Source organism: Typopeltis vanoorti, chromosome 10 (assembly GCF_054136105.1).
Source record: "Typopeltis vanoorti isolate ZY-2024b chromosome 10, IOZ_Tvanoo_1.0, whole genome shotgun sequence".
Classification (NCBI taxonomy): Eukaryota; Metazoa; Arthropoda; class Arachnida; order Uropygi; family Thelyphonidae; genus Typopeltis; species Typopeltis vanoorti.
The window spans coordinates 113,953,588-114,241,945 of record NC_143558.1 but is presented as its reverse complement, the minus strand read 5'-3'; the positions used below and the strand labels follow the sequence as shown (position 1 = coordinate 114,241,945).

The window sequence follows — 288,358 nt, the reverse complement described above, 5'->3', positions numbered from 1 at the left end:
GGTGTTGCCGTTAGAAATTTATCTTTCGTTGGCGTCAGTTATATCGTGAAACACCTGACTACACGGAAATAAATGTGAGCGAACATGGATGATGGAGATGAGAATGTTGGGATTTGTTCAGATCTAAGAATTCAGTCACAAATGTCTTTCAGAGACCAGTTTTTTTTTTTTTTTCGTGTTAGTGAACAAACCCAATCAATCTCCAGCGGTTAATTTGTTTGCATTTATCTGTTGAACAGCGACCCTCTACGGCAAGTTCAAGAGTGATGAACAGATTTTTTTTTCTGTGTTAGTAAATTAATGAACTTTACGTCTAATGGTCAGTACAGTGGTTCAGTGTTCTGAACTAATCCCCTTATATCAAGAACATGTTTTTATCGACAAGAACATTGGTGCTCTTGTCAGTGTGGACAATAATGATTTTCACCAATCTTCTATTGTATGCACGCGAATGAAATTTTCCTTTCCTGCAACCTCTTCGGAAAAAGAACTGAAAATAGAATGCAATTTTTATTCCCTGGGGGGGGGGGGGGGGGGGGGGGGGGAGAGGGCCTCTGAGTCAATTCTCGGATCAAAACAACTATAAAATAAGACTGGAAATTTGAAACGAATTCTTCCCCTGGTGTCACCAAGCGAACACGAATCACCCCTTCATTTGAAATATAACATCAACGGCGAATGGTTTATTTCCGCTTCTATATTGGATGCTATTACAGAAAGCAGAATCTACTTTAATTTCCTTTTTCTCTCTCTCCCCCTTCTATCTTTCCCGTTATTCTCTCTGACTTATCCCATCTACGAAGTAAATATTATTTTTCAAGCACTGATACGTGATGATTACTTTAGATATCCGACATAATCTCCCTCCCCATTTTTTTCTCGTTTGGATTCCTGTACTATTAGACTCAGCGCTCTTAGGTAGGATGGGGTGGTTGAAGTAATGACACGAGAAATAAATAAATATAAAATTTACAGAAATGCGTAATATAAAGCCATTCATTAAAATAGATTTTTATTATAGTTATGCTGGGAAATTAAAAAATAAAATAAAATTCAATTATTTCTTCACCAATTCTACTTTTTTCCGCTGTCATAATTTCTATAGTGATAAATATTCCTTCTTTAGTTGAAGAAGGAACTCAACACGGAACTTGAGATCTAAGTGTGGTCATCCATGGCCAACAAGATCTTTAACGGATCTGAAATTACTTCCTCGATGTTTTTTGAGATACGATTCAAGCTAATAGCAAAACGGTAATAAGTCTGCCACCTTGAAATTAAAGGTGAGAGGGGTGGGGGGATGGGGAGGCTGTTTGACACACTCGTTAAAGACGTGCTATGAATATGCTGTGAGGGAACGAAGAGATGATTTCTTCTATGTGATATACATCTGACACACTTTCGGTCTATTAGAAGTGATACATGTATGTGGGAAAACCCAATTAAACATTAAAAAAAAGATAAAATATCTGTCTACAAGGATATATGTTAAATACGTGAATCCCATCCCTTGCAGTAAGTCGTTTACTGCATTCCTTAACCTAGAAAGCTTCACTGGATAAATTATCTTGTTTATCATAAGACAAGTAGCAGGTTCGGGCATACGTTTCCTGTACAGACATGAGCAATTCGTCATGGTTAGTGACTACAGGGATAACGAATCTACAGCACATTTTCGAACTTATTGTGACTTCCATGATACAGTCTTTTTTTTTTTTTTTCTTGTTCTTAGCACGCGATCTTTTTCTAGCGTGTGCCTCCACGCAATGAACTGCTTCCATTGTTGACAAAAACGCTAATTAATCCAGTACATTAAAGTTCATTGAATGTTGAAAACTGCATGGTACGTTATTTGAATGAAAGCCACGCGCTCTATTGTTGACAGCCATTCTTTGTTTATTTGCTTGTTTACTAATTAATAACTCATTACGATGGATGTTTAATGGTAAAGAATGCAAAGAAACAAAGGCCTCAAAAATTAAAAAAAATCGTGAATTTTTTTTAATGAACTTTTACTTCAAAAAATCTAAAGTTTTTGCCAATGCCGCACAAACAAACGAGCCATTCCAAAACATCCAAGTTGTATGCAACTTATAATTTGGGAAACTCATACTACGTATTTGGATCATTTGTTATCATATTCCAGATCTACTACCACGGGGGAAATAAGCTTTGTAAAATCCTGCAGGAGCTCTGAATGATTTACATAGGATAGTTTGTGACACGGGCAGAGGCGTTTCACGCTTGAGAAGTGTCACCGGAGATGTTGGCTTCACGTGTAGGACAACATCGTCACAGCTGACCAACTTCGGATCACTGAAACATGCTGAGCGAGGAGATAAAACGTCATACCCCCTCGTTACCTTGGAGAAGTGCAGAACGAAAGTTTGGGGTTATATGCGTCGCCGACACGCATATAAGAAAGAAGGAAGTCAAGAAGAAAATACGAAAGAAAAGTTTGCGAGGACTTAGAATTTCTTGTGCAAACTTGACTGTGTATTTCAAGTAATTCACTGCTTATAATTAATGTAAGTCAAGATGGCGATTTTTGATCTGAAGTTTCTTTTAAAGGCTCAAGTTTTGTTTTAATCGCAAGCTAATCCATGTAATTGTTGCTCAAAAAGTTCTTTTTCTTAACTGAAGCATCACAGTTGCGATATTTTCTTATAGAAACCAGAGATGATAATGGGAGCATATATGCAGTGGATTGTCATGATTGCTATTTATTTACGGTAACTTTATAATCTTTACATTCCTAAAAAAAATTTACCGATCCTTATTACTTTTTTTAATATAAATAGCAACTATTAATTCTGTTTTTATTGCTCTGGTTTCCTCCATTGACATTTCTTACAAATTTTGTTCTGCATATTTATACAATTCCGAATTAACTGATCCTAGCAATTTCTGTTAATTTCAAATTAATATTTAGTTCTTCATTGTTATTACTCGTATTCACATTTTATGGTTGCTCGATGTTTATTTTTGTAATTATTATTTCTCCATAATTCTAAATAATAATAATAATAAAAAATACAAAATTTGGTTGTTTTAACTTCATTACTCGTATTTGCTGGTTCCCTTAATATCTTTACTTAGATGCTTGAAAATACATAGTCTTGGTTTATATAAATTCTATTCAAAATTAAAACAAATTCGTTTCATGATTAACTACATCTATTTCTTACTTCTCCTCTTTCTCAGATTTATTTTTTATTTTTTTTTTTCATTCGGTCTCATCTTCTAATCTTGTACTACTTCAGTAATCATAGCTCGTTTCTTTTTTATTTATTATTAATTTTAAAATTTTATCAATATATATATATATATATATATATATATATATATATATATATATATATATATATATATATATATATATAATCTTTTAAATACGTTTTCGGTTTTTATTTCACTTTAATTCGCATCTGTTTTAGTATTATTCATTTTTTTGTTTGTTCCTACACCTTCTTTTTTTTTCTATCTTTTCGGTTTATTAATTTTTTATATCCAAAGCTGAAATACGAAATGGAATTTCTATTCTATTTTTTTAATTCATTTAGTGTTAGCAATTAATTTCGTTACGTATTATAATATATTCTTTACAAACATACTGATATTGATAATTCAATAATAGGCAATAAATAAGCAATTAACTAAGAACAGTCATATCATATGAGTATTAAATGAAATAGAAGTGGAACAATTATTTTGCCTTAACAATTACTGTTCGTTCATTTCTGTGAAGCTCGCACTGCAGGTACTCAGAAGGTGCACTTATTCCACTCTAGTTAAATAGTTAGCCAAATTTTCTTCACCTTCTTCTTAACATCCGTTTCTATTTAGCTCCTGTTTATTTTTAAACGTCTCTTTTTAGAGTAGGAACTTTTCTGGCTGGTAGCATTCGAAGAATTCTTGTTAAAATAAAGAAAGTGGTTTGTTTTCTCTCGCGAGCAGCGTTAGGAACAGTTGGCGGTGCTAATTGTCTTTTGCTTTTCCAAACCGACCAGAGACGAGGTACAAACAGCGAACAAAGCAAATAGCTGCCAACCCCATTCGTCTCCACAGGGAGTAACAACAACAAAAAACTGAATGAGAGAAAGAAGAAAATGATGATGAGAATGGCGTTGTAAATGCTAAAGAAATTGATGCCCTTAGCTAGTCCTGTTTTTCATTTTTTTAAGGTTTCTTTTTTATTGAAGTGAAAACACGTTAGCAGACCTTGGCATTATTCTATACTATATTTGGTAGTCGAGTTATTTTTATTTATTTGGAATAAGCGTTAATGAGATCGCAACAATTAAATACTACGCAACAACGAAACCAATCATTTATGATATTGTATTCTGATTATGCAGCCACTACTGTTTTTTTTTTTTTTTTTTTTTTTTTATAGCCAAAAATGACTAGATGAGTGAAGCATGAATGCTTTTCATATTCCCCGTTATGTATAAAAGAAAATGTGTGGCTGGAATGTTATTGAGTTGTTATCCTGCCGAGGTTTGGTCTTGGTGGGGTAACAAATAAAATAAAACTTCATTAGCTACAGCATTGCCATCTGTTAAGGTAAAGCAGTCTCTAAAAATTCGGACGATCCCTAGGCCACTCAATCGTGGGCGAAAGACCGTCCATCTCAGCGTTGGCTTCACTCAGTGATGGCCTTCCACCCACACACCACCACCGAGCAGAACCGCTCATATTCCAAAGAAAAGCATTCACCGACAAAGCCCCTCAGCGGGCCGTGCCGGAGAACACTTTCCTCGGAGACTCAAATTACTCCCTTAAGACAGCGGACTGAAACTTTCGAATCTCTGCGTCCCAGGGGGTAACAGTAACAGCCGAGCCTCAGTTAAACTTCATTGGCTACATCATCGCCATCTGTTACCCTTTGGATTCCTTCGAAGACCGATTGCATGCCACACAAAAAATTGACAATTGACATTTATGTCTTTAGGGGTGAAGCAAGATGCTTTTCATATTCCCGCTATCTGTTGTGGTTACAGTGAAGGTAAAATTTATGAGCAGATTGCTCGCCCTGAATGGGCATGGAGATTATGCATCATTAAAGGAGGCTAATATAGCTTTTCGTCTTCTATATTTGAATATGTCCGTTGGATCGTATGTGCAGCTTGCTGAACCAAATCGTTGGAATGTGTGGACGTCTTTAGGAGAAACTTGGATGCTAAGGATTGTAGAAAAGAGAAAATATAGGGAATATTTGTGTCTCTGTGGAGTTGGTTGTTTCTAACATACCACGGGGAGTTCAGAATCATTCTCAAGCACTTATTCTGCACTCGTTGTATCTTGATAATGTTAGCATTAGAGGTGTGGCTCCAGGCCGGAGAGGCATAGGTGATTATAGGACGAATCGTCATCTGGTATAGTTGCAATTTGATTCTGTTGCTGAGCTTGCTATTTCTATTAATTAGCGGATAGATCTGAGCTATGGCTTTAGATGCCTTTGTGCACGCAGATTTTATGTGTTGGTTGAAAGATAGCTTTTTGTCGAGAATTACACGCAGGTAATTTGGTTCTGTCTGCCAGGGAATTTTCGCATTGAATAGTAACACATCTCCTGCAGGAGACATTGGCCTTTTTGAGAAAAGAACGGCTGAGTTTTTCTGGGGGTTGACTTCCAATCTCCACTTGGAGAACCAACCCTCCAGCTTTAGAAGGTTTTCTTGAAGCTTTCTGGTAATGAAATGGAGTCTGAGAGATCTGGTTAGTATTGCCGTATCGTCCGCATACAGGGCCAAAATGGAAGTCATCGGATTGTGCGGGTGTCTGACATGTATATAGAGAACATCAATGGAGCCAGTAGAGATCCCTGCGGCACTCCAGCAAAGATGTGGCGCTGGGAAGATGTAGAACCGTTGATTTTTACTTGCATTGATCTATTCTGAAGATATGAATGGATTAAGTGAACCATTTTTAGTGAGGTACCGGCTGAGATAAGTTTGTGCAGGAGTCCAAAATGCCAGATTTTGTCAAATGCTTTGGATAAGTCTAGGAAAACAGCGCCTGTGCACTGGCGCCAGTTGTAGCTGGTGGTGATGTATTCCACAATTCTGTGGATTTGCTGGGTGGTACTATGGTGTTGCCTGAAACCAAACTGTTCTTTAGGGAGGATGTTTAGGTCATTTACTGAGGGTTTGGAGTCGTGAGAGGATGACCTTCTCTGCAACCTTACCCAGATTTGAAATAAGACTGATTGGACGATAATTTTGCAGTAGGTGTGGGTCTTTGCCTGGCTTATGTATAGGAATTACATCAGCCAGTTTCCAGGTGGAAGGAAAATAGTGAAATCTTAAAATTGCATTTATTATACTGGTCAGGTGCACTACTGCTTTTCGGGGCAGAAGTTTAATCACCCGATTAGTAATGCCGTCTGGCCCAGGAGCTGTTTTGTTCTTTAATTTTTTAATAATGTCATATAACTCAGCAGGTGATGTTGGTGCAATATGGTCAGTGCCGGAGATAGGAAGTTTGAGTGAGTGTCTGACCTTGCTGTGAATCTTATATATGTGTGGTTAAAGTCAAAGTTTCCATACGAAGGCCTGCATTGCTCCTCTAAGTTGTGTGCTATAACTTCTGCTTTGTCTACATCTGTGTGAGCAAGGCCCTGGTCAGAGAATATTGGGGGAAGGGATCTGTCTTTGTTTTTGATATTTTTCAGTAGTCTTCAGATCGAGTGATCAGTAGGAGAAATGGAGGATAACTTTTCATCCCATAATTGGTCTCTATGGGCTCTGAGCGCATCTCTTGCTGCCTCATTTATTCTGTTTACAGCTGTTTTATCTTGTGGTGCACACGTGTTACGGTATCTTTTCCTAGCTCTGTTTTTGTCTCTGATCAAGTTCATGATGTCTTCAGGCAAACGATCTGGCTTGCGGGAAGATTTGTAGGAGGAAGCTACCTTTATAGCAGAATTAATTTGTTGTGTGAGATTTGTAACTGCAGTTTCTACTTCTTCTTTTGTGCGTATGTGAGGAACAGGTCCAATATAATCTTTCAGCTGACAGTCTTTCCCATGCAATGTAGGAGTGAGAAGGAGGACACAGGTATTCTTGATTTCCCAGCTGTAGTAGAATTGGATTGTGATCGGATGATAGTTCATCCATAGATATGATGCTGAATTGAAGTTTAATATCCTGAAGGATAGCTATATCCAGGATGTCAGCAGTGCCAAACGTAATAGTTTAGTATTTTCTAAAAAAAAGGGGGGGGAGAAACTACTAAAAAAAAAATTGCAGATTTTTCCTATATCATTAAAATCACTTAATATTTTATCATATAATAATGAATGCTAATTAGTTCAATAGTAAAATTTATATTTACCCCATTACAGATATAAGAATGATGATTTGACCATACACTGTGTCAGGGCTGCTACTTCTCTTTAAGCATGACAACGGTCGTCTCTGTGTTTAGCCCGTTAGAAATAAGAGGATGACAAAATGTAACAAAAATAATGGACAGCAATTAAATCCTAATTAAGCGCTTCCCGTTATAATTGAAATTAGAAACTTTTTTTTCATTCGAAATTAATTAGATGGTTTTAAGCATTTTGGTCATCGTTATTTTTTTTTTTTTTAGGGATTTAGGCTCCCTGTTCCAGTCTCATTCCATTTTTTCCTTGGTCGTTTCCGACTTCTATGTACTCCAACTGGAAGGTATCGGAGTACGTCTGGGGGATCCCTAACGAACTCCGTACTTATTAATTTCTGTTCTGTAATAAAATCTTTTCATTGATTGTTACAGCTATTTGATTGTTTTGGCAAATGTAAATTATTGCTGCTAGAAGCCGATTTAGAATGTTTAACTTCTTCATATGATCTTGAGTATTATCCACATGCTTCAAGGTAATCTGTAAATCGAACTTTTCGAAATCCATCTTGTTCTCCACAAAGTTCTTTTGAAGTTAATATTCGTGTACATAACTTATTACCAACATTTAGACGCCTTTCTCCTCGTAGTTTTCACTTCTTGTTCTATATATATATATTTGTAATGTAATTTCTTCTGCTGTATAGTTAGTAGTTAGCATGATATCGTTTTTATCCTGGCATAATTTTTAGAAGTGCAGTCAAGTTTTCTCTCCGATTATTTTTTTTTACCTCCTTATTCATATTTCTTAGAATTTTATGTGTATTTGGTCGCTTCACTATAAGATCTCTTTCCAATTTTTCTGTGAAGGGATCCCATGTTTCTCGATTATTTTTCCGGCATGTTTTTATGTTGTTGCTCTTTTGTATTTATAATTAATTTCTTCTTGTAGTGATTTTGTGTTTATCCATTGTTTATATGCTTCTTTCTTGTCTTTGATTATTGCTTCAATGTTCTTATCCCAATTTCTTAATCCCCTCTTTCATTTACTTTTATATTCCAAGAAAAAAAAAATTATTAATGTGGTTTTTAAATTATTTCTTTTTTACATTTATTTCTATTCATAATTTTTTTTATTTGTTCTATTTTTTTTTTCCCTTTATTCTTTAATCATTTTGGTATCTAATCTAAATGAAGTGATGACTCAAACGCGCGCGTGAACTAATTGTGAAACTGATTATAGTTTCGGTGCACTCGTATGGCACGTGAAGTACGAAACAGTTGGCATCTCTTATATCCATTTTTGCAAACACAATCATTCATTTTTTTACGACAGCTAATCGAAGACATTCATTCTATCAGAAAGAAAGAGGAAGAAAATGTGTCTTCTTATTTGGAAATACGGAAACCATACCTGGAAGGTACGATGACTACAAAACAGCATTCAATACAATAGAATAGATATTTTCCCGGGAATGCTGAAACATGACGAACAGCTAGGTCATGAAGGTTACCAAAATGAAATTAAACCAGCTTAAAAATAATCAAAAAAAAAAAAAATAGACTGCTCGAGTTCTTTCTGTCTGCCTCCCTCCCTCCTTAATATCCGCCAAGTCCCCGATGTTACCTCTGACTTCAAAAGTAACTGAAGGTGGTCCTTTATGAAACATTCATACGGCTAGAACGATTCGCGTCTGGCTGCTGGTGTCACGTGGAGGCGGCGCTATCCTTGTGGTATTGTGTAGGGAGAGAGAGAGCGGGAGGGTAGGGAATCAAGTTTGGACTGAAGTTACTTTTATCGCCACATCGGAGAAGTGGATTTTAATTTATGACGGTCGGCAGTGGCGACTGTTTGAATCGAGCCCATCTTCTACCTGTGTGGGGTAGGTTGGGGCCGATGTAGAAAGCGAGGTTTAAGCCTCGCCCATTCACGCCTCAACTGAAGCGAACTTGTTTGTACCTCAACCCCCCTAAGATTTATTAGAAGCCCTCCTGCTGTCTGCCGAAATGGTGAGTGACGGCTTGGAAGCGGCTCTGAGAAATGGTGACCGGTAACAAAATAAAACAAATAGAGATAGAACCGCAATTAACGCCCTGCTTGGGCTATTGATGGTAGAACTCTTGTGTTTATCTTAACCAGCAGTTAATAATCACCCTCAGTCAAATGTTATATGGATTAAACAATATCTTAATTTATTGCCTCGATACTAACTCGGTTTTAGACGTAAGAAATGAGTGAGATAAGCAGATAGAGAAGACGACGTCGTGAAGAAAACCAGTCACGATTTGGATACTACTTCGGTAAATACATCGCTTCCGAAAAGAGAAAGGGCAAAAAACACGTCTTTATCAAATGTGAAAGTCATGGCCGATACAATTGATTGCATAAGGGGGAAGGCTAACAAGAAATCCCTTTCTTGATCCCTAATTTCCAATTTACAGTAGAACTTTAAAGTATGTGAACTACCAATAGCCTTCGTGTTAACATTTACCTATAAGAATTAATTTCAGTATTGTTGAATCTGTTTTCAAACAACTCCTACTGCAATGAATTTTACATGTAAGGGCAATAAACCAGTCATAGCAATGTCTTAACACAATAATTCCCCCATTTGAGACGTCTAATGAAAATTATTTAATCATAAGGCACTGTAGATATTTGAATTATTTCCACAACGTATATAAATTTACTATAACTGAGAGAATCATTTAATAAACTATCAACAATACATACGAATAAATATTGTCATCATTAACAATGAGCGCTTTGGATTATTCTAATTGTTCAATAATGCGTAGATTGTTCGAAACATTTAGTTACAAATTTATTAAATTCAGAACTCAAACATACAATCTTTAATAATTAAAATAAGACTAAACCCAGGTTATTAGCGACAAAGCGATGCAACAATTGTTTTTGCTTAAAGACTGGACTCTATTTTCCAAAGCTGTTTTATTACTGGTTGTAAAATTTTCTTGATTAGTATTTGAGAATATTATGCAAACAACTATCGTCGCATATTCTTTATTTTGATAATCCCAAGTGTTAGTATCTAATTTTAACATTAATACAATTAGTTTTGAATCATCATTTCGCTGATTTTCATCTTACAATTATATATTTTTTTTCCAATTTTGTTTTCATTTTGTTCATCCCCCCCCCCCCCAATTTCAATAGTTTTTCTTTCAATTTCTTATTATGTCTTTCACTAAACGTTTTATCCGTACTGAGGGTTTCTATAATACTAAGCATCTTCAGCATTCTTTTCCTATATAGATCCATTAGATCAGGAGCCTTGGGGGGGAGAAAAAATTTCGACAGAGATATTTAATATTTTATAAAAGAGCACTAAAGTTTCAGAAAACTTAAAAGCTTCAAAATATTTAACTATGGGGGGGGGCGACCTTAATGTTTCACCATGCGTAAGTATTTGCATACGAACTGACAAACGGATGGATGGACAAACAATTTTTCTTTCAACCTACTAACGAAGTTCAGATTATAACTTAAAGTGTGACGTCACAATACATACAATCCATAACGCTGCTCAGCGGTATGAATTGGATTTAGTGAGCGCACGTGCATTAAAATCCTTATCATCTTCAATGAAGCTTCGCTTAGATAATCCAATGATGTCTCAACAATGTTGACGGACGAACGACGACGACGACTATCCCGTTTAAATTAGGATATAAGATTATCAGCCTGTGCACACTGTGGACTTATGTGACAATTTTTTTAAAAGTTTCTCTCTTTTAAATACTAAATCTGAAGTATTACAGAACCCAGTTTTTAAAGTTAAAACTGATTGCTACTCATGTCACTTTAAATGGAACGGTAGCAAAATCTGTCAAAAAAAAAAAAAAAAATCAACGAACTCAGTAATTTTGTTTTCCAGCTTCATACGTCAACATTGTGACATGGAGGGAGTACGGACAGTAACAATCTGCCGTAGTTAGACTTTCATCACTCACTTTCCCCAAACATGTTAATCATTAAAAAGGTGATAAAAATAAACGCTCAGTTAGCGCACCGCTCATACACCTAGCAAAACCTAAAAACTCTCGCCATGAATAAGACAGTCATGACACATATGCACAGATGACATATTGCATAGGGGAGACCGTTCATAATTCCATTTTTGCGTGCGTGTCGTCACTGCCTGAATTCGGTAGTTATCGTTTGCCGAGAGATACAGTTCTAAAAACTGCACCGTAAACCGATAGTATTGACACTGTCGTGTTTTCCGGGTGCAGCATCCAGAGTGTGTGAGTCACATATGTCGTTCATCTCCCCCCCCCCCCAGTAAAGAGCTATTATAGCTGGTAGTGTTCCCGAAGAGGTCAGACACTGTCATCATGGCAATAACTCAAAATCTGGCTTCTAAGATGGAGTATTGATTGAGCAAAAACATGTTCTTATCTACGATCCACGTTCTCGTGTACAGGCACGTGAGATTTATGTGACTTTTGTTGGATACCAAAACGGTGGACTTTCTCAGCCACAGATCTGTAAGTACTGAGCATTCTCACTCTCCTGAGCATTCATGAGGATGCTCAGATGTGTCTCCCAATATTTAAGTTAATAATGTTCACTCGTAATGGCAAAGGTCATTGTGTTTATAATTACATTTCCCGATAATAAAAAAAAAAAAAAAAAAAAAATTCACCTTGCTCTGGTACCTCAAAAAATTATGCTTCACCTTGCTCGATACTCGATGATAAAAAAAAAAATAAATAAAATAAATAAAATAAATAATATATATATATATATATATATATATATATATATATCATCGGGGAATGACATAAGTGACAAAGTGAATTCAGCAAAAGAAACGATGGAGTAACCAGAATCAAATACATCTAATCGCTAAATAATTACATTAACAAAAGAAGAGATCTGGTACCTGAATTTGTCAATAAAAGATATTCAATCCGGTGTATTGGCTTCCAAGAGGTCTACAATTTTTTCAGGGTGAAATTCTTAAAACATTACTGTCCAGTTAGTGGATAAACAACATTTTATATCTGCCACTGCCATGGTAGTTATCCCACTTTTGTCGGCCTTCAACTGATGCACTCTATCTAAAGGTTGCCTGGCAACTTGTGGGGTCTTTTCCGAGAACGCGACTAAAATTATGAACGCAGCGCTCTGAAGATTATTGAGCACTTCCAACGTTCCTCCTCCTCCCGGCTTTTACTTCTTTATCCCTCCTATTTCCTTTTTCTTCACGCTTTCAATCATCTTGTCTAAGAAATGCGCAGTTGCCAAGCGTAGAAAGGTGCTAATTTTGAAGATTGTCCTAAAGATGTACGAAGTTATCTTGAAAGTGCAGTTGCTTCACTTCTGGTTAAGTTAATGAATTTATCTTGGTTCATAAGCACTTCCAGCAATTTCACTGCTGGAAATAATCCAGGCGATGAAGCCAAATGGAGGGAGGGAAAAAATCTAAATGAGCAAATAGCTGCTTAGCAAACCTATCCAATTGTCATTACGTGTGACATTTTTTTGCTATCCTAAGTTGAAAACTTAAGCCATCCCACATGTACCTATATTCTTAAAGCATGCGAAATACGTCTTGGAATGCTTATTTATGTCAGTCAAATGTGTATCCTGAATGTTTTATAATTTCAATCCAAGAAAAATACCGTAGCTGACAATAAAACTGTTTGCTGAGTTAATTTTTTTTATCATTAAAGTACCTAAAAAGAGCAGATTGTGTCGGATTAGGAAACTGAGTCAGCATCAAAGGATTCTAAATAACAGAACTTAGTTACCATAGGCTGAAAATTGTGTTTTTTAAGCAAGGACTCGGTCTATACGAAAACCTCAGAAATCTTAACTAAAAAAAAATAACAATAAAAATTCATTTAAAAAAGAAAAGGCGTTTACACTTGTTCTAAGCTATAGTTCGTTACGTTCAACATCCCACTAATTCGTTGAATGAAGTCATCAGTGATATTAAGTGCAAGTTTTTAACCACAAAAATAGCTGAAAATTCCTGCATTAGGTTTTAACTGTAGCCGCTGTTTTTTTTTTTTTTTTTTTTTTTTTCAAAATGCATCTGACTTTATAAATAGGTTAGAACTTAAATTTAAAAAAATGTAACCGAACGAAACAAAAAAATGGAAATAGTATCGGACAATAAACTGCACGGTGTATTGTATCTTCCCCACTTTCAGAGAATGATTGACGTATATTAGGATATTATCTTTCCACTCACGAAAGGCTTGAAACCTTGCTTGGGAGGGAGTCGCAAAGAAGAAATAAAAAAAATCTAAGGAAGCAAGGTCTAATGCTAATATGCAGTTTTATAAGGTTTTGTTTAAGGGAGGAAGAAGTAATATTTTTTGACATACTGCATGTCAATGCGTCTGGTAACTTCAACAGTTTTAACTTATTTCTCAGAGAAAAAAAAAACTATTTTATTCAGTGAAACTTTTGACAGCTTTCAAATCTACAGACAAGAGATTTCTCTCCTTAGGATTATTCCATCTCCAGTGTTTATTCGTGATTAACAATATCGCCTCTCAGTGTCTATAATCTCTGAACAACTAGTAACAAAGCTCTCCAACCATTGGTAATGCATTTCTCACATCTGCGGTAGCGGCTCTAAGTGCTCTCCCTATATGAATACTTCATTCGGTACAAAAGTAAGCGTTTAGGTTGATAACCACTCCTCCATCACTAATGAAAGCCAGATTACATTTGCTACAGACAGTTTGATTTTCATCGAATATTCCATGATCATTTTTCATTAGATTATACGTTGAACAACATGCGTGTGCCAGCTAGCTAACCACTGTTGGCTGAATTCGAACCCACTGACTAAACTGCGAGTTGAAATCTTCCCATGGCCATGTATATTTGTAAAAAAAAAAAAAAATTTCACATCGCCCACTTCCCAGCTTATTTTGGAGGCCTGAAATGAGTTGAAATGTTTGATCTCTAGACCAAATTTTTCACATAGTCCGGAAACCCAAAATATCTGAAAAATAAATAAAAATCTATAAAATTAATAAAAATAGAGGGAGGATTTCCTCAACTATAACATTTAGAGCATGTTGTGGGGAAAGAAAAGAAAGAAAAAGAACAGTGGCTACAGTTAAAACCTGATGCAAGAATTTTCAGCTATTTTCGTGGTTAAAAACCTTCACTCAGTATCACTGATGGCTTCATTCAGTGAATTAGTGGGGTGCTACTGAACTTAACGAACTATAGTTTAGAACAAGTGTTTTTTTTTTATAAACTATTATGACGTGAACGAATCTCAAAAAGTGTTCAAAACTTTCCAATTCTAGTACCAACACTACCGCCTAAGATTAATGTGACAATCCACGAATGATGCAGCATTAACTGCTGAATAAGATTAAGTGAACATTCAGAGATGTGTCAGTCAAGTGATCCTGTCAAGAAACCGAAATTCTTTCTCGACGGAATCACAACCGAATTCACTGTTCAGTCACATTTGGAACTAATTCTTTCTTTGTATAAAATATAGTTTCTTTTAAGAAGGCATTCAGTGTCCAGTTGTCGTCAAGATTTCTATTCTAGAGGAAGGGGGAATGAGATGCAACATGCAGTTACTTCGATGAAATATTCATCGTAACGAGAAAGTTCGACTTCCCCGAAGTATCTAAACATGGTTCAGCAACCCTCGTTTATCTTCTTTAAAAGATAAGGATATTCTGCAAGGCAAAACTTCACTTTATTGCGTGGCCCTTTTAAATCAGTCCCTCCCCTGGCAATGCCTATCAATGAAAGAACTGATGGAAGCGAAGGTCAGTTGTGGTTGGTTAGTATGAATGGGGGAAATTAAGGCTATGATGCGGGTATAGCATGTAATAAATTGAGTGTGTTCTAGAGATGGTTTGTCTGTATTGCAAACAGAAAATTAGAAAAAAATATATACTTCTGTATGAGAAGAATGGAAGCGTATCAGATATGACAAGTTGCAATATCTGATAAGGATTCAAATGTTTCGGGAACAGAACAGTTCAAATTGTTCCTAAGTAGTTCAAAAATAGCTGGAAACAATTTCAGTATTGATAAGTTCCAGAATTCGATATAAATGTCTGTACTTTGTGCTTTACGCAAGCATTTATATCTAAACAAAAGTTCAAAACCCTTTAATAAGTAAGTAGACTTCACTTTCCCTTTAGCAACATAGGGAAGTTTAATTTGTTGGATTTTTCTAATATACCAATATGACGATGACCTCAGCTGATCAGAATTACCTCTGTTTCTTGCCGTTCATAAACATGTGTGTGTGTGGGGGGGGGGAATATTTACCGTTACACTGCGGTAGAGTGACTAATTTGTGCTCAAGGACACTACCAGTCGTGATCGAGAGATCAGACTTATTCAGTTGTAGTCACGGTCTAATCTAGCGGTACACTGTGTGCACCTGGAGGGGAACTTTTAAAAGTACACCCAATTAGGAAAGCTTTAGACGGATATTCATCTTTAACAATATCGTAAAGTTTATAGGCTGCTGTAACACACGTATGTACATACAAGCACACATTAATGACGCTTACTAAATGTCGTGAACGTAAATCACGATCTCCCTGCCAAGTTACCAACCATTTGTTCAAAGGTTGCATATTTCCTGTAGCAACAGAAATATGCCACCATGATCGACACACTAAACCATATTCAGAAATGGGCAAGATACTACTCATCCTCTATTGCTTGGGTGGCCATCACGGCAACCTTAAAACTAAGTTTATCTTCAGATATAACTAAATAAGGTATTAAAATGGAGAATATTATTGAACACGCCATATTTTATAGCCAAATATAGAAATAAATTTTAAAAACTTTACCCGAGAATTTACTTATGAAAATATAACCTTCGGCATTGCAGATGCCTCCAGTTGCACTACTTAAAAGACAAACGCTTGATATAGAAACATGTATTTCATTGATTTAATCATAAAATATAGTTGGATCTATAATATTCTTTATTAAAATTTATTATATATGTCAACTATTTATGTAAATTTAATATAGATTAAACTAATTTTAAACAACCAGTATTTATTATGCATATTACATATATATATATATATATATATATGACGTTTTTTTTGCTTCTGGTTCTCTTTTGATTTGCCAAAAGAGTATATGTATAAAGTAGGAATTTTCAATATTGATTAGATTGAATGGGCTTAGAAAAAATTTAAAGCCAAATAAAAACAGACATTGAAAAATACCCGTTTATTTACACTTTTACAAACTTCGATTTGTTTGGTAATAACGCTCTTAAAGTAAGATAGTTTTAAATCTTTAACAATTGTTTAGTTACCCCATCTAGATACTTCTGTGAGTAATGTTTTCCTGACAAAATCTCGTTAATGGTTCCGCTAGCAAACTTCCCTTTTTCATTATTGAAAACACGAAAGAAGTATTTTCAAATGAAAGTTGACAAACAACTGAAAAATTGGCATGTGTATGTGTCTATTTAGTAAAGAAGAATAACTACTTTTGAATTATCTTTGCCAGGAGTTGTATGGATGCACTACGATGTACCTGTTGATGATGCATCATCTCTGTAAAAATCAATGTAATATTGCCTTATGAGAAACAGCAGTTTCCTAATACAAATATTGTTTTCCTATCTGTGCGTCTAAATAATATATCACATATGATACATTAAAACTTTTATTCAAAATATATAAGTGTTTCTAATTTTTATACAAATTTATAAATAATTTACTGATTTCTTAAAGATACACCTTTTCTTTCTTAATATAATTCTTGTATAGTAAATAATTTGATAGTTTTTGTACATTATATTTGCTGTTATTACAGAAATATTCGATAAATCCGACTGAATAAACACACGGAAAACCACAGTAATAGGTATTTTTTAATACGTAAATATATTTCGACTTAAGTGTTGCCGTCAGCAGCGTTGCCAATTTAGCTCTTTTTTTTTTCTTCCCTAGCTCCAAAAATTTTAATCTATCACCTAGCTCCTTTAGAACTAGTTTCAGCTCTTTTTAGTTGTTTTTATAACTTACTGTTAAAGAAATTATTTTAAAAGTTTTCCAGATGTCACCGCTACAAGTTAGTCTTTGCAGAGTGTTCTGGTTGGTAGTTACGATAGCGAGTGGGAAGTTTTAAAAGACCAATCGTAATTCGTTGCAATAAAGAGTTGTATACCCTTCTTCAAAAATGAGCAAAGAGAAAAAAAAAAACTTACAAGCAAATATTTCGGAGGGAGTGGTTGCAAATGGGATTGTTTAGTAAATGGTTGTGTGAAGTTCCTGTTGAAGCTACAAAAGCCACTGTAAGTTTTGCAGATGTGATATAGCTGCTAAATATTGTCAGCTTGTAAAGCATAGCGAAACTAAGAAACATCTTCCTGCAGTTCCATATATATAAGGCTGTTCCTATTACAAATATGCTTGTGTAAAAGTGTGATGAGACCGTGAACTTTGAAGGTAGGTTAGCATTATTTCTTTGTCACTCATCATTCAACAGTTGCGATCATCTAGTAGACCTTTGCAAAAATATTGCATAATATTATGCAATACATCCCAAATATTATGCCAAGGGTAAACAAATGCACCGAACTAAGTGCTCTGCAATTGTAAAGTATATTCTAAGTGAGCATTTTGAAGATCTAATTATGGACATTGGAGATGAAAATTTTAGTTTGCTAATAGACAAATTGAATGATATCATAGTGAATAAGATTTTAGGAATAGCCATCATTTATTATAGCAAGAAATTCAACAAAATTATGCATACATTTCAGGGCATGGTGGTTCTAGAAAAGTGTGACGCTAGTGGTATTGTGGCTGCACTGAAAAAAAAAAAAAAGCTCTTGACCAAGAAACTGGACATTAAAAATCTTATTGCAATTGGTACAGACAACGGCAGTTGTCTGTACCAATTGCAATGAGATGTTGGTGTCAATAATGGCATTTATGAACAACTGAAGGCATATATTCCCTCCTTAATTTTAATTAGATGTGTATGCCATTCATTACAACTGGCAATGTCTCACACTTGTGCAGAATCTCTCCCAAGAAAATCAGAATTTTTAGTTGCCGAAACGTATAAGTGGTTTTCACATTCTTCTTCAAGACAAGCAGCATACAAAGAGCTGTATCAAACTATCAACGAAAATGATGCTCCTCTGAAAATTGTAAGCAATTGTACAACAAGGTGGCTCTCCATTGAACCTGCAGTAGACAGAATTCTCAGCCAGTGGTTGAAATTAAAAACTCACTTCGAAGTCGTAAGTGTGACTGAAAAATGTTACAAAGCTCAAATTTTGTGGGAGATGTACAAAGATGAAAGGAATCTGTTGTATCTGTTATTTTTGCATCCTGTTCTAGTTCAAGTTCAGCAAGTTAACAAAATTTTCGAATCTAACAGTGCGAATAAGATGAGATTATTTGAAGACCTTTCTCGTTTGATTCATTCTATTGCTAATATGTTAGTGCTACCATCATCCACAGTTGACCCTCTAGAGTCAGAGATTGATGACTATTTGGATCCCAATACAAATCTTGGTTACAGATTTGAAAGAAAAATTTCAGAGTTGATGATACAAAAGAAAATAATGCAAAATGATGAGCTAAATCTTAGAAGTAGAGCAAGGCAGTTTCTTTTTGGTATCTTCAAACAGCTTAAGCAAAGGTTGCCTGAAAACTTGAATATTTTAAGAATGATGTCTTCTTTTTCTGTTGACAATACCCTAAAATATATAAAAGAACCTGTTACTCCCATCTTAGAAATAATGCTGAAAACAGAAAAAGATGTTGCTGCTGAATACCAGTACAATACTATCTACTTAACTAATGGACAAATATAGAAAACACTGAGCTATTCTGAAGTACGAGAATATAAAGATGCATCTGGAATGAATCCATTTAAAGAAATTGCTCAGTGTGCAATAAATTTATTAATACTGCCAAATTCTAACGTGGAAATTAAACATATTTTTAGTTCCATGAATGTAGTTAAAACTAAATTAAGAAACAAGATGGAATTGCCAATGCTGACAGCTATTTTGTCAGTCAGGTATAGCCTCAGGTGTAACAACAAGTACTGTACAGACTATCATTTACCAGCATCTACACTAAGTAATATTGGAACAATGGCCACATATAATAAAGCTAAAAATCTAAGTGAAAACGTGAGGAATTAAGCGCAGAAGACCACGTGGAAGATGTATTTAGCCACTTATATGCAAGTATCACTTCAGCTCGAATAAAGTAAGTAACTTAAAAGTATCAGCTACTACTTTTAAAATTTTAGCTTCAAATTTTTATTAACTCCTTTTTAGCTCTTTTTTTAAGATTTAGCTGTTTTTAGTTATTTTCATTTGGCAACACTAATCGTCAATACAGTAGTTCAAACAATACTAGGAATAACTACACGTAGGGCGCATGATTACAATGGAATCCAATTGCGTGCACCAATTGTTCTCAAGTGTACTGACGATGTCCTTAAGACCCTTAGGTCGAAATATTTACGTATTAAAAAATACCTATTACTGTGGTTATTTAGTCATGAATTCTCCACAGGTTTCTTTATATAATCAAATTCGATAAATCCGTTCGTCCATGTAATATATATATATATAATGTAGAAAGTTTTTTACCTTATATATATTATGTTAAAGATACCAAGCCATTTTATAAGCAAGGTTTCTACATATTACTCTCATCCTGAGATTTTTATTTAATGAGGTCAAAGCACCTTATGGCAACTTGCTTAGGGTAAAATATTTATAAACTCTGTGTTACTTCACCCTTGGCATTTTTTTTAGGTCTGGCTCCCACTGACGAGACGTCAATAAAGGTCGAAACCGGTATGGGTAGTGACCATTACCTTAACGGTCCATAGCATCATACATTTCGGCAAGGAAATGTGCTTTGCATTAGGGGAAAATTCTAAGGAAAGTGATCACAGCTTGCTTAACCTTTACCACGAGTTGCCTGGTGTTGCACTACGTGCAGCCGTAAACTTGACTTACTTGTCTGTTTGCTTACTTGGGAAAAAGGATTATAAAACCTAGCTTATAAAATTGCTTGGTATCTTTAACAATACATATATATTACATATATTATACATACGTACGTGTGTGTGTGTGTGTGTGTGTAAGTTTTTTAACTTGGGAATAATGCATATTAGGGTTACCAAGTAATTTTATAAACTTGGTTATTTTACTCCTAATCCCAAGTAAGCAAATAATTAAGTTTGCGCGCCTGAACGTAGTTCAAGTCTAAAGGTGGTGCACCACCTTTAGACTTGATAAGTCCGCGCGGTTAGCCTAGTGGCTTTGCGCTTCGAACCATATGTCTTAGGAAGGGGTGTCCGAGGTTCGATTCCCGTCGAAGACGTGAGGAACTTGAGGATCTTCCTCAGGCATAGCCAAGTTAGTCAGTCTTGGGCGCGGGCAGTCGGGTTTTTTCCACCAGTTTATATGGCGTTTTTCATCTTGCAAACAGGCAAACCGGCTCCGTGAACATACGCCTCTACAGCCAAAAATATACCTCCAGCGACAGACCAGGCGATAGGTCGGTTGGGAATGGTACTAACAAGAAGTCGCATCTAAGTAACATTTATTTTATTTTGATGTCATAAGCCTTCCTGAAATAGGTTTAAGTAGTTTGGTGACTGACAAGTCGATTTTAAAGTGTTAAGAAAGATCCAATGAATTTTAATTTCAATTTTTTATTGGAAACTGTCCTTCAAAGCCACTGACACGTTATTCCACTGAAGTAAATTATAAAAAAGTAGGAGTGATATCAGAGGGTGCGATATAAGGGACGATCTTTTCCTTATATGCCTAGTTGATCACATTTTATCCTTAGCGAGCGCACTACACAAATGTGCATGTAATATTAAGGAAACGCTAGGGCAGGCCACACGCGTGCGCTCACGAAAGCGAGAGAGAAGAGAGACTATCGTCAGTCAACTTAATAACCCTAGCCATTTGTCATTTTGATGATTCTGGACACAGGCGTGTCACCAGCAGTGGTGACAGATGATCGACCTGCCACCTCCACCTTCTCTGAAAACGACCAACATGGTCGGGCAGAAAGTTCGGCTTGGCAGGTGGCCACTTGCGTCTTTCATTCAACACAGAGGAATAAGAAAAAGATACATGGACCCAACCTAAGGCAAATTTCTAAGCCTATGTTATTTGTAAGCGCTTTCTATAGATATAATACACATAATATATTAAAATTTTATTCAAAATATATGTATTTCTAATTTTCATACAAATTTATAAATGATTTACTGATTATTTATATATACACCTTTTCTTTCTTAATATAATTCTTGTATATTAAATAATTTAATTTCTTGAATTACTGCTTGTGTAAAGACTTGAAAAGCCATTCTTCAGTTTTATCATCTAAACAACAAGAATAGTAAGCTGAACACCAGAATCAAATTACTTATGTACAAACTGATGGTTTGTCTTACTCACTCTTCTAAGGCCTTTTGGAGCCATACTGCTGGTACTAATAACCTCAAGTTACAGCGTGTGCAAATAAATGTCTGAGAATGATTCTAGACGCCCCCGGTTCGTAAGAAATGTGCAACTTCATCGGGACACAGAAGTCCCCTATATTTACACCTTCCTGCAGACTATAGCAACAAAGTTCTTTTCAAATGCATCTGTACACCCGCAACAAATTGGTTCAACTAACGGCAAGCTACGACGCAACTTCAAACATAAAAGACCAAAAGCCATCTTAAACTCTCTAATTCTGATGCCTAATCTTCAAGCCCGCTCAGGGCGAGCAATTGGCTCATAATTTTTTTTCCACTCACTGTTTCCCTTTCAGATAGCGTGGAGTATGAAAGGCATTTTGCTTCACCCTTTATGTCAGAAATGTTAATCGTTAATGTATTACATTTGACCCCATATGGTGGCCGGGATAAGAATAACCCCACTGTAGCCCATGCATGTCGTAAGAGGGGACTAAAATGGGACGCTGAGTTTTGTTCTCTTAGGGCAAATGTTCTCTCATTGCCCTGAGAGAACATTTTGAGTCTCTGGGGAGGGGTTCTCCGGCGTGGCCCATGAGGGGCCTTGTCGGTGGATGCTTTTCCCTGGAATATGAGCGGTTCTACTCAGTGGTGGTGGTGGTGGGGGGGGGGAACCCACTGAGTTGAACCAACGCTGAATTGGACAGTCTTTCGGCCACTCGTAGGGAGTGGTCCTGCGGATCGTCTTAATTTTCAGAGAGGGCTTTACTTAAAAATCGCCTCGCTGTAGCCCATGCATGTCGTACGAGGCGACTAAAATGGGATCCACCCAGGGAGGGTAATGGATGGCAATGCTGTAGCCAATGAAGTTTTAACTGAGGCTCTATTGCTGTTACCCTTCTGCCATGATCAGAGCTCATAGCCCTATATTACCCCATCTATATATTTTCTTCTACAGATAACGGGGAATATGAAAAGCATTCTTGCTTCACCCATGTAGCCAGTTTTTTATTATTATTATTATTATTACATTTGCTGTTATTACAGAAATATTCAATCAATTCATTTGATGTAATATGTAATTCATTTGATGGTGCGTATGTAATATATATTAAGAAAAGAATGAGAATTTCATCCGATTCTAATATAAAAGCTTGTGAATTCACCTCAAATCGAAAAAGATAGCCCCATGCGTTGATCGGTTCTGGTGGATTTACATAACGGCCAACATAAAATAATAATAATTAATAAATAACATTGAGCCTTCCTACCTACACTGAAGAAACTTCATAAAAACGATAGCTTACAAAAATTTTTATCCTAAATAGGAAACTGCATGAGTGATCCCACCAGTTTTTTTTTTCTATTTTCCAGAGTTGAAATTACGATTTAGAAAAATTAGTCGACATGCATGGGTGGGTTTAAAAGAGTAGCACGCAATCTCCACCTAGCCTTGAAGGTTTTAGCCGGAAGGCAGGGTGTTGTTGATCACGTTTGCTATCAAGGTGTCCGTAACGCCTAAGAAAGATTTGGTCATACAAAACCTATTATTTCAGGTTTTAAACAAAACGCTACCGATTATGTGATATTTATTAGTTTTTGATGCTGTTGATTTATTTATTTTTACTGTTTAAACATCGAATGCGACTTAGGATGTATTATTCTACTAAAGTATGAGCTATAGTTTCGGATCAATGAGCCTTTTAACAGTGACCTGATAATGATCAGTTGAGGGTGGGACTTTTCTGAATTGGTTCTTAAAGGTACATGAGCAATGTTTTTTAGATGTCCCACTTACTGGTTCTGACTAGTCTTAAAGTTCTCTCTTAGGAGGCGATATTAGGGCAGGTAACGCCCTTAAATTTTATTTGTTAATTTCAGTTAGACTGGAAAGGGAATAAAGTCATTTACTGGCGTGATTTTTTTTTCTAAAAAAAAAGAATAACATCGGTATACTGTGGCGATATTAGTCCACCGTTACTACTTTTTTAAAAAGAGTAATTATTTTGGTAGCTTTTCTTTCCTATCAAAGATAGTTTATATCTCCGATTTCCTAAAACAATATGGTATAAAAAGAGTATCTACAGTAGATGGAATTGCACTCACCTGGTATGACGACGAAGTGTGGTTGGAATGTAACTGATAGGAAATGCATCTTTATAGATTCACTTAGGCAGCAATACCAAATCGATCCAGCTGAGGAACTGTAAGTTTAAAACATTTAACAGATTTCAAAAATTGTACGTCTTATACCAGTTAAGGATGAAATCTAATTAAAAAAGAATTTTAAAAACACTGGAAAGTCAAATATGATTCCTAATAAAATTTGTATGCTCTTTTATAATGGAGAAATGGTTGTAACATAACTATCTTAAAAATGTTAGAAATTAATAGTAAAGATCTCGAAAAACAGTCACATATGCAGCAGCGTACGATCGCTAGAGGCACTTCCGGTTAACTGGATAGAGGATATGCAATTTCCTGTTTTCCATATGGTGTTTCCAACAATATAGCATACATATTTGCTAATACATTGTTGGCATATATATACATTGCTAACAATGCATTAACTTAATTTAATGGAAAAAACTAAGGAGAACATCATCGGTAGCCTTTAATTCAATATTTGATTATTATTAGCATTGTATCCAGAATTGATTATCTTTATTATCTCCAGGATAAGGATAATGACTGATTCTCATAATATTCAGGATTAAGGATAATCATAAAAAGACGGTATTTATGACTAAATAGTTTCAGCTAATTTGCCAAAATGGGTTTTAAACCACGCTTTTTATTTATTTTTTTATTAAATGATCCAGTATATTAAACAATTTCTGATCTTTCGTTTGAAAAATGTTTACAACGAAAATAGACAGTGAGTCCTATTTGGAATTTGCTGTATAAACTTTAAACTTCAAAACAACTGAAAGAGAATAAGTTCAGGGACAAAGTCGGCTCGCTTGTGAAAAAGCAGATATTTATTTTGCTAGAAATTTCGGGCTGCCACAATGAGTTCGTTACAAGTACATCACAGAGCATTTACAGGTCAAAACAGAAGAACCAGACTTTCAGTTACTTAGGCCAAGAAAATATCTTCAAAAAAAAAAAAAAAAATTAGAAGTTCAAAACTTGTATTTACTTTTCTTTTCTTTTTTTTTTGCTCTTCTCCGACTTTAAAGCGCTTGTCTTCCCGATGGACTTTGGCCGTAACTTCTCCACCGAAAGTGGCGATCACATCCTATAACTCGTGCGCAGACAAAAGGGAAATCTAATTTGGGCTAGCCTATTCCCTTGCGGGCTGGAGAGCCGTCGACAGCGGGTCAGTGTATCGGAAAGGTGAAGGCTTTCAGAGATCCTGCCACTTGCTGCAGGTGATTAGATTTCTGGGCCACTTTATAGCGCTTCAGAGAGCTGTCAAAAGCACTGTCAGAGCACAATGACTGTTGCCGGCTGCTTGCTCTTTATCCCTGCTGTCTTCGAAATAGAACATCAGCTTTAATCGCAGCTTCATTATGTTATTCGGTATCTAAATCTTTGTGGCTGGCCTAAGCGAATATAAGGACCGACATTAGTTTCCGATTAGGGGGTCCCATAATAATACGCTAAGTCTGACAGCGAGATAAGCACATGACAGCAAGACTCAGCATAAAATCAACAATGGAAACAGCAGGAGTAATAGCAAGTGGCTCATTTCGAGCTATTCTGCACTATTTCCACAATGTTTTAAACAACATTAAGCACGTGATACTTCTACGACGCAACAATATAGTTGGCAACGCTTTACATTGTTTTCAACTCAACTCTACAGTTAGCAGCTTTTCATTAGGTACAATAAAAGGTAAGACGAATCTTCGAAAAAAAAATAAACAAAAAAAAAACATGTTATCCTCGCGATCCAAACTTCTAAATAATTAATATGGATGTAGAATGAAATTGGCTGTTAAATATTTCTCTGTTTAGCAGTTGATGATTTGCATTAATATCTAACGTCCGGACAAATAATCCCGTTTTGATTGCTTTGGAGCGGGGGGGGGAGGAACTGTTTCTATGAATAGTCATTTATGTAATTATAATTTTTTCGTGACTATTAATTTCATAATTTTGACAGTACCTTCGAAATAGTTACTTTAATAATCAATAGTTCTTATGGGTTGATTTTATTCAAATCTGAACAACTTTTAGCAGTGTGATTACAGAAATTTAATAAGAAAAAAATTTGGTGACGTTACACACGAGGCCGCTGGGAAAAAAAAAAAAAAAAAGATCTAAAACAGAATTTTTTTTTCTTCAGATGAATAAAGCATTTGAACGAAATGTTCTGTTATGGCTTCTACACATGGGCGTCCGCAGAGGAAGGGGGGGGGGGGGTAACAGGGCACCTGCCCCTCCCGGGATCTACTTGTGATTAAATAAACATTTATTGATGTAATTATTTGTCTCGAAGCTTTTGCTTTACCTCCCCTCCAGAAAATTTTCTGCGGACGCCCATGCAGTTCTACAGAATGAGAAGGCTATAGAACGAAATTTCCACAGAAGCTAAAACAGCTTCTGTAGGACGTAAAGAACTTTTAATTAGACAAATTATAATTGATTCCTACTTTATATTATTACCATATTCACCATAATAGGCAGTAGTAATCAAAGAGTTTCGAGTAGCACATTGCAGAATACAGTAACATGATACTAAAGAGCTGTCCCTGTTTTCTGATTCATTGATTTCGACCATGAGAAATGACTAAGGTGATCAAAACCACGTGATCTCCACTTTCAATTCCCAACAATATCCAATTTGTCCTCCTTGCTTGTTGGTCCATCCCAAGGTGGAAAACAGAACCATTCCAGTCCCTAGGAGACCATATTTTCCTCACCGTATCCCCAAAGGCGCCCATTTCGGTGAAAGGACACAAAGCGGCTCCAAGGAACAAACTTTATTCCAGCCCACCTATCTATAGTGGGAACCAGTAACTCCCCTGTAAGTATTTTGCTGTTAACCTCCCACATGTAGTTTTCCCTCTCCCTCTATCCTTTGCTGAAAGGCAAAGAGCTGTGGCCTACTGCCAGCTGCGTATGTAAATGAGCCATTGTGTCTCAATCAGGCCCAGCGGTGTGAGAGTACTCTCCACGAACGGGGTTAGGCGGAGTTGGAGTTCAGAGGGGGGGAAAACGAGTTTATTGACTGCCACATCTAATAGACGTGTCATTTGTTGCTGGCGTATGAACACAAAGGGACCATACAGGCGGGATGGGCTTTGCGGTGAATAATACTGGAATAGAAAGGACCGGGGGATCTGTTGAAAATCTTGTAAGCCTTGTTTCTGCGTGTGGGTGAGAGAGGAAGGAATCAGTTCACGATATTTACTCCACGTAAAACTCCCAGGACAATGGTATAAAATGTCTTTCTTTCTTTCCCTTTTTTGTGTACACCTTTGGTAGAAATCACACACGCATACAAAAAGAAAAAAAAAAGTAGTTCTTTCTAGCTAGAGGGTACGACAGTTCGTGTTTAAACAGGATGAGTCTTCTTTTGTTAAGATAGCTCTTTCTAAACACTCGTTGCGCGTGGGAGAGATTGAGTTTGGTGGTAAACATAGGTAACAAAATGGAAACGTGTACTGTACTGTCATCGGGATTTGTTTCTGGCTAAAAGTGTGCACCGGATCACTGACGGTGTTGCAAAAGACGACAAAGACTTATCAGTTAGTTTCGTGTAACTGAAAACCGATTTTTCTCGTCTATCTACTAGGATTAATTCGAAAGCATTTTAAGCTGCTGGTTAAACCTGTCATCTGTAAGGTAGTCAACGCACCACTTTTTGGAAATAAGGTCATAAATTGTCTAGAAACGAACAAGTATTAGTCTTTGGAAAACAGTTGTTTATTATACTACGAAAAAAAATAAAAATAAAATGCATTAAAATGTTTTAGTAAAGTGTTCATTTGTTTTCGAATGTATCATTTCTTTATACATTGATACATAGATTTACAGTTTTAAGTAACAATGCAACAAACAAACGAGTATTTATTAGAGGGGTTTTGTAACTCAAAAGAAAAATTCTTTGGAACATGTTCTATAGAAAAAAATTGGTAATGTATAATTAGAAATGTGTAACGAATAGTAAATGTAAAACTTGCTATTCATCAGTAATGTATAAAATAATTAATGTATAATAAATATTTATAAAATAAAATATAAAATAATATTGTTAATATAAATTATCTATTAAGAATATGATACTTTTAAACATAATTTTGTTTATTTATAAAAATAATAAGTTTTTAATAAATACACCATTTTTTTTTTCAAATGTTAACAATTATTAATAGGATTTTCGTTAACAGATTAATGTCAAAAATCCAATATCCAATACCCTTGGAGGGTAATGGATGGCAATGCTGCAGCCAATGAAGTTCTAACTGAGGCTCGGCTATTGCTGTTATCTTCCTCCCATGATCAGAGCTTTAATTGCTCAATAACACCTTATCCATACACTGTCCTCTACAGATAACGGGGAAGATGAAAAGCATTCTTGCTTCGCCCCTTTAAGCCAGTCCTTATAAGGACTAAGATTAATGTCAGAGATGCGGTGATTGATTCATTCAATCCAAAATACCCTTGGAGGGTAATGGATGGCAATGCTGTAGCCAATGAAGTTCTGAGGCTCGGCCATTGCTGTTACCCTCCTGCCATGATCAGAGCTTTAATAGCTCAATAACACCTTATCTCTACACTGTCCTCTACAGGTAACGGGGAAGATGAAAAGCATTCTTGCTTCGCCCCTTTAAGCCAGTCCTTATAAGGACTATAAGATATAAGATTAATGTCAGAGGGTGAGATGGACGCTGGAATCGACCGTGAGATGCGTTGATTAATAATACCCTTGAAGGATAATGGCAGTGCTGTAGCCAATGAAGTCCTAACTGAGGCTCGGCTATTGCTGTTACCCTCCTGCCATGATCAGAGCTTTAATAGCTCAATAACACCTTATCGCTACACTGTCCTCTACAGGTAACGGGGAAGATGAAAAGCATCCTTGCTTCGCCCCTTTAAGAATAAGATTTATGTCAACTGAAAATAATATGTTGCAACAATGTTGTATGCATGATAATGGACAATATATGTATTCTTTGACTGCTGTTCAGAGTTTAAAAAAATCACCATCGTATCATTCTGGCTAAGCTACTTATTTGAAATATAAATATATAAATACCGTAGTTGGTTTTCGGATTATTGAAGTCCGAAAAACGCAATTAGCAAAAACAGTTTTGTAAAATCAGTTCCACAATATAATTCCGTTAGGTGCCATCAGAGTCATTCTCCTAGCTCTGCTTCTCTGAATATGCTTTTGCAACATGCTGCGCTGGAAATTCACAAAATGTTATGCTAATTGGAATATTCCTTCCCATCTAATTGATTTTTGATTCATCTTAATTCTTGATTTCCATATTGTGATTAGAATCATATAAGATCCAAATAATTATTAATATGGCATATCGTAATTATTTCTTGTTAATTAATATTTGTCATAACCACGATCCTTTGATGTCCTCAAAATCATTAACACACGACTTTGTAATTATGTGGTCAAAATTACACATTTACTTAATTCATTATGAAACTTTTCATATTGCTAATAACCATGATACTGTAATGCTTTAAATTAATATTTCTGACATTAATTAATATTTCTGCGACCTTATGATGCGTACTCAAAATTATGCATTTTTTAAAATTAATTAATATTTTAATATTACTAACAACAATAATTTAATATTCATTAACACACGACTTTGTAATTATCTGCTCAAAATTATACATTTGCTTTTAATTAATTAAGCTTTTCATATTGCTAATAACCATGATACTGTAATGCTTTGAAATTATTTTCATCATCATCATACGTATCAAGGATTTAGGTCTAGCATGGCCTGTTCCGGCCTTAGAAGTCATCGTTGAATCATTTAAGAGGACGTCCTGGTTTTCTTTTTCCTAATGGCTTGTACTTTAAGGCTTGTTTTGGTAATCTTTCTGTTTTCATTCTTTGAACGTGTTCTATCCATCTAGGTTTATATTATTATTTTTTTTTTATTATTTTTTTTTAAATTATTTGAAATTTGAAAATATTGAAATTATTTTTAAATTAATATTTCTGACATTAATGTATATTTTCGCGACCTTGTGATACGTACTCAAAATTATGCATTTTTTAATAAATTAATTAATATTGCTAAAGTACTAAAAATGAATTACCTTGCTCTTACTTAAAAATGCACGCTTGATTTATCCTTATAAGGACTGGCTTAAAGGGGCGAAGCAAGAATGCTTTTCATCTTCTCGTTATCTGTAGAGGACAGTGCAGGAATAAGGTGTCATTGGGCTAATAAATAAAGCTCTGATTCTTGGCTACAGCATTGCCATCCATTACCCTCCAAGGGTATACTACCATTCTTTGCTTCTTTTCCCACACTTGATTTCTTGTAGTTATAAGAACTGGGCGATGGACTGAGTCCTTGACTCTTTATCCCGTCATCTGAATGAAGTGAATCTGTGTGGATGGAGTGTTATCGAGCTAAGAGGCTCTAGTCATGGCTGGGTAACGGCAATAGCCGAGCCTCAGTTAAAACTTCATTGGCTACAGCATTGCCATTTGTTACCCTGATTAGTAAGTAAAGGGTAAAATCTCAAAAAATCGGACGATTTCTAGGCCACTCCATAGTGGGCGAAAGACCGTCCATATCTCAGCGTTGGTTCCACTCAGTGACGGGCTCCCCGACCACTGAGCAGAACCGCTCAAATTCCGAGGAAAATAATTCACCGACAAAGCCCCTCAGCGGGCTGTGCCGGAGAACACCTTCCCCGGAGACTCAAAGTGCTTCCTTAAGGCAAAAACCCTAAGGGAGCGAACTCAAAAACTCATCACCCAGGATAACAGCAACAGCCGAACCTCAGTTTACTTCCTTGGTTCAGCATTGCTAATTGTTACCCTGGAAGTCCTAAAAAGGACTTTTTTCAAATCCCCACACTTGATTTGACCATTGACCATTGACGTTACTGACAGGATGGGTGAAGCACAAGTGCTTTTCATATTCCCCTTTATCTGTAATGAGAGTTATTTGGGAATGGGAGATTTGTGAGCAATTAAGCTCGCCCTCTGAGGGCAGTAGTGTTAGCTATGATCAGTTGAGAGAAGAATAGCCTTCGGTCTTTTGTGTTTGTAGTAATCAGTCTCATTGTAATTGACAGCTTGCACGATTAGTGAGTTTGAATGTGAACTTGACTTCACGAAGAATTTTTCTGCAAGATCACGAAGAAGGGAGGAGATGTATGGAATGCCGGTTTCTCGGTGAATCTGTGAATTTCTGACGAACCACGGTGCATCCAGGATCATCCTAAGGCATTTATTTTGGATTCTCTGCAATTTTGAAATGTTTGATCTTGAAGTGCGACTCCATGCTGGTGAGGCGTAGGTGATGACTGGACGTCTGGTAAAGAAGCAATTTATTATGTAGGTTCAATTTGCTCTTGCGGTTGATCAATGGGTAGAGCTGAGCTATGACTTATATGACACACTTGATTTTTTACTACTACCCGAAATTATTTCATACGTATTCAATATAAAAAATGGTCTTGCAGAAATTTTTTAAAATATTTAAAATTTTGTTAAATATTTAAAAAATGAACGCAAATTTTTTATATATAATACTTTTACATATATTTTATAAATATATATAGTTATTTAGGAATGTAAATTAAATTGCAACTTGTAAAATAGCTCACTTTGCTATCTGGTATGTAATCACATCACTCACTCGATAGGGCACAGGTAGCACTGTATTAGACTTCGTGTGGAATGAACCAAAATTAGTCTGATCACGATTTGAACTGTGTTGAGGAATCTTATTATATGTACATAAAAATTAGTAAATACGGAAGCCAACATGGCTACTGTTTTTTCATCCTTCGTTGACAAGTCCATGTCCGCTGTTTTTTTATTATTTGTTAGTTTTTTCTGCCTCACTTCTCCAAAGCTCTTTCATCACCTCCCCTTCACAACAAATATCATCTGTCTTAAAACGCCCAAGTACAACATTCACGCAGCACTGCGCTGGTAATGGGGTGATGTGGCTGAGCACCCAAGAGAGCTGGGTGATGTGCGTGAGGTGGTCTGGCTGTTAAGGAAGAGTTAAGATACAGGAGCGAACGAAGTCGTAGCCATCCTCGAAGGACCAAATAGGCTCCCGATGGTGGCAGACGTAATAATAGTAATAAACGAAAGACGTCTGTTAGTGAATCTGACAAGTGACTGTGTCCTTTAGGAACTCAAAGATTACCTCCGATAAACAAAGCTCAAATATTAACTGATCTATCTGAAAACGTGGCTAATAAAATAATTACTTGGTTAGCTTAGATGCTATTGAGACTAATAAGATTCTTTCACAGCGAAAAGATCAGTTGTAATTGACGACTCACTTTTGAATTAAAGGCTGCACGATGTACGTTTCTTTCTATACCTCCCCCCACCTCCAATAGACACATTACGACAGCCGTCCAATAACTCTGAGCTACAATATTTGACTGTCACATTAATTTCGATCAGTCACCAGTCGGCACTGTTCTATACTTCATTACGACAGTCACGTCCATAATATTTGGCTCCACTTGTATGCAGCTGAGGGTTATTGATCCGCAGTGACAATGAACTCTGCAAGTCCCGTTTAACTGAAAGACCGCTTGTCATGCGGTTTGCTTTGCGGTAATGATCACATCGTGTGACAGCCTACCCCACCCCTCCGACCCCAAAAGCAGAGATGTATTCGGCCCATAAACACCTGAATACCCTCATCAGGTCACGTGTTATACTGTGGCCTATCTTCGGAACAAAAATGTGCTGTGTACTTCCCACCTCCTCCCTTCCATCATTGAAGTATTTCTAATATTTGCATTTATTTCCGGAACTCATGCAAGCTTTTCGTCAAATGCGGCCTACTTCAGCATCCTATCCCTGTAATTAATCTCACATAGCTTGGTTTCCTGTTATTAAAGCACTTGGTTAGCTAGCAGCTGGTAGTATGACGTGGTGGGGTGAATGTTTTAATAGCAGGTCATAGTGTAGCTGGATGCTAACAGCAGTTCCTCGTTGAAACGTAACGGATAATACCAAAATAACTAAGCATAGAGGAAGTATAAATTATTTATTATTACAAGAAAGCATGTCGTAAACTCCAATCAGCACCTTGCTTAGCTTGAAATATATAATCCTCCCCTCCATGAGATCATACACAATCCAGATTACTGGGCTACTGCTATGATGCATTGTTACATAAGGTAAAAAAAGGCTCGCTCTTAGATTCATTGTTAAAACTACTAATTTCAACAATGAATTTTATGGCTGAATTTTATTCTTTAAATAATTGGAAAAAGAAAAAAATAAATTAATATGATTGTTGGGTTGAAATTTAAAACATATGTGGCTCATTACTTAAAATGCAAGTCAACATTTAATGTATAGGTTTTTATTATCAGCGGCTTCCTTGATCAATCATTGTAAAAAAACAGCGATGGCCAAGACACAGAGAAACATGAAAGTTGATGAATAATATTATTCATACTTGACTGTTGTAATAACGCTGCAGTATAAGACTTAAAAAAAAAAAATCTTATAGCATAGAGAGGAATAATGGACATTCTCAAAATAAAAAAAAAACAAAAACAAAGGTAGAACTATTATGGTGAGTGAGTGAGAGCACAAGATCTTGACCTTTCAAACGAATCTGTGGTTGTATTAACTAAATAAGTGGTTGCGAAACTAAGGCCAAGGTAGTTTTAATGTAGTAAATGTATTGCCAGACTATTTTGTCTGTTTTCAGAGGGGGGGGGGATCGGAATTCTTAAATGCTAAACATGCTGCCTATTTGGGAAGTTCCGACATTAAAAACTGTTAAAAGAAATTCCATTTGTCTTTGACTTTATTCGAACTCAAATGAATTAAAGAGATGGTCTGTGATTCCTGCTATACTGTAAAGGACGGCCAAGAAATGATACTAAATATAGAACAGACACTTTGCTTTAATTTTGTGCCTAAAAATCATTTACATGTTTTTTAAATGATGCTTTATTAAATAAAATTGTTCTGTTTTGTGCAGCTATGTCCGACCATGTCCGAGTAAGAGGATATTTGTCGAGCCGTGGATATGTACATGATCCCCATTTTAAATGGAGTGGAATTGCAACGTCTTGTCGTGTGAACTTCCCGTGAAAATAAATCACAGGCTGTAAGCAGTGCTTTCAAATGAATCTCGTTTCTAGATCTAGTCAGTAGGATTAAGCTGGTCGAAGTAGCTAAGGCTATGAGGCCAGTATTATTGGGGTGTATTAGAATCAGTTGGCCTGTTTTACAGGAGAGGAAAAACCGAATTTCGGGGAAATTACTCCTCTAAATAAATATTAATTTTTAAGGCTATTTTGACTATTTTTCTTTAGGAGTACCCCATTCTATGATGTCATTGGCTGTTTACTCAATTTTAGGGCTTTACTGATGTTTTAAAGATACAGATACATGATGAATATAAGGAAGGAATAAATTTTATTAAGGTTCCTCGGGTTCTGGACTTTGGCCATGGAGAGTGGTCTGTGAAACTTCTGCATTCTATTTGTGAAAAGTTAAATTAAAGCGGTTACAGCGTCAGGTGTGGCCTGCAGTTTACATAATGGCGCCTTCAGTTTCATTAAATACATTGCCATTTAGTGAAATTACTGCTCTGCTGTCCTGAGAGAAGTAGTATACACCACCTCTGCCTTCCAGGAGGAGAGTTAGCGTAATTTTCCGCACATCAGAGAACAACAGCGTTCTTCTTCTTCACAAACACTAATTGATCCTTTTTGTATGGACCTATTAAAAGCGGACTAAAAAAAACCCTGTACATCCGAAATAAATCATGCATATCTACTATTTATAGAAACTAACGAACACCTATCTTCATAAAATGGGCAATTTTTAACAATATTTCGTCCTAATTAGTAGAGCTTAATAACCTCCATGGATCTCACAGAATGTTTGCTTCTTTCTGGTAACAGAAAGAAGCAAACTCTGTTTAAAGTCAAGTGCTCGGTGCTCTGTGATATTCTGAGACAGAAAAATAAAGGTTTACTTCTGCCTGGTGGTAATTTCGACTGGACACAGCTGACGTTTCCGGATGGCAGAGCAGTCACTTTTGAAGATGACCTCGGGGTAGCAACTAAGGCACGGAAACTTCGCCGTCACCAACAGCGCTTGATGACATTCCTCCCAGGGTTACACAGACCCAGATGCGATCTCTACATCTCCCCAGGGCGGAAACTTCAAAGACCAACTCTCCCTTAGTTGCATAACACCCACGGTATAAGGTTGCTAAAGAAGATGGGGACGCTTTCTGTCTCCAGCACAGCACAAAAGGGAGGTAATTGTGCTTTTCTGTGTCGTTTTCATGCTGTAGTTTGGAGTCGGAACCGAAGCATGACAGAAATGCAACTGTTTGTAAATTCTTAATGTTGTAATGGCTTATGCCATTTTATTTATTTAATTCTTTGAGCTGTTTTTTTAAAATACTAACCGTAAAAAATGAAAGAATACACAAAGCTAGCCGTACTAAGGAGGGAGAGGGATTAACGATGTTAAATAAATAAAAAAAAGCTACGAAATGAAAATATGCAGACTCAATGCATCTGTATAACTTTGGAATGTTTTATTAAATGTGCCGAGGCGAGTCAAGTATTTTTGTATTTATAACCGAGGCTCTCAACTACGTTTTGGTCTTTGTATAAAGTGACTCAAGAACTAACTAAGCAATCGAGGTATTATTGAACCCGATTGGCCGTGTGCATGAGGCGAGAGAATACTTCAGAGCACAGCAATATCTCTGGAGTCCCCCTTCAAAAACCACCTTTCCTTATCGCTAGCCATAGGCATCCATGTTCGAATTGTTTGCGTTACCAATTTATTCTCGCAACAGATATCGTGACAAACATTTATTAATATGAACAAAAGCGACATGTATTGATAGTTATCATTAAGTGCGATGCGATATTTTGGAAGCATAACCCTTCGTTATCTAAGGCAACTGCCAGAAGTGACACCATTTGAAATGCCGTAACTGACAGTGCAGTGTCACCATCTGCAGCAAAGTTAATAAAACACACTAAGGATTCATCTGTCATTTGCATATTTTGAAATGTTAATTGCAGTATAATATTTTAAATAAAAACACTTTTCGATTTGTCATTAATACAAAGCAAGTTTATACGAGTGATCTGAACAACTTCTCTCAAAAAGTACGGCTCTGAAATGAAAAAGTAACGCCAAAAAATAAGAAATATAAGACTAAAGTAGACCCTTTCGAAATATTTAATTTTATCATCAACAATCCCATACACTTAACTTATTTTGTATAAAAAATAATAAAAATCCATCTTGTAGCACTTAGGAGGGCGAAGGACGCTAGCAACACTGTGTTTACCACAGTGTCGTATTGCTACGCGCGCAAGCATATGCACGTCATAGTGAGAAACGAGCCAATAGCGTAATGCGACACTGTTCGTCGCTCAGTTCCACTGTTGTTTATATGCAGTTATAAAGTAATAAAGGTAAGTACAGGGTATACGTGTTTGGATAAAATATCAAAATTTTTACCATAATTTTGATATTTTATCCAAACACGTATACACTGTACTTACAGCGTAAATGTATATTTCGAAAGAAGTTGCAGCACCCCCACGATTTCAAGCCACGAGTCGCCACTGTTCAAAACATCCAAACAGCATTGTTGCATGGCAGCTGTTATCTCAGGTTTCAGTAATGTGATAGAAAGAAGTATAATAATTAATAAAAATCAATTCTCAGTTTTTAAACCATGCCACAACGTACTTACCATGCCACAATACCGTACTTTGATCACCACCACTAGGTATTATAATGGTCTACGGTTTTCTATACTTATTTGATCGTTAGCCTTTGTAATAGATAGAAAAGACGATCATCTACACGTACTCTGTGAAATTTTTATTAAATAGTAAATTCATATTGCTGTTCTCATCGATGTAGAAGGTTCTCAAGTTCAAAATTTTGTTGACGAGGTCGGTTAGTTGTTTCTTGTATTATTCATAGATAGAATTTGGAACCGTACTGTAAGGTAAGGATTTAAGTTGTTTCCTTGTAGTTTTATGCAAGTTGTTTTTCGTTTTGACGTACAAAGACTATAGCATTTTATAAAGAAAGAAAATATCCTTTCTTGTAGGATATTAGGTTGGCAGTTTTAACGCTATAACTATTTAGGATTTCCAGGTGGGTGTGCTATTTAATAATAATAATTATAATTATAGTATACGGTGTTCGGTTTAATAAGTGATACATTGTCAGTAGCAGAGTTTATTGCTTTAAGTGCCATTAATTTATTTATTGTGATTTTTTTCGAAAGGGCCTCCAGATATATTATCTCTACAAGTTACAGAATTTACTTTACGTTCCCCTCCTCTGATTTTTCTTATTGATTTTCGGGGAAGAGTTCATATTTTCAAATACATTGCATTCTTTAAAACCAGCAAATTTTTTCTGTATTAATGTTCATGTATTTCGTGAAAATATAAGGCTTCAAATAAGGAGTTAAAAAAAAAAAAAAAAAGCTGTTATGCGAAGAACTTTATACTGACTTTGGATGTATGCACGATACATACTCCGACTTTAGGTACACACAACTTTTCCACCGAATCTCCAAAGATGTTTATGCATTTATTCTTCTGTGGCACTAAGACTTGTATGTTGGTTACAAATTGCTTCCGTCCAGGTCTTCAGTGATCCAAGACGATGGAAATTACTGGTTGCAAGATCAGGAACATTGAGCACGTGATCCAGAAGTTACATCATCGTGATTACTCGCACTGTATTGCGCATTACATAGTTATTGCACCAAATTCAACTAGCGATCAATTTCTGCAAGCAAGCAAAGTTTGCGCCTGAAGTATCTTCAGGACTGAGGCAACTCGTGGTAAAGGTGGACCAAGCTCTCGTCACTCCTTGTCTCAGTATCTCCCATAATGCACTTGGATAAAGGATTAAACTGAATTTATTATAATCTAACCAAGTGGGGAAAAAAACTTCCAACTCTATTTCTACATACAACTATATTTCCCGACATCTTACATCTCTCTTGATGCTTGTGATTGGGGAACGATGGGGGAACTCTTTTTTACGTATCCTAAACCTCTCTTATAAGACCTCCCTGAATTTGTTATTAAATTATTTTATAATTCGAAAAAATGCTCTTTATACTTTGATAAGCGAATATCACATAGTTCTTCTGATTTTTTTTTACATTTCGCATTTCAAATTTATCTACTTTATTAAGTATGTCTTTCTTTGCTATTAAAAAGTCCACGAGAGAACGCAGTAATGATATTTGTAAAAACGGTCGATAAAGGGCTATTTTAGTTCGAGGACTTAAATGCAGGCAACAGTGTGCTGATATCTCTTATTACTTCTACCTTCTTATTTTACTGCTTTTATTTTTATTTTTATTTTTTTGTCAGCTCAGCTGTTCTTAGTTGATTTTTGTCACGGAAGCAACATGCAATCTCCTTCATAAGTGTCTCATTATTATAAGGGTTAATTATTATCCTTCTTAACTGCTTATCGTGAGTTTAAATAGAAAAGCAAAATAGCTTTAATAAAGCTTTTTACAAGCAAGAAAAAGATGGTGGGAAAAAAATGATTGACTTTAATATAAAGTTCAGATTTTAAAAAAGGACTCCTTAAAGGTCAAGACTCACCACCTGCAGGAGAGATGGGCTTTAATGGCGTGAATCTTTGGACAAGACTTATAGAAAAGTGAAGATAAATGCTTAGAAATTATATCATATCTGATTGTCGTCTGGATTATTAAAATTAGAAGAGTCATTAACAAAGGGACTGTCTTCATCAACATTAAAAATGACGTATTGTATGCTCACACTTCATAGAACCGAGCTTGGCAATGTGCCAAGAATAGACAATTCATGCTAAGGGGAGAAAGAAATAAAGGATGTGTGAATTGGTCACCAACACACGAAATCACGTACTTTATACGTAAATTTTCCAACTGTTGTACAAACAAAATAGTTACCACTTTAAGAACTACAATGTTCATAAAAGAGAAGTTAATTTTCCGACGCGTAATAATAAACCCTCATCCTACGAAACGCATTGATTACCCTAATATCGGAATGGATTCTCCTTCTTCTGACATGCGCAGAAGTGTTGAAGGGTCTCTCATCTGTGGGCGGACAGTACATGTACGAAATTTTTAATGTTGATGAAGACGATGCCTTTCGTCAATATCGATTCCATAAATTGTCTGCTTCGTGGAATAAATTTATGGAATAAATTTTTGTCAGCATTTACGCTGCTACGGAAAGATTGATTCCTCTTTTCTGAGGAAGCACACAGGAAATTTCATGACAAAAGCGACTGATAACTAAATCCATGTATAGACAAAACTTGCAGAATAGAAATCAGTTAACAGAATGAGTTACTTGAGAGATTATCTTAATCTACATTCCCATCTGTTCTTGCAAGAAGTGAAAGGCTATTTGTCATTTAAAACATTGTCCTCAATATTAATGTTAGTCTCCCAGAGAGCTTTTATGTTGCAAACCTAGATGAGGAAGTTGCCGTCCTTCCTACGAAACCATAAGCAGATCTTTCATCAAGTATTAAGAAAAATATACTCGTTCGACGACATCACTTTGCCATGGAGAAGTTGAGCTAAGATGTCTTTCGGGCGACAGAAGAACAGCTAAAAGAGATGACTCTATCTTTTTCTTTACAATTTCAAGATTAATCAATGCAGTATAAAAGTGTTAACTTTTTAATATAACTAAATTAGAAGTAAAATTGCATTAGAAAAGGAGCCATGATTAGACTGATTGTTTCCTTTTGAATATTTTTTAAATAATATTCTCAAAAAAATATATGGGTTGCTTGTGAGTACAATAATAGTAAAAGTAAATAATTAAAACAAGTGAATACACACGTCTCATTCGTATTGCACAGGTTGTTTTCTTAACTAGCATGCCGCGTGACCCTTTTTTACGTGGTCAACAACGAAATAGACGATCATTCATAGTACAATGGTAAAATGCTAGCCGCCGAGTCAAAAGGTATCGCATTTAAATGCAACTAACGCTACCAAATAGTAATTTATAAAATTGTAATATTTAAAATTAATATTTTATTGCTACGTACTTGGGTAGAAGCTCGAATCTGGTAAGAGAGCAGTGTACGTCTATAAGAGCTTTTGCAATTCTAATGCAATTCACAACTTGAAATTTTTACGACTTTATTGATACGCTATTACATTTAAAACTCACTCAGAATATTATTAATCCCATTTCTTACGATCAATCTGTTACTTTAAAATATAAAAGATTCTCTAATGTCATTATTTAAAATCGGTCGTCGATGCTCTGTGTAGTTAGGCAGTTTAGAAAATGGTGAAGGGATAACATCTCCACTTGGAGCATCCTACATCGGTGAGTGGTAGCCCATAGCAACGGCTGGTAATTGCATATGAGTGAATTCACCTATCACTGCATTTTATGACCTTATCTGTAGACTCGTTTGTTACGGTCCAGCGCTTACTTGAACAGCATTTCAAACAATCATTGAATAGACAGGAGCGGGGAAAACTGGCTCAGTGCAGGGAGCAAGCGAAGAGCTGAAGTTCCCACTATCACAAGAAAAATTTCACATAATAGAATAACGGGTCTGAACACCTATCTATACCTACGGGGTCACATTGTGGCTCCCCAGCTGTTTGTGTCATCTCAGAAACCACAATTTTAAACTTCTGACATATCCCGAGGATGAGACGCACCAACGCCGACATTCTTTTCCCAACACTTTGGATACTACGATATATTTCTCTACCTAATGCGACTTCCCAGAGATACTTGTCAGCTCGCTGTGACTAAACCAACACCCCTGCACACAAGGGTACTTAGCCCTTATGCTATAGATAGTGTCACCAGAAGTTTTTATGGATCAGTCCCGGCGTTTGACGGCTATAAACAGACCCTCCGTAAAGGATACACAGTTTACACTCTCCGTGGGGACTACTAACTTTCTACAGAATTTCTTTCTGTAGGATACACTCCTGATATTCCCTCTGCTGGAGCAATTTCTACTAGTGTACACTTAATTACCCGTCCCCTTACACACAAACACACGACCGGATGTGTTCAACCCGAGGAGGAATACAAGATTGCTGGTGAAACACCCAGCAAATCATTCACGATGTATTTTATATGCGAATATACGTGTGGGTCGCATGCGTGAATTTTGTGTTACATCGATTACGCTTTTTTTTTTTTTTTTTTGTAAAGGAAAGCAGTGTAATTATTAGTCATTTCTTCTTTTGTAACATATATAAGTACGGTGACAATTTTGACAAATTATCTATGCGCATGTGTACTCATTCCGGAAGCCAACAGTTGACATTTTAAGTCAACGGAATAATAGCTGGAAGTAGATAAGGCTGTTATTCCACGTTTTGTTATGAATAAATTCATGAACGGACTGATTAAAACGCTTTTAATGATCTTAAACGAGTCGTCGAGACTGGGAGACGTTCCAGATGGTTGGAAGTATGTTAAGGTGTGCGAGATAGAAGAGTAACTAATAAAATAGAAATACAGATCGATGGTTCTTTAGGACGAATGGCTAATAGAAAACTTAAATAAAATACGAAATTTCAGTTTACTACAAACGAAGTCATTTACCAACAATTTCGCTGAAGTGTGTTCTTTCTGTTCAAAGAGAACCTGTCTGTTATTCTTAATATAAAACAATGATCCCCCCCCCCCCCCAACGCTAATCAATATAACCTGCCCGTGTTTGTCAGATATTGTTGTAAACTTCCATTGTTGCTTTCTGTAGAGAACAATGAAAGATAAAAATCAGTTAAAAATGAAATGTTCTTTCAGCCGGACAACAGAGTGGATGGCATCTTTACTATCCAACAGGATGCGAGATAGAATACCATCACGATGGGAATGTTTGTAAATCCTTAGTTGGGATAATTTCGTCTTCCAATGTGTGACATGTTGACTGGAGGTCTGAAGTGGCTTGGACAAAGTTCTACGTTTTATTTCCGGAGAGAAAAACCAAATAATTCCTGAACCTATTCACGATAACGTACTATAGCTAACTAACCTTTCGAAAACGAGATTATTAAAACAGGATAAAAATAAATAGTTTCAAAAATAACACTTGGGATATATTTGGGTCCAAAAAAACCGAGGATCAGATCACAACATTTAGCGCCATCTTTAAATAAATAATTTAGAAAGAACGAATAGACTACCTTTGAATAGAACGCGTCTCAATTGGGGGAGAAAATTATTTACAATAGCGTCATGTTGCCCATGTGTAAGTAATTAATGTTCCTTGAATTACTCGATAATAGATACATGGAACCAGTGGCCTATTATCCAATAGGTGCACTAGGCGCGCTCCTAGGGCTTCGTCGTCTCGAGGGGGGCCTCAAAAATTACACAGCAAAAAGATAATATGCCTCTAAAAATTTAATATAAAAAAAACACTTTTACATAAAGGGCCTTATAACAAAATTGCGTGGGGTCTCAGAGGAACGTAATCCGCTACTGCATTGAACGCATGAAGCAATGTGATGTATCGGAAGTATTTATCATCCTCATGGTCTCGAGATAATATTCCCACTATCTCGGTTAGATTACCTTTTTATTTTATTTTTTTTAAAAAAAGAATGGAGCATTAGAAAGATAGTTGTAGTTTCTGCGTTGAATTATTAATTTTCTTTATTTATAATGTCTTTGCTGTTTAAGGTTTAGCACCCTCCTTTTCCCACCGGAAGGGAAAATATCGAACCGAGATTCCGAAATGAAATTTCCCATTTCATTATGTCGGGATCCAACGCACCTGAAAGCTACCGTAGTTTTTACAACATTCTTTATCTGTTATCGTTGCAGTTTGGTGTGGTCAGTTTCATTAAATCTACGGTGATATCGACAAAGGCATTCTTACATTTGGGCAAAGTGTACTTTGCTATCCCAAAACAGGCACGCCTTTGTGGTAACTGTCTGTGAATTTCTCGCGAACGTGGTAAAGAAATTACACCCTACAGAGGTGTACGCCATTTACGGTAGAGGCCCAAATGACTGTTATCAAATAAAGACCTTCCGACTGTTTCTTTGTTACGACGGTCTGCGTACAGATGGGAATAGCCTCTTCCATCACTCACCCTTACCACTCAGCACACGAGTGTGTCTGTTTCAGAAGTTACGTGTAAAACAATTGTCACGTGAAGCGCGCAATAGTTTTTTTTTTTTTTTTGATTCGCGTGCTGATTGTTGCCTAACAAAATGCGCTGAATGAATTTAATTTGATACAGAGAGAGATGAAACCACACATTTTAAATTACCATCAATTTTCCCATGGATATGTGAGTAAACACATCTGCTAATGGTGAACTGGTAGCTACATATAATGATTTACGAATCAGTACACAGTTTTTTTTGTTTTTTTTTTCAGTTTGGAGTTTATTGTTGCCTAAATAATTACATGAGATTCGAAGAATATCATCTTAGTACATTACTGAATCATTTTTCCCATATTTCCTACTCCTAAGTAGGAAACCAAATAAATGATGTGCAAAAATCATTGTGATATTAATTTTAAAAATCAATTACTTTAAAAATAAACATTTTAAATAATTTTTTTCTAAAAAAAAAAGGAAACCCCTGGGCCAACAGTTATACAATTTTTCTTATTTATTTATTTATTTTGGTTTTTCAAAAAATGAGTGAAAATAATTCGCAATAATAATGAACCAGAAAAAGCTACTAAAAAAAAAAAAGTGGAAATTACGAACAAAATAAAGATACAAGTAGCTGCACTTTTCTCCTGGCATAAACGCATTACATCTATAACTGCCTTAGCATCCGTAAGTCTGTATTTCTCCTCTTTGGTGCTTTTCACCCAACTGCTTGCCTTCACAAATCGCAGATCCACTGAACAAGAAGCACTGCTTCAGTGCTCGAAAGAACAATCCCAAAGCTTCGTTAAAAATTCGAAGTATCATTTTGAACAGTCAGACAGATCATTAACTCACATATTCACTCATCCTTTATCACGTGATGTGCCTTTTTTTCACATATAGTTCAATGTGCAGTTAAACATCTGTAATATTGCTAATCACTTGAAAAACCTGTTAAAATTCACTCAGCAATCGGTTCTTGATCCAACTTCATATTTAATACTTTTTCTGTTCTTTCCTCTAACTACGTTCAAATAAATGAAGATGAGGTAGCCATGAATTTTTGATAATTTATGGGAAATCGCTACAAAAACTATGGATTACTTATCTGCTATGTTCTGTTTAAAATATTTTTAAATTTAAAAATTAAAAAAAATATATTCTCATAGGAAGTTTGGTTTAATGATTAAACCATATTTTATGGTGCACAATACTTTATGGTCAAATGCCTTCCAAAAACATTCTATTCGCATAATAGAGAAATTGAATTAGGCTTTTGTCTCCCTGTTATTTTATACATATTCAAGGGTATTCGTTAAGATTCGGATCGGTTTTAGAGCTTCCGTAATAAATGGAAATCCTCAAGAACAGATCACTAGCATCAATGTTTCCCATCAATTGTAACTTAATGTGGAAATCAATAAATAAATGAAATCTCTTCTGTCTTCTTAAATACTTATGATACAATAAATACATATGTAAATCAGTACACGTCGATTTTAACGGATGTAATTTCTCCATTAGTCGAAATCGTAAAATTAGTGCAACTGCAATTTTGCTTCTTCATACACCGCATGTTTTGTGGTATGCGAAGAAAATAATGTTCTCTGATTATTGTTCAAATAATCAGAGATAATTAAAATATAAATTAAATATAATGAAAGTTCAGTCAAAATATTCTGATTATTATTCATATTAGGCACATAAGTGCAATCAGAATTGAAAACTTGTTTCTATAACTGTGTGATATACAAAGTATTCGTTACTGAACAGTAACATATGGTTACTGCGAATGTAAATTCTTATATTTTTTGTTTGTCAATGTATGGATAATTGTCTGAAGATTTTTTTTATTGTTGTTGCAGGCACTTCCTTCTTCTGTTTTTTTTTTTTTTTTTTTTTTGGGGGGGGGGGGAGATAATTTCCGGTGTTGCTTCAGGAATTCTCACTGGCTTATATCAATTGACTTAAGCTGTATCAACAATAGAAAAACTTAAACTAAAGTCTGTTAGATTAATAGCTAGGCAAGTTATTAATGAGCGGAAATCAAACAGGAAAGAATGCTAACTAGTATTGGGCTTTGTATGATAAACACTCTGCAGCTCATCATTAACTTTAATAAACATCTTTAGATATCGACCATGAAACGCAATATGGAAGCTGATCATCTTGTTGGAAAAGAAGACAGTGATCAGAGGGAGGAACTTCAAGCAACATGCAAATTCGACTCGATAATAAGTTACTAAATAATGTATTAGTAACTTATTATCGAGTCGAATTTGCAGTTACAGATATACCTTAACAGAGTCCAAATGCAACGAGTGGCACGTGGAACTCCATTGTTCCATTTTTTTTTTTTTTTTTTCCCCTGAGTGAATGAAAATTTCGTACAGGACTGATAGGCAAGTTGCTAATGCGTGCTGCCATTTCAATCGAGTGACATGTTCTCGCCGACAGCTGTGCATGTCGTCGAAATCATACACCTATTTATAAATGGATTAACCGTTCGGGGTGGTTTACACACCTTCATCACTCTGATCAAAAAACATCTCAAGAAAAGGTGAAGAAACTTAAATTTCTTCCAAGAATAAGTGTCTGGAATCTTCTTCTTCAGTGAATATACCTATCATTCGAGAAGAAATAAATCTATGCAAGCATTGAATGTCTTAAAAGCAAAATTAATATCCGAGCCCTGTTTGGTCATCTTTCTCCCCCCCCCCTCCCCTCGCCCATGTTTGTGTGCTTTCCCGTGTTTTTAAAGTGTAGCCGAACCACGAAAATCCAGCAAAGATATAAATATCCTTCGGGGCAACGGTCGGCTTCATTGTGACGTTATCACTTTCGATTACGGCTACACAGCGACTAGACAAATGACTGAGAAAACGTTTCTCTGGTAACATGCTGCACGGTGAATTATGGCGTCTTCTGACCTTCCAGTCATTAAATGTGATTTTTTCAGTAAGTAAGAACAGGAAGATGTCTGCCAACTCATCTCCAGGCCTTAAACAGGCGTTTTTTTTTGTCGATACTAAACCACCGGAATGTATTGAGAATGCTTATTGGACACTAACAACAGCGAGCAATTATTGTAAACAACGCAATTGGCAAAAAACGAAGCGATACTTCTTGCTGGTCCATTATTATTCACTTAAGATTTTTCTTTTAATTTTATCTTTTGCTTAGCAGGAATAGTTCGGCCTGGAGAAATCAAAAAGTGGATCCTGGGATGTTATTCTTAATCAAAATGCGTTATCTCCTGTTAAATTTTTGTCTTTTCTTAAAGACAAAAATTTAAAAGGTGCCGACAGTATTTCGTCACCTGTCAGAGAATGATGTAATGGATACTAAATATTCTTCATCTTTGTTTCGCAAACAATACTCCAATCTGCTGTTTTAGGCACGCTATTCTTGTCACGAGAACATAGCGTGTTATTATAGAATCAGTGGACAGCATTTCTATTTCAGCGAAGGTGTATCCGATGAAAACCTGCACTTTGGTAAAAAAAAAAAAATTACAGGGCGAAATAGTTAACGGACTGATGGGATTTTCATGAGGAGAGGAGGCAAAAGTATTCAGTTTTTTTCTTTTGTCTGTGACAGGTTAGTGCTCGGGGATGAACTTTAAAAATGGTTTGAATATTCTCAGTTTACGTTATTGTTTCTTTGGGAGAAACATAAAGAAAATATAAAATAAAAAAAAAAGTCCGAATTCGAGTTACGTTTTTCATCCGGCCAGTTAAATCGATTCGCCAATGGACTGGTCGTAGAAAACTGCACTAGAAAAAGATGAATTAAATGTCATCTCAAGTAAAATATGCTTTCTTCCTACAAATGTTGTATTCGCTCTAGGACAAGCGAATACGACTTAAGCTAACACACCGACATATTATAACCTTAATTGCAATGTCTGAAAAACCATACTAACAAAAGCTGGATTGGGCATTCGAATTCGAAGAATTCCAATTTCATAAAGACGTTTGCTTTTTCTAGACTCTTGTAGTTTAAGACCAAAGAAAATTATTAATCGTTCCAACAAGTTCGTTGCTCCCTTCAATGCGAAAACAACAGTAACTAAGCCTCTGTATTAAATAAACTTCTATTATCGCCTTCTGATAGCCATTGAACTGCGTACTTCTGTAAATAAAACACTTCTGGTAAACAGGAATTTTGAAACTTAATCACAAACTTACGAAGTGCTTCTGGTTTATCTAATTTTCCATGCTAGAAATGTAATTTAGGTAGATGCTGTTTTATAGCGCTAAATTTATGGCGATCATGTCACGTGTCACTCGGATGGACATATCATTGACCTCGTAATCATGCTATTAATGGCTCGGCACAAATTGTCAAAGGAACTAATTCGGTTAGAGGGCATCTGGCTTTTGCTCTAAGTGCATGTGACATTGTCTGTGGCAATTAAGGGATGTTTTAAACACAAACAAGCCATGCAGCTGAAAAAGTAAAGACATAATTCTTCTCTCTCCCTTGTCAAATACTGACAACCGGAATGGAATCATTTAAACTAAAAAGGCCCGTGAAGGCGTAATAAACACTTGAAAACAGAAATGTAAATATGTCAATTCGGATTCAATTTTCTGTCACAGCTAATCCGTCTCTTCTCATTTAAAGCTTTACTCATTATTTCTTTCCAAGTCATCTTTCCACGATGAGATCGACATGCTTTTTTCGTAAGTTTCCCAAACAAAACATTATTAATTTAACATTTTAATATTACTATTTATTTTAAATAGAAAAATATATTTTGTATATTCAGAAGACGAAGCTTCATGTTTTGTTTTCTTTTGCTTCGTCTTTTTTTTAAAGGATCTCATCACGGATATTAAGGATGATATCCTTGATGAGAACTCCATCTCCAGAACTTAAAATTGTGTTTATAAGACAAGCTGTGTTCATTGCTTCATGAGGCTCGCGCCAAACTCTCTGCCTATCATCAGTACAAACAAGGAATACCGAAACTCGTCGGAGGAACAAAAGTTTTTTTACAGTCTTCAGGTGTCCAGTCACGATGTTCCTGACACCACTGTAGACGAACTTTCTGATTCTTCGCAGAAATCAGTGATTACGTGTAGGTTTGCTGGTTAAATGGAAGTGCATTTAACATAGAAGATATATAGTAGCTTCTTATTGCTAGGCCATATCGTAGTGTCTGAAAATGTGTCGCCTTTTGTTGACGAAAGACTTAAGTTGATTATCGTATTGTTCTTTGCTCTTCTTTGTGCTTCGTCATTATCATATAATATCGTAAGGAAGGAATATTTATAATATGTGTTACTGGGCTGTTTTCGATATTATATTTATTGCTTCGCACATATTGGAGTTGTTTGCGGGACTACTATTCGAACAGTTTTGCTGGGATCGTTTTTTTTTTTTTTTTTTAATTTCTTTTGAAGGTACTTAATATGGCTACACTTCCCATCATGATCTACGCGAATGCCGAGATATTTTACTGTTCTAACCAGGCAGTACATGAGCATTTTCCTCCTACACTTCTACAATCTGTTTCATGGCAAAATATTGGCTTTTAGTTTACGGTGACTGAAGCGTGAATTTCTTCATGAGGATCATATATGTCTTTACCCCATAGAGGTGAATGGAACTGTTATGGAATCACTTTGAAAGTTGATTTATATTTCCATGTGTTTATTCTATGGGCTTATGCATGGCTACAGTCATTACCATGTCATCTGCATACTGAAGTAGGCGGCCACTTATGGGTAGTGGATGCATGTCATTCGTGTAAATATTAAATAGCGTACGAGACAAAATGGCTCCTTGCGGAAGCCAAAGCATATTTTTATTGGTGCACTGAGTTTCCTTCCTACTCTTCTGTATTGATTTCTTCCTGAGAAGTACTTACTGAACCACTTAATTAACTTGCCGCTAATTCCTCTGTTGTTAATTAGTTTTATTAATATTAGAATGATACGATCTACCAAATCAAAAGGCTTAGTTAAGTTTTTCTTTTCAAGACATTTATTCTATTGAATATAAATATAGAAATAAATTGCAGATATTTTTCGCAAATAATTATTATGCAGCAATTTTAACATATGCTTATTTTTATTTAATTTTTTTTTCATACACCTTTTAGTTTTTATCATCAGTATATTATATCTATCATCAGCATCCCAGCACATTGTGAAGTGCGACATTCGTGTTTTCAGTTAAATCAACTTTCAAAGAAATTGTTTCTCTTTGAAATTGAAAATTGACATCGAGCATTAGTAATGTGAAATATGAAATTGCCTGCCCAATCGATTTTTCTATTATTATTTCATTGGTTTTGGAGAACTGCATAACGAAATCTCTGTCTTCTCTATCTTAGAAAGTTCTTTTTGATATTGCCAACAATTTAACGAACTTTCTCGATAAAAGTGACCTAAAGTTATAAATTAATTACTTCTGAACTTGTTTTTATATCTGTATATAACTATTTAAATATAATAATACATTTTAAAAACATTTCTTTGGGAATTGTTTACTTTACAACTAAACCATGGTTTCGCGAGGCTAATGCTACAAACCTAATCAGAATTGCCCCTTAAAACATTAAGAACCGAGGATATGTAATATCGTAAATATCTCCTTTGAACACTTTCCTTTTATTGTTTTTATTTCTAGATTCTTCAGCCGTGTTGAAGAAATAAATTAAATATTTCCGAAAAACGACCATCTTCTCATGAAAAAGGATATATTTATATACTTAACATTGGAAATATGCACTTAACAGTTACTCTGTGAACTCACATTATTCTTCCTGCAAATTCAATATAAATATTCTGAAGCAGTGGATATGATATAATAAAATAGGTTTCGGAGATTTGTGGCTTTTTATAAGTGAATGACATTGCGCCGCGTTGTCCACTTCTGATCACTAACACCAAATTTGGAATCTGACTGAATGGAGCGAGCCAAGGTGGCACCATTAAATGCATGCTCCACTTGATTATCCCATGGCGGATATAATTTTCAACTGAAATTAACTTCTTTAAAAGTTGACCTACTGGATTACTCGTATTTTTTTGACATTATCTTAATTCTATTGTAATATTATGTTATAAAATATTTAAAGGTGTCTTAATTATTTTTAAATTTTACAAAATAATTATCATTAAGTAAAAAATATTTTTATAAATTTTAGAGTAACATATAAGTTGCATTCTTATTTTAGAGAAGAATAAGTATATTCTATCGATAAATATTGTAAACACAGAATGTATGAGGTCCCTTCTGTCTGAAACTTTGAATAAAGTTCTTATGGATATAAAATCACTATTGTGTTCAAAACACTGGCTGTTATTAGGTCATATTCATACGTAATGATATCTTGAAGTACGTATTACAAGCAAGTTAGAGATCACGTATCCAACTGTTTCTGCGATCTCAAGAGAGTTACTGTCTGTGAATCCTCTTAACTTGTAGAAATAAAAAGGATGAGCATTTCTAATATCGCAGACGCATCAAGAAAACATAAAAATCGATCACAACAATTTCGGTTCCGAAAGAGCTTCACCGGTGTTGGTAAACGAAGTTCATATTCGTGACTTCCTCTCATCTGCCTGAATCATTACAAAAACTCTGGAAATGTATTAGAAACTCATTTGCAGCAGGTGCTTCCCATTAATCAGACCATCAATAAATTTAGATTTATTAAAGGCTCTTCCTGTCCTTCCTTCCTCTTTATTTAGGTCATTCAGACTCCAGGAAAACTTTACAAAGAAAAACATTATTTGAAAGATAAACCAAAAAAGAAGAAAAACTTCAAAAACTTTTAATGTGACTTTGAAGTAACGCTGAACACAACATTTGCAAACAAAATTCAAAATGCGGGGATTTTCAAAACGGAAAGTTTGCGAATTTTAATGCGATTTTTTTAAAAAAAAAATTTGAAATACATTTTAACTGAAAATTTTATTGCACAAAATTTTATGTAAGAATTTTGTTGCATAAAAATTAAAAAATATTTTTATTGCGTTAAAACATTTATCCAATTTTTACCTTATTATGTATGAATGTAAGGATGAAAATAACTTCGATTTCAATGTTTAGTATAGAAATTATTAAAAGAAAGGATAGCTTTTTCCAAAAATGCGATTTTTCATGTTTTTCCCCCTCCCATTTAGAAAAATATTCATCCCGAAATTTTGGTTCTTCCATTTAGGAAAATTTTCCCTAAAATTTTGGTTCTTCTTCCATTTAAAAAAAGTTTTCCCTAAAATTTGGTTCTTCCATTTCGGAAAACGTTTCCCAAAATTTTGTTCCTTCTTCCACTTAGGAAAAGTTTTCTCTAAAATTTGGTTCTTCCATTTAGGAAAACTTTCCCCAAAATTTTGGTTCTTCTTCCATTTAAAAAAAAGTTTTCCCTAAAATTTGGTTCTTCCATTTAGGAAAACGTTTCCCAAAATTTTGTTCCTTCTTCCACTTAGGAAAAGTTTTCCCTAAAATTTGGTTCTTCCATTTAGGAAAACTTTTCCCGAAATTTTAGTTCTTCTTCCATTTAAAAAAGTTTTCCCTAAAATTTGGTTCTTCCATTTAGGTAAACACTTCCCAAAATTTTGTTCCTTCTTCCACTTAGGAAAAGTTTTCCCTAAAATTTGGTTCTTCCATTTAGGAAAACTTTTCCCGAAATTTTGCTTTTCACTGACTGATTAGGGAAAATTTCCATTTCACAAAGGCCTAAAAGTTGTTCGTTGTTCACGAGTGACGTAATAGGAAATGCTGGTCAGATTACAGTTGGGAGGGTTGTCACTGGGGTGTGCAATTGGTAGGACTGACAAGTCCCAAAGGTGAAGTGAACTATCTCGGCCCACACTAGACCTACGCCGCTATTAGAGCGAAAAGCAGGAAAATTAGCCATTAATTAGCATTCGTCTATAACGTGTCTGTCCGGTTGGAATGACTCAGCTTTTAGCCGCCTTCTCGCCTTGGTGGTCATCTGATGAAGCTGTCAGCGGCTGTCTCTCTCTCTTATATCGGGAAGGGGGGGGAGGGAAAAGAGAAGGAGAGAGGGATCTATGGTCTCTCTTTCATTGTTGGAACTCGGTGCGCGTGCTTGTTAAGCCCATTACTCCTTTGTAGTTAGCGGTGGTCCAGCTCTGCCTTTCACAACAAGGCTCCACCACCAACGCTCTTCCATATGGTGTTTGGACTGCACGGAATCTGCTGATTTGGTAAGAGCCTCGGGCACCCACTTCCTGCCTGTCCACGCCAAATTGCAGACGTTACGTCGTCTGCGTCCATTTGTTCTGGCCAAGTAAACGAGACATTTTCGCTTTACTAAGTGACGACCAACGACTTTCTCAATCTTCAGTAACTCACACCTGGTTAGGTTTCTCCGAAACTGCAGAAAGTGACTGTTCCTTTCTCTCTCTCTCTCTCTCTCTCTCTCTCTCTCTCCTTCACCTTTACTATGACTGTCATAATTACCATGAGGTGATGAGGTGTGCCAAATATCTAAAGTCGGAAAATTATCTTAAACAATGCACGACGATGATAATTTTAAGATAGCAGAACGTGCAGTAATTCAAATATTTTTCCGCTTCTGTTCTCCTCTTTCTGTCGTTGGCGACCTTTATGCGGTGTAGAAGTGCTGAGTCTGAACACATTGGGTTTGAAGGATGTTCTCAGCGTGTGACGGTCGTAGAGAAACTTTCTTAACATCAATACGATGTAATTACATATTAATCTATGAGAAATAATTAGCTGTGCTTGTATAACTTTTCAGGCTTGTGTCTTCCCTGTATTACAGTATTCTTGTCAGTTTAAGCATGCTAAACACGTGAAAGATTTTTTTCTTTTTAAAAACAAGAAATAAAATTTAAAAAATCAACTTGGAATGTGTCTAATTTTCTTAAAACGCCCTCTTGTAAACAACTGATACAGGCATTGATGAAAATGAATTAGGCAATACCAACATCCTAATATAAGTAGATGTTACAAAACTGCCTGTGTAATTTCAAATCAGAGCCTCCGTAGCTCAGTCGGTATAGACGAAGCCCTTTGGTGGGAAAGACCTGCTTTCGATTCCAGTCCGTGACGAGAGAAACCTTTATCAGGTTTTTTCGACTAAAGGTGAGTTAGTCCGTCTCACACGGAATTACAAGGTTTTTTTACACCGGGAAACTCGGGTTTTTCGACCCTCAGAACAGGTAAATCGCCCCGTGAACACACACACACACACACACACACACTTCTACAGACAGGACATTCCTGGAATAAGGGTTGACCTACCTATTCCGTGGGATTTTTGGTTCCCAATGCCTGTACGGTGAAGTGTGGGTCTACGCGTGAGCGTAATTCAAAAGGAATTTCAAATCACACGACCAATGATAAAAATATATCATTTGTACAAATACAGGGCTCACTTTCAGAAATCGAGATTATTAATTGCCGCTAGTTTTAGCTAAATATGTCGCTCTTAATACACAGTGAAACATTAAGATAAGTTTCTATATTACTCATTCTGAAGTCGCTTTATTATTTGCATTTAATATTTCAGCATGACTTAAAAATGCTTTGTACATTGCCTTCGGCGATCCCGAAGTGCCAATCTCTTACGAAATCTACACAACTTAACATGATCAGTATACCAAAGTCTCCACGATATCATTAATCTTTTATTAAATTAATTTCCACAATAGCTCTAACTGAAGCACAACCGATCTGCTAGAGACCAGCGATAACAGATATATGCAGTGGCTAAAAGCATATTGGAAAGAAACAAATGATGTTGACGATAAAAAAAACAAACGCTTAGGTTCAACGAGATTACAGAACCAAATTCTTAGTTTATACTTAAATGCGCGCGCACACACACACACACTTTTTTTTTTTTTTTCTTATTACCAAGAAATGTCTTTGAAAGTTCGCATAGCTGCTAACATACAGGACCACTTCTGAGAAAATAAGATACTTGTGCTCTGATGCCTACATGATATCCTTCTCATCACTGACCTTTAGAAAATAATCTTATAAGCCATGCGATCATAAATCACCATTAAACTCACCTTTATTGCAAGAAGTTTTTGCTTTACTATCCTCCTTTGCCGACTATCCGCTGGGACTACTGATCTTTGTGCTAATAGCGATTCGTGCACGGTGCTACAACACATTAACCCATAAGATCACGTGACGCCTTGGATATTACGGGGGTTTTATTAGTAGTAGTAATAGTAGTATTATGTAGAAAATAAACCAGAACTACTTAAAGTAGTAGGGCTCCTTAAAAAAAAAGAAGGAAAAAAATTCGGTTTCGGACAGATGATAACCCGTAAGCACTGATGTGGATGCTCAGCGTGTCATATCATTATGGTAAATATGTTTCAACTTTTGCGAGCCAATATTCTATAAGAGTTCATAACAAATAAATTAACCTAATAAAGAAACAATTCAGAATCTTTTTAAATTTAACATATAGTAATCAAACATTTCAAATTTAATTATACTTCAAATTATACTACAATCTACTAACAAGGCTGTGTGTATAAACCTGGGATCTAATATTTCTTTCTGCATACATTACAGAAGTCTTCTGAAACTAAGGAAAGCCAAATCAGCTAACATATTAAATTTTTTACACTGGATTAAAATACACTGAATAGCATATCGGACATGATATTTATCTTTTGTAATGGTGATAGCAAAGGTGATAATAAGAATCTTCAAATAATGGCCTTAACTTTAGCATACGAATTATTTGGGAATGCATAATGGAAAAAAAAAAAAAGTACCACCACACTTTTTTTTTTATGTACGGACCCTTACATATACAAATAGTACTGGGTGGTGTGCAAGTTAATAACTTTTGAGAAATCAAATCTTACTATATGCCTACCACGACTAGAGCCATAAGCCTATACATGTATATTTATAAATGTGATACTTTGTGTTTTATCTTTTATGGAAAAATCTGTTCTACTGTCTTAAGTTATCATTTCAAGTCTTTCTCTTGGACATTTTAAGTAATAATGCCATGTGTTCTTGATTTTTACTGATTGCCTCAAGCAGTCCATGACATTTTTATACTGATAAAAACTGTTCTCACCAACTCAGCATAGGAAACATGATGAGACATAAATTTCAGTGTACACGGAAACCCTGGAAAACTTGTACTCTTTCATCTAGGTAGTCCAGTGAATAATGTCATAGAAAAGGGTTACCAGGATTTAATCGGGGCCTTGTTACTGTTGTGGTTCCATTGCCTGTCAAAAAAGGATTAGCAACAACTCGTGGCCATGCACCAAATGTCATGTTAGAAGCTACTTTATTAGAGGAAAATGCTGAAATTTGACTGTGCTGCCCTACAGGCCATGGTGCATTTGCTGAAGTGCTACCTTGAACTCCCCACACTGGCAACTGGGGAACATTAAATCCACCTGCATTAAATCCACTAACACCTGCACCAAATCCACTTTCACTGGGGACTCCAACAAGGGAAACTCCAAACTGCTGTCCAAAGCCTGATGTGCCTGAAGAAATCTGAGTGGGAAGACCTGATGGGTAGGTTGCAATTCCAGTCTGGAAAGGATTAACATTTGGATATACATATGTTGGTGGCGTGGGGGTTGACTGGTTCCAAGAAAACGTATTACTAAAAGGATTAGATGAAGCTGTTACATTAGATGTAGCAGAAACAGAACTTCCAAAAACAGGAGGCGATGTTACTGTTGAAGCAACAAGTGCTGCTGTGGTGGTGGCTGCTGGAAACCAGTTATGTGTAGATGATTCTGGAGGCCCATCATGGTGATGAAACAGAGTGTCCAAATGGGCCAGTGCAGCAAGCATATCGGTCAGCCGAAGGAGGAGCACCTGGCTGTTTGACTGTTGGTGGGGCTGAATGCTGCATTCATTGTCAGAGTTGGTGCACTACTGGACTGGCATACTGATGTCACACTTGGTGGGCTGAAAGCTTGACCAAATAACGTATCTGTTGATGTCATGGAAGATGTGCTACAGGCTGAAGTTGAAGTGGTGATGGTAGTGAATATTCCACACTGGGCAGATGAAACTATGGAATTAGAGGACAGAGCTACGGAGGCTCAGGAAATGAGTTGATATTAACAAGCTAATGAAAAGGGCTCGCGCGAGCCCTTTGTTAAATTTTTCTCAAATTTGCGAGCCCCTTGTTCTTGTTTAATAATCTCGTAGAACTAGAAAATACCACCGTGGAATGTATACATGCTACTATAATTGCTACTTTAAATTCATATAGATTTTCTGATAATTATTTAAAAATCATCTCATTGCGTTTTGTTCTGATGGAGCTAGTGTAATGTTAGGAAACAAATCAGGTGTTCCAATCAAACTTCTACAAAGATTTCCCAAGATTGTGATTTGCCATTGCGTAGCTCATCGATAAAAAAAAAAACATTAAAGAAATAAATCATCTTGAAATATTTATGGATAAATTATATGCTTTTTATCATCAATCACCAAAAAATCAACGAGAATTAAATACGATTGCAAAAGGCCTTGATATCGAAATTTTAAAGATCGATTGTGTATTTGGACCACGATGGGCAGCTTGCAGTTTACGAACGGCTCTTGCTGTGTGGAGAAATTACCCAGCTTTATGCAAGCATTTTGCATCAAACGATTAATATATAAGTGCTTTTAAAACCAACTTCTCAATTGGGAATTTTTAAAAGATCTAGCATTAATGATTGATATCCTACAGGAATTATCATATCTATCAGAAGCTCTACAAAGTCGCAATATAAGTATTTTTTTTTTTTCGACGATGCGAGCGCTTTGTTAAAATAAAATTTCCTTATAGTCCTTATAAGGACTGGCTTAAAGGGGCGAAGCAAGAATGCTTTTCATCTTCCCCGTTATCTGTAGAGGAGAGTGTAGGGATAAGGTGTTATTGAGCTATTAAAGCTCTGATCATGGCAGGAGGGTAACAACAATAGCCGAGCCTCAGTTAGAACTTCATTGGCTACAGCATTGCCATATTTAAAGGTAAAGCCGTCTCTAAAAATTCGGACGATCCCTAGGCCACTCAATCGTGGGCGAAGGACCGTCCATCTCAGCGTTGGCCTTCCACCCACACGCCACCACCGCTCAAATTCCGAAGAAAAGCATTCACCACCAAAGCCCCTCAGCGGGCCGTGCCGGAGAACACTTTCCACGGAGACTCAAATTGCTCCCTTAAGGCAAAAACCTTAAGAGAGCGTACTCATAACTCTCGAATCTCAGCGCCCCGGGGGGGGGGGATAACAGCAACAGCCGAACCTCAGTTAAACTTCATTGACTATGTGTAAGTAAAGCCAACTCTAAAAGCCAACGATCCCTAGGCCACTCAATCGTGGGCGAAAGACCGTCCATCTCAGCGGTGGCTCTACTCAGCCATGGCCTTCCACCCACACACCACCACCGAGCAGAACCGCTCATATTCCGAAGAAAATCATTCACCGACAAAGCCCCTCAGCGGGCCGTACCGGAGAACACTTTCCCCGGAGACTCAAATTGCTCCCTTAAGGCAAAAACCTTAAGAGAGCGAACTCAAAACTCTCGAATCTCTGCGTCCCATGGGGTAACAGCAACAACCGAACCTCAGTTAAACTTCATTGGCTACAGCATTACCATCCATTATCCTCCCAATGGTGAACCGACCATAAAATTTCCATAGCTCACCACTGCTTATAGGTATTTAGTATTAAAATAACTTTATGGGTAAAATTAAGTTTATTTCTTACTAAAGTTTAATTTGTAAGACTTCTCTTTGATATATATATATATATAAAATATAGAGAATATTATTAATCCATTCATATTTTATAGTTAAATATAAAAAATGTAAAATTTCGAAAATTGCCAGAGAGTCTATAAGAATGTAAACTGACATTTGAAAATCTGTGCAATACTGTATATTCGACTCTTTATAGTAAGCTTATAAATAGTTGAATGAATCCTCAGGAAGAGGAACAGGGATGAATCTTCAGGAGGAAAATCGGCGATGAATCCTTAAAAAGAACGTCGCTTTAAAACGGCAGATCACTTGGAAAACATGCCTGAACTGGATGTGAATTAAGAAAGGAAAAAAAAATGTAACGTCTAAAATAAATGTTAAACTGCACGTTCCTCAGTTTGCTCCCGTACTTCCTCGATTTGCACCATTAGTAACGTGCCAAATGAAAAATTCATCCAACGTGGTTCGGCAAGCTTACAGCAGGGTGTAGTGAGCACGTGAAATTTTGTCCAGAATTAATGTACAGGTATCGAGGCGTTCCGTTTATAGTTTCGAGAAGGTCTTGCACGGAGATTGTGCTATGTAGGTGACTGCATGTTACTCGAAAATTATTAAGAAAAGTATTCCAAGTTTTTTATTCATCTTATAAAAAAAAAGTTAAATCATATTTTAAAATGATTAGGAATTACATCATTTAGTATTTTGAATAATCGTTAAAATTGTTACGGTTACAAAAGAAAGTTGTAAAAAAAAACAGCTTTCTCTTGCAGTTAAGTGTTAAAAACACCTGATTAACACGAATTTGCGATTATATAAAGATGTGTTTATAAATAGGTATTTTATTCATAATCACATATTGGGTTCAAGTTACTTCAGGCCTTCAATAAGTGATGCAATAAATGCTGTACGTAATGTTCGCAGAATAATGAAAATCGTCTACGATCTAAAGCCCTATAAGTTGTATGTATTCAACATTAGAACCTTAGTCTCAACAGAAGCGTCATTTTCAATATTACTTTGAAGATATCGTGTTGCATCTCTTTCATGACATTTAGCTAGATACAGTATAGATCTGTTATTGCCTCAGATGACTAGATAACATCTCACTCGACCGCATTTTACCATGTGCATGAATAAAGGCTAATATGTTACGTAAATGATATGAAACATTCGTTAATTTTAAATTTAGAGTCCGTTCATTAAGGCTAATTCTCTCTCTCGCCCCTCATTTACCAAATCTGCTTGACAAAGTCCAAATTATGATTTTTTTTCATTAAACTCAACAGGTAGTCATGCGTGATATTTTCTTTGATCTTTTTCTTTATTAAAATGGATAAAAACGTTGTGTCAAAATAAGTCACAAAACAAATACAATAACTATAGAAATTCATCTTTGTACACTCAATTAACTTAATAAAACTGTAGTCGTTTTCTACACTTACAAATCTGCTACAGCTATAAAACTGTAAGTTCTGAGAACTTACCGGTTGCTTAGTAACGTTGCCTACTTTTTCAAATAAAAAAAAAAAAGAAAAAAAAAAGTAGGAAGTGTTTATTCATATCCAGCTGCAAATTCACAAGGTCGCTTCAATGTTTTCTTTATTCATGCTAAAACTGTCGCACTTGTCCCCCCCCCTCCCATAGTAGCGAAAAGGCTGTTAAATTTAATGAGAAGTCTTAGCAAAGCTAATTTCAAGTGTGTTCTATAGGCAGATGTTTTTATGTATATGCACTAAGTACGCATATGCATAATGCATACAAGTATCCACATTAAATGTAAGCACTCTAATTTCGTCATTTCCGATCGTAACGAGCTTCCATAACTCAATAATTAATTGTCGTTTTTTTTTTTTTTTTTTTTTTTTTTTTTCCCGACTGAATGTGGGTTAGTCGGTCTTGTGTGGAGATGGTGGGTTTTCTTTTCTTCCCCCTTTCAAGCAGTTAAGTTATATGCCTTAAATGCACTGCTGGGGATATTTTCGTACCATTCAAATTTCGTTCACTTTAGGCATTTTTTCTCAATAGAAATAAATTTAAAAATAATCAATTAATATTAGTAACACGCAGATACTAAATATCACCTCAAAAATTATCTAGCAAGTACGATAAGAGACAGACAGATGGACGAAGTGATGCAAACTGGGGCTTTGTACAGATTTAGAAAAAAATCACAAAATTTACAATTCCTATTGGTCTTTTAGATTACCCATTAACAGGTTTATTATCAATGAAAAAAGAATTAAACAGGCATTTATTCCTTAATTAAATAAATATAACTTTTTTATTCCTTTTTTTTTTTGAGTAACGTTTTTAATAGGAGCAATCATTTGGATCAGATTTACTTACGTCATGTCAGAAGAGGCCGAAAATTGTTATTCTGAAAAATCTATTTTGAAATATGCAGTCGGAAAAGCTTTAAGTGATACTCACAGTTACTTGATGTATTAAGGAGTTAATGGTCGTATTGGTATTCAAAATATTTAGACAAATGCAAACCATTTTTTGTCTTCTCTCTAATTAGCCAGCTTAAGTGCAATTGGCAATCACCGTAAATTAATGTTTACGTAAAAATATAAAACCCGAAATTAATTAGACAAACAATTAATATTCAATTTTTTTTTTTTTTTGCTTTGATGCAAATCATTTTGTATAAAGATTGGTTGCTTACTTATAATTTTTTGTAAAAGATAGAAATGTCACCAAAATCCGATAGAGATATCAAAAATTAGATTAAAAAATTAGTTAAGGGGATTAATTCTATATTACGTACCAAGTTGAAGAGTTTTAGACACATGCTCGAATATTACGTTATTTTTAAAACTAAAATTCAAAATTTTATACGGTGCAAAAAAAAAGTGTCAAAGTTTTTAACTGTTGGATTTTTTTCGGCGGGTGTAACATTTTATGGCACTTAATTAACTAAAACTTCATTAAGGTCTTAATTGGTCCATCAGGAATTTTTTTCGAGAGAAGGGCAATTTGTTATTAATCTAAAAAGTCCGTCCAAACTCAAAAGCTGCAGGGATATCCCCCCCCCCTTTTTTTTTTATAACCTGTTAGCATCGCTTTCTACTCTTCAGTCAGCAGTGAACTCTATAATTTCGTTCTTATATTTGCCAATCGCATCATCTTTTACTCTACTTAAATAAAGCGATGCTTTTTTGATAAATTCCCAGTATTTATGCAAAAGGAAAAATTTATAAAATTTTCAAGCTTAGTTGAATAACCTGAAAATACCTACTTAAAACATTAAAATGTAGAACGACACTGAAAAACAAATAGCTCTCGTAGGATTTAGGGATATTTTAATGCCAACAGAGAAAGTTAAGGAGAAATTCGCTAATACCCACGCAACTCTAATGTAGTAGTGATCCTGTGATTTCCAGTGTGCCTACAAATCACAAAATAACGCCGCGCGCGCGCGCGATATTAGCGTTGGAGGTTAGTGAATGGGTGGTGTCTCGGTTAATGGGTCTATATTCTCCACGGGATAGTGGGTTCTTTAGCGGGCCTAGTGAGTTAATGCTACTGTCAGTGATTTCCACATAGTGTCTGTCAAACAGACGTAAGGTGGAAAGATGGTTGGAATGTTAGCTCACTTTGGGAAATCAAACAAAGAATGAATACAAGTTTGCAACATAGAGATGCTCTGTTAAACAGCTAAATATTATATTTGTTTCTGCGCTGTATATTCATTTTTCATTCTCCAAGGGCGTGTTTGGTATTCAGTTCGAGCCAAAGGATCGCGAACACGAATAAACTGTTAATTAACTGCAGTCGCTGCGATTGTTGTAATGTTTATCAAAGCATGCGTCCGTTTTAACCCTTTTATCTTGTTTTTGCTTAAGATGGATTACATCAGGCTTCTGTTTCATTTCGAATTCTTTATCTGTCTTCAGACAAAAATTGTTCTTGCTTGAAGTGTCGATTTTATATGCGGATTTCAGCTGATATCGCGAGAGTCGCTGGCACACCCGCCTCCATATTTTGCATTGTCTTTCCATTTGGTATAGAAAAACTGTAGTCTATGTCTAGAACCAAAGTTTAGATTCCTGGTAGACATTATTCCCGTTTCATGCAAATTTTGGGCTTATATCTCGAGAAATAGTTCGCCAAATTTTGCATACTTCCATTTCACCGTAGAAAGAGCGCCTATGTTTTGGATCAAAAGTTCTCTTCCTGGAGATTATCTATAACATGTTTGTGCTTTATCACAAAAGTTTATCGTAGAGTGTTTTTATTTTCTTTCTTATTTATTTATTTTCGTATTTCTTTGGCAATGCTGTTCGGGTGTACATGATCTAGCAAGCTGTAATTTCAGTGCATTACTTAAATGCAGTGAATATCTTTTTGTTCTTTTAAAAATCTTATTATTCGTATAAATCTCAAGGAAAAAAAAAACTACTTAGTATTTTTTTCATAAAAATTTTAATGCACGGCCCCGATATACATTTTTAACAACAATAAAAAAATCTTCAGGAACAGGTTCCTATCCTATCCTAATTTACACTTACGCGTAGACCTACACATATTACCGTGTAGGTATCCTGAACCGAAATAGGTTGGTTATTCTTTATTCCTGGAAGTGTCCTATGTCTGTAGAAGCGTGTGTTCACGGGGCCGGCTGCCTGTTCTAGGGGAGGGGACGAAAAACCCGAGTTTCCGGGTGAAAAAAATCTCTATCTCCGTATGAGCCCGGCTAACTCACCTTTAGGCGAAAGAGACCAGATTCCTCACGTCATAAACTGGAATCGAACCCAGGTCTTTCCTACCAAAGGGCTTCGTGAGTCAACCCGTTCCTAGAGCCTTCGTAACTCAGTCGGTATAGAAAAAGGTTGAATCATAAAAATAAAAATAAATAAATAAATAAAATAAAAATAAAATATTGGCTGACTTTGTACTACTATTTCATACATAATGGTTTCCAAATATGCCTTTTAAACTTATTTGACAGTAAATCTCATCTCTCTCTCTCTCTCTCTCTCTTTCTATTCTTGAATGAATTCTATCATGAGCCCGAAAATAACCATTTTTGAGTTCAGTAGATGAACTACAATGTATTTCTTTCAATACGATTTCATTTTTCTGACTTTTTTTGTTAGCAACCCTCCCCCATGTACCTTGAGAGATTAACGTTCGTTTCATTTTTAAATCCCGGATACTCCCCAAAATAAATTAATCTTTCGGAAAGTTACCGTATATTTCTTGAAATTACGTTTCCTAGTCAGGTCTTTTAGTCTCTTAGATAGAGAGGGAACTTATTTCCTCATAATCAGTTAAGAAAGAACCAAGTACGCCGAGCTGCAGTGGACCGAGAGCGAGCCATTCACCCTTGTATATGTGTGTGTGTGTGTGTGTGTACGTGCGTGTTGACTAACCAGTAAAACCGGAGTCTAAAGTTTAATGGACCGAGTAACTAACTTTGAGCCGATAAGAGACAAGCTAAACTTCATGGCTACTATAACGTGCGGTCTCGCTAGCGCGTGTTCTGCCTCTTGATCTTGACGGTTGGCACTGGATAAAGTTGTAATGACCCTAAGGTGACAAACGTGTTTGCTCATATTCGCTTACTACATTTAAGCATCCACAGATTAGGTGGAATATAGTGTGCGTGTTGTTTTAACCAAATGGCCTTTTCCGCTGGCTTTCTGTGTATGTCATTTTTACTGCTCGTGAAGTAATTCACGTTGAAGTAAATATGTATATGCATGCTGAAAATATATGCGTATATGTATACAGTATATATTCTTAAAGACGTGATGCTACCGTTGTATACTAGATGGACGCATAAATTCTATCATCTACGTGAATACCTGAGTTTGAATCACACATTAGTGTCAACAGACAGTGACTCATAATCATAATCAGCCCTCCATTATTTGGTGCAACCATAGTCGGATGCACCAAACGGCCTATTATAAATTATAGAAAATGGCTGCAGTTGCACGTGTTGTCAGATTCGTGCGACCAGCAACACATTGAATTGAACTCTGCATAAGAAAAAAAAAAATTGTATTCATAACAACTTCCTTGAAATAAATTCTCCCGTTGATCGATTCAAGTTAAGCGAATGACTTCCATTCCATTTATTTTTTAAATTCATAATTGAAAAAAAAATATAACAAACAACAAAACACGCAGCTTTAAACATTACTTTGAACTTAATTGAAAGTTCAAAGCAACTGTAAGTTCTTAAAAGAACTGGGAGATGGACTGAGTCCTTGACTCTTTATCCCGTCATCTGAATGAAGAAAATCTGTGTGAATGGGGTGTTATTGAGCTAAAAGTTCCAGTCATGACTGTGTAACGGCAATAGCCGAGCCTCAGCTAAAACTTCATTGGCTACAGCATTGCCCTCCATTACCCTCCAAGGGTATTAATCACCATATTTAAAGGTAAAGCCATCTCTAAAAATTCGGACGATCCCTAGGCCACTCAATCGTGGGCGAAAGACCGTCCATCTCAGCGTTGGCTCCACTCAGTGATGGCCTTCCACCCACACGCCACCACCGAGCAGAACCGCTCATATTCCGAAGAAAAGCATTCACCGACAAAGCCCCTCAGCGGGCCGTGTCGGAAAACACTTTCTCCGGAGACTCAAATTGCTCCCTTAAGGCAAAAACCTTAAGAGAGCAAACTCATAATAGCCCCCCACCAGTTTCGACCTTTATTGAGGTCTCATCAGTGGGAGCCAGGCTAGAAACACCAAGATTTTAATAATACAGAGCTTATAAGTATTTTACCAGAATAAGTTACCATAAGGTGTTTTAACCTTATTAAATAAAAATCTCTGGATGAGATATAAATGTAGAAAGTATTTTACCTTGGGTATATATATATATATATATATATATATATATATATATATATATATATATATATATTACCTGGCCATTGAAAAAATATATATATTACCTGGCCATTGAAAAATTACCTGGTCATTGAAGAAGTTGGATGTTTTGATTTTTGAGGAACTCTTTCACTTTTTTTTTTGTAGTGTGGCATGTAGCTAGTCCTATCGGAAGATTGGTTCTTTGTCTTTCTGGATCTGTGGGACTTTACTCCATTATTTTTATGTATTGTTAACTTTTCATCATACCTTCAACAGGCACAAGTGTTCCTGGACAGTCATGTGTAAAACAACCCCAGAACGTTTTTAGCTGTGTGTTTAGGAGGCTTGTTGAAGGTGGGCGGGAGAAGTCCTCATCTGCGAAGACAGGGCACTTGCTCTCCTTGGACAAAGAAATGACTCATCTGAGAATATGACCTTCCTCCACTTCTTGACCCTGCGGAGGTCGCGACTGATCTCACAGATACATGCAAATTGTTTATATAAATATTCTTACACATATCCAGTGTACAGCTTGGAGGTCGTGAGTAGCTGCGCGTGTATATATTACGAGTGATATTCTACACTGTTTATGCGATCAGTTTTGGTTTGACAAGTGTTATGTAAAGATTTGTGATATTTCAGAGTAAATTGTATCTGAGAGATACCGTGACCTCCGATGTCAGTATAGTATTGGTTTAATTTTTTTTCTTTGTTTCTTTCTTTAATAATTCTAGATTGTAACTGAAAATAAATAAACCATCATATATTATATTTGCAGTGTTTTTTTTTTCTTAAGTTTTATCGCATTTTAGCACATAACAGTAATGAATGTATCTCTCAGATACACGCAACCTACGCTGCAATTTTTTCGAGTGCGACCTCCGCAGGGTTACAAGTTCAATCTTTGTACACTTTTGTCCAATGGCAAAAGTTCGTTTTCTGCATAGCCTTTGTCAACAGTTGTTTCTTTTTGGTCTTTGGGTAGTCCTCTGTGGTTCCAACAATCTTCGACTGACTGTCATGTCAGAAACATTAATCCCACTAACTGCCACTATTTAAATCTACAGCAGACAACTTTGGATTAATTTTGCTTTTCCTAACTAGTAGATCTTGAGTAAGTATAGTTTTCCTTTTACACCTACGTTTTCCTTTTCTGTCAGAAGAAAAGGCACCTCTCTCCCTAAACCTCTTTAAAATCGCATGGTACAACTCATTGGCAATTTGTCTTTGAGTCATGGATGTGTGCTGAGAATGAGTGCATATCTGTGAACGCTTTCTTGGAGGTGTATCGATTTTATAGCTACACAAAACACTATGAATATCACCTTGTTCACACTATTAATAAACATCGTGAAGATAAAACAAGCTGCACTCAACCAAAATAGTGAACTAAAACCAAAATCGAAAATAGTAACCCAAAACTATTGTGAATTGAAACCAAACCAAACACTTGAAGAAAATTCCCATTGTTAGAATTAATTTGTTCGCCATTGTATGCATTAGCGTAACAAATACTCTAAAGGTCACTGAACTAATAATTGTAAAATGTCAAAATGTGATCAAGATGTGTTTAGTTTTAAAAAAAAAATCATAAAGCTGAACATGAAACCACATCAATAAATTCATTTATTTTTATTTAAATCCCACCCACCCACGAAAGATATAAATCTACGAACATTTTATACCGTGGGTGCTGAAGGGTAAATAATCAGGGAATCCTGCTCACGAGAAGAAACATGGACATTTTTAAGCCATCTGACCTCTCAATAAGCGGAGAGGTGGTTTCACACCGGGGGATTAAAATCATCTCCCACTACCTAAAACATATTTTTTGCCTCAGATCTAAAGGTTGATAGTTGATTTTTGTAAGTTTGAATGTAGTCACTAACTACATCAAAATTTTCTACACCTTCTTTTTTTTTGGATCCGATTCCCAAACTAGTCAATCTTTAATGCAGGTAGGTTTAGCTTTTCTCTCTTTCTCTGACAGAAACTCGGTTTGTTTTTTTAACCCCCAACTCTGAAAACTCCAACGTAAAACACACCATTTCAGAAAGTAATCCCAATTAAGGTTAAGAACAGAACACCAGATGGCGCATTCGTCTCTTACCATCCTCACCCGTAAGTCTACAAGTAACAGAAATCGAACCGTGGTAAGTAAAGGAAGGATACCTATCGATTTTCAAAAGTAAGGCACAAAAAGAGTTCTATTTAAATCCTTTGACACAAACAAAACAGTAGTAAAATAAAATAAATAACGACATAAACATGAAAATTATGGAGTTCATTTAAATAAACAAATTTACTTTGAATAAATACGCAGTTTTGATAATAAAATCAGGATTATGCTTCCAGGGTTATTAAGAGGCAGCTACAATATCAACTGCAATATTTAAGAAATTAGTCATTCCTTCCTTCAGTCCATTAGAGTGTTTAAATAATAAATGGAAAGAAAGAAATAGATTTTTTTTTTTCTTTAAATTTTTTCAATAATTACTTGAGCACGTAATTTTCGATGCATTTGGACTTTATCGTTTACTACTATTTGCAGCTAAAATTGTCAACGTGTTTTCTGATAGTTACGTCTAACTGTCCTCTGATAGTTAGACGTAACTATCAGAGGACACTATGTTCGCTGATAAACTTATTTCTTATTTGATATTTGCGATCCCAAGACAAATAAAGAAATGATTACGAATTTTCTCAATGACTCGAAAATCTAAGTAGACTATTTTCTCGAATACTTGTCAAAATTAAATCTGATAAAGATCCTGTAATTGCATTTTTCAGAATTTAAACAGTATTGTACATTATTTGCATTTTTACATCGAAAAGGTAATTGGATAATTTCTGGTGACGTAAGTGAAGATGACGTTTCATCACAATAACATCAAGCCTGTCGCGCGCTCGAAGAAACATGTGACGATCATTACTGTACTTACTTTGTTGCTCCAAACACTCCACTTTGTTAAAGTTATTTGACAAATTTGATTATTAAAGGCATCAGGTTTTTATATTCTGATGAGCATCTGGATTCCAAATATTACACAAATCAAAATTTGAAATTAACCGCAAGTCTTAACATAGGTTCAGTGTGTTGAACATTTAATCATCGCTGGATGTACTAATACAATGTGTGTGTAGTTAGTCACATTTATATTGCCAGGAATTAACCAGAATGTTCATTATCCTCCATCTTTTGTCATGGGTATAAAATCGTTAAGTGAATATAATAATAACTTTGCTTTAACATGGTTGACCTCTTTCAAAAGAAGATAGTAATGTAAGAAACTTGATAAATCCCAAGTTAAACTAAACTAGACAAGTACAGCTTCATCTTCTATGATACGCTATATCCTAATTACACACACACATAAGTCTTAATCACAGTTATTTTCAGAGCACATAAAATATATATATATATATTTTTTTTTTTTGTTAGCAGTGTTGGAGGATGTTAAAAATAATACGTTTTTATCCACCCACTAACATCCGAAGGTCGACATAACTATTCATAAAGTCACTTGAAGCCTGTAGAGGCATTTACCGACATTCCTTCTTAATTCGGCCTTGACTTCCTAGTTTTGCTTTGATTCCATGCCCGGTTGTGAGGACGGGCGTATTTTTATTTTCTATGACTCGCTAATCGAAGAGAATAGCATGTCAAGGATGATAGAATTAATTGAACGATAACCCCCCCCCCTGCTTTCTCCATGGCAGGTTTTTTTTTTTTTAATTCAAAACTGAAGTTTCACTCCTTAAACAAATATAACTGCTTCTGTATTTAAATTTTATTATTTAAATTTCGAAGCTCTATTCATTGCGTGTAAAATTAATAAGTGGTATTCTTGTATTGTGACATATTTCTTCTTAGAAGTGTATGTCTGTAGAGATTTGTGCTCACGGAGTCGGTTTGCTTGTTTGAGGGATGAATAAGCCGACTCTTCCAGGAGAAAGACATGCCATCGGTATAAAACTGGCTAACTCACCTTTAGTCGAAAAAACCTGATAATGTTCCTCGTGTCATAGACAGGAATTATAAAAAGGCCCCAAACAAGCTATGATGACCGCCAGGAGCAAAGATACAAGAGGCAAGGTTGAGATGGTTTGGTCATGTGATGAGGAGAGATGAAGAGTATGTGGGAAGGAAGGTCATGCAGATGGATGTGCAGGGGAGGAGGAAGCGCGGGCGGCCAAAGAAAAGATGGAGGGAGATGGTGAAGGAGGACTTGAAGATGAAGAACTTGGATGTGGTGACAGCCCAAGACATTGGTTGTGGTTGTGGAGGAGACTCACTACTAACAGCGACCCTACTTAAGTGGGAAAAGCTGAAGAAGAAGATTATTTAACAATGGGCACAGAACATCAAAAATAAGATATTATTCAAAATAAAGCCTATTTGTATATTCACATTTGGGAAGGAATGTTCAGAAAACAATTTTACGTAATAATCATCCTAATAAACATCGTGAATTAAAGTTATTTTACACTGATCCTTAATTCTCATTAATTATTATTTCTAATTTGCTTTAAATTAAGTATTGTATGCATGTTCTTTATAACAATATTTCCAGTCAACCACTAGTACTCTAATACCAAACGAATTAAATTAGAGCCATTACTATAATAAACAGAGCCGAAATTGAAACATCAATTCTATCAGCAATGTACGATCAGCGTAGGTTGATGGCTCCCAGTGGAACAGTTATGATAGTTTAAATCCGACTCTTGAGTTCCTTCTAGAACTGTAAACAAAGACACAGCATTTCTGGCAGACGCCAATTTCTCATAGAGCATTGTTGGTGCCATCGAGAATAATATTGTTAGAAATCTAATAAATAATGACAAGCAAAACAATTAAAATGAGTCACGTATTATTAAAGAATACAATCCAATGATCCAGTGAAACATTATTGTGAAATAGCAGCCTCTGGAAATATATTCCCGGCATCTTATTAGAAGCAGTAGAGAAGAAAAGCAAACGTTTTCATTTCATCTTTTTTCATATGTTTTTTTTTTTTTTTTAAATACGTTGCTTCAGTTCAGCACTGACCAAAATTCCTACTGTTCAGACTTGCTTTCAGTAAGCCACAGATCCAAGAAGGACAATACAATTCGCATACCGATGACGTCATGGTTCACTTCTCAACGGAATATTCTTGGAGAATGTTTTGTTTTCAGCCTTACCAAGAACTCGCCTCCAGTCATTCCACGAACTCCCTCTCGGTGCCAAGTCAGAAATGAAAATATGCCTCCCTACTTTACACAACTTTCGATAAGAGACAAAGCTAAATATTTAAAATTCCTCTATAATCAGAAACGGGTCCAGAGAGAGGGAGGGACAACAGGGGAAGTATTCCCTCCAAACCCTAAATATGGGAGGAAAGAATACCATAAATTTCCACTTAAATAGAAAAAAAAAAAAAAATCCATACTTATATTTTTCCAGTGATAATACACATCAAAAGTTCCTAATACATATCACTAGTGAAAAAAATTGAGTTAAATTATATTAATTCTAGAACTTCCGTGCTTAAAGATGCTAATTTATCTCTTATTCCACTGTCAAAGCATTTCCCCATTATTGTCGCATAAACTCGAACGCAGAATGTTTGGAAGTAGCGCCTCCTGTATAATGTTCTTGTCAAAAGACTGTGCACAAGTACAGCCTTTCGTTCCTATAATTGTAATATAACGTTATCTTCATTTACTGACGTCATGTAACAATGTAATGTAAAAATAGTAACAGTTTGTTTGATGCATGACGTCATTATGACTTGCAAAATACGTTCAAATATGAAGATTTATTCTAGGACGAATCTTTTCCTTATGGAAAATAGAGAAAGTAACCAGTTCTAGAATGAATGTGCAGAATTACACTCGGGGGTGGGGGGGGAAGAGATTCATAAGAAAAAACAAAACAAAACAAAACAGGATTCTCTTTTATTTGTGAGTTTACCTAACATAAACTAAAAGCATACAAAAATCATTATGAGGTGAAATAATTATTTTAATGTTTAAATTCTTTTGAATTTCGTGAAATATTTCGTCAGTAAGTCATTTAAAGTCAACAACATATTAAGAAAGATTTCAAACTGAAACCAAAGTTAGCAATAGTTTCAAGTGAGCTTATTTCATGAGCTTATTCATGTACCAGATTATAACTTCGGGGCGAATAACTTTGAACTTGTTCCTCTATCACTCGGTAACGTTCTACTTCCCTCTTATCTTACCAGAACTTATTGTTCTTCATTGGTAGTTTCCTTATAAGCGAACTGCAACACATTGGTCTACAGATAGCCTCTCTCTCTTTCTCTCACACACACGCACGTACGCACTGGACTCCTTTAGAGATAGAACAGTGGCAAATTCATCGTTGTCCACTGTTTCGAGGTCACGTGACCATTTCGACAGACATCGAATGTGTTCCAGTACATTCCATAGGTCTGTGCTAGATCGTGAACAGCAGTAAATGAATCTATAAATTTAAAAAAAAAAAAAAAAAGTGTAGGGAAATTAATATCTTCTAATTATAAAATGTAATTTGCATATCAATCTTCTTTTAAAATAATGATCTTGTTCATTTAGCAGATGGAAGAACTACAGTTTATTATATTGGTCTAAAATTTAAAAATCATTAGCTTTTTCTAATGTTTTCAAGCTTCTATTCGAGGGGGAAAAAACATGAATAGTTTAATATGTTAAATAAATGATGACAGATCCAGAGATTGTCGTGCGAGTCGCAATAATTATTATTTCCAAACTACTCTTTTTTTTTTAATGTACTGGAGTGTTATTTATTTATGAAGGAATCAAAATTCTGATGACATATTCTGTCGAGAGTCACTGATCAAAAACAACCAAGGATGTTATATTTTTAATTGAAAATAATCACTAAAAGTAATCGTAAGGGAAAGAATAATGACTCACTAAAGTTTTACACGATGAACGAAAAAAAAAAAAAAAAAGATTATACATAGCGCTAACCAAGTTATGACAAGTAAATACAAGTAGAATTAAACCACCTGTGTCAACAGTACATCCTGCATCACATCGTATAGTTTTGCAATGATAATAAAAAAGATAACATAAGGCTTGGCCAACTAGGGGGAAAAAAAAAAAAGAAGTAAAAGTCGCTTTATAATGAAGAAAAGTTGAATTTGCATTTAACAAAATGTCTCTGATATTGTCTAATGCAAAAGTAATAAAAATACCACAGAAATGCGAGCAATTAATACAATAAATGCAATACAAATACAATTAATACCACATTTCAATAGCAGAAGGCGTGGATAGTTGTGGACTGATGTGGTAGTTAATTGTTTTTTTAAGGCATCTAAGATATTTATTATGTTTAAAAAAAATATTTAGCAACCTTAAATCTGAATGACCTCCTTTTTACGCAACTATATTAACATTCTTAAGGGACAAAAAAAAAAAAAAAAAAAAAAAAAAAGTGGTAAGCGAGCGAACAGCCTGAAGAAATGAGTGAAGTTTATATGGTGGTTTCATCACTCTGTACCGTCCTTTGTTATATGGGTAAACTCAGACATCCATCCCCCGATAATCGTAGTGGGCGGAGAAGCAAGCGCGTGCAGCTCAAGAAGATATTCTGAGCATCACAAATGCAGCGAAAAAATATTTAGCGAGGAAAAAAAAAGCCACAGTGGAGAAGAAGGTTACTTAAACAGAACACATGCGTCAAATACATAACTTCATTCTGTTTACAAACAACAGTCTAGAGAGAAGAAACTGGGGAGGGACATGAAGGAATTAAAAAAAAAGAAGAAAAAAAAAGCGGTGGCCCGGTGTTTTTGAGTTTGAAAATAGCCTCGCTAAGAATACTTGTTTAAACGGTCTAGAATAACGGTGAAGGACATTGCGGAGGTGTTGAAGGAGACGGTCTCTCAGACCGAAGAATAAACAGCGACCTTGCTATGGAACTGAGAACTGTTAAAATGTCTTGTGATTGTCAACACTATAAACTTTTATCGTATTTCAATTAAATGTCTTCCAAGAAATCGGAAGATCTGTGGTGGAAGTCATTTGATTGTTCACATGGCCAGATGCCAAAATTCATTCGGTCCGTGAATACAGTGGAAACATCAAACCGCTTCTCTATTTTCTTATCCCACCCTCCCATCGTATACTGGCCTTAATGACTATCCATTCCATAATCTTACTTTTTTTCCATTCTCTTCTTCAGTATTTTCAATGAATGAATAATCTGTATTTTATATCTGAATGATTATATAGCGTTGTTTCCAAATTTCACACTTTGTTTCAAAAGAATTATTTTTAAGAATTAATATGATTATTTTAAAGATTAGTAAGAAATCCTTTAGCAAGCAAAACAATCAGAATAAAACGTTTTACAAAATAAATGCATTTTTACAGAAATATCAATTTACGTTTACAAAAGAAACAACGCTCAGTCTTGCGAGTATTTTATATAAAAGCAAGTTGCATTAGCTTATTAAACTGTCTTGTGTATTTATCTTCAAACACACACACACGCTGGTTATTAATTTGTGTAGACTTTAGTAGGAGAAAAATGGAGCCTGCTCTTATGGACAAAGAAAAAAAAATCCATTTGTAAGGACTCGATGCGTCATCTTTGATATATATTTAATAGAGTCAATTTAAAGAAGTCTAAGTACATAAAAATTACCATTTTAGGATTACAACTTTTAATATCAAAATTCCATTTTCCTTTAGATATATGCCAATGATTGTATTCAATGCTAAAAGAAGAACAGAAAATAAAACCTCCACGTCAATTTGCTACTATTTTCTGAAACAGATGAGTCCTCTGGGCTTTGCGTCTTTTCTCCCTCTCTTTTTTTTTTCGATCCCCATCTTCCTCCCCCCATTCTCTTTTATTTCTGTGAGAGCCAAGTTAGAACTGCATTCTGCCAAATGCCTAGTCCCTGATTTAGACAGATCGCGTTCTGTCAGCTGTCCGGCCACTTTTGACACCGCATTTAGCATATTGTCTACAGTAAGTTATGCGGAAACTGCTCCCTCTAGAAGACTCTTCTGCGCTAATGGATCCTGAGCAATGTTCGATGGCACAGTTGGCTAGAATCGGCAGCAGCAGCAGGAAACATGGGAGGATTTTGGAATAGGGAAAAACCTCCACTTCTGGACCCTCCACATCCTGGCTACGCGTGTGATATTCCACGGATGCGAGCTAGATGCACGACACACAAAGCCATTATGTGCCTGTGGAAGCCACTGGCTACTGTTTGCAGGGCTTTATTCATCGCTAGGACCTCACTATAGCAGACAATCATCCGTCAATGTCGATCGTCCATTGCATTCTTTGGGGAGCTTCCATAAATATCAAAGTTCCGCACAAGAAATGCATTTTTCCGAATACGAATATTCTTTGTTCTTACCAGGATCACTAACCCGTCGTCATGAACACATTATACATAAAAAAGGGGAATTTACACCTAAATATATAATAAAAATGTTGAGGTAAGGGAAGAAAAAATCTATTTGAAGACTTGCACGCATATATAAATTTATTCTTTATCAAGAAAAAATACCTCCAATGATATACTTACTAACAAGTTGTATAATCAATGAGTAGATCTGACGTAACAATAGAGAGAGATTGTTGTTGTTCGTATTGTTGAGTTTTGCAAATAACGCAGTTGGTAACAAAAGATAAATTCTATAGTTTTCGCAATTCTGATCTAGTAAACAGACGTTTTTACATTAAAGTTTTTTTTTCTCTTCTTAATCTTTTAATTTAATTTCTTGTATTTAATTATTTCTTGATCAGAGCCAAAAAAAAAAAAGCTAAGTTACTGTTCTCCTATTGGCTTCATATTTAAATACTGTAATTTCATAAATTGGAACACGTTCTTCCCATAATAGTTAATATTTTAGCATTACTTTTATTATTGTTCCAGTGTGCTTTTATCTCGCGAAAGACACCGGGTAATTAAAGAAACAATTCCATCGTGCCTATCCAGGGATATCAGACAACCGGTAATATGTTTTTTTGCAGTTTGAAGAAAAAGAATTTTTTTTTTTTTTAATCATCGTTTATCCGTAAAATTGTTTCTGTTCATCCGGGGTATTCGTACTTGGCGTTGCGTCTTAATTCCATTAAGAGTGTTATAATTATGTGAACTGCTCCTTCAAGAGACAGCAAAGTGACTAATAAGACTGTCGGAAAGACCAAGCAATTTAATTAGACGATGTACAGGTTGAATGTAACAATATCTCAGTATTCGTAACGTTCTACACTACACGTTCATTAGGAGAACACGGCCGAGAACACGTGGTTGTTAGCCATACCAGCACACAAACACAGTGTGAGTTTCATAAACTTTATGAAAGATTAGTGTGCAGGACCTTCCCCAGGATAAGCTGATTATAAAGCAGGAGCATCGTAATTTAAACTACTTTACGGGGATGCAGGTGTAAAGGGTTCCCTGGAGCGAGATGTACAATTTGCGTTTTTCTTTCGCTCGATGTTTTCCAGCAGTTTTTCTGGATGAGGAAGCTACGTATTCATTCTGTGCGTATCACACGTGCGCGTGCAGCTACCTAGCACACCTAACTACCACGATAAACATCAAGCACCCTCAAGATGTCTAAGCAACTGCTCCACAAAACGTCTTCAAACTCGATGATCATATGACAAGCATAATTAAAAATAAAATAAAATAAATAGCAGAACCAAGTTTTCCTTTTTAGGTAGTAGACAATTTTCTTTTTCGTTGGGCGACCATCATTCAGCTTTCTGAAGGCCTGCAGTGGCATGGAAAAAAGAAATTTCGGAATTATCCAATTCATGTTCTATTAACACCAACATGCATTATAAGTTTACAGGTTTCTTATCGTTTTGCACATAAAATTTACGTTAAATACCAATAAGATACTTTTCCTCATAGTTAACAACACCAAACAATATTATCAAAAGATGTTTCGCTGAATTTCAAATCAGCATCAACAGAGCATGTTCACGCGACAGTAAGCGAAACAATACGATTGTTTTGTTATAATACAAGTGTATTGTTTTGTTGTGCTCTGATGATGATGCTGATTAAAATTATTTGGTGTTGTTCATACCGTTAAAAATAAGTCATGAATCTTTATTTCAATTTTTTTCATGTTTATGTATTCTTGCTTTTAACTCTCTTTAACTTTCCATTTTTGATATCATTTCACTTTTTCTCTTTCTTTGTATTCTTTTTTATCAGGTGTAAAGATATTCTGTTTTTTTTTTTTTTTTTTTTTTTTTTTGCCAACTGCATTTCTTGATCCTCGCTGCAAAGCCAAGAGTGCATTCTGCCCCACCTATTCTTACAGTGTGCCCTGATAAACTTGACACGATCGATTTTTGTATCCAAATCCATATTAGATAGCCATTTGGGATAAGAAAACTTCACGATCAGCTGGAATACCAACTGAATCATAAAATCCAGTAAGAGAAGCTGCCAGCCACAAAAAAAAAAAAAAAAAAAGACATACACGCAGTGTCTTTCTAAATGCGATTATTTGGTTAACCAGTAGAATGAATTAACTAGGATTGAGCCAATCCAATAAGCAATCGGACTCCGAGTTATGTGAAACACAAATTTCATTCCCATGCAAAAGGAGCCATTACTTCAATAGGCATAAAGGAGTAGAAAATCTACAATTGCTTTTTTAAGCCATTGGAATACCATCCGTTTTTTGGGGATTGGAAGAGGGATCTCTCATCTGTCCTTGAGAGAATTCTCCACATTTCCTTTCTGAATACATAAAAGAAATAACTCGTGCCTTTTCCACGCCTTCTACTTTCCTCCCCCTCTCATCTGAATTCCCTAGCGTTTCCTTCCCCCCCTTACCGTACCACAAAGAAGCCATTTACCCGAGGGGGGAGGGAGGGGGAGAGTTTGGATAGTGGGATTACATTCCTGCTCGTTTGTATGTGCTTTCTTACTTTTTTGTCAGAACCAACAGAGTTTCATTCTTATTTTGTTATTTTTTTTTTCAGAGGAGATTGGGGGGGAGGGACAGGGAGGAGCATCACAGAAGTAACGCTGCACATAGTAGAAGAGATGGCCGATGTTGAGAACGAGCTTCTAGAGACCACATTACGTAGCCAAAGATACGAAGCAAATAGAGAAAGAGCTCTCTGACTTTTACTCATGAAAAGTTTATATCTTATAAATAAAAAAATAAAAAAAAAGCGTGCATGGCAATCCTGTTTAAAATGCATCTGTTGGATTCAAATCATTAAGAAAGCGTACGAAACACACTCCTAGAAAACACGTGCCTTTATAAGCTGTAAAGAAAGCACCAACTATTCACCTTTACTTCATCATGTTAATCAACTTTCCCATGGAGGGAAAGCTGCGACTGTGTTGAGGGCTTCTCTAGAAAAAATAAATAAATAAATAAAAATAAAATAAAATATTTTTTATTTTACATGTTTCGCCTTCTTACCTAAGCATGCACGATATCTGTTTTAAGGATGGTTCTTATCATTTTTGAAGCTCAAAATTTTTCAGTAAATTAGAAAACTGCTTTCGGACTTGAATGTGTATTATCAACCGATTTTTTAATGTTTACTAAAAAAACAATGAAATAAAAATTGGGAAATTTATAAAAACGGATCAGGAAACACACGAAGAATTAACTACTTCAACCATAAAGACGAATATACACATGAAGTTCGAAGTTCAAATTCTTGTGCAACATAAGGAGCAACCACTGGGAGACATTACGTACGATTGCTCGAAATAAGATTCACGATATCCACAATAAGGGCCGGCTAGAAAATGTAATAAGAAGTTAAAAAACTCTCTCTTTCTCTTAAACGTTTTCCAAGCAGTTTAAAGATAGCTGAATTGAAAATCAGGTTTTAAATCTAAAAATCTTTAAAACACGGCATCGTAAACATGTCATTAATATCCAATACCGCATTAAAAAAGCTGAAATCAAAATGTTGATTTCAAATAAATAAATAAAATATAAATAGGAACTAGCATTTTTAAGTTTTTCAATTTTTTTCCGAACTTACAGAAAATTAAAAAAATCTGAAAAATTTAAAAGGCTACGCTTTTAATATTTTTTTATTTCTTTAAGTAAATCTTTGAGAAATCAATATCTCCGACATTACTTAATAATCATCAAGGCAAGTGGTTTCATTTGTTTGAATGAGAATACCAATTAATTTTCACTCGCAGTGTATTAATGCATTATTTAGTTTGTATATTTGTGATATCTAAATACACACAATAAATAAATGAAAAATCCAATTTTTTGTTTCAAAATCTCATATTTGTCATTGTACATCCGTCCTATCTGAGACGACACACACTTAACGGGCGGAGAAGTCATCTTGAACAACATTACATAACAGCTTAAACAAAAAATAAAAAATAAAAAATAGAAAGAAAAGGAAAACTTGGCGCCAGGTTTTATGTTTACGATTCCTCCTTTAATCCAGCGTGCGCACAGGTAGGCCTCCTCTGTTCCCAATCACAACAACACGGCGATATTTTCCCGCAGATTTCTCAAAGTATGTCGCTATCCCGGTAGAAGACTTTCCTTGGTGTTGTCCCGATCTTCATTACAGTTTTCTCCATATCACAATTCGGGGTCATTACGGAGTATGTGCCGGCGGTCTCGTACACTTTACCAACTGTGGCCCTGACAAGAGCTGTGACACCGAGCGACCTCTCTAGCACTCTGGCAACTGGAAGTATTTGTCCCCTCCGTACCCGCCTACCCTCTCCACCTCGTAGTAAGAGTCGACCTGTCCCATGGTGCCTTGGTGTATTGACCTGTCAGCTAACCTAACTGGTGCGCTCATTGAGTGGCTCGACGTCGTCCCGAGACACGCGCCGCTCTCTCGCTGCCTCGTCGGTGTGCGTGTGTGTGTATGTATGTGTACTGTACGGCGTTACTCTCGGTAAACCGGGCGGTGGAAAAAAAAAAAAATTAAATAAAAAAAGAAAGGAAAAAAAAAAGGGCGAGTAGTTTTGCTGTGTGCCTACGTTCCTTCACTGTTTTCTTCTGTAGCCCTTTTCTGCAATTGACGGACAAGGGAGGCCACATGGGTCCGTGTACGGCGAGGATCTTTGCTGTGGTGTGCACCGTTTGTATGTTTCCGTCGACGGGAAAGACGCCTGCCATCCTCTATTAGAAACCATCACCACAGAGTCGGACGGCGTGCGTTTTGTTGAGGCTCGCGCTGCGTGCTTGTAGCTGGGCGCACCTTTACTCGCAGCTTTAAAAAAAGAAAAAGAAAAGAAAAGTGGATGTGTGTTACCTGTGGTCGACGAATATGATATTTACCTTGCGGAGAAAGGAACATGGAATCAGGTAAGATGTTATTTATTCTGTACACTTACACACACTACAACCCGCTTCTGTCGTCAGGTGCTCAGTCCCGCACCACGTTAGTCTCCGATTTCGCGTTATACGTACCTGAACGTTGCGAGGCAACTCGTTTTCTGAGAAGTGACTTCGGTATTCAGTAATATGTCGAACGGTCTTTCAAAAGGCGACACTTTGTTGCTGGTTGTAGGAATGTCAACACTTGATGAATGACCATCGATGGTTAGATTTCGGTCAGAATGTTTCTGTCGTGGCCATGAAGGTGTTTCGTCCGCGCAGACAAACCTGGAGACAGGTAAGAACGTTTCTCAGTACCTCTCCAGCAGGATGCAAACACAACTTTCATTTCGTTCAACCCTGTGTGTTGAGAGTTACCGATTTAGTTTCATTTTCATAGTGAAAGCATATTAGTTTCCGTTTTTCGTAAATTCCATTAAGTACGACTAAGTGAATGCCGTCTATGTAAAGATGTAAACCTATCTTACGTATAACACCGTAGGTAGGCTAACAGAGAAATTATTTTGAATCAAACATGGGACTTTAAGCAATTTTAGGTCTCCATTAACGGGTAAAGTAGTCTCACACCGGGTGATAAAAATCATTTAATCCTTCTGGTGGCAGTTTTAGTTTTAATATGTAATGTTTATCAAAAATTTCGGGATGAGACCGTCATATATATGTCTGAAAATCCATCCGAAGACTGTTATCGTCAAGAAGGTATTCGACATTCTCAATATTCCTTAGTGTTTACATCATACAACTTCCTTTTCTTTTCATTAGTATATTCAGTTACTAGAGGTACCCTATATACATTACATTGAGATCGTGTGTGTGTCTTGAAGCAATGAGTGAATAGGGCATCTGTCAATTCATCTCATTAAACCGATTCTATCATGTAAAACAAATCATGAGATTCGCAATATATTAAACCAGTAATTAGGCTATTAGCAACTTTAAAACATTCTCACAGTTATTGTAAACTGGAAGATTTTCTAGTTCAATATAAATCCGAAAATAAAACTATGGTAAAATCATACTTGATAGAATTTCCCAAAATGAATTGCGTTCACCGCATATAACGACAGAAACAGTAGCCAATTGCAAGAGAGTAATTTTTTGCATATTTAAATATATTTCGGTATTATCGCTAGATCTCTTGCGCGTTAATTACACTCCTGTGCTTGTTTGCATTGGTCAACCACTCTAAATCTGCTTTCCACTTCACCTCGTATAATTTGTTAGTCACGACAATCTGATTTTACACCTGCGAGCCTCATACAACTCAAAGACGTCTGATGAATTGTCCTGGTTCGCAGCAGTATGGATATGATCTTCGACCCTCAGCTTCCATTCCTAGCACGATCCTTCGTCTTCTGGAAACTTAATAAATTATCGTGGGTTCCTGATATGGGATGGTGTTCGTGGCCGGTGGTATTTCACACCACCTCCACAACATGCCTTGTGTTTACACACTGCGACTCCTTAGCCTTTGTTCTTATTTGTGTGGGGAAGAGGAAATTCCGGCTAGTTTTATGACACTTCAGTAATTACAACCCGCGCTTCAAACCTATGTAAGGAAACGCTTATCAATATACCTTACAACCCACGGGCCATTCTTTTCACAGCGTTTTCGCCGGTCGTGTTCGCTAATTGTGCGATGTAGTCCAAAAGATTGGTGTCGGCTCTTGCAGTGCGAATCCGCCGAGTATAATTCGGGGACTGATTGCCTCCCGAGGGGCTGTAAACAGTTAAGAACCGAAAAGCTATTTCCTTTTTTGTAAAGCGGATGTTTTTCTCGTTGCTTCTTTTGAAAATCTGCCGACTGGCCAAACAGTCTTTGTACTGAAGAAAAAAGAAGAAAAAAAAAAAAAAAAACGCAATCCACGCTTTCACAAGCTTCACTTAGCAATAGGGAATTGGTAATGGCGCGTGGCGCTCCTCCTCCTCCTCTAATGTTTATCTATACGTTCTTTCTTAATTTCTATACTTTGAGATGTCAGGATGGAATGAAAAAATTCTAACTATTCCTTGTGTTAATTATGCCTTTAAACAGACCGAATATATTTAGAATATTTCTAGGAAATTTTTTATTACCTTTTTAAAATCATCTTTGTCCGCATTTATAATGAATCTTCAACAGAGAGAGATTCTTCTGATGATCATTAATCTGAATCTGAGGGCTCTTTCATACATTATACAGTGTGTGTGTGTGTGTGTGTGTGTGTGTGTGTGTGTACGGGGGAGTTATAGTTTTTGTAGTTTTGTGACTTGAAGGAAGAGTCTAACAAATAATGCAACATAATAGAAAAAACTTCACATATTTCATGCTTAAAAATCGTTTATATTAGAAAAAGCTTTATTTCATTTGGTTTAATAGCCAATGAAGGATACGAATGAATGTTTGCATTCTTGTTTCTTTTCTTTTTTAAATCAATGTGCAAAATCTCTCACATGTACATAGATTAAGCTGTCATTAATTTCAAAACACAGACTCGGATATATACGTTCCAAATAATAAACAAACAAACTTAACAACCTACGAATATTGTAAGCATTAAAACGTGTAATCTATTTCTAAAATAGTGATATTGAGTTCATAACTAAATGGTGTCTTCCTGATATTTTATAATACATAAATGCATTTATAATACAGAATAAAAAGAAATAAGAAAATGAGAAAGAATAAAGAGAACAGAGAAGTTTCATACATATTTTTGAAAGAATAACTGAATAAATATCGCAGTTATTTGTTCGACAAGAAAATAGGATCTGGTGATGAAACTGATAGCTCTGGTGGTGAATATGACGAACATTAACAATCTATAATAAACTAAAATATTAAAAATAAACATTTAAAAATACATTTTAAGCAGTAAGATTAAATCACGAGCTATCATATACGAGAAAGATAAACCAAGGAGTCCGACAGGGATGTCCCCTCTCAGCAACTCTTTTTAATATCCACTTAAATGAAATAATAATAAAATGGAATAAAAATATACATCAAGGTATTAAACTTTCTCCTACTGAACTTAAACACTCTCCTCTTTGCCGATGATCAAATAATAATTACAAATTCTGAAGATAACTTACAGAAAGTTATTTTAAATCTAAATGAGATAACCAAAGATTATGGTATGATAATATCAACAGAAAAATCAAAAACTATAGCCTTTAAAGGACGAGATCCAGCAAGAACTAAGATAGTAATAGATAACAAGATCTTAGAACAGGTGAATTCATTTAACTACCTACGATGTATGATCACATGTGAAAATGAAAAAGATATAAACGTAAAAATTGCATATTTAAAAATAACAGGTGTAATTAACTCTATATTTAAACCAAACCTAGTTCAAAAACAAACCAGACTAAAAGTATACAATACATTAGCCCTACCGGTCGTAATGTATGGAAGCGAAATCTGGACAATAAAACAAAAAGACAAACAAAGATTAATAACAGCAGAAATGAAGTTTATGAGAAAAACTGCAAAGTATAGCCTATTTGATCACAAAAGAAATTATGAAAGAATTAAACCAGGAATCAGTGATAGAAAAAATTAAAAACATTACAAACCATTGGGAAAAAGAAAACAGGACGTCCTCTTAAAAGATTCAACGATGACTTCTAAAGCCGGAACAGGCCATACTAGGCCTAAATCCTTAATACGCATGATGATGATGATAAAATCAAAATAGAAATGTTGTAATAAAATTTGTCTTAAACAGAGAAATGTACTATTTGCTGTTATAGGGTTTTCGAAAAGGGATTGATTGTTTATGATGGAGGCTTGTTACACAAGGAGGGTGAAGTATACAAATTCCAAGAACAGTATTATGCATTTATTATATATGATCTCTTATAGAAACCATTTTGGCTATGAGATAACAAAAAAAAAATATAACAAAGAAAATATAGCAAAAAAGGTGAAGAACAAATCGATAAACATACATCAACAGTCTCTAATGACACTGCGAATATAAATGTAGGGCATTTCGATTATTGGTTGGTTAACTAATCTAGTGCGTAGCATTTTACATCTTGTTTGTACATGCAAAGCAGTCAAAGAATACACCGATATACAAAGCACACCAGACTAAGAATGGGGGAATAAGGGTTGGATTGTCACCATGTTGATACTCCCTTATTGATGACATACGCCCCTAATCTTCCCCCGTATGAGAATAAGATAAAAACAGCACTGAACAAGATTTCCATGAGGTTTCATCGTCCTAAGGAAAGGACCAGCTTTGATCTTTCCACCTGTCGTCTCTCACTGCGCAACCCACTACTAACAAACATTCAATGCAATACTAAATTGTTATTTAGTGTACAGGTCCTCGCAAAAGTAAAGAAACTCATAACTCTTGAACCCCCTCTGCTGATGCCACTTCATATATATTGCAAAGCGTTGAATGTGTTAACTGTTGACAAAATTGTGACTCTCCTTCGAACAGTTCGTTTTTTTTTTTTTTTTTAATAATATGATGCACTCAGTTTTCGAGATATTGTTAAGTCCTATATATCTTTTTAAGATTTATTTAAAAATTGTAAGTTGCGCTATATGATTCAAAACCCAGTTTACATTTTCGGTGAGAGCGTCGATCACTGATTTCCCAGCTCCGAATTTATTCAATAGTCACGTGGATAGTAATAGACAATATCTAAGCAGTTATTATTTTCGTTAATTATATTAACTCGCATGAATTATATAGACACAAAAGTAAAATCTTCTAAAAATTTATGTCACAAGACGTCCTTTGAAATGGCAGCATCCAATCTATAAAATAGTCCTAATGGACAGTGCAAAAGTTGGTTAGCAGTTCGTCTGATTAAAAAAAAAAAATAGTAATTAGAAAAATAATCTCAATACGAAATGCAGCAAATATCTAAAGTTAGATCCAATATTTTATTTATTAAAATTAGTTCAAATTAATTTTCAGCAGTCTGTACATACATTGAACCATATACGTTTGACTTGTGCGTTTGTTTCTGTATGTTGTTACCTCATACCGTTGCTTGACAACAATTGTAACAATCTTACTCGTAAAACAATTAATTCTTTTAGCGTAAATAGATCATAACAATAATTTATAGCTTACATTAATATATGTCGATTTTTAGAATTTTGAGAAGCTTTCGTATCCGTTTCATCTGTCATATAACTGCTAATGGTTTTAATGGTGGAGTCATAAAATCCATAGATCCACCATTATCAGCAGTAATTCTACAAATTTCGAGATGTGCTGGCTGCTTTTGCATTCAGAAGTATTTATTGGTTTTTAATATAATACTGTGTGATAAGTAAGAAAGCAAGAATCCGTTGATGTATTCCTGGAGCAGTTGGAGGTCGTGGTCCTTCGACATAATGGTGTGAAGAAACCAAAGAGACAAATGGAATTAAATAATAAGACGAAAGGTTGGGTCGATAAGATTGAAGCTGAATTGTGTATGGCAGTTCATAGTCGTTGTTTGTATTTTTACAAGCATTCTTAAGGCAGTTTTTTTGTAATACTCCAAAGGTGAGAACAGTATTCCAAGGTGGGGCTAATTTCTCACTTGTGTAGCGTTTCAGGAGTTGTAGAGGTGAGAAGTGTTGTGTGCAATGGAAAAACACGTATTTTATTTATTTTTGTGCTAGGAAAGGCTAAACGTGTGTCAGCTCGACGAGAGGAATCTGTTCTTGATTGTAGATCCGAACATTTTTAGAAATAAGGGGGATGGGGTGAGGATGACGCAAGATCTTTCTTGCGAGAAATAAACAAGACTATGTGTTGGCAGCATTGCAATTCAAGAGGGTATCCACACCTCACTGGAGTTCAGTTCTAATGCTGATCAAGTACAAAAGAAAATAATGAAGTTACTTTTATCTAATTAGAAACAGTTAATTATAAGTTATTTTCAAACATCTATTGAATGTTTTAGTATTTCGCACATTAGAATTATAACAATTATAAGGCTAATTCTAAGGATTGCAGAGATAAACAGACCCGGATCAACACTTTTTTTTTTTTTTTTTTAAATTCATTACAAGTTTCGAACAGTCAGGATTATCATTCTGTATCATGATTAACAATTTTGTGAGAGGAATGCGATCTTAATTAAGATCTTATGCTTTTCAAAAGAACCTTTTCAGTATCCAGTCTCTTGAGAAGTTTATCTCAGTCTCTATCTGTAGAATACTCTATATGAACGTCAAAGGAAGAATCATTCTGTGAATATTCGAGCCTGTTTCCAATCGTATTATTGTGTCGACTAGCATTCCAGCTTAAAATTACCATCCAATAACTTTATTTTTGGTTACATCAGCAGTAACTTCAAACATTTCAATACTACATTGAACAAGTACCCGAGGAGTACCTTTTTTTTGCTTTATAGAAGGATAGAAAGAAGAATTTACTAACCATATTCATTCATATTCTTCCTCCAAGACTAAAAATTTAAAAATAAGAAGTGATTAGTGTTCATTTTGTCTCTTTCGCTGCTACATATCACGGGAAAGTCTTGTTAGTTGCTTCAGATAAAAGAAAAGCCACATTTATCTTGTATTTCTGTCGGGGATCGTTAACAAATCTCACTGCCATTCTTCTGCAGCGACACGTTTAATGAGCAGCAACGTGTACTATTTCTACATAATAACTTGCCAGGCTAACATAATGTATTTTTCGTGTACAGCGTTCGTTACATCAGTGCTCGATTGTCCCCTAGTTACAGTGTCGAGCATGGCACAGACCGTCCATCCTGCATTGCAAGATCGATATTTTTTCATTCTCCTCCCCCTTTCTCACCCTACCAGAGAAACATTACATGGCGAGCTACATTTGGAAGCTTGAAGTCACCTTTCGTTATTTGTGGTTTTAAGTCCATTTCTAGCCATCTGTGCTAATGCGTGCGAGTACGCGTTTTCTCGAGAATGGCACGCGGCTAACAATTGGAACACTAACAATCGGCTAGAAAGAAGTCGGAAAATGCAATAATGACACAACCCGAACCAATTGAAGTGGTGGCAACCAGCGAAGGAAAGAATAAATCTGACACCGGGACTAACTGGGTGAGTTACACAATGACCTGCACAACAGATTGTAACGATTGCAAAGAGAAAACGAAATGACAAGCCGTGAAAACTTACACCGATAACAGAGAAAAGGACACAACAATTGTAAAGGCGGACACCACTCCCCAAAACGGCAGGCTTTTTCACCACCAGGAATAATTATCCAAACCCTTGGACGATGAATAATTAAACTGATAGCATCAACTATTATCGAACTACAAGCATTACATTTTCGGGTAGATTTTATAATATCAAGAAATTGCCGACACATTAACCTTGATGGAAAAAAAAGTTACACGCTCATAAAAACAGCTATAATGATCCCTTGTAATGGCAATGATTTAAATTTTGTCTATTTAGAAAATTGTGTAATGTACTTGCTCAAGCATGAAATGAAAAGAGATTATTTAAGGACCTTAGATGGGCTCATCACCACTTCTAGGGGGGTGGCTCCACTAAATGCAATTCTGGGGTTAAGGAACTTAAAAGAGCTACATTTAGGCCGAACGTTAGTTTCATCTTCTATAAGCATCACTAATAATAATGGAATTAAAAAAAAAAAATGGAATGTTGCTTTGGACTTAGGATTTTCCGTTTTGCTAATTTCAGGCATTCTCTCCAATCTCTGGAGAGTGGAAAGATTTTGGAGAATTATGCGCATCAGAATGAGGAGATTTATCCTTTAGAATTCAAATCTTTGGAGAGTTATGCGCAGCAGACGAATGAGGAGTTTTGTCCTATAGAAATCAAACTCTAATATACACGATGCAAACTAACAACTCTCATCCTCACAGTAACTGAAAAAATCGACATAAGGGGTGGGGTAGAGACCAGGATGCAAATGAGGTGACATATATGAGTAGAAACTACCATTGGCCAAAGAAATTGGCAACAGTTTCCAGATTTATGTTATACAAGTCTAGATGCGTGAGAAAAATAAAGATTTTTACCTATTCTGTATACCTGTAGGAAGTTATGATCGATAGTGGCCACTATAGGGGGGAAGTATTACCCTTCCTGTAGTCTAGTTAGCACACATTACGATAAGTAAACCATATGGTACCCACGGACGTGACCACACTGAAGAATTCGGTGTTTCAGGGCTGTTGACCTTATTGATCCCACTGTGTATACGCAATTGACTTATTACTAGAGACGTGTGTTTGTTCTAGTGATTTATTGGTTGTACGTGGGTGGGAAATGGCTGTTAGAAATACTGGCCTCACACCACAGGCTTCGGCAAGACTAATGGATATCCACGTAGAACAAAACTCTGAACTCTTGTGGAAATCAAGGTCAAGTGAAGAGGGCAGTAAAACGCATGAATTGGTTGAGCATACCACACTACGAACGCACACATACTTAGCTACATATCTGTTATTTTTCAGAGGCCTTCTGCCTTTGAAACTTTTATAGTAAATTGATACTGCAAAAGAAAACTTGTTGGTCAATTAGTTTTAATAGATCTTGCCTTTGTAGAAGTGCCGTCTCTTTGACAGTTAGTTTCTTTAAGACGTCCTCTGTCCAAACAGAGATAGCGATGTTTACTTTATGCACTTCAATAAAACTGTTAAGCCCAAACTCAATGTCTTTCATATTAAATTTTCAGTTTAATGTGAAAAGTTGAATAATGATAAATAGCATTTTGTTTCATTCAAAGCTACTTGGATAAATACGGAATAACACAACTATTTTATTCGGACTATATTAAAAAAAAAAAAAAATCCTGAGCAAAATTGGAAGGCAATAACAAAGTACATTTTAGTTATTCTACGCTAACAGCAATGTACCATGTAAACGTTATAAACCTTAAAAGGACTGCCCAGATGGACGAAGCAAGAATGCTTTTCATATTTCCCGTTATCTGTAGATGACAGTGTAGGGATAAGATGTTATTGAGCTATAGAAAGTAAAGCTCTGATGATGGCAGGAGGGTAACAGCAATAGCAGAGCCTCAGTTAGAACTTCATTGGCATCCATTAGCCTCCCAGGGTACCCATTTTAGTCGCCTCGTACGACATGCATGAGCTACATTGGGACTATTCTTATCCTGGCCACCACATGGGAAAGTTCTTAAAAGAACTGGGAGATGGACTGAGTCTTTGACTCTTTATCCCGTCATCTGAATGAAGAAAATCTGTGTGGATGGGGTGTTATCGATCTAAAAGCTCTAGTCATGGCTCTGTAACGGCAATAGCCGAGCCTCAGTTAAAACTTCATTGGCTACAGCATTGCCATTCGTTACCCTGAAAGTCCTAAAAAGGACTTTTCTTCCTGATATATATTTTATATATTATCTTATCAGTGGGTATATCAGTCAAATACACATGGAAAAACATACAAGTAAATTAAATTATAGGTGACATGTATAAAATAAATTATGGAGTATAAAGTAATTGTGATTATTTAGGCAATTTCTTCAAAGAAATTAAAATTTTAATTAAAGCCACTACTAAATAAAAGATTCCGTTTTTTTTTAAATTAATTTACTTCTTTATTTCGTTTAAGTAGTATTTTATTTGTCATGTAAATGGCGTATTAATGACCCAAGTTCTTTTTGAACGCATTTTTAACCAACCGATTTAAATAGTACAAAATCCTCCACCTCTATTTACGCAGGAGGTGTATATATCGCATTTTTATATAGAATCCAACTGCAGTAAATAATTCTGTGTTATTTTATGGGCTTAACTAAAATCCTCGCAATAGAGGCCAGTAGTGCCATTGCCTTTGAATTCTATCAAAAACAGATGTCTGCTAGTTTAGTGTTGGAAAACATAAATCTGTTGTAAAACGATGTCACATATGTGCTAGTAAATGGTATTTCTGTCTTCTTAATGCGCACTTATATTGGCGTACTTAAACACACGATGCACCGATTTATGACACTGGTTTTGTTAAAATGCTACATCCAACTGTAAAATTGAGATAAATGTTGCCGCGTGGTGGAGGCTGGTACTACAGTGCTGTGTTAGCAACTTAATGCCCCACATCGATGCTATTTTTGACAATGTAACTTTTTTTTTTAACAACTGGTGAACATGGGTACCTACTTCTCGAGAGAATAATTGTTATACGTTCCAAGCTGCGTATCTTGAGCAGTGCAATAAAATATACATGTATGTGTGTGTGTGTGTGTGTGTGTATATATATATATATATTTTTTTTTTCCTCCCAGAATTCATTGTGACTAATGAAATCACAAAATTACGTCATAAGCGTAATTAGATACTATAGAAGCAATAACTTCAAGATATATGAATCAATTACGTTATATAAATATGAATCTTATAAAGAATAAATAAAATAAAATAAAATAAAATATTAAAACCAGTACATGTATAATCTCAGTTTTTCTTCTTTTAGATAAAAGAACAAAGGAATATAAACAATCTACCAATATATTTTTTCTTAATGTATTTTACAAATATTTGATTAAAATTCTCGGATATGAAAAAAAAAAAAAAAAAAAAAAACTACGCAGTATTGCTGAAAGAAAGCGAAAATTCCTCCCAGGTATGCTTCCATCGACCTTCTTCAAATTGTGAATCAGCTGTTAGAAAGGTGGCGTGTGTCGACCGACAAAAAAAAAAACGGTTTTGTTAAAAACAAAACAAATAAAAAAAAACGGAAGTAAGAAGATAATTTTTAGAGCATGTCAAGAAGCCAAGTGTATCATGAAATGAAAGAGCAAGACTTTTATTCTTCTTCTAAAATATCGTCTTGCGTTTCTTGCAAAAATTTAATTTTCTTTTAAGCATTTAAAATAGTCTTAAATATACGAATATTTAAACTTAATTTAAATAATGTAATCTATATTTGGGTCTAAAAATGTAACTTGAATTCGGATTTTTCAATGTACTTAGGGAAAGAAACTAAACATTTTAAAAATAATGCGACTAAAATTTTTGTTATTCACCTAATAAAATGAAAAAAATAAAATAAAAAATTCACAAGCATAAATTAAGCTTGTTTTTTCTTTTAATTAAAATGCACTTTAATTCGGGATTAACTCAGAAGTTAAAAATGAAAGAGTTTATTTTTAATAAGAAAATAGTGACATTGAGGTCCACTTTTTCATGGAAGTCTAAACAATGCTGTATCCTGAGTCTCGAGAGATGGAGGAAGCCATTTTGAAACGTGACTACTCCAATTCTCAGAAGCTATACATTAAACGAGGGGGTTTGTTCGGGTTATTTATGTGACGATCGAATTTCTCATTTCTCCAATAGGCAGAAAACTTTATGGAAGTAGCTTCTATTATTATTGGAGTAAATCAAAATGTAATTCTGAATTATTAAAGAAATATTTATTATTTATTAGTAAAGGTATTCAAGTTTCGTAAACATTGATTCGTACGTCCCTTTCAGAGCACTCAGGATTCCTAGGAGGAATCGAGCTAAAAACTAAATTAGCCAAATAAAAGTTAATGAAAGTGTGATCATTTGTGACTTGAATTTAACATTTCAAGTGAGAAGTCTAAGAAGGCTGAGTCATCCTATTAAGTCCTTTCGACTCTCAACTCGAGAATTCTCTGAGTTAATTATTAATTGATGCTGATGTGATGCATATTTGAAATATTAAGTGAAATATTTGGTATTATGGAAAAATAAGAAATGCTTAGTTCATAATTGTACACAGCAAGATTCTGTTTGACCGATCTAATAAGGTCAAGAGGGAATGCTTAAACAACAAGGATAAGATCAACGTCATCGAGTGTTAGGAGCAATCTTATTCCCTCTCTGAATGAACAAAATGGCCTCTCTCTCTCTCTCTCTCAGAGACTAATAGGTATTAGATGATACGAACTTCAGTTTATTCCTCCCATCTTAGTGTACATCTCAGAGAGTGATTACGCATTCTGCCTCTGTCGAGATGATGGTAATTAGAATAACTAATGACATGAGGGGAACCGTAACTACACCATCCCTCGGTAGAGTCTCAGCCATTCCAACAAAGGTTGCATTCTCATGCGTTCCCTTGGCAACTGCTTCAAGGTTTTGGGTGGAGTCTAGTGCCAAAATATACACGGAGGCCAGCAGTCTAGTCCCGGTCTCATGCTCTAAAGCATTTGCCTTGGTGGCGGCGGCTAACACCCTTCGTATTTACACCTCTGAACACCACAGGTGTGTAACAAGACTTTACATGCAAAGAATCCACTCAACTTTTACAACCTGGTGAGACCGCTTCAGTATCCTTTAAGAAGTTTTGCGTTACAGGAATAGCTTTGTCCTTGACTGTGTCTTGCTTATCCCGAGGCCTCACCTTTACCGAGCAGGATGTGAAGACGGCAAACCAGTTACGGAGTTATCTGGAGCAAAGCAGAGAAAGGTCATATCTCCGACTACCTGCGTTGTGCGGTTTAGTCGAAAAAAAGAGAAAAAAGACATTAAGGGCACTTTTATCTGGTAGTGGTTTTAAACAGCCCGTCCAGATAATGTTTCGTACTGTTGGCCACTGGCTACCACTGAAGCAGTAACAATGGATTCTTCTTTCTATCAGCGATCGTTGTGTGACGTCATTGCTCGGTTATTACTCATTGTTATGTGTTTCGATGCATTCAATTTTAGCTCGGAAGGAATAAAGCTTGAGAGCACAAAGGCAGTATTTGTTTACCGATAAAAATAAAGGTAAGAAATGGCCAATAGAGGCCTGAAAATTTTCTGTGTTTTTTTACTCAGTTTCCTGTACTGTAACTGCTAAGTTTTTGAAAAACTCGGAATGTATAGAATATTTCAGTAGAAAAGCAATTTGTATTCGTAATAAATAATTATCAAATAACGTTACCATCAATTTCGTATGTTGTAAAATGGTGATTGTTGTAGAGCATGTTAATCATTAAAAACTATTGCTAATAATCCAACTCTAAACCTGTAGACAGGATAATATTGTTGCCTGATAATGCTTATTATTCTTCATCAATTGTTTAAAGAGCGTGTTGTTGGAAATTAAAGTTTGTATAAGCTATCCATTGTCACCGTTAATTCATTGTTTAAAATTTCATTAAAGTGAACAATGTAAATCAATTCAAACTGTTACGTTAACGCGGTAATTGTTTGATCTACAACTGCATTTCATGAGGGAGAAAACTAGCATTAATCTTTATATAAATGCTGTCGTATAGCAACAGCGTTTTCCATTACTTCTTGATATCTGTGGAATTTTTTTGATTAATGTAAACATACGATTTCTGTTGATTAAGTTTATAACCGAAGTCATCGTCCCAAAATACTAAGCTGTAGTGTAGATTATTTTATCGTTGCCTAAATCTGTTGTGCTTCGTTCTTGGCAGTAGAGCGTGCTGAGTTCTATCGATCTCATGGAAGGTAAACATAATTGCATGACTCGTCCTTCGAGAGCGGTCTCATTGCGACTTTCCAAACGTTCCTAACAACATATTAACAACACTCATTGCCGGTTTAATACTGTCGTTGGTAGGTGGCAGCACTGGGTTAATAGTGATGATCAAAATGAACTGACCTTGCACGAGGGAACGCCGCTTAACTAGATCTGGAATTCATTTCCGTCTTCGAGGACAAAACACATGAAAGATAATGGAAAACAGGTCAGTGTTGTTTCTTAAATAATGTTAAGATTAAAATAACGTCAAATTCTGGAGAGAAAAAAAAATCAACTAGAAAACGGTAGATTTTTTTTTTTTTTTTTTTTTTTTTTTTAAGCATCAGTTTGATTGGCTGGGTTGAAGGTAATTGATCAAAATTAAACCTTGTTCCCTTCTGGCAATTATCTCGCCCTTAAGGTGCTCCGAAAGTGTTTAAGGGGGGCCTAGTTGATGGAAACGTGATCCATGCTTTATAATGTAGCTTGGAAATTCCACGCGTGCTCTGCGAATAACACCGAAGTCGCGTAGTTGTGCTCCATATCGAGTTTAAAGTCTGCTTTACGTGCTCTGATGTATTCAGCGCATTGTTCACGACACTGACCGGAATAAATCTGAAACGCTCAATAGGAATGGATCCATCTGCTGCATTTCGCAGATGTCTTATATATATATATATATATAAGTTAAAGATGCCAAGAAATTTTATACTTGGTTTTAATCTTTTTCCCAAGTAAGCAAAACAGTTTTGCTGGTGAAATATATTCACCTCTGAGCTACTTGTATATAGAAGCTAACGACTTCGTATCACTTGCCTTAGTATGTATCCCATAATGCAAAGCACACTCCCTTTCAGACGTGTATAATGCTATGCATAATGGAAGGGTCACTACTCAGACCGGTTTTGACCTTTATTGAGGTCTCTTCAGTGAGAGCCAGACCCGGGAGAGATACAAGTTGATTGCATTTTACACGCCTGAAAGCGGATGTGTGCTTTGCATTATGGGATACATACTAAGGCAAGTGATATGAAGTCATTAGCCTCTACATACAAGTAGCTCAGACGTGAATATATTTTAAGCGCAAAACTTTGTTTTCCTTACTCGGGAAAAGGGTTAAAACTTAGTATAAAATTCCTAATTTTTCGCCATTAATGTTAGGGTATATATATATATTAGTTAATGTCACAGAAGTTATGCATTCTTCGATCTGTTGATAATTTTAAAGCAGTGTATGATCCTCGTGTCAATGTCTGGGATCACTGCTTCTATAACGTCCTCGTAGCCTTGTTGTTGATGATAATTGGGGTGTGAGTAGATCTGATTCTCTTCTCTTGTTGGTTCTTTCTTGGATTTCTGATCGCTAGTGTGACTGTTTATTGCAAAGAATGACCTTTTGCAAATACAGCCATTTCCTTTGCAGTACCAGAGTGTTGGCTTGGTGGACTGCGGCTAGCCCAAAGTGACATTGCTGTCAGTCAGGATGATCATTACGGGCTTCAGTTTCCATGCACACTCCAAAATACGTAATTAAGGGGTAAGCTGCCACCCCGCATATAAATGTTTAAAGAGGGACACAATGGAAGAGTAGCTACGATAATGGAACCACTCCGACTCCATGGCGTCGACCAGAGCACGTGGCCCCCGTGCGCGGCAAAAAAAGGCTCGGCAACTCGCGCCTCCCCCGATAGTGCTGACGGACGTACAGCTGAGGCTTTTCGGATCAATTAGGAACGGCTTGCCAGTGTAGCTTAGACTCGCATTGGTCGCGGTCACGTGATCTACGGACATGTCCGGATTCTGGGGAAGGGGGGGGGGGAGAGGAGGGAAGGATCGGGATACAGACTGTGTTGCCTGTTTCGTTCAGGTGATTTTCACAACTACCCTGCCTACGGAGCGTGAAATTTCTCGGCATGGTTTGTTCTCCGATTCCCAACTTTTTCCTGATCGCCGTAGTAATCGCCCCCCGTCGTAAAGGCCTTAAAGCAACCCGCCTCGTGTGCCATTAAATTTTATTCTGACGTCCAAAAAATAAAATCTATAAGAAGTGATAAACGCAACGTCAGCGATTTTTGAACATTCTCATTTTGCGTCTTCTTGTTCGATCGAATATAACCTTATCATTGGTCCACCCCCCATTCATAAGTGGAATATTCCAGGACAGGTGCATTTAAGTGTAGGGAGTGGGAATCTACAACAGCAAATGCGGGGCCACTATTTAGGATAGATTTATAGGCGCCTTTGGCAAGTACATTCAAAATACATGCTTAAGTGGCCCACTCTCAAGACTTGATTACAAAGCAAATTTTGTTCTTTTTTAAAAATCTATTTTTTTGTGTGTGTGTGTGTGTGTAAACTTAGAAAACGTTTATTTTTTATGTCTTTTTACGAGCAGCTTATTTTCTATTGTTCATTTCCTTTGATCCGTAAGAAAGCTGAGAATAACATCGTTACCTTTGTTAATAAGAAAAACAAATACTAGTTTTTCATCTTTTGTGATTCTATTCAACCAAGGGATAAAAAAAAAAAAAAAAGATATTTAAGAATCTCCGCATAAAAACTAAAATGAAAAATTTCAGCATGTTGCAGCTCATTAATCAATCTAGAAAGAGATTGGACAGAATTCTAGACTTGTATTATCTCCTTCGATAGATATTAATTAATAAAATGGTAAAAAAATGACGATGAAAAATCAGCTACATATGTCAGAATACATGCTCTAGAAAGGTGTTGAAAAGATTAAATGGCTACAAATATAAATTGGTGATATTTTTATAACTATTAGATGGACGAGGCCAGAAAATTAAGCAACATCTGCGATAAAAATTGAAACTGCTTGCAAATCTCCGCTAGGAGCGAACAAAGCATTAGATAAGCGGGAATACCAAAAACGCTTTCGCTTTTTTTCACGCTATTATAGACATCCACTAAGCCAGATGGTAGAATCACATCGGGCGATGAAAATCATCTGCATATGAAAAACTCGCGAATGCCACGCCACATTGAAATTCGAACCCACAATCTGTAGTGTCGAAACACGTGAGGTATTCATCCGCAGAAGCAATTTTTCTGCATAATTTGGGGGAAGACTGCTAAGAAGAGTTTTGTTGGGTGGGGTCATTGAGATCAGCGTGAAATTGAAACGGAGAACCAATGAGAATACCTCGGAAATGTTTGATATTGAACCCACCAGATGGCGATAATGAGTCACGTATTTTGGACCATTTTTCCTTTAACTTCATCACCAGTTCCACGTACGTTGTAACTTGTCGGACTGATGTGCTCTCTACTCTACTGCAGTCTATTATGTTAATACGGGGACTGCCTTGCACCGAGTCCCCGTATTAACAAAGTTTTTCCACACCGTTTTCATCAAACCATGTTGCAAATAACACTTACAATATGATATGTTGCATTGTCTTGTTAATACGAATACACAAAACAATGTGGCACATTCTTTCACAAAAAAAATTAATTACGGATAAAAAAAAAACGTAATTCGGTTTCTCTGCTTCCTGGCAGTTTTACATAGGTGTATTCTATAAAACTGCCACGATGCAGGAAGCACTCCATTAAAATGGTCGTATACTCATCATTTCAATACAACGAAAACTTTGTGTCCGTGCCAGGCTTCGCCTTTAAACTTCCAAGTCTGGATGATTCACTCAGGCCTGAGGCGTTCTCCAGGCATCCTACACCACATACCTGTCAATCTGATCGGTGTCATGTGGCTATTCACTGCTCCAAAGCACTAATTTCCAACGATGTACGAAAGTTAAAAGTATACTTTTGATTACGATGATCCACGTTTGGCTTATGTGCATTTGTATAGGTGGTAGCCTAACGACTTGAGCTAGAGTGTGGACTCTGAGCCTCCTGGTTAATCATTTCCCCATTTCAAACACTGATATTTCAGTACCACCCTACTGAGTATCCTTTGATCTCTTAATGTTAGCTTCCTAGTCTTTCTGCATGTTTCTTGGGTGAGGTGGCATCCTCACATTTCCATAGGCTCATAATGTTGCCCACAGATGATTTTGTGTGATGCCTCGGAAACGGATAGGCCACTGATATGACATTTATCATTCTAAAAAGAGGGGGGGGGTATCGTAATATTTATTTGAACATAATGTAATTATTATATTTTTATTTTTTAAGATAACTAATAACCGAAGTACGTTTTTTATCCACAATGAATTTTTTGTGAAAGAATGTGCCACATTGTTTTGTGTACCGGGGGGGGGGGAAGAAGATTAATAACACGGGGTAAAGCTACATTAAAAGCGCGTGACTTGATCATCTTTTGATGCTGTTACAATCCCCGGTACAACATTTTGTAAATATATGGAGGGTGCCGTCGAGATTGCATGAAAGGGAAAGTTCGATGTAAAGGGGAAGTATTATTATTATTACAGAACAGGGATATAATTATTAATGTTTTTCACTCTTGAATCCACTTTCTTTGAAGTAACGAATTGCAGTTGAGTCCCATCCTGTGTGTGTAAAAAAAAAAAAAAAAAAAGTGTCAGGTATCAGATTTTGAATAGGCAGACAGCAAGTGCGCCCCCACTCTATCTGACACCATTTCCGATGTTCAGATCAAGAAAGTACATTTTCTACAAATCAGTTGAATTATCCTATCAAACGTGTTTTTGATTCTTCCATTCCACACTGGTTAACGGTGATAGTATGAAAACACCGATTGAATTAGTTTGTGCTGCGTCCTGAAGTGTGGGCCCCAAAGAACTCTTTCTGTCTCTCCCTGTTCGCCGTGTCGACAAGTGCGTTACGGTGTGCTAGTAATGGGTTTTGACTTCTGTCATAGCAACCAGGAGTCACCTGTCGTTGGTGTAAAATGCTGGTGCCGCACCAGAGGCGCACACACCCAACCGACTGTCGAGCAGAGTTCGTCTCCCTGTGGCACTAAGTGAAAGCCTAGCTCTCTCTGACAGGCTAGATTACGGGAAACGGACTTCCTCAACCTGGTTGTTGCCATTGATGTCATATCCCGGTCTTTAGGCTGTCTCATCCATGATGTAATCGATATGAGACTCGTGTTTCTGTCACTTCATATCGCTACCCATAAATCACAGCGAAAGGCGAGAACGGTTAAGAGCACCCTCTGTCCTAGCGAGCTGCCCAGACGCGAGCCGGTAGGCCTAATGGCACTTTAACTGGTGCCTACTAAATATCGATTATTTGCAAGCCGCTGTTGCTCTGTGTTCGGGTCCATAACTGTTGTCGAAGGGCTCTTGGGAATTTCCTGGGATGTGGCTGTTATTAGTGGTGTGGCCACCAGCATGACCACTGCAGGCGACATCACACTCGACATTTAACATGACCGAGCAGTTAGCATTTTATTTGCCAACATCCTACTCCGGTTGACAGCAGCTTTGTGTGTGCGTGCGTGCGTGCGCGCGCGCATGTCTTCCTTTCACCATCCCTTTCACTGTAGCTTTTGATTTTCAGCCTGTTTTTGAATCTCTGCCGTTCAAATGCATCTCCGCAGTCTTTAAATCGTGTACCTCTCCATAAACTGGTAGCATCTGCATTCCCGTCTTCTTTTCCCTTACTTGTTCCAATCCCTCCCCCCTATCCCGCTCTAAACTCCCCTCAGACAGAACGCACGTCAGCAAAAAATTGCCAACGAATGTCTCGCATCTCTTCTTATTGCCAGACATCTCCCCCCCCCCTTCATGAAATCCCCTCCTCGTGAAGTATTTGGGTTCACAGCCAAATACGTCAGAGGATTCCAACTGCAATTTATGGCACAGCAGTTCGGAATAAACACGCTGAACTCGCTTACTATACATTGATATTGCTCTGGATTACACCACACTGCTTTGTTTCTTCACACACGGCTTGTAACACAATTTAAATCTTCTTTTCACAACTCTTTCCCGCAAGGTAGCGCTCTGTATGGTATGTTTTAAAGAACCGGTTTTGGAAAGATTTAAAACCCAAGGCACTGGGTCGAAATGGGGGGGGGGGGGATATAAAGCACCTTGAAAGCCGAATATGTAAGGGGTTGACACACATACAAGCATATAATTAGACCCTCTTAAGTTAGATGTAAATAACAAAGCTATCTAATCAGTGCATTCTTAAAGAGATATCAAAATGCAATCTGGATTTCTTTATGTCGTAAAGCAAACATCTCCCGTTGTTTTCTGGTTTGGAGCTTGTTCTTTTCAAAAGCTACACAATGAAGGGCCAAATAAATATGACGCACTCATTTCCAAAACAGTCAACAAAAAAAAAAAAAAATCTAAAACGCACGTGCGCTTGAAGGTAGTTGGGTACGAGTGAAGAGTCTTTGGGTTTGCCAAATTCTCTACACAATTTGTCAACAGAAAACTCACCTTAAATTAACGTAAGATTTTGGCATTTTCTCACTGCTGCACTTCACGGTAAGTTTATGTAAACAGAATAAATAGAACACAAAATAAATCACGCAGAGCGCGTGCTACACATTTTTTTTTTTTTTTTTTTGACGGAAACGACGAAGGTTGGCCGTTTGCCAGAGAGAGACTGTGGTATTAAGATTCTTTAGGTTTCACTGCTGTTCCCAACACTTCGTCACGTCTAGTTCCAAGTATATTGGACTGATTGTAAGCAGAGACAAGTTGCGTAAATGCTTCTTGTACAGGAGTTTGCATCTACCAACGTTGGTTGTGGGTATTTTTGTTAAGCTAAGACAGTTCTTACGATAGTAAATAAGAAGTTTGTCCTACCTCCGATAGTATCATACTTCCCATCATTTTATCGGCATATCTAAACGTTGAGAAATGCTACTAAAACGCAATTTAAAATCGACTTATTATTCTTAAAGTGTTGGCAAAATTAGTTCACATTTTATCGTACGGTAAATCCATAAACAAAGTGAGGTAATAAAAACAGTAAAATTACATTTAAGTCAATGTAGCGATGGAAGCATTTTCTTGTGGCGGTAGAAGCTCTCTCGAAGAATGGAGTTAGGCGATTCCATTATTGCTACAGGGAGGGAAGCAGATGAAATCGCCAGGGTCACTGGCTCGTTGCTTCTCTCTCTCTCTCTGCTGCCACCTGAAATATCCGATTTGCAACTTAAGATTCTCCAGGAGAGAAGTAAAAATAAAGATTCTATCCAGATTCTTAGGGAAATTTAATAAAAAATATCTAACATTGTATTAGTAGATATTTTATAAATAATAGACCGAATTATTGGCGACAACGTCGATGTAACAGTTAGTTTATGTAAGACTTCATGACGTACGTGATAACTACTGTAGCTTATAATGTTATTTTCATTAACATTTGTTAATTGTTAGAAAACTCGCACATCAGCTGAATTTAACTCGGCAGTTGGATATCTTATATCTAGAATAACGTGTCCAATTCACTGAGTCTAAACAGAGATGTAAACCAAATCTGTGCATAGATTTGGTTTACAGAATGTATAATAAACGCTGAGTATTTCGTAGAAATGTTCAGGTTTTATTTCTCAGCAAATATTTAGTTTACAGATTGTATTGATAATTATTATTTATGACTAGACAATATGCTGATATATTTGCTTCTAAGTTATTTGATTTTTCTTATCTTTAGAACTTATTCTTAAACTGATGACTCGTTTAAATCAGGATCTAGGATAATCTTAATATAAAGGAGATAATCCGAATTTGTATGTGAAAAGGGTTCAACATAGAAAAAAAAATTCTCCTCAGCAGATGAATGTTAATGAAGGGCAATCAATTGAAATTCAAAAATGTCGGTAGGCAAAACACGCAAATAGTAGGCGTAATTATTCAAAATGCAGTAAACCAATGAACATAGAATAGGCTTAAAAGTATTAAAAGTACATTGGAATGATTTAATGACAGGAAAGAAAACTCTGTGTGTGTGTGTGTGTGTGTGTACTTGTAATTAAGGAAAAAACTCGCAGATCTGTTAAAGAAACATTGCACTAGTTAACTATAAACAACAGAAGTTTACAATTATTATTATTCTTCGTTTTCTACGCTAATGTTATTGAATGTATTTGCTTTGTTTTGATCTGTTATCTTAAGGTTATTTCAAAGCAATTTAGCATCCAAATTTATTTATTATCTGAAAAAAAAATGTAAAAAGAGAAAATATGGAGGTAGAATTTAGCGAGAAAATGTATATTAAGTGTGCGTGGTTGGTTTTTATGATGTAGAAGTTCGTTGTGTGTGTGCACCATTTCGGCAAGAGCAGTTACTCCATCTGTCTATCTTTCTGTGTCTAGATACTAGCAATCTGTTTCATGTTGATGGAGGCCATAGATAGAATGGGAGAATATGGTGCGTTAGTGGATGATTGGCGTGATACAGTCACATTACATCTCGCAGGCAAGAGCAGGGGGATGTGTCTCCATGGCAACAGTAATGTCTTGGAGTAGTGGATGGGACCAGATGACACAGTACATGGGGGCATTGGAAGCGTTGGTATAGGATAGCAAATAGGAACGTTTCCAAAATATCTGTCGAATCTGAATGTTCGGTATGGGAAAATAGGTGTGCTCAAGTAGAAAACCCAGCTCAATATTCATATGCGCGCACACACACACACTGTTCTTAGGTTTAATCCCAGCTATCAGCCGGTAAATGCACCTCTTCTATCTAAGAATGCAATATGGAATTCTGGGGAAGTCAACTATATACACTCGGCTTGTTGCTGAGGAAAATACTCCAAGTCCGGCTGGTGAAAGATACTTGAATGGCACGTCACAGCATTGTTTTTAAACATCGTGTGATCTCGCTTCTTTTGTTTAATGTTTGTCCTCTCATCATTTTAAAGGTGCTATGTTTAAAATACGTAAACCTATGTTTACGTATTATCAGACATATTATACTTATTATCAGACATTAAGTCGCAACTTAGCACAGTATTTTGGAGCTCAATCTAAAGCACTAAAACTGAATAGAGATAAGATTTTTATTTGATGCATCGTCAGTTAGAACATTTGCAATATGTTACTGATTTTGTTTCTGTGCTAGCTAACGGTTAACTTCACAAATTTAAGTTTTGAGAGAGAGTGTGCTTTTAAAACATTATAAATTCTGCAAGCTTGCTGTTTCACTATTTTAATCGTAAAAGATACAAATCCATAGTTATAAAATAAGCAAAAAAGCGCCCTGAAGTTGGCGATGTGTATCTCAAGTTTTACTGTGTACTCAGCCATTTCAACGAGGTTTTAGTATCTCCAAGAGTACTTCCTTTTTCATTACACGCTTTCTGAAAAGCTGTTTTTTTATTTATTTATCTGACGACCATTTCAAACATCATTTGGCTCTCCTCATACAAGAAGTTAAAAAAAAAAAGGGGGGGGGAACACCTTACGTGTCTCTGGTTGTGGATGAGTGAGGTCGGAAGTATCTGCGCTACGAATTGCCTTTTTCTTGGTTATAAAACAGATTTTCATCCCCCGTGGATAAAATATGAAGTTGTATCAACATGCTTGTAGAGTTTCTCTTTTGCTATCCCAAACATCTGCCCAAAAAATAAATAAAATAAAAACTCGATTGCTAGATGTCATTTTCAACTAGAACTTAGTTGAAGCGCTGTTAAATATAACACTGAGAATCAGAAAAGATTCTCAGTGTTATATTTATTTTTCTATTGGTCCGTGCTGCTGACTGTGGAACTTCATTGTTACCTCAAAGTAAGGTATCTGAATTTTCAGCAAACTGACCAATCAAAAGTGATCTGTAAGGACATCACGTGACGAAATTCTCAACTGAAATTTAATTGGTCTCCTATGGAAATAGAAAGGTTATTGTGTTCCGTAATATTTTTTATGCTAATTTTGTCAACCATTTGTCGCTAATTTCTTCTCACTTACCCTTCCTATTACTATTAAAAACCACACTGCAAATGAAGAACCCTCCAGCATTCAATAGCAGACCAGTTTTGACACCTGAATTTTGAAGAGTTGAAATTCATTATGAGTGAACTACAAGATGTCACCAATCGCCATGTCATTAAGACAGATTAATTAAATTAGATGTTTTATTCATTAAAAGCTCATTACAGAATTTCATTCGTCTATTATTAATAAAACTCACGTGTCAGCATGCTTTTATAAGATAATTTTTGCATTTTCGTGTACGTAATTCCATTCAGCACGTGTACCTAACTTCAAGTCCAGAGAAGGGAGAGTTTAAAAACTTTGGACGATTAGCAATTAACAGACTTGATATTATTTTTAACTCACTGGCGAAAACTTGCGGTTTCCTGATCATCATTCACATCTCCAAACGCACTTAAGATGTACAAGTGAAAGAAGTAGGCTTAACGTACACTATTGACTCGTCCAAATTTACTTCCAAAACTATGAATACAAATTAGCACTGGAAAAAGTATATTTATTAATTTAGAATATTTTAAAATACCCCTTTTATTTTTCTTTGCATACTCTTCATTTCAAAGGTCTGAAAATTTTTATGGGTGTTGAAAACCTTAAAATTTCGAATAATTACTTCAAAGCGTAATGTACTTTTTTTTCAGGATTTTTTTTTTAGTCGAAGAACTAAAACAATGCTAAAATGCTGTATAAGAATTTCTTTTTTTTAGAAAGAGATTGCCCAACTCTATTTGTTTTTAGCGGACTTCAAATCCCTTAAACAAATAGTTCTCACTGGCAATGTGTTCCACGGAGATTTATGATCCGATTTCCAATTAACCCCACGGTTATATATGTTAACCTTCGTCGAATATGCATATCTGATTAGACTTTCAAGGAAAGTAAACTAAAATAAAAAGATAACCTTCACAGATAGCAAACCATCTCAATAAGAAAATTTCAAGACGTTAAAATTCTTGTAAGGGATGAGCGTTGTTCACTCATTTTTCTACTTTCTAAGTGCCTTTCTACCTCTGGTATTTCCTTTTCAAATAAAAAATCGGCCCATTCACCGATACAGACAGCCAGTTAACAGGTTTCCTCCCTTTTTCCTGACGTCCGATGCTAACGCCGTCTGTAAAATAACTACCCGCTGTCAACCGTAGCCTTAAAATATTTCTGGCAAAGGTCGTCGATAGTGAACTACCAACTTCTAGCTTTTGACATCACAGGAAACTGTTCTGTCCCCTGCTGGGTGATGTATGCGATGCTGCTCACTACAATATTGAGATCCGAAGAGCCCTGTCACCTGCTTGTTTGTTACCCTTCCCACTTGCTTCCTTGGGTAAATTCAAAGAGGGAGGCAAGCACCTAAGATATCGGAAATGGTATTAATGTTGACAACAGAGAGATGTTTCGTAAATCGCTTCAGTGTCGGCATTTTTCTTGTTCTGTTTAAGACCGGCTAAGAAAATGGGGATTGTATTCTGCTTTTTTTTTTTTTTTTCGTGATGAATTTCATCTAGCTCAAATAAGAAAAACTCAGGATATATTACAGCTCTTAGATCACAATCGCTTTTCATCAAGACTGAAGTAACTTTAAGGTACAGGGATATACTTCGACAAGGGCTGCACCAATTTGTTCACAGTACTCTACATTGGAGTTAGTTTTTGCTACACGTTGTTTGTGTTTTGTCAGGAGATTAGGCCACTGCCTACACGCAGCCTGTGCTAAAGGTTCTGCAATTTATCGTGTGTGTGGGAATGGCGTTCAAAAGCTTTGTAAGGGAAAGAGGGTTGAATCATTAATTAGAGGAGCGTTGATTATGAAGACGGTTGCTATAGGTGACTGCCATAGACATTTTGATAAGAAATGAAGGAAGTTTTCCGAAATATTAGCTTCAAGAATTCTTCCACAATATTTCACTCCTTCAAGGATTTCTCTTAAAATATTTTGCTTCTTAAAGGATTCCTTCAAAATATTTGTTTCAATGAATTCTTTTAAAATATTTTACTTCAAGAATTTCTTCAAAACATTTTCTTCGAGAAACGTTTTTCACAATATTTCGCTACTTCAAGAATTTCTCCAAAAACATTCGCTTCTTCAAGGAATTTCTCCAAGACGCACACGCTGTACTATACTTGAAGAATATTAAATAATAGCAACCAACTTTATAATATTTTATAATTAATGCTGTTTTGATTAAATGTAGAAACAACGATATGCATCAATACATCGGGTCCAATAAACCGAGCCTCAGAGTATAACATAGGAAAACGTTTTATTCTGCTACTCAGCCTCATTCAAAATTCATTGAGTGGTTCCAGGATTAAGTGTACCGTTATGCACACTGTTAATATGCTAATAATGACTAGATTAATGGCACATTACTTCCTGAGCAATCTAATTTTATTATTGCGTAATCCTCACAAGCACTAAACTCCTCGGTCAGTTTCACGGAGCCGTGAAATAACATTTGGATTCGGCAATTAACATGTTTTTGAAAAATCCGATTACAATTTAGCCTTTCACTTTCTCGCACTTTATGAGAAACAAGCCACTCATTTATCTGAAATATCAGAAACGAAATGGTCTTAAAATATTTACCGAATTGAAAGTTAGAGGAATTTCATTGTTGGATAGAAGGATCTAAATTAACAAGGAAGATGCAGCCAATCAGCCAAAGATAGGGGAAAGAAAGAAAGAAATTAAAAAAAAAAAGTAATATTTTGTTAAAAATGCCGAAAACAGTACACTTTTTTTTTTTTTGGAACGTCCTCTATAAAACTGAATTCGAACTGTTGCATGTTTAAAACATGAGTAGGTACTGAAGTAATTACCAAAATATTGGAAACAGTAAATGCATTGTTGCAGTCAGAACTATTGTTGGTAATTAAAATATTATACGTCTGAGCATAGCGAGGGTTAATCCAACAATACAAAAGACTCCAATCGAAGCAAAATTTTGAAATTTTTATTTTGTGAAACATCTTAAACCACATTAAAGTTTTCAAAGTCGAACTAAAACAAAGAAGAGTGAAATTGTATGTTGTTCAGTCTTATGTGCAGAATATTGTCTTAGTAAGTGACGAAAATATTGAAATCAATGTATCTGAATATTAAACATAGCAGTCCAATATTTTTAACAGCGGAGACAAGTCGTCTGAACCCGGAGGTCCGCAAAATTTTATTTTCTGATGTCAACAATAACTTTCCATTATTTATTTGAAAAGAACTGCGTTTGTAAAGCATTAGTTTATTTAAATCCAATAGATGAAATTAAATGATTTCGTGAAACTGACTGCAAAGATGATTCGAGATGAAACAGGGGATGTTAAATATCCGTTGATATTTTACAGCTGTATGTATAAAAACCTAGAAACTTTGGAAAATAGACCAGATGGCTTATGAGAACAGTGGCGCACCCAGAGGGGGGGCCAAGGGGCCCGGGCACCGCCCAAAGAAAAGGAAAAAACACTAGAAAAATTTCCAAAAATCTTTTCCTAATTAAAATTCATTTTTTTTATTTATGTTGTGTGCTACTTATGAATTAGCGATCACTGCAGATGCTCAGTTATAAGTCGTATGCGATGTGTAGTGTGTATTCGCAAAACGTCTACTCAACTCGCCCCCCCCAAAGGTTAAATCCTGAGCGCTCGGCCCCCTCCAAGATTAAATCCTGAGTGCGCCACTCTATGAGAATATAATCTTGGGTATTGGAATTGAACTACTTAAAAGACACGAGCTCTGCCTAGAAGCCCGTCTAACTTTTTAAGTTTCTATGACATCAAACCCGCATGTCAACATCTTGCTTCTGCTTATTGTTTAGTCAGAGAATAAAAACATCTCAATATGAATTCTAATCACCTGCTATTTGCCATTCCTGATCTATAATCGTTACTTGGCTTTGCTGGAAAAATTTAAAATAACTGTATGAAGTGATCGCTTTCCAATAAATCTTTATTTTTCGAACTTTCTTTGTTCTTAGCAGTAGTTCAAGTTTGTACAAGAAAGAGGTTCTTAAAACATCATTCGAGATGTCCTCTTCGAACAACAATCTCTCTTCAAACTGATTCGTGTTTTCCCTTTATGGTTAATTTGATATTGTACTGTATAATATATCGATATATAACGTAAACTGCGAAAAAGACAAAAAAAAATTAATATTTTATCTACTTAAAGAATTGGGATTACCAAATGTCTTTGTAAAACAGTGAATACAAATTCACTTCTGAAGAAGCAGCATTTGGGACATCGTTGTTGAGAAATATTTTGAAAATGTTGAACATGATCATGACATTCTATATATTTATTATACAATCATAAAATATTTTAACGTAATAATACATGATGCTGGGCCCCCACCCCGGAAAAAAACTTCTTGAAAACGGGAACCAACTTAAAACGCTTTAAAAAAATATTTTAGCATTTACAAAATAAGCCTTAAGGTCTAGTAAAACCTTGAGGTGTAGATTTTTGAGCTGTGCTTGTATGTGCGCGCGCGCGTGTAAACGATTCAACATTTTTTCCTTCTGTTTCTTTTTAATTTCCCTTTCATGGAATCAAACTAAATTCAGAGAATCGAGTTGTCCATCCCATTTAACAATCTCTTATTTTAAATATATTTTAACTTGGACATAATTCACGCTGTCATGAATGCAGTGCTTTGTAATAAGTGATCCATTAAAACGAATATTGTGCTAACTGGTATTAATCCTAAATGTTAATGCATTGGTAAAACCTCTTTTAATTACGTACTACAAATCCAAACTGCTATGGTTATGATAAATATAAAACAGACTGACAAAAATGATTCTAATACGAAATTATCGATTTTGTGACCTCACAGAGAAACAACCGACAACAATGTGTACAGAGAAACAATAAATCTCTTTTATTTTCACACGAAAGTCCTCGGTCTATATTAGCTCACAACAATGAGCTAGTTCATGAGTCCATTCTTTGCGTTTTATTATGAATGTCAAACAAAGTGAACACGACTGTTTTCTATTGGAGCAATGAAATTTTTATTTTGAAGCACATCGTCTATAAATTATGATTTAGGGATAAGTCTTTTATTGAGTTACCCAGTTTACAGACAAGTCCTTATTTCACTGTTTTTTATTCTCCTTCATGCTTCATATTATCAGTATCATGTTGATAACGTCGAAATTAATAGTGAACCTAAAAAAAAAAAAAAAAACGGTTCTAGATTTGCATTAGAAGGCAAAATCCATCCCAAGTATGATAAGTGAAGATGCTGACAGGTATAATTGATGAAAATGATTCACGTACAAACCAGAAGATGAACGATTGTAACCGACAGAATGATTAATAAAAAAAAAAATTAAAAAATAAAAAAAAATCCCACACTGCGAATTCTCCAAAATTCTTTATTATACGAAGTCTACAAAATGGATTTAAAAATTACATTCCTGCTATAGATTACTTCTCCTGCGTGTGAATTTTATATAAAAAAAAAAAAAAAACTTTTTCTCGTTTGAAAGAAAAGACATTATAATGTTGTCCAAAGACTCCGTGTGTGAAGGATTGACCTTCTGGTAACAGAGTGGTTTTCAAATGAAATAAACTGTTTGCCCAAAATAAAGTTATATAATGCGAGAGTTGTGGCCACCACAAAGTCTATTCATTGCCATTCAGTATAGGAGTAATATTTTAAGTAGAGATGTATAATACATAACCAAGTTAACAGCAAATAATGATAATCTATTTGGATTCATTCACATTCATCATTCGGATGGCATTCTTCCGATAGATTTGTTGTATCGAATATACTGTGTATGTTGTCTTTGTCTAAACGAGAAATCGGGATAAATGTAATCGTATACTTCAAAATTAAGTACATGCTTATGGAAGATACAAGCATGAAAAATTATGACTCGTAACTTTTTGCCAATTTTTGCCACTAAAAGTTGTCTGCTTTTAAACCAACACTAAAACTGTTCACAACATTTTAGTCAACTCTCTCATGCAGAATTTCAATAAATTCACCTGGGAAGTTTTATGCGTACCAATGGACAAAACTAAACCCACAATCGTTATGCATTTTGTAAAACACATTTAAAAATTGATAATATATACTAATAACTGAAAACCAACAATATTCTTCGTCACTGAGCAGCATACACCACGTACATATTACGACATCAATCATTAAAGAAAATGTTGTATTTATATTACCTACTTAAATTTAATGAAAAAAAGAATCGGTGTATGACAGAATGGTGCGTATAGAGATGACGAAATTTGCTAATAAATCTATTACGGTTCCAAACTGTTTTTAAAGCCATTTTGATGTATCTTATCTTTGACCCGATACGCTATTTGAACCAGTTCATAATATGACATCCCTGTGAGCTCAGGTTTGAGGCAGATATGCTATAAATATCACAAGACAAAGAAGAGCTAAATTTAATGTAGTCTATCAATTTTGTGAGTCCCATAGGCACGTGTATACAATTGCATCGTTTGACTTAAGTTAGTAAATTTTGCAGGGTCTCTCCTCTTCACTGTGGGAAGTTCATAACGTGTTTGGAGACAAAATTTAGATATGGTAGTTTACTTAGCATCTTTATCATTAAATGTCAGTCTACTTTATGCGTTTTTTTTGTTTGTTTATGCGATGAAAAGGATTTATACTTTTTTTTCAGTCTTTTCTTTGTCTTCACACGTATTGGTCTATTTTGCTTATCTTTTATTTTTAAATTTATTTATCTGTATTTATGTAAGTCGAAGTTAACAAAATAACTTGGAATTATTCTGCAAATTTTTGATAAGACTTACTTCTCGAACCTTTTAACGTTCTACAGAGAATTCTCACAATCGTGTTGGCTTCTACAACAACGGTTTATTGTAATAAATGCCGCGAACCTTTAATTGCAAAGCGGAAAGAACCAGTAACATTTGCTTCCTTCACAAAAGCCCGAGATTCAAGCACAAAATTCTCCCATAACGGTTTTACGTTCAGTCCTATTAAGCCCCTTAAGAAGTGAACGAAGTTAGCTTTCTGCACACATTCAACCAATGTATACAGGAACCCCTGTGACTCCAGAAGAACCATCATTAGCACATTTCTTTCCCCCCCTGCCGGTTTTTTTCCCCTTTCGGAAATCTCCTTTCAATTGGATACTCTCTTCAGTTAAAGAAAACACGCATTCAAGTCACCGGGCCATCCTTTCCGTAGCAGTTAGCTGCTCCCGTAGGTGACCTAAAATCCATGTGAACGGCATAGTAGAAGAAGAAGACGCTCTACGTCTGCATGCATCAGAGACGCTGTCTGAAGTCTCGACGGAGGAGCACATACGTACACTATTTGTCAGGTCGAAGTTTCCCTCCTCTTGCCATCCCTCGTACTTAATCACTGTCGTTGCTAGATGCAACAATGATAATGTAGTCTACACAAAGTAATCGTAAGCTCCTGCTCCGTTGCTTTCTCATGTAATCTTCCAACTGTGGTTGCCATGACGACGCCACCTTCGTGTAGCTTATCTGGAAATCCAACATCGCTCTGCGAATCTCTTGTGTTCCACATTTTGTTATATCTACTTTAGAATGCATCACTACGAAGGATCCGAGAAGGTGGCAAAAAGATGAGGTACCAGAGAATCTCTCTTTCTGTCATGGGAATGCCCATGTCGGTTCAAATTTGCAATTCCTCTCCCAGTCAGATATTCGCTATGAGGTGTGTAAGTGTGTGTGTTACTGTCGTGTGCGTATGACATAAGAAGTCTGCAGTTAAGCGCAGATTTCGGCACGAACTAGAGGTCTGTGTGTGTGTGAGAGAGAGAGAGGGAGAGAGGCAGGGAGGGGGGGGGGGGCTTTTTTATAAGCAGTAAAGAGATGACAGATTTAAGATGTCTGACCTTAATAGCCGTAATTTAAAACAGATGAGACTACCCCCGCTATTTAAGTTTGCTTATCGTTTTCTTCGTATTTTTTTTTATTTTCTTTGTATCTTTATATATAAAGTTGTTGTACATGACCATGTGATCAAGAAAAAAAAAACTAGATAAAAATAGTTTGCATTTTTGCCCGATATCTTATAACGTACTTCTCTGGATCAACTGAAAAATCTACTGCTGCTTAAATAAATATACAGAAACAGTTCCACATTCAACTGGAAAGGTGTTGGTGAATCATCTAGCGTACTTAATACTTTACAAAGTCCAAAAAAATGTAACTGCTTTTCAACATTTTAGAGAGAAAACATGACACAACAAATTTTCTCCTTAGTTTGGGTCTTAAAAGCGAATGACTTATTTGTCCTAAAATCAAATAAGTGATTCGCTTTTAAGACTAAAATAATATTGATTATATCGTCAATATTTTTGTTTCAACTTTTTGGATTTTCTCCCTTCAATCTTTTTTTTTTTTCATTTTCATTAATTTATATAATCGCTACCACGACGTAGTTACATTTTCAAGCTATGCCCTAAGCAAACGGAAGATTGATTTATAAGGTATACCGTTTTTACTCCAGGCTTCTTTCTTCTCGTCCAGGTATATAACTTTCGTTTTTCACTTTTAAAATTATACTGAAAAGTAAATGATCCAGAAAGATACTGGAAAAGCAAATGTAAAAAATAAAAAAAATAGTTTAAATGTATTTCACAAAAAGTCATCATCATCATCATGAATATCAAGGATTTAGGCCTAGCGTGGCCTGTTCCGGCCTTAGAAGTCATCGTTGAATCTTTTAAGGGGACATCCTGGTTTTTCTTTTTCCTAATGGCTTGTACTTTAAGGCTTGTTTTGGTAATCTTTCTGTTTTCATTCTTTGAACGTGTTCCATCCATTTATGTTTATATTTTTAATTTTTTCTATTACTGATTCTTGGTTTAATTCTTTCATAATTTCTTCGTTTCTTTTGTGATCAAATAGAGTATACTTTGCAGTTTTTCTCATAAACTTCATTTCTGCTGTTGTTAATCTTTGTTTGTCTTTTTGTTTTATTGTCCAGATTTCGCTTCCATACATTAAGACCGGTAGGGCTAATGTATTGTATACTTTTAGCCTGGTTTGTTTTTGAACTAGGTTTGGTTTAAATATAGAGTTAATTACACCTGTTATTTTTAAATATTTTGCAATTTTTACGTTTATATCTTTTTCATTTTCATAAGTGATCATACATCCTCGGTAGTTAAATGAATTCACCTGTTCTAAGATCTTGTTATCTATTTTAGTTCTTGCTGGATCTTGTCCTTTAAAGGCCATAGTTTTTGATTTTTCCGTTGATATTATCATACCATAATCTTTGGCTATCTCATTTAGATCTAAAATAGCTTTCTGTTAGTTATCTTCAGAATTTTTAATTATTATTTGGTCGTCTGCAAAGAGGAGAGTGTTTAAGTTAACTGTAGGTGAAAGTTTTTATTCCATTTTTATTATTATTTCATTTAGGTAAATATTAAAAAGAGTTGCTGATAGGGTACATCCCTGTCGGATCCCTTGGTTTATCTCTCTCGTATATGATAGCTCGTGATTTAATCTTATTTGTATTTGATTATTTTCATATATACTTGTGATAGCTTTTAGGATATTATTTGGTATTTGTCTTTCTTTTAATACGTTAAATAGACACTACTCTCTATTTGGTGCAATGGGCATGCTGTACTAAGTATTTTTCTTCTTAAATTTCATGGAACTTCAAGATTGCTTCATGAAAGATACCCTACCCCTGTTATAATTAAGTTTTTTTTAAACGATCCGAAGTAATAATAATATTTATTTTTTCTCATTTTGTCGTTGCTAGATCATTCTTGTGGTTTAGCTGTTGCGATAACCATGACGTCACAATGCACGAATGAAATTTTCAAACACAATTTTTGGGATTGCGATAATCTTTGTTAGTTGTCTTCTGTACTGTGAGCATATTTTGTTTTGCCTAGTTCAAATAATCCATAGATATTTACACATTTTCCAAAATACAACTAACGTGTTTGTCATATTTTTTCTTTTAATGATACGATAATAAATCAGAATGTAAGCACACTGTCTCCAGAATATTGATAAACCTAAACTGCCACTTGAAAGCAGCATTTTGAGGTTCAGTTAAAAAAAAAATCGTTTTCATCTTAGTATTTTGCTGTTCGAAAACGACGCATTGGAAATCTTTCTTTGCTGCCAAGCCCAGATCGACTGTAATTTCTGTTTGATGCGGTCTTCCATATTCGGTCTGACTGCTTGTCACAAAACAACTGGCAGCTAACAACCTTACAACTTTTGGAAAAGACATCCATTTGAACAACAACACGGTGAACTTGTTATCTTTAAGGTGTTGTCTGCAGCTATTAGATAAGGCTTCGAAGGATAGGTACTTCCAACTTCTAAGAAATTTACTGCTCTAAACTTTGTGTTTGAACTCTTCGGGTGTTTTCTCTTTTTCCCAGTTATCAGTGTTCTGTTTAGACTGGACCGAAGTTACTGAACAAACAAAGCAACTTCCTCTTTCCAGCTAGACAAATCAAACAAAGGTTTAACCACTAACGAAGAATTTTTAGAGAAAAAAAGAACTTTTAGTTTACGCTGGTAACAGTTGGCAAAGAACAAGAAAGCGAGGGGCTGCATTCTACACATGTAAGCTATTAGTGTTCGGGAATCTCCAAACAGCAAAAAAATGTATAAATAATAAAAAAATGTAAAATAAAATACTCAAAATTGTTTAAAGCGTGGGGGAAAAGAGTTTATATCTCATAAAAAAATAAAAACTTGTGGTGGTATACGAAATACTATTTTTCTAAGGATGCATATAGCATTGTCGATTATTGCCATGGCAACCATGTAGAGAGACAATTACATAATAAGAAAATGCTATAAAAACTATAAAGTTTCCAGTATTTTATGGATCCTTAAATTATATAACTTCTTTTAAAATATTTCATAATCCCTCCCTGTCAGTGTATCATTATGTCATTGGATATCCAGCCACAAAAATTAATCCCCCCCCAAAAAAAAGTTACTTAATTTATGGCCCACTTGTAAGAGACCGAATAAATACTGCTATAACTGAAACTGCAAGTAGTTTAATTTTAATAATTAGTTTATCAATCGTAATTGAAGTGAGACTCATCCGTAATATATTCATACCATGAACACAAAAGTAATAGGAACCAAATTGACAGCTCACTGGAGTGCACAGAAGTTACAATGCATTTATGATTATGAATTTGGTTATGGGCTTTACTACGTTCGGTTAATCATATATGCTAGCCATTTTAGTAAGGAGACTATCTGATATTATAAGCATAAATGTCACCAGAATCTGTCGAATAATTTAAACCTTGATACAAAGGAATAAAAGAAATCTTTCTGTGAGATACAAAGAAGTCTTCCACGGCTCTCGAAGAGTACCATTTAGCCACATTCAACGAAGAAGGAGAGGCCTTAAAGCTAACACCGATCATTCAAAATGCTCTGTGAAATTCTGGACAGTGTAATTAACCCTCGCTAACGTTCCCTTTGGGCAAGTGCTAAATGAAAGCCCTTTTTTTTGGTCCCTGTTGTGTTCGCAATGCTGAACTTTTTTAACTTTTTTTTTTCGTTTCTTTTCTCGAGCTTGTCGTAGTTCCAGGAAAAGTTCATCAAGCGGGTCTTTCTCTCACCCTTGGTCATTAGAAACGGAGAACCAAGGTCTCTAATTTTCAAGTCATCTGGTCTGTGTGGAAAACAAAGCAGCTCGACTTGTTAACTGCCCTGTCGCCAGAAGCAGATGTCCCCGAGCTGTATGTGTGTGTGTGTGTGTGTCGATTTCTGAGTGTGAGCTTCGTCGCAAACACTGCTTTGTTGTAATCAGACGAAGCCTGAACGAGACGAAATGCTCCGTCTGCGGTCATAATTAGCAGGAAGTTGAGGCTATTGAAGTCCGTAAAGTGGTGAGGCATCCCACTAGCCACAATGGGAGGGGGGATGACGACGTAAAAGATGGATGAAGTGATGATATGCGGGCTCCTTGGAGCTACTGCACATCGAGAGAGTTATGTGAATACATCTCCAGAGAGAGAGAGATGACGCGGTGGATGGGTGGGTGGGTGGGGATGCACTGATTTCATTTTGCAACCACTACTAATGACTAAATATAAATTTACCCCTTACGCTTACTAAGAAAGAGGCCCACTTTTTTTTTAATAATTGACTCCCCATTTTGGGAAAAGGGGCTACATTTTGTATTACTGGTATGCGTATTTCTGACTTCATTTTTTGCTGTTGTTGTTGTGCAAATCGCTATTAGCAACAGTGCCCTCTAACGATAGCTCTGTGAATACAAAATTAATAACGGAAAAACCCACGTTAAAAGATTATTTAATAGTATAAATGTTGTGGATTATCTTATTTCGGACAAACAGGAAGATCTGCCTCTATTCGGCTAAAAGAACACCAGTCTTATATTCAATACCTTGAACCTGAACAGTCTGGACTGGCAGAACATGCCATCATCACTAGACATAGAGTTCATTGGAGAAAGACAAGAGTCCTTCACAAAAGTCGGATCGTCGTGGAAAGGCTTTATAAAGAAACATGTGAAACTCTACTTCATTCTCCTAACTTAAACAGATCCGACGGCTTACGTCTATCCCATTTATGGGAGATAGCACTCTTTAATTCAGCTAATCTTTCCTAACTGTTTATTGTATACATTTTTTTGTTAGGAAATTTATTGACATTTTTAGTTATCTTACACCAGCTACTTAGGTGGCGCTTTTTGGAATTGTCAGTTATTATTTAATTTGAGCTTAAAATGTACTGAAGATGCCTGTGACACACAGGCGAACATTATACTATTAAATAATCTTTTTACGTGAGTTTTTCCGTTATTAATTTTGTATTTATATGTCTGCTTACGGTTTGCCATTATTAAAAGCTCTGTAAATCAAAGAATGAGAAAGTTAATGAGATAAATATATTTAACATTAACTTCCATAACATAGAAATAAATTCCTAAACTCACATTATTTCATTGCATTTTTTTTCTGGTGGTTTTCGCTGTCCAATTCCCACATAATAGCCTATAACCACTAATTAGTGGGACTGTGCATCACGTCACTTGTGAGCTACTTATCCTGGTGAAGTATTGTTGTTTATGAAGCCATAAGAATAAGCCTATTGGAGTCATTAAGTCTATTGAAGCGATAAGTCATTAAGTCTATTGGAAGCCATTGGCCATAAGTCTATCGGACCCTCATCAACCAAGAGATGAAACTCCAACAGACATGTCTTGGATTCCAAGGAAATTACAATGGAAAATAAAGATAGGAAAATCTGGCCTAAAAATACATCGCAACTACTCATATATTACAACTGAAAGAAAGTTACAAGAACTCTCTGAGGAAATAAGTTATATAATGTAATCTTATCAAAGAAAAAGAAATCTAAGATTGTGATTCATCAGTCTTCATCATTAGAGCGTGCCTTTTCAGCGATCATAGCTAGTGGACTGGAATAATTTAAAAGGGAATATAAATGTGGTCAACCACTGATTTTCATCCGGTGTATCTGAAGCTGAGCGTCGATAAAACCATCGTAGCGCTACAGATAATTCCATAATTGGAAATTGTAAAGTAGGTCGAACGAATTTAATGGTTGGGGAAGACATTTTTCTCACGAAACTTTGTAGTAAGGCGTAACGAGGAAAACACTTCTGCTTCCGCTGGAAAGTAATGAAAGAAGCATTAAAAAAAAAAAAACTACACAACTGTGTATGAATTATATATTGCAGAACCATCCCCAAAGGCAATGGACTCCGGTTTTTGTAATAAAGATGGAAATCACTCGCGTGATAGCTGGTGCTGTATTCAAATTAGACTGGAATGACTTCGTTTCGGATCACTGCATGAATCATGTTCAACGCAGAATACACACCACCAGTTCATTTATACGTCGTTCTAGTAAAAAAATAAATTTCCCTTCACCGTACTGACAGGATTGGATTACGGCCATGAGATGATGCCTTTTTTTATATAAACAATAAAAAAGGGCAATTATCATGGCGATAAAATATAGTAGCCTTTGAGCAGGGAATTTTGGAGCTATTTGGATCCAGAAAGGTTTTCCCTTTTTACTCTACTTTCCATCCAAAACTAAAGTCCATGTATTATTGTTCGGTGGCGTCACCTATTTCGGTTAAATTTCTTTGGTGTTTCCTAAATATTTAAATTAATGCTAATAACTATATTATAATGTGAACTACGTAAACTACATATTTTTTTGGCATCTTTTCACATCCTCTCGTTCCGGCTCGTATAAATGAAGATTAAAATGCAGAGATTTAAACTCGCTTGGAATGGAACTTTCTGAGAAACCTGGCAAACTAATTTTCGCTTTAATTTTATTAAGAAAGGGGGGTATCAACGGGGATGGATAAACAGGTGCATGTGATGTCCTTCCAAGTACGACAATATAAACACATCGAGAAAAGAAAATAATTCCGATGAGTTATTATGGTGGATAAACTTCGGAGCATTTATCAGGGAGTGCTGTTTACAGTAATCCGCAGGATATAGAGCTAAGGTTTCAATTTACTGGGAGGATGTCAAACTCCTCTTTTGCTCTTCCCTCATGTCCCGATCACGTGCTCCAAGAAAACTGTGTCATTGTTTGCCACTTGACCTTAGGTAACGCAACACTACGGAGGACAGACGTGCCTGGCTTATCTTTTTGAACTGCAAATGTAAGGACATCTTAGACGCGGTGTAACTCTGACCTTTACCCTCCGTACTCTTGTCATGACTGAACTTCGCCTCTTTGCCTCATCAGCCCATGTTCCATCACTCATGGAATTTATCGCGTTCTTTCACACCTCATAGCTCATATATCCTCCTTTCGAAGCACGACAGAATGCGTTTTCGCTACTGGAATATTCACTGATGCCCGAGCCAGCGAGCGAGCGTGCACGCACGCACACATACACACACTATAGCCATTGAGATCTTCACGATCACCTTGTTATAGATCGCAGTCATCAAATCCAAAGGTTAATGCACTGGTTTCAGATATCTAGAAACTTCCCAATAATCACCAAACGTCTTGAATTGGAGAATATAGAAACTCACATAGAAAGATATACTACGTATTCGAAGCAGCACTTCTTAAATAAGTGCATTTCATTCCCAATATATAGTCTTTGTGTTTTAAGTGTTTTATTTGAAGAATGTACCCATTATCGATAAAAAATAAAATCATGCTTTTAAACATTAATCGTCTTCCTTGACATGTGAGTTCAGGGTCGGATTTATGTTTACGGCCACTATGCTATTTTACAGAGCGGGTTTTTCTCATTGCTGATAAGACTTAGACATAATCTACGAAAATTATTTTTAGCCTTTATGTGTTTGTAATAATTTAAATTATTTCTATAAAACACTACGGTTATATATATATATAAAGAAATATCCAGCACAAATATCCCCCATAAGGCTTAATTAATTTCAACTTTTTTTTTTTTTTTTTTTTATTCTGTATAAAGGCTCGCTGTTAACAATCATTTTAACAAAAGCCACATTGTTTAAAATAACAATATAGCTTTAACAATATACAAATTGTTTAAAAACGCTCACGCCTCAAAAATATGTTTGCAATGTGTTTAATAACAGGGCTGTATTTAATCCATCGGCATTTCTCCTTCGCAGGATGACTAACAAGAGAGAGAGAGAGAGATTGCATCAGTAGAGCGGTGGGAAGCTGACTGTTGTCAGTTCTCACAAAGATCAATAAGCGGTGAATCACTGCGATATTTGGCAGTAAAGCAAAAGCTTGATTACAGTATCTAAAATTGACGCAATGAACTCTTGTCGAGCATTCTTAAAGGGAAGCTTTCGGATTAGATCGACTGTCGGAGTTTGTTACGGCAACATAGTCTTAATTCACTCTTTTTGGAATCAGGCAAAGAAGAGGCCGCTGAGAGTAAACCTTGATTAGGTCCGTTGATTAACGTATCCCTACCAGACTAAGTACCACTTTTATTCAATACATCTCAAGTGATGTTTTAGCTCCAAGGAGGGATGGTAGTTGCCATTCCCCTTCGGTGTCGCTTACCATTTCGGGATCATTAAATTCCCCCCATTACTCCATGTGTGCATTGACGAGACAGGAAGAAAGACAATCATTACTCTCACCAACACTAAGAGGGCGTGGTCGAGGTTTTTGTTCTTCTGCTTTCGGTGCATGCAAATGGTGTGAGCCGTATTTTTCCTGCAGCCGGACAAGCGACAGACGAACTTAATTCATGCAAATACTATCTTTTAGGTTTCAGTGTCTGCCGGCGAGATCCTCCTTTACTAATCTTCAGACATTCGAACATAAATTCCCCTTATTATGAGTAGTGCTCATAATAATACTGAAAACGAATGTGTCGATCGCTATTAATAATCCCCGTGATTCTGTCGTACTGTCCACATCGTTCAAATGTCAAGAATACTATTCAACTATCACGCTGGTTGGGCGGACAATAGTCGTCAAGACCAACCACAGTCAACTCCAGTCGATATTGATACGTAAGTGAAATAGAACGACGAACTAAATACACTTCGACTGCCATTTTGTTATCGAATAATATACATGTAAAGAGGGGAGGGTAATCAAGAGGGGGGGGGATGAAATGATTTCTGTCGGAACTCGAACTTATCCGGTTAGGATTTTTCCCTTTCAGTCAATACAAAAAAAAAACATTCGTGGCAACTCTTCTAGGAAGACTCAAACAGGAAGGCAAGAGTATCGTACATCTTGACAGCGATAACATATCGTGTGTACGAATCCTTTTGTAAGCAATGACACATTACCTGACCTTGCTAAAGATGGTACTCTGATATCTCTTTTATCCCATGACGGACCGAATATCTGTTGGCCTTGTCGACTTCATAACCGCTTGTCTTGCCTACGACCCTCAGGGTATCAAGAGGCGAGAAGAGATAAATAAAGGACTTTGGTTATTATCTTGAAAGGCGACCATTGTTCGTGTACTCTAAATTAACAGGTGGCGCCACTGGGCTCCTTATTGATGACCGTTGTATAGTACGTTATAGTTAAGGGTACGAAAAAATTTTACCAACATTCCCAGACAGATAATCATAATTTATTTGGGTGACAGAGCTTTCTTACCATAATCCTTAACATCTTCTTTAACTTACGATCTAAGTAGTCTTGAGATATGACACCCATTTCTTTAATTGTCGCTTTCATCCCTTTTATCAGAGTTCTAACCTTAGGTTCAAAGGGAAAAAGAACGTCGAGTGCCTTTTATATGGCTTGTTATAAATATAATTAAATATTCTAACTCTTCAATTATCACTACGTAAAAATGCACTCCACTCCGGCGATGGTGAATGATAAAGAATAATAATACCAATATATTCCTAATATCAACTCTTATTTCTTTTTTTTTTGCACATTCGTTTGTGTTCTGTAGTTAATTTTCGAGTTACCGGATATATTATATATTTATTATCCTAATAGAAACCAGAGAAAATCTGAGTTTCTTTTAGAAGAATAACACTGTACTTGCCTTAGCCAAAAATTGAGGCTAATCGGGAGTGTGTGTGTGGGGGGTACTTCCACTAGTTTTTGGCTAAGGGCGAGTCTGTAGGTCTTTCATCTGCATACCTAGCGAATGAAAGCTACTATAAGATTACATAGTCTCTTATTATATGATTTTTTTTTCTTTTATGTGAAGATCGTGCTTTGTATTTCCTAAATGATTTGTTGTTTTTTTGGATCAGAGAGCGCCTAACATTGCAAAAGAAATTAAAACATCCGTTTGACTATTATAAACTGAGAGCAGTCAACTAGTCATTTTTCTCTGATGTATCGCCATTGGTAGATAATTGCCATTTTTTGTGGCCTAATCTACAGGAGTCGCTACAGTGGAACAGTTCGACAGAGAGCATGATAGATCGCTACATCCATCAAACCTGTGAGAGAGTCATCCTGTACCTTGACACAGAGAACCCTATCGTATGAAGTTATAAAAAACTGGAAGAGAAAATGCCGTTATCCACATAAAATCCACATAAAAATCCTCTCACCTACTTCAGCTTAGAAAACACACACACACGCACATCCAAGAAAAAAAAAGACGGGTAGCTTACAAGAGAATGTTAAAATTCTTGATCAGTGCTGGTAGACGTAGGATGTATTTTCTACAAACTTGACTTAATAAAAGTGGGCCGTCACTTTTCAAAATGAAGGTGATAGTGCATAATTCACCTTTCCAAACGATCTTACAACTTCTGAATGTGCACTTGTAAAGAAAACTTCTCTAAACGATGTACGTGTGAACAACAATACAACAACTTCTCTGAAATGGTGCAACTGAAAACAATGAATGATGCGAGTCTGAACAATGAAACAACTCTGAAATGGTGCAACTGAAAACAATGTAAAAAATTCTCTGAATGATGCGAGTCTAAACAATGCAACAACTCTGAAATGGTGCAACTGCAAATGATGTAATGCTTGATTTGAATGATGCAACTATGAGGAATGTAACAATTTTTCCAAATCAAGCAGAATGTCAAAAAGTCGTTACAACGAGTAAAAGTGTGTTTTTTTTTTCTTTTCCACTGAACAGTTCGTTAAGAAAATTTGCCTCCCCCAGGTTCCGGACTTATCCAACCGCATTTCCCAGTCTTTTATTTTGTTTACCAATGAAAGCAAAGATTTTTTTTGTTGTTGTTCCTTCTATTCATCCTTTCCTTACTTAACTAATATGTCTTATTTAACTCTGACAAATCTATGAGTATAAGATGACTCATAACCCATAAAAAGTGCTCTTATCTAGATTTCAAAGAAAACTTTTTAACGACTATACAAACGCTTCATGTTCATCCGACCAAGACCTCATTGTTCCGTACTTTCAACAAGAAAACCAGACATATAAATATCATCTTAGTTTTTTTTTTAATTGTTCGAAGCCTCACCGGAAATTGAAATGAGAGATAGCATCTGTCACAAAGACCAGTAGCAGGGAGGTGACACTTGGAGACACCTCACACTCCCAGGAGAAGGATGTGGGCGGACTGTTCGGGGAAATCTGTGTGTGTGTTGATGTATAAGTGTGATATGTCAAGTTCTGCAGTTGACAACATTTTTATTCTATTTTAACATTTTGCTACATTTAATTTTTTCTGTATTTTGTTTTTCATTAGTTGATCATGCGGGCATTAGTCTTCGTAATATTTTTAGGAGGAATGTTATTTCGTCACAATTAAACTGTTAAAAGCATTGTTATAGAAATATTAGTTGCTATGGGTTTGACGGACTTAGTAACATAAACGAGAAACCAATTAAAACACAAATTTATCGAAAAGGAGATTTAAAAATAAAAAAGAACTAAAGATAAAAAAAAAATGTCCGTTAAACTTCCAGCCATTTAAACATAGTGACAGAAAATTTTTTTCCAATAAACTTTCCCAGCTGTTTGCAAGGAAGAGCAGCCATGCCAACAGGCAGCCGAGCTGATACCATGAATGCGTGGCACCAGATTGACAGTAATTTACGCCCCCTGACGGGGATACTAGAGAGAGGGCTTACATGTGGAGGTAGTTGTTGTGTTTGTTCTGGCTGTAGATAAGTCAATCATCAGCTCTTTACCGGAATTCCTGGCGGTGCGAGAGGCCAGAAACCAGTATTTTACAGCAGGCTAGGTGAGGGACGTTCTTTTTCCAGACAACGCTATATATTTTCCCTGATAGGCTAAAGAAAGTGGGACGCATGACAGCAGATTAAACACAAGCCTCAGATAAACTAAGCTTTATGACAGCTGATGTCTTCTCTTTCGTACAAGTTTCCTGTGGAATAACAAACTCTCATCGTAGCCTGTTTCCTTATGAGGAGCACAAGAACAAATCGCTGTATCTGCGATCTAGTTATCACACCTGCTCTCACTAAATCACACAATCACTTTCTGCGTTCAATATGGAAAGAATTGACGGGTCGTACCCGTTCCGAATCCTGAAAAATGCAGTACTATTCTATCTTGTGAAATTGTGATTTTAATATCTGCTCTTGATCGGTTGATTCATTGAGAGTTAACACTGATAAATTAATATGATAATGAACTAATTATATAGCTTCAATTGCCAAATCACTATTTTTTTTGTGGTTCACAGGATATTGCTGATACTGTTTTTATTAAGAATAATGTGTAATAGTTCATCAATTTTTAAAATTAATACGGATATTAGTTCACATGTAATTAATCACGATGAATTTTTAGCGTTGGGACATATCTCACTGATTATTTAGTCAACAATGAAACCAACATAAAATTTTCTGACAACAATAAAAGTAATTTAAAAATATATCATTGTTGTAGTCTGTTAATTGTTCTCAATATTCGCTTAGTTTAATCAAAGAGTGATTTTTATACTTTAGATCGGTGGTTTAGTTCATATTGTGGAATTAACCCAAACGTAGAAATATTTCCATTGCCTGCACTTCTTAATATATTCATAAACGAATATAGAATAAGATTCTGAATAATTTGAAAATAGTAAATTCCTTTAAAAGGCGTAAAGGACACAAATAGACTTCGGGAAGCCTTAAATGAATAATTCATTACGTAATAGGAAATAAAAAAAATAAACTTAGAAGTTTATATTTAGATCCAGTTCATTATACAATTATTGGAAGTATGTCGAGACCTCCAAATTGGCTTCTACGGACAAATAAAAAAATAGAGGGCATGTTACCTAAAGAACACTTTAGACAATTGTGTCAAAGGAAATAAGAAGAGTATTTACTGGATACAGAATATAAATATTGAAATAGAATATTGTGCAGCATAATAAAGATAGCAGCCAATGACAACTTAGGAAAAAATGGCCCAAGAAACTAGAACGAACACCAGGATAAATAATGAAGAGACCAATGAAGCTCACAACAGATGCTTATCTTCTATTACAATATAAAATAAACAATCATTAAAGAAAGAAGCAATAGTTGGAAAGGAAATTAGAGTCAATGTAGAGAAAACTGGCATAATTATGTAAAAAAAAACCAGAAACAGGGTTAAATAGAACACAGTCGTCAACATATACAATCTTGAAGTACCTGAGCAAAGAAATTAACGAATAAAGTAATTATTGTAATTAAAAAGGAATGGAATAAATATTATTATGATGAGTTATAGAAAGATGATGAGCACTCCCATGATAAGTAACAAATTGGAAACCATAATATTAGATGAATTAATTAGGTTTTTTTTTTTCAGTGAAAAATAAAAACCTCCAGAAAATGATGGAAATAGATGGAAGAATTATTAAAATATCACAGCTTGGAACTAAATAGAGACTTTCCAATTTTTTACATTATGTATCTGGAAACGGCGTTACGACTGTTCAGGTCCATCATATTCCCTATTTTCAAAAAAGGGGATACAATCAAAATATTCAAATTATCGAAGAATTTTGAATACAAATATGTACAGAATTATCGAAAAAGAAAATAAATAACCGTATAAAAGTATTTAGTATATTTTAGTAGGGTCTTATATGTTGATTTTATCTTTACATTAAAAAGCTAATTGAAAAACAAATAGAATTCAATTTAAATTTAAATATCATTCAATAAAAAGGAATAAATTCTTTGAAATATTACTTAAGATTGAATTCATTCTCTACAGAATATGTGAAATCTTGTCAGATCGGTGCGTAAATAACTCATGAATATATTAAAAAAAAATTATCGACTTTTCACATGTTAATAGAAGATTGATATTAGAAGCGTGCTAGTAGAAGTTGTTACCAAATATTCCGGGAAAATATTTTCTAATTAAAAAAAAAAAATAGTGATGTCATTTAAAGGAACGGAATCAGTAAGAAAAGAAGCAATATAATAAACCAACTTGAGTTTATAATTTTAATTATCTTTGCTGTAATATAAGCCACATTGAAGAACAAACAAATCCAAAACATGAAATTAAGAAATTCATCAAAATCATATACATCATTAATGTTTAAACTCAGTGGCGGCTCGTGGCTTGAAATCGTGGGGGGGTGTTGCAACTTTCGAAGTATACATACTCACTGTAAGTACAGCGTATACGTGTTTGGATAAAATATCAAAATTATGGTAAAAATTTAAATTTAAAAAAAATTTTTTAAAAATTAAACACGTATACACGTACACGTAAACACGAAGAATCTTAAAGAAATAGTGCGAGGCCGGAACAGACCTAATACTGTGAAAGAAGTACGAGTAATCCAATTTTGAGTTGATTAATTGAAGAACTAGAATATTTATATTGAGATATATCCTAAATTTTCTCAAATCACTTGTAATGTTAACTTACAAATTCCCACGCTATCGGGGAATTTGTAAGTTTGGGCAATTAAGAAGTCTAACTAGAATTTTAACTGTTGGCAAACAGTTTAAATAGCAAATGTAACATTTATATAAATTTCATGTGTCTAAAACTGTGAATATTTTTAATCTGAGTGTAAGTAATTAAAATAAACATTTTCTTGGGAAGTAACTAAAGAGATTAAGGAGACTTAAACAGGTCAAATGACGTAATTAGTGGATATCTGAAGATTTGACAGTATATTAATATAGCAGAGCCTTATCTGTAGTCATTTTTAGTTGATTCTAAGGAAAGAAAAAAATAAGCGATGAAGGGAGAAGGACACATATCTTTCGTTAAGATAGAAAAATCCAATAAAACCAATTTCCTGTAGCAAATGATTTTGTGTATTTAATTTTGTATATACAAAGCCCTGCAGTTAAACCTACACTCGGCATAAGACCACACGTTGTGCGCAGGATATCCATAAATTTGCCCACCAGTATCCATCCTAGTGTGGGAAAAACAGGAGGGGAGATTTCATCCCATCAGAAATGAGTACGTGACCGAAGCAAAAAGACCTCAGTGGTTGGATTGTCTGTGGTAAGCAGGGCTTGTTACTGATGAGTGATTGTAGTAACGAGTGATACTCAACACGCCACTTCTCTTTCCAGCCTGTTTGTTTGGATATCCACCAAGAACAGACCTCAGTCTGCTAGGCCAGTAGTTCTCTTTTTTTTTCTTTTTCTTTTTTTTTTATGGGAGAAAAAGATCGACACACTTAATGAGCAGATGTCTTTGTTACCCTAGAATTCTATTGAGGAGTTTGGGCAATTATTTCTGCTAGTTTCAAGGATCTAGATCCATGTGTGTGTGTGTAATCATGACTATAGCTAACCTAAAACTCAAAACAACCATCTAACACATTCTGCTCTCTCTTCAAATATCATAATAAAATTATTAGCAATTAATTGATAGCCGTATATATATTAACAGTTTCGCAGTCCAAAATTGTGCCATTATTAAACAACTGGTTATAATCAGATTATTTATTCTAGGTGAGCTATTATTATTATTCAGAGAAACTGCATTAAAAAAATCGAAGCTTCGTGGATAAACTCGTGCTACGCGTCCAACAATATGAATTCTGAGAGCTGATGTTTGTTAGGATTACACAGACTTTATTTAGGCTTTCAACTACCGATCGATTTTGTTACAGACGTTACTGAATAGAAGGGGAGTTTTCTATGGAACGCAATTTAATATTTCGGTAAATTGGCCAGACTACTGCGTATTCAACAAACAGATCACAAGCAGAAGGAAGGAGATGAAAAGTAACATTTGCTGCACTTTAGTGAAGATAATGAATTTATCTTTTACGGTAATATCATTTAACGCCAATGTCACTTTAGATGCTATTCTTAATTAGGTGGATATTCGCGCCATTAGCCAGCTACAGGAGTTTGCGTCAGCTAAAACACTGAACTAGAATTGTTCTCCACGCGAGTCTACAGAAGCCTTTGTCGCTGAGATGTTTCGAGAATGGGGGGAAGGAAGATATTTGCTTGAGTGCTTCTTCCTCATGCATCATAGAAATGGTTCTTCCGACATATGCAAGAAAACATCGTACACGCTGATCCAGGTAGCCCATCTGCTCCACACATATAACCTATTGAACTGAAAGGTGGATATAAACTATTGATTATAGTAAGCGGCTGCATATATTTTTTTCTCCTCCATCTTTCGCTCTTTTTTTTTTTTTTTTCAATATGTATATTTTCCTGGTGGATCTAAGAGTAAATGTATCTCCCTCGCTCGCTATGGTATTTGAGTGCAGCAAAAAGTGCTTTATATCGAAGAAGGGAACTTGGCTCTGCTTTTTGGAACGAGCCAAGAGAAGAAGGGAGGAAACGCGTGTAGGGAGGGAGGAGCATAAGAACAAAAGAAAGCTCAGTTTTGGCAAGAGTCCTAGCGACTACATGAATGTCAAGTACTCATATAAAAAGTATTATAACCTCAGGAGCGATGACTTCGCTATAACATTCTTAAATGCCAGTCAAGCCAAGTAAATATGATTACATACACGAAAGAACAAAAATTAAAAAAAAAAAAAAAAAATATTTCCTCTTTTAGACTCCTTTTTAAAACGAGCTCGCTATTTTTGGTCGGATCAAACTCACGGTTTCCTGTCTTCCTATTAAACTACTGTTTAGTCTATGTTGGCTAATGAACTGCCTACGAGGAGATTGCGTTCCAAAAAAACTGCTCTTTTTTTTTGTGTTCCATTTTTTTCTGCTTGCTTGGATAACAAAAGGAGAGAACTTCAAGCGTATAATATTTCCTTGCGGAAACAATTTATTTATCAACCAGTCCACATAGATAACAATAGAACAGAATACTTTCGGTCATGCGTGTCAAATGCCCTTTATCATATATCTTTATGTAAATACTATTTTGGTGTATCTATATGGAAGAAGGCTAATTGGATTGCACGAGGCAAAAATAAATAAATGGCGTGCATATAATAGCTCATTTTATACATCTCGATTATGATTTATAAATATATGTTATTTATTTTTAGGAAATAATATTTTAAATTTTGTTATAAAGATAGCAGTAAATGGTATTAAGGTTTTATCATTATGGATTTATAATTTTGAAAATCACATCTTGTTTTTTTGATTATCCTTGCGTGTTTTTGGACCAAGACTTCTAATCTAGGAAATTTCCCCTCAGGCAGCGACTTTATGAACTTTTTATTTCTTAGCAGTATTGCAATCTCGGTCTCTCAAAGAAATAACTTTTCCTTGACACTATCGACCAGTTGACTTTATTCATCCGCTATGATCACGTTCACTAAGCCCCGATGATTTCTTGAGGAGACTCATCTTTTTGTCTCTTCCCTCTTACCGTCCCCCCTCGTCTCTTCTCTGTCTTCTATCGATGGCTGTGTGCAGCATGAGATTGTACACATAGCCAAGAGCGGTACTCTTCAGAGAAGCTTGTAATCTGTATAAGATAACGCTGAGAAAACAAATTAAAAAATTGAAGCAAACCTGCCTCGAAGGCCAGAGGTAAAAGCTTTCCTGGCTGTGAGTCAGACTGAGGAGTGGGATCCCCCACATGTTTGAACAGCTGGATTTTGCTAGTCTGGATTGTGTACTCCTCGACCCTACACTCAAAGAATGGCCCACTCGAAGGCTATAACTCCACGGCATCCCCGAATTTCCAGTGGATGATGGGATGCTTGTAGTGGGCGAATCACCAGGAGGGGGGGGGGGAGAGATGCTAGTACACGCTCGAGGATGATTGATTGGTCTCCTTTACCCCCCCCCTACGTTCATCCCTCCCTAGCCGCTGTCAGCACAATGAAAGCGGTCGAACGGAAACGAGCGCCCTCTGTTGCCGATAACAGACTGTCATGTTAACTATTACTGGAGAGAACGAACGGCTCAAGAAAATAAGAACATAATTGAGACTTCTTATCATATGTGAACGGCTCCTTTTGTCTTCTTAGAGTCGTGTTTTTTTTTTAACTTGTTCATAAGGGAAAGAGGGGAATTTGTGTACAGTAGTTGACATCCGGTACTGTCGAAGAGGACAACTTGATTGATCACATTGTAAAAAGCAAGTTCTTTGTAGCTTAAGGTTCTCTAGAACCTGATAACAGGCTCACTTAAACGTTCCAGCTATCGGTGTGCAACACCTTGCTAAAGTGCTTTTATTCTTCCTAATTTCGGGCAATTTGTGATATTTTCTAACCATTTAAAATTACTCTCTGAAGGGATGGATTTTTTTTAGCACGCATTTTTGATAAGCTGCGTTAACATTCCTTCATTCTGAGTGTTTAATGTTTAACAAGAAAACGAAGCTCAGAACTAGACTAGACTAGCTCAGACTGGACCTAGCCTGCTCAGAGATGAATTTCCGATTTTTTCTGTTTTGAACAAACAACTATTACGTAATAAATAAGTAGCTGTGGTGTAAAAAAGACAGTAGCAGGTTTTTGTTTCAGTTTTCTTAAGAAATCAAATTTGAATTAATAAAAATGTGGCTTTTCACGACTGTTCAGTCAGATTATTCTTTGAGTTAACAGCTATAATTCTAATATTCACTGATTAGTTTACAGCACAATTTCAGTTTACCGCGTAAAAATAACTAATTTAACGTGTATCAACTATTAAAAGACCCGCAGTAGCTCAGTTTCTTTCGATGTAACATTTTGTTGCGAGGACCTGGGTTCGATTCCCGTCTCTGCCATGCAAAGAATCTTTATCAGGTTCTTTGCATGCTTAATTGAAAATCCCTGATAAAGGGATTTTCAATTAAGGGCAAGTCAACCGATAAAGGGTTTTCGTCCCTCAAAACAGACAAGAGGGATGAGAAATAGTAAAGGGTACAAAATCCCCTTTTTAAGTTGCAAATATGTTGGTGACGTTGGACTATGTTATGCGTAATTTACATTAAAGGTGTTAACAGTACGCGTAAGATCCCTCAAGAATAAAGTATAAGTAGTGTATTGTCTGTGGTTACGCTGCATCTGATATCGATCAGTTTGAACTGGGTTGGAAAATATCAAAAAAAGTTCCTCTCGTCCACCCACAGAATATAAACATACATGCATGCTTTCAGAAACTTACACTAAGTGATATGATACTTTGAGTAACCTGAGATGCACAGATCTTCTTAGGGTTTCTTAAGACTGGTCCGAAATATTCCTGGTAATAGATCAAGGTTAAGTTTTAAAAAAAAAAAAAAACTTTTCGTGCACAAACGTAATACGATAAGTTTACGCAGTTATCTCTGTCTGAAGCGGAGTTATCAATGTTTATATTATTTCCTTTCTCACATTTCAAATTTTATCGTGTGATTTCGTTCACCGAATGATCTTTTAATTAAATACATTATTATTTGATACTTGAAATGTAGAGAAGCAGTGATGATATGCTGTAGAAATTAAACCGATAATAACTGGGGGGGAATATAAAATACTTGAACTATTAACTTTTATATTTATTTATTTGGTTTTATTTGAGTACTTAAATATCAGATAAGAACATCTCTTGAATGCACATCTAGTCATATTTTAGTTATGTTGTCATGCATATTTGAATAGTTTTTCATATAAATCCACTTCTCAGTCATCACATTCAGAACCATCCAATTCTGTTGATAAACGTGCTTCCTATTTTTATTATTCCCTTTTACGATCACCCAGAAGATCTGGATAATAACCGGAAAGTTAGGCTCAGTCGGTATAGATGAAGCCCTTTAGTCAGAAAGACCTAGGTTCGATTCCCTTCAGTAGCGTGAGGAACCTTAATCTGGTCTCTTTCGACTAAAGGTGAGTTAGTAGGTCTCATACGGGTTTTTTCACCTGGAACTGGGGTTTTTCGTCCCTCAGAATTTTTTTTTTTTTTCCGGCAGTATATTATCCAAGTGTTCGCTTTTGAATGAATGCAAATATATTCGTATGTTAGGACAGCACAGTATTCCACAGCATATCATATCGTGACATTATGAAAAACTAAATTCTTATTGTCTGCATTATTACTTAAATAGTATTTGAATTTTTGATTTATTCACATTTCATTAAAATAATTGGAATGCTCAAATTATTCCAGGAAAAAAAAATTAAACAGCTTAATAGAGTGAAATCGGTAGAGATATCCCAGCAGATAACTTAATAGAAAGTTACAACGAGCGTTTAAAAGTAATTGACTTTTTTTTTCTTTTTTTTTTTCCAAATTTCAAATGTAATATAAAAGATGCATCTTGAACTCGCAGACAGTTCACTAATGGAGTAAGTAATGATTTAAGACTAACTTTTTGTTAGCAATCAGATAACATGGGAGGAAAATATTTGTCTTTGATGATACACATGGAAATATTCAACAGTTGTAGCTAATGTCATTTCACTCCATAACTTACGAACTTTCGTTATTAATTAGAGCTTCGGTGCGCGTAACACGTTAATATACTCTCATTTATTTATTATTTAATTCAAAATAATTAAAATTTCGTGTAAATGCGCTTACTACAAGAAAATGGAATCTACTATAATCTAAGTTGAATCCGATAGGAGCAATTGGCTATCTTACCATTAATCATTAGACAGCTCTCCTGTTGCCATGGAAACGATCATATAAAAAAATATAAGCTTTAACCTTTGCGCAGATTTTCTTTTTTAATTGTTTAAAATGATTTTTTTAAATAATATGAAACCAGGATTCTGAATGAAAGCATTTCAGTATTATTTTAAAGGTGGATAAGGAAAATTTCTTTTTTTTTGCCGCGCCCAAATCTGTTGATAATCTTATACTTCAAAATCTCTTAGAGATTTAGTCTGGGAGAATATTGACAATCCACCCAGAATGAAGTTAAGGTCAAAATGACACACTTTAGAAGGAAATATAAGTTCTGGCTTATTTCTCTGCACGTTCTTCTCCTCCTCCTTCGCACACTCTTCCCCTGTAATTGCTGTCATGACAGCAAATTATCGATATTCATTATGTCGCTAAGATAATGTGAATTTCCACATAAGAAGTCTGTAGCGTGCCATAAGAATAAGACTCTCCAGACAGTCCGCTTTTTTGCATCCAGTTATTGGCAGACTCATTAGTGGAAGGTCAAAAAGACGCACCGGAATTAGTGAACTTGTTGACTATGCAGACGATTGCGCAAGAGAGACCTTTCAAATATGTGCACTGTTAAAAAGCAACCCAACATTTATTCTTCGCGTGAAATGGAGATTTAGAACAGGACGTGTTTATGCAGTTGCGTACATAGGTTAGTATCTTTTCCTCCCATGCCGATTTTTTTTCTATTGGATCCTTTACTTTTGCACAGTTGACTTCTAGTCGTTAGTGGCCATTTCCTCTTTCTATTACATAGCACATTTGCTCAAAATGTCGATTGTTACTATATCGTCTGCCTTTTGATAACCGTCACGCACAACACGCCCTGTATTGTTACTGTTTCCTGTATTGTTACTTCCTATATGGCTACCGATATTTAGCCAAGTTATTTTTAAACTATTAATGTTGCAATACGTTTGGCATGGAATGAAAAGATTTTTTAAGACTAGAATGATGCTGATTTTCACAATTATTTATTAAACGTGGTTCTGCGAAGCTATTGGAAGTCGAATAATTAACGGAGTTTTAGGAAAAGGGTATAGTTTTTTTTTTTTCTCTACATCCGATATTGTTGATATACCGTCTCTCTCAAATCACATACCATGTTATTCGTCATTGATCCTTTCCCCATACACATCTTACTAAACTGCAGTCTGTTTTGTTGGTGGCTCTAACAGATCGATGATACACGGATCTAGTGATTAGGTATGATGGGGAGGATTAACCGCTCTGTACTCTCATCCTTATAGACTACTTTCACATGAAGGCAGGAACAGTGTACTACGAAGCGATTACGATCAACAATGATGTTTTAGATACTAAGCCGATTGTTCTTTATCCGATCTCACAATGCAATAACTGGACTCAGCTGTTTGCCGTGTTTGTTAGTGTTGTGATGCCGGATGAATCACGGCTTTGTGTGATATCTTCGGGAAGAACTTTCCAGCCAATAGAAATAATCTCCAAATCTTTTATTTGAACAGAATGAAGCTCTATGTAGTTATCACAAATGAATAAAATAGTGATCCGAGCACGCTTACGTTGAGTACTTGTTCAGTACTCGTTCCGAGTTTGGGGAATAGAGACGATTTGAGCAATAAAGGATAATCTAACCAGTAAAGCCTAAACGAGACGTCATTAAATAAATATATAAACAAAATTAAATTAGAACTCACTCTATTCTAAAAAAAAAAAACCAACAGGAAACGAATCTTTTGAATAAATAAAGACGATCATGGTTTAATAAGACATTAAAACAATTTTCTCTTTTACTAAAGGACCGCGCTTTCGCTAAACTTTGTTAGCAAACACATCAAAACTTCGTTTAAGTCCAAGATAATCTGAAGTAGCATCTACCTGCAAGTGGAGTAAAAGTTTATCTTTCCCTGGTGACAAGCTCGTTATTCGTGTGCACATTGCCAGCACGTGAGTAATTGCCACCCTGAGAAAGTCGAGGAATTATGTCGGTGATTTTTGAGAAACCTATGCTTGATTACTCGTGAAAAGGATAGGGGAGAGAAAGAACGGGGGAGGAAAGTTCTTAATGCCACTTCTGCATGTTCCTTTGACAGCTTCGAGTGTCCCGCGTGTCACCCCCGCGACAGGTCTTGATGGATGTGTTGCGTGTAAATGACTCGTGTGTGTGTGTGTAGATGCAAGCGATGCCATCCTCCTCATAACTGTGTGTCCCTTCCTTAGGCAAAACTGCAGCATCTTACGTGTCCTGGGAACACGAAAAATACTTTTGGGAAGTGGCACAAAACACTGTAAATGTCTTGCGAAGAAACTGCACGCGCACGTTTCCTATCTCCCCCCCCCCTCCCCACGTGACTAATTGGGAGTCCTAAGTTCGGGATGGAGTGGGATATATCTCTGAAATTCTCTGCCCAACAACGCTAATCGACTTCCTCGAATACCTTCCGTGGTATTTGGCTATCTAGAAACGTCATTGCACGTATTGCAGCAAGTGTGTGAAATGCTTTTCATTAGGATATTCCGTGAAGCTGCGCACTGTTCCCTACAGAGACACTAAGAGCTATTATTGTTCGACCTTTCATGACCTTCAAAGCTGCATGCATTCCTTTAGTGTTGCATTCAATTTTCAAATACTGTATATAATTTTTTCCCCCTGGTTCATATCGGTAGCTACGAGTTAGCAAGAGTAAATCAAATCTCTTTCCCGAATTTTATTTTATTTTTTATTTAGCGTGGCTGAACTGTATCCTTTAGATTTCTGGTTGTTTCTGAACCGTGGTAAAATTTTACGTTGCTAAGGAAAGTTTCCTGCTTGGTTTGTTTTGTTTTGATAGTCTTCCGTTACTTTGTTTGACTAAGCTGGATTAAATCTAACTAAAAGCTTTTCCTAACCAACTCGATTATAATTATCTAACTTTGAGGCTTAACATCCCCTAGGCTAAAACAAACTATGGTTGTTTCAGACTTCATTCTTTTCTATTGACCAACTTTGTCTTGCGTTTCTTGATCAAAACATAAACACATTAATTTATACTTAATGTGTAAGTATAAAAGCCTCAATCTAATACAAAATTGTAGAGCCTGGAAGGTTTCAATTTATTTTTTTTTATGAGTTAATGTTCTATGACTGCATTAATGCATGGAAAAGACCAAATTGCTTATTTTATTTTTTTCTTAGCTCTAAGTGTTACTAAGTCAATACGCTAAGGATAGTAACATTCAACAATCAGTTATTTATTTGAAATATTAATGCTTACACAAACCTATTCATAATACACGAGAAAAAAATGTATATTAAGCAATATTGATACAAGGATGAGCAGGGTCTAACGGAATTGAAGAAACAAAATTAAACAGTAATAATTATAATAATAAAAACAGAGAATAAATAAATATTGCACCGAAATATTTGAAGAGAAAAATCTTTTAACTATAGAAAAATAGCAGGATATTTTATTCATAAAATCCAGGGGTGAATTCTCCATGCTTGCTGCGCAAGCTCATTAATTGAGAAAGAAGTGATATTTATTTGTTAAGAAATGCACGCATTTATAAGCTTTTATTTAGGCTTTTATTTTTGTAGACAGAAGACGTCTTAAGCTTGCGTGGCAATAATTGAGCTTTGCGTTGTGTATCGAAGGCCGATGCTTGCTCGTCTAGTCAAAGCTACCTTGGCTTGTGCGGTTGTAGGAGTTTCCAGGTCCTCTCAGCAGCACTGTGATTTCATGGGCGCGCATAGTCATTTCCGCTCCCTTCACGTTGTCTTAAACACAGGCCATACGCAGTCAACGTAGCTCTAGCCGGTGAGCTTCAGCCAGCCTTTACCAGTGTGCGTGTTGCTTGGGAAAATTAAGTTATAACCAACTTTTATGACGATGTTATTGACCAGTTCATAAAGAAGAACAGTAGGGTAGAATTTGTTCAAGTAGGTCAGCTAAATTGAAAAAGATAGAATATCATTTGTAAAATAAATGTTGTATTTGTATGAGTAAATGTACATAAATTTCTAAATATATAGTTTTCAATGGTCAGTAATTCATTATTCCGCTAATCAGACTTCAATCACACCTCTCACTCCCCGAATGATAACAAGAGCAAACGTGAATTTCAAGACCAGCATTCTCCCCTGATAAAATCTATGACTCATTAGAAGTGTGTGTGTGTGTGTGTGCGTGCGTGCGTGTATATATACCAAGGATTATTAAATACCGAAATCCTGGGCTAGAAAGCAAGTTTTTTCCAAGCCAGTCAAACTTCTTGAAGTGGCTTAAAAAATGCATTGCGAGATTCAAACCCGTAGTTTATATTAGCCAGTCTTTTACAATATTTTGTGGGGGATGTTGACTGTTATCTTTAATGCGCATTGCACGATGGGTGTTTCTCTCAACCTTTTTTTTTTTTTTCAAAAGAATGCTGGTAATGAAGAGTTACTATTGCCATTAATAAGGTTTGAATGATTATGTTATTTTGTAAATCGTATTCATTCGTTACGAATGAAATATCTCGATCCTGAACCATCCCATTACCTTTTTTGATCAAAGTTATTGTTTGTTCCTACTTCAAGTACTGTATCTTTGCACGAACTTATGTTATTACTTCGTCTATGAATTAAGAGGTAAAACCGAGAGGTCATACTTATTTGCATATTATTTTTTCTGTAAGTTTTACTCAGCTATTTCGCATTACAAGAGCCTTTTTCCAAAATTTTGAAATTAAATAATTAACATTTATTGACTATCAGAGTAACTTTATTGCATCGAGAAGTTTGAAGACTTTTTTATAAAATAAAATATTTATTTTCGAAACATAACTTTTTTTTTTCTGACTGAAATGCATCAACTTCAGTAAGATTTTAGACCATTCTTATCTTGGATAACAGTCCTACAAAATTCACACGTTGCCGACAATTGCGAGAGAAGCAGTTAATTCTCTAAGGCCAATGTATTACGTCTGTAGATTTAATGTATCCATCCGCTGAAGAAATATATTTAGCGGAAGAAATTTCAAGACATGAAACATCAACATTATGCACGCCCACGGTTTCTCCCTCCGATACACATGCTGGGTAACATACACATCGGTCACGAGCATTCTGGTTCATTGAACACAGACTGACATATTTAAAGACTTGTCTAGCATTTTTCTTAGCAACTCATTTTTTTTTTCATGCATTAAGTTATTTAATCGGAAGACCAAGAAAGAGATGGCATGAGACCGGAACAGTCCACTTGGCCTAAATTCCATGTTAGGAAGAAGAAGAAGTTATTTAATGATACTGAAATCCATCAAGTTGATCTTCAGCTTCTGTAAATACATCACACAAGCTGATGAAGGAAAACTGATATATCTATGCTTGAAATGTTCGTAAAAAGCTGATTATACGGATTGTATCTTTAGTGCTTCTTAGAAATGTGATTATTGTATCGGATCATACGCATTTAATAACTACAGATTCCCAAGATCGATTTTAAAAACTCACACAATTTTCCATTACTTTTAAATCCTATGATTTCGTTAATCTTTAAAATTGACGTATCACCTATATTGTGATTTCGTGTTTTCCATCGTGTCAAAAGTATTTTTTTTCTTTTAAAAAGAAAAATAGCTGAGTTTAGGATCAAATTTCTCCTCGGAACCAACTAAAGCTTCTCTCTCGTTTCAGGGAAACTTGATCCTGTTTGGTGAGGTGACAAACTCCTTCTGTGACGTGCAGTCTTTTTTCTCGCCTGATACTACGCTTCAAAGCAGATAAACAGGGCGTTATCTTGCGAATCTCCCAACAGTCAAACGTGGGGGCTATTGAGTTCTTTCTTAGGTTGTTCTGTCCAAGACGATCTCAATGGAGGAAGCTAAAGGCGAAAGGGACGAGACTGCAAACAAAAGGAGTCGCACGAGAGTCCGATCTCTTCTCATTTCGCTATCTACCTCGTAGTATTTCCATTGAAAAATGGAGTATTAGTTCTTTTTTTTGCGCGATGCATGCTGGGAAATGTTCGTCTTTTCAAAAGCCGTTGACAGTTAAAAGCGGATATCCCAATTTCAATGCAACCGTACGCAGGAGAAGAGACAGAATGCCGAGTTTAGAAAGAGAGGGGGAGCATTCAATGTTCTTTGGCGAGAAGAGTTCTTTTCTTCGGCTTCTGAAAATGTTAGCATTCATTAGTAACAATCTATGTTTGCCGTAGCGAGTAAATGCGTTTTCGTTTACGACAAAATAGAAATTTCATTAAGTGATGATGGTCTTCGTTTTCCCTTGGAGGAAGGGTCTGTTTCACGTTCTAAAGTAGCATTTGATGGGGATTGTTTGCTAGTTCTCCTTTTTCCCTCTTTTCCCCTGCATCTCATTATGACATACGATATTTATTTTAAATTCTGTTGGCGTCGTAACAGCTCATGCGAAAATCTCTTCTCCCATTTTGTTCGGTAGATTCGTGCGTGTAATGCCATTACGACTTCAAACGTCTCTCTGCAGACACACAAAAGAAAGGTGAAGAAGAAAAAAAAAATTGAGGGAAAGAAGGTACTAGAAGATTTTCCCCTATTCCCCCCCCTTTATTTAGCATTTTGTCTAATGCGTGCCTGCCTCTCTCTCTCTCTCTCTCTCTTTCTTTCTAACTCACTTTTCCTTTTTGAAATCCCTAAAAAGAAGCAAAAAAAAAAAAAAAAGCTCCGCATTTTGCAAGCACGAGCTAATTTTCTAAAATTAGTTTATTTGCAAACGTAACTTAGTTTATTTACGCACTGTGTGTGTGTGTTCGGTATTCATTATTTATACGTGCTAGTTGCTTTGTTTATAAATGTCGTCGATGTACTAATTTATTTGTATATAGAAGTCACCGAGGAAATGAATGTTTATTTATAGATGGCGCTTCAGTAGAATTTATTCGCGAAAATCCCAAAACTCCGAGAGAGGGCTTAAAAATAGTTACAACTAGTAGCACATCGCACTGTTCTTATTCAATTTTGCCTAACGAATCTAGTAAGGAAACAGAAGGACAACGAAACTCCCTAATATTTTGGATTAAACATTATCACATTTCCATGTACAGCTATAGATGAATTCGTAAGTCGTTAAATTTAAATACGTTTTCAAATAAATAATAATGATAATCATAAAATATAATCGAACCCAGAGATAATATACATATTTTGTGTGTCCAATTTTATATAGCGATGTAGAAAAAAAAAAATTATAATAAAATAAGTTGATGGCTGGAGTTTTTCCAGTTGCACTTTATTCCAACAATCTTCGGAAGGAAAGTCATGGCCACAATTCTGATAATATAAAAGTTTTGCAGAACAAAATCCATGATGAAATGGAGCCTCACTGGCTAAGATCCTACAGAAACACTCCAAGTTAAAATAATATTCAGTCATCTCCAGCTACCTCTCCCGAAATCACTGCACTCACTTTCATCAAATTCCTTATTTTATTCGCTACTAAATCTAACTTAAAGGATGATAGCAAAATCTCTTCCGTACTTTTGATTCCGGCACATTTCACTTGGATTAGATAACTCCATCAGCTTCCTGTTCAGTGTACTTGTTAAAGATTTATCTCCTGACTGTGATCTGAGCGATATTTCTTTTGCCGAATATCTGCCTCTACTTTACCATAAATATAATCACATTATCACGGCAGGTGCACTGCTACAAATGGAAAAGAAGCCGCATCCCCTTTGAACTGTGTAAGTTTGCTGTGCTCATTTTGCTCTTAATATGATATACTTCGATGACTGGATATAACAAGACGTTTTAAGAAATAAATGACATTTGGATCGTAGAATAAACTCCAGTTATCGCAATCTGATATTTCTCAAAGAGACTTCTAATATTAAAGGCTATTTCTGAACGAAAAGTCTTGTTTTCAAAAAACATGAAATGGGATTTTAAAATGATAGATGCTGACAATTTCTGATGAATTTTGTATTGATATTCGACTATTATATAAATGATCGGCTGAAAATATTGGTGGATCAATGCCTGCCTGCAGTAATCCGGTAGTTCTAGGAGACTAATAAAAATTTCCATGGGAGATCAGTCAGACCTTTTTTAGTCATAAGGCACCTCGGTTTCAAAAGTGTCTTCAGTATTTAATTAATATTAAATGAAAGAATGATGAGGAAACCAAACTACAAAATCAAGTGACTTTCTTAATGAAAATAAGAACAAATATTCTATATAATAAACATATCGAACTTTAGCTGGATTATTTTAGGTATAGCGAAAGCAACTAAAGCAAACAGTGCCTATTAATTGGTGTGTTCTTTGGCCAGTTTTCTTGCCTTGAGAGATGGATGGCTCTTTACAAAGTTTCGCATCTCAGACCAAATTCGAAGAACTTCAGTTAATTGAAATAAAAACAATTTACACTGGCACCTGCAGATTATTTTTTCGCGTGGTATTGTAAATATTGAGACTTCAATGGGACCCATCTTGAAAATGTTTGGGACATGCAAATTCTGTTTTGAACGTGTGTCCTCCAAGAGAGACAAATAGATCGTTAATCGCTTGGAAGCAAGTCAGGGTGATAGGAAAAAGGACGGGTGGGGTGCATGCTCGTAATGATTGTATATAAAATTCACAATATTAGCACTAGACAAGCGCAAGTATTGAGATGGCTGAATTACATGAAGTCAGGCTTTACGCGAGGTTTTATTTGAGCAATGTTCTGATGATAGCATTTTTAACTGGACTACAGTTTCTAATTGTTACTTTTTTTTTTCTTGGTCAAGCTCGTGCAGCACGTTAAAGGTAGTACAGTATTATTAATGAATAGTATCTTTGTTAATTTATGATAAATACACTGAATTAACGTATAAATCATTTCCATATGCCGGCTCATTTTTGGATTAATTTTACTCATTTCAGGTGCCTATCATTAACACGCAGTCACTATGGATCCTGAAGAGAGCCCTCTAGTGGACTTGAGCCCTTACTGGGACGTGGAGGATGCCGAATATGACTACTGCGATTGTCCAGGGCCACCTCCGCCTCCTCAGTTTATGATTCCACCACCACCACCTCCTCTATCTCTGCAACTATGTCAAGGAGGAGGAGGAGGAGGAGGAGGCGGCGACGACCTCCAGTACTGCCATCTGGAGCCCGTGGGGGCGGAATACACTCAAACGGCATTCCCTTCGTTACCTATCATCGCCGTGTGCTCCTCCGTCGTCTTAGTCGCCATACTAGTAGCCTCCTTCCTGCTATGGAAGTAAGTACCTTTCATTAAGTTTGTACGTAGCTATCATAGTGAGGAAACTGGAAATTAATACGGGGTACGTGACCGTTAATACTAACGACCTTCCCCCATGTGTAAGGCAATTCTGGATACGTATTTGTTCTTTGTTTCGATAAATGAGTTTTGCATTCCTAGAAATTTCTTCCCTTTTTTTACGTGTGTGTTTGGGAGTCTTCAAAGGTTATTTCGGTTTTGATGGGAAGTAATGACTGAGTCGTGACAAAAGGCTATCATTCCAGGACTTAGCTATCAACTCCTCAATTTCCACTACTAGGATTAGTTTAAATTTCCTCGAATAATCAATCGTCAGATTTCGGTGAGCTTGTGAATGACTAAGGTATGTTATATTCAGAATTTGTAGTTTTTTGCGATCTACAGCTGTCGTGAAAATTTGAAGCTGCTTCTAGATTTAACGGAATATTAATCAAGGTGAATTCATATCAAGGGAACTCCAAACTTTCAAACAAATGAGTTGGATGGGAAATTTTGCTTTATTTTTTTTATTAAATAGCATATCTTTAAGACTAGTAAGTTCAATGTTGATTACAATAAAAACCAGTTGTGATTTTGTAACGCTAACATTCAATAAAACGAAATCTTATCATGTCTTAAGTTAAGCGTTTTGAAATAAATTTTTAAAGTACGAAATAAATGTAAGTTACATTAATGAAACATATTTAAAAAATACCCATTCCCCCATTACTCAATGTTTTAATGCTTCCTACGGAAACTAATTCTAAATTCAGTAGTTACCCCTCAACATGTGTAGAGAATGGTATGATAGTACCACGCAATCAAGTTCATAGGATACTAAAACTCGTTATTCATTACAATACCCATATAAGTTTCCCTGCTATCTTACCCCCTCAACACACACACACACACACACACACACACACACACACACACACACACACACACACACACACACACACACACACACACACACACACAAATGATAACAATACAATTGCAAATTTCAGAGAATCTTGCACTTGAAAACACAAAATGTACAGTTTTTAGCATGGGCGTCCCCAGAAAATTTTCCGGGGGGGGGGGAAGCTTGGAGTAGATCCCAGGGGGAAAATGCCCCGTTTTTTCCCCTCTGCGGACGCCCATGGTTTTTAGCATTAGGAATGAACCAAGAAATTTATAGCGAGAGAGGATGATCATCCCTTTTCTTGGAACCTGCCTGGGAGAGAGTTAATTATCTTGAAAAACAGTCCACCCGCAAGTTAAAAATAGTAATTCCGTTTCTTTATTTTATTTATCTTCTTCTTCTTTCCTTCACGTATTAGGCCTAGTGGCCTGTTACGGGGCTATCCTTAGCCCTTCTGAGCCGTACCCGTCTCGAGGATAAGGTGGCTAGCCCTATACCTTCCGGTGTGTTCTGTCTGTAGACGCGTGTGTTCACGGGGTCGGTTTGCCTGCTTGCGGGTGGAAAGACCCCAGATAAAGTGGGGAGAAAAACCCTGCAGTCCACGCCCAAGACCGGCTAACTTGGCTATGGCTGAGGAAAATCCTTAAGCTCCTCACGTCGGCGAAGGGAATCGAACCCAGGACACTCCTTTCCAAGGCATATGGATTTTATTTATAAATTATATAATCTAGTAAAGTAGAATTATGGAATTTATTTATTTTTTTTTTAAGGAAAAGTGTCATAAGATTTTTTCATTTAACTTGTAATTTCATTCGGATAAAACACGGTGGGCTACCCGAATAAGAACTCACCTGGGTATTTAAAATATATCGTACTTCACATTCATTAATCAATATGTTTGTAACTAATGTGCGAGTATGAGCGATCTGTTATTCATTCTTTCAAGCGAGAACATTTCGTAGCTAGCGAGAAATTATCTATATATGAGATAACTCGAAAAATCATCCGAAATCTGGTAATCCAATCTTTTCACCTCCTAGTTGATTCTCTTATATACCGGAGCAGATCTGTTTGGAAAAGGTCTTAGAATGAACACACATTGAAAGACTAGATCCAAATACGAAGATGAATTAAATATTCTTCTTCCATCGCATAGTTAATTGTAAACGTTTGAAAATTTTGCAATTACTGTTAATTAATGGGTAGAATGCAAATACCAATTGCTTTAAATTTATTAGTGTTTTTTTTTTTTCTATGAGTACAACTGCCCAAAACTTTGCTTTTAGAAACTGCGTCTGAGAATTATCATAAACTCGAATTTTATTTAAATAAAAACTTTCTGGTCAACAATCGCTAAAGTTCAATTGTTGAGTTAGGAATCGGATTGCAGGTTTTTTTTTTTTTTTTTTTTTTTTTGCGCATAACCGGAAATGGATGATTCACATAATTTCTTTGGTTGGAAGCAGAAAAAAAGGGTTTCGGAGGTTCATATATATATATTTTTTATTATTGGAACTTCCTGCCTTGGCTTTAATTCTGTATATCAAGCGTGTGGGTAGCGGAAGTTTCTTTATTTAATGAGACAGGTGTTTCGTTTTTGAGATGGTGCCAGTGAAGCAGGAAATCCAAAGATAGACGCCAAGATAGCTGATGCCTCCAGATGATGGTTGAAAGGGTAAATGAAATAGGGTGAAACGAATGGACACTGCAATAAGATTTTTTTAAAACTCTTTCCCTTCACTGGCTCCACTTTTCTTCTGCCTATTTTGAAGAAAAATTGGTCGTCATTTGCGAATTTTAAACTCCTCGGGTCTAAATTTAAAAGGACTCATCGATCCCTAAAACCAATTTTTCACTTTCCATCCCTTCAGTAATTTGAACTATTCCATCAAGTTTCGTACCGTTGCCATAGCAACCGGCAACAATGACGATGGCTTACGTATTCTATGCAGTTATGAAAAACAGGCCAAGCATGGGAAGAGACAAACCTGAACAAAGAATATTTGTCGAGGTAAAATTTACTATAAACAGGAAGTAAATAGAAAAATGTTTTTCATCGAACAAAGACGTCTGTATTACGATCACTAGAGGTAGGATGGGGATGTGCCCATTAAAATACAGAAAGTTCCATAAGTTTACTTATGGTGAAACACAAAATCAGGGAAGACTGTCTTACGCACTTCTTGGCACTAAATACCGTACGTATACGTCTGCGCATTCAATGTTCAGTCTGAAGAAGGCATGCGAACCTTGCTATCCTTAGAAATTTATGTACTCCAGTATGCCACATCGTCATTCGCAGACTGCAGTTTAGAACGAGGAGGAGAGAGAGAAAAAAAAAAAAAAAAAAAAAAAAAATCTCCGCTCCGCTGTTTTTATATTCCCCAAACCATTTCCAAATGAATAGCTGGTGTTTATAAAGGCACAGCAACCCCGAAATGTTCACTAACCTCGGCACATCTGTTGGAATGTAGCCCATACTTCTACACGCCCTACAACAGATAGAGAGAAAGTCTAAAAAAACTAATACTTAGTGACATTACCGTAATTAACTGTGAATCATAACAAATCACTTCGTCTATATATAGCAGCAATGGCTCCCACTCACAGAAACCTCTTTCAGATGGAGCTAGACGCGCTATAGCGGTACACTACTCTACTGTTCTAACCGTTAAGCCTGTTAAGTAATTACGTCAACCGAGCCCATCTGTTACTTGAGTGTCATGCTAGTATGACATCAGTTAAAAAAAAAAAAAAAAAAAAAAAACGCTGTGACAAAGTACACCCTAGAGACCGATATTTATTCATTTTAATCAAACAATAAACTGCCGTAGGCACAAGATCGTTTCTCTTTTTATCGAAAATCGACACTAGTCTCATTTGACGCCATCCGTTTCTATAACCAGACGATAACTTTCAATTAATAATAAATTGAATGGGTTCTACTCCCCTCATATTCCAAACCGTTTGGGTATCACTAAAACCATTACGAATCAGGATAAATGCTGTCTGTCTTCATGCACTGTTTTCTTTATATCCTTTATAGCAGAATTTCATGAAATAACTGGCGATGATTTTTGAATGCAAAACGCTATTTTAAGCGTATTCCATTAGGAAAATTAAAATTTCAAATAAGAAAAAGGGCAGTGTTCATGATTCCCCCCCACACAATAGAACTACTAAGTATAGAGATTTTAATAATACAAAGGCAATAGAAAAAAAAACATATATATATATATATAATGCAAATTTATATAGAAGTAGGGATATTAAACATCAGACTTTATTTCAAAGCTGAATCTATTGAGAAACGTTGGAAGTTTGAAATTTTGACTAGAGAGCTTATGAAAATACAATCCTGCATCGGAGTTGCCTAAGCTTGCACTACTTAAAAGCCACGAGCTCTCTCAGGCTCGGTATTCACCTTTTTCTTTCTTTTTTTTTTTTTCTAAAGTTATTTTGCAAGTTTTTCCTCTTTTTTCATTTAAATTTTCTTGTTCCTTTTCATTTTAAGCCAAATTTCAACGAGACTCGATGTCATCAAAACAACATCTTCAAATGGTCCCAATACAACTGACCACTGTTATCGTGCTACGATGAGATTGTCCGATTTCGCTAGAGACCTGACTTTATTTCTTAGACTTCGGGTACACCTGCTAAGGGAGAAGTACTATTCGCTCATTTCCAGCGGAAATGTGTGTATGGGTAGACGGGAATGGGGGGAGAGAACGTAATAGCAAAAAAGAAATTTACTGATTTGAAGGGTGTATTTGGAATATATCCTTTATTGAGAATGCAGGATAAAACCCTCCAAAAATTCTTGTATCAATCCAAATTAGGTTTGAACATTGTTTACTTCCACACGAATTGCAGAATGATCTCCTTGAAAAAACAAATTAATTCTCCAAAAAGTCGAATATACGTTGCCACTTATACTCGACTTATGCTAAAAATTCGCTAATATTCTTTTTGACGAACTCCTTTTATTACCGTTTATAAGAGGGCTAAGGATATAAACCCATCACTAACCGCACACAGTACTGATGTAATTAAGGTTTTTGTAACCTCTTATGTGCAGAATGTTAAGGGGAGGAAAAAGTAAACGTTACCTCCTTTATAATGGTTGTAGATATAAAGCACTATTTGCTATCTACTATTTAGGCTTCCATAGAAACGAATTCCAACTGATCTGGAGTCTATTCATCTACACATTCATAGAACAAAAGACTGTAAAAAGAATAAACTTCGACGCTTCCTTGTACTGGTTTAATAAGCAATGGTTCTCAACAAAACTCGGTGTGCACCAGAGTCGTGAGCTGAAAATATTAAGTCCCTGTAACGTCCCTTGGTGTACACTGTATTACTCAGGATTTCACCGTTAACATCCAGAGATCGGATTATCTGGATCCTCTGCTGACTGTGCGATGGAAGGCCCCTCGCGGCAATGTCGTCCGCTTCCGGAGATGGACAGTTCGCTGACGATGTGCGTTTCACTTTGTCCGGATTGCTGGAAACGCCTGTCCCTCGCGATAGCTTTACGTAGTTACTTGCTGATGACTTGACGCATTCGGTACACGGCTGCCTATTTCCGGTGAGGGAATAGAACGAAGACAAATCAATGACTCTTCTAAAACACGCGCTTTTGCTTGCTAATAAGAGTTGCGAAGACTTCGGACTGGCGCTTGTGTTGGATTTCGTTCCGACTTCCAGATAGTTTGTGTATTAAGTACACACTTAATTAATGCATGTCCTTAGGAAGGCCAGAAAACTTCTCCACGAGTAGTGTAAACTTTGTTTGTTAGGAATTTTAAAATAAAGTTACAAGTGACTGTTCAAATAGGAAGCAGTTTTATAAAAGCGATATTGTTTGCGCTCGAGTGAAATCAATAAATGAAAAATAAAACAATCTCTGAAACAAAATTCAACAACAAAACAATTTTAACCACCCGTTTTTGTTGCAGTTACATGATAATGATGAGCGTGATATTGTTATGGAACGATGACGTTATAATGTTGCTAAGTAACAATTCATTGTTCACTGTTGCATGAAACATTCAAAAAAAAAAAAAAAGTTTCTATTTCCCATAGCTCATCTGGCTTTAAAAATTTTCCGCAAAGCGGTTGTCAAGTGCATCTCCTCTACAATTACACATATCTCATTCATCCACGTGCATTTGCTGTATGTCATCCTGTAGCTTGTCTCCTTAAAAGAGTGTAGTAAAAGCTTAGCTATTTCCTGTTGTCAATCAAACGTCTATAACCCTTTCTCGTCTGTACTTAATAGGCCAGTTTTTATTTTTATTTATAAAAAAATGTTCCAGTAGAGCAGTTAACCTGATCCAGGAGTAATTTTGGATTTCAAACAAAATCGAGGAAGTAGCCTCGTCCACAGGATTTCTGAGTCTCATAAAATGGGACCAGGAGCTGGATATTAATGTTTAAATTTATCCCCGAAAGTTAAAAAAAAGCCTATTCAGCTCTAAAACATACAAAGAACCCTAAGCTAATATATCGCTTATCCAAAGAAGAAGAAAAATAGATTTTTAGTACCAAGACACCCGCGATGCGGTTTATGGCATCCAGACCACTCTCCCACCACCAGTAGCTGCTACATTCTATCGATATCTGTGGCAAATTATTTTTTCTTTCATTTTAAACTGGCTCGTTGCTGTGATCAATAGTGCTAAAGCAATTAATCAATGTCCCAGATGAAAGATTCTCCAATTAAATTAGATAGTAAATTTAACCATATTTTTCTCTTAACGCTCTAGTTAACATCGTTTTAATTTGTTTGGTCAACGCGGTGCTAAAGTTTTATCACTTTTGGTGGAAAGAAATGTTTGCGTTCGATGTAACTTGTGCACGAACAACATCGAACCATAAACTCCTTAATTTTTCACTTATATAAATGAACGGCAAGCGAGGCAAACACATTACACCGCGCCTTGAATCTAGTAGAACGTAAATAACATCAAACCCTGGTTTATAGCCACTAAATTTCACATTCGTTTAAACGACAGATTCTACTGCCACCACCGCGTATCCTTTATGTTTCGGTTCTAGAGAGTTCTGTTGGTTGAATGCAAGTATTAATCATATAAAAATGAAATAGCATCTCTTACTCTAAGGCGAGAAACCTGATTCCATATCGAAAATATCATTCTGGAATGAAGCTCCTATAGCTGAAATAATTCATAAGTAATGCTCCTGCAGTTGTAAATATCTTTCAATAGTGAGCTCCTGCAGTGGAAATGTTGTTCAAGAGTTAGCTCCTGCAGTTGAAAAATAATATAATCAGTTGCAGGATATCCGAAACTAGAATTATCTTTCGGATATCCTGTAAGTGATTTCAGAATGCCATCAACAATGGAAAGCGTATTGTTCATGTACATTGTTCAAATGACTCCTAAAATGGAGTTATTTGACTGGTCGAACACTTCACTTTAGAATATTACCTCATATTTATACGCATGTTTAAGGACAGTCTCGTTAGTTTGGGAAACACGTGTGCATTTGAAGGCTAATCTACCTGAACGCTAAATATGTTTATGGTCGGAGTAGGTGAAAAAAAAAATCCGAAAAAGTAATCAACGAGTATGAGGGAGTAAGGGGAGGTGAAAGTTCCCCCTCCTACACCTGATATTATCTCCAGTCGTATCCACGGTTCCAAGACCAACAGACGCTATAATCATAGGCGGCAGACAGCAACCATTACCTTCTCAGCTGTCCCCAGTAGAGAGAAAAAAAAAAGTTTTCTTTTAGCGTGCTTCATCACCCTCACTCACGACGGCTACCAGTCCGTCTAAAAGGCGTCGAGCAGTAATTTTTTGTAGACACAGACAGAGGAAAGAGAGAGGAGTCATGATGTTTCCTCAATGGTCATGGTATCATGAGCACCAGCCGCCATTTTTTGCTTACTTTTTTTTTTTTGTTGGTAGCTGTTAGAAAATAGCTATTTAAGAAGGATGCTGGAAGGTTAGGCCACCAGTCGCAATTATTACAACCTTCAGAGCCGACAGCCTCGCCATTCTACTCTCCATTGACCACACAACTAGCTTCTCGCCACCCTCTCTATCTCCTCCCCCGCTGCAGTTAAAGCCAGGCTATCATGGCAGGACCAGCTGCACGATACTGCTATAAAACTAGCTAACGGGCACATATCTGAGGGGTAATTTCGGACTTTCTTGCTTATCGACGACATGTATTTGTTTCTTAAGTGGCGGGGTGTGATCAGATCCGTCCTGGAGCGTCGGTTTACGCCTGTACAAACATACAGGCGTAAACTTTCTTGGAACAGAAGGTGGCAAAAGGTCACACGCACGATTTCTCTTCTCCTCCTCTTTTTGCCCTTCGTTTCTTTCATCGTGAGTGTAGATTGACCATCTTAATAACGCTGTAGGCCACTGTTATGGTATGTGAAGAAAGCGGACGTCTTATTGTGCAGCCCACTTTGTTCAAATATTTCTAGCCGCTGGTTCAGAATGTTCTGTTTGTCATGCAAACGTCCCCTTAAAAAAAAAAAAAAAAAAAAAAAAAAAATACTCGACAATTAAAAATAAAACAATTTTAAGAAAAATTATTTCCCTTCACTACAATTGCTATTATCATAATCCTACTTTTTCAAGTGAAGACATGGTTTCCAATTTCTTTGTTTGAGAGTGGGAGATTCGTTAATGTCACTACACTAGAGCATTCCTCGAAGTATCGTATGGAATACCGTGTAACCAGATGACCCCCACATCGGGATACACTTCGTTGAGCATATTTCCGGCTTTAGCTTGCAGGCATTAAGATTATAGTTTGAATTTCCATGACCGGTTCCTTAATTGCTATCCATTGATCCTGAATAACTTAATCAAGTTTATCTTTAACTCCTGATATCGACGCAATATTTTTCTTTCGTGTGATTATCCTCAGGTCCCGTTAGTAGCAACTTATATCCCGACTTATTCCTTTGGTTTCTATATGGGATCAAATAAAATTGGAGTTATTTATCAGTCAATGATTGTACAATCATTCATTATTCCCAATGTCTATTGAATTACCGACGAGTCTATTGTTACGTCACAATGCACATACTTTACTCTTATCACAAGATAAATTCATCACCATAAAGAAATTTAAGCCAGAGGGGACCTTGTTTCATCTCACACCAAATCGTCTGAAGTCTTGCTAATACTGTCGATTTTAATGTAGTTTGTGGCGTTTCTGCACCCAAATAAAACAAACGTTTGGCCACTGTGCTAAGTATTATATATTATATTGTTGCGTTTTTTTTTTTTTTTTATCAAACTATTATAACATAAGAAGTTCGCTTCGGACTTTATCTTTCTTAGAAAATAATCCAAATGAATGTGTGATAATTTATTATTTTATGTTTTAATTAGATAATCTTCATTGGGAAAAATAGTTCTCTGAAATGCAAGGCCAAAAACTGTAGATATATTTAAGCCGGCAAAAAAAAAAAAAAAAAAAAAAAAAAAAAAAAAAACAATATTTAGCTCGCTTTAATAATGGTCATTAAGTAGAGCTTAATTTTTTTCTTTTCTCTAGCAAGAAAGGCACGTCCCATTTACCAAATATGACCCCACAGGTTTATATGACCTGTATTTGTAGTAGCAGATTATTATTTTTTTCTCGAAATTATTAAAATAATAAAAAGTCATTTAATAATACCGAGCATGTGCAAAGTATCGAAGAAGATGGGTGTTCGTGTCCCTCATATTAATACTCTAATGAGAGAGCCACAACAGAAGCCATAAAACAGAAGACTAATGGACAAAACGTGACGTTACAAATATCATCTAAACAAACAGCTAACAAGCTGAGTCGGCCTTTTGGACACGGCCCAATCGTCCCCTTAAACTCCTGCCATTTGTTCATCGATACCAGACCTATGGTACCGTTAATGATTACAGATCATGGATTCTCCCCCCCCCCTCCGTGTGATTATAACCCGCGTCTCTGTTCTGGTTAATGAATGGTGTTTCTTTTGTACCCTTCTAATGAAAATACCCCCTTCCCCCCCCCAGTTAACGACATCTCGTGCTGGTATTCGCGTTTAATATTTTCTCTTAAATATCCCCTTCCAGTTGTACCGTAGCTCTTTTCCCTGCTTGCGTGAACTAGAAAATCCCCTCCCCCCCCACGTTTCGAAAGCGTCTTATGGTCGTAAACGATGTAAGAATTACTGAAAAATTCCTTATAATTATTTACCTGGTCTCTCATAGCAACAGTGTTTTCCAAATAACCAACTCTGCACTGTTATTAAAAAAAAAGGGGGGGGGGGCAATGATTATATGATTTTTTTCTCGGGTCAGTAAACGACAGATGAGATTTTTTTAGCCACTTTTTTCCCTCTAATTATGGCGTAAGTAAGCGGCGAAGGTGTAATTACAATACACTCTACCTGGGTAATATCACAAAAATGATTCATACCTTATGTAATTGCTAAAATTCTAGCCGAACCTGAAGACATTTGATGAAATCGATTTAGCTTAAAAAATAATCCCAAGATTGGCACTTTTCAGAATGTATAACATGTCGGTAATTATCCTAATTGTTTCGAACGCTTTTACCACGTGCATATAGTTCAGATGACAAGGATAATGAGTCGTGTTACAACCGCTCTCTCCACGAAATTATGAGATGTTGGAGAGTTTTAAACATCGCCTTCTTTTTTCTTTTTAGTTATTAAAGTTTCTAAGTACTGTGAGATGCCAAAAACTTGAAGCAAAATTTGTAAGTTTATGTCTAAGATTAACTTACAGATCTGTAAGTTACGAATGTGTAATTTTATACGCAAGTCTGTAAACGTTTGTAAGTTTATCTGTAAGATAAACTTACTATTTGGCCTCAAATTCTATTTATCTGTAAGTGGTACGCATTGAAATTAAAAGTGAAACGGCAGACGAGTTATTTATCAAACGTTTCGATCCTTGTGTTTGTTTACTCTTCATTGATCTGTAAGTACAACTGGTGATCGTCTCCCCTTTTGACTACTGTTCAAATAAACTTTTGTTTCGATTGCCTTTAAGGGATGGGAAAAAAAAGAAAGAGGTTATAAATAATTTATAATGGTGGACTTGTCTTTCAGTTGCCATGGACACAGTCCATACACCTGACTCATTATTTTTCACATGACAGTCGCTATTCTGTACTCATGTCATCACCTAATAGTTAGGTAAAGTAATGGCTAGTACTACTTGGTTCGCATGGCGTGTTTTATTGATATCTTAAAATTTATTCCAGAACGAAATTTTACGTGTGAAGAATTTGCTATCAAAGGAAAATTTTCTGTTTAGCTTACAAACGTCATCAAATAAAGAAATATGTCATCTTCCTTGTGTTCATCGTAATTCGTTTCCTATTAAGTTTAGAACAGGCCTACTCCATTCTTCCAGGATAGAATTGGTTTACAGTTCTGCCCTGGAAGAGTCCTGGACAGAATTGCTTACATTTTTCTACATTGACGTCTGTTTGGATGTTTACAGACTAACTTCTCTTCTTCTTGATTATTCTGCAATTGAGCAGGTTCTTCTTTTAGTAGCAAACACTTTTCTTCCACGCTCTTCTGTTCTGAGCCTTCTCTTTCAAGGTTGTGTACCTGTCTCCATTGAGCATGTCATCTAGCATTGTTTTCCTTACTCTTCCTCTGGGTCTTTTTCCGTCTATTTTTCCTTCGATGGCATCTCTGATGATTCCATTCCCTCTCAGAATATGTCCAATCCAGTTTCCCTTGCTTCTTTTTATCCTCCTTAACAGACTTCTTTCTTCTTCTACTCTTTTTAAGACCTCTTCATTAGTTATTTTTATCTGTCCATTTGATTTTTTCCATCCTTCTCCACATCTCAAAGTTTTCCAAAATCTTAATTTCTTCTTTCTTCAATGTCCAAGTTTCAGCTGCATGAGGGCAACACTCCACACATACCATTTTATTAGTCTTTTCTTTAGGTTTCTATCCATTTTACTTCTGAATAAATTCCATTTTCTATTAAAGGCATCTCTTCCCATCGCTATTCTTGCTTTTATGTCACTTTTACATCTTCCATCACCGCTAATAACACTTCCTAGATATTTAAATGTCTTTACTTGATTCATTTTCCCCCATTTATTCTGATATTCATATTTGCCTCTTTCTTAATTTTCATTCCATTATTGATACAGGATTCCAGTAATCTGTTCAACAGATGTTGTAGTCCTGTTTCAGTATTTGATAATAATGCCTTGTCATCTGCGTATCTTATTACAAATATCTGTCTATCTCCAATCTTTATTCCTTCTTCCGGTACAACAGAACCAGGTCTTACTCCCCGTCCAATGATACCTGGTTCTGTTGTACCATATATGTCTCTCACCATGGCAGTTTGTCCCAGACTAACTACGTTTATAAAAAAAAAAAAAAAAAGGATTGCTATGCAAGGTTGTCAAAGAGATGATCTCTTACTTTCTTCACATGGCAACAATAGTACCACTTCCATGGTTGCCATTGAAAATGACAAGCTCCTTCTTTACTCTAATAGAATTTTACAGGAGTTACTGAAAGAGTTATTTATGAAATATATGTTTATGGTCTCAATTTTTCTAAGATGTTGACAAGCGATTAAACTCGACTCCTTCAATAGTATTATTAATATGCTAATTGGGAACTTTTAATTAGCAACATTCCAAGTAATACATTTCATTTTTAATACTGTTTATAATATGAACAACAATGTTCTTATAATAATGCACATTGTTATAAGATACAGACTTAAAAAAGGATGGTCTAATATGAATAAATTAAACAAAATATGGGAAAATAACAGCATTTCAAAAAGCCTTAAACTAAAACTCTATAAAACCATCAGTATACCTACAGCAACGTATGGAGCCGAGGCATGGAGACTCAGTCAGAAAGAAATACAGAAAATCAGAGCATTCGAAATAAAATTCTTAAGAAAAATAAATGACTCACTGGTCAGAACACAAAACAAATGAGCAAGTCAAACACAAATTAAATCATAGAGAAAATATCGTAACTATAATCCATAAACATTAATTAAGATGGTTTAGACACCTCCAGAGAATGTTCTTTCAAAGAATACAGTCGTCTTGAATGGAATCATTGGGGGCTGACGATCAAGAGGTAGACCAAAAATATTATCAAGCTTCAGAGAGATGACCGAAATGGCCAGAATAGAACCAGATGGTAAAGATTCATAGGGGGGGGGGCCTCAACCAGTCATCTTACGGATGAGAAAGAAGAATAATACACATTAAAAAAAAAAAAAAAAACATAGCTAAATTTCTAGTACCGACAGACTGAAAACATTTTGTCGAAATAAAAAAATTAATTTTAAAATCAGTCTTATTTCAATTTTCTTATTTAAATAATCCACCCATAAACGTTTTGCAAACATATCGTACTACAGGCTGTGCTCTAGAGATCAAACATTGAAGCCACTGCGGGCTTCCAATAAGCAGGGTGAAGTCTAACCACACGAGGTGCAGAAATTCATCTACCACCTTAAACACATTCGCAAACATCCGATGCTGCAGTGGGATTTACTTTAATTTAAATACAAGGTATTCAGTCACTAATTGTTATTTTTTCAGCCGTCTCTGCGATGTCCTCAAAAAAAGAGAAAAGATTCCAACAAAGACACTTAACTGGGGATTCTATGCATATAATAACAGTATGGTAGCGCTACCCAGTTTAAATAAGTGTTATGTACTCATCCGTAATCCACATAGTTGTACTTGGGAAGTATACTTACTGATAGACCAAATTCAACTTGGAAGTAAAATAATTAATGCGATCCATACATACCCAACAGCTCTCACCATTTGATGTTACCAACCTCACAAGGGCTCAGAATGAATAAAATAATTATCTTTTCGATGCAATTTTTATTTATAATTATAATCCCCCCCATAAAAACAGGCATTAAAAGTACAATAAATTGTAAGGGAAAAATCTGGAGTTATTTGAAACTTAATGTGTTAATAACAGATTAGTATTGGGTTATTTTTGCTGTTACAGAAACTGTTAACAGTCATTGAATTTATTTCTTTCAATATACTTTTTTTTTGCAATAGGGAATCCTTATTTACTGTCCTGTATTAGGAAAACCAATGTCTTTTTCATACAATTTAAACTGGTATTTAACGAACGATATTATAAAAAACAATTCATTGTTTTTTATAATAGAATTGCGTAACACTTTCAGGTGGCAAGATCGGATCTAAAGAAACTGAAACCAGTTTATTATGCTGGTTAACTGCTGGTTTATTTTGAGGGATGAAAAACCAGAGTTTGTTGAGAGGAGGGGGGGGGGGGTTATGATTGTAGTTTTTTGACAATACAGAAGGTATAAAAATATGTAACAGTTTACGCAAATAATTCAGTATGAAGCAATAATGCATACAAATCAGCTTTTCTCTTAAAAAAATAAACGAACATCTCATACGAAATGAATCTAATTTTTCACAACTTTACTAATAAAGATTAATAGATAATAAAATAACTATTCAGTCTAGGATTTCGTATCCATATTCGACTGATATTGACAATTGACATTTATGTCTTTAGGGGTGAAGCAAGATGCTTTTCATATTCCCCGCTATCTGTTGTGGTTACAGTGAAGGTAAAATTTATGAGCAGTTTGCTCGCCCTGAATGGGCATGGAGATTATGCATCACTAAAGGAGGCTAATATAGCTTTTGGTCTTCTATATTTGAATATGTCCGTTGCCTCGTATGCTGCAGCTTGCTGAACCAAATCGTTGGGATGTGTGGACGTCTTTAGGAAAAACTTGGTTGCTAAGAATTGTAGAAAAGAGAAAATATAGGGAATATTTGTGTCTCTGTGGAGTTGATTGTTTCTAACATATACTACGGGGCGTTCAGAATCATTCTCAAGCACTCATTCTGCACTCGCTGTATTTTGATAATGTTAGCATTAGAGGTGTGGTTCCAGGCAGGACGAATCGTCATCTGGTATAGTTGCAATTTGATTCTGTTGCTGAGCTTGCTATTTCTATTAATTAGCGGATAGATCTGAGCTATGGCTTAGATGTCTTTGCGCACGCAGAGTTGATGTGTTGGTTAGAAGATAGGTTTTTGTCGAGAATTACACCCATGTAATTTGTTTCTGTCTGCCAGGGAATTTTAGTATTGAATAGTAACAATCTCCTGCAGGAGACATTGGCCTTTTTGAGAAAAGAACAGCTGAGCTTTTCTGGAGGTTGACTTCCAATCTCCACTTGGAGAACCAACCCTCCAGCTTTAGAAGGTGTTCTTGAAGCTTTCTGGTAATGAAATGGGATCTGAGAGATCTGGTTAGTATTGCCGTATCGTCCGCATACAGGGCCAAAATGAAAGTCATCGGATTGTGCGGGATGTCTGACATGTATATAGAGAACAGCAATGGAGCCAGTAGAGATCCCTGCGGCACTCCAGCAAAGATGTGGCGCTGGGAAGATGTAGAACCGTTGATTTTTACTTGCATTGAATTATGAATGGATTAAGTGAACCATTTTAGTGAGGTACCGGCTGAGATAAGTTTGTGCAGGAGTCCAAAATGCCAGTTTTTGTCAAATGCTTTGGATAAGTCTAGGAAAACAGCGCCTGTGCACTGGTGCCAGTTGTAGCTGGTGGTGATGTATTCCACAATTCTGTGGATTTGCTGGGTAGTACTATGGTGTTGCCTGAAATCAAACTGTTCTTTAGGGAGGATGTTTAGGTCATTTACTAAGGTTTGGAGTCGTGAGAGGATGACCTTCTCTGAAACCTTACCCAGATTTGAGATAAGACTGATTGGACGATAATTTTGCAGTAGGTGTGGGTCTTTGCCTGCCTTATGTATAGGAATTACGTCAGCCAGTTTCCAGGTGGAAGGAAAATAGTGAAATCTTAAAATTGCATTTATTATACTGGTCAGGTGTACAACTGCTTTTCGGGGCAGAAGTTTAATCACCCGATTAGTAATGCCGTCTGGCCCAGGAGCTTTTTTGTTCTTTAATTTTTTAATAATGTCATATAACTCAGCAGGTGATGTTGGTACAATATGGTCAGTGCTGGAGATAGGAAGTTTGAGTGAGTGTCTGACCTTGCTGTGAATCTTATATATATGTGGTCAAAGTCAAAGTTTCCATACGAATGCCTGCATTGCTCCTCTAAGTTGTGTGCTATAACTTCTGCTTTGTCTACATCTGTGTGAGCAAGGCCCTGGTCAGAGAATATTGGAGGAAGGGATCTGTCTTTGTATTTGATATTTTTCAGTAGTCTTCAGATGGAGTGATCAGTAGGAGAAATGGAGGATAACTTTTCATCCCATACTTGGTCTCTATGAGCTTTGAGCGCATCTCTTACTGCCCCATTTAATCTGTTTAGATTTATTTTATCTTGTGGTGCACACGTGTTACGGTATCTTTTCCTAGCTCTGTTTTTGTCTCTGATCAGGTTCATGATGTCTTCAGGCAAACGATCTGGCTTGCGGGCAGATTTGTAGGAGGAAGCTACCTTTATAGCAGAATTAATTTGTTGTGTGAGATTTGTAACTGCAGTTTCTACTTCTTCTTTTGTGCGTATGTAAGGAACAGGTCCAATATAATCCTTCAGTGCTGCTGACAGTCTTTCCCATGCAATGTAGGAGTGAGAAGGAGGACATGGGTATTCTTGATTTCCCAGCTGTAGTAGAATTGGATTGTGATCGGATGATAGTTCATCCATAGATATGATGCTAAATTGAAGTTTAATATCCTGAAGGATAGCTATATCCAGGATGTCAGCAGTGCTGAACGTACTGCGATGAGTTGGTTCGGTGGGGCCTCCCACAACAGCATTGCTTGATCCTAAGTAATTGTAAAGGATGCAACCATTCTTGTTTGTGGTTGTACAATTCCACGCAGGATGCTTGGAATTCAGATCCCCGCAATAATGGTGGGCTCTCTGGTGCATAAAATGGCATTTAGATCAGAGTGAAGTAGAGATTTTTGGGGAGGGTTGTAAGCTGAGTAGATTTTCAGTTTGCCAGTGACTATTTCCACTCCTGTGATCTCAAGGTTAGTGGTTGAAGGAATGCTCACAGAGTGGTGCTTAATGTAGTTTTTTATAAAGATGGCAGTGCCGCCGCCTCTGTAGAGTACTTTGTCATTTCTGTATAGGTGACAGCCCCTTATTGTAGGATTGTCTGAGGGTTTTAAATGAGTTTCACTGATTAAAATAACATCTGGTTGATACCTAGATGTGAAGTGTCGGAGTTCCAGAATTTTGTTTTTAAGGCCATTTGCATTCCAAGCAACTATCTGAAGAGATTCTGGAATGAGTTTGTTACTATTCATTAATGAGAGCTGTGAGGATGACCTGCGTTTCACGAAGAAATCTTTTAGTGGAGATTTCAGTAGGGTTTGATAGGCTGAAATTTTGTAGCATGTTTGCTAGTGAGGCCGTAATAACAGCTGTTAGGTTTTTAGGTGCTGTTGGTTGATTTTGTTCTGGATTTGGTTTAGTTGTACGGGTCACATCAGCATAGCTTCTTGTTTGCTTTCGGGTGTTTCTATTATTGGAGGTCTCCGACTGTGTCATCAAAACCGCTGAGTCTCCGGTTTTGATGTCTGGGCCTCTGGTGTTCTTGTGCTGAAGGAGGAGGGCTGATTGATTGCCTCCATCCGTCTGTTCTTTGGGTGCTGAGTACATCCTTTGTAGTTCGCGGGATGAGGGCCACTGCAGTTGGCACATTTGGCCGAGGTAGTCCTCGGCTTTGTGCAGGTATTGGTTGGGTGGCTGTCTCCACATTTTAAACATCTATATTCCGCTCTGCATAGATTCTGGGCATGGCCAAACTTCTGCCACCTGTGGCACTGCCCAGAAGATGATCTTTTACGGAGTGGTTCCGGTGTGACGATGAGACCACAGACTGTTTTTAAGTTGTAAATATCCTTGTATATTTTATGAATCTCAACAAGGACCAATGACATGGGAGTCTTGTCAGCTTTGTACATTCTGCTCACTTTGACTGGGGGCAGATCCTGAGAATTTAGGTCATCAGCTATTTCTGCTGTGTCAATGTCTTCACAGACACCACGGACTACTTTTAAGTTTTTTTCGGAGCTGAGCGCAAAGGTATGATAGTGGATGCCTCTGTCGTCCAGTTCTTTGGACAACCTTCTATAGTCTGTCACTGTTGCTGGCTGGATCTTTATGCCTTCATCCATGTTTTTGGCCTTAATGAAGCCAATATGCAGATTGGACATTGTCGATCTTAAAGCTGCCCACTTATGCTTTTCTCTAAGGATGATCGGAGGCACCTTTTCTTTCGGAGAAATAGCGGCGTCCGAACCCTGAGAGTCCTGTTCCATTTCACTATTGTCATTGTGCGGTTCATCTGTTGTTCTTCGCTTTTTGCGTGCGCGCACATCTACAAAGTCTGAAAAAGTAGAAGGCACCGATTCTAAATGATCTTCAGCGGCTACGTCTGAGACACATTCGGGGGGGGGGGGGGGGGGGGAAACGTGTCATACAATTTCACTTTTCCCGGCCAATTATCACTCAGCAGCTTTCCCAGTCTGAGGAATTCCTTATATACTTCCTCGAATTTGGTTTCATTCACAAGTTTAGCCATTTCAAGACACAGATGGAGAAAGAGTAGAGATTTCTCAGGTGTCCCGAGCAGGTAAAGATAATCCTGTGGACTTTTGAGGGTCCACTAGCAAATCCCGTAGACACTCTTAGGTGTCTACCAGCAATAAAATGTCACTATAAGAAACAAACAAAGGCGATACTAGCGGCTGTAGGCCTAGCGAATCGCCCTTGTAATTACAAATGACTTACCTGGATAAAGCACTATGGAAAATAAAGTGACTGTTTATGGTAGCAAGCAATTAACTACTCTTACTAATGAATAAGCATAAATATAAATCTCTAAAAACATATCAAACCAATTCATAATTCATCATCAATAATACACGACACTCTGATAAAAAAAAAAAAAAAAGGCTCTCTTTCACTAGTTTTGTTGTTTGGCCATAACAGCAGAAGCCGTCAACATAAACCTACCTTGATTGTTTTTTTTTCATTCGACTGATAATTTAAAGAATGAGTAATTTAATAAGTTATTTATAATATAAAATGGTGCATAAGCTAACACCAGATAAGAAATGCAATATACGTTTAATAATAATAATAATAACAGTACACGCATAATAAAGGAAACAATATAATTAATAATAAAATACTATCAGTAAAACAATATAGGCTATAATTCGCTTCATTTATACTTTTCAAAACTATCATGCACTTTCCTAAATCAGTAAATTCAAATCTAAAAATTAAGCTGCATGTATTGCTACAATAAAAAGTTACAAAATATGTAATTATTGCTACTGAGGAAAATGAAGAATGGTGTCACCAGGATGAATAGCGCTTTGTTGGACTGGGTGATGAATCTGATTGGTCCTTTCAATTTTATTACTGTATTCGTTGCATTAATAAAATGTTAGATCAAAAAGGTGCAGTAAAATCAAGACAGTAAATAAATAACTATTATACATTATTAGCATATTATTATATAATAATCTATTATACATATAACAAGAATAAAACATTACTGGGATGATTTACACAAAAATAATTGTAATTTATTATTAAATAAAACAGTATTTAAATTTTATATTATAAAACGCAGATGTTAAAATATCATTTTCTTTTCAAAATGTCTAATTCGTAAATAAAGTCAGTTGACGTTGACTTCATTCTTTAAAGCAGTTGGATGCAACAAAAGTAAAGATTCCTAAATGAAGAAGTTATAGTGAAAGATTAGAATCTGGAGAGTGATAGAGGCAGCAGATGAATGCAACGAAGTGTGAAAAGAATATTTTGAGAGAGAGAGAGAGTAAAATATTGGTTTAGCATTCGCTAACATGAAATATTAGTTCTGACGAATATGCATTCATCTGATGTGATTTGCGAGAGACTCGAACTCACAGCCTGTTTGTCGAAGCTCACTGATGCTCTTCAACCAACAAGGACAATATCTTTACGTATTTAAATATTTTAAAAAATGCAGTAAAGCCAGTATAAATTACGCTATCGGCATGCCATATACGGTAAGAATTAATTTTGCTGAGTCTGAAGCACTCACGAGAACTAATCGCGGTGGAGCTTAGAAGTGTGTGGGGGGGTTGCATTTCCCCTATACTACCAAGGGAATGTACCAATAACCGCTTTTAGGAAGCGCGAAAGACAAAAAAACCAAGATCAAAACAGAAATCTTTAGCGAAATGGCCCTTGGGACAATTTAGAAATATGTTGGGCATGCTCAACGTCATTTAGTAGTTTATTGACCTCCACCGTGATCGCATCCACGGCAGGGCAGCGGGCAACTAACTAACGTATGACGTGAAACCCAACGATTAGTTGACTTGAGAGGACAACCCTCTGGTTCACACGTGAAGCAGACAGGAATGACAATCACGTCACTTCTCATCACTGTACTCTTACGTCGGGGCAAAGGTCACTCAGAAGATTTTTTTGAGAGGTTTAATCAAGTATACCCCCACCCTTCATTCTTTTCCCTGAACGTGTAATGTATGGGGAGAAAATTACTCTCCCTGTGCTATCTTTAGCACGGGGATTGTGCAACTCTCGAATTTATTGAGCGTGTTTTGTAGTCTGCACTTCTGTGTTTGGGCGGTGAGTTGTTTTCGAATCTGTCTTTCGTAGGAAGTGAATGCCGGCGAATAAATACAGCTGTTCGGGATGATACTGTAATCCACTTATCTAAACAACAATAAAAAACAGTGGGTGGCGTATAAATTTGTCTTGCTCAGTAGGAAACTCGGTGTTAGGATGCTGTTACACTTTGAAGTTGTCTGCTTAGCACTGTTCATTTAAATTGACTACAACTGTTCAATTTTTGCTACTATTTAGAGCAAGTTTGCACGAGCGGAAGCTTTAATGACGTGCACACGTGATTTTATTGTTTTAATCTAGGAAAATATTTTAATTGTTGTATTAATAATGGAATTTATTTCGCATTTCTGTTGCAAATTTTTTGCTAGATATGGCGAATGGTTTAAAAGAGTTTAGAATTGACTCTTTTAATTTAAAGACACTATTTATTTTCAACTGTTTGATCACAAACATACTTTCAGTTGTTGTCATAGCAACAACTGAAAAGTATTTCCTACAATACAAACCGATGTATTGGCTGACTTGCAGATCTCGAAGTACTGAACGTTATGATGTTTTTTTTTTTTTTTTTTTTTTTTTTTTTTTTTTTTTTTTTTAAAGCATATATTTCTGATTTAAAAGACAAAAAGCTGTATCTTGAACTGTTGTTGTCCATTGCCGAATTCCAATATAAATCCTTTTGAGATTTTATATTTCCAGAAGTACGCGATATAAGCCTCAAGGACAATGATCGTCTCTTTTAGCGATTCTTCTATTTTCTCTTTCTTCAATGGATTGATATTTATCGGTGAAAGGTGGCAAAGCGAGTCACTAGTGACGAAACGTTCGTTATCCAAACATATCTGCACACATTCATAACGAGAACCCCGACGGAATCCCTCCCCCCCCCCCCCTCTGTATCACTTATGACAAGCATCATTACTCGAGTATGGCATTCCAACTTTTTCCCTCCCCGCTGTTAACATTGGCGATGAAAAGTTAACCGACCGTGTCTTGTAAGAAACTGTCTTCTTTCTTCGCCGCCAATGAACGCCCGGCAACCTCTTGAGGCAACTTTGTTTAAGGAAGCTTTAATACAATACTGACAGTGTGATGAAGCTTCTGTTTGCTCCCTTATGAGTTCAGCTTTATCGATATTTCCCTGGGAGATCTTCGGATAACATTGAACCCAATCAGCACTCTACTTTACATAGAATGCTATCCCTTTATTGGGAAGGTTAGAATTATTGGTGGACGCTCCTGGAGTATTATATTCCCGCACTGCAAGCCAACATCAAATTGCTCACTGAATGCAAGATGGCTTCCAAAAGCCTGATCAAAGCAACAATAGAGAAAAACCGCTCTGACATTTCATTCACTGATGACGTCATGCGCATTCCCTAAGAATTAAAACCAGTTCAGTGAAGGCATTGTTGGCACAGCGTGTAAGTTAATTTCTATGCCAGTCGATTTTTTTTTTCTTTTTGCCTTTCTGTCTTAAATCTTTAGTTTTTTTACACGCTTTTTTTTTTGAAAGGTTCACTCATAGTTTGAGTGCTCCCGGACGGATGTATCATCAGTTGTGTGTCCACACGGCTGGGGGTTTGGTAGATTGCTAAATACTGTGCTGAATGCACGCCAGAAGCTGCGCATCAGCCCAAAGGAATGACATATCCACGAAGCGCAAATAAGAGCTCACTTACGGCGCGCGCAGCGCTCTTTGTTGTTGTTGTCGTCACTTTTGTGACCTCTCGTCTAGTCAACTGCAGAGGCCCTAGGGGAAGTGTCCTTGCTCACGTGTGCGTGAAATGATGTACGAAACGAGAAGGAAAAAGGAAGAAAAAAAGCAAAATGCCTCACTCGAGGAACAAAACATGAAGTGCATCGTCCGGGTAGATATTCAAGGGCGGCTGAACCTCAGCTTGCAAGGGGCTGTCACTTTCCCCATTCTCCTAGCACTTCAGAAGATATTTTATGGCATTCCAACCGTGAAATGAAGATGACTTCTCTGAGGGACAATATGCATATAAAACCAGCTACTGAACCCGTTCCTCCCTGCCATCACCTTTATAATTAACTGACACTCATAATACGACTTTTACTTACGGACTGTAAGGGGTCAGAGACCATCTTAATTTCCGAAAGCGGCGGCAGTTTACGAAGATAAAAATTAGATGCTTACCCTGCAGACATTATTTTATGATCTCTATAAATTTTTTTAGCCCTGAAAAAAGAACATTTGGTTTTGTACCATCTTGTTACTCCGTAATGGGCCGAGATTATTATCACTAAGGTGTTTAGCCACACGGAAACACAATGAGAAAGTCGTAATGAAATTAGTCGAGTGAAAAACTCGCTGGGGAGATGCTTCTTTGACTAACCTATTTGATGATGTTGTTGAACTATTCAAACACCTTTTTCCTATCATGTATATCCACATGAATTCTTTAAGAGCCAAAACAACTGAGGAACCCTTTTATGGAACCTGAGGGGAAAGAACCAAGAATATTTTTTTCCTTTTTTCTCAGGAACTCATGAAAAGTTCCTTGAAGAATTTTTTTTCCTGAGGAACTCGGGAAAAGTACCTGAGAAAAAGCCACGTGGTTCCTCATACGATTTAACTTTCAAATAAAAAAAAATGCATTTACTAAAAAAAACAATAATTTAATAAATAGTTAGCAGCGATAGACCATTAAGAAATGTCAGGAGGATTTTTATTTTCATGATTCAAAATTCTGTTTAAGGACAAAAGGGTTCTATAGATAGCGAAATTAAATACGAGTCATGTAATATTTTGCAGTTCGAAAAGGCAAATAACACTATATCATTCTTATGTGTCGCCTGTCAGATAAAAAGTTAATTCTGGATCTTAAGCGTCACCAATGAATGCGGCAATAAAACCGTGGCCATAAAAAGAGCAACATCCTAATAAAAACGATAATTATAGCCTAGAAAACACTTCGCAATGAGTGTCATCGATAGATAGCCGCACTTCTCTTCTACCACAGAAATTCCCTAGCGGTTTGTAACGACTTAAGCCTTTCTACATACCAGAGAAAGATGAGGTTAAAAAAAAAAAAAAAAAAAAAATGATGACGCCATCTGGGCTAGGTTGCTTTTAAGGTCATTGGCCACAAGACTAGCTTGCCCGAAGGTGGCATGACAATCCTGCCTTAATGACAGCTGTTCCACTATAATAAACACAGGCTTGTCTTTATAATGCATAAACACGTCCTACTGGTAGGACAGGTGGTTTTGATATTTGTCCAGCAGTGCCGTGTGCAAACAGATTACTCCGCTGCTGACAAATGTACTCAACTTTGATTTTAGAGAAAACTCGTTCGGGTTGATTAAATGGCTAGTGATAGATTGAATTATTTCATCTTACGTACTTTTACTAACCAGGTGAGTTGGGACTTCAAGCGATAGTTTGATTTTTCACCGTTAGAGTGCGCTGTCATCAATTCAGTATTAGACAGTTGGTTTAGTGGATGATTTTTCTATGGCAATGACAATATTAAAATATTTTTCTTTTAAAGTTAGGCCTCCGATCTACTCTGTCGTATATGAACAACGGAACTTAAGTCTTCCATTTTTACTCGCCGACTCCTTTCATAGGTTTGCTATTTTTAATCAGAACATAAACACGTCTGTCTTCCAACCAATTAGACGTGTCTTCCTCTAAGTTTAAAAAAAAATCCCACGTACTCGTTACACATAATGAGAGCTATTAAATTTAGGTTTTTCTTCCCCCTTCTGTATCACGTGGTTGCTAATTGAAACAAGGAATGGGCGTGGGGGGGGGGAGTTCGAATATTTGGCGTAAATTTCCATCTTTGTTTTTAGCAGGTATGAATCCAAAATGTTTCGGTTCTATTTTTAGGTGGTCGCATTACTGAGTCACTGCTGACTTAAATGAGCGATCTGTTCATGGATATAAATAAGTAACAATTTCCATGTAGTCAGCTTTGCTAATTGGCTGCTAAAACGCATTTTTTTACTTCCATTCTGAGTTGTTGATTTCTCTCTTATAATGCTGAACAGCAGAGGCAATTGCACACGTGTATGCAATCTGCAACAATGTTTTGAACATCTGAGCATTGTTGTAGAATCATTCTATAGCAAACGACAGTTATTGTCTGTTATAATTTCATCTCCTGGGAACAGCAGTAGATAAAATATTGCTTTTCACTGGATTTGTCTGTTAAATATCTGAAATGAATGTGTTGGGTAAGAATGCTTACGGAAGTTTACAAACAGTTTAAATCTTTAAATTATAAAAATCATAAAATTTTAATTGCAAGCTAGAAATCTTTTTAATTTGGCTTACGCCTTCATAGATCAAAGTACCTGCTTAAACTTTATAAATGTCTTTTATAGATTCTTTTGATCCCTCCTTATAGCCAAAGTGATGAAATAAATTTTAAAAATAGAAGTTGAATAATTCTATTAAAAGAAAATTCAAACGCTTCCTTTCTTAGCTAGGAATTGTCTGGATGTGTATGCATATTACAATGCCAAAAACTGCAAAAGGAGATAAAATGATAACAAGATAATAACTAGTTTGTTTTCTCATTTTTTTTTTTTATTTCTAAAAGATGAAGTCCAAGCCTTATCATTTTGAGGTGAAAAATCCGCGCATATTAAAGTTTCAAATGCAATTATTTTATGAAGCTGTTCATTGGACGTCTCTTGGATTCTTTTTCTTGTAAAAGGCAGTTTCAATCTAATTGCATGAATTTATATTAGAAATACAAGACACAAGTATGTATTTTTTTTTATGTAACGGAGAAATAAGGACCTTTTTTGCTATTCTCTAGAGAGGGAAAAAAATTCGATTGAGAAAAGAAGATGGGAAGAAACCAAATTACGAACTGTGTATCTTGAAACCCCGGATAAAAAATGATAAACACAAAATAGGAGGAGGAATGACGACTTGAAAAAGCATTGAAGTAGTTCCTCCTCCAGGTTTACGATACCGACGTACTTTAATCACATTACCAAATTCACGTGCGTTTCAACCATCTCTTACGTTGTCTACTAACTTTTACGATCCCCGAGAATTTAATTCTCATCAACTCCACCTAAAAGTGCATACTTCGAATTATATGCCACGCGTTTAAGGTACAGTTTATGGACATTGGGAAATACCTTTGCACTGCCCCCTGGTGTGGGTGTGTGTGTTCGTTTAACGTCATCCTTTACCTCCACGTGAAGCGGAAAGCAAAATTGCTAAAGGGGGTGTACGGACTTTTGTCTCTAGTGACAGGTCATATTAACTGTAATCTGTTGTCAGTTGTGCTTTCCATGGAGGTCACCCAGAGGTGGGATGGCTTCGTCGGCTAAGGTGCAACTCATAATAAAGAGCGTTATTCAATAGAGGGACTGCAGCGTCATTCTCTCCCCCCGCTTCTTTTCCCCCTTATCAACCTTCTTTCTAGGCAGATAGGCGTTTGTTTGAAGCCTACCGCCGCTGCCTTTTGTTGCTGGAGGCTCAATAAAGGGTTCTGGCGTGCGGCGAGGATAGTGATAACGTAGGAGGTGCGGCTGACTCACCCCATCTGTGGCAACTGGCTTGCGCCTGCGACACATTAGTCTGGTAGTGTTTTTCCTTGCACTGCAGGGTACCATTGCGGGGAAACATGACCCAGTTTTAAGCGTAAAGGGGGAAGGTGTAATTAATGTTTAAAAACCTGCTCCCGAAGCCTCTATTTTAATATACTGTTGTTCTCCATCAACTGGCTAGAATGCGATTTAGGTGAAAAAATCTGATTACAAAGGCGGTAATAGTGTCTTAGTCATCACTCTTTACTAGCTGACTTAATTTTTGGTTTAGTATCGGAACTAGCGGGAACTGCCTCCTCCTCCTCCGGTGGCCCAAACTGCATCAATTATCGTCTGTTTAAAAGTACGCAGTAACAATTTTTATTTACATTGCAACAACTAGTTTATTTAGAGACTCCTTTTAGCACCATACGATCACTATTTAATATCAGATTAATGTACAAATTGTTCCACGTTCTATACTAGCAAAACAAAAAAAAAAGTAACAAATTGCGTACAACAATGTATTCAAAAGCTACCTTGGATACGCGTGCAATATGCGTCTTGTTTATTGGAATTATTCGCATCAAGTCTCTTACATTGCTTGACATAAATAAGGAGTGTTTGGGCTTCAATGCCCTTTTCATACGAAGACTTTATGAATATTGATGTATGGAATTTCACTGTACCGTAAATATACTTGTAGGTGATAATGAATAAATTAAAATTTAATTAAAGAGAGAAGAATTATTAGTGAATTTCGTTGCTCACTTTTAAAAAATGAGATTTTCAGATTTTGGAATAGTGAACAGCTGGCATCTCTTCACCCAACGCGATCAATCATTTCATCTAACGAGAAACGTGTTCATCATTTTCTCAGGGATAATTCTGCTCGGTTATATGTTCGCCATGCATTGTGAATATTACACGGAACATCCTTAACGCTAACAAGTTCTGCTGCTGTTTTTCCACAGCATTATAAAAGTCGTGGTGGTTTCTATAATGCCATTAATAAGGTTACAGCAGAGGATAGAGAGACATCAGCAAAGATTTTAAAAAGTATGCTACACACATTCCTCTAACCATTCTATTTAGTTATTCTAATAGCGAATTTCAAACAGGTTTCAGAACGGCTTTGACGACTATCGATCACGAAGATTTTCTTGGAAGAGAGTGGATTCAGCGGGCGCGCGCCCGCGCTTGAGAGAGAGAGAGAACATCTCTCGATGAGTAATTTATTTGTGAAGAACTCCGTCCCATAATCCTCTTTCTCAGGTGTTATCGCTGGAACAGTGGAAGTGAACTGAGCAGTTTCCCGCTCGCATGGAGAGTCGCGTGCATTATGGCAGGAGTCACGTGTCTGTAGTTAGCGGGACGCTCATAGATGGTATGGGGGGGGGGGGGAGATGAAATAGTTCGGTGGACTCAATCAGCGGGATTCTTCGACACTCTCCTCCCCTCCTCGATGCCAAATCACCAGTACGCGTCAGTAGCAAACAAAGTAAACGCGCTGTCTTTCTACACACACACACACACCCCTCCCCTGGTTTTTATTACTCCATCTTCGTAGTCCCTCTCTTTTGTCTTCTCCTGCCCGCTATCCGTTTCATCAAATCCACCTAATCCCCTATTCCTCCGCTCCGTTTCCACCGGGCTTATCTCTCCCCTCATTTGGTTTCGAGGTCTTATCTTTTGCGCCATTCCTCTCGTGGTGCGGCACACTCACACAAGGGCGGATTGCAGAGGAAGAAAAAAAAAAAAAAATTCACTAAAGCCCTGACGAAAACACTTGCCATTTCAGGGCATCGTAGCTCGAGTGATTTGATGCACTCCCGACCCCGGGGAGTTAATACCAGATTCCCTTTCGCTGTGATAAGATTAATTTGATTACAGTGGGCACGTTTTTTTCTGACCCACATCGGTTTCATAGCAGGTTTAAAGTGATGATCGGTAGCTTAACCCCTTCCTGCTGGGGTCCAATACATCAGATGGATTCCACGCGGTTGAAGAAAAGGTTAACTATAACACAATGCACCTCCAGGGGTGGTTGGCGAACGCTTTCAATATATCGTATTTATAACTTTGCAAATGCAATAAGCATGGTCGTAGAAAACAATATTAAAAATGGAGCATGAGCAATAATTTTATTTAAATTTATAATTAACTTCACTCACAAGGCATTTTCCTCCTCTCCCGTCCGGAAATCTCATGTTTTCTAGGGATGCGCGTGCGCATCGCTATCGTACGTCGTTTCTCGTATGAAAGGAGAAAATAAAATGTGGAATCCCCAACTTTACATTTCTGAGAAGGAAACATTACCCCCTTGCGGGTTCCAAAACTGCTTGCAAAGCGGATTCCGTTCTCATGTCCATCGCCACGTAAATTCGGGCCCAGCCAGGTCAGCGTTTCGGTTAACAACGTTTCTCGTGAAAAAAAAAAAGAAAAAAAAAAAGGCGACCATTCCCAGAGGTAAAGTGAGGTTGCAGAAATTGTGTTTCGCATTCGTGTGTGTGTGTGATGCTACACCTCTCCTTTCCCTTTCTCCCACTCGCTATCCACCCCGTCACCTCTCTTGTGGCCGTATTTCTCCTTCCCTTGCTGACGGCTACAAGAAGCCCGCTAATCCCGTTGCGATAAGTATTGAATCCAGACTGACACTCGGAGCTAATGCGAGACTTGAGAAGACCTACATTTTCCAAGCAGGACGAGCTAAACTCTCGTGACAGAATATCGACCCGCTAGGCATCGCAAAAGTGAATTGGCTTCCTTAAGCTCTCTGTGTAAGGCGCTGTTGTCAGGCGTCTGTCTTGTTTGATCATCAAACATTAGTTTCGTTAATAATGAGAATACCTTCTTGCATTTGCCATTGTGATCTTCCTAATCCCATGATAAAATATCAGATTGATGCACTGGTTAAATAGCGCGACAGTATTATTCTATAGGAGTTTAGTGCTAGCACGCAATTAACTGTCAATGTCACTTTGCAGCATTCATGGTAACAAGTAAACTATCACACACGTTAACATTTGTTTCAGGCAACATCCTATCGATCACGATTTAACTTTAAAAGAAAAAAAATAACAGTTTTTCTTTTTTGAAATGAGGAGTCCCTGAAAGTAAAATAAATAATAAATAGGATGATATTATTCCATGATTCGGCCGCTAATGAATACAGAGTTATTTCAATGTTCATAATCGTGGTCTAGTTTTGTAGTATAGTTTACGCAAGCGTTCTCAGAACTTATAAACAGTGTTCTATTCTTGTCATTGGGCTTACTACTGGCAGTGTGTTTATCTTAGTGCTTTTACCGTTCAGATGACTGCTGCGAGTGTCAGGTACGCTCTGATATCAACATCATTTATGAGTTTGGTAGCGTCAGCATGAGAGTTACTGTTGAATACCAACAGCGATTGTTCATCTGTGTTTTCCTGATGAACAAGTTTTCATTGCTGCACACAATGTTTGCGGGATTCTTGAATCATTTGATATTATATGTGAATGTAATATTAATTACCAAGTTTAAAATAATAACTTCGATCCGTATTCAGAAATACACTTGACGAAAACATTCACACTACTTAAAAGTTCCTAAAAACGACTGATTTGGGTTCGGTAAGCGAAAAATATTTATATGCATTAAAGAAAGTACGACACCTCGACAAACTAACGCATATTAGGTGAATTAGTTGACGAGCTGACGGGAAGGTAAGCTAGTAGCTAATTCTGTGTTTACTCTCGGTTACATTTTGCACAGCTAATAAATCCATGTGGGATAAACTTCCACGACATACTCCTGATAAAGAGTATTTGTATTAAGCCTTTTTTCAAGCAAAGGTTGTCGAATTTGAAGAATCATAAAACTAATTGTCAAAAATTAATCATCATAATTTTAGTTCATTATTAATTTAAAGGTAATAATTATTTATATATAATAAAAATAACACATTTGATTATACCGAAAACTAGTATTGTCTATGTACACCAAGAACATGCCACTGATATTATGAGTAGATAGAAATATAATAATTAAACTATTAAAAATAATATTCTACATGATTTTGTTTATCATATATTTATAATCCAAATGAAAATGGCTTTACATTTTTAACTATACACTAAAACAGATACGGCTCGATCATGGGATCGTTGGTACTGCCTCGCAGTGGATCTCGCGATTTCCAATTTTCGAAATGTATATTTTGAATAAAACTAATGCATCCATTTGAGAAACGTGAAGGTATATATTAGGCGGATACTTAGGACTCAGTGCTTCGGGATAAACCTGAAGTTCCATCGGCATGAATTTTTTCAATGTCTCTTGGATGGAAAAAAAAAATGGATACAAATCGTCTTCTTCCATGTATTGGCGTATCTAACACGTGTAAGCTTCCAATTCTTCCCGTTTTTTTTTTTCCAGGATAATTTTATTTTTGTGACTTGTGGAATATTTAAGAAAGCATCTTTGCCAGATATGGCGTACAACGAAACTGAAAATATGCGTGTTAAAGCATGGGCTGTTCGGTGTTGCGCAGCAAACCTCCTTCCAGCCTGAAATGTATCAGCTGTTTCACTCATTAAGCGAGGAAATGGATCTCTAATTGTATTAATTTTGCTTGCATTCCAACCGCATCCCAAACTACGAGCTCTTTTCAACAGTTTCCGAATCAAATGCGACCACCCCTTTTGCCCATTATTAACACAGAACCGAAGATGACTTGCTTTGTAATCGTAAAGAGTTCTCTACCAGCCCGAGGGACTTTCTTCTGTCATTTAACTCCCCTTCCCCCATCACATCACCACCGCAATCGGAAATGTCGAGATTATATTTAATATCAGAAATATAATTATTCATAAACTCAGGAAATGAGAAAGTCCGCAGCATTCTCTCCCTCCCTCCCTCCCTCCCTCCCTTCATCCCTCCTTGGTTCCACCTTCTCGAAACGCCAAGACGAACGTGAGCGTTAATAACTTGTCGTGTTAATGAAAGCGAAATGTTAGCAAGCAATTCTTTTTCGATGGAAGTGTTTCCGCTCTGGGAGACGCAAGTTTTTATTAGGTTTGTACAACTCGCCGAGAACGTTCTGTGGTTCACACACATTCATCGCCGCAGTTAGCAACACCAGTTGAGGCGTATATTGTGCTTTGTGTTAATTTAATAGAAAACCCTCTCTAAGGTGTACTGCCTCACAAGTCTCTAGCATCTACTAAGACGATCATTTTAATCACAGATAAGCAAGTAAATATGTACTTACTGTCGGTCGGTGGTAAGAGAATTGCTTAGTTGGTGCTCCATTGAAATTAGAAATGTTGCCGAAAGAATTAGTTAAAGAATGGGGAAATTGTTCGTTATAAACTGTGCAACTTAACTAGTAGCAGTTGCTACTTTTGCGGTTGTGTGTGATGATTCTTTTGTAGCTACTCATTCGTTTGGGTGGCTTGTTTGCAAGTGTAGTTGGTGATGCTTCTTTTGTAATTTTGTAGAAATCTGTGTATGTGTAGTTGCAGAGACGTAGAATTACAGTAGATGCATGTGCAGAGACTTGAGAACAGCGCAATAGTTACATGTGCAGATAATCGCGTAGAATATCAGAAAATATCTTCTGTATTTGCAGATAAGAGCCTCCGTAGCTCATTCGGTATAGATGAAAGACCTGGGTTCGATTCCGGTCCATGAAGTGAGGAGCCTTTGTCTGATCTCTAAAGGTGAGGTCAGTCTCATACGGAGGTAGAGGGTTTTTCGTCCCTCAAAACAGAAGAACCAGCCCCATGAACACACGAATCTACAGTTAAAAAAATATATAGGGAACTTTCCCCCTTCACTTGGTTCTTGTGGCCCCTGTGCAGTATTAGCCCTAGTGTTGTATTCCGTATAAAGATACCACCTAAGATGATGATTTGCAGATGCTTCCGTAAGAGGTACAGTACTTGCAGATAAATACTTGTATTGCAGATGAAGATGGTCTATGTTTCAGTCAGTGCAACTGCCGACATTATTGTGTTAAAAAGATAATGTAATTTTACTGTGTAGATCTTTTTTTCCAAACAAAAACACATTAAATGAAGAAAAGAGTTCCCAACCAGTATCCCTTCGCCGTTTATATATGTGATGAGGAGTATTGGATCCGTCTCAAGGATTTTTAAAGTTCCTCCAAGTAACTTTGTATTAAAATCTACTAGTTGAAAGTTTTGTATCGATAGGCTGACGTCTAGAATAAATAGCTACACTACATATCGGGGGTAAGCATGCGTATCCTATCTGGTTTTTCTTCCGTAGTTAATAGCCCGTGGTTAACATCCAGATGCCAGGGACCAGTTATCATTAAACTTTAAGAAGTGTGCACTTAAGAATCATTTCAGGCTTCCCTTAAAATAATCCCAGAAAACATTGCAACGTTATCTTTTCTCATTGCTCTTGGGATAATACATGAAGATGGGGTAATTCAGCTCTCTTAGAAACACACAGAAATGGTTGAACGATGAGAAATATTTCAGAATATCAGTAATAACTCAAATCCACCGTAAGTAGGCAAAATATGAACAGATTGGAAGAGACTTAAAAGTAAAGTGGATGCATTGATAGGAATTTGAGAGATCTTGTATGCTTGCTTGTTCTCTATTGCCACTGCAAGAGGAACTTAGGCAGAGAGTGAATTGGGATTGGTTTTATAACTTGCTATATTGAGGTAAAGTGGTGCTTAGAAGAAAGAATTCTTGTGTCCGGACAAATGAGTTCTTTAATGGTGGTAGAGGGAACTAAAATTCGAAAGTTTCTTGCTTGAAAAATTGATTTATTCGAACAGCTATTAGATGAACTGGTTACTTAAAAACTGTCTTCTGATTGGTCCAAGAGCGAAGTATCCACGAATTTTAGTGAGTCTCCAAAGCTAGTAATTGGATACGGTTTGTGTATAACTGTGCTTACAGTTTAAAGAATAACGAACAGGAATGGTTCTTTCGATGAAAAAGATGATGGTCGGGTTATGTCAGTGCTTGTCTTATTTTCCATAAAGATGAGGTGGCTAATGATCTTAGAAAAAAAAGTTTCGGCTCTTTTGGGAATTTGGCTGCTAGTCAATCACACATCTGCGAACGATCAACGTTCTCTCTGTAATTATGACGCCATTCTGTGGGTGTAACACCCCAATTAGTGGAGCGGATCTAGGTTTATTTTTTATTATTATTTTACTGAAAATGTCAAGGTTTTCCTAATTACAGACCTGTTATACATTTCTAGATGTTTGGTTTAATGTAAAAAAAAAGAAAATCAAAAAGATAGACAGAAAGATAAACTGAACAGAAAAATTCTCCGTTTTGTATGTCGCAACTTCTCATGCTCAAAACTCCTCCGACACCTTGTTGCGAAAGCAAAAATTCTCAGAATGGTTGCTTAGTGTTATCGGTCTCGTAGACTGCGAGTTAATTGTTTAACGTCCTTCAAGAATACAAATATACTGCGTTTAGATCAGAAAATGATTCCCAGATGAAAGGTAAAGATTAGGACCACGTCTCACTAGACCTTCCGTGACTTGACGTGGGGAGAAGAGAGTACAACAGACACTTGGCTAGGGGGTCGTGACTGTAGTACGGTCACGATCCCCTACTTAACGTTACAGTGTTATAAAGGGCGGCAAAGTGGGTTTGTGGATTGCTAGTATTTCTGAAAATATTCAGTTGAAGTCATTTTTTAGTCTTATCGAGGAGGTGGATGGAAATCAAGTGATCGCCAAGAAATTATTAAACTTAAAAGTAATAAAAAATGACCGCTAATTGCAATAGTTTTTATATTGTTGTCCCTAACAATACTCGCCTGAATACTAAACTTATATTGTTAGAAAATCCATATTTGAGCAACGTTAACTCAGCAGTTATTAATGCTAAAAACACTGCTCACTAATTTCCTGCATTGAACAAAAGACGATATCACTGGAGACGGACAGATGTACAAAGTTTAATCTTTTCCCGCGTAACAATTTCTAATCTGTAAGAAATCGCTATTTCAAGCAAACTTGGGAAGACTCCAATCTCTGGAACCATTAGGCGACTAACCCGCCACCTATCCTGACTTGTAACAAAGTCGTTTTCTGATGCTAACCGCTGATATGATTCCCTCCAGTAATTAGAATCAGGGTTCGGTAAATCGGAATTTCATTGAATTCTAATCGATGTATCCCAATCCACAGATAACCAGAAGTGCCATTAATCAACTCAAGGAGGGTCTGCCTGCATGATTCTGCTAGACGCAGATATCTCCGTCCAATTACGTTTTCTTCTTCGCGCAGATTTTTCCCTCTTCTTTTATTTTGTTCTCAACTCCACCTACCTCCGGCTTAGAAATTTGTTGCCTGCCGCACCTTCCTTAGTAAGTATTACACACACACACACAAAGAATAAAACTCTCAGAGTGCGAGGCGAGATTGTACTTTACATGTAATTATTCTTAGTTCGTAATAAATAATGGAACATGTGGATATTTCTGATTTTGACGTTGCCCACAGCAGAAAATAAACCTGCAGTAACCCATGGCAACGTTACGTCATACGAATAATGATAAACAGAAGGCAATGAAAACGAACTTCGATTAATAGTAAGGGTTTTCTTTTTAATCGTAAACCAGTCTAAGAATTTGCGAGAAATTGCTCAGCAAACCTTCTGTCTTTTGGAGCTTGATTGCTTCTTAATTTTCTTTTGAATTTTTACAGTTTGTTGCTTATAGTGGATGTAAAAGGAGAGAGAGAGAGAGAGAGAGAGAGAGCGGTTACTCGTTATCTAACAGAATGAGCAAGACTTCTGAACAAACGCTAGTAGTTGCTTTCTTTTTTTTTCTTTGTAAATAGACGTGTTTCCTGTAGCAAGCTACTTAAGGAGTATAAAAAAACTATACTTTATTCAGAGTCTAATTATGTTTTCTTTTTTTTTTTTGTTTGTCACAGCTGCACCGACATAACTAGGACACTTAAATACCTCTCCAGCTAAGTATACCCACACATCCTGCTTATTTGTTCCACTAAAAATGATCTATCGTGTGTCGAGATATCACCATATCTTAACTCTACATTCTTAACCAGTACTGGCATTGTGGTATACATAACGATAACCAGGAATCGGGATTTTTTTTTTTTTTTATTATTATAATCAACGACTTTTATAGGATAACTAGAGCTAATCTAACTCCGCATCTGCAAACAATGGTGCAGATCGCATGTCGATTTTCTCTTGACTGACTATGCCACACACATCGCTTACAAAGACTACTGGTCTTAAACACACATTAATAATATGGCAGCGCACATGCTAGCCCTCCCTTTCAGTACCAGCTGTACCGTTGGAACACCTGCAACTTGTATAACTGTCAACGGTTTCTGCACCCTTTCTTTCAACCATGCCGGTAACTAGCGTCAGTTATCACTGGTACTGCTGTTGCCTTCACTGACAGCCCTTAACGGGGGACTACAGGAGGGCCCCTGGCAAACAAATTGGTTTTGAAATTTTCCCTCCTGCGTGGTTTTTTTTTTTTTTTTTTTTTTTTTCCCAGCGATACAATATTGCGAATATTAAGATTTGAACTCCCAACTTTGCTTGTTAACAAAAGGTTTTATTTTATTTATCGAAAAATCTATGCCAATGTTCTTTTTTTTATTTCAATATAGTTGCATATTCGATCATGAACGTTATTGCTGGGGGGGGAAAAATGTTTTCACTGTGGATCCACAGAAATTAGGATCAATGGAAAGTGGATGAACGTATGAGAAAGAAGAGTGTGGAACCCACTGCTATTAGATGTCCAGCGAGCAACAGTCCAGTTGTAAAGGGAGACTGTCGGACGCTTTGATCAAAATGGCTTTAAACAGGTAGCTCGGATATCACGGCATTTCAGCTCGGAGGCAGATGGCCCGTGTCAATCACGACCATGGCAACAGGGGTACAGTCCTAATGAGATACACACACAGTCCGAAGCTGCTGCTGCCACCGATCGGGTCTTTAGTTTGCCTAGCAGGTCCCGAGGGCTCCTTAGAAGGAATGCACACCACGCCCTGTCTGGTATAACGTCGCCAATTCCGAAACTCCTGGCTCTTGTGCAGTGTGCAGATAAAGAGCCCCGAGTCAGTCTGACAGCGAGACGTATTACCTGTCACGGATCGCGACTGTCGTGAGAGATGAACTGTTCCCGTGGAATCATTCGGACATGACGTCATCCAATGACAAAGCTACTTGGAGGTGTACGATTGAATCGTATGTTATGGGAAGCACGGGGTGTGGGGGAGACTGCAGTCCGGAGGGGCGGGGGGCGGGGGGGAAGGCACTGTGGTGGTCGTAGAAAATTGTATTTCTTGCATTTGAATTTTTTTCCTATTAGCCTCAAAGACGAAATCGGACAGTTTGATAGTCCGTGAAACGTTCTCGATGCCAGTGAGAATCTCTCATGAAATGGCAATCTGAATCCGCATTCGTAATGAGACGGAAAACGAGATAAAATAGCGTTAGCCTGTAAAGAATTCGCTCACAGATCTGAAGCTGGAAGCTGTCACTGTCGTCATGTAGGTCGGGCTTTTTCTCTCCTGTACCCTCTTTCTGTATTATTTTTCAGTTATTGTTCTGTTTTCTTACACACTTTATGACTTCCCATGAAGTAGGGGGAAAGCGGTTCATAAATGTGTACAGAAGGTGTGAAATATTCTTCTATATTAATAATAATTTGGGGTACTTGTAAGCCCTAAAGACCAGTGATCTACAATGAATGACTTTCTTAACCATAATATTAAAATATTTCATCATAAAGAAATATTTATACTGTAAATGCATGTAAAAAAATATTCCTGAAACGACCGTAAATTAAAATAACATCTAAGAACATTCAAAATGCTTTGGGTTACATAAGTAATTTTTCCTATTTGCATTTATAAAGAATTTGGATGCAGAACAATAAGCATCTGATGTGCAGCAGCCTAACTGATTATTGATGTTCGCACAGTATACTGAATAAAATTCTAGAAGGAAAATTGATGATTATTAAAAATTAATATTTCCGATAGTTAATGTGGAGATCATTTATCTCCACATGATTCAAACAGTTCACAGCAGTTGCTGATAGGTTAAAGCTACTTATTCCCTGTCGGTAATTTGTGCATCTCTGCCCTGGACGAATACAGTCTAGTGAACAATAACAAAATGTACCAGCTAAACACTGACAATATTTATTGTTAAGCGAACCATTAAAAGCAGAGAAAATTGGACTAGGCCATTTTAAAAAAAAAAAAAAAATCATTATTAGATTTAAGTGTTTGAAAAAAATCTATTGTTAGATCTCAACAATGTTTCACGTTTCAAAGCTAGAAACAATTTATTGTTCGATTTTTAGCATAGCTGAAAGTGCATTTTTCGTCTGCAGTTGTTAATTCCGCTAGTGTGGATGTGAAGAAACAATAGCTTAGATACAAATAAATGCAGTTCAAATATACAGAGATTCTCTAGAAAAAATGCAGACGAAAATCTCAAAAGATAGATCCCCCCCCCCCCCAAAAAAAATCATTCATTATATGAATCTGTGGATGCATAGCGGTGGCTGTTAAAAATGCCACGTGATATTGACTGCAACACGCTGGTGATGTGACGTATCGATTGTTGGCGAGACGTGAAAGAATGCTTTAGTGTCATTTAAGGACAATGAGGCCATCGCGCGCTTTATTTTTTAAGGCGGTATATTAAGAGACCTTTTTTTTGTTGTTGTTCGTTGTCGTTTTAAGCGCGTGCGCGGTTACTTTAATCGCACATTGATGGAATGCTTGCTTATATGACGAATCCCGACGCACATTTAGATCATACTCAGATAACAATGATCACATAATACTGCCTGACTCAAACTGTCACCACATTTCCCTTACCACTGCACCAGGCAGGCAGCTACTATTACCTCATACAACTTTTAGATGACAGCTTTTTAAAGTCGAACATTTCTAGGAGTGCCACGACACTGGAGGGGAAGCAGAGGGGATCAAGACGCATCGCTATTCCCGGTAGGTTTGATCATATTCGGTAGACAGACAGGTCTTGTTAAGGGGGGGGGAGGGGGGACCAGGTGTATTACTTTACGATAAGATCTCCACCTCCTTGGCAACCTGCAGCTGACGTAGCGGTTGCTATGAAACCTGCGTCCCAGTGGTGCCGGATGGAAGTGTCCTCTTGAGGCCCCACAGTCCGCCTGCGGCCATCACTCCGTCCGTCCTTACTGTGACCGGAAGGCGGAGCTGGACTGAGAGTCGATTGTTTCGACCTTGGTCCTCACGCACATCTCCTAGTCAGCAGGAGGGCAAAGCAGCATCACCACCCTTCATTTGTTTCGGGGGTTTAAAAAAAAAAAATGCCTCCTCCTCTGTCTTATACCGAAAGCAATGCATGACAACATTGCATCAGACGATCCACTCTTATTGGACAAAATTCTGCAGCCTTCTTTGTATTCATCACCTCCTTGACGGTAATTGCACATTAAAGTTGTTGTGACTGATTGTGACCTTGATGTCTCGTGGAATCACCCCACCCCCCCCAAATTCCCAGATCCTCAATTTCGGGTATTTTACTTTGCTCATACGATAACGCTATCCACGTGCACTGCAAACTACGTCATATATGTTGTAAGAATTCCTTTTGTATCTGTCATCGAAGTTGTTTGCCTTTTTTTTTGTTTTCACAGGGAAAAACAATGTCAACTACCGTTAACTTTTGTCCTAAACTTCTGATAGACACAATTTATTTATCTTCAGCATCGCTAGCTACATTGTGATAAATAAGAAGGATGCAAAGCAGTTTTGCATCCTTATTACTTGCTATTGTTGTAGCAAGACAGACAATGACGTAACATATTGTTGTGTTGCCTATTATGCTTCTGTTAAAGTACGTTGTATCCTCCATTTTATTAATGGAGGATACTCCATTAATGGAAAAAGGAAAAACTCATTTCGAGAAACTCGAAATGAGTTTCTCCTCGAAGTCGTACCATTCATAACCACCATCCCTTAAATAATAATAAAAGCTTCAAGCAGGTGGGCAGATTTATCGGACTTCTACAAACGTCTTTGTTATCCTGGGAAGGGATATTGAGTTCATCTGCTAGCCCTGGCCAAGTAAAGTTGTAAACCAAATTGCTATGGGGGATGATGGGGGGAAGAGGAAGAAACAAGAAGGCGGAGTAGACAGAAGTCATAAAACCGCTGATATCCATTGCTAATGTGGCTGTCTCTGTGTGGTTCCAAGTCCCTCCCAATTCTCTGGTTGTAGTGCTTCGCAGCCACTAAAGATTTTATTACGGCGGAACATGGAACTCCCGTGGCGACAGGATCGTCTGTCCGTTCAGTTTGTTGTCAGCGAGTGCGATGTGTGGAAAAATGACAGACGACCCTCCATCCGTGACGCTAATCCTGTGGCTGAAAAAAAAAAAAAAAAAAAAAAAAGTCATGTCGCAGGGATTTTTATTACAGATAAACATAAGTCTAAGGTATTACAAAGTATAGAGATTAGCTCCACTTTCAGCTAAGCGGTCAAGCTGATAGAAGAAAACGGAGAATTGATTTCTGTCCGAAGTTCTGCTAAGCAGTGTAGTGTGGTATTAGTAAAGACCTAAGATCCTCTCACATCTGACTTGGCACTATTGATGCAACATTGTCAACGTGGATTACTTTCTGCTGCTTAAGACATGGGGGGGGGGAAGATTAGTCTTCGTATATGCAAGATCCCTTTCAAAGACCGATTGTTTTAGTTGATTTGACCTCAGTAATATGTGTTGAAGGAGATTACTGTCAGAACTGGGAAGGGAGTCATAATAATCCTGCGTAACCTCGACAACTTTTAGAACTCCCCCCCCCGCGTTATAAACCCTGTATCAAACAGAATATATTAATATATACTTTTCTCTTCATATGGCTTATGTTGTCATCACCTGGTATCGTACTTTTTGATTACTTCAGTTTCTTTTCATAAAAACGTAATAAAAATTAAATTTAATATAATAAATATTCATACTGTTTTGCTTGCTTTTTATACATTTTTTATCAAATTTGAATTTTATAGAATTTATTCGCAATCACGGATAATTTTATTGAGTTATAGAAATCGCATTCGTGTCTGATTGTGATTTTTGTTATCCTCCAATTAAAAATTGGAGGATTACGAAAAATGTAATTTTTTTTTTATCTAGCAAACATAAAAGATATCGTCGGCAGCATACATATTCCTCCATCGATCTGAGGCCTAACCTCACAAATATGATAATTAAAAAAAAATTCCCTGATAGAAAAAAATTCGACATATCAAAGAAATTAGTTCTGTTATAAACAGGTAATTTCGGTGCACATACTTTGGTATTGTCAAAACGGGTTTGATCATATTTTGATTAAAATAATTTTGTTTTTTTGTCTAACGACAATTAAAATCGTCCTTGTAAAGCTGTGGTTAAGTTACATCGTTAACTTTTGGTTAACTCGGCAACTTCGTGTTAATACCACCCGTTGAGATGTTAATTACTCAGTGCCGGAGCGAATTATTAATTATTTCTTTGACTTTCGGAAAACTGGATTTAAAGATTATGCCAGTGGAAGGAAGCCTTTTATGATTAAGAACAAATATTATCGAACTTTGGAAGAGTGCCATGGAAGCAATCGATTTGTCTGTGTCTGTCTTCTCCTGCAGATTCCATTTTCACTGTTTGAGAAAATGTGCAGACATTCCTGCAGGGACAGGTCTTCTAAGTTCACTATTTGAGCTTAAAGAAAGGCCTACGAAATTCCTTAAAGTGCACAATTCACTAGGCAGGTGCAACTTTGTGACACTAGCAACTGTTCTTTCTACTGATTTGTTAAAATTGGAGGATAAAGGTCGCACAGTTTCCCTTGGGAAAAGAACGACAGTTCTTTTACAATGCCCTCTGGGGAACTGAAAGTCTCGGTAAAAAGAAAGGCAGTTTGATTTTTGAAGAAAGAGACAAAACGTCTCGACTACAGCTATCTATCATATGATTGGCATACTCACGGGATCTGCATGCAAAGATCGAGGCAAGAAGTTGAAAAATCGCACCAGGAGTAAACAGCCTTTCTTACTAAAAAATGTTGTCTAGTGACATCCAGGGCTATTCGTTATGTAAAAAAGTCAAAAGTAAGATTACTTTTCGGGACTTTAAAAAAAAAATTCATGCTGATTTGGAAGAAAGATAGTTCAATGAAATGTCAATTGATCTTGGATTTCTCCAGAATGCTTTAGGATAGGTAATGCAAAGAAATAATTCTGAACGAATTGTCAAATTTTTATATGAAATATTCAGTTTTTCATTTTAGTTTCAAAATCTGAAGCAAGCAATCGAAGATTTTTTTTTATCTTGAGAACGTACACAAAAAAAAAAAAAAAAAAAAAAGCTATATCAGTGCGTCATCAAAGTGGGGTGGTTTCTCCTCAAAGTCTTGTGTCTTCCCCTAAAGGTAGTCTCTTTATCCCAGCACACCCATTTCGTGTGCATTTTGCTGGATGTAATCTTCTATCGCCCACTGCCATCACTGGCAAGTACTCTGTCATTTGTGTTGACATAATTCGGAAGGAAACGTACTCTTCATCTATTCGATGCTTCTGGGGAAAGGAGGGGATGATCCCAGTGGGGGGGAAGCAGTTAAGAGAAGGAAATAGCTGCCAAGTCTTAGCCGTCTATTGATTTTTTTTCCCTCATCGAGCAACCTAAAGTATCATCCCCAGCTGACTAGTTTGTCTTCCATTCACTATCAAAGAACATGATGCAGGCTACGATAGGCGTGTGGATATAATCCGAAGAGATTCGAGATAACTATGGTCACTATTATGACATTCGTTACAAGAAAATGGTTAGTTCAGTACACTCCCATCCACCCCCAATATCACTTTTGTCGCTTGGTTTTGGATCAATATAACGCTCTATTTATTGTTTAATTGATAGATTTTTACTATTAACCATCAGCAGGGGAGACTCATGTATAGGCACTGCGGAACTGCAGCACCCCTAATTTTTCTCGATATATAAATAAATTTATTAATTTATTTATATTTGCTTGTAATATTAAATTTTATCATCAACAATCCTATACAATTCTCTTATTTTGTATAAAAAATAATAAAAATCCATCTTGTAGCACTTAGGACAGCGAAGGACGCTGGCAGCACTGTGTTTACCACAGTGTCATATTGCTACGCGCGCAAGCATATGCACATCATAGTGAGATGCGAGCTATTAGCGTCATGCGGCACTGTCCGTCGCGCAGTTCCACTCTTGTTTATATGCAGTTTGCTCCAGTAGTAGAGTGTTCGTAGTGCTTATCGTGTTTACTCCGTCTCTTTAAATATTTGGACATTACAATTAAAGACATAACATTTGTTATAGTTTTTATTTTAGAACATTATTGGGGTGAAGATAATGGATTTTATTTTTAAGTAATTTTGAATTATACTAAACTGTATAATTTTATCGATAATAAAAATATTTTTTCATGTTTCATTTTTACCATAATTTTGATATTTTATACAAACACGTATACACTGTACTTACAGTGTGTATATATATATTTCGAAAGTTGCAGCACCCCTCACGATTTCAAGCCACGAGCCGCCACTGATCACCAATAAAAAAAAAATAATAATAATAATTGGATTGAATATTTGGGATTTGGATAGGCTACAGACTCTTAACCTTTAATGAATAAATATCTAGATTGACTACCGAAGAACTGGCTACGTTCGAAACCTTTTCGAAGTCTATGCAAAACCATTATTTTGAATAGGTTTTGAATTTCGATTCTATAACCATTACTTTCGTTTGTATGTACAAATAGCAAATCCCTGTGTGCCAAACAAGATGCGAAACCTCTGTCATTGTCAACCTACTAAATAAAAATTTCATTTTTACCTGAAGATCCACTTGAATAAAAACAGGAATTTACTTTCGCTTGCTAAACGGCAAAAGGGCTGTCGAACTCAATCTGTTTCAGCTATCTTCATCCTACGAAATGTCTCGCATTCTCCTGTGTCTCGGATAAATGTTCGCTAAAATAGAAAAAAACGAGAGAGAAACTAAAGGCATAAGAATCATAACTTAGTGGTTTTTACTGAGCACTGAATTGATTTTGCATTTGGAATACGATAGTGTCTTCGAGAAATGCGGGCATCAATGCCAGCCAAGTTTATATTCCCTCAGAAGCGATTTCTTTTCACCCTCTTTCCACCAAAAAGACGATGTCGCCACGAGCGGTTAAGGTTCATGAGCGTTCCGATATGGAATATTCAGCGCGAGTGTTGATGGGCACATACTTTATTGTGCAGATGTTCGTCACATTTCTCTGTCACTAGTTAAATTTCTTTCTTGACAGCGAACGTAGAAATGACATGTCAATATTTGGAGAAGTCGCTAAATGGAATTTTGGAAGCTTTTATATTCTTAGGTAGAGTACGTAAGAAATCCCTTCCCTGTGGGGGGGTTTCTATCAACCGGAGAGATTTTATATTTGATTTATTCTACTTGTAATGAATCTTCGGAGTTATCGCCAACATGTTTTTTCGCCCGAGTTTACCTTCCGCATTTTTTTTTTCTCCTTCTTGCTATGACTTCGGTTGGAATTCTTTAACACTTCAATATTCTACTTAAGTGAACTAACATCGCCTTCACTTACACACTCCAAGGCAGACAAAAGAGGATACATTATGTTCTGTGCCCAAAATAGAATCTGAAGAAGGTCGTAGTTTTCGAGTCGAAACGTCCAAAAAAAAAATAATAAAATAAAATAAGGAAGGGAACACTTACATTCAACTTCTCTTCAGAAGTCGTAACTTAAGATCCTCGGAAAAGCTAATTTAATAAATTGTCAGACATGTTTTTTTTTTCTTTATCCTTTTAATTAATTGTGAAGTAGAATTAGCAGTAGTACTGGAAGTTAGAAAACAAAGTCTTTGTCGACAATCGGATGCAAGTTTCCCATTGGTCGATAAATGAAATGGTTGAAGACCGAATTTTTCGAGTCATTTGCTGCTTCATCATGGGGAATGTTGGGGAGTGTTTATCGAGAATTAGCAGGATTCTCCGCCTTACGGAAAAGGGGGAAGAAGGATATATCATGCAGAACAAAAGGAAGGGAAGTTATAGTGCTTGGTGGTGAGCATTCCTTTATGATCAGTATGCATAACTGGTTGCTATGGAACAATGGAAGAAATAATAGCTTATTATCGGAGAAAACGATCAAAAGGAGACTGGAGGGGGGGAGGGGAATCGTCTACCTTCTGAATTGTGTAATTAGACAGCACAACTTTTCCACGTTTTGATGATTCTTTCTTATTTTTGAAGAAATCCCCGCTGTCATTTTTGCACGTTGATAATTACACCATCAATGGTATTGACTAATTTTGATGAATTAAATACAAAACGAACGTGAATACTGCATTTGTCAGCATATTAAACACGCAGTTAGTAAAAGCCTTATGGCACAAGCATTGATAAACTGTTACCGATGTCAAAAAGTAACCGAGAAAACAGAGAATTTATAATTAAAAATGGCCGCCACGTCCGTCTCTCTTAATGCAGCTAAAGACTGTTTTCGCTCGCTTCAACAATTCGGCAACACGATGAAAAATGTTATTTACAAAAACGTTCCACTTTCTCATTACACGCTAACCAAATCAACTTGCATGTGTGTGTTCGTGATTCGAATTTTCGTAATTTTATTATCTCTGTGTCTGTTTGTGCCAACTGTCAGAGGCGATGCGATTTTTCCAGCTTGTTACCTCAACGTTAATAGAGCCGGGGTTACTATTGGGTTGCAACCATTGTGTTCCAGACAGTCCTGCATGGTTCAATCAATCGACTAGTTATTGATGATGGTCAGGGAAGCAAATGCTAGGTTATTTGTCACCGACAGCTAGACGATCGTATTTGTGTTTCCGCATCCGTAGTTGCTAAGGGGGGAGGGGACAATGAATGACTGGAAAAGCTGCTCTTGTTTTTAGAAATATAAAGACAGTTTTTTTTAGCATCGCATCTGCAATGGAAAATGTCATCTTTTTGACCAAGGGAATAAAAACTTTCCTTTGGATGCAAACAAATGGTTATTGTTCTAGAGAAAAGGGACTTGCTAGAATTTCTAGTGAATTGGTAATACTGAATGGGCTTGGGATTTAGAATGGATGATTTACATTTCTTGGCGACTGGCGATGTAACCACAATCAGAAGAAGCCGCCCTTATCTTGACACGGAGAGATGGAGGAAGGTAATCGCAAATTTTATTGATAATTTTTAGCAACTTCCATGAGTATATTTTACGATATACATATTATTTTTTAAGAATTCGATGTAAGTAGCTTTATCAGTCATTGGAGAGATTTTTAAGTAGATCATGAAAAGATATCTTGAGTTTTTATATTTTTGCTAAGAACCACAAGACGATTATATATGGTTTTTAATGGTGTAAGGACAGCAAAGGTAACATTGCGCCATATCAAAGGTTATAGCAGCACACAAGGTAAGACGTTTACAAACATCCATGCCCGAACCAGCGACCTGTTGGTTGAAGACCGGATACGCTAATTACCCGATCAACCAGGCTGGCCCTCGAAACGGTTTTTTCTTTTCGTAGCTAACCAACAGAGTGCACAGAAATAAATACATGAATCTGAAATGTGATTAATGTGCTCTTATGTTTCAGGCGCCTTAAACAGAATGCAGCTGAAGAATGTCCATCTTTCTGACTGCACTGTTGAGGTGTAGGCTCAATCTAGGGAGCCTCAATAGTGTACATCCTTCCTGTGCTATTGAGGTGTACGGTCCCGCAGTGCAAATATTGTAAATTGAGATGACGTCGCTCTCCATTTTTTCCGGTTAGTTTTGTCCTCTGTATAAAGATAAGAAATCGTGATTTTTTTTTTAATAGACTTATATTTAAGATCAAAATGCAAATGCATCAACATGCTTTCTGTAAAACTTTAACATCTCTCTTCTAACTTGGAAAAATAGACTTACTGTTTCAACTCTCTTACAGTTTGTAAGAGGAAGATGAGTTTAATTCAATCAGCATTAAAATACATGCAATGAGCTGTTTACATATTTTGTCAGAGCACAAATATCTGAAGTTAGTTCATGTTTTGCAGTGCTGGTTGAATTAGAGAACGCATCTCCTCCCTTCAACAGGCCGTGAGTTAAAATCTTGTTGTGGCATGGATATTTATGAAGGTCTTGGGGAAACGATTTTCATCACTTAGTGCGAGATAGCTTTAAATCTATTCACTTTGCTAATGTACGATGGGTTTGCGACTTTCTATGGATAGGATTCACTTAAATAAATAGTGAAAGAGTTTGTATGCTTGTCAACATTTTCATTTTCTTCTTTTGTTATTAATAACACGACAGACTGGTTGGCTATTTATGCCTAATTCTTTCAAAAAAATAAAAAATAAAAAATCAGAAGCGCCAGTTACTTAATGCAAACGTATACTGCTCAAACTAAGAACCCGGATTAAAAATAACACTAATAAGAGGACATATCTGCTAAATTAAATAAATGTATCTCATTACCAAATGTCATATTTTTATAAAATGAATTTTTTTCGGTAAAATTAATGTAAGTACGACATCGTGATCGAGAGTATTGGATGATTAGAGAAATCCTAACCAGAAGACGGCACAGCAAGGTTAAGTGCTTAGAATTGCCAACCCTAGTGTCTACGTTCATCCTGAAGGTGTAGAGTTTTCACATTTGTGATAATTTTCTTTAGGGGTCATCCATCTTACTAAAAGAAGTCCATCGAAGTTAAGCATTTAGCCTTAAGGCGATCTTCCAAGGTTAACACAACAACCAATTCAGGAATGTATTAAAGGTAAAAATTATCCTGAATTTATCACTATAAGTAATCTAGGCAAGTCTAGCAGATTCCTTCTCGCGGCCATCATTACGCTCAAGGTCTTTGATTAGGGAGGGTGTTTTCCACTTTAAACTATCGTTCTTGGGACATGGAACTCTTGTTAACCGAAGGGCTGTCTACCACAAAATTTATTTCATGCAAGGAAATTTCCCCGACACAGAATGGCGAGCGAGTTTTGTTCAGAGTTAAAGCACAAGCTCGGCCGTTCAAATAATGGCGGAGGATCCTGGCTTTCAGTGCTGTATTAATAAATAAATGCATCTAATATCGAAGTACTTTACATTCGTCCCATGGACGCATTTTTTTATAAATTCAAGAACTTTTTTTTTGTGTGTGTGTGATTGTACCCTGATTCCTACAAGCTAGCACATTTCGTATTTTAATAACCTCCCTATTAGAATACGCAGTCAAACCCGTGCATCAAAAAGTTCACACTTATTAGTCATTGATTTTCTTCCCCTGTTTTTGCTGCTGATTCATAAAAAGAGAATCCCCAAAAATTACTTTTTTAATTCAACTTTTTTTTCCTACCTCCTTTTTCCACGCACCGCATTGCAATCCCCCAATATCAGGCGCCTCATTATTTGCTAGCATTCTCTTTCCCCCCACTCCACCCCACCCTCATCCCCTAGCCATTCCCTCCGTTACCGTGAGTTTCCACCAGCACACGTAGGTGGCAGCCAACGAGGGGCGTCTCTTTGAGACAAAGACGTTCCGTATCGATTGATTTGGTCTCTATTGGTTCCTCTATAACACCAGTGGCGTGGGCTTCTAATTTCCTGTTCCATTCGACACACCTGGTTGTATTGTCTTTCCCCGGAACGCTTCAACTGATTACAAAGTTCTACCATACAAGGACTCGTCACACACATACATACACCTTGTCCCTGGAGACATGACTATGTCCCTTAATAGAAAGGTCCGTCGAATTCAAATTGAAACAATGCATTTTAACTAAGTGGGAAGATGTCGTCAGCTTGCTTTTCAATGCACTCGCTTCGGTATTTTGTTAACTGGCTCAATTAACAGACCCTTCAAGTTTGAAGCTTAACTAACCGATATTAGCATCAGCTGTGAGGTTCTATCTGCGATGGCTCCAACTGATACTGTTTGTTAGTTCACCTGAGTTGCTTTTCAAGATGAAAGAGTACTGCCAAGTGTAAATAGAGCGAGCTCCAGGTAATGTAATCAAAATTAGCTGTCATTTTGCTGTGCAAAAGTGCAAATGAACGCCTTCTGACAGATTCCAGTTAGAAAATGAATTATTTGTCAAAACTGCGTGAATTTCTCTGTGCGTAATGGGAAGTAAAATATTAACAAAACTCAGTGGAATGAAATAATGTGTTGTTATTATTCAAAATGCCACGAAGGAGATATTAAGAATATAAAATATATCTGTAACACAATAGCTAAATTATCAAGATGTTTATTGACGTGGTTTCGGTAAGCGCATGCGCCGTAGGTCTCCAGTCCCATAAAAAAATGGTAAACACTTCATTGGCTAACTCAGACAACTTCCGGATTTCCGGTGTTAATTCTGATTTCATAGTCTACGCCTATCTGTCAATCAAACGTCGCTATTTCTTTAGCAACACTTTCAACACCATTCCACCTCCATATTGAAGCTTTACTAGCACTCCCATACACTGAGTATTTAGATGCGATGATAAATGCTCGGTGGGTGGAGCCAGTGAGGCATTCTCTTTACTTTTGCATTAAAGCTTATGAAAAAAAGAATTTCTGAATTATCTTTTAAATACATTAGCGGCCTTCTGAATCTTTTCAAGATGAAATCATTGAATTTTTATCGTCTCTTACTGTCAACAGAAATATGTTATGACCCAAGGTCATTTATTTTCCCTTCTTTCCGAATTTTTAATACAGTTATTGCAAAGATGTTGTAAGAATTGTTCCTTAGCGATGTTCACCACCATCACTTAATATTTCTGGTGTTTGTTAGCGAAATACAAGGTTTTTTTTATTATTATTATTATAAAGACCAACCATTAGCACGCATCTCCTAGATGGCGAGTCATAATGAACAGTTGCCCAGGGTACCATCGATTGGGAAGCCAAAGAAGACAAGGTTTCCATTATGTCACGGTATCAAGCCAGAGCTGGTAAGTCTCCAGTACCTAACAATGGGCCAAATATCATTACAGTGAAGTTAACGATGTAGCCAGGAAACAAAACCTCCCATAATAACCACGGACTAATTACTTGCATACAATGACTCTGGAACTTTTGCTTAATGAGAACAGATATGAGGTTCTGCAAGGCTCCTCCTGGTTGGATACGCAGCTTTTAGTTTTCTTCCGTGCCTTCTTTTCTTTTGTCTTAAGATGACATTTAAACGATGAACCCTCTGAAGCGTGTTTCATATCGTAAACAACAATAATCTCGAGATGTTTTCTACTTCCTAGGAATTTATTGCATCGTTACCCAGTTTATGGCGACCGCTGAGGTTCTTTTATTACATACACTGGCAGTGTTTCTATTATGCTTCAGCCTTTTGTGTTCTCGTAGAATTTTCGTCCGAACTTACCTGAGTGAAGTCGTTTCCACCTGTCGATAACTTAATGCGGAGACGAAGCGACAGTTTTATTGTCCCCCCTACTTTGTGTGACCTGGTGTCTTCAGATGATGCTAAAATTCGCTTACATCCTATTGCTGTTTATCATTCATTAGGGTTAAATAGCTTATACTACTTTAAAATCAACTTAAAAATACTTCGTGCGACTACCATAGCTGACTGATAATTTAGAACATAAAATTGCAGAAATATAGTGTTTAAAAAATTTTAAAATAATACTTCAGCATTTAGGATGTTTCCTAATGCAACATCTGTGGATAAAATCGGACAGTGGAAAAAGCTGTATTTTCTATTGATCAGTGATCCTAACAGGCACTTAAGTGCCCAAGACTTTTCCAAATATTCTTGGACTTCGCAACCACATCCGTAACTCGAGGATAAGGTGGTTAGCCCTATGCCTCCAGGTGTGCCCTATAGATGCGTGTGTTTACGGGCCGGTTTGCCTGTTCTAAGGGACAAAAGACCCGAGTTTCCTGGTAGAAAAAGCCCTACCTCCGTATGAGACTGGCTAACTCACCTTTCGTCGAAAGAGAATCGAACCCAGGTCTTTTCGACCAAACGGCTTCGTCTATACTGTCTGAGCTATGGAGACTCTACAGTCTGTAGAGTCTCCGTAGACGCAATATAAAGCAGTCTCCACTGTTTAAAAGTGGTATAGCAGTGGTACAATAGCGTACCATTTATTGGGTAATAAATGGTATGGTATTTTTTAAAATTCGCTTACTTTAATATGGACAACAAATTATGATTTAAAATTGTAAATAAGTGAAAAGGACTATTTTGTTTAAGATTTGCTGCTGAGTGCCCGCGCGTTGCCCAGAACAAAATTTAAACTCAGTCACTACTCTGAGTCCTGCTAAGCACCCATTTATTTTATTATTATTTTTTTAATACCTCATGAGTAGGAATTATCCAGGACCGATTATTTCCAACAGGTGATTGTGTTAGTAGATAAATTATTGTTCACAATCTCTTGGATAACGTTTTTTACAATAATTTATTATTATTATATTACTACTATTGGCTCTCACCTAAGAAATTTTTCAATACTGAAGACTACTCGGGCTGTTTATTGTAATAAGAGCAATTGCTTGTGTCCTCGACGATTTTTTAGTGAATGTCGTGTAAATTTAAAGTATTTTTCAACGTATTTTCACATTTGACGCAAAGAAAATGTTGAGCTTTTTCAATAAGAAAAAAACTATTATGGTTATAACAAAATGTCTTTTTAAGCTTACTATCTTTTTTCTATTAACACAATAAGCGAAGAAAGAAGAAAATAGGAAGCAAAGATGGGGAAAAAATGAAACAAAAAAGAAAAAAAAATTATATACATATACCTCTATGCCAGAGGATAAAAATATTAAAAATACGTCAAGTTGGCAGTCAAATGTTTTTTTCAATGCATATTTAGGCCTAAACGTATAAATTATAATAAAAAAAAATAATTGCCATTAGGCATTCTGCTATTTTAATAATTCTTCAAATGAAATTATCACTCGATTAAAAATAGTTTACATAGTTCATTCGGGGACAAAATAATAAACGATATCTGCAGTCTGGCATTTTGAATTAAGCAAATAAATCTCTCCGTAAATCTTAAGCGAGGATAGTCACCAACTATAATTTGCTCCTTGATGGAGTGTGCTTTGAAAGAGATCTTGGCAGAATCTTCTCGCATTTCTCTTCGCTCACCTTGTCTCTACTTCACAGTACTTAATCTTAACTTCCTTATTGGCTTATTGTATGTTAATGCTCTCGGTACACTTAAATTTTAAGCCTTGAAACATTAGTTTGTTCTGCCATCCTAATAGGTTCCATCAGATAATACCGACAGAACACTAAGTAATATGACCTCTGCTTACGTCAGCCTGCTTTACCACACTTGTTGAGGTGGCTATTTATTAGGAAATAAATGAAGATTTGCTTAAAACGAATGGCTCCAACGCAAAATAATAACTGGATTGTCCATCATAACCACTCTGCCTCCTTGCACGAACCCATACATTAAATTCACATCATATTAATCAGTTTTCCAAATCCATGATCGTTTCTGTTGCCTTGTTTACATAAATAGTGTTCTTGCGGAAACACATCCGATTGGATGATTGACAGTGCAGTGGTGGAGAAGTGGATTCCTACTCATCTTCTCCGAGCATCTCTTATCATTGGGCAAGCCAGAGAGGACAACGCTCGGTTGTATGAAGAAGAGGATTTGGTTTTGCTTTGCGTCACTCTGTGACAGGACTGACGTCTTCTACCCTACTGACGAATTCTAATATGATGCGAAGAAAAGTGAATCTTTTTTGCACGGGCTTCTTCTTCTTCTTATAGATGTTTTTGCCCAACAGAAATTGCATGTGGATTGAATGAAGGACCACAACTAATCTCAAATTCTGAATGTTCCTTCGCCTAAATAAATTATTTTGCAGCGCCAATTTTTGTCTTAAAATTCGTAACTCACGGACAAAAAATGCAATCCAGATTTCAAATGACAAGTGAGAATTTATCAAGAAAAGCGAATGGATATTGAACAGTGTCTTTTATTGTCGTAGTTCTTTCGTTCTTGGAAAATGTTAATATCGATGAACTGAAATGCAAACATCCTAAATGAAATGGGAAAGCACTTTTGTCATACAGTACTTATTTTTGAAAGGCGAATTACAAATTATCTTTACCTGCCTGTCGTTCGTTGTCATGACAACAGAGACATAGTGAATGGTATTACATGTGAAACGTTTTCTGGTTAATTTCAAGACTTTTTTCTTCGATACATTTCCTTTTCTAGTAATATTTCTAATACATATACTTACGTAAAATAAAACCAGAACATGGTGGATTTAAATTAAAAGAAACCAAACTGATGAATGTTATTTTAAAACAGCCGAAGAACAATAAACAAAAGAGTTAATTTTTTTTGGGGGGGGGAGCTACCTGAAGCGCCACATAATTCGCATATTTTCAAGTTTCACTATTAGACCGTTTTGTTTCAAATGAGGTGGTTTGTAGACATAAAACATTACAATCAAATGTAGTATTTAAAATGTAACTATTTAAACACGCGACTTTTATCCTAATAAGAACATAATGAATTCAGCCAATGATATTCTTTCTTTTCGGATTCCACACTCGTTTATTCCATTCGACGAACACCCCTGTGATTATTAATAGATCACAAGAATGAAACTGCGCTGAATGTGTGCAGACCTTAACAACTAAGACATAAGTCCTGCGGTGGAGGTAGATGAATTTCATTATCCAATGAGAAACCACCTTCCTACTTACTGGAGGCATGAAGTGGCTTGAAAAAGTTCCATGTTTAGTTTCTAGAACGGTATTTCTTAATTATTTAATCCCTAGTCCACTCAAGGTGTATGTAAGATTCATATTAGACACATCATGCGTCCCCCCCACCCCCTTATCAAATAGTCGTCTGCTGGTACACAATCCCTTGCTCGTCGTTTATTTCGCTAAGCAGCTCTTTTTATTTTAAATTTAAATAAATCCTCTTTTTGTTCGCCGGAAGCACTAGTCAGCAGTTGTTTAGCTCTTAGTTTTGGAAATTGGTTGACAGTAGGGTCAATACCGCTGAGGTTGAGTGCATTCACACTACATGCTAGATGAGAGGCGATATTCCAGTACTGAGCAGAATTTATTACAAATTTCAGGATTAAAATCCTACTTTCTTGAGTCAAATATTGACTAAGTCTGAGATGTCGGCTTATAATTAAAAAAAAAATAATAAACTAGAATTGAACATTATCACGAGATTATGCAAGCCTTTCGGTTCATTATTCTGCTTTAAAATATGATGCATTATCTAATTTTTATTTTTTTGAATCCATGATGACAATGCTTAAAACGTTGCAACAATCTTTTTCTTGCAAACTAATAGTCGATTAAATGATCAGATTATAAATATTTTAATTCCAAATTAATTTTTGTTGAGATCTTAACATGTTTCCCTCCTAAGAACTAATATTTGTTTCCGTGGCAGCTATTGAGAAGAAAAGAAAAAAAAAAAAAAAAAGAAAAAAAATCAGAAACCAGCAGTTGTCAAGGGAACAAATATAGGGTTTTTAGATCGTACCACTTGCTTTAAATCAATCTAGAATGACCAATGATAAACTTTCTGTTCAAAATATATAAAATAAGAAACTTTCTTTCACATAATAAATGTTTCACCTCTTTTATGTGAAAGAAAAACAGCACTTTCGAACAAAATAATGCCATCATTAATGTGTTTGGATCCAAAAATTTAGGATACGCGTGTCCGGACTATTCAAGGATGTCAGTTTACACACCTAACCTTCATAAGTCAGTAATAGAAAAACAACAGAAAAAGTATAAATACATATACAGTACTATTCCTGCTTTATATTATAAGTGAAGTTTAAGTAGCTAATCTGATAGTTTAACACACGGTTAGCATGAAATATAACTTGCATTATATTGTTTCAGTATGCGTCACAATTATTCAATTTTTATCATTCAAAACCTACACGCGCTGCTATCTTGCTTTCCGAGATGGTTTTAAATTGTGTCTATTGTTATGGAAGCCTCTTCTGCGTTTTTTTTTTTTTCTCTCGATCTTTCTATGCCTCTCCTGTTTGATTACTTTGTTCTTTTGTGTTCATTTTAATTTCAGATGTTCTGTTATTCATTCTGTCTGTCAAATATATTGAATTTCCGGATCAGTGTTTTATTTCAGTTCTGCATTAATTCTTATCACTGAGTTGTCTCCGTGACTGTTTTAAACCAGTCTCATTATTTTTCTATGCACTTGAGTTTCTCACCAACATTTTTTTTTTTTCGATTGCATTTCCGAGAACAAAATTGAATTTTTTTTCTAGTCTTATCTCAGATTTCCATGTTTAATTTTTTACAATAGTTGTTGAATCCATCTGTTATTGTTTTTGTATTCATTTAAATGTTTTCTTATCCTAAAAACGTGGCGCATAGATTTTGATTACTACAGAAGAAAGACGAAGGAAATATTACTTTTTTTTTTTTTTTTTTTTTTTTAAATGTACACCTCAAACCTCGTTAGGAAAGGATGAAGGAAAGAAACGGGTGTAGAAGTAGGTCGCGGTTGCCTGGTATAGAAAAAAAAAAAAAAAAATTTAGCATGACAACAAGAATTTTTGAAGTCGTTTTTCGTAAAATATTCCACAAGAAAATTTTGCTTAGTAATCTAAACGAAACAGAATAAGATGTCATCGGAAAAAAAAAAACACACAGAAAATATGCCGTAGGTGCGAAAACCACAGCAGCTGTAAGCGGGAAATTGGTCTTAAAAAAATAAAATAAAAAGCTGAAACTTCACACTGTATAGTAATTTTTAATGCCATGTAAAAGTAGTCTATTTTCTCCATTGTGTGAATTTTTGGTCTCGATGTCAGTATAAAAAAATAAATAAATAAAAAAAACGCATCTTCATTTCTTTTGAGGCTACTTTAAAGGAAGAATATTTTTTGTGCAGAATTTCAATAATGGAAAAAGGAAGATGACGTCATGCAGTTGAAAAAAAAACGACTAAAGAAATAAGGCAAGTGTATCGCAAAGTTTGATTTGAGTAAAGCACGTTTGTGGAAGACAAGCTAGAGTCTCCATGTCATCTGTAAAAGTATAAGATTGTACATTAAACAATGAAATTTTTCCTTTGAGTTTTCTTTTATGTCTTAGATGTGTACAGCAAATGACCGAACCAATAAAAATGCAGTTTTACAATCTACATACTTTTTTCCAAATTTAAATCTTAAATCGAGAGAGAAATATAAAGTCGACATGGAAACTAATTTAAAAAAAATGATAAAAAAACGTCACCCACGGGATTAATGTACCACATGTTTACAACTTTTCGCATGATAAAATAATAATAATTAATATGACCAAAACCGATGGGGAAGTTGAGAATATATGCATAAATGAATAACTAATACTGCAACACAGATTTTATCGTATTTTTTAGATAAAAATAGCTTAAGTAAGTTTTACATGATTAATCATATTGCTGTAAGTTATAAAATGTTTTAAAAACAATGTATTATTTAAGTCATGTAATACCAAATTAGCATTGATTAGAAAATAAAATTGCTTGCTTAAAATTTTGTTTAATAAAACATTACACTCACGAGTCTGCAATTGTTCCCCCCCCCCCCCAAATAAAATGTGCATACCAAACGTATTAGAAATGAAACTACCAACAATCAAAATAAAATGTACCAGCAGACAGTGCAAAATACCCGCATGAGCAGACGATCTTCAAGGTCCAACAATAAAAATTATTATGCTTCGGTAGACATTAGAAATGAATTGCTGTCTATGAACATAAAAAAAAAACATTGAATTACAGAAAAGAAATATCTTCTCTTCGAGACAGACATAGAGCGACAGAGGGAGAAACTTCTTAACGTTAACAAGACGTAGAGGCGGGGGGAGGGGGGAGGAAGGTCTTTAAACAAAAGTAGTTGTAAAATTTTGATTAAAGTGTGACCATATTTCCAATTCTTAAATTCCTTCATTGTATGCCTGAAACGTTCTCTCTGCTTCGAAGCCTTGGAGCAGTCATAGAGAATGGAGCCACTGTTTGATGGACCTAGCAACCGCGTATAACACGGCCAGCTTACTCATGTCAGCCTCTGTTTGTCGCTTTGACAATCTCTGCGTGTAGAGAGGAAATCCAGTTCCTGGGATAATTGTCAGCAGCATTAGCAACTGATTGGTTGCTGACGCGGTGTTTTGTCATTATGCCACGCGGGAAGTCTGACATGAGGAATGAGACACCAGCACGACTCGTGGAATAAATATATCGGTGGTTGTTAGCTATGGCATTTCAGCAGTAACATGCAAGTGTAATGAGTTCGCTGTAAACATCTTTGCTGCAATGCATCGGGCCAGGTCTCAATACAACGGTGAAATCGTAACTGCTGTTCTTTAAGACGGTGATGACAGAGCATGATTTTCTCTGTATAAAATTGCAAGTGAATTTGTTTCTTATTTCCGTAGTTTGCATACATTACTGGAAGAATGGAATCAACTCTCTTTTCACAGGCGTTAGAAGTACCAACTAGCTTGGATAAGCATTGTATTTTAAAAGAATTGTAGTTGCTAGCTACGTTTGTGAAAGACGAAAAGATGTTCTCCAGCTGCAAATTAACTAATGTTAATTTGCAGCTGAAGAATTTATCCATTAAAACTGCAAATTAACATCTCTTTGCAGCTGCAAATTAACTAATGTTAATTTGCAGCTCTGGAGAATTTCTCCATCAAAACTGCAAATTAACATTAGTAATTTGCAGCCGGGATTATTTCTCCAGCTGCAAATTAACTAATGTTAATTTGCAGCTGAAGAATTTCTCCATTAAAGCTGCAAATTAACATCTCTTTGCAGCTGCAAATTAACTAATGTTAATTAGTTAACTAATGTTAATAAAATTAACTAATTAATTTGCAGCTGAAGAATTTCTCTATTAAAGCTGCAAATTAACATCTCTTTGCAGCTGCAAATTAACTAATGTTAATTTGCAGCTGGAGAAATAATCCCTCTTTTTTACAACGTTCGAAGCATGGATTGTTCAAAATGAACTTTGGTTTAAAGAGTCATTTAAACGTCTATAAATTCCACATAATATTTGGAATACTTGGAGAAAAATCTTCCTTTCCTAACACACTGTTTGCTTAGACTGATACAAAAAAAAAAACTTACAAAAACAACAGTTTTACTTTATTTCTGTTCATTGCATATAACACCTATACCATGACTTACGATAGGTAGAAAATTAAACCAAATGGTTGCTTAAAATTAAACCAGCCGCATTCTATTCAATCTTGTTGTCAAACGAACAGCTTAGCCAATTGCAAAAGTAGACAGAGAGTGACTGACTGATTGGTTCGTTTGCTGCTAACTACAACAATTAAAGCCAAGCAAGGCAGTGAACTTTAGATGACGCAGCCATTTAGCATTTCAGTCAACTGGTTTGCTACATCGCACACTGGAATCGAGCCAAAGTTGTCTCCTTAAACACAAAACAAGTGTTAAGACCATAAGCAAAAGTCAGAAACAAGACAAGGAAGACATCCAAGATAGCTCTTAATAGAATACTGTGGTAAACGCCAGAGCTTGGAAGAAATTGGCTGCAAACTTGCATCTAACGTAAGATTAAAAACTTTCTTTTCACTCAGTGGATTCTAATGACTGTCTTGAGCCAGCAGGGTCACGAAAAAGGGGGGAAAGAGGAAGGAAAGAAAAAAAAAAGCCAGCAATTCGGTTCCAAGCGGTTGAATAATTAATAGACAGTCAACCGCTACAACACACACACACAGGAAGGAACGAAGGGCGAAGTGTTGAAAGGAATTTTACGCATCTGCTCTCCATTCCTTAAACCGTAGTTTGCCACTCGAAGTGGCAGGCCGATCTGACAGTAGCTCGATCAATAAGTACTTTAAAGATTCACCGAGCGGAACGGGCGACCGCCAACCTTTTCGGCAGCTGTTTTATTAGACGGATAAAACGTTGCCTTTCACACCCAAAGTGTTCATTAGTAGGACTGCCTCACTCGTCTCACGGTTACCTGGATCGCCTCCGACATGCATTGTCGGCGCTTATCTTAACCTCTTCGTCCCACTCTTCTTGCCCAATTTGATCAGTTTGCATAAGGTTGGATAGTTATTTCTTTAATTAATGATCGCTAATCTACAAGATCATTCTAATAGGAAACTCGTCAGAGTAACAAGGCGTGTTTCCTAAGTAAAAATATGTCATTAATTATTCAGGACAGAAATGTACTTAAATAAACCTTAGCAACCTTTAAAAAGTCATATGAAATCATACGATGTTCTGCTAGAGCATCAGCCTCAGAGAAGAAAACGAACATCTAAATTTAAAGCATCAGCCTCAGAAAACGAGCATTTAAAATTTAAGCATCTCTTCAAAGAAATCCTTTACCCTATTTGACTGTACCAGACTTCCCTTTACTATCTTGTAAACGTTATGTTTTATTATTCTGTTGCTTTTTTTGTTGTTGTTGTTTAGTTTCGCTTTCTGTGTTTAATCAATTGCTACCCACAGAGTTTATCTCATAGCGACACGCCGAACCATTTCAGAGTTGGGGCCTCTTCCTGCTCCCCGATGAGGCACTACCGAGTGCTATATGTGTCGGAGTGATTGAAGAAATCCAGTTGGTTGAAGTTTCCCTTTTACAAGATGCAATTATCCCAATTATTTATTTTATGATATTTAAGGTATACTCTTCCATTTAACATTAAGTATTTGTAGTGTCATCACGCTGCTTTGATGGATTTGCGTCAAGCATTTTGTGCAGCATAAATGTTGCATTTATGAATATCACAAAAGGTTTGCTTACACAATACGTTAGTAAATCAGTACTTTATTTACATGATCGTTAATGAATATTAATTACTGACATTGCCAGCAAAGGTTGGTCGATTGGTAGAGCCTCTGCTACTAATGGCTCACTCAAAAAGTTAAGCAAGTCTGAGCGCGGTTAGTAGGTTGTGGATCAATCGTTCGATGCTGCTGACACTCTGCTGAGGGCTGGCCATTCTCACAGGGTTAACTTCGGCCTGTAAACTGACGTAGGTTAGACCTCTGTGCCCTCGGGACACTTGGGGATATGACAATTACTGACATTATTAGCAGATGGTGCTGCATTGGACGTATCTTGAATTTGTTCATATATTAAGCGTATAAGACCTAAATCTCTCACGTGTTTCAATGTTCATTCTTATCTACTATGAATTTAAGAAAACAATTGTTATGACGTTTCGTAATGATTGAGGAATCAGGGCATTCTTTTTTTTTTTTTATAATTTGGATATCCTTCATGTAATTTTATGCAGACAGAATCAAAGAATGCCAAACTTGATTTTTCGTTTTATAAAAAAACAAATATTATTTTACGTAAATTGTGTTTAGGAGCCAATGCCAAAGTACGCCATACCATTCTTTCAATTCACAGTTGTAAATTACGCTGGTTTGTATACGGTGCCGATAGTTCGATCTTTCTCAATAAATGCCCCCCCCCCCCAAAAAAAAAAAAAAAAAAAAAAAAACTCTTCGCTTCTTTAATTGTTAGGGATGTAGTATAGCCTCTTTGAAGCACAACTTTCTGAAAACGAGTCACCTATAAAAAAAAAAAATAAATAAATAAATAAAAAGAAAGAAAATCGTAAATAAACCAATAGCCATAAAACAAGTTCGAACTATATACTTAGACGTAGGACTGAGAGGACATGTGATACTTCCATTAGTCCTGTGAGTGATTTGGGTCGCGGTGGCAGCGAATGTCACCGAAGTATGCGTCTTCTAATTCAATGATGTCAACACCCATCAAAATAAAAGACACTTTGCGTATTGCCTTCATCTTTTCTGTCATGTTAAAATACGCGTCAGTTCCTTGACATAGTGCATAATGGAGTACTGCTGTTTAACTGTTATGGATGAATACGCAAACGCTGTTCCCAAGTCAATCGATATAAAGCGGGGGTCATGGCTGGGTGATATTCGTCTTTTAGCTTTGGCGCGCGTCGATTCGTCACAGTACAAGTGCGAAGTTTAGGTGCTAACAATTGGAAATGGACGTTCAATGTTTGATCGCTCTCTCTTTCTCGTCCAGGATGTATACAGCATCGGGGGTCTTAAGGGTCGATCTCTGGGTCTCCGTTGTATGGCTGGAGAGTCACTAGAGACAGCTGGAGGATGGAGAGGTCAAAACGCGTTGAGAAATCTGCCGTGTAACATCTGTAGAGTGAGTTGAAGAGGCTCTGGCGCAGAGCGTGTGTTTGTAGTGCCCTTACGGGGCCCGAGCCGGAAAAGGAATCAATTGGAAGGACGAATGTTTACATAGCACTAAATGAGCACTTTATACGTTCACACCACCGCGATTTTCGGCCTCCATACGGCAATAAAGTGACAGCGAGCGTTTCCTCGATATCATTGCCGGAATACAAAACCGAAAGGAAAAGCCGATCAGCATGCGACCTTCATCGAGTCAGAAATCTTCTAAGCGATCTCTGTTTTTTCTATCTTCTGGCTTGAGAGGGGGGGGAGAGTGCATATATATTGTCTTTTCTCGCTGTACGATTGCCCTGAAAGGTACTTTTATTCCAGTCGTATGGAATTAATGTTTAGTGCGATTCTTTACAGAACTCAAGGGTTAGGTGATGCGTAGCAGTTTCATATGATTCGGTTATCTTTACGTGTGAAGCCATTGAGATCTTTGTACTGAGCATTAGCGAGAATGGTCTCTTTGGCATGTTAGAAGAAAGAAAAAAAAATGAACTAGCTCGATTATTCCTATTTCGTTAACAATATTTAAGCATCGATTGCAAATTCTATAATTGTTAAATCTACGATCTTAGCACTGCAGTTTTTCTAATATCATAAAATTTGCAATTAATTGTCGAAGTAACGAATTGTTGAAAATCTACGATCTTAAGATATCGTAGATTTTCAACAAGTTACTTCTAAAGCTTCGGTAGCTCAGTTGGTATAGACTCCGGTCTCATACAGAGTCGATTGTTTTGTTCTTCCTGGAAACTCGAAGTTTTCGTTCCTCAAAAGAGGCACGCACGCACGCACGCACGCACGCACGCACACACACACACACACACACACACACACACACACACACACACACACACACACACACACACACAGGCCCCCCCCCCACCTGAACACAGATCTATAGACATAAAGACTTAACCTTTAGAAGCTGCAGCAGCAGGATTGAGTGCCCGTTGGATCAAAGTATGACCCCTAATCAGGAGGCTGTACCCGTCCTAAACGATGTATAGGTTGAAGAACAAGAATAAGTACTTATAAGATGGCCGATATCTTTCTTTCAACAATTGCTGCTTCTTCCAAGATTAAGCACGCACTTCTTCGTCCTCATTTTACGTATTAGGCTTAATGGCCTGTTATGGAGCTGTTCTTAGCCCTTCCAAAACATACCCGTCCTGAGGATAAGATGGTTAGCCCTATGCCTCTCGTTGTGTCCTATGTCTGTAGATGAGTGTGTTCAGGGCTGGTTTTTGCCTGTTCTGGGAAACGAAAAACCAGAGTTTCCATGCGAAAAAAAAAAAAAAAACATGAGACCGGCTAACTCACCTTTCGTAAAGAGACCAGATAAAGGTTCCTCTCGTCACTGACGGGAATCGAACCCAGACCTTTCCGCCCAAAGGGCTTCGTCTATACGGACTGAGCTACTGAACTACACTAATAGTGCAATCCCGAAGATGTCGCAATATTTGCCATTTTGGAAGTTGTAGGTTCGAATTCCCATCAGAACATGACAGCTCTTTAAAGCAGCCTTTCAGGTGAAAGTGAGTGATCCGGTCGCATACAGGAAGGTTTTTTCCCTTAAACTCGGACTCTCTTTGCGTAAAACAGGTAAACCAGCCGGAGCATACATGCAATTAATAAAGGTAATCCACTCGCTCTTTTATAACCACTATCGTAATTTCAAAGCGACAGCAGTTCGCTCCTTAGATTTGCCAAATAGCTGTTCTTGCTGCCATCTTAGCTTTCGAACAGTTTTCTACTTGCCACTAATATGGATGCTGTTATTGGTGTGTGCAAGGGAATTAAAATAAGTCTTGGAGTTTCTACGAACAAAACACGGCTATTTGTCACGTATACAGACCACCAGGATTTGCGCTGTCTTTTTTCCCCATCTCGTTGCTTCGCCTTTCTTCTATTTGTCATTTCCGCCGTATTTGATGCAGGTTTAAGGCGCATCTTCCATTATAATCACCCGAATTATTCTCGAGACAGCTGACATCCTTAAGACACTCGTAGGCGAAAAGAAAAGAATAGATGCTGAGATGTTGTCGTGGTCCGTGTTCAGGATGCAGGACTGGCCGAAAGGCTAATTCCCTGGTATTTCAGCTCCGAGAGAAATTAACGCCGTGTCACCTTGTGTTTAGCGCTAGATCATTCCCCGTCGATCCCTTTCTTTTGGTCGTCTTTGCAGCCAAATCTAACGGACGCAGCGGAACGACTTAAAAAGAAGCCTTTGAAGCATCTGTGGATAGACTTGGAAGAAAACAGTATTGAAGATTAAGTACTGTTTTCTTGGCTATTGGGAAAGAAAGTGCTGCTGTGGAATGATCGGCTGCTGCAGAAACTGCTGTTGATTATTCGTCGTTAAAGAATAGATGTTGTCATGGTAACTCATCGTGTGAGCTGAATAAGACTTTTCTGTCGTCTAGGAAAAAGCATTTGAAAGTCTAAGTGCGACTTTAGCATCGGATGGCGGCGGCGGGGGGGGGGATTAACAGGATATAACTCCTAAATTTTGTGTTTAGGTTAAACAAATAAATAAACGTAAAATTTCTGTCTTTTAATTCTATGGTCTTATTGAACGATAGCCATCCTCGCTGTGAATGCCATTAAAGTGTAGGAAAACTTATTAAAATTATCCAGAGAATTCTATCTAGAGAAATAATGCTGAACTTTGTGCCTGAGCTGAACTGTGACTATGTATAGTAATAGCTCAGCGCAGAGAGTTGTTGCCAGTAGTTGCATCTGTTCATGCTGTATGATTCACTCAGTGAAAACTCCAAACTCGGCCTAGGAAACCAGCAGTAAAACACGAAACACTGCTGCAAACACTAAAATAGAATTTCCTTTTGTTCATGTAAGATTCGAGGCATGGCTCTCCATCTTGTTCTGTCTCAAGGACTGTTCCTTAACACTAAGAAGCAGATGTTGTCTCCTGTGGGTGCCTAACTAATTAAGCACACGTGTCCAACACATACACAGACTCAAGATGATATCTGTGATACTCCAGGTGCCAGTATGTACCGCTTTGCTTCGATAGTCTGGTATGAAGTTTGACTCCGCCCCTAGCGGCTACATTACATAGTTTATCAAGCGCCTTGTCACGAGATAAATCTTATGGGTAACGGGTAGCAACAAATCGCTATCACAGCTGTTAATGTCCCCCTACCAACCATTACAAGTTGCTTATGTTGCCAAAACCGTGGATTTCACTATCAAATGGCGACCCATCACCTTCCTATCAAAATCGCAAACTTCGCATGCGTTTGTGCTTTCACTGTCATGTGACTGCCGGACAAGTCGGGGTGATTTTCAACCAGCCAGTAACCGAGAGGGGTGGGATGGGGATGAAATTGCTTCTGCCTAGTATTTAAAGCCTATTAACTCGTGTCTGATTTATAGTGAGGTTAGCATCCAGCGGAAAATTAATGACATGATAGCATACTGATCTTGGGGGCCCTCAGTACTGGGAAACCATCTCATCCTCCTGGCCGGACTTCTGTATGGGGAGGAAAACGATGGGGTGGGAGAAAAGACTAAGAAAGTAAGACCGGTTTATGATGAGCTGCTAGCAACGTGTCCTGGCGAAAAGCGGCGTTTGATGAACTTACACGCGGAGCCGATAAAACTGCTCTAGATTACAATGATAGTCCAGTGATACAAGGTTGGTACGCGGTCCAGCTTCTTCACGCTGAAGACACTCCCCATGTCTGTCAGCCATATCTCCAGGGCACGCTAAAATAGGCACGACTGCACCCCCCCCGTCTTATCCCTTCCTGATCTGTTTATTTATTTTTGTCTATTACTGAATTCGTTTTCGATTAACTATGACAGTGAAAGCTCCAACATGGTGCAATGTTTAAATGACCAAGAGAAAAACGAACTGGATTGAAATCGGTTTCATCAGGCTTAAATGCATGGCTCAATAAGCAGCGTGAACACCATCAATCCAGCTTAGCAGGCACTTTGTTGCTCTGATTATTTTCACCAAGTCTCGAACTACATCTTCTGTCATTTTCTTTAGGTGTTCTTAATCATTGCTGCCCACTTTAAGGTTGAGAGGTTTTCCTTAAAGACGGCTTTCCTTAGGGAGAGTACTTAAACACTATTCTCTAGAGTGAATGTTCAAGAACCTCAAGGGTGCCACTAGGGGAGGATTCCTACTAAGGTATAGAACTGGATTCCGTTGGTCCTTTCTTTGGCTGGGCCCGTGGTTCTTTTCACGGATCGACAGAATGGCAGCAGCATTCAGTCACTGGGAACATTCCGCCCCTGTCCATTGAAATACAATTTGGCACAAAACTCCTTTAGAAAATAAATGAACTATCACTCCTGAGATTACAAGGAACCCGCATGACATCGGTTACCTCAGGCAGTATTCATCCGGGTCATTTTATGTAGAGCCAGATCCCACGTTCTTTAATTCATTAAGTTCTATTTAAGTGAAGAAAACAGAACCACGTGCTAATTAAAAGAAATGGTGTTATGCACCAAGTAGGAAAGGCAAAATTTGGTACTTCCCAATCATTTACTGAAATACAGAAAAATGAGGAAATAACAATAAAAATCCTCTTACGCATCCGCAATTGTCAACATGAAACCTTATTGTTATTTAAACAATGCGTTTTGACTGATCAGTTTTCTGGCTGAATTAGTCAACACAAATATGGCCGCTCCGATGACTACGTGGAAGTAAGAAGACTAGCGTGTAGTGACTCGATTTACGTGAACTAATGATGTGTTAGAAAACCATAAAAAAAAAAAAAAGGAAGAGTTAGCGCTCAAGCAAAAGTTGGAGCTAAAAACGAATCGCTCCTGTCAAGCAAAAATTGCCTATTACAACTTTAAGCAGAGGACTAATGAAATAAGAGCCCCTAATGTTGCATGGACTGTTTCTCATAATGTTACTCGATCAGTCAGATCCACTTAAAACGGGAAGAAAAGTTGAAAGGTTTCAAATCTGCGATACTTGAAGTGTGCGGTGTTTTTTCAGCTCAGCTGACAACATTGCGCATGCTCTTGAAGTTTTTGAAGTTTCACACACTCAACTAAGTGTGCATTTCCTCATCCAGTTTCCTGGGAGGGAGGAAAGGGAATGCTTTAATCATTTTCTCCCTTTCTTTCTTTCTTCTTGTATTGATTTCGTTTTCCGAAACCGTCTTCAGATGCGAAAACGATTTGTTTTCTTTAACTTCTTTTGCCTATTTTTGTCTAGAAGAAGTAGCTGCCTTGCGCATTCCAGACTTCCCCAAAGAAGTGGGGGGAGGGGGGGTATTCTAAAGAAGCGATGTATTATCAGGCCTGGGCTCTCTATTATAAGATACTACGGGAAGCCTAAGGCTTTGAAGAGTGAAACCGCAGATATGAAAATACATTTTTATTTTCTTCTTCAACGCTGCTTATTCCTAGGCGTCAGGTAAGTTTTGTTAGACGAAGTAGCGATCGATCTCGTAGCCACACGTCGACACCGAAGAAAGTTATTGCAAGGGGTACTTCCCACATGATGTAGCAGGCAGAAGTTCCATCTATTTTTACATTCTTGGAGCTGGCAGCAAAACTCCAGCCTTTTCTTCCCGTTGCGTTTCTCTTATTGGGACGTAGCACTTGTGTAAGGTCCCGAAGTTGAGAAACACGGTCAGCGAGATATTAGTCACCGACGCTGCCTGTTTACGTGCGTATGTTTCTGACAGGCACGTTTTGTCAGCGCGTGCTCCGTACATTTCTTATTGTCGGATAGCAATTTCATGAATCGTGCACATCGAAGCCTGCCGTATTATTGTCGGGGCATGCTAGAGACATTTGGCATTGTCGACAGAGGGGAAGGTGGGGGGGGGGGTGGATTTTCGCGAGATTTGGGGAGCACGTGAACGGAAGTTGACTGAGTCTTAGAATCCTCAATATCTTCCCTCTTCAGTAGCACACTGGGAGTTTTATTGTCGGTTGCTTAAGAGCTTCTTCTCTACCCCCCCATCCCTACCAACTTTCATCCCTCCACCACCACACTGGGGAAGTTGTCCCGGGAGACCAGATGTACTAGGGTCAATAGTGACAGAGAGAAAAAGCCATTTGGTAAATGAACCATCACGGGAGAGAAGATTGAAGCTTAGGAAGCTAGTTAGATTCGCTCAGGCATGATTAAAAATAGACATCATGAACACTGATATCAACTACGACCAGGGACAGACTAATAAAATCACTCTTTCTATGTCGCTCTCATTCTGCTAACAGGGAAGATGGCATCCGTCTGTGTTGGGGGAGGGAGGGAGGGTGGGGGTGATTGCTGCTACTCAAGATCATTTTTTTCTCTGTGTTCGTGCGAGCCTAGAGAAAGCACTTCTTTGGAAGAGTACCTAATACTGAATTTCTACTAAAACTATTGTTCGGTAGCTTAACTATGTAATTTATTGCCTCATTGCTTCGTCGATGCTGTACCGTAGTGACACGATGATCCTTAGAAATGATTGTTCTGCGCACCTAACGGAGTCATGGAATAAATGCGTTTCAATATATTTATGGGAATTGGAAGCGCGTATAAAGCAGCCTTCATACAGTTAACGGCAGCTGAAAGTTCTGGAAAGAGTTCTTCGGTCTTTCGGGAGTGATCCAAACAGAGGCTACTACTAATTTAGCTGGAAATAAACCTCGAAGATGTGTCCAATTTAGAGGAGAGAATAAAGAAAAGCCGTATGAAATGTTTGATAGGGCTTTCAGAAATGCAAACTCTATCTATTTGACATTTTTATGACAAATCTGGTAAAGTATGTGATGTTAGTAACACAGTTTCAAGCAGGACTTCATCTTACCAAACGATGAACGTGTAATTTCCAGGAAAACAGTGGGATGCTTAGAATAAGTCATGCTTTACGTTCACTAATATAACTGATATTTCCGGTTTTTTTTTTTTAATGTAAATCGTTTCACCTGCATGGTCTATTTCATTTCTTTATCAGTGAATGTGCAGACCAACTTCCGAAATATCACCTGCTTTACAGACTGATAGCGTCATTGTGACGTCATTGCTCTGACAGGATATCCAAGATAGTGTTTCCAACCTACTTATTTAAATTATAGACAAAGCTAAACTGTACGATCCAAGATTTGCGCGAATTTTCGTAAATTAATAACCAATAAAAACCAGTAAAAAACATTTGTTACAATAGCAACTTCCGACCACTCGGCTTAGAAAGAGACTACGCAGATCTCTGATAAAATTGTTCACTTTGTGTGATTCGTGACTAAAACAGATGTGACGTTATGCTTCTGTTTCTATGGCAACAATGGGTGCTATTGTCTAGACTAAGAATGGAATAACAGTACGTCGTCAAGAACGAAAGTGGCGAGCATATCACCACATGCTCACGTCAAATATGCAGCGCGTACTTCTCAGAATGATTAAGATAATTTAAGATAACTTCACATTATTTAATTAACTTAGAGAATTAATATTTTAATTTATGTGTTATGAAAAAATCTCGTGGTTATAGGCGAGCAATATCGTTATTTGAAATATTTGTCTTTATCAATGAGTATGGAAGGAGTGTTCTGCATTTACATGCTACCAAAATAGTAGACTAGTGATTCTCATACGCCAACACCAAATAATTTTTTTTTTATTATTATTATTTAGTCTTCTTGCTGTCTTCTTGATTCATTGACGCAATAAAAAAAAAAAGCTGAAAAAACCCTTGTAAGATAACGAGCACTTTTAAACAGTTCACTGTGAAGATTGGCAGTTTGCCAAACTGTGCTGCATTGTTGCCCTGGAGTGTAATATGCGCAAGTTTAATTATTGTTCACGTGACTTAACAATGGTCAACCATAGAAATCTACGTGAATGATTTATAAGCTTAAATCTGCTATTCAAGACTTAACAGTGAAGGATAAAAACAATTGTATTTCTTCACATTTTTTTGCATTATAAAAAATGCTTTCAAAAAAAAAAAATCAATGGAATTAAGCTGATTGAGAGAAGTTTTGTCCGGCACATTGCCTTCTTTGTTTTTATCCACGAAGTGAAGACATTTATATTAAGTTAGACTTAAATCGAGCAAGGGCGTTGACAGTTTTCCTGTTAGGCTACGATGTGAATGGACGACAAGGACTCATTTGTAAGATAAATAGGCCGTGATCTAGGGTACGTCAATTTTCTTTAGAACATTGATCTTTTGCATGTCCCAGGTACTTTCGACGCTCAGTATCTATAAGAATAGCGAGCAGCTTTACTGTCAACAGCTACGATAAAGGTGATGGGCGTTTTGTCGTCTAGTCTAACCTGGTTCTCACTTAGCTATCTTTTATGAGCACTCTGCTGCAGCGAGGATCGTCATGAAGTAGTCAAGGAAAGTTCGGATGGTGACCGTTTGTCATCCAAGTTGAATGTAGGAAAGCGAGCTTTAACAGGCGATAGAAAACAGCTGCCTGGACTAACCGTAATGGAAAAAATAGTTTCGGCACAGGCCAACGAGGGATATTTATTGGGTGCACTAAACAGCGCTCATAACAGTAAATATATAACAAAGAAGAAACGCGCGCCTTTCAAGGCAGATATCGAATTTCTATAGAGTACAAGCTACTGCCAGATAAAGACGGCCAAGTCCGACATTAAGAGTAAGAAAGATGTGTTTTTTTTTCATGTCCAGCATATATCACTACTTTTCCTTAGACATATTTAACTGTGTTAGCTTCATCTGATAGATAATTATCGATACAGCTTTAAAGTACTTTTATTTTTTTATTTTATTTTTCAAATGACATTTTATTTCGGATTAGCTTTATATAAATAGAGAAAACATGGTTTTAATTTAATTTTTTTTTTTCTATGTGTGACTTCCACCCACGAAAGTTTCTAAACCTGCAGTACGTCAGTAGCGTGGGCAAATTAAGATTTGTAATTTTTTTTTAATATATGTCGGAAATATGTATTCAACGACTTATAAGAAATAGACTCTTGACTTATCTGACCTGAGTTAGCAGATCTGAGCAGATATGTGTTCATGGGAAGAAAAACCTGAATTTCTGGGAGGAAAAGTCATTTCACGTTTGTATGAGACTGACTAACTCACCTTCAGGTTAAAAAACCTGATAAAGGCGCTTAGACAGGATTCGAACGCATATCTTTCCAACCCAAGAGATTCGTCTATACCGACTGAGCTAATAAAAAAATCGTATTAGTATTAAGATGCCCCTCGAAGAAACTCGAATACTAATACGATTTTTATAACAATCAGAAATAAACAAAATATTTTAAAATGTACTCTAAGAAGTACTCAATTTAAAATATTTTTTAAAGACTACTTCATGTATCCAAAGCATTATTATTTTTTTTTTTAAAAAAAATACATTTGAAATTAAGTGTAAACAGTACTGAAATACACGAGTACTTATATAAAACATATACAACGGCTTTTTTGGCAATACTTAAGTATTCCAAAAATTAATTTCGATACATTTAAGGCTTCATTTTATTACTATTTTAATAGCCATACGTTCAGAGAACAAACCACCAAATATACTGGAATATATCAGGTGGGTTAAATAATTTTCTAGACTTCGAATACTGTGTATTTCAAGTATTAATTGAATTTGCTTAGGAAAGTACAAGAACCGGTTTTTAGAAGTACATCAACAAATAGCAGTTTATTGGCATGTCTTCCACTACTAACTATTGAGTCACGAATAATACGCTCTCTATTCTTAATTATCACCACAGCAAAAGCAAATATGTTTCCAACGTCGTAAGTTCATCCTACTTCTTAAAGAAAAATATCATTGCGAGTCCGATGTTTGAATTCTACTAGATATTCATGCATCAATAATAAAGCTATGATAAGCCTTTTTGGTGTGGAAAAAATAACATTTCCATGCAGCTCTACATTCTACGTAAGCGGTGGACTGATTTTACTTTTCAGAACCCACTTCTTGCTACAGTAAAAAAAAAAAAAAAAAAAGTTTAATTTATTCAACTAAGCATTACACAAAGAATTCCACGTGAATTCAGTAAAATAGTTTCATGTTTAGGTGACGTATTTGTGTTTATTCTGCATCAGAATTTCTTTGACATTTCGCAAATTCTCTGCAGATGTGAAAATGTCAACTGAAAAAAAAAAGGGGGGGGGGTAGAGAATTTTTTCAATAAATAAAGTCCTTTAGGAGGCAATGGTTGAAAACAAGTTACATTTCCTTTTGCTCGTCTTTTGGAGAGGTCTCGTGCCAACAAAGTTAGTTGCATGTTCTATCCCATAGGAAATGCGCTTTCGATGTCAGCAGTGAGAAGTAAGTGTGGACAGAAAGAACTATTATTATACGTCTAGTGGTGTGATTGATTCATTGAAATAGCCGTACAGAAAATCATAATTCAGTAGCTGCTGTGGTAATCACAGCTTTTCTACACTGCCACAAACGACGGAAGACTCCTGCTTTGCGGAAACGTTTCTCAGAACACCAAGAAAGAAAAGCATGGGGTGGTATTGAACTTAAAGCCTCTAGGAGCACTGAGACAATGGAGATCCACACAACAAGAAAACCATTGGGAAGGCAAAAACAATGGAAAGAACAGAAATCTACATAAAAATACTGCAATGAACAATGGTATTAGCTGACGCTGAAAAATGTTATCGCATTGCATTTCCATACAGTCATAGGTGCCACGCAACTCCACAATCTACCGCAGCGTATTTTAGTCTTGTTAAATGCGTATGTTCTGTGGTTGGTTTGTCTTATTTTGCTGAAGGAGAAAGCCTAATTCTGTTTTGGACCAACAAACTCACCTTTGATTTTTTGGGAAAAAAATGTGTATGTATATATATATATATATATATATATATATATATATATATATACACACACACACACACACACACACACACACACACACACACACGAGTATATATGATTCTTGGCATTTTCTACCCAAAATTTTCTACACATCGCGTGTTGTTATGCCAGCTGTGATACGGAAATATGCATAAGACTACACAAAACCTCCCTTAAAAAAAATAATAATAGGTTTTCATTATAAGGTTGGTATGTTAACAATGTTTTACTTCAATCAATTGTTTTATTGCAAGTGACGTCATTGTTTTTCATTATTTGTTACGTGGCGCAGGTTTATGATAACATAGTGACTTGACAATGCTATTTTAATACATTCCAGTTCTTAACAAACGAAAATTAATACGCTAGTATATGACAATTAAAATAAATTGATAGGGGTAAAAAAAGATTTCTTAATTGAGTCGTAGGAAATATCTTCTGATAAAACAGTCCAGTCCATGAGCAGTGTACATTAAATGACACCCCCCTATAGAAAGATAATCAGCTGTGAATCAGGTTTATTTCTGTAAGTGTCAGGAGTGCTAAATAAACTCTTTTTCGCACATCTCGTGGGATTATTTTTCTCACCGTTGATTGGCTATCTGCGTGCCTTCGATCACGTCTCATCTCTGCTAGGAGCTCTCTTGTCTGCTTGCTCGCTCCATAACTTAATGCCAAGAAGAAGGGGGAAAAAAAACAGCAGCAGCTTCTTTTTTTCCCTTCTCTCTCTCTCCAACCGCTAAGCTCTTCTAAGGTCGTGCTGACATACTCTAGTATAAGATCTCGAAAGTTATCAGTTGAACGAAAGAGGGCGGTCCACTTTACAAGTGGTTTCTCTCCTTGCTTCACCTTAGTGGTTGGGTAGTCACACGGCCATGCGGGGCTGCTGTTCCTATGTATAAAAGATGCGTGATTTTTATCTCTCTAGCCAGCGCCTAACAAGTGCGCTCGTGCTACGACTAAACTCTGCGCACGCCGTCTGTTTCGTTCCTTCCCACCCCGCTGGTTTTCTCTTCCCCCCCCCCTCCAAGTTCTTCGGATTCAGCAGACTAGAATCACGTGATCGCGGTACTGTGCGCGTGGTCTGTGTTCCCTCCAGTTAATGATCTTGGTCACGACACGGACTATATTCGCTGCTTAATGTACTTTTGCTCGCTGCTCGCATTCGTCTAGGTGTTTCCTCTCTCTTTCAATTTTCCGTTTTTCGCTCGTTTCCTCCTTCGAGTCCTTTGTCCATCGTTCTCTTACCTCCTGCTAATTCTTCACGTTATTCCTTGGCTTGAATGTTAAGATTTTTCGCTGAAGTTTCACTCTTGTCCTGATCGCGAAAACACTCTTTCGTCTCCCTCCCCCGGCGATCGACTTTCCCCTCTAGATTAGGGGATGCAATCACAAGTGTTCTTAACTTGTACTAATTTTCAGATATTCTTTGCTTAAAAAAAAAAAAAAAAAAAAAAAAAAAAAAAAAAAAAAAAAGCCTCCCTACCGAATGAATTTTTTAAATATTTTTAAAATATTTTATATTTTCAATATTTTGGAAATTGATTCATTTAAATGGGTAGATTTACTTAACAATTAATTTCTAAATTTTATTCAACTCACCACGACCTATTTTTGGGATGCCGTATTACCACTTCGGAAAAATGGGGGGAGGAGTGTGATAATGAAACTGGAATATAATCTCCTTTTGTCAATATTTTTAAAGTTATTTCAAATGATAGGAAAATATGCTATGTAACGTTGCTTTTTTCTAAAATTAAAGTTTTTTTTTTCAAATTTAATTTGTTAATATGCATACAGCGTATGAAATAATAATCAACAGTGATAATCAATCCAACCTGAAAATAGATCTTTATTTTTCCACTGTTTAAAAATATAAAATAAACGTGAATTGTAAGATTAGCATTGATTTATTATTCACTGATTACAGCCTTAATATACAAGTCTTGTCAAACGATAATTTAAAAACTAAATTTTAGGAACTTGATGTTCTTTGCCAAAAACAGCATACTCTAATACCAAATAAAAACTGGAATAAAAAAAGAGAAAGATGCATGAATAATAAACTCATAAGTAAAGAATTGGATATAATCACTAATCTGATCTTCTCTACTACAACGGCTATGAGTATTGCTGAGAGGAGTAAAGAATGTTCGCAATCATTGCTCATGAAGCTGTCGATGACGTCACCGGGCTGAACTTGCAGCTTTAAACCTAATTTTGCCTTTCTAGTTTATTCTATTTATTACATGATTCTCTGAGCTTTCAAATTAATAATTTAAATTAAATGCAAACCTAATATACTAGCATATGTTGTTAATGTTAAAATAGACCGCTCTTATATGCAATGATATATTATGGATATTTAATAATAAGGAAAATATTATTATATTTAATATTTAAATTATAGGTTAAAAAAACGTAGAAATGATAATTATAATTGCCGATTGTTGCATTTTTGCATCAGACGCTAAATCAATGCACCAACAATTAAAATATGGCAAATTCGGAATTACTCCAATAATATAAATCCCAGACTGCATTGCGTAACTACCTGTTAATTTTTGTGAGGTTATAAATGTAATCGTCAATATTCCTGTCAGGCCATCGAAATGAACTGCTCCGAAAAAAAAAAAAAAAAAAAAAAAGGTCCCTTTCTATAGATGCACGTGCATATTTAGGTGATCCTGATCGATAATAATTATCTCTGCACCAGCCAAGGTTATTGACTTTGTGTCCTAAGCATAATTTACTGTAAAAGGTAATTACAGGTTTGTCCATTAAACGTTACATGTTAAGGCAGGCCCCACATCGAAAACACAGGGGGAAAGAGGAAAGTGCATATTAGGAGCACGCGCTAAACAGTACACCACCAGAAAATTTTAGGTCTCTGCAGCATGTGCGCCTAGTAATTTCTCGGCAAAACGGCGGAGTTGCCGTGTAAAATACAGGTTGGTAAGTGGCAGCAGTTTATAAACATTGTTAAATGTCAAGAATTGATTTTCTTTTAATTGTCGGGTAATAAATAAGAAAAGCTAATGAAAACATGGTTAGAAAGACTTGGCGTTAGTGTGATTTTTCGGAAGAAAAAGTAAATTCTTGGTGCGCAACGATAATCCGAATTATGTTTAAATCAGTGATGCAGAATATTTTTATTTTATTTTCTTTTTTTTAAGTTAACTAATTGTTATATTTGGCACAAAGAACAAAAGATTTGTAAAAATCATACTCATATAGGCGATAAATCTTAGAGTAAAATTATTAACGCAAAAATAAACTCTTAAACTGAAATGACACTTCACTGGTTATTCCCTAGGTGGCGTACCACGACTTTAACAGCGACTCCTTATTACTTATTATGATCAGTTCATACCATGATACGTAAAAAATTTCCACCTTTGCAGTTAACTTAATGCCTCCCGATACTAGCAAAAATTATCTCAGAAAGGGGTCCAGGGAAGTTAAAAAGTTTTCATATGGGTTATAGACTTAATCAGAGGCACGTGACCTCCATATAGACTCTCCAACTTTATTCAGCTCCTTGAAAAACTTCGGATGGTTCATATACTAATTGTGTTACTGATGCCTGAAACCTCAGAGGCGAATTTACTATGACTCATCATCAAAAAAGGAGCCACGATATTACGACAAAATCTTTGCTGGAAAGACTTAGGTTTGAATCTCGTCTAGATATATCTTTATGAGGATTTCTTTAACTTAAAAGTGAGTTAGTCGGTTTCACACACAGCACTTTTTCCTTCCAAAAAGCAAGATTTATCATCTTGCAAAACATACAAACCAGCCGGACAACACACGCAGTTAACAGACATAAATACATGGCTTGCTTAGATGCTTCCACTATAATTTCACCAATACTTTGATTCTCGGATGAAGATAAGGATTACGAATAGCAGTAATGTGGCTCATCACTGATTGCTGCCACATCGACACCGTTCGTTTGTTAAAATGTTTCCACGTCAATTATTATTAATATTTTGGTCTGCATTGCGTTGAAGTTTGCTTATCATGTCACAGAATAGCGAATTATTTCAGATTATTGTCGGCGTATCATTCTTGGCCGTAGAGGAATTGAGAATTCTTGTAAAAATTCTCTACCGTTTCTGGCAGTGTAAGAAGGCATCTTTTTTCAATGTTTCCTCTCCGTTTGCCAACGTAAGGGCTACCATTTGGTCCTACCTTCCTTTATTAGAGCTATTTATTTCGTACCCTTTATGACAAGTTATTACCACACTACTGTCTTCGTCCCAGATCACGCGTTTGCTTTCCTCTCCATTTCCTCGGAAATTGCATTGCTTCCGTTAACACAAGAAAACGAGCAAAACTTGCGGCATGTTAAGAAAAACCAGAAGAGTCGTGTGTGTTTGACCTGTTCTTTTCTTTCCGTCTCTTGTAAATGACCCGTAGCGTTTACAGTAGCTTGCAATTTTTTTTTTTTTCCATCATCGCAACGCAGCACGTGTCGTATTGACTGGCGTTTTTCGGGCTGGCTTCGGTTGTATTATCAGCGCCCAACGTCTGGATAGCAGTGAGCACAGGGGCGGAGCTCCAAGTCCAATTTGTCTTTCGCGTCCTTCAACTGCAGGCCGGTCATTACGTGTATTGTATTGGCATTAATGGTATACTTCCTAATGAGGTGTGCATCACAGACCATTAGTACTTGTAGCCTTAATGTATCACCTGAGAGCAACACGCATCGCTTTCTCATTGTTCCTCCTCCATCCTCCCCGAAAGTTGAACTCCGGTTGCCAACTACAAATACACTTTATTGCAATTCTCTCATTTTCAGAATCTTCGTTTGATTTTTATTTCGTCCCCCAATTACTAACGTAAACCACGCGCTCTTTGCCGCCTACTATTTAGTCTGACACAAGACGACCCGGTGATTAATCCCCCCCCCTTCCCCAGTCACGCTCCGCCGGTTGGTGCTATCTAATAAATGCCAATTTACACCCCTTGATGCGTCTCTATTGCATACCTAAGGTACCATTACGGATGTATTTCTTATTAGCCGGTGCTGTAAAGTTAATGTTGTCACGCTATCCCTCCTCTAAGATTGTTCTACTTAAAGGCGTGAGCATTATCGTCTTCGGCGATTTGCAGCTTCTAATGATCGCTCTTTACAGGTCACGAGGCATTTGCAAAGAAATGGATTTATTCCCGTTGGCCATCATTTGAATGAAACCTTTCATAGTGTGCGCTGGTTAGATGAACCATCCCGGAGGATAGTTTGCTATTCGAAATATTAACCGTCTAGATCGGGTGGTCTAAATATCAATCTTCATACAGCGCATGTATTGTAAAACATTGATGAAAAAGAAGATCTTGAAGTGATTTTAGTTTCGAAATAATAATTATTGTGCCTTCAGTTTATTAAAAATCACTATTATGCATTACAAAAATTAGTAAAAATAATATATTAAATATTCAGTTAATGTTCTGGCCTACTTCAGTTCGTTAAAAAATAAAAAGGCTCACTGCCTACTTCAGCCAAAGCGGACATTCTAAAGAGTTAAAACAGATAGATCCAGTCTTAGCATACTTGCTTCTACTTCGGTGTTCTTGATTTTTTTTTTTTTTAAGTAATGTTAAAACTATTAATAACCTACTAATATTTACATCAGAGCAGCATGTAATTTGATGTTACAGTCTACTGTAAAACATCGATTAAAAAAGTAGATCTTGAAGCGATTTCAGTTTAGAAATAATATAATTGTGTCTTCAGGTTATTAAAGATCATTACGTATACATTAAAAATTAATAAAAGTAATATATTAAATATTCAGTTACTGTTCTGGCCTCCTTCAGTTCGTTAGAAAATAAAAAGGCTCACTGCCTACTTCAGCCAAAGAGGACATTCTAAATAGTTAGGGTTAAAATAAATCCCGCCTTAGCATACTTCTACTTCGATGCTCTATTAATAACCTACTAATATTTACATTAGAGTAGCATGTAGTTTGATGCTAGCCTACTTCAATAAAAAAAAATAGACTAGTTGTCTATTTCAGCCTAAATATTGGAAATAGGCATCTAAAGTAGGGGGGAAAAAACTATTTTTACTTCAGTGCTTTATGTAGTTTTATGTTGCCTTTTCCAGCACTTTTGTCATAACTAGATAGAATATTTTATTTTTCTACCAGTTCTGAGAACTTATTTGTTGTAATGAATAATCTTCGTCTTCCAATCAGCAATCTCTTCTCCAAAATACATGCACAAATAATTCCTATTTCAGCATAGTTTAACGCAAAAGAAGATTTGAAAGAAGAAAAAAGTAATAAGATATATCTAGAGACGTGGCTTGATCTACATAATGCAGTACTCTGCATGCCGCACATATTCTTCCATAAATGACTGCGGTACATTCAGGATGTAAACCAACAAAATAAAACTCCGAACTAGATACACAGACGGATCTGTCATTTCCTTTTCATTCGGGATGCGAGCTTCGTGTCCGATACGTTGATCAAATGACAGTGACCAACACACGTATTGGCGGAGGAAGGGAATGTGGTCGTCATCTGTTGTATATAATATATAATTTATATTCACACAATTATATAATATTAACATATATATAAAGTGTACACATCATATCGATTTCCATACGCATTCCTTGGCTCCTGCTGAGTGCTCATGTATATTACCCAGGGGCACAAAGTAGAACTCCCAGAAATCGAAATCCGCGTTCAATCGAGTTAACAAGGCCCTCCCCAACATTTTCCATCTCTTCTCTAAACTCTGAGAACACACCCGAGGCGTGCAGTTCTCAAAGGTAAAAATCCCATTTTCTTCCTATCTCCAGTTCCCCATATATCGGCTTGATTATTTAAAAACGATGGATGGTTTGATCGATAAAAGACCCTCTGCTTATCGAAGAGTTTCCCCAGTAGAAAATGATTTCCAAGATTAAGAGTCAGAAATGTATTAAAATGTCCGAAGTTTTTTTTTTTTTTCCTCCTGGAGTTAAACGAGGGGAAAAAAAAAGTTCGTAGTTAAAAGTTTTGAAATGTGTTCGATAAAATGCACGACAGGGTAGTAAAAAAAAAAGTTTATCTAGTTAAAAAAAGACTTGATAGTCCCGACTGACAATTGCTACCTTCACTATTGACATCTCGTGAACTAGAAAACAAGTTATTTAAAAAAAAATAATAATAAAAAAAACTTGTGAGCTTTGAATTGTATTTTGATGTTGAAAACGAGGACTGTCAACTATTGGCTAGCAATATACAAAAACTTTTTCTTTCTTTTTTTTTTTTTTTTTGCTGTCCTTTGTCGTGATTTAATGATTTTGGTATGCATTGGAACAATACCATACTGAGTAACTGATGAGAGTTTATTATAGACTGCGTATTTTATTTCTATTGAGTCAATTGACTACATTTAAGCATGTATATAGGATTTTTTAAAGCTCTGTCAAAAAAGAGGTTCACATGCTAAGAAGACGCTGTCATCAATACGATGTGAAAATGGAAAAATACTTCATAGCAAAAACTAGGAAACTCTTGAGGTTATAATATTTAAAAAAAAAATTCAATCGGAGTTGATTTTTTGTGAACTTCGATAAAGAAATAGACTTTCTCCATTTGGCTCAAATACTGTCATGAAGAAGAGGACAATATGATCCTATTAAGGATGATATAAGCTGCGTTCCTTGATTGACAACTACTGATAAACCCAGTTGGCTTTTACAATACTCTTTTATATATTTAAAACAACAGCACAACGACAATATTAATAAATGCTTAAATACATAACGTTCGGTCTTAAAATTTTTCAAATAATTTTATTTCCGTATTACTTTTGAGCAGTATAGTAATATTCAATTAATTAACCCAGATTAACATTTTGAAATCATAAAGATAAATCGATAATTGCATTCTTAGTATTCACCAGTGTTTCTAAATGTTTAGTAACGATTTTAGTATTTTTAAAATGTGGTTAAGTGTTATTTATAATAAAAAAATTGAACTAAGAAAATACTTATTTCACTTCTTTAGGATGTGATGCAGTATCCCGAAATGCCTCCCGTTACAAGATTGTGACATTAGTTAAGAGTAAGCATTCTCCCCCCCCCCAAAAAAAAAAAGTACTCACCAGTTATAACAGTTTTTATCGTGTTTACCCATTGATAAACATGATTTTCAATTAAGAAATTCAATATGTCCAAGTCATCAGTTTTTATTTATTCGGTGCGTGCGTGTGCGAGTCAGGTGTAATATTAAATCTCGATTTCTTGCGATCATAATATAAATAACATATTTAAAAATTTTTCGATTAACCACGTCGCCGTCAATATGGATGAAATACATCACTCCTGCACTTCGTATCCATCATATATTTCAATGTAAAATCAATGGTATTACAATTTTAATATGCACTTCGCATCCATGGTAACCTGGATGCGAAGTGCATATTAAATAGTCTTGGCCGGTTAACTTAAAAATTAAGCAATAAAAATATCAGTATAATTCAAATAGTTCATCATTTGGAATATTTGACAAAAAGTGCGAACATGAAAAGAGAGAGAGAGTTCAATATCAATATCATGAACTTCTCTCTGAAACAGTCGATTACGAAATCATCCTCCCCTCCCTCCAAACGCATAAGGCCATGGAAGTAATGAAAATTTCTGTATTCTCATTAAGACTGTTGAATATTCCGTGTAATTAATTATGCCCGAACGTGGTCTTATCATGGTATTCTGTCATCGTCGAACTACATTCCATCATTCTCAGGATGGGTTGGATCTATTTTCCACTTGTCTGCTGATGATTATGGTTGGATCCTCAACTTGGTCCTATCTTTTTTCCCCAAATTACTCATCCAGAATGTACGAAGGAATGTGCATTAATACCATCATGTACAAAAGCGACCGACCCCCCCCCCTCCCGCGTGACATTAAGCATAGTCAACATCCAAAATTCTGTCCATCTCGCTAGCGCTCCCAATTTGCTACTGTGGCCTCATTTTATAATTCTCTATTATTGTACATCTATCCTCTGACTCGGATTCTCTGCTGCCTGCTACACTAGATGGCGCTTTCATTCATTAGATATTCAATATTTAGTTAGTAGGTTATTGGATACAGTTCTGGACATCTTATGAAATGATCAGAAATAGTCATTTTTAAAAAGCAACCTCAATCATAGCACTTAAAAAAAAAATTAAACCGGGTTTGCATTAATATAAATGAAAAAAAAATCCAAAAATTCATATTTTTTGGAATATACGAAATCTTTAAATAAAAATAAATATATGTATTAATTAAACCCATATAAAGACGAGTTTTATCTATTTTATTGACTGTTTCATAAAAGTCTACATGAAGAAAATAAAATGTGGAATGAACAACCATTATATGAGATGTTGTGTTATCGTGTTAACCATCTAAGCATTGCATGTGGATCTTACCCGGCTATCCGATCAAAACAAGTACAGAGAGAGGCATTTGGAGGATAATTAAAACTGCTGTCCCTAACTCCTTGTTTGTTTTGTGTCGACAACCTAGGGTTGGTAATTAAGTACAAAAGGAAAGTGCGCCACCTTCAGAGCAAACAATGGTACCATCTCTCATTACGTGGCCCCGCAGCTTGTCCAAGAGTGCAGCATGTATAGATTTCCCATACACACCTTCAGCTATTCCGATTGTCACCGAAGAAAGCCACACACACACACACACACCGTACTTTCATCCTCTCGTAAGCTTTCACTTCCAAGTTAAACCCAAATTATCTTAGCCCGCGGCCTTTGTTTAATTTTCTTCGGCCGACAATGTTTTTCTTAATCTGCCACAATTTCAAATTGTTAATGAAGCCACTGCCATCGATCCCTTTTATGCTCCCAGTAGTCGATTCCCTCATAGTCCTCTAACCGTCAGAGAATTACAGACGACTGGGAAAGTACTGAGTTATTCATGAAACAACTCACTTTGCTTGAAGACTTGTAATTTTCTTTTGAACGAAAGTGAATGTGTGCGGTTAATACAGTCGGAATTCTGAAGTGTCTGTTGTGCACCGTAAGGATTAATTTCCCTTTATGTGGGAGTGGAAATGCTGGGATTGGGGGGGGGGGGGGGGAGAGATGGGAAGTCTGATCATACAAGTTAGTCAGGTGAAGGGACGTACTTTCTTAGTTAAATCACTCTGTTCCTTATCATTTGTATTAAAGAACTAATTTACGTGGGAGCACATAAGGACATCAATCTATCCAAAGAACACCAAATATGAACCACCAACCGATAAACAGAAATTCAAGTTGAACCCTAATGGGTAATTGTAATGAGCAATTACTCATTCTTGTAAGTGGGGGATTTTCGCACGTTTATATAAGTAATCAACCGTATTCTTTTAGTTATAAGTAAAGCATGAACTATAAAAGTAAACAGCATAGAAAAATAATCGAATCAGTCTTAGAATAATAATTTTTTTTTTCATTTTAATGGAGCATAAAAGAAATGAGCTCTAAAAAAGTATCATAAAGCTCGCCTAGAATTTACCAGTTCAAAATACGATTTTTTTCGGTGAATTTTCGAAATGTGTTTATAAATAGTAAGGTTTAGTAAGTGACAGAATGTAACTTCTTTTGGGGAACAGTACTCCGTTTCTCATAACCATTGACGAATTCCAACGGCAGAATGAGGAATGAAGTGCTAGAACATGTGACAAGTTTTCCGCTTATCGCATACAAAGTCATCGTTTTGGTTTTTATAGCAAAAAAAAAAAAAATTCAAAGGAAAGAGTAAGATTAATAAGTGATTCCGTTTAGGAATTTTGGCCAAACTTTTCGGCCATTACATGAAGGTCTACAAAATAAAGAAGATGCGTTCAGAAACAGTGGGGAAAATATCCACCTTTTTATTAATCCTGTACGCTTTTGCGACCAACCCCGATATCAATAAACGCATAACCTAGATCCTGCACACGACCATAAAGCAGGGCGTGTAGTATCATTTACCGGAACATATGTATCAGATAATGTGCTGCTTTATCATTACTTCTTCGTTCTTTCCATCGGTAGAAGTCGCGGCTTAAAGTTGCTCACTCCATTTTATGCAATAAAAACAAGAATAATCTTTCTAGAAGACATTTAAATTCTAGCCGGCCGAGGCATAGAAAAGTGTACAGCTGATGAGGCCTAAACAATACACGTGCGACGATGGCGTCCTAGGCATTGATTTCTGTCTGGAAGTCGACCATCTACGAGAAGTAAGCCTTTCTGTTGGGCGTGCCTGTTTGAATAAAGGATAGCTATTGTCTCTCGGCGCACTTGAGCCGTACTGCCGGAGCCCTGGTATACTTGAGACAAAATCCAGGAGTCTTTATATTGTCGTGAACGACTCTTCAGATGAAACATGGATGGTCGACTAGGGAAGAAGAAGAAGAAAAAGAAATGGCAAGGAACAAAATGAAAAATATAATAATAAATAAATAAAATAACCTGCATGTATATTTGGTGTGTACTTAAAAAGACACTTACGTGGGGGGGGGGGGAGGCAGAGTGTTGAGTTTATATATAAAATCGGAACCAATTATCAAAACCTCTCCAACCTCTTCAGCTTATCCCTGGCCCATTCTCTTTCATTTCTTCTAGCTAATACTTCTCAAACAACTAAGAAATTCAACCAAAATATGTGAACGTCAAATGCTCAGCCAGGAAGGCTGGTTGATGTAAAAAATAAATACATATTGAATCACTGGCACATTTTGCCAATGATTGAACTAACGCAACCCAAAGTGTGTTACCCTTACTTTAAAAAAAGGGATTTATATAGTCAATGCGATTTTAGATCTCCAAAGAAATCTTCACTTGAGGACGCTAATGTTTAAGCTTTTCTACAAATCATTTAAAATACTAAAGATAATAAAGTGTTTTTCGTGTTTTTACACAATGGAAAATATAACTGCGGTTTGTACATTCTACCTACGTTCGAAAAACACACTAAGATTGCGGCAATCTTTCAACCACAAATGATCTCTATAGTTTGCTGATGGGAGTACACCCGTCTTTTTCATTGGACAAACATTGCAGTGTCCAAATCATTCAGCCTTTAAGATCATCCATAAGTGATGTCAATCATTGACCTCCTTGCCATTCAGGTGAGAATAATCTACTGAAATTTCAGTACTATCAGAACACCATCCTGGTTTATATCTCTCAAGAAAGACTTTATTCAGAGCTCTGGTGAAGATCAGAGTCTTCTTGAGGTGACATACCTCTAGCCTTCCATGGCAAAACATCACATCAGCTTCCTCAACCTTCTCGCGCGCACGCACACACACACACACACAAAAAAAGAAACGTGCCTATATTTTTTCGCTCAAGACATTCCTCATCTGCACAAATCCCTTCCATCCTTGGAATACTGTCTTCACATTTAGGCTGATTAACCAACACGTCCCTCAATACTCGATACTGTACTGACAACTCCTTTCCCACAGATTTTTTCTCTCTCTCTCTCTAAAATCTTCTGTTTGTTCCGATGAAGTCACCATCACTCCTCACTTTCTTCGCAAACTAGGATCACGAACAGAGCTGGTCAATGTCCATTTGCCATCCGGATTCAAATCTATCAAATCAACTTCTCTCTCCTATTTCAATTCATACTCCACCTTCACTTTTTTTTTTCCCTGAATAATTTCCTAAAGCTGCCCCCCCCCCCCGAGACTACGCTCTCCAAGTATTCAAGAAAAAACAGCAAATTTAAACATTCTCCCTCTTGCCAACACACGGTCACTGTTGTTCTATGAGTTGTGTAACTTCTCGTGTGTGTAGTTAATATAAAGAAATAAAACAAATGAATTGGTAGAAACACATCTCCAGTACATACATGGGAGAATTCAGTTCTCCTATTGGAATTTTCAGTGATAGAAAAGCAGGTCAAATGAAAATGAGTTATATTATTAAATGTCGGTTGCAGCTGGAAAAATATTTCAATCAATAATCACTTCCCATGAGGTAATGCCAGCAAGTCCTGTGCACCGCAATACGGGTAGATTAAAGAAGATATTTATTGATATCTTTTCCTCCATTTTTGTGGGGGATCTGAATTCAAGAAACAATTTAGATGACATAAGTTCATTGTAAAAGTGCATTTTCTTTAGTTCCTTTGATTGTATTCATATTTAAACGACCCCGTTGTTACTCAAGAGATGTATGTAGGGAAGCATTATCTTATTATTAAAATAGGGCCCCAACTCAGTAGTTTTTTTTTTTATTACGTTCATCCAAACGTGTTGTTAGTAAGCTAAGATTTAAAATTAAATCTAAATATTTGTTTTTATTTTTTATTATTACTATTAATATTTTATTTTTAATAATAATTTAGTTTATTAATATCGAGTAAAAAAATTAATATTTTCTGCGTCCCGTTATGTTTTTCTGAAAACAAGAATCTGTTCTGATTTTTATCATTTTTCCCTTCTGCCTACCTCCCCCCCTCTATTTTGATTTCTTCTTTCCCCCCTTGTTGATAGGAGAAATGCTCTACTTCAAACCTACTGCCCAACTACAGACAAGAAGAGACGTATTATAAAAGCTTGCTCGGCCATGTTTGGTGGAAAGTGTGTACAGACTTTGTCCCTAGCATTTCATCATTCTGCCCCAGTTGGTAGTACACTGCACTTCCATTACCGGCAGAGGGACAATTGTCTCACTATGGACAGGCACGCCTGTCTATCTATGGAAATAGCCAGGTGCTGTCGTCTGGAAACCAATGAGCACTGGAGCACATACAGGGTATATTGCTAAATAACGCGTACACACCATATTGGAAGCGCGACCTCTAGTACAGATGCTGTCATGTTAGCGCTGAGGGCACCAAACGCACTGATTGGAGTTCAACTTTATTTGGTACAAAACTTTGAAAACTTCGGAATTAACTACGGCTTAAAATAGCCTAACAGAAGTGACTGTGGTAAAACATGCGCATCTATGCCCTGCCTTAACTTCTCCAAGCTTTAAATGTTATTGGTTGTAACAGTTTAATAACTTTCGCATACACATTAGAGTTACTTTGCTTGTCAGTATGCATAAAACAAGTTGTGGAGAAAGATTAGTTTTAATAATATTTAATAGCTGGGATCAAACTTTATTAGTTTACCCAAGACGAGTCTTAAAAAAATTACGGCTAATGACTTGCCCTTGCCAAGGCAAACATTTATCATCTTACTTGAATTTTGGTTTAATTCAGGCACATTTTACTAAGTGTATTAGGAGAGTGGCATGAAATATAAAATAACTGCTATGGCAACTGTTAAAATCGTTAAAAATACCTAAATAGCTGACTGCATGCAGCCTTCGAATTATTTACTACGTAACAATAGTACATTATCATTACTGAATAGTTCATAGAGAATGTAACAGTGACAAATATTTCCATTGTTGTGACTTATTAAAGTCTTTCTCATTGTTTAATTATTCCCAAAAGAATTATGACTGGTTTCCCGCAATCCACGTCATTGACCGTAACAATGAATTTAAAGTCAATAACAGCTAAGCAGATAATGGGGTGATAACTGAGATCTTCATAAATAGATAATTTTTCAACGTGCAATTGTGGTTATCCTCATAATTAGATTGTACTTTGAAAGCAATGTCAGCCTTTTTTTAAAGTTAAAATGAAGGATTAAGTTTCCAATGCTACTTCAAAGTATAATCTACAAAAACATGATTTCCTTAAACTTGCATCTGATTTATCAAGACGTCCATCTTGAATTATTAGATTTTTCTCAGGCTTTTGCAGACGTTAATTATAGAGATGTTGAGCTGAATGTAACGTTCCGTTTTGCTTCGCTCCATTGACTGTTCAAGTTTACAATGGAGAAAAATTCTTTAATTCACTGCTGGCAGTCTCTTGGGTAATTATTGAAGATCAGATATGGAGAAACTGGATGAGTAGTTAGATGGATATCGCTGATCTGGGACTAATCTCTTTCCAGCTGACAGAATCTTATCATAGGGATAAGATGCAGTAGCAGAACGCCCTTCTTTCGGCTGTCATTTTCCTGAATACCTGCAGACTACACCGTACCTCCTTTGATGGTAGCCTCTTTACGCTGAACGTGAAAACGAATCTTTCAGATTGAGATAAGATGGGTTGTAGGAGCTTGCAAATTGTGTACTTTAAAACAGTTAATAACAAAAATTTAGTTTTGTTTTTCTTTATGGATTTCTCTGGTAGCATTTCCCATTATCTCTGTTTTACTGGGCACATTCTTAAGGAAGTATCAAAGTCGATTTCACAAGATGATGGCTTCGAAGTTCAACAGAGAAATTTATTAAGATAAGCTATAATGTCGTTGTTTTTTTTTTAAGAGTCTGATCACTTCTCATTCAAGTATGGGTTCTCTTTCATAGCTGTTCTTCTACGTTTACTTTTAGAACCAGATCGCTATCCTTGACGATTGTCGGTTAGAAAGTGAAGTAGGATTTAGTGTCCTATGACGGGCATTTTAGATTTTGGAAGGGGAGTTCAATTTTGTAGAATTTATTTATTTCGTATTTAGTTCCTCCCCCGTTTCTTAGAAATGGTTGAACCCTCCTAATGAGGAATTAAATATGTATTTATGACTGTAATCATTGTGTGTGTTCACGGGCCGGTTTGCCTGTTCAGGGACACGAAAAACCCCTACCTCCGTATGAGACTAGCAAACTCACCTTTAGTCCAAAGAGACCAGATAAAGGTTCCTCAAGTCATGGACGGGAATCCAACCCAGATCTCTCCGACCAAAGAGCTTCGTCTATACCAGCGTTTCCCAAACTTTTCCGACGACGGAACACTTCTCAAATCCTGAAATTTTCACGGAATACCTTGGGTGTTTTGTAATATATTAATTAATAATTAATTGTTAATTTAATTGATTATTATTATTAATTAATTAATAAATAAAACATCATTAAATTAATTTGTGCTGATTTTCATTGACATATCCGATTCTGATCACCAAAAATTTATAATATTATTATAAGTACCTACGAGTGAATGCAGACTTTTTCTCCTGTGTGCTGGTAGTTTTCCCCTCCTTTTTTACATCCTGGAGATCACTTTTTAGGCTGGTGGTGGATGACCCACTATCTGTCACAAACACCATCAATAAGAGATTTCTTAATACCAAAATTAAACAAAATCCTTTGTCTCTTATTCATATTAAAATTTAAATCTGCAGGCCTATTACTTCTAAAAAATCGGCACTACGGTTTCGAAACTTATAATACGAACCTATAATACCCTACAATACGAACTTGCAAAGAAAGTATTCAGTATTACTAGATTTCAGAACCGGATACAGAACCTTGATCTTCAATTTTAGTGGAAAAATTTCCTTTATACTTCCTTGCTGATTGGTCACTAACATTTGCAACACAGATATTATTTCTTTCAGTTTTGAGAACAGGGGATACGCCTCCCATTATTGTAATCGGCTCGCAGGCAATTTTTATGACCGGTCATAAACAGCGGTATTCCTTTTCCCAAATGTTGAAAGGTTTCGATGTGTGAAAATGAACGATAGGCAGATGTTATTAGTCGTTCTGGGTCTGAGCTTTTCGACATATTCAAGGATATTATTCTCCTCAGAGTATTTCCACTATAAAATATTTATTCATGAAAGATGCTTAGAAAACTAAAATGACAAATTCCAGGAGAACTTCATGCGGAACAGAGTTTGGGAAACTCTGGTCTATACTGACTGAGCTTCTGTTTTGCAGAATTAAAAGTATATATTGCTAAACTGAAATTTTTTTAGAAACTTATTAAACATCTGTCCAGTTTTTTAATAGAGATATTAAAACAATGTTATGTTGAGATTGTTAGATCCATCTACCATAATCTAAGAAGAGAGAGTTGATGAAAGATTGAAAATGAGCCAAACCGTTGCTAAACAGCAAAATTACCGGAAGGATTCTCATTTTCTATGAAACTAATCTGCGAACACTGGAAGAGTGCGAATGGATTCTGATTATCTGCTTACCATTTTTGGTTTCCGATACGAAAGAATAAAGCAGATTAAGAGATTTTGCTCTAATTGAATTCCTATCTTGCTAAGGTAAACGAATTCGCATGAAAATATCTTCTCGATACTTTGGGGGGCGGGGAGAGAGGAAAGAGGAGGGGATGAATGCTAATAATGTCCATTTGGCACGGCTGGCTTCCATTAAAACATGAAAAGAAGGTATAATCACAAGTGCGAGGATTTCCTCGATGGATCCTTCTCACCATTTTCCCGCCCCTGCCTTTAATTTCTTCATCGCATTAAAAGCAAACGCGCGCGCGCGCTCTGTAAAAGTTGACCATGACGTCAACAAGAGTTTGCACGTGTGCGGGGAGTTCAGCGGGGGCAACAGCCCGCGGAAGGTGAAGAAGGACGAGCTATGTTAGTGCTGTCTACTGCGCTTACCACTGTCGACGCCCGCGGACCCACGTGGGAAACAGCAGTTGGCTGTTAATCGAGGTAATCACACGGAGAGCGACGTGCATTTTACCCTTTTACCTTCTGCAAAGCCCGCTAAGGCCGAGGATTTCGTACGGAGAGCTGTGTTCATAGTAACCACGCCAATCACGGAGATTCTCGCAGCTGGAGGTATCAGGCTGAAATCTGGAGGGCAGGAAACTTACACAAACGCTATGCAGCTTAAACATCGGATTCGACACCCCCCCCCCCTCCGTACTGCCGGGAAGTATCCTACGAGTTCCTATCTTTCATTCCGAAAAGTGTGTCTAGACAATTGGTAAAGAATGAGCTCTTGTGGGTCAAACGGTGAAGAATGTGGTAGCTTCGTTTCCAGCTGTATTTCTCGAATTTTAATTATTTTGCTTAGTGTCAGTTTATTCTACGAAAGAAAAAGGTTTTGAAAGTATTAGATCTTTAACTTTGTCTTTTGCCTGCACCTAGAAGGAAATATCCTCATCTTTTATCTCCGCGGTGCCAGTGTTCTATTTGTAGTGTTTACACTAGCCGTCTGTCTTTGGTCTTACATCCATTACCAGAATATAGGTGTTTACACATTACACATAGCTGCTTTTTTTCTCTTAAGAAAATACCTACATGAGCTTTAAGAGAAAAAAAGCAGCAGCATGAACTCTGAGGAAAAAAGCTCTGAGATTTAAAAAAAAAAAAATACCTACATGAACTTTATCTCAGAGCTATTTTACCTGCTTTTTTCCCTCAGAGTTCATGCTGCTGCTTTTTTTTCTCTTAAAGTTCGTGTAGGTATTTTGTTTAATCTCAGAGCTTCATGTAGCTGCTTTTTTCTCTCCCTCAGAACTTCATATGGCTGCTTTTTTTTTTCTTTCAAAGTTCGTGTAGCTGCTTATTTCAAAGCTTCATGTTGCTGTTTTCTCTCTCAAAGTTCATGTTGCTGTTTTCTATCAGAGCTTCACGTAGTTGCTTTTTTTCTGAGCTCTTCATGTAACTTTTTCCCCTACTGATATATATGTTGTACCTATTCCTTTTTTCTGACGTGTCAGTCATAATTCAGAACCCTCATATATGCATAGACTTTCCTATAGAAATACTCAGCTCAATGAATTGTTTTATCTTAAAATTGTTTGTACCGGGAATTAAGCTGAAAGCTGTGATCATTTCGAGCTTCCATCTTGAATGGTCTAATTTATTTTATTTTTTTTTCCTCTCGGGTGATTGCATATCGCATAATTATTTGATTATCGCTAAATCCACCAATCACGCTAACTAATCATGTCGCAGTAACAATCCGATTAACCGAGATCAAGAAGTGCGTTCTTTCTTAACAAAAGTGACTGACGTTAAAAAAAAAAAAAAAAAAAAAAAAAACAGATTATGAACTTCGATTAAAATATCAATAGAACTGCTCAGTTTTGATTAAGAGCAATCAATCAATCTCTTAATACGATTCATATGGATGCAATAAAAACACTTCGTGGAGCATATACGGAGATATTAATAACTATACAGTACGCAGGATCACTCAGAAGTCCTTCGGGGTCGTGCTCCCTGGGGGATTTCCAAGCAGGAGGCGAAACTGTTGCAATCGGACGTTCCTATTTTCCACGGGCATTGATTTTAATGGATCTCATCATTAGCATCGTATAGCATTGGTCCCCACCTTTCCATCCGCGGGCTCTGATAACTGGGTGTAGTTGAACCTACGCCCTGAGACCAGCCCTGGCTGCCACATATAGGGGTGGGGATGTAGTATGTTTAAAAATAACAGGTTAGTCAGCATTGCGTGCTACTTTCAATTTGGGTCCTCACTATTGGTTCTAGATTGCCTTCAAACAAACCCAGGTGGCACAGGCAGGAACGTTGACTTCTTCCTTTTATTTGTTAGCGTTGAGTTGAATTCCAAAAGACCGTACTTTTCGCATAAAAAGAAATATTGTCAAAAGGGGCTTAGTTTTTCATTAAACCTCCTTCTCTCACTTCCTGGAAATCCGCTCATAAAATGTCCGCGCATTTCGTGTCCGCTAACTCTTCCGCACATCACGTGCAGTGATAAAAACTGACACTCCCGTCTTACCCTTGCCTTCCATGTGTTTCTGCACGCACACACACACACACACCACAAACATAACTGCAGACACTGCCTTCGTTGGCTGAAGTGGTGACATACTCAGTGTTTCTGGCCTCTCATTACATGGGCCAAATCCACCAAAGAAATAAGTGGAAAATCGATTCCGTCAACGGACAAAACTGCAACGCAAAGGACTAAGACGGCAAAGTGGGTTGGGGAGGGAGGGAACTAGTGCTTTATGCAATGTAAATAAGGTCTCTAATTAGTTTTTATAAATCCTTTATCGCGAAACTAATTAAGTGTCTGGCCAAGTTCTTTTTTTTTTTAATTGATTACAGACAGTCCTTTGCAGGAAAGATAGTAACTTCCTTAAAAGGTTTGTCACTGGACTCCAAGCGTGCATGCCTAGATGGTGAAGCAGACCACCCTGCAATAAGTGGAGAACTATCCTTCTATACACGGAGAATAAAGTACCTTTATAAATGTGTATTGTATATTTTCTTAGGACTAATTTAAAATTGAAATTACCGGGATGGTCCGAGCTTGCAATTCCTGAGGCGAACTCGTCTCTTGTGAATCATGGTGATTACTCCACACGCTCACTGTGCATGCCACATTCGCTGTGATCAATAGTTACGGGAAGAGCAATAACTGGGATATCTATTACGCACGTGGTAGAAGAGATATGATCACATGCATGACACCCAGGGGAAGACTACGGAACACCTAGGGAATATTTGTGGTAGTAGATTCCCCACATATCACCTGTCATTTCAGTAGTAAATGTTGACATGGAGTCACCGACACCATATTTCTGTTTGGTGGTTGTTTTTAAATGTAGAGAATACGAAAGACAATATTCAAAAGGAGCTTTCGTAATAACTTGGTCTCTTTAAGAATCGTTATTTACAAATGGCCGTTTGGAGATGGGACATTAAAGAAGTACCCCTCTATAGAACAGATAGAATAACATTTTAAACACACACACAAATTACCATTCTCTATCTTCGACAAATAAAATTTTAAGAACTGGAAACCATGAGATGGATTGATTAAATGCTTTTTATCTTTCTGTTTAGAAGACTGTAATAGTCAACTGGCACATTCATCTATAATTCAAATTATATCCATATTTAAAAATAAAAATCGCTTACTGACTAAAACTATTTACGCAGAAAATCTAAAGAAAATGTCCCATTTCAGAGCCAACAATTATTAAAAGTAGGGGAAAAAAGAGAAAAATATATCCGCAATGAAAATAAATGCCACTGCCTATATAATGCATTTAGGCAGAAAATCTAAACTGGTGAAGAAAAAAAAATTAAATTTTGGAAACAGCACTTACTGCCATGCAGAGGGAGAGCAAAAAAGAAGAAAATCACAAAACAAATCTTTGCTTATTCGTTGTCGCAAAGATTTTTGATTTCGTTACACGATTTCGTGGCGCCTTATGGGGAAACAGAGAGAAATTACACGATAACTCTTTCAGGTAGTATTGGGGTTCGTGATTAAGGACAGAAAGACATAATTAGTTTGCCATCCCCAGGAGGACCGAGAGCGGAAAGCGACGTTTATTGACTGCAGGAATCCAAAGGAGAAATGGCTTTCACAAGCTTCTTTCGGTGACTTAATTTTGCTGAGGGCCTTTCAGACAGTTGCGACCAAGACTTGCCCGGGAAAAAATAGCTTAGTGAGTTGACTTCTGCAAACTGGTACTTTATCTTGGAACATGTGTCTAACTTTACAAATGTCTCGAAAGTATTTGTCGACCAACCCCCGCTAGAGGGCTTAGTGTATCTCTCGGAACATCTTTTTTATGTCGCCATTAATCCCAATCAGCTATTTGCTAAATGGCGCTCTGAAGGCACTCAAAAACCCCGAGGGATCTTCGGACGGCCAAGAGTGTGGCCCACTTCTTATCTATCCCGGGAGGAAGGGAAGGAGGGAGCTATGTTGAAGCAGGTTGTTTGTCTGAGGTAAGATAGATGTCAATTGAAGGTGGGGAAATTCACATAAAAAGGGGGAGCACGTCTCAGCTCACCTGGTTCCCTACGCCTGCTATGTCAAGATAGAAATAATAGTGTCTGTCTGCTTTCTCGATGAGTGGGTAACAGGGTTTCCTGAGCTAGTTCACCGTTAATGAACACTAAACCCGACTAGAATAATTCATACTCCATGATAACAAAACACAAAGTGAAATTTTGGAATCGCACTGTTCTAATATTTGTACGCTTTGGTTCCAGATCTTTTTTCACAGAGGAATTTTTCATGTCCTCTGTGTAAAACGCCTCCTCGGACTTACTTATAGAAGAGGTGGTCCAAAAAAGAGACATATTTTGTCTCTTTTTGGACCACCTAAGGTCCAAAAAGAGACAAAATTTGGATGGATCTCTTCTAAGGAGAACCAAAAAAAGAGATATTTCGGACCACCACTTCTGAGGAGATCCAAAAAAAAAAAAAATAGATATTTCGGACCACGACTTCTGAGGAGATCAAAAAAAAAAAAAGATTTTTATTACCTTGTAGATTCTCTTTCTATTTTACTTTTATGCGTTGCAAGAGGCTATGTGAAGAGTTACAAATTGTTTTTTGTACATAACTGATTGATCAATTGAGGATGAATTTTTCCTCAATCGATCTTCTGTTTTTCTTGGAAATGGCCTTCGCATTTTTTTTATCTACCAGTTTATGCACAGATAAAAAAATAATTACCAATTGCAATTCTTGCCTAAAGAAGTCTACCCCAAAATAGCAATTTTTCGTGGCCGTTGTCTACAAACCTTTTGAACTGACTGCCTTGTTGATAACCACTAAACGGTAATCCATCAAAAGCCATTGAGAAGCGACTTTAATTCTGCGATTAATATTCATTAAAGATAAGTCAATGCATATGATACAATTGTTATCAGACTGCATCTAGCAACAAATGAGGAGAGGTGATATGAACGGATATATTTAGAAGCCGAGATTATTCGAATATTTAGGACTAACACGATAACAAAAGAACAACGGTTATCTAAAAGATGAATTATTCCGTTTTCATCAGGGATTGTGTATCTTTAGTCTCTGTTATCCATCTCTTTTTGGTGACTTCCTATCCCCACCGGAAACCCACAGATAAGGAAAAGACTATAGGAATTAAGAAAATCCAATAGTGTGTAGCATTATGATAAATTGTGTAGCCCAATGATACTCGATTACGCACTTCAGGGGTGGGGGTGGGGAGGAATGGAGTCTCTCTAGTCTTCTGTTTCTTGACAGCTTTGTGATTGATGATGACACTGTCATAACGGAGTCTCTGTCTTTTTGATTATTCTAATGGTGAAGATTTGTTTTAAGCGATACAGTAAGGATTACTTGTGAAAATGCTAGCAGAACCGATATGGATTGCGAGAGGGAAGAAGGGGGGAGAAGAAGGCGCATAGTCACGACAAGCAGAGTCTTTGATATTGATTAACTTTACACCAGCTGGTGTATGGTACGGAATTTTCGGGACACATTTTCTTCTTGCTTATGACTCCGATATGTATCTGAAATTTATTATAACTTACGCTCTTTGAGTTTCCTATTGTTGCGATTCGGAAATGGTGTTTATGTAATGTTCTAGATTCCGTACGTATTATTGATTGAATTCATCCCTGCTCAGCAAACACAAGTCTCGAGAAAATAACCTAGATTCATTGTAAACATTGCTTTTTACTATTTTTTTTTTTTTATCATCAGACTAAGAAATCCGTCGCTCGCTGTACTTGATGCAGTCTACCAAATATATTTTGATAGGCGGATTTTTTTTTACGTTTTTTTTTTCTCTTTTATTATTAGCCAAGGTGGTTCACCTTTATGAGAACGCACTACAAGGTACCTTCCCGCTCCTGAAGAAATGCTGTTATAAATGATAATGTGAAGTCTGTTGTCTTGTGTGGTCTGGCAAGAGAGCGAGACAGTAGGCAAGGTGGAAGAATGAACAGGGGGAAAGGAGAGTAATCTCTCTCTCTCTCTCTGTCTTTCCCTGCACGCTCGACGGATGCTTTACTCAGGCGCCAGCTACTGGGTAGGTGTGTCACAAATGGTGCAATTAGACGGCTTTCTTGAAGAAAGGTGACTACAGATATTTAAGTACTTGTCAGATAGAAGTACCGTGAATTGCCGAATTCTCCCGTTCAAGACAAGATCCTTTCTTCTTGGATAGACGTAACGTTAGCACACGAGTGCACAAATCCGTATTAATGGAGTTCTGTTGCAGCAATGGCTTACGTTTGAGTGGTATTAAAACAGTAGAGTTTAGTTTTATGTATAAACGAGCCTAAGTTGAATTTCTTAAGATGGTCAAGGCATCCAAGAACGTGTCTTGTTTCTCTGATGCATAATAAAGTTATATCCAACGAATGGTTGCTCATTTGAGCATGCGCATTGAGCTTGAAAGAGTCCTTAAACATCTGTAAGCCAATTATCTTTTTAATGATAGTTCATAATAACCGCTGTTACGAAATTATCTAAGCAGTGTATGCCATGAAGGGTTCCACAAAGCAACAGTGCAATTGTTCACATTATATCTAAATGGGAGGGTGTACTTAGCTAATATCATTGCGTGCTGCTCCCAGTTTATCATTCTACATTAACCTGCTGTTCCTGCGCTAATAATTCATTAAATAAAATATTTGAAACATCACATACATAATGAAAGGTTTCAATTTTTTGTTAAATTATACATGAAAAAAAATGGAAACATCACAGCGTGTTAATTTTCAATGTACACACAATAACGCTTCATTCAATGGATGAGTTTGATCACTGGCTCTTCCAACTAAAACAATTTGATTTTGAAGACATTTTTATTATGTTATTTTCGTTTGTCAAAGAGAAATGAAATCACTTATAATACATAAACGGCGGTCAGTGACTTCGAATTAAACGCAGCCAAACTATGAGCTGCCTACTTAGCCCTTTGGAGCAGCAACATTAAGTATCTTTCAGCCTAAAAACCAAAGAGCCAACCTACCAAAAATTTAATGGATATTAAAAATTTTTCCAGATCGTATCTTCAGTGTACAAAAATCGATTTGGTGAACCGCTTTTTCCTGTTTTTAGCAGGCGTGATTCATTAGAACCGGTATCAAATATCCTGCTTTCCTATAGCAAAGCGGAAAAAAAGCTTCGTGACTAATGGTTTTGGGAAACAGACAGACCCATTAATTAAGAGATAAGGATTGTAATAATTAGTCTGGCATAGCTTCCGGAAGTGCAAGGCATTTTCAGGCAGGACTTACTTCTAAAATAAAACAAAACACGTACGTCCAAAGAGAAATCATGAATGCAGGTAAAAGTAATATTTTACGCTTAACAGTCTCATTAATTTGGCCATCCAAATAACTATTTGCAGATATCAATGTGGCTCGGAAAACTTCGGAAATAACCCAATGTATCCGATAGGGAATTGATACTGTAAAACAAATTTCTAAAACTACAGAAATTTCTGTAATAAATTGTTTTGTTCTGTAAGCAGACATCAAAATTAGATCAAATGTGCAGTGCGTGCGAAAATCAACAATTATTATTTTTTTTTCTGACTCGCCATGGTGAAATGCATGTGTTCAGATAACAATTGATAAATCGGGGATTTTTTGTTTCCAGTTGCTTATTGGAACTAACTATGCGGTTAGTTTTGAAACTAATAAGTAATCAGTCATTTAGGTTCCAGATAATTATTATTTTCAAGTATATTAATAATCTTATAGTGGCCTCACGTGTAGGTTTGGGTTCCAGAGCAGACACAGAACGAATATCTTCATCTACAACTTTTATTTTGAAATGTAATTCATGTTTTAGACTTGTTAATGATATACCATATCCAATTACACGATAAAAGAAATGAAAAAAGAAAAAATACTCATGAAAAAAAAATTAAAAACAGATAAAAATTACTCGTAAAAAAATAAAATTTCAAGGAAATAAAAAAAAAGTACATAAAACTAGAGGATTTTTTTAGGAATCTTTAGAATCCGTAATGCTAAGACGAACTAGATGGTAACAAAAATGAATAGAAAAATAAAGAGAATGCAAACATACGAACAATAAGCAATATTACAGGAGTCAGTGAGTGAAGAAAACTACGCACAAAAAGAACCGCTAATGACGAAAACGAACAAAAATGCAAAATGCCGGCATTAAAGAAGATATTTGCATGCAAAAAAAGTCTGAATTAATTGCTTTGACAAAAAATAGTAATGTATATGGAAGTCGGTGAAACTAACGAAGGAAAAATAGTTAGCAACGTAACTAACGAGATAATTTACGAAAGTTTGGAAATTATTATTTATTAAAGAAATTGAGTGTTTTTCTGTCATGCGAATCCTAATAAATTATAGTCATTTTATTTTAAAAAAAAATGCATTATTTGTGGCACAGATTGTTGATTTGTCTGAATTTCTACAAAGATTAAATGAAAAATTACCAATCCTTCGCACACACACACACACAAATAAAATTATTTCTTTAATTATCTAGATTATTTGATATCATTTAAAAATTTAACGGTTAATTTATCATCTTATCTTCCTTTTTTCCCTCTTTTACCTTGCGGTGTCGAGGGTTTATTAATCATCGGACCTCAAGCCGTTCACAGGATAAGGTGGTCAGCCCTACGCCCCGGTGTATCCGATGTCCGTAGTGTGTTGAGTTCTCAAGGCCGGTTTGCCTGCTTTGCGGGATGAAAACCCCCAGGATAAACTGGGAAAAACCCCACTGTCGACGCCCAAGATCGGCTAACTTGGCTATGGCTGAGGAAGATCCTTCAGCTCCTCACGTCACCGACGGGAATCGAACCAAGGACACTCCTAGGTTCGATATATAACTGAACTAATGGAAGCCTAAGTTCAGGTTGCGTCTGAACTTCAGTTCCATTAGTTCAAAATGGTTGAACTTCCATAAGCCATTTAAAATTCTTCGAAAAATACATGAATACATATAAAGAGGTATTGTACTAATTAAATGCATCTCATTTGCTCTAGTGAGATTCCCTAGAACTAAATGCAAATACATCCCTTAAAGCAAATGTTTAAGAACATTTGTTCCCATTCTCACACGTTTCAGCACTCTCTGGAGCCTTGTTAAGGAATGTATAAGAAGACAACACAACTCCTTTCTCTAAAGACATCAGTGTGCAATAGACAACCTCGGATCCCACGTGATGAAGGGCAATATCGTGATGAAGAGATATGCTAACATAAGAATGGTTAACCATAATGATTTTCGTATAGAGCCATGTTGAAAAATTAAGATTTGCAGTATGCAGAAAATGTGTTTGTTTATACGCCACGATCAAAAATTATTTTCGGAGCTCAGAATGAACAAAAAAAGAGCTTTTTTTATATTATTATTAAAGATACAAAATCATTTCTTTTCACAAGTGCTTCCATCACCTCCCCCATCCTCCCCTTTTACTGGTAAATTATAGGGAGAGTCTCTCCCCATTTTAGTGGCCGCCAACGGTTGGCTTCACCAAACGCATATGAACGTTGAAGGCGTACCCTTAGAAACTGTAACCTCGGTGCTGTCACTGAGCTATTGTCTAATTTGTAACTACGTTCAGCATGGCTTCCTGCGAATAACAACATTCTCCTGGGGATGCTTTTGATTGGTCGTTGTCCTTCGTGTTACTTAGTGATACTGGCATGATGTTCAGTTTAATCCACCCTTTCATGCCCAAACTCTCTCATCGTGACTCATTTTAAACGCACAGTTTAAACATTTAATGCTATTTAGACCAATTTTTTTTTTTTCCTAGTATTAGTCTCTTGGGGCCTTCTGACACATAACCCAAGACTTCGTAGGCTAATCAGTTGATGCTAATAATGTCAAAGAGACCATTAATTTCATCCCAACTGGGAGTGCATTGATGCATATATAATATAATAAACTCGTCTTTTCCTAAAACGTCATAAAAAATAGAGCACAGTTTATAATATGCACAGCTCTCTTTGTCGATATTTACAGTTCTCTAAAATAAACCCTAACAAAAAATTTGGTAACACATTTCACTAATAATAAACACAAGGAATGAAAGTATTGGTGTTAGTCGTATGTTTGTAACTTGAAAGTCTCCTACTAAAACAGCTTCAAGTTCGAGGTTGGAAATTACACATGGTGGCGCCCTCTACCTGCACTTTGGTAAACTACGCCAAGCTATGAGTTATGACGCGAATTTAACACTACCGATCGTTCATCTAGCTGGGTGAAGGGGAAGAAATATTTAATAAAACTGAAGTTTCGGAAGCCTGTAAGTACAAACCTCTAAAAATACTGTTACTAAAAAGGGAGGATAAAAGAAAGACGAAATGTTCAGTAACGCACACACACACACAAAAGCCTTTGTTGACAAGATTGTAATGTTACTCAGTATTTCTGGGTTGTCTGAAGCACTGATGATCTTCGATTGCGGGCCGTGCTGACATGTAGGCAATACAGTAGCGTTCTTTAGAGTCGGCTATTGATTTTAAAGCACATGTTTCCAAGAGCTACCTTAACATTAGCATATATCTGATACTTGCGAGGGGTAAAAAAAATACCCTCGAGTCTTTACAGAAAAGAATCGTAAAATATCGTTTTTATGCAAATAAAAGATAAATAATCGAATGTGTATTAGAAATGGTAATACGGAGCTAATACATTATCGGTGGGGAGGTAGGAACGGGAGAAGACAAAGAGGGAAAAAAAACAAATGGGTATAACATGTGCTGATTTAATTTCTCGTCAACTGTTGGTTATCATTTGCATTGTTCTTTACAATGTTGTTCTTTTTTGCAGACACAAGAAGAAAGTCCAGAACTTCCTGCCATGTAAGAATGAACATCAAGGCCATTGCGACATTGCTAGCTCCAACGGTGTTACCTACGATGACGTCCTCCTTAACCATCATCCGACACGGTTGCCTCAACATCCTCACGTGCCGGATACACAGACTTTAACTCCGATAGAGGTGAATGAAATGGTATCGAAAATATTTTTAGGGATTATTTTGGCATGTTTCGTGTTTAAATATTGAATGTTTGTAGCGTAGCATTCAGATCGATTTTTATTTCCTTCTTGTCAAGCATTTCCAGATTCCCCCACCCCTTAATATAGTCTTATAAATACGTGAACCTGCACAAGAGCAATAACTGATGTAGTCTATGAATGTATTAATTATCAGATGAAAATTGCATTATTATTATATGAATATTTCTTTATTTCTCATTGATTTACTTATCGTGAATTTTGAACTCCACATTTTTAGATCATTATCCGATTAACAGTTTAAAATGATGAAGGATTAGCAAATTGCCTGTGCTGAGTCTCTAAATGCCGAACAAATACCAGAATATAAGCTTCAGCTATAAAATTGGATAGACCATATAGCAAGAATGCAGAGAGAAAGATTACCAAAAAAGATCTTAACATATAAGCCTAGAGAAACAAGGAATAGGGGACTACCAAGAAGAAGATGGACTTAGTCCGGAACAGAACCTGGATAGGAAGAAGATGAACAAAGCTATAAAAGATAATTTACAGTCAACATCGAAGAGATGGGTTTGGATACGATTAACATTTTTTTTTTTTTTTGAAATTCAGTAAACTTAGAAAATAGTTAGGAAATATCAGAAATATGGGAATGAGAAATACATTTCAGTAGTTAAGCCCGCATATTGCAGTCATTTCAAGAAGAAAAAAAAAAATTCAGATTGCTTGATTCGTGAAGAACTCAGCTATCAGGCCTGTGCCTTCGTGTCTGCTAATTGCAACTTTTTCATTTTTGTATGAGATGTCAACTCACCTTCAGATGAAAAGTCCTGAAAGATTGCTGGGTCCTAGACTGGATTCGAATCTACTAGTTCTTTCCACTCAAAGGACAGTTCTGACAGAGACGGAGCTACGGAGACTCAATAAAGATAATACATTCACACATGAATGGTGAATTTCTAGCGTTGAACTTTTCTGGTATATTGTATTAACGAATTATAATATATTTTCTATTATGAAACGTTCAGTTCTGAGAAGAAAAAAAAGAAAAAAAAAAGGTGGGAATAGTGTTTAGAATTTCTGAGAAGGATTTATGGGTTGGAAGACGGTCTGAAAATTCAGAAAACAGCGTAACACAATTTATGGACGGACCCTAATACGTATTGTGCTTTCTTGTTCCAGTAGTTGTGCGTTGATCCTAAGAAAAAATAAATAAATAAAAAAGCATTAGGTTTATAGCCATTACGTATCACTGGCTTAACAATGCCTGGTGGTGCTAGGAATCTTCAAATGGCTAGTCGATCCGTGTGACCTCGTTTGTTTCCTGCAGCAAACGTACGGGCCACTTTTTTTTTTTTTTCCCCGGTTCTGTGTAGATATTTTTTTTATCTGTCTAGCTTGGCTATGCGATATGTGGATATCGAGTGGTCGTCGTTTAAGAGCGCAGCTGTGACCTCCACGCGGGAATCCTCGCTTTGCTTCCCAGGTATTGTTACGTCTACTGGCAGTTCAGATCACATGACCCCCCCCTCTTCTTCCCCATTGTTGAATTCGCCTGCCTGCTAGGAAGAATTGACGCCTACAGAGTGTTGTGCTCCTAAACAATTTTGAAACCGCTGTTTGATTAGTTTTGAAGCTCGTATTTCCAGCTTTATGGAATTTTCCACTTTCTGAGTTTTAAAGCGATTTTTAAGACTGCCATATCCAAGAAACTAACTTCTTTAGCACAGTTATACTTTGCAGTTGTTTTCTATTTAAGAAGTTTTCAGTAACACGTCGAAAACTGAGGTTTTATGATCTCTTATCAAAAACTGTTTTATAGACTAAAAATGAAAAAAAAAAAAAGAAAGAAAGAAAAAGATAACTTTCTTACTAGTAGTTGTTGAACACTTATTTTTAGATATACTAATGATAAAAAAAATACATAAATAAATACCACTTTTAATCACCCTTTTAATTTATGGAAGTATGACGTCACTAACGTCTTAGACGACCACAAACAAAACTATTATATTTTTTTTTTACATTATTATATTATGTTATATCATAACTTATTGGTAGACTAAAAATACGCTAATTGAAGCAATTAAGATTCTTTGCCATAATATTTTTTATATTATTATGATATGGAATAATTAATGGTGTATTTTCAATTATCTTTGAAATTTTCAAAACAAACTTTAAACCAAATTAATGAATATATTCGAGAATTTAATTGTCATTTTTTCTTATAAGTTTTAATAGTTATTGAGGCGAAAAATCTTTTTTATAAGCACTTCTATAGTCACTCATAATCTCCAGCATCAACTGCTTTGACTCGATTGCATTGCTTTTAATACTGCTAATTATTTGGCTTAATAAAAACAGAGAGCGCCTGTAGACAATAGTGGCGGCTCCACCAAAAGAAACGCACGTTATAATGGCGTGCTTATTACAGACAACACCCGTAACATTAATGGAATTCAGCCTGCCTCATTCGCTTGTCATTGATCATAGGGTCTAGCGCAATATGGCCACTCATTGAGAGAACCGGAACAGATATTCCCAGATCAAAATTATCTGGCTTTTACATCAATTTCCGTTCCTGCGCACAGACGGACAAGTTTAGCTTTTAATTACTTGAGAGCTTTAACGTGTACACTTAATTAAAATTTCAACACTAGGCTAAAAGTCGTTTCCATGGCTTTCCTTGTTGTTACGCATTTCCAAATTTGCTAATACCCCTCTAATTGTATCCTTATAAATTATTCAGTCCTGACAAATAGCAGGATGACGTCTAGTATGTGTTTGTGCATGGCGTGAGGTCTTTTCGCCGTGTAAGACAATATCCATAGGTTGGAACAGGTTCTACTTTTCACAGACCACTTGTTATATTACACTAATTCATTGTGACGTCATATCAACTCAGCTACTGACGATCAGAATTATAAGAGGATTATCATTTCGTTGCTACATCAACAATGAATATTGAAGATAGGATTTCGTTTGTAGTGAAGACTGTTCATAGTTGTGTATTATCAATTTCATACTGAATTAGCTGTTCTAATATAAAAATAAATAAATAAATGCAAAGAGAAACAGCCGTTCTACAGAAATCATCTTTCATTCTGACAATAAATACCCAATTCTCAGATATATTGAACCTAGTTACGCGAGAAGATAGGGGGGGGGTTCAAACATTCAGAAGAACAGCTGTAACCATGGATACGAGAATATCACTATTTAGAACAATTCTGTTCACTAGCCAATTAACATATCAGAAGACACGAGGAAATTTTTTAGTCACAAAAGCAGGTAAAACAATTATGTTCACAGTGTATATTTCAACAATCGCTTGGGGGTCGATTGTTGTCATTATGATGACGTCACTCACGAGAATGCAACAAAATGCACTTTTTAGGATTATCACTATTGTACTAGTGTAAACTTGTTCGCTGAAATGATATTTAACATATTTAAATTTTATCCTGAGGGTTTCTTGATTTTATAGTCAAAGACGCTCCCTATTGAGATTAGTTATTAAACAAAACACTGTCCAGCAACTGTGCAAACAAACAATACTTCGACATCTCTAAGAGGAAACACGTCTTAAGCAGGAGAATAAACAGATCCCTTGCGCACAAACAAACACCAGTGTATCTCCCTCATTAGAAGAAAGGGAGATGGAAGAGGATGAGAGCGGAAGCTTACCTCGTGTTAAGGAGGGGACTAGGAGAAGCCCCAGTTGATCACTTAGGGAAACCGTCTTTACGGGCTCTGCTGGGTATCCAAACAGATGGGGTGGTCATCCATGTTATTACACACTGTTATCTTCTGGCAAACTACCGAGTGAACTCTTCATTGTTAGCAGGGAGGAGGGAAGTAGATCACAGGGGCACGCGCGAGCAACACTTATTACCACACAATTAACGACTGGAAGCGACCACAAACAGAGACTTTATTTGCGGCTTGGAGAAGGATCGAGGTATAAATAACATCCGTTAGATGGGGTGACAAGGAAGAGAAGGATTCGAGTTAAGAATCAAAGTGTATCGAGAATTAAATCTCTACCGTAAAAGTAAACAAGCTGGATGCATTTGGTGGCTTTGGTTTTAGCCTTTCAATCAAAATGCAGACACTCTGTTCGTAATAAAGGGTTTAATCGTACTTAACCCCGTTGATTGTGCTGTCGGTGTTGATTTGTAGATCGGAAAAACTCAGTAAAGCCTAGAAGGTTAAAAAAGTTACTGAAAACATTTTTCTTTATTTAAAAAGAAGCCTGTCTAATAGTCACCAGAGAGAGCCTTCTCTTAGTATCTGATCAAATCAACTTTCTTTTTTTTTTTAGTTGCTTCTACCACCAGTCATGGTAACCGACAATCTATTTTTTTTTCTCCTCACCGGCTAGCAACGTATAATACAGTATTAAAGCGGTGTGGGAGGTAATTGCTGTTTTCTTGAGTTAGGGTAGCCCCAAGTAATACATCCCTTGGGTTCAAGAGCTCTCACAGTTAATAATTTAGCAGAAGAACACTAGGTGGTGCTTTGATCTTTCCTTATTTTTTTGGCTACTTAAATTTTCTCAGCAGAGGTCACTGAAAGAAACTGCTTAGCAGGGAACCCATAAGTTGATGTAGTTGAAAGACGGAAGAGGAGAAATTTTTCCGCTTTTCCTCCGCCATCAGTACTTGACTCGTATGTCAAGGTACTGAATACAGTACATCACTCGTTTTACTTCACCTCACATCATCACTTAACAAGTAAGCATTCTCACCAAACGCACTGACATACACAAATCTAAGTGATCAGAAACGCTCATAAAAAAAAAAAAAAAAAAAAAATCCAATTTGTGGTTTCCTAAGGCGCATGTCCAATCGCTAAGGTCTGAGCTATAGATAACAAAAGCTACACTCATTACCATTATTAATATTCCGAATTATGGGCTGGCAATGATAATATTCAACCAACGAGGATCGTCAAAACCAACGGAATTTCGGCTTATCTGATGATGTAATGTCAATTAATGTTGTCAATTAACTTATGACGTTACTCGTTATAATTTCAATTCCGGCCGCACACGGAAGTCGTAAGTTCAACGGTGGCAAAAAAATTTTTATGGGGAAAACAATTTAATGGAAAGGTGTTTACACACTATTATAAATAATAACAATAACATTTTTTAAAAAATACATTGTTACGCTAATAATAAAAACGACTTAATTTTTTTTTTAATTAAATCTCTGATGTTTCAGTGACTGAGTAGTTGAATATACAAACATCGACATTGATTTCAAAAAATAGGGGTTTAGTCAAGCAAAATTTCTCTTTTATAAATGTCTTGTTTCTCGGAAAGCATCTTCTTTTCCTAGATCAAAAAGGAAGTTGAGAAAGATCTATATGGATGTAGTCAAGTTGATTCGTTCGATGTTATTTTGCCTGAAAATTCTTCGGGTCGGTGCTATAGCGCACGCAGATGTGCGAATTCACATATTGAAGACAGGAGGCAAGTCACTGTGAATGTTTTGTGAATCATAAATATTCTTCCCCTTTCACCCAGCTTCCCAAGTGCTGCCTTCACCGAGGCGCCTTCATACACTGTGAGTGTGAAAAGTCTTTATCCTCTACCCGCCTTCAGGGACCTGCAAAACTACTGAAAACACATCGACGGATATTCTTGGTATTTCGTGGCTTGTTTATGCTTTATTTGTGTCACTCTCATAGAAAAACTATCATCCGGGGACTGACATAAAACCCGCTGAATACCAGATAGCTAAGCATCTCATTTTAATATAAACATATATAAACACGTTCAGTATATTGCTTTATATTCTGATAAGGGAGCACTTCTCCCTGAGCTTCTGAATAATGAAAGGACACACGGCTGCACATGCAACGCAGTATTTTTTTTGGGGGGGGGGGACTCGTAGCTGGGAATTCATATAACTAATATTTTATATTTCTGCTTCATAGCTACACGCATGGTGATAAAACAAACATGATCGTGTAAGTCCAGGAATTATGAGGGAAAATATATCAAAAACACTTACTTAAAATGGAGAAAAAAATTTTCAAAGTTGAATTCTCATCATACAGCATTAAAATGTAATACCCAGTGAGACTATAACTTATGTGTATAAATTATTACGTGAATAGCAGAATAATATTTACCATGAATACATGGAAAGTAACAACTACGTATATGCCTCTTCTCTGGCATTTTTATGTACTTGTAAGAACGACCGCTGCAAAACGTCTTCAGAAAAAGCATTCCAAATTTCTTAGTTGCTCTTTCTGTTGTTACTTAGTTTTATTTCCATATTATGGAGCTAATAAGTTATTTATGACTTAACTATCACTATAATATACCGTAGTTTATAACATGTTTTTGTCATTGCATGCAGTTAAAATATTTAAAAATGTAGATCAAAATTAGACACGTACGTAAGATAAAGATAATCCGCAATAAAAAAGAAGTATGGAAGAGGTCAGTAACATTGCTTTGCTCATGTGAAGATAAATCTCAGGGTTTTTATATTATAACAATAAAACCGGACTCCATTCAGATTTGCAGAACGTAAATGAATTTGTATAACACGTGCTCTTTGATCAGATTCTTCTAACATGACAGCACAGTTTCATATACAAACCCCTAACGATACAAAAGTTAAAGTATGAAAAAAGAAATGGCGAAGCAGTACCAAGAAATGTTGTCTTGTGCGTATCTGTAGATTTTTTCTTTCCGGTAAACTGAGTTGGAAACTTGAAACTTCTTCGGGTAACCCGATGTGCAAACAGTGCAACTAACCTCCTGGTAACTCTGTTTAGCTAGAAAGTTTATCCAGTACTAGTTATATCGCATGATTTTCCTTTTTCGTTTTGTTTCGTGTTCATACCCCCACCCCCTACTCTTTCCCTTCTCTCAGATCTGAGCGATGTTTCTCACCATTAGTCATCCTGCCAAGAAGAGATTACTGGAACACCATCATTTTTCTTCATGTCAATATAAAGATCGGAGTTAGTTCATGAAAACTTCCAGTGAGCAGACCCATCAGTAGATCATTTAGTCCAGCATTTCGTGGTCACCGTTCGAGATTTCTTCCTACAGGGATTTTAAGATGCATCCGAAGATGAAAAAAAGAAAACGAGGGAGAAGAATGTATATCCCCCAGAGCATCGCACCTCTAGACATCACGGTCTTGTCAACGTCACCACTTGTGTACGAGAAAGATCGGTGGAAGAGAGGGGGGGACCAGCATATACACGATCCGGGGGGGAAGGGGCAAACAGTTTCCTAATGTCTTTCGGCCGACTGCCGTGAAATATTGCTCCTACTTCTCTAGGCCTAATGACATCTTGAGAAAGAAACTCTCAGAGCTAGTAGAAATCAGATGCTGGATATCCCCAGTCTTGTTACTAGGCAACCAAGTTCCTTCCTATAGAGTTTGCCCATCGATTTCGTACAGTATTGAATAACTTACGTAAGGTTCAGCGTCAAAGATGGCTTTGCCTATTTTTGGAACTTGTTAACCCCCCTTTAAACCTAACATAATGCATTTAGCAAAGCTCAGGATAATTTGTAATTACATGAAAATGCTCTTAGAAGTAAGATGATTTGCGATGCTTATCTTGGGTATTTGTTTATCTCTATGTCTACTGGTAATGATGCACAAAGAGGAAAAAAAAATCTTAATACATAATAGCATATGCAGAGCACTTTAGCGACGATTAATATGCTGGAATGCTAATAAAAATAATTTTAAAAAAATTAGTGCAAAACTCAGTTGTCTTTGTACGGCTATAAACTATCAGGTGTATTATCCGAACGTTTGCTACATAATTCAAGTGCAGAACTTCTTAAAATATTTCTAAAGTGCCACAGATTTTTTTCTCGGTTTTGCTTCTTCACCTGAATTGAAAAGACACTTTAAAAGAGGTGATCTTCATCGCTTGGCTACTCGAGAAATATTCAGGTTGCATGGATTTTCTTCCATGCAACGAGAAATTTATAACTGTATTGACTCATTTGAAGTGAATCAGTAAAAATTGTCTTGTCAAAAGGTATATTAAGACATCCCCCGATAGTTGTTCGCCCCCCAAATGTGTACCACAATTTTTGTGAGATGCCTTCCTGCTACGACAATTTTCCCCTTGGGATACTAATCATGATTTTTCAGAGAGAACTATTGGCATCACTCGGTGCTCCAGCGATAAAGGTGATTTATGTAGACTGTTCTACTTGAGTATATTGTTGTGGGCCATCTTGATAAAAATCCTTTTTTCCTTTGTCAGGCAAAGAAAGGGTTGCAAAGTGAAACAAAACTTTGAGCAATCCAACACACTTTGCGAAATGAAAGTTGGTTTCTCGGCATGCTTTTCTTTGCGTTTACACTTTGAAAGCGAAAAATAATTTTCACCAAGAAACTATTTTCTATATTCGTCACACTTGAGGACTTTGGATACTTGTGACCGATGTACTCCACTCTAGATAGCGGATATAAGAGGAAAATAACGAAAGCAAAGGTTCGAATGCCGTCTAGGAAGCGAACTTTTATCAGGGCTTTAAATCAGAAGATGAATATGCCGGTCTCAGACGGAGGTGAAGGAATTTTTCTCCCAAAATCTTCGGTTTTTCATCGGGCAAAACAGACCAACTGTCCAGAACACAAGTAATTGGGATATTTTAATTTAGAATTGTTTTTAATTCGTAGTTATAAGAAGAGAGTATGTGTATTTAATTATTTTTATTAAAAGGATGTACATTTTATTTCTATTTTATTTAATTTTTACATTTTCTTTCACGCCTCTTTAGGCCTACATTAAACAGGGCTGTGGTCTTACGCTAAACAATGGCGTTTTGAGTGTTCATATCATTCTAGCAGCTCAGAGACATTTTGTATTCTTTGGTTTTGATGTTGGAAGAAAGTAAGATCATCAAAGAAATTCAGAAACAAAAGTGTTTTGCGAGTAAATATGAGTTAGATGATCTTATATGGAGAAAGTAGGAGTTCTTCTCTCTGAAAAACTGGAATGTGTCAGCCCTCAAAAAAACAGAAACTCGGCCTAAGAGCTGTGTATACCATCATGCATTTCGACAAATATATTACGATCGGGAGAGGGGATTGAGGAACTGACAAAGAGGGAATATGAAGGACTATCTACAATCATCTGTCAAAAAAAGTGTCATATTTAAAATTGGTTTTAAAAATTTAAAAACACATTAACAATGAACATTCCATAGCAGTCTTTAAAATTCAAAGAACCCGTCACTAAATCTTGGAAGAGTGGTTATAGTTCAAAATAAGTGAACTGCGGACAACCCTCTCAAGGGGAATTCAAAGCTCATACTGCCCAGCCACTGGATGAATGCAATATACGTGTGGGCAAAAAAGAAACGATTATCAGAACTGTCCTGGGTTTTCGGCTATCTCTATAGCTCGTGTTCCTGGAAGAACAGAATAATGAACCTTATAGATAAAAAATAAAACACAAAAAAAAAAAAATTCAAGTTACTAAGATTTTTCAGCAATTCGTTTCGCATCAATGCCATCTACAGTACAGAAGCGTTGTTAGCGGCAAGACTTACTTTAAAAGCATCAGCATGTCTCACATTAAGTTGCCTTCCCCATCACTTACTAGTTTTTAGCGGCACACTGAGAGGAAACATGCGTTAACCCTAGCGGCAATAAATATCCACGTCTTCTCTTCTACCGCTGTATAGCGTCTCTTCTTTCTCCCCTAGCCGAGCCGATAATTTCAGGACATCATTCACGGGGAGTTATCTGGCCAGGATGCGGGATAAGGAGCCATCTTTTCCCACCATTAAAGTCATAATCACAACATAGTTGGAGAGAGAGCAAGGCAGGTCGATTTTGAGAAAACTAACGTCTTTTCTTCCTCTTTATGCATGCAAAATCTGAACTGGTTGGCAGGCGTTCACTCTCTACAGCGCTTCAACGTCGGACGAGCGATTTTAACCATTCCATGTCCTATTAATTCTTGGCCACAGATTTTCGGTATCTAAGGAAACCGTGCTTTCCCCTCCCCGACCCCTCGAAACTTTGGCTAACTTCCTCCGTCCTTGTGACCAACAGTAATAGTACTTTTATTGCTAACATTAATATTCTAGCACCGAGAAGAATGCTGTTTTCTCTTCCTCCCTCTCCACCCTCCTTCTTAAATACAATCCCTTTCGTGTCTGCAGACGCTCAAGAATAGTTGGCATTTCTAATCTTGTCTTTCGCTGTATGGTGAGTTGCTTGGTTCTGAGATAGGATAATTAGGCACAATTGCATCGTTTCTTGCTGCCGAAATGAGCTGCTTCAAGATTTGTATTTGGGCATTTGAGATGTACATAAAGATAACCGTTTTAGCTATTTCACTATTAACAGACTCTTCGTTAAGGAATGTTTAAGTCTTTTCAACTCTAGTTTATCCAGGCTCTGTGTAAATCCTGGTTGCCCAATCTAAGGCAACTTAAGGCAAACGGACCCGTTTAGAGCAAAAACGTATCCTGCTGTATGAAGTCAACATTTATCTTCCCTTTCCTGATGAACACGCTTGTAAATAACATTGTGTTGAATTTCACTAAGGGTTGCGTGATAAATTTACACCTCAAGCACAGATCCCCATCCCCTCAAATATAACTAGTCGCTGTCTTCCCAGCTTACCGAAATGGTAGTCCGTTTCGCGCTAATGCATGATTTTTTGACACTCCAAAGTTTATATAAGGATTTGTTTACAATATAAATTGTCCAAAATTCTGATGAAATAATTTCTAACATTTTCATTTGAATTTATTGACGTATCACATAACTGAATGGATTGTATTTTTCAAATCTTGGCAAAACCAATATTCATAACCCTAACCTAATTTCATCCCGAATAGATCCCTAAATAAGACACAATAGCCTTATTTTTCTATTGGATCTTTCACTGATGAGCTGGACAAATCTCTATCCAAGACATTATAATCGATGCATTCTTAATCTTTTATTCAGAAATTAAACAAAAAAAATTGCATATCATGCATATTTTCTCAAATATTACAATTCATTGATAAGGTATCAATGCAATCTGAAAAAAACAACAACCTCATATTGTAAATATTTAAGTCTATCTTTATTAAATATGAAGAATAATAAACAAATTACATTATATTGTTTAAAGGCAGTCCGATAATTTGAACAATACTTGATTCCAACAATATACTTTGGTGTACTGTTGGAATCGGGTATTGTTCAAATTATTTCATGTTTGTTCTTCAGTAACAGGCTCTTCTGTCTAACAAAGAAAATGTTATTGTTGCAAACATCATCTGCTAGAGTAGAACACAACAATAGAACTGGAAAAACAAAATGTTGGTCGTACTGGGCAAGTCGAAACTGGCCAATAATGTGTTCTATTGATTCTTTTCCATATCCAAGGCAGTTTACTCCTACTAGCTGATCGATCGTAACTCTGTGTTCTACACTAATCAACTTAGCTGGAAGGTTGGTAATTTTCAGGGATTTAGGAAATAACAATTTAGCAAACTCTTAATCCTACCACGTAAGCCTTCTTAGAGTAGTGTTCTAGTAACAGTTGAGATATTTGCTTTAACTTTTCACAGATGAAACAAGTTCTTAATGAGATCGGCAGCAAAGGTGAATTATTGAAAATGACAGTATTTGTGAGAACTGTTTGGAACAGCACAACAACAATAAAAAGCTAAAACGTATTGTTTGTCCAATAAAAATTCAACTTGGAATTTTCAGTTCAAAAATTATTATTATTCAAAAGCTACACAGCTGATAACCTCTATATGACCTTGAAGAGGTAATTCCCGAAAACAATAGAAATGCTAACAATAAAGAAATAGGTCAGGCCAAATTGTAATAATACAATATACACAATTTCCTAGGCTTTTGTTCATCAGAGGGAGATATGAGCTTCATAGTTGGAGTATTAGCAAACTCCTTCCATACAAAGTAGACAGTATTGATTATTTTTTTTTCCCCTCTGAAATCAACCAGCGTAATGGAAACAAAAATTTGCATTGATTTTCCAGCATGGATGTTAGTTTCACCCTGTGACCCCCTAATGTTTCGTGATCTTCCCAACATGCCATGCGCTCCCTCATCCAAGGCAGTATCTCTCTATCGATCTAAATAGAAGCGCTGTGCCTTAGTAACAATTGCACAGAAGGGAGGGAATCTTTGTTCAGGCATTTCTGATACTTTATGCCGATATTATATCACGATATGAAGATAAATTCGAGTTTATGGTCGTTCCACCATCCTCTCTACGTGCCCTGGGCTGACACCAATTTGTGCTGGTAGCATGCCCGGTGTCTTTAGTAGCAGAATCGCTCTCTCTCTCTCTCTGTGTGTCGGCCGTCAACAATTTCATTACGCCCTCGCACGCACTGTGGCAACCCCCATAACTGTACTTATTAGCCCAATTCGAGGGACTTTTGGGGGAAGAAAAAAATGGAAAAAAAAAAAACATTCACGGTAGGTGGAGTATAATCAGTTCTGTGTTCCCCACGAGAGATGTCAAGTGGGAAAGCAAATGTGAATGCTCGAAGGTACTCCGTCGATCCAATTTAATTGTCACGCGCGACTTAACTATCCAACTACAGATGCGAGCTCCAACTTCAGGTTTAGTCATCCAAACCTTTCGTCTCGAGCCGCCCAAAATTTAAAAAAAAAAAAAAAAAAAGGTAGCTGTTCGCAACTGTAGATATTTTAGGGTGCTTCCCCCCCCCTCCACCATTATTGCCTGTTTGTGCACTACTTAAGTGATTTCCGGTTTATTGATCTTTTTTTGCATTTTTCTCTTTATGCACATCTTCTCGTGGTCTCCCAAAAGTTGTTACAGTATTTTTCCACAGGGGTGGTCGGAAGTCAGCGCATGCCATTTAATGCCTATGCCAACTAATGGACGCCTCCTCTTCCATTTTACCCCTTTTTCTGTTTCCTATGCTCCCAACTCTTCAATGGCAGGATGAAAAATGACCCCGTTTCGTTTCCATTGGCCGTCCCCTCCTCACCCTTGCCTGTCATTAACTAGAACCTCGGAGATTCTAACAACCTCTCTAGTAAACGGATGCTGTAGCTCCTGTTAGTGGTTCAGCGTAGCGATAATCTTCGGGAGGGGAGAAGAAGAGTTGCTATCGACTGGTGCGTTGTAGCTCTCAGCGTATACACTAATGTGTACTCCAGTTAGCAGATTTGGAAAGTATGCCGCAAGTTACCTGAAAAAAAAAAAAAAAAAAAAAAAAAAAAAAAAAAAAAAAACCTCCTTCAACCCGCCTGTTAAAAGTTTACCATTCAATACGACAGTCCTCTGAGAGTTTATGCTCTGCAAGTTCGTTTCATAGAAGCTTGTTTCTTTAGAATATGCAATTTTTTTTAGAAATTTAGAATCCTGTTTCTTTTCTTTAGAATATAGGATTTTTTTTTAGAAATTTTGATTCGTTACTTTAGAAACTTTTTTTCTAAATCCTTAATTTTTTTCTTTACAATTTTCCTTCTTTGAAATTTAGAATTGTGTTCTTGAAAAACTTGTTTCTAAAGAAAGCAACGTCTAAAAAAATATAATAGAAATTATTTTTTAGATGTTGCTTTCTTTAGAAATTTTATCCTTACGAAAACTTTTTTTTTTTTTTTTAAACAGACACACTAGCCAAAACAATGCAGTTAACTAATTCACAGGCATTGCCTCATAGCTCATTTGGCCGTAATTACAATACAACCGCATGTTTAGAAATTTATTATTTTTTTTTTTTCAACCCAGCCGTAATAAACTAAGAATATGAATTAAAATACGAACTCCTATCTGATCAGTAGAGGATGCATTTTCAGTTATTTCTTCGTATAATATTTCAGTTTTTCTCCGAACTTCTTCAAGCTATACAGTAAATACTATTTCAAGTATTCTGACGTTGACATAAACGTTGTTTTTATACCGGAAGTTGACAATCATCACGTTTGTTATTGTAATTTCGCCATGTACGGTTACCATACCGACGGGACCAGTGTTGTCCTAGTAACGGCAAATTTGGATTAAAAGAAAACAATGGGAGCAAATAGCAGCTATAAAACGATTGCTTTTTTTTTTAACAGGTGAACAGATAAAGCGGCAATTTGTATATTCAGCTGTTGCAATACCAAGTGCGGGTATTTCTAAAAACAACTGATTTAAATCCTAGTTTTAAAGGGACAGCGTTATCGATTAGCGTCACACTGCAAATAACAGCGCGATTCTCACGAAAAATCAAAATTAGTTTTCCTGTGTTCGTGCAATACTCTCTCTCTCTCTCACCACATTGTATTCATACCTGCCGGTCTGTATGGTAAAGTGATGTGGTTGCCAGTACGACAAGGACCGCTTAAAACCTTTTTCGCAGCCACGCAGCTACACGGCTTCTCTCTCTCTTCACCTCCCCCCCTCCCTCTCTCATCACCGCCACTGTGTTCAGTCTGCGATTTCGCCCATTCACCAACTCAATTTCATGCTTGACAGCGTCCGTTTCCCGCCGCTCGTTTCTGCTGTCCTATCTGGAGGACCCCGACATTCACTGCTGATTTCGTGCTGCTTGCTGTCTTGTCGGACTGGGGCGGCAGACGCAGCGCCATGCTCGATGGAGTATGAGAGGCGGCTGAAGGTAGCAGAGGACGAGAAGAAATCGGGACTTCAGGTGGTTGCCTTGATAAGCCTTTGAGGTCCTCTTCCCCATTTCTGTTCGCGGATGGTGATATTGGTTCTACTTCTCGTGCTAGTGAAGTTCGCCACGAGAGAGAATTTGAAGTCTCTAGTGCACGAAATTGGATTTGAACAACGCCAATGTCTCCCCTTCCTCACACACACACACGCCCATCCCTTTTGGATTTTACCCTTCCTTTACTTTGTTGAATATTTGTGTTTGAAAACTTCGTCGTTTGTCAGCCAAAATTAAATATCTTTCATTACTAATGCTACTATACTGAGCATAAATCAATTTCATGTGCAATACCCTCCATAACTCTCCAATAGTTTCTAAGTTTATATCGGCATGTCCTAAACGTTGCAAACATTGAGACATCCTTGAATAATTTTCGATTTTTTTTTTTTTTTATGTACAAATAAAAATTTTCTCTTCATCACCAACGTCTCATCCTTAAAGAAGACAATAAGCGTACTACAGTTTGGAAACCTTTACCAAATTCTGAAATATATTCACATATTTATATATTTTAAATAACATTTAATATGACTAGTTAAAGTGAAAATTAACAGTACAGAATAATAACTTCATAAGCAATTAACGTATAATTTCTCTAATATTTCGCTGTTAATACAATATGATCATCAGGGCACGCATTGTTAGAGTTAGGAACTCTAACAATCTTGTGAGATTTGCATACAAAGTAACTCTCTCTGCCTGGAATGATAGGACAATCTGATGTCTTTCTTAAAGATCTTCCTATAGTAATAAAAACTGCTAGAACGAGACCGCTAATAGATGTCTGGCAATGGACAGAAACCTATCATTTTATGGCTTCTCTGTAAGCAGTCCAAAAACAACAACACACACACAAAAAAAGGTATTTCTTCAAATAATGACAGTTTTGTTATTGGTCTCAAGGCGTGCGAATAAAAAATCGTTATTATTTCAGCCTTCCATCAACAAAATAAGTATATTTATTAATAGTTATTTCTTCTTCCTGTTAAAGATATGTACATGGCATGTAATTTATTCTTTTCACAGTCTGCATTCTGCTCAACAATTTCTGTTCGATCGCTTTGTTAAAGTCAACAATCACTGATTGTATACGTAAGCTATTCAATTAGATAGATAACTGCCCTGTTACATTGTTAAAGGGCGTAAGTTGTAATGTGGTTCGTGGTTTTTTTTTTTTTTAAAAATACAAATGTTAATTATTCGAATTTAATTGGCTACTTATTCAAGACGTGAATAATTCGTATTAAGGGTGTCTATTATGAATAATTTATTGTAATTTACTTTCCATTGTTCATTAAACTTAAGTATTATTGTTTTGGTTCTTTATGAAATAGGGGGATATGTCAATATTGCGTTTATTGTTTCCTTTCCAAACTTAATTAAATGTAGTCATTTCAGTATATTAATGGTGAGCTATTGCAGCTTATAAGGATTGTCGTAAGTGGCAATTTTTATTTTCATTTTACTGAAGGCACAACGGAAACGCTTATAAATTTGAACGATGATCAATAGGGTGTACATAAATGAACTAGAAACATTCATTATGTTATGATTCATTTAGTGCACTAATTAAATTACGCAGTTAGTGATGAATGGGTTTTTAGATATTAAAAATGTTAATATTGTCAATCGAAAAAAATGTAATTTTGGTTTGAACAAAAACCTTAGGCTGGTTTGACGTGCAAAATTCCTCTTCCTAGGACAAACTGTCTCAGGCAATATGCCACGTTAGGCAGATGTGTCACCAAAGCATGACGCAAATAAGTTATTACATGCCAGTGATGCACAGAAAAACATAGTAATTCCATAGAATATTGCATATGCATTGTTTACCACCTCTTCTGTCACACGTACCATTGTCAGCCTACAATGAAACAGAACCTTTATTCAAAGATGGAAATTTATTCAAGCTCTGTCATACGATGAAATCTCCTCTGTACTTCCCGAATAGAAAATGCGTGTCGCATGCCTTTCATTTTTGATGTTTATGACTACCAGCAATACGAGTTCTGATAAAGCAACTTTTACAGGCGTACTAGAAGAAAACAAAAACAGGGAAACAAACAAAAAGAGACAGATAAGTATTAAACAAAATGATAAAACATCGCACAGAAGCCTTCAGACGAGATAGTAACCTAACAATCCAGCGACCTCTTGCGTCAGGAATAATTTACCGTTTTATATAAGTTCTCGGAGACTTCTCTCTTTCTTGGTTTTGCATTTTAGCGACCACGTGATTCATTGTCCAATACTCAATATACAAAAACGCCTAAATTACATTTTTAACAGTGAAATCTTCCCATTCGCTAGATAAAAAAAAAAAAAAAAAGTTGGCATTAGAAAGAATGTTAAAGGTTTTGTTGCTACATTCGCTTTGCAATATAGCGAGGTAGTAAGTTAGTACGTGTGTTGTCTACGTAAAAAAAAAAAAAAAAAATAGTGACTGATACATGAGTCACGTACGCCTAAAATGGCAGCGATGTGGCTGATTATTGCGTTAAGTGGATTTGACTTGGGAGGAAACACTCGATGCCCACAGGAGACTAGAAGGATATCTTTTTCCTATTTTATCCATGATTTGTTGTGTGACTGAAAAGTGGTATAAAACCGAATTAAAGTAAATGTTTTGTCTCAAAAAACAGGGTTGGTTCACTTAAGGGTAAAACCTCTCTCGTAAACTATAATACAAAGGCACTTACTTTAGCTTGTAATGAACTAATAAGGGGAAATCAATGATATCACACTCGAAAGGTTAGGGAATGTACGACACATGGGAGAGGAGAATGGGTGCAATTATGTCACATGACATAATTCGGAGCAGCTTTCATTAAAAAAAAAAAAATTAATTTTAAAAATATTTTAGAAATTCATCACTTAGACATTTCGAGATCTTATTGTTTACAATTTTTGTTGTGTTATTATTAGATCAAACTAGATATAAATATTGAAACCATTAATTTTTGTATGTATCTTACAGAGTGTAGGTACTAGCACCTTGTTTGGCAGTGCTTAAATAAATAGTAATTATTATTACAATTCTTGGTAGTTAATTAAAATATCAATGACTTGTTCTTACTGTTTAGCATTTTTCGTAGTAAAAATCAACTTAAAAATAAACAACAGTGAATTTTGATTAGTAATCGAAGTGTTCGATGCTGCATGCTGCAAGTCATGGGATAAATGCCTATACTGTACTGTTCCATATTAAAAAAAAAAAAAATAAAAAAAAAAAATGAGAATACCAGAATACAGCTGAACTAATAATATTAAGCTACTGAAGCTCTAGATCAGTGTTTCTCAAAGTGTGGTACGCGTACCCTCGGGGGTATGCGAAAGGTCTTTAGGGGGGTACGTGGCGATTTTCGGCTATGCATCATTAACGCATGGAATCATTATATTTCCCGACAAATAGTGCAATTAGGGACAACTGGGATAAAAACGGCACTAACTAATGAATCACATCTCCCCTCCAACAGAAACTGCTGTATAGACTCAAGCAAAACCATATGTTGCCGGTGCAACATATGATTTTCTTGACACCACCTCGTCGTTAACGTGTTAAAACTAAGATATACAGTGAATGTGTTTCAGATATTATGAAATTTGGTTGAAGAGAATTAGCATTTCAACTCAACTGTTGAAATGCTAATTTGTCTTTGGTTCGCGCGATCTTTTGTTAATTCCGCACCAGTCATATGCACCTCTTCATAGCTGCTCTACGTATCTCAAATCTTGTAAATTATTTGTAATTTTGCTTGAAATAATGGGAAAGAAGAATGAAGCTATTTGGGTAGATGACTTTGACGATGCATACAAAGAAACCGTTCTCAATGCCTAAAGCAGAGATAGCGAGTAGGAACTTCTTGGTAAGTCACACCATTTGCAATTTTTTTTCTGAAAACTTTAGTTTCCGAAAATCCCCGCATATATTTCGCAACACGATTTTTTAGCATCAATTTTGGGATAAAAGCGCGAGTTATATTCGAGTAAATACGGTAATTTTTTTTAGCTTTCAAATTCTTAAGTATGGATCATTGGTTAAGGATTGGATTTATAAAACCCACAAAAGACAGCAATATAGCAAATACAAGTGGCTGTAAGCAACAAGATAAAGTTGATATTGCATGTGGATCAAATGAAATTGATGAGTGTGTGTCGTCTGACATCTCTAGAGAACCAACTAGGAAGAAGATGAAAAATCTTCGCAAGTATGATATGAGTTATGTGGATTTTCATGGACGGGAAATGAAGAGGAACCTATTCGAAATTTTGTTCTATTAAAATAAATCATATTTTTTGTTTACATGAACATATAAATTCAAATAAAATAGATTACAATGAAATATACTTTATTTATTATTATTTTGATAATACTTGGTAATAAGAAATTTAAAAAGGGTACGCGGATATCTAAAGTTTCAGAAACACTGCTCTATAATCAGATAAACACTTACGTAAATGTTTATCTGATTCTAATTACGTAAAGTACTCAGCAAACATGTTGAAATTATCTGGAAAGAGAATAATGGCGATAATTATAATTTAAAATTAAAACTAATTCTAAAATTTATTTTTTAAAAATTCAATGACTAAACGAAAAAAAGAAACCTAGACTGTTGAAAGGCATATTTACAAGCAACTGATTCAGGTGATTAAAAATAAATAAATGCAACAGAAATATTAAAAGAAGAAACAGTAAATAGTTTAAAAATGGTGAAACTAATTGCATATCGAAAGAGTTAGTTAGTTGGCTGATTGAATCAAATGCAATTAGCAAGGGGGAAGTGGGGAGGGTGATTCGCGAAAACTGCCCAGTTATAAATGAGATGTGAGGGGTCTCATTTCTCATTCTTTTATTTTTCTTGCTCTTCAAACTAAGAATTGGGGGGGGGGTATCTTCCATACTGTTCATTATTACGAATAAATGCAGAGGACTCCGCTTTTATGACTTTAAATGAAAAGGGTCGTAAATCGAACCTCAATTTCTTGTAGGCTTAGCGTAAGGAACGGAGATTACGTCCCTGGAAATGGTTTGAACTCTATAATAGTCAACAACCTAAAAACGTTAATTATTAAATAATAAATACATTCAGTGATGCAAAAGCGAGAATAATATTTACAGAATTTACTATTTTGAGTTTCTTGAAATAAAAAAATCTGAAAAAAAAAAGCAATGTACATTTTTTTACGATAAATTTCTGCGTAGCATACGGCGTTCCTATTTGTGGCTAAGTATTTCGAACTGCATTCAAAATCTGAATCATCAGCCTCCCAAACTTTTCAGATATGAAAAATATTTGTAGCCTCAATAATCCTGTCCAGCGGAAGCTAACAAAACTCTACGTAAATGAAATCTGTATTCGGCAGTAGTCGCAGTATCTTTTTATCTTTTAAAATTTCCGTTCCCCCCCCCCTTTCTATTCCCCCGATCTAATCGGCTGGATTCGGAGAAGAAAGCGAAATCTAGACCCCATGCATGGCAAGTTGTATAAAACTCTCGTGTTTGAATAATAAGGTCCGGCTTACTAAAGAAGATCCTGTTGAGACTAACCATATGATGTTCAACAACATATTTTAATTTCTTGGCTTGGATATTGTTGTTACATTACAGCCATAAGCTTACTTGCAACGTTGCACACCCACCGTGTAAAATATGTGAACCGAGTGCAAAAACTTGCATTAGCAATTCCCCAGCGGCTCTTCAGCTACATATTCTATCAGAAGCGAACATTTATTCTGTCGTTCCATTAAATGAATGGTTGTTATGTTCCCTTTTACGAACTCCGAATTAATATAAGCGAGTCACGTGATGCTGGGAGGAGGGGAGAGCTATTGCCAAAAAAAAAAAAAAAAAAAAAAAAATTACCTCCCCCATTGCCTCTGCGTGTAGTGCATGACGTGATTTCCGTATCATTGCGAACACACTCCCCGCCTGACGGAAAACCAACTCATTCTTCGGCTCCAACAGAAACCAATCGACAAACGTGAAATGAAGAGTTTTGCGCTTCTGTTTCGCCCGGCGAGTTGTCGTTGCAAGTGTCAGCCATCTTGACAATAGATCTGTAGGCGGCATGGATGTCACGTAAACCTATCGACCTCTGTCTTGAAACGCCCCGTTATTTACTGGCGGAACGTGAAGCTAACGGTAAACTTCGCTTTCCACGCTTGTAAAGAGCTGCGCCTCGGACCAGTGCTCGTATTATTGATGAGATCATGAACAGCAACGCGGTCATGGCAGTTTTTTTTTTTTTCTGCCCCTTTTACAAGCCACAACCGATCGTCCATGGAAGGTGTATAATTTTGGAAACGACATGCGAATGCGGGCGTCAAACACTCGATTTTATGTACGTTGTTAAGAAGGAACAAAATAACTTTTGATTGTCTCAGTGACGTCATTTCTGTCAAGAACAGAAGTGATGCGACTGATTTTAAACCTTTCGTTTCTGGAAATTCATAGAGATGGTCCGGAGCGTATCATAAAGAAGAATATCGCAGATCTGTAGGTAGAAGACAGTAAAGAATGTTATAGAGATTCGTGAAAAAGAATGCCGTCTGTAGAGGATGTACTAAATTTGTAGATGAATTAAAAAAGGTTGCAAATCGTATACAGAAAGTTGCAGAAGATTCTTATAGGATTATAGTTTGCTTCAGAATAAACATGTTAAGTTCATCTGTAGTTAAAAAAATATCTTATCGATCTTCATATTCTTCCATGATCAATGCGTAGTTTGTTTCCATTAGTGCCGCATGCATTCTTCATTGCATCGTACCGTTCCCGTCTTCTTTTTGTTGAAATTTCGTCCCCATCCTTGCAAACATTCTTCCTATCTCTGATCTCGGATGGATAACCAGCAATCTGTCTTCTAAAGCCCGTTCTAAAACCTTTACCTAAAACTATCTTAATCTTGATTACATTATTTTGCGTTCGTCAGTGCCGCTATGACAAACTCTACATATAATCCATAGATGATGTCAACACTGCATTTCCTCCTTCCCACTAATCCTCAGGAGATTTTCTGCCCACTGCTCTCGGCTCCTACTCAATATTTAATTTCTCTAGCGACTGCACATAACGTGATTCTTCGCTAGCGTCCTCTGTTCGTCTCTACCACCCCACTTGAGTTCGCTTCAGTCTGTCAATGGCATCGTAGTTTCGACACTCAAGTGGACAACACGATCGATAAGTAAGAACTTACGATGCAGTTGGAAACTATGCACCTAAGCCCTCCTTGTCCTGTCTGGCAGTGTGGAGTATACAGCGAACGTCACGTTCTTTATGCAATCTCTTTATCCCACAGCTGTCTTAGCTGTTGAGGACATCCGTCGGACAACAGAAATATATTTTCTTCATAATTTTAGAAAGATGTAATCATAATTACTTTCTCACGTATTTCGGAGCTCCCATTCACAGAAAATGAAATAATAAAATGATTGGTTTTTTTTGCACTATTTCTGCATACTTCCCAAATTGAGACAGTTTGGTAACTAGGACACTATTTTTATCAAGTTGCAAGTGATACCAAAGCTCTGTGACTATAGTTTTCTAAGAAAACTCTCCTGAGCCATTATAATCTATCATGGAAGCTTCCGTAATTCTCTTCCAGTAATATTATATTGAACTACTCCAAGCCTTCTGCCACACGATTTAGCAGGGTGATTTAGTGGTAGCAGTTCTCTATCTAGTTGAATATGCATTCACTACATATATACAGACATTAATACAGCATTCGCTGAAATTTTTATGCACTTAGATGGTACATATTTCTCTTATATTAAATGTACACTACAAGTCCCATCTCTTTCTTGGATGGTCTTTTTTTATATGCGGTTCTCAATTTTAATTATCAGAGCAAGAAAAAAGTGAACGTATCCTGGAGTTTGTGGTTTTTTATATACATATATTCCAGCGAGAATGGTTAGCTGATTGTTTAGTTTATGACAAAGCTGCTACTATGAATATGAGGGATGTGTGTGTGTTCTTTGGTTGGTTTGTCTTTCATATGATAACGATTCCCTAGACTAGATTCGAACTCGGGTCTTTTCTCACAAAAGGCATGTCGGTTCTTCAGAATGAGTCGAACAAACCCAAGTCATCATAGTAATACATCGTTAATATTTTCAGAATCTGAATATAGAGGCTTTTTATTATTATCTAGTAGCAGTAAGGGAATATAGCACAATATTAATTGTAAAAAAAAAAACGAAGAAAAAATCGAACCCTTAATTATTTCAATATACGTTCATCAAAAAAGGAAAAACTTATGTTAAATTTTTATATATTTTTAAAGCAAAATACAAATCAAAATTATGAAATAAATGTAATAAAAATAATTGAATTATAGTAATAAAATATTTTAAAAAAGCTGAATTTCTTAATCGTCCCTTAAAAATTAAAACCAGAATTGTTACAGTCAGAAGATGCAATATTTCTCTCTCTCTATCTCGAAATTCAAAATGGTGTATGACAGCAGAAATTCGCCTCGTCGCTTACGACAATGTCGAAGGCATAATGCTGTTTCAAAGAGAGAATGAGTGGCGTAATAGTATGCAGTTGGAAGAGAAATGCAAATAGATAACATTATTGGGTCGGAAGGAAGAATTTTCATACTCAGTCCAATTGGGCCCCCTTCCGTATAAATTTGATTTCACCATGAAGCGATGATAACATTTTCGCCAAGTCACGAAAAGTTAGCTCATCTAGAAGTTGACAGATCGCATTTACCTTCCTGATCCAGCTTACTTCCAAGTTCTGTACTACTGCGATCCACTTCAAGTTCAGTTTTCAAATGGTAAATTTTCAATTCTTGCATCGAGGAAAAAATTCAAGACAATTGTACTTGTTCGTCTGCTGTTGTGATTTGATAGAAAAAAATCTACTGATTTTTTCTATCAAACTTTATGGCACTAGACATTCAGCTGTCAAACCTATGAAGCTATGCCATCTAGTTAAATTTTTCTTTTACATTGGAATGATGCTTATATTAGCGAATTTCAATGTCCATTGTTAAAAGCCTAAATACTGATTTTGCCTTTATTTAAATGTCCTTTATTAAGGACATTTAAATGCCTAAATATATTATTTTGTCCTTATTATTTAACTGTCCATTATTAAAAGTTTAAATACTTGATTTTGCTTTTATTTAAATGTCTTTGTTAAAAGCCTAAATACTTTATTTCGTCCATTGTTAAAAGCCTAAATACTTTTTTGTCCTTATTATTTAAACGTCCATTGTTAAAAGTCTAAATACTTGATTTTGCTTTTATTTAAATGTCCTTTGTTAAAAGCCTAAATATATTATTTTGCCGTTATTTAAATGTCCATTGTTAAAAGTCTGAATACTTTTTTGTCCTTATTATTTAAATACCCATTGTTAAAAAGTCTAAACACTTTATTTCGTCCATTATTAAAAGCCTAAATACTTTATTTTGTCCTTGTTATTTAAATGTCCATTGTTAAAAGCCTAAACGCTTTATTTTGTCCGTTATTATCTACATGTCTTGTTAAAATCCTAAACGCTTGATATTTTCCTTAATGTTTAGGTGTCCAACAATAATTTGGAGCCATACTTAATTTTGCCTTTATTGTTAAGTAGTAATAAATGATTTGGAGCCACCGTTGGAACATCTTAGATACGGAACTTTATTCTTAATGTCTGAATACAATAAAAATGGCTTAGAATCACTGTCGGAATACCAGAAAGTTTTTACAGATTTTGGATGTTTTTCCATGTGAGCACACTCTGAATTTATTCATAATTCGTGTTAAACTGAGTGGCAATCATTTTTTAATTAAAAATAAATAAATTGAGATAAAAATGCAGCGCTAAACGTTAATTCATTTTTTTTTAATTTATAAAAAATTTTAATTGCGATTTATGCAACAAAAAATATTATAATTTGGTAGTAATTTACAACTAAGACTTGTACGTTTTTTGTCATTTTTTTGCCTCAAATGAATTTCATTCTTAGCTTCCGACCACCTCTATGAAATCACGAAAAACAATATAACAATATTTCTAAAACAGATATTTCTGCCCATCCACAGCTAATCAATAAAAATATACTTACACACGAAGAAGACAGCATTCCACTTTGCCTCGGTAAACCATATTTCAAAATTCACCTATTAAAATATTCCGAAACCATAAGTAATAAATATCGAACTTCAAAAGGTCAAATTCCTGTCTTAAAACAACCACAAGAAAGAAATGCAGATAAGAATTTAGTACAATAATAATACCTAAATTAAGAACTTCGTGTTTTTGACACCTTTGTCCTTATTAATTCTTGTTAAGCATAATTACATTTTTTTTGTTTACCTACCCCTTATTGCAACTACTATTTTCACTTTCAATATTGCAGCATATGTTGAGCATTTTATCTCCCATTAATATGTGCACTAAATTGGGTTTTTGTTTTTCTTTCAACAATCATTAGGAAAATTTCTAATTAACATTTTTTTTACTTCCAATTCTTTGTGTAATTAGAAGATTAAAACAGTGTCTAGAGATGCTGTTTTCACAAAATGATCTCCCCTTTGTAAAGAAACTGAAAACACCCCGGTATTAAATATTGTCTGAGAACTGTTTCTCAGTTAACAGGTTTAATTACAAAGTTTATTATTTTTCATAAACTTATTATTAGTCTAGGATTCAGAAACATTGATGAGATGAACGCCATCTGTCGTCCATTAGTTGGATAATTAAAACGTCATTTCAATGCGATCAGTTGTTAACACACGCTCACCAATTCTCCATCTTTAGAAATTCCACCGATAAAATAATGTTGAAAATTAACGCCCAACTGAACTGAAGAACATCAACGGAAATTTTATTATAAGCTGATATTTTCAAGTTTATACGAGTAGAAGTTGTTTTATTTATTTATTTTTCATTAGTGTTTGGCTAAAATATTATCTAAAGATGTCATTAAACCTATTTCTTGGGCAAGACAAATTCCCTATCCCGTCAATGAAGCATTTCGGACATTTCAAAGAATACAAATGCTCTTATTTGTAGTGTAGATGAAAGAAGTGAATAATTTCTTAAAGTATTAATCAGTATAGTACAAAGGCAACTCATGTTTTGCTGCACTAATTTAACAGCATTTAAAGGTTTATTAATACTAATAATATTCCTTGATAAATTCAGGCGTTCGAAGAGACAATAATTAATTTATATTTTGCTATAATTCACATTATAGCAAATTTATAATTGCTAGTTCACAGAATATGACAATATAAAAGGAATAATTACAAAAAAGTCGTTTGTGCATTTAATTCTATGCAAACTTATCGTCATATATGTAAATGAACGTCTGCATTAATAGAGAAGCAGGTCGATGATGTGCGGTGAAACTACCTTTGAAGGGGCCAACTGCTTCAACTCCAGATTCTGAGCAATTAATAACAATGCCTTTCGTGTTGTTAATTGGCTGAAAATCAGTAAATATTTTGCAGTCTTTTCTATTATCTTGTCCCGGACTACACGTAGGTCATTCCACAGCACTTCGAAACCTGACAAACATTCAGAATTGAGATAATATCATACGTGCCCATCCTTACCCGTAGGTTTTATTTTATAGGTTTAGCTGTCATACCACGTGCTGAGCATGGCTGTTTGCGAGATATTCCTTTGCCTTCCTACACATTTAAGATGTGGTTTGGGGGCAACCTAAATGCTCTATTACACGCAGTTGAAGATGGAAAAGGCATAATTTATCCCTGCTAATGGCCATAAAGAAACCGATTGGAGAAAGCCGAGTTCCAGTTAATGAGTAGCATTAGGAAAACAATGGGGATGTGTTGCGGCTGTTTCAAACGATCTCGTAATTGTGAGATAAACATCCCTGCAATGAATAGGTATATATATAAAAACTGCCAACGCCAGTGCAGGTATCTTTATCTATAGTGGCTTTTATCCCTTTTAATTTCCAAAGGAAAAAAAATGTAACTGCTGGGAGCGGATATCTTGCTTTTCCACTGTGTTTAGATATCCAGATGACAACTGCAAGCAACGAAAAAAAAAAAAAAAGAGAAAAAAATAATAATTCAGTACTTTCTAAAACTGGTTATTTGTAGTGTAGATCTCTCGAGGGGGTGGGTTGTTCGTCATTGTCTAGAGAAGCAACTTTATCTCGGGCTCCATCACAGTGATGAGGAATTATCGAGCGGATGCGGAAGATAGTAAAAGACACCAACAAAAAAAGAAAAAAAAAATCCACGTACGCTTTTTCGCGAACGTATTAGACCCGAGGTATTTGTTGGCTTCGTAGCCTCGTGTCTACCAAAGCGTTCCTTGACGTGACGATAATCCCCTGTCTTTAGCGTGACACCGCACAAACAGTGAGCTGCAGACAGGTTTTACGTGGTATTAGTCGACATGACAGCGACCAATGGTGATTGTTATTAACAGTTCACAAAGACTGTGTTTTTAGTTCACTAACGCGCCGAAATAAAGGTCTGTTAGGACCGGTGTGGAATCTAGACTTCGCCACATCAAGAGGATATCTCAACCGCCTGGAGGGAGAAAGAAACAACACTGAAGATGGGTAATATATTACGTGGGAGTATTATTCAGGCTAAAAGATGAATACTACTACTTTTCGAGAAATAGCTGAATTGGTCCTCTTAATTCTGTTCGTTCGATAATCCGATACGCTAAATGCGTTAATCCGAAAACGGATTACTGGCTAACAATGCCACTTTTCTTTTCAAAAAATATTCCTATTATTATTTTATTTAATTTTTTTCCAGAGGGATTACTGATATCAACAGGCCTGTTAATAATAGATGCTATTAAAATTGGGACAAGTAACCTACCCTCTGAAAACATTAAGGCATCGTTAGATGTACTTTATTTTGCATTTGGGCTGTTGCCATGAAACCAACAACAGCTGCTGTAGCTATTGGCACGCCACGAAGATTAACTACGCTACCCGAAATTCCCATGCCCAAGCACGGAATGCCATGGTCTACCCAAAGGCAAACACTAAGCACGTGCAGACGACAACGCAGAAAAGAATTAAATTTATTCTCTCGCTCCTGCGCGCATCATCCCCCAAGTATAACCATCAGACAAAGCAGAGAAGTTACGAGACAATGAGTCACCAGAAGAGACACTTTGAACGAGTCACATTATCTCTTTTGAGTATGGGATTCCAATACTTTTTTCATCTCGGTATACACAACTTATCAGTTGCATAATAACCTAACCAGAGTTTCGAAAAATAGTTTCATTTTGAAAGACCGAAAAGTGAAATATTTTTGGTCTATTTTTCCTTGTAAACAGAGTGATGCATGTGATTTTGTGAAATGAATTTTCACTTTAAACCAAACGGGCACCAGCATAAGTGAATATTCCGATCTCATTATCATGCACGTGCAGTTTGCACGAAGAGCCCAGACACCCTTTTTCGTACAGAACCATTAGTCATCTTATAACCAGTTGTAGCCTAAAGGTACATCCTGTTGTACACCATGCAGAAGTTTGTTAAAATAAGCACATGATGCAATTATGGATGACGTCAGAGCATGGTTGCTGTGAGACCAGAATGGTGGTAAAATTTAACACGCTTCAAGGCGAGAGACTAGTAGTCGAGATAAAAATACCATTTTTAAAACTCCAAAGTATATCGGAGAATTTTTTTAAAAAAAATTAAAAATGTGATACATTATACCTTTTTAAACCACACAGTCATTATTTAGCCCCAAGTAACAGCTTCTATCGTAAAGAAAATGCATGGCTTCTCACATCGTGATTTCAGCTTGTTCACTGGCAACACTGAACTCAAAACGTGTCATTGTTACAAGTCCAACAATGAGTTCAGGCTCTATTAATCCTGTTAGCTCTGTATGCTCATTCACACGCGTGTCTTTGCAATAATTGCAACCAACAGTAAGTTAATTATGACGTCTTCTCTTAAAAATGACACTGCCTATGTGTTTTTTTTGTTTTTTTTTTCTGTGGACCCAGAGTCTCGACGGGAGTACAGAAGTAAAAACTTAATTAAGAACACCGCACCATTCCCCAGGGTACTCGTATCGATTCGACTTCGTCAGCAGGTAGACGTTCCAATTGTTAACATAGTGCGCAATGAGATCACTGCGCTTCGGTTGAGTTTAGGTTTTATACCTCGGTCGGTGTCGGATATCCAGATTATTCGCAAGCAACTAGAAAGAAGTACGAATGCTTATTGCTAGTGTCGTTCCTTATCCAATCGGAAGAAGTAGAAAAAGAAAAAAAAACGAGACCGCATCCGTGTGATCTCATGTTGACAGTTCGTTGCAGATTTGCTAATAGGTTTAATTTTATTTCTTCCACCACCCTCTCTCCAACTTTCTAATTACAGCGGGTTCCTTGTGGATGTCTTGGGTGAAATCAACCTTGAAACGCGATGGTTTTCTTAGCTCCCGGCGCTAATTAATCTCAGCCCCGTTATTGGTTACACTAAGAAATGGTTCTATTAAAAGTTCAACTCCTATTCCAGATGCGGGAAATTACAAGTTTGTGGGTAGATAGCGTCCGTGAAGGATATTCCCTCAAGACAGTAGTGACTGGAACTTTATTCATGTTAATAAATATGAGGGGAAACTAAGAGTAAACCGTGCCATTTGTTTGTGCGTGAGAAGCATTAGACCAGTGCATTAAGTGACTCTTGTAATTATGGATTTGCCACACTAGCAGAGTGCGGAGAGAGAGAATATTTCTCGAGGAAAGAGTTTGTTGGCTTGTTTCTTTTAATTTTGCTTTTATTTTTGTTTAAATTACTGTCATTTGTATACCATCGCTCTTTCTCCTGCTGCCATTGTTCCAAACTTCAACATTAACGATCACTTGCATTACGCAACAAAGGCCAAGTGCCAAAACGTAATCTTAACAATGGTTCTTTGGCACGGGATCCTTGTTAATTGTCTAGACACAGTCTAGACATTTTCATGTGGATTTTTATATACTAACGAGTTTCTAAACAGCATTTTGTTAATTAAAATTTTTGTAGGTAATTTAATTATCAAAAACTAATGAACCATTTGCTTTCTTGCAGCTGCTCGACGTGAAGTACGGTAACTATGGTCCGCATCACCTTGCTCAATTAAGACACGGAACGTTCCCGTTCCCGGCGGCGAAGGAAAACGCTGTACGACCAGCCAAAGGAAAAGAACACTTCAATCCCATTTATGAAGAAGTGTCTGGAGGGTCCGAAGACAAAGGCGACACGAGAAGTTACGATTCGGACATTGAAGACAGCGAGGTCGAGGCCAGAACTATTGCCAGCGAAGATGAGTTTGCCGAAGACGAGCTTAGCCTTGCCGAGTTTCCTCGGGAGGGCAGTCGACCATGTTCAGGAACGAGCAGTGTGCAAGGCTCAACAGGAGGTGACCTTTGCAGAGACGCCGGTTCCGGTTTCAGTGATAATGCCGCCAGTGAGGAGGGGAGCTCAGAACGCAGAGGTGTGAAAGGCCTACTCCGGACAAAGGACAACAATGGAAGTGCAGGAAGGGGTTCGAAGAAACACACTCATTCTTTGGAGAGGAATAAGGATGGTCACCATAGTGATGGATTCCACGCCAAACAGAACTATTACATGGGTAAAACCATGCTTGGTCCGGATCTGGCCTATCCTGACATTGCTGCCGCAGGCAACGTTTATCCTCAGCGAGACACGGCCATCACCGTCAGTGTTGATGCGAAGGATTTAGACATGAAATCTCCCAGCGCAGCTGTGGACTTATCTGGATCTCCTTCAGACCCCACACCCTATGCACAGTCAGGAGGGCGGGCAGCACCCAATACTGCTCCGCACAACGAAACAACACACCACAACGTACCATCCCCTTTGAGTGTTTATCATGCTGGAGCTCTGATGTCCTCTCACCTTCCGTCGGACTCACCCCCTCCTCCACCGTACACACCAGCCCACCCTGCGTCGGGAGGAAGGGAAGCTATTCCTGCCGTCTACAACCCACACCTACCCCCTTCCTTAAAGACACCGCGCATGCCTGGTGTTGTGTTGTCGGAACTGAACCAAAAACTTTCCACAAATGGCGGTCCTCGACCGGGTTTGCCTGCGCGAGCCATGGCCGGACCGATGTTCGCCGTTGGCCCCGAAGAACCGTATCCTCCCCCACACGGCATGGGTCCTGTAGTCAGAGGGAGAGAAGGCGACTTCTCCACCTTCCATATGGCTCATAATGTGCGACCACCTTCGGCTCCGGACGAAAACATTTATTCCACGATCGACGAGGATGGTTCGACGGAAGGGAACTGTCCCCCGATGACTACACCGAATGTCACTAGTCGCAAACCCGTAGAAGCTAAACAAGCCTTCGGGAGGTCGCTGGTCGGAGAGAGACCGCCTGTGCCAAAGGAACATAGCAAAGGTAAAGGGCAAAGCCAAAACATTCCAAGCCAACGGTCACTGGAGGACGACAATGGGTCGTACGGAGATATCAGGCCAACCTTCAGCAGTCGGACTCCTTGTACATGACAAGTAATGTCTCGTGCATCTGTGACAACTTTGTACAAAGTCTAATTAGGATCGTCATGTGCCGCCTGACTGAGCTGTGCCAACAGGTAGCAATGACGTCACGGATGTCCGGCCCTCTGGCGGCGGCGTCTTGAATTCTGGTCGGTTAGTGAAGTGAAGTAGCTCGGTCTTTGTTGTGCAAGTGTACCAGTGCTCACCTGAAAGTCAGTAAGTGGTATGTAGCCTCGTGACCAGACGTAGAAAGAGGCCTAGAGTGTGTTAATGACTTAACTGTGATATGGCCGATTATGTCAGTGGCGCGAAAGGGATACAACGTTCCGGAGGGGGGGGAAGGGAGGGAGGGGGGGTCACGAGTGAGTTTTTTTTTCAAACTTGGGGATGGGCGGGAAGGGAGTAAAATAAGAAGGGGAAGTTCGTCACTGCAAACTGCTCAATATTTGCTAATAAGGGTTTCCGTTGTTGTACAGTAAATGCCTTTCCGGCTCTTGTCCTCCTCTCAACAGGCATTTAAGATTGTCGCGATAAAATGTTGAGTGCTATGAATGCAATCACTCCAAATTTATCTATGGGAATATCAGTATTGGTTTCAAATCCCTTAAAGGAGATTTATCTGTAACTATTGCGAAAATGGCAGTAGAAAGAATGTAAGAGTTTGTTCGAGGAATAGGATACATTATGCACTTCTGCGAAATTCTCTATGCAAAGAAAAAACAAAAAAAAAAAACCTGATTATTTATGCATTCTACAATTGCATTTTACATTATAACTCAATCGAAATACCTACGAGTAAGACTGAATATAACTACTACTCTGGAGCAAATATCTGTCCTTTACGCCACAGTAAATACTGTACAGACTGTTAATATATCATAGAATATACAATGTTTCTCTGGTTCAAATGTTAATCGCTCTAGCAAGTTCCATTTACCGCTATTCAGTACAAAAATGCTAAGCAATAATAAAGCATAAATAGAAACTTGGCAAATTGCCAAATGCCGATACATTTGTTATTGTTAAACTACAATTGGCATCATTTGCATTATGAATTGATCAAAGGTTGCTTGCAAGGCATTATTAGAAAATGGGAAAATGCCCTAAACAGGAGTGTAGTGTAATAGGCGGGGGGGGGAGAGTGCTTCTGTAAGAGATCAGTAATGTGTTAAGGTTAGTATCCACGCATGCAGATAGTTTACAGTGCCGGTAAAAGCTTTGAACAACTAATTTCAGATCCTAGAAAAGGCTTGCTGAGATCCTAACTTGAATTTTTTTTCTCCAATAATCTTGCATCTCCCCCTTCTGGATGCATTGGGTGTTGAGAACTTATATTGATCGGCAAGAGAATTTGATTTCCCCCCCGCCCCCATTGGTGCAATAAGAAGAGAGACAAGGTTTGACTTGATTTGGGGAGATGCAAAGGCGACCTGCCCTAATGAAGAAATTCAAAGGTTCATATAAGATGTTGATGTCCAAAGAAAGTTAAAATAAAACCAATGCAACGGATAACATTAATATTGGAACGAGTGGTTGACTTTTCGTATGAATAACATTCCCACGTTAGTTCTGATATAAAATTCCACACTTGTGATATAGGAGAAAGCCATTCACCTGGCCTTGCATCAAAATACCATTCTGAGAGTATTTGGTTGATCAAACACGATGTATTTCGCTATGGAATATCATTTCGATACTTGTTAATATTCCAGTCAGTCATTAGACTCTATTCTTATAATCCTAGTCTCATAATTTTTGCTTAGTGCAAAACTGAGCAACCCCAAAATTAAACTTAGTCCTATTAATAAAATGTGTTGCTCTCATTTTATGAAAATGGAAACAATTCAAGAAATTATAAGTCGTCTTGGTAAATTGTAGAATATTTTAATTTAAAACTTTATTTTAAAGGGTTATTATATGGGAAAAACTTGTACAAAGAACTGTTGGTTTTTTTTTTCCATGTGTAAAACTATTAGCAATAAGGAGTGACGTCATCACTTAAAAATGATTCGTTATTTTAAAGTATTATGTACATAAAATTAGAGAGGAGGTCAGAGATATTACCGTGCAATATGGCAGGTATTATATCCGTGAGAAAATTAACATTTTATAACGAGAATTATTTAAATCAAAACGCTTAAATATTATACAGATATGTTTTTATATGTATTCAGACAATCAGCTATGTTTGTTCTGCTGCCATTTTCCCAGGTCATAGGCTAGGTCGAATATCGCGACCCCTAACGGAAGCCAGTTTAGTATGTCAATTACCAAAGTTATCAGAATGCTAGACTTAGAAGGTTAAATGTATTTTTCAAGGACTCTTTAGAATGAATAACAAACACACATACACACAGTTAGCCGGCCATTTTACGGAACTTTGTACCACACCCACATAATGGAAAGTGTGAGGAATTATGGGTATTTGTATGATTATACAGTTTTGTGTTAGGTTAGAGATTTTTCTTAGAGAAAATTTTTGTGGCATTTGCTATGAAGATAAAGCTCTTTATAACCGCAGTTGGTTACGATTGATATACATGATTTCCCATAATGCCTTAACTTCCTGTTTGTGCCATGCTAAATTGCAATTATTGCAAGCTGTAAATTCATTCCCTTGTTTGTATTTTGTATAACCTTTCAGTGTTAGGTAAGCATGACTGTATGAATGTCAGATATGTCATGTTCTCTTATTGTGCGCGAGCCATTCATTCTTCTGTTGAACTGGGGGAAAAACAGACCTCACTGATGAGGGGAGGAAGAGACCCACCTGTCTTCTATTGTCATTTCACTGTTCCTATTCCCGGCAGAGCTTTGCTCCTGTATTTTGCCTGCCTAGCAGTGCTTGTCGGAAGGACTGAGAGATGGCTTAGTGGCACATATCAGCTCCTTCTTGTACTGATAATTTAACAAGATTATGGAATGATCGCATGGGTTATTACAATAAAGGCGCTAGTATGAGCCTCCCCATTAATAAAACTTGGTGTACTTGTCTTTCTTTCGGCTTGAAATTTATCTACAAACACACCCAGAAGACAAACATTATTAAAGACAATTTCAAATCTTACACACCTTTAATGACGCACCATCCAACATTCTTGGCTGCCATTCCACTACAAATAAATTATCTCAACAATACTCTATTATCGTCATACACCAATGTTGAATTGTTACGTCATGCACCAATGTTCAATTGTTACAATACTATACAAATAACTTGTTTCTAGTCTTTCCTTAGTTTTTTTAATACAATTATTTAAAATCGGATTTTTGTAACTTATTACAATATGACTATTTTAAACCAGTATATCAGATATTCTTGTGACAGTGGACACATTCATACAGAATAATTTTAAAACTTATTTAAATACATGATACTGGAGGAGATATTTGATTCTCTGTTACTAAACTATAAATTGCATGACCAAAATAGAGCATTGATGTATCTGAAGATGCAGTTGCCTGAATAGTTACCTAAATCTTGAAATGTAGTTATCTCATTGGTGAATGCATATTAGCTCCGCATTGCTTGTTAATGAAAATGGCGCCTAGAAAGATGTTGATATTTTTGAAACTAATTCCTTCCGATAACAGACAGAGATGAGGACACTCATAATGCTACTACTTAAGCTACAGAGAAGGTATGCCATGTATTTGAATCTCAAAGTCCCTGTTAGGTGACAAGGATCGATTACTTTGGCAAGTTACAGACTTAAGATTTGCATCCTAAGTTAAAACCGGAAGTATTATGTTCACTTCCTGTTGGATGTCATGAGGATCTACATCTACTTAATTTGCTGGCATTTGAGGGAATTACAGAGAAGTGCGTTCTTTTTATCTTTACTAAACTAATCTGAGGATAGACACATCTATCCAAGGAAACATTTATTGAATGGGATTTGGAAGAGCGAATGCCAGTATCATGATGATTGTCGCTAGAAACACGGTTCCGCTCTTTTGTTTGCAAGTATCTCGTGAAAAGAGAGAAAATTGTTGATGTTGTCACAAGACAGGTTTGGTAGATAGCAAGAGAAAGACTATGGTAGTTATGTGTGTGAAGACTTACTACACACACACACACAAAAAATAAAAATAAACTTTGCTCCGATTATTTCACTAATTGAGCAAAAAATGACGCGTTCTTTATGCTTATTGTAATCATCCCTAAAATGTCATATTTTCTTCGGAAGCAAGTTGTCGCATTGACATTTCTAGACATTCCCTATTAAACTAGAGCATTTTCATATCGTAAACTATCTACGAGAGCAGGGTTTTATTTTAATTCAATCCATCCTCTCTATGTCAAAATGGAATTTTGCCGGCACACTATAAAGAAAACTGCTCCCACAATGTCTACCAGCTTAAGAGAACTTGGATATTCTCTTAATTTTTATCTAAATACATTTATATAAATAAACAGAAACATCCAAACACGAAGAAGCTTTTATCGGGTAGTCGTGGCAATTATCATTGAAGCCTATTGGAGCATTTAAATCACACTACTATAGATTTGTTTATTGCTTATGAAACGCATTCTGGGTTATCATTATATTTACTTAATAATTGATCATTTGGATTATAAACTTTATTCTGAATGTTATGTTTTCCTTATTATAAAGATAAGAATATATCATTTATTGTTAAAAAGAATGAACTTAATTCACATGTGCAACACAAATTCGAATCCCAATTTTTAAAGCAAGTTTGATGTTATTCTTGGTAAGTCAATCTGCTTCTAAATTCAAAAATCAGCTCGTTACTTTCTGCGAGAATTGATAATTCTTTCGAAGTGATAGAAGTGAACATGATTTAAAGCCTTAATCAAAAATTGCATCAAACTGTAAACGAATAACAGAAAGAATTAGACACTAAAGGCGAAAAGAATTTAGACTCACGGAAACTTGGCAACTCTCTCGACATCTAACCGAATTTACCATTTAAAGTTACACTGTAGAGACCGTAACCAAACTGGAAGGAATGTCACACTAATAAAAACTTCATTTAGGATGTTGAAAACTGTTCGGTGCGTTACGAAGACAGAAACAAGTAAAACAGTCAGTACAAAAAGCAACTAAATGCATTCTATCTATAATCAGGCTAAGGAATGCAAATCTATTAGCATGAAGTCAAAGTCGTAACTATTGCATTTACATCTTAATAAAATTTTATTTGCATTTCTTTATCTTTTTCTTATTTTATTTTGTTACGGACTCTTTATAAGAAGAAACCATGCTACTTTAATGTAGCTAAACCTCGTCCCCAGCGATTCACAAGGATATTTTAAAGTGCTTGTTCGAATATATTAAATTTTAATTCCTAGGAAGTAAATTAACACGATCCTTCTGTATTGAATATTTCATTGCTTGGTTTTATTTATTTATTACTGCAATCGTTCGCTCATGTGAACTCAAAGAACATCAACGATATTTCGAAGAGCAACATATACGAAGATTCAGCACTCGGAGCTTATTTCTCAAAGTACAAATTTCGGGATCAAAGAAGTCTTCTGAGGACAGATAAAAGAAGGTTATATAAAAGTGAAAGAGATTTTACTCATTCTGAAATTGTGGTTTAAATCTCGTGAAGAGTGTACTGATTCTGTGGGACGTAAGGGTTTATTAGGGGACTGGCTAACTTTGTCCTCAGTGGAAAACGGACTAGAAAGACTCAGCAAAGAAGACTTGGCAAACTTTTGCCAAGCTACATCCCCAGCAAAGTGTAGCTTTTGCAAAATACGACCTCTGCTATGCTTGAGATGAATGTTACATAATTTACTTCTCATGTCTTATTTAAACTCTAAATCAAATGAAAAGTTGGAGTTTTAGTTTTGATTAATATGTCAGACTTTCATGCTTGTCCATGCACTCTTTCGACACAAATATAACAAGCTTTAATTTGGGGAAACAAATTTGACTCAATGTCCCAAAGAGATGAATTGTATCAAATCAAATCTTGATTGAACGCCATTACCCAACATTATTAACACACACACACACAAAAAAAAAAATTTGACTATTTCATGCGACATTTTGCATCTTGTACAACTTTCTTCTATTGAAAATCATGAATGTTGCTTCCAGGAAGAAATAAACAAACAACAAAACTATTGTACTTACAGAACGGTAATTCTTACATCCAGAAATACATCTTAATAAGCACAGGTATTGGTAGTCTAATTGCCAATACTTTCTGAAAGATCTGCGGGATAAAATTCCACAAGAAACCAGCAATGGCAAATGCAACTGATCCACTGAAAATTAAACATGACGCGTGTGTAGAATCCATTGTTATGCAACAATGCAAGTTAAACTAGCAATATTGTTCTGAAAACAAAGAGTTTCTCAATCCAGGACAGTTTCAAATTATTAACCAAATAACAATACTGGAAAAATCGTGCATATTTAGCAATTCTTTTACATCGTTAATTCTTGAATGGAATCTTGAGTGGAAAGATGGTTAATTGCAAGACAAGAAATGGAATATTCCCGACATCGTCTTCTAGGCCACCTTCAAGAGAATTTTCCAGACCACTGATTAAATGAGAAGCAAACATAATATTCAACTTTTTTGTTCTCTGAAATGAATAAATTTCGTTTTCTGAAATAGGCACTCAGCAAATCCCTTTTCTTCTGAAGTAAGAATAAAGATCACTTCCAGGAAGATATTGCCATTGACGTAAAGACTTTACACAGGCATTGTGGCAGTTCATGCATCACAATGATATTGGCGATTAATGTGGAATTACCATGCGTAAGTAGGAACAGAGTGGGGAAAGATTACAAAAGGAATATGTAAAATGTAACTAACTCCTGTTATATCAGTTTGAAGAAATTTCCTTGTTTTTATGAAAGCATATGAATATCCGCCGACCAAGTGGTTAGCGTCACTGCTCTCTCCAGATGAAAGGCTGCAGGTTCGAGTCCTGCCAACGATATCTCCGAAATGATCTTAACATTGAAAAACAAAAGTGATTATGACAAAACTTACAAATTTGAAGTACTATGATCGCTAAAATCATGGCAAAACGAAAATATAATATAAAGCTCTGCCATGGAGCCTGAGAGTTAATAACTGCATTTGATAGTTACTCAACCTGAAAATGAACACTTCATAGGACTATTTAAAAAAAAAAAAAAGTGTTTATTATACTCCAGAAGAATAAATTTCCCCATTTGGATAGAGCACATAAAAGAAATGAATATTAAGAAGAGTCTTAAATATCTAATTAAATTAATTTTAAGTGTTAAATTTCGAAGATTAGCAGATGTGCAATATAACTGACTTCTAGAACGGCTTTATTACTGACATAAACAGACAACTTAAAAAAAAAAAATGTAGTGCACACGATTACAAAAAAAAGTACGAGAAAATGGACATTAGTTACAATAGGAATAAGGCAAAAACAATACACCATAGACGGACAGCAGCTTTAAAGTATCCTTGGTCTAAACTAAAGATATCAGGCAATGCTTTGTGAATACTTTCAATTTACGCCAGTATCAACCTACGTGGACATGCACAGATAAATCTGGCCATTAGTAGTCGTAAACCACTTATTCAATACTGAAAACACAAACCAGAACAAAAATCTAATGGCGTCAGGGATAAATAATGTTGTAGATAGATTTGGAAGTCTACTGCGGTTGGACAAATTCAGAGCTGGAATATGATCACAACTTATGAGATGATGGCTCCCCTTGTATCTGATCCCACAGCGACGATCCGTAAGAAACACAGGAGAACTATGCAATTTGACGAAAGACAAATACCAGTAATCTTTAAATAATGTTCGACGTATATCCCACTATGTGGCATGGATACAATGGCTACTTGCAATGTAATAATAATTCACCATCGTTCTCTTGGGCCATATCCTTCTGTCAATGGTTTAAAGAGAATTATGGTGAAATTACTCATCTTGCCATTTCACTCCAGATCCCGTCTCAGCTGAGAATATGCAAGTTTTATGAGAATGTGATAAATCTAGAGACTATTAGCTCTGTCGAAGGGACTTCACAGTACCACGCATACGTTACAACCACATAAAAGAGTATTGTGGCATTATTACAATGATTCTCGACAATGTGTGCATAATCTCATCAGCTGTTTTCTTCTTCAGTCCATCCTTCCCTTAGGACACCATAATTAGGGTCGATGTGAATTAATGTAGCCAAAACGCCACCCTACTTTGCATTCCCTAAGGGCAAGAATTTTATCCCATTAGATATGTGTTCAGTTTTTTTTTTTTTTTTTTTTTTTTTTTTTTTTTTTTTTTGAGGGATGTAAAACGTTGCACTTCCGTCAAACCGACTAACTCACGACTTCATTGAAAATAACCGATAAAGATCCATCACTTCATAGACAGGATTCGAATCCGGGATGGAGCGTGTAATACTGTCAGTTACCAATGCGTCAAGGAAATAAATGTAAAATATTTATTGTTATACACGCGACTAAACTCGGGAATAAGTACTGCAAATTCCAGATAAAATACTATGCATTGGATGTCTTAAGGTTGAATTTCGGATCATGAATGTGATGACACGTATTATCGCCGACTTACGTGAATGACACTGCTTAAATATTAGCTGAGCAATTCAATAAAAACAACTCATAAGTACAAAATGTGTGCTTGGAGCAAAGACTTTTGTACTTATGAACTTCTGCAAGCTAAATCCGTGATGCTGTTTTACAGGATCATCAAGCAAAAATCTTTCCTAGCATTCTAATCTTCTATACATAATAAATGTACGAGTAAAGATAAAGATGATGCACAACACCAGAAAGATAAAATTTACTTATATCCAAACTTTTATCACTTAAGAATGACATTAATTAAATGCTCATTTAAATTATCACAAATTTATTTGAGGAATCCCAAAGAAAGAGAAAACACCAAATAACCAAGTACAGATGAAAATATCCAATCCAGAGAAACTGTACGAAGTATGCGTTGTGAATTATTAACTTGTTTACCTACTTGTCAAAAGATGAGTTTCTGTTTTTGAGGTAAAAATGTGTTGGTTTATTTTCGCAACATTGACTTATACGAAGTTCATTATGATCTCATGGAATTCGTCTAAATTAAATTAAGTGAATGGGGAGAAAATAACTTAAACACCACTTTAATATTTCACCGTCTTCCAAGTATTTCCATATGTGCATTAGATGGAATTCATTGACTAAATTGCACACCGCGTGATAATCAGATTCACTTGCATTTTTAATATGTTAATAGACATCATCGCATACTTTTCGTCAATCTTTGTTTTGCATCTAATTTAAGCTTCAAGTGAAAATGTCAAAAGATTGTGAAATTTCTCATCACTTCTCTCTCGCTTTCTTGTTATAGTAAGAGCCACGAGAGAGACTATTGGAGTGTAAAGTGACGTAACAGTTGCCTCAGGGAATTCTCAAGTATTGAACATTTTTCTTCAAGTTGATGTTTTAATTATCAATAATTAATGTGAAAAGAAAAATTATATTAATGTTGAAGGCTCGTCTCCTTCCGAGGAGAAACTTCAAATCTCCTTGTGAAGATAAAATTGACATTAATTTATTAATAAAAAAAAAACTAAGTAATATTTGCACACCACAGCGCTTGGCCGCAAGAAGGAAGACTTGGTTTCGAGTCTAGTCGGCGACTAGAGGAAATTTTTCTAAGCTTTTTTCGCTCAGCTCCCGAGTTAGTCGATCTCTGGCACGGGCAAGCGGGTTTTTCCTCCCGGAAACTAGGGTTTTTCGTCCTGTAAACTCAGGAAAATCGACCGTAGAACCCACATTATTTCAGACATTAAATATATTGTGTTAGGGTTAGGGACTACGAGATGGCGGCACATTTGAGCCTTTCTTCACTGTGTACCGCTTAATTAGTGATAGCCTTGGGCCGTCTATCTCTGATTGGGTACCAGTGGAGATTGAACTGCCCACTCAATCTCCAAAAGTTAGATAGGGCTAAATGGCCTCGCCTACTCCCCGTATACGAGAATAAAAAGGCGTTAACTGATTTTTTTTGATTATATAAGGATATTTAAACAAAGATGGCGCGACTAACTCCACCTTTTGTGATTATTGTATTTATGTTTTATGTGGACTCCCTCCACAAGAAAGATTTTAACCATTGATGTATTATAGTGCCGTGTATGGGATAAGATTTAGATAATCCAGAAAACCCATCTTGGAACTTTTCCAAGTGATTTTTTTTCTTCAAGTCACCATAAGCAGGTGTTGGTCTCAGACTGTTCGACGAAATTCATATATAAGTAAAACGTACTTGGAAAAACCTCAATATAAATATATCCACAAGAAAAGTCAATCTCATTCGTAAAAGAATTCTGCTTTTTTTTATTATTTTTCAACTTGAGCCCCTCCCTTCTTGCTTTTCCAAACATTTGTTAACTCATCCACGATTTTATGGGAAGAACTTTTCATTTTCAGTTAGTTCTCCATCCACGCATGCGCTGCTTCTTCGAACTGTTTTTAAATTTTAAATAGATGGTTGAAAAAGTGTCGTTTGGAAAGACATCTAACCGTAGGACAGATGGGAAAAAATTTCAAATATAAGTTCTTTTATGTAAGAAAATTATTTTTTTCTATGAAAGAAGTGGAATATGAGATCGAGTAGTGTCACGAAAGAACTTATCGGGACCAATTCTCTGAGAATAGGTTTCAGTTTCTTTTTTTGAACTTTTCAGTCATGCTATGCTAACATTCTATAAAAACAGGATTTGATCCCTCATGATTATGCAAATTTGATAACCGGAACTAATACGTAAACCCTTGTGAATATAGGGAAACATGTTTAAACTTATTTACAGAAATATGACTTTCAAAGTGTGTCTATCAAGCTGTATTACTAAAACAAATTTTGTTCTTTAAATTTTCTTACCTGTCGTATATTTTTCTAAAATCTAGAAGGGAGAAATCTATGTGTGAAAAACCCCTAATTGGTTCAGTCATTTTCCCACTAAGTAGAAAATAAAAACTTACCAATACTTATATGCGCCTGAAAAAAATTATTACAATTAAAGATGCGTAAAATTGTTTTTTCCATCCTTAGAGGTTTAATAGGTGGCGTTTTAACGCCTACTTCACTAAATGCATCAAAATGCAATTTCAGACTTTTTCGAAATTCTGTTATTCTGTCGATTGTAACAGCACTAAATCAAACTGTTGACCACACTAGTAGTTTTTACTTAACTGATAGCTCGGTTATATGTATACAGTGATCCATCTTTTCCATTTTTCAACTTCATAACTTTCCAACACGTTAATACTCTTAACAACACAACATCTGACTCTTGAAAAGCATTCCCGTTTTCTGTTCATTCATACTTATATTAGGCAACCTTCAATAACATAGACAAAGATAAATGAGGTTCCCGTCAAAAGAATCTTATGGCTGACCAATAAAAATACCAAAATTTTAGCAGCTGTAAAATGTCATTTTGATAGATGTTTGCTGATTACTTAACCCAAACAAAATCTCCAGTAGTTGAACCCTAAAAAAAAAAAAAATAAATAGTAAGGCGACTAGACACTTTCGATTTAATGTCATATCACCGGGAAAGACAGGCCAATCAAGGAAAAATGCAAGAGTTGTACAATATTTTGATTGGTTAAGAACTTTGGAGATTACTCATGGTTAGTGTCAATAGTGAGACTAAACCAAGATAATGATTATTTAAAACAACCTTGCGTAGACAAATATTCTATCTCCTGGTGTCAGTGTGGGCACTTTGCCAGTAATAGATATCTGAATTATCCTTCCCATTCTATCCGTAACATCATTTGTGTTTATACCGTTTTCATTAATTAATCATACTTTTCAAAAATTTCACGAAGTCTAGAGATAGGAAAGTATTGCTTGCTCTCTCTTTCCACGATGATTGATGGGCAAAAGTAACACTTCCTCAGTTCCCATTACCAACTAAAAACTTCCATTTCTAGCAAATGCTGGCGTACTTGAATAGTTTCTGGATATTATTTGATTAATGATGGTCCATTCTATTACACCATTTAGCCTTTGTTGTCTCGGTAGCTGGCATTATCTGTAACTGATATTCTTTTCTAGGGAATAGAGATACCCTCCGGATATAACAACGGAGAGGATTGGGAGAGTCCAAGTTATTTTCTTGTTTTAATCGTTTCAATTTGGCTACTCGCTCTTTTGGGAAAACCGATGTATCTTTTAATGATGAATGCAAAAGCGAGTATGGAATAGAGTCGCGTAATCAGAGAAGAACGAACATAATTTATAGTTTGGGGAGAAAATGAAAGCCAATAGGAGGCATCTGTAGATCCCGATACAGGCGTTGTACGACTCAATAAATTTTAAGGCTTTCTTTTATGTGATTTTCTCCCCTCATTGGAAAATGCAACTCAAGTTTTTCAGTAATTCTTTAACCAGTTGAACAATAAATAAATTCATATTTTAAATGTAACAAGAAAATAACTTACATTTTAATTACTGTACATACCCTCAGATGGCATTCAAAACGAATCGATTTTAACAATGGTATGCACAACAAAGTATGTTAATACTGAACTATAAAACATTACAATTTTTGTCTTACAGTTAAATATTTTACTATAAATGCGCGTGCAATGGAATTCTTTGGCTCTTACATCTATTACCAGTATAGCATAATGTGTTGACATGTAGATTAGAATTAGATGCTATGTAGAACGTATCTCATCAATTATATTACCCATTCATTTGCTTCGAAGTACGAGGGGGGATAGTCCCTGATTACCTGATGTTCGGCGCTAAATCCAACTGATTTTAAGCGAATACTGATGTTTCCTGATATCTTGCAGGTAACATCGATATCGTTAGTTGAGTATAATGGATAACATTGGTTATACAGCAAAGCCAGGAGTACAAGAAGGGAGTTCATGTAATCCCACGAGGCATTGCAATATTAGCTGTTGTAGCATAACTAATGTACTGCATAACGTTGAAAAAAGATCTTTGGTCTTTTTTCCTCATCTAATTTAATATTTGCTATTAAGTAAATTGGTATGAAAAATAGCTATTTACGACTGATTTGTTATTATTGTTTGCATATTTTTATTTCAGGTTTTAAAGATGATTTTTTAACAAAATCAAACTTAAATGCATATCAGTAAGCGTGGTTCTCTAATAATAAAATCAAAATTACAACTGGAGTTTTTTCGTGAGTGGGTTGATTAAAATTCGTTGATTTTAATCAACCCACCCATTCGTGAGTGGGTTGATTAAAATGAATTCTTGTCAATCCACAGTATATAATTTTAGCAGATAGAGGGTGCTCTTTTCAACAAAAGAGCTTCGTATCAAAAATTCTAAAAAAAATAAAAAATTAAATGGTTGACCAAGATCGTGCCTTGGTCAACCATTTAATTTTTTATTTTTTTTAGAATTTTTAGAACTGGTGATCCAGAAACGAAATGGTAAAGTATAGAATCGAGACTGCAGGCCTCTCTAACTCAGCAAGCGGTTCGACTCCACAAGTGTTGAATCAAAACAATGCTGACTGTATTCTTCGACATGTTTATTCTTCTGAAATTGTTTATAAGGACTTTTTTTTTTTCGGAGGGCCAAACAATTAAGTAATACTATCTCGGTTACATTAAACTTCTGAATCAATGCATGAGATGAGCAAGAGGGAAGCGGTATTAAAAACAGCTCACTATTGCCGTACGACAATGAGCCTGCTCATTGCGTGTTAAACGTGAAAGGGTTTCTCGCTTCCACAGATCCGAGTGGAAGCGAGAAACCACAGTGCTTGAATACCCGTCCCGTCATATTCGATGTAAGCTTTTTTTTTTTTTTTTTTTTTAAGCGTTGTTTCCCAAATTGAAAACGAAATTCAAATTACTTTAATTTGACTCAGTGGTAGTTATCCAGAAACTTGTGGCATCCGCGTCACCGTTTAACCTATAGATGCCTACTAGCGGTGTATAAAAGATGTAAACATCGTAAAAGTGATGACAGGACAATACAAATACAAATAATAATTCAAACATCTGCATCCTGAACGCTAGCATAAATGACGTGTACATTTACAGTCACCTAAATCAATCCTACTGTGAAACCTGAACTGTCCGCTGCAACAACTACTACCACTCCCATCTGAAGTGGCCGAATTATTCGCCTATATTTCTTCCAAAGAAATCTTTGCCTTCCGTAGCTCAGTTGGTCACAACGATGCCCTTTGGAAAGTTCTGCGAATCCCATTTAGGATGTAAAGAATATTTTTATATAAAAATCTACTTTTCAAATGATGGTAGAGTGTATTATTCAGTCCCATACGGGAGTGGAAGAGTTTTTCCTTCCAAGACACTCTGGTTTCTCAAACTACAAAACAGACAACCATTCAGACCACCCCTCACACTTAAAAGGCATAAATAGACTGGTCTCATAGACTTAGTTGTTTTTTCTGTATTCCAAACAACAACAGTCTTCGCGTGCTCGGCTGTTTCTTGTCCCCTCTGTGTCTCACTGAGTCCCTCTCTTGTCGTTTTTTTCTGACTCAAAACTCCTTTACTGTCAAATTTATTTTCTATCCGCTGTTCTGAATCGACTTTTTATCATTGAACTCTCTGTTCTCCCCACCTCCCATAAGTGTCCTTAATTTTAGTAACTTCCTTTTCCACCATAGAATAAACTGTGAGAGACGTAGAAGCAGTTTTTTCTCGCTAACAATTCAACTCAGGTTGTTCAGTTACTACAACGAATATCAGGCAATCTCCGTCCACTCTTTTAACACACTCCATCCATCGCTCGACAATAGCTCTCCAAGTATGCTGTAAATGGCAGTTCAAACTATAACTTAGTGCCAGTTTCCTCTCTTGTAGAATGCCTCCCAACTGCCATTGTCTGCTTCCTATCATTTGCATCACAACAGCGCTAAATGAGGACGATCTCCGTAATTGTTATTCACTTTATTCACTTTTCCATGGGAGGAATATCATTTTCATTCTCCTGATCCAAACGTTTTCTTTATCAAAATAATTTTCGCTACAACTAATGTTTGCATTCCCTCTTTCCACTCCATTATCCAAACCTTTATAACAAATAGGAGAAGGCAATAAGATCACCATTGTCTTTGAGCAGTTGTGATTTAAGATTTGAAGCTGAAATATGGAAGGATGTTGCTCGTAATCTGTAAAGTCTTCATTGCAGCTTTTTTTTTTCATATTCAAAAAAGTAGTGCTGCAACATCGCCAGTAGACATGTCGCTCTAGCGGTATTCATCTTTTCCAACTCATTTATAGATGAAGACATTAGAAGAATACCAGTCAATTTGGACATATAAAAAGGATCTTAGCTTAACTTTCCTTTTTCTTTTCCATTATCTACACTGCGTTTTAAAATTAAATCAAGCTCCTACATAAACGGAAATTATCCTTTACTATCTATCCATTTGCTCTCTTGAATTTACAAAACATTTGATGAAATGGAGCAAACTGACCAGAGCCATACAATACAGTAGTACGTAACGAAGTATTCGATTTCCACGTGATGAAAAGAGTTGGTTATTATAATAAGTTTTTTTCTGTCATAATGCCATTTGCATTTTAACTTAAGAATCATTAGACTTTTTTTTGATAATTACTAGCGAAAATTATCGTAAATTACACGAGAATTAACTGTAGGTTCTAAGCTACGTATGAAATGCGCTAAGTGTGTTATGAAAATGAAATGGATAATAAACCTCAGGAAATGCAAATCTGTGATTCGCTCTAACAATAGGAAAAAAAAGCTGACTAATTCGAATATATATTCGAAATTTGAATCCATTTTTTTCGTAATTCTTTGATGCTTAAACAAGAGCAACATATGCAATGCCACATTTAATAAGTTCGTTATAATTGGGTAGCATGATTTCATATCCGTTTTGTCGTACCAAGACCATCCAACAGTCTTCATCTCATACTATTTTATGGATTACGCATTAGTTAATACAGCATAATATTCCATAATATGGCTGCAAAAATATTTAGCGGTTTAAATATTAGGGAAGCTAAAACATAACAAAAATGAAGATACAAATGCAAGCATAACAGTTCGATATATTCAATTTTACCTTTCCAAATCTACTCCATTACTTTCCTCTTTATGTATCTACACACACACACGAAAACGATGATAGAGTGAACGAGTCACGTCTTGTGCTTATCCCTAAAGACAAAGCACGTCACTGCTAGAGGAAGAGAGGAATTATCCTTCTTCTGTTGACCATAGAGACGTTCTTTATCGTTTTCAATCAATCCCATTAACAGTTCTTTAAGAACATCTTAAAAATCTCCTTCTTTGCATCCAGTAAGTAGGAATAAAGAAAACTGTTTCTAGTTAAGGAAGGTATTTGGGGAAGTAAATGAACAAGAGAGAGAGAGAGAGAGACAATCAGCCTATTTTACTTTACATTCTCTTTATCGAAAGTGTCGTTCCTAAAGCCCCAGGGGAAGTCTTGCTATTCGCTAATTGAACTTAGGTTACAGAAACAACTTCATTAAATGTCTTAAGAGTTTGTTCGGAAGCTTCTTTTTTTCAAATTTTTTTATTTAAAATTCAGGCTAAAAGATTTTTCTGCCCAGTGCAATCAGATAACCTCTACAACTAATCGACGCTGTAGCTAAACTTTGAAGTTCCTCTCGCCTTTTGTTTCTAGTTTAAAAGATCTTCAAGAGTAGAAAAATAAAAGTATTTCTCGAATATTTACGTAGAATAAATAACTATGTGCGAGAGAATTCCGGTTATCGAAACATCTAATATCGCATCTTGTGATAATGCAATTCTATGGATGAGATTTAACATTGCATCTCATCAATTAAGAATCGATTTCCAATTCAGGGAAAGAGTGAGTTTATCTGATCACTGGCATGAAGATGCGGAAGCCAGATGAGGCAAAGGATGAAGTGCGCGTCAAGACTCTTAGGATTCTTGGCTTGTTTTTGCAGTGTTCCAACGTAGTGCTCAGTTACTATTACTGCCTGTAGCAAGAATTGTGAATGCACTAAATTTAAGCAGTGTTGAGACTTCATTACGGACGCGTAAAACTAACTATTGAAGATTGCTGATGTCTTCCCATAAACAGCTTTGATTCGCTGATAAATTTTAATCAGTGAAACGTTTTGCGTAATCAGAAATTCATTTGCTGAATGCTATTTTATTCTAAATGAAGACCTTCAAAACAATGTTCTGTTGTTTAATTTCATTTATAATCTATTATAAGTAAAATCATAACGTATAACTTTACTTATAATACATTGGTACATTGGTTTAGATCTTAAAATGTTGCCAAAATTGCCAAAGCTCAGAAATTGAATCAAAAATCAGAATATCAAAAATATGCTGGAACCACAACAATCCATTTGACATCTCAATGACTTCAGACCATCATCAAACCATGACAATGTACTCTTTGTTAAAGATTTTCGACAATCTCTTTTAATTTTTAGCAGTAGACATGCAAATGTGGAAGCTCAAATACTCCGCATCTTTCTTCCAAAACGATATACAACTAGGTTAAATCTCTGTGCAATATAAACTCGACATACCAACGAAATAATGGTCAAATAAGAAAGTATTTACGGAAACATTTAGCAACATTTTATATTCCGTTCTGCGAAAACCCTCAAACTTA

The 288,358-nt window shown here is 36.5% G+C and overlaps 1 protein-coding gene across 2 annotated transcripts; it reads left to right on the top strand.

Moving 5' to 3' along the window:
- Window positions 1-78,301: 78,301 nt before the first annotated feature.
- Window positions 78,302-271,050, top strand: LOC150102716 (uncharacterized). Of its 2 annotated transcripts, none has more exons than XM_090398957.1 (4): window positions 78,302-78,977; window positions 139,509-139,851; window positions 239,375-239,558; window positions 269,292-271,050. In XM_090398957.1, the coding sequence occupies exons 2-4, from the start codon at window positions 139,535-139,537 to the stop codon at window positions 270,732-270,734; spliced, it is 1,944 nt and encodes a 647-aa protein (XP_090255083.1). In that variant the 5' UTR covers window positions 78,302-78,977; window positions 139,509-139,534; the 3' UTR covers window positions 270,735-271,050. The 2 variants fall into 2 exon arrangements, with proteins under 2 accessions (XP_090255083.1, XP_090255084.1); XM_090398958.1 differs by having other exon boundaries at window positions 78,304-78,977; window positions 239,375-239,546.
- Window positions 271,051-288,358: the final 17,308 nt, after the last annotated feature.

Coding starts and splice junctions, on each gene's coding strand:
- LOC150102716 (XM_090398957.1), top strand. CDS start 139,535: ATGGATCCTGAAGAGAGCCCTCTAGTGGACTTGAGCCCTTACTGGGAC. Junction 139,852..239,374: donor GCCTCCTTCCTGCTATGGAA/GTAAGTACCTTT, acceptor TCTTTTTTGCAG/ACACAAGAAGAAAGTCCAGA. Junction 239,559..269,291: donor CGATAGAGGTGAATGAAATG/GTATCGAAAATA, acceptor GCTTTCTTGCAG/CTGCTCGACGTGAAGTACGG.